Source organism: Myotis myotis, unplaced genomic scaffold (genome assembly GCF_014108235.1).
Source record: "Myotis myotis isolate mMyoMyo1 unplaced genomic scaffold, mMyoMyo1.p scaffold_m19_p_3, whole genome shotgun sequence".
NCBI lineage: Eukaryota > Metazoa > Chordata > Mammalia > Chiroptera > Vespertilionidae > Myotis > Myotis myotis.
The window spans coordinates 194,654,214-194,918,917 of NW_023416335.1; the positions used below are offsets into that span (position 1 = coordinate 194,654,214).

Consider the following 264,704-nt stretch of genomic DNA (forward strand, 5'->3'; position numbering starts at 1 on the left):
ATTAGAACCCAAGACAGATTCTGTCCTCTTACAGCAAGTTCCGTTTTTCACAAGTAATTTCACAATGGGTTCTATGACCGGCTAGGTCTATACATGGTCACTGCACCAGATCAGGACTCTTGGTTTACTTTACCATGGCCTATTATGTATAGTACAGTGCACAGTAGGAGGAAAATAAACTCTGGCACCATTTGGTACCATTCTCATGGCATTAACATAATCTCTATAGAGCAAAACTACAATTTTTAAAAAATTGACCCACCTATTTTAACTATGGCCTAAGTAGCTTAAATAAAAGGGTTGTCATGATAAGAATTCTGCTTGTCATTTACCACCTGATTTCAGTAGATTAGTAATCCTATATAATAAAAACCTAATATGCAAATCAACTGAACCACAGAATGACCAGTCGCTATGACGCGCACTGACCACCAGGGGGCAGACGCTCAATGCAGGAGCTGCTCCCTGGTGGTCAGGGTGCTCCCACGGGGGGAGCACCACTCAGCCAGAAGCCAGGCTCATGGCTGGCGAGTGCAGCGGTGGTGGCAGGAGCCTCTCCTGTCTCCGCGGCAGAGGCAGTACTAAGGAGCAGCAAGCTGAGCGGTGAGGAACAGCAAGCAGGCAGGTGGTAAGGAGCGAGGGGTCCTGGACTGCAAGAGGGCGCAGGCCGGGCTGAGGGACACCCGCCCCCTGTGCATGAATTTCATGCACCGGGCCTCTAGTGTGACTATAAAGAACTGAGAGTCCCTGAGAAAAGGAGGTCTTTTGAGCAATGAAAGACTCTGGAACAAAGGAGATAAAGAGGTTTCAAGCTTATTTGATTTTTTAAAGCGGAAGGGAGATGGAGAGAGGAAGGGAGAGGGAGAGAGAGAAACATCAATGATAAGAGAGAATCATTGATGGGCTGCCTCCTGCAAACCCCACACTGGGGTGCAACTGGGCATGTGCCCTGACAAGGTATTGAACCGTGACCTCCTGGTTCATAGGTGGACGCTCAACCACTGAGCCATGCCAGCTGGGCAAGCCTATTTGATTTTGAGTATCTTTACACTATGTGGTAAAATTTCATTAACTTGTATTCATAAAATCAACCACTATCATCTATTTGGGGCTAAAGATTACTTTTTTAAATATTTATGATACAAGAAAACCAATAATAAAATTTAAGAAGTTCTTTTCAGTTAGGATGTATAAAATGAAGACAGACAAATAGGCAGAAGAAATATTTTTAATTTGTGGAGCTATTTCTGGGGTTTAGTTTGCTCCCCAGAGAAGAACAAGCTTCCAAATAAATATTTTAGCAAAAAAAAAAGTGTTATTACACTTTTTCCTTTCTCAAATATCCTGATAGGAAAAAAAAATACATAAATACTTTGATTGGTATCTCTAAGTCATATATATCCAAAATAGATATTTCCCACGGTTGGTTAATACCTGAATTTTCAGGGATAGTTTCCATACTATTCATTCCCATGTTAAATTGCTTGGCCGGAATCATGAGCAGGCCTCAGCTGCACATTCCGGTTATTGCCAGATTGAAAGCAGAGTTTACGGTAAGAAGCTTAGGGGAAGCACCTATCTCAGGCGGGGACCCCAAACTGGAGTCCATGCATGAGCTTTAAGGAGGTCTACAAATTTGCAGAAATTGCATGAAACAATTCTTATGTGTTTACATAAAAGTGTCCAGAAAAGTCCGTGGTTTTCATGATTATCAACGGTGCTTATCCCCTGGAAAGGTAGCAATTATTGATTCAAGTCCTTGTTTATGAAAGACCCAGTGTGCCAATAACCCACGATACAATTCTGGATTAAGGAAACTGAAACGTGTCCCCTCTCTGTTGACCACAAATTGAGTTTTGAGATTAGAGTCACAGCTTTCCCCTGGCAAACCCTTCAAATACCTACCTGTCATCAAAAGAAAAAAAAATGTTTCAAATGTAATTTTATACATTTTGGTGATATTAAACATTTCTTTAGTCTCTTGTATTCTTTGTTCAGCTAACAATATTTTTGCAACCCTATTACATACAGTAAATGTGGATAAAATGATGAACCAAAACAGGATGGATATATAGCCGAGAGCTCTCTCATTTTTCCTCATTCTCTATGTCATCTGGAGGAAAAAAGCATAAAACATGCTTGAGTTCATCTAATTTCAACTAGATGTAGTAAAGTGACATCTAGCGTTGGTGAAGTGGAAGTGAAACATGTGTCAGGACACTGGGGAGCTTTAACCTCTTTGGAAATGATGTTAAACTTGGTTTGACCTCCTCTTAGAAGCATAGTTTTGCTTTATTATTTTTTAATATTTTAAAGTAATTTTGAAATAACCTGAATTTAAATGTTAATAACATTGTTCTTTCTTTTAAAAATAAGATATAGAAGTATAGAGAACAAAGTAACACTCAAAGTATCACCCAGTTTGGGAAAATCTTAATGTTTTGCTATATTTGCTTCAGGTAGTTTAAAAGTAAAACCTAACAGGCACATTTGCTACCCTGTGGACTCTTTCCTGATTTCTTTTTCATCCTCAGAAGTAACCATCTGGTTTATTATTTCTGTGACTGTTTTTATATTTTTATTACCTATATGTGTACCTATAAAATTTAAAGCATGGCATTTTTTTGCTTTCTTATAGATTCCATACTGTATAAATCCCTTTGCAAATTACTTTTTCTAACTCAGTATTATGGTTGTCAGATTTATTCAGATTGGTCATTAGCTCTCATCATTTATTTTAACTGTGGTGTGACAATAATCTATCTACTGAGTTATTCACAATTTATTTTATAGCTGATGGACATTTGTGTGTGTTTTTTCTCCAGTCTCTTGCTCTTGTAAACCTGGTGTACTGAACACTCTTGCCCATGACCCCTGTGCACACATTTGGGAATTTCTCTAGGCTGTACACCTAGAAAGTAGTGCTCGGGTATATACTTTTTAAACATTTATAATATTGAGAATTTGCTCTCCAAAGTGATTGTATTAATTTACACCCTCAGCAGCAGTGTAAGAGCACTTATGTTGCTTCACATTCTCACCATTGGTATTGTCAGGCTTTTGAATGTCTGATAATCTGCCTGGTGCAAATGTTATCTTGTTATTCAATTCACATTTCTCTGATTAGTAGTAAAACTGAGCTTCTTTTAAAAATGTTTTTTCTACCCGTTTCTTCTGTGAATTGCCTGCTCCTCTCAAATGTCTATTGGATTGCTGGCATTTTCCTTATTGAATTTTTTATAACATGTTCTTGATACAAGTACCTTGTAGGTTCAATGTATTTCGAATATTGTTCCCCAGTTTATAACTTGACTCTTCACTGTTTATGGGGTCTTTTAACTTAAATGCAATCAACTTCATCAATCTTTCCCTTTTTATAGTTTATTTAAGAAATTCTTCATTAAGCTTTTCACCTTTACTTTCTTCTAAAAATTTTGATTTCCATATTTAGGCTTCTATGTTGCTTTTATATATTGTATGAGATAGGGAATGTTTTATTTTTTCCTATCTATACTAATAATAGAGGAATATGCAAATTGTCCAGTATGCTGTCACAGTAACAGTAACAACCAGCAGGCTGCCTGGGGTGACCAGACCAGCAGGGGGGCAGCTAGGGGTGATCAGGCCAGCAGGCAGAGACAGTTAGGGGTGATCAGGCTGGCACGGGGGCAGTTAGGGCTGATCAGGCAGGCAGGCAGGTGAGCAGTTAGGAGCCAGCAGTCCCGGATTGTCAGAGGGATGTCCCAGACTGGAGAAGGTGCAGGCTGGGCTGAGGGGACCCCTATCCCCACCCCACATGAATTTCGTGCACCGGGCCTCTAGTGGTTAATAATTGTCCTGGCATTATTCATTCAAGAGACTATCCCTTCCTCATTGTTTACGTTAGTCTTATCACCACGGTCACTCAAGAAATTAGTTGTAAAGTTTCTCTTGTACAACACTACTTGCAAAGCACCTTGAGTTTCCCTCAGTTGAGTCAAGTGCATCTAGTGACCTCCACCTGTGGGCCTACCCTAACTCACATTCTGAGACTGGTTTGCCATCTGCCTGAGAAATATTGGACAATCTCAGGGCCATTCCTCCTATTGTTCCCAGACTGTCTTGTGTTCTGATCACTAGTTTTCTCTTGGGGTATTCTGAGCTCTGAGTTCGGATGACCAACCATCCCAGTTTGCCCAGTGTAGGACTCTTAAGTGTTAAAACTGAGACAGTCCCTGGCAAATTGGGATGGGATAGTGGTTCTCTTTAGTTCTTACTTCCATTTTCAGCTTCTTCCCATGTTGATCCCAGGACTCTTCAGTTTGGTGTTAACTCTGTGCTCAGCAATCATCGTTACATTGAATTTCTATTTGTTGAGCCCCTACTATGGGTCATAGACTGTGTGAAGCATTTTCACATATAGTAGTTCATTGAAAAGCTCCGTATGTCTTTCTTTTACACATGATAACTATTTAATTGGCAAGGATCACAGAATAAATGACACAACAGAATGATACAAAGCCTCTTTTTTATTTATTTTACTGATTTTATTAAAGTTGTTATCCCCAGTGTGTATTGGTTTCCAGGTGTTTTCTGTCCTTCCTTAATATAAGTCTCCTCCTTAGCTGGACCTCAGTTGGTAATTCCAGGTAAATGTTCTCCAATTTAGTTGTATTTCCAGTCTGGCCCTGGGACGAACAAGGTGCACAACAGGCAGCTATTTGGCTGGTATTTTTTCTCTCTCTGATGACAGAAAGCCTTTTGACTGAAAATATTTTATTCCTACTACATTTGTTATCTTCTGAGCCTGAGGAAGATACAGCTGTAAACTGCATACAAGGGGCCCACACCTGCACTAACTGAACTTGTTGGTGGAACCCCATTATGCCTGGCCTCTTGCTATCCATACATTTTTGGTCTAATGTGCTTCCTGGTACATTTAACAGTAAACGAAATCAACTTCATATGTTATAAAGCACAAGTCACAATTCCATGTGTTACCCAAACAGCACAAACACCTCAAATGCTTCATTAGGATAAAAACTAAGAAGAATGAGAAACATGAATATTATTGCATGGTACATCACACTGCCACATCTGATTATACATCTCCAGTCAAAATGTCACTGCACAGATGTGGGACCTTTTCATTTTTTTAAAATATATTTTATTGATTTTTTACAGAGAGGAAGGGAGAGGGATAGAGAGCTAGAAACATTGATGAGAGAGAGAAACATCGATCACCTGCATCCTGCACACTCCCTACTGGGTATGTGCCCGCAACCAAGGTACATACCCTTGGCTGGAATTGAACCTGGGACCCTTGAGTCCACAGACCGACGCTCTATCCACTGAGCCAAACTGGTTAGGGCTGGACCTTTTCATTTTAATGCATCTACTTTATAAACCATTCCCTTTTTCTGGCTTACTGAAATTTTTCATTTTAAGTTTTTCTCCTTTATTTTCTCCAAATCCAAAATGTTACTTTATATTATTAATACAAAATATTATTTGTATAATATTAATTTTCCAAATATTAACAGGACTTACTTAGGTGGTGGAGAAAATGGTGCAATTTGTTTGAGAAACAAATTTCTTTATTATAGAACTTCTCAGGTTTTTTAATATATATTTTTAATATATATTTTTATTGATTTCAGAGAGGAAGGGTAGGGAGGGAGAGATAGAAACATCAATGATGAGAATCATCAATTGGCTGCCTCCTACACTCCCCACACTGGGGATTGAGCCCGCAACTCAGGCATGGGGAATCGAACCATGACCTCCTGATTCATAGGTCAACACTCAACCACTGAGCCATGCTGGCCAGGCTCAGTTTTTATTTTGCTAATTTGCATTGTGACTTCTTTACACAGAGATAGTGTTGCATTTTCCAAATAATTTGACCATGAAATATTTTTGTTTCATAACTTCTCACCTGTTTTGGAATCCTACATAATAAAACCCTAATATGCATTCCACCAAACGGCGGAATGAGTGGTTGCTATGACACGCACTGACCACCGGGGGCAGACGCTCAATGCAAGGGCTGCCCCCTGGTGGTCAGTGCGCTCCCGCAGGGGGAGTGCTGCTCAGCCAGAAGCCAAGCTGACAGCTGGCAAGCACAGCGGTGGTGGCAGGAGCCTCTCTTGCCTCTGAGGCAGCGCTAAGGACCCCTTGGGGGATGTCCGATTTGCTGGCTTAGGGGAGCAGGCCTAAGCCGGCAGTTGGACATCCCCCGAGGGGTCCCAGACTGCGAGAGGGTGCAGGTTTGTACCGGGCCTCTAGTATATACATAAGGAAATGCTGTTTTCATCTGTAATAGCACTGTACCCTCCAGAGGGCAGCAGATCCCCTTGGCATATGGCCATCAGACATTCATTAAACAGACTGATAAGGGTCTTGGAACACATTCTGTTATTATTCCGGTCATGGATGTAAAATTTCTAATTACTCTAGCAGAGACAGGCATTGAGATTTAGCTTAAGGCTGATAGTAAAGTAAATGTGTGGCACTGAGACTAAAAAATAAACTAATTGCGTCTCTGATTAATCACAATTACATCATTGAATTACAAAATTCAGATCACAGGTCCCATTCTTTCCTTCTTATCTTCCTTTTTAACTTCAATAAAGCAACAAATATAAATCAAATGTTCCATAAGGGATAAAATGAAGTATTGAAATCAGTTTCTTTCCCAAGGAACTTACTAAGAGATTGGGTAGATATTTAGATAAGCAGCACATACCTCATTGACTTGCACACCTGGCTTCAAATTAGAAATACATGGGACACTTTTAAACAATAATAATGCTGAAGTCCCACCTCAAAACAATTAAATTTGAATCTCTGTATTTGGTTTCAGGCATGGCATTAGAAAGAATGTTCTCAAATGATTTAATGAGCAGCCAGGGTTGAGAACCACTGTACTAAGGTGATAAAATCATATTTTAGGTAAATGGTTTCTGACATTTTCAAAGAGGAGAAATTTGGGTTTCATTCCCAGGGGGAAATGTTTTAAGTGTATAAGAATACAAGGAGGAAATAATCATTCTTACATCCTCTGTCCAAAATTAGCCTTTGTTAATTTAACATCTGTATTCTTTTTTAGCCATCAGAATTGCCTGCAACAAAATCAAATAAAAATCCCATATCTTACAGTTCCTAAACTTAACTTCAGAAAACATTTCCTAGTCTTAGAGAAAAAGACATCTTTTTTTGCCTTCAAAAATTCATCTTCATTAATAAAGAGCCCAATGCATTCCAAATAGATCCACTGGACCAATGGGTCTCATTTGGCAAAAATGAATTCTGTTCATTTGCTACCTGAATATAGCTAGCAGGCTTATTTGTGCAAAGACTAACTGATAAGGTGGAGGAGGAAACAGCAAGAGACCAAGAAAATACTAATGAATATATATTTCCATTGTAAAGAGATATAGATGGTTGGGATGAGAAGGAAAGGCTATAATTATGGATTGGAGGTTTTCTTTATGTGAAATTAACTGGTTTATAGTAGGTAGTGAATGCATGGAAACGGGTCTCATTAAGATCATGTTCTTACGTGAGTTGTTAGTGTCAATAACTTGATAGGACAGCTTTTTTAGGATTGGAGATATCCTGAAGCAAAAGTCTTTGAAAATATAGTACAGGCTCAGTTCCTCTAAAAGCTGATAGATATTTTAGGCAAAGAATACAATCTATCTTGCAAAGGCTTTAAAAATCAAACAATAAATGCCTAGTTAGTTCTAATGAAGTGTTTTTGAGTGATCTAAGAGAAAATATTATTATCCCATTTTATAGATAAAGTATCTAAAATCAGAGAAATTAAGTAATTTTCCCAGGCTACAAGCAAATAAGAGGCAGACTGAGATTTGAAACCAGGCCGACTGGCATAAAAGTCTGCAGTGCTTAACTGCTACAAATGTATTGCCTCAGAACTTATAGGGGAAAAAATTCATGCTGCAATACAGAAAACAGGTGTATAAACACATTACATATATTACCTATTCTAAATTTTAATGTCTCTAAAACTGGGATATTACCAAGAATTAATGGGGTCTACAATTATATATATATATATATATATATTAGAGGAATATGAAAATTGTACATTACAGCATCATGTCACAACCAGATCAGCAGGCTGTGTCCCCGCCCTCTGCTCAGGCAGCTGCAAGGCCTGAGGTAGGATAGGATACAATAGGAGGGGATAAGAAAGGAGAGGGAGAGGAAGGCAGGCCTGCATGCAGACAGGCTGAGAGCAGAAACAGAAATACAGAAAGGGAACAAGAAAAAGACGCAGGAATGGAAAAGGGAAGGAAACACAGGGCTGCACGTGGGAGGGGGTGGTGACCGCGTGGGGGTGAAGCGGTGTGCCCGGCGAGGGGCGGGGCACAGGTGGTGCGGATTGGGGAGCCGTGCCCAGACGCAGGAGGAGAGCAGTGGCGGCCTTTGGTGGGGAGGCACCCACCGGTCTGTGACGGAATGGAGGATGGTCCGAGGCCTTTCTGCGCAGAGGCGCTCCTGCTTTGTGGCAGCACAAAGTTGGGCACATTGATAAATGTCATCTACTATTATCATTATCAATTTAAAAATCTATTAAACACCTCCATTGAGTCATAGTGTTCTAAGGTTTGGTAATGATGATCTTAGAACAATTAAATAAGGAAAACATTTTCCTTTCATAAAGCTTATAAACTAGTAGAGAAGGACACAATTATTATTACACTAGAAGCCCAGTGCGTGAAATTGTGTGGCCCCGCCCACCCATGCATGCCCCACCGCACCCACCCACCTGCTGCCCCACCTGCCCGCCGCCAGCCTTGCTGTGGTCGGAGCCTGTGGGCTGCACCACGTGAGCCGCAAGCCCCGTCCCGCCACTGCGAGCAGCTCATGGGCCAGGGGGAGGGACCGAGAGGTGCTCCATGCACCTCCTGGTGACCTGGGCTGCTTCGCTCCAGCCACTGCTGCCACCCACCCAGTTCTCCGTGGATCCCCATCCGGTCGTTGGTCATTATGGCGTTACGGCCACAGGCCTTTTATAATATAGACTAGAGGCCCGGTGCACAAAAATTTGTGCACTCAGGGGGTGGGGGGGGGGGTCCTTCAGCCCGGCCTGTGCTCTCTCGCAGTCTGGGACCCCTCAGGGGATGACCCTGCTGGCTTAGGCCTGCTCCCTGGGGGACTGGGCCTAAGATGGCAATCAGACATCTCTCTGGCAGCCCGGCAGCCCTCGGGGGATGTCCACTTGCCAGCTGGGAGCAGGCCTAAACTGCAGTCGGACATCCTTAGCGCTGCTAGGAAGCAGGAGAGGCTCCCACCACCACCACTGTACTGGCAGCCATTAGCCTGGCTTGTGGCTGAGCAGAGCTCCTCCCATGTGAGAGCGACCTGACCACCAGAGGGCAGCTCCTGCATTGAGAGTCTGCCCCCTGGTGGTCAGTGTGTGTCATAGTGACCAGTCATTCCCAGTCTTTCTGCTGTCAGGGTCAGTTTTCATATTACCCTTTTACTATATAGGATAGAGGCCTGGTGCACGGGTGGGGGCTGGCTGGTTTGCCCTGAAGGGTGTCCCAGATTAGGGTAGGGGTCCTGCTTGGGTGCCTGGCCAGCCTGGATGAGGTGATGATGGCTGTTTGTAGCTGGTCACACCCCCTTCAGGGTGGGGGTCCCCACTGGGGTGCCTGGCCAGTCTGGGTGAGGGGCTGAGGGCCGTTTTCAGGCTGGCGGGTGACTGAAGCTCCCAGCCTCTCCTTTTTTTTCTTTTTCTTTTTTATTCTGGGATTTATTTACCTTCTATGGCTGTCACTGGAGCTGAGAGCCGGCTTTAGCTCTGAGGCTCGGCTCCAGCTCTGAGACCTCGGCTGCTGAAAGCAGGTATCTGGGTTTGCTTGGGTTCTATAATTGTAACACTGTTGCGGTCCTGCTCGCCCCAGCTCTTACGGCTGAAAGCAGGTTTCTGGGGATTGTTTAACTTCTATAATTGCAACATAGTTGCTTAGACTGCAGCTCAGAGGCCGTCAGTGGCAGGTGGGGAACCTTGGCTTCCTCTATCACTGGAGCAAGCAAGCCCCCTGTTCGCTTCAGCTGCCTGGCTGCCGGCCGCCATCTTGGTTGGCAGTTAATTTGCATATCTCGCTGATTAGCCAATGGGAAGGGTAGCGAAGTTACGGTTAATTACCATGTTTCTCTATTATGAGATAGGATTTACTATGTGGTCAGCACCAGGATTAGAGTTTAAAGATGAGTTCATATGCCTTGCCTGCCTTTGAGTGATTTATAGTGTAGTAAACTAGTTATCTAATAGTTAAAATCTAATTGTAGAAAGTTTCTTTGAAAGTAGTTAATGCCCTTTCCAAGATAATTAAAGCATTTCTATTTGTGGTCTAGTAAAAGATTCAAAGTAAGTAATCCAAAAATATTTGTTGAAGCAAATTGGGCTGTATAGCTCTTCTTTCTAATTTGCTATGAGTTGGAAAACCACAGGAGCCTTTTCCCAGACATTTTTTTAAAAAATAGTTTCCTTTAAAAATTCTACTACAGAATCACAGGAAATGTTGAAACATCAAGTATATACCATCCACCTTCCAATTACACGTTCAGATGTTTCACTCATTGCCAAATATATTATCCTCACATATTACCTAAGTTGTCCACTATCACTATACTTTACAGTATCTTTCATTATCAACTACTGTATGTGCTAAGTTTCCAAAAAAAGTTCAATTTACCACATAAGGTGAGTTAGGCGCCAACGATTAATTCTTAGTGATCTTTTACCCAACTCTAACAATCTTCACCTTTACATAAGAACAAGAGGAAGTGAGATGGTTTAGTGGTTCAGTTTCTTTATGTCAGGTGAGAACTGGAGGAATCATGGTGGTTTTCATGGTTCTTACCTTACAGCAAAAGGTGGCTGAGCCAGTGCAGGTTTCCTGGCTCCAATCTAAGCCATGATCTACCTATGTAATATTCCTGGCTTCGGTTCCCTTATTTGGAAATAAAGAGATATATTTTTCTTTAAGTATTTTTTTTTATGAATATGTAGACATTTGGAGAAAACAGAAAAATATAAAAATAAACTATTTCTGAACATTTGGAAAAAATAGAATAAAAATAACCCATAATCTTATCACCAGAGAAAGCTACTATTAACATCTATAATAATAAAAACATAATATGCAAATCAACCAAACAACAGAACGACTGTCCAGATGACCTTCTGGACGACCACGCTATGACATGCACTGGCACCAGGCCAGCCAAGGCAGGTGCGATGTGATTGGTCAGGGGACCTCGCCATCACCCCACAATCGCCCCATAGATCAATGGGGGTGCTCCACGATTGATTTCCCCAAAGAGGGAGGCCCAGGCTGCTGGCCAGCAATGCTGTGGCAGGTGTGCAGGGCCAGCCAGTGATCACCCTGCAGAGGGAGGCCCAGGCCAGCCAAGTGATCACACCCCACACCTGTCACCCGCAGAGGGAGGCAACCGGTGGCGGGGGAGGGGAGGGCAGCACCACACAGATGGCAAGCAGTGACAGGGGCAGGGGCAGGGCCAGCTGCAGGCAGTTGGGGGAAGGAAAGCCCCCATAGGCCCTGTTTCCAGCCAGGCCTAGGGACCCTACCCAAGGGGTACCAGATTGTGAGAGGGCGCAGGCTGGGCTGAGGGACACACACACACACACACACACACACACACCCTCTGGTGCATGAAATTCATGCACTGGGCCTCTAGTTTTAATATATTTCTCTCTAGAAAAAAAAAAGGAAGACAGGAGAGCATATATATATATGTATATATATGTATATACATATATATACATATATATATTCACATACATACAAATTAGGAATGTGATATAACCAGATGCATAGAGGAAATAAATAGGAGAATACTTATTACTTTATAAAAATAAATTAAAACAATACATGAATATGGGTCTGGACCCCAGCAAGAAAAATCTCACACTATAGCAGGGAAGTTATTTAACAATCAGTAACCCAGCACCTACTCTGTGCTAGGCACTGTTCTGTGTGCAGGGGCTGCAAAGATGAATAAGCACACCATGGTCCCTGTGTTCAAGAAGCTTCCAGTTGAGTCAAGACACACAAATAATGATACAGACTGTTCTGCAACATGTTAACTGCTATCCCAGAGGTAGGAAAAAAGTGCTGTCAGAACCTGACAAAAGAGTGGTGCCATGGGAGTCTGGGAAGGGCTCATATTGAATGTATTATTTGGGCTGGCTCTAGGAAGATAGGCAGAGAAGGAAGAGAAAGGCATTCCATGCAGAGGGAACAGCATGTGCAAAGGCAATATGCTATGCATAATCTGTATGTTGACTTCATTAAATCCTCTCTAAAAACAATGCAAATAGATAGTATGCTGCTTTTGAGAGAAGGCAGTAGTTCTTAGTATCATCCTTTCCTTCTTCCATCATGACAAAAACTGCTGATAGTTCACATTAAAATGGTAGGGGTATCTGGCAGAAATCTACCAAGATTGATTCTTCCTTAATCAGTTGTCATTTGTCTTCTAAGCAAGTTATGCCATTTGTCTTCTAGGTAAGTTATTATGAAGACTATCAGTAAAACGTAAAGATGAGGATAAGCAATATATTCATTTACTGCCGGGAGCTGGTCCATGCTTGCTGTTTCAAGGGACCTGGCATATATGGCATACTGTTCTTAATATGTTTGCTCACCTTCTTGGCACTATGTGTTTTAAACAAGGTCTCTGAGAAAGGTTGTTTCCCCAGGTAGGGATTTTCCCCTGAAGTTAGGGAGGGAATAAAACCTCTTAGCTAGTGCCAGGTGGGTAATTAATCACTTTAACTACGAACAATCATGCTTAAGCTACATAATCTTTACTCCCTGGAGTGGAGATAAGAAACGCCCTAACCTTTGTAATAGAGATTGATAGGATTGAATCAACTGGTATAAATACAGATGTAATAAGACAGTAAGACACAGAACTTAGAATACAGAACTTAGAACACAGAACTTAGAACACAGAACTAAGAAGACAGAACCTACACAGAACTAGAGACAGAAGAACTTCGCTGGAGAGAACATGGCAAAAGATCCTGGACTGAACCTGACTACAGAAATGGGCAAGAGAACCTGACTAGAACCTGGTGACTGAACCTGGCTGGAGAACCTGGACAGAACCTGGCTGGAGAACCTAGCAAGAGAACATGGACACAGAACCTGGCTGGAGATCTGAAGCAGAACCTCTCTGGAGATCCAGACCAGAACTTGGCTGGAGATCCTGGCTGGAGATCCTGGCTAAGCTGCTGATCAACTGAACGCTGTCTCCGTGTCCTTCCTTCTTCGCCGACTCCGTCTACACCTTTGGGGAACCCCTGGACCTGCTGGGGTTGGACCCCAGCAATTTACCAGTTGGCAGGGGGCTGAGAATCTGTCCATTCAGAATCAGCCAGGGCGGGGCGGGGGGGGGGGGGGGTCATAGGAAAAGGTCTATTTAAGCAAGCCTATGAAGGACAACTACTCAAAAGAGGAGGTAGTGCCAGGCCTGTGCGGTTCAGCAGCTGAGCCTTGACCCAGGTCGACAGGTTAAGGCACATGGTTGGGTTGCAGGCTCAATCCCCAGTAGGGGGTCATGCAGGAGGCAGCCCAACAATGATGTTTCTCTCTCATTGGTGTTTTTATCGCTCTCCCTTCCTCTCTCTCTAAAACTCAATAAAAACATATTTAAATAAAAATAAGAGGTGGTAGGTTTGTAAGAAGCTAAGTCTTCCTCTAAAGTCCCAGGAGCTAGCTGCTTATGTGTCCTCTGCTTATAGACAGAGAATGAAGTAGAGCATAGCAGACATTCTGATATGAGTGATCTTAATTTTGACCACTCACCAAAGCCTGATTCAGAGACTGACAGATGAATCTGATACTATACAGAAGGTCATGTGTATGGGTAATTAAGTCGACAGTCACATCTCTCAAAATAATTCACTCTCAGTCTTCAGTATAGGAATTTCACTATCTTACTGAGGCTATGAACTATGTGTGGAAGTAAGATGCTTTGTTTGTTTTCCCTGAGGTTCTTACAGTTTGGATTAGAAGAGCTAAAGGAGCAAAGTCTGGAGAAAGACAGATCCTGACTTAAAGGTATATTCCTTGTGGCACTCTGAGCAAGTTACTTAGCAACTCTAGCTAATAATACCTACTTCACAACATTGTTGTAAGGATTAACCAGTTATAGTTTTCCTTCTTAATTTATCACATTTTTAATTGCTCTACTGTACTCTGAGAATCAAGATACAAGTGTTAACATCACTGAAAAATCTCACTTTACACTGTATGCTTTTAAAATAATTATATTTTACTGCATAGTATTCTCAACATACACGGAAAACTGAAAGGTTTAATCTACAAGAAGCTTACTGTTGCCCAAACTGAAAAGTAATTTATATGTATTAATAATAATAAATTATAACTAATCTGTAATTGAAAGCATAGTTACAATGGAAATGATATTCTTTATTTTAATCTTCATTTTTTCGTTATTAATTTAAAATATCAGAGAATCTATAATAATAAAAGCATAATATGCTAATTAGACCAGACATCCTTCCGTACGAAGCCACAGTGGCGGGAGCCGAGGCAGAGGAGGCAGAAGCGGCAGAGGCCCCCACCCCTTGCACGAATTTCATGCATCGAGCCTCTAGTAATAGTATATTGAAGCTAGAAAGTCCCATAAAATAATCTGTTTCAATCCCTTAATTTGACTAGTGCAAAACTAAGGCCTGGAGAGGTCCAGGGACTTGACCAAATATATGGTACCAAGTGTAATGTTTAAAATGTTTTGTTTTCAGAATTGCAGCAGCTACAATTAGCATAGCCTGATAACTGCTAGAACTTAGTATGAATAAACCTGACTATGACTTCTGGCCACTCCACGATGTCCTCTCCTCAACAGCCACTCAGCTCTGGCATCTTTTATGGAGTCAATCGATCTCATATTTGGTCTTCCTCTTTTCCTGCTGCCTTCTATTTTCCCAGCATTATTGTCTTTTCTGAAGAGCCCTGCCTTCCATTATGTGCCTGAAGTAGGGCAGCTTCAGTTTTGTTATTTTTGCCTCCAGTAATGTTTCAGATTTAATTTGCTTTAGGATCCATATGAGATTAATATTTAACATAAGGAGAAAAACCAACTTTGAACACAACCATTTTAATGTAGATTACAGTAATGTTTTGTTTTCCTTCACTGAAATAACAGCTAAAAAATAAGTCTTCAAAAGTATATCTAAAAAATAAGTCTTCTCCAAGTACCATGTGATTTCACTTATATGTGAAATCTAATGAACAAAATAAACTAACAAAATAGAAACAGACTCATAGATACAGAGAACAGACTGACAGCTGTCAGAGGGGAGGGGGATTGGAGGACTGGGTATAAAAATAAAGGGATTAAGCAAAACAAACAAACAAAAAAACCTATCACAAAAAAACAAAACAAAACACCCCTCATAGACACAGACAACAGTATGGTGATTACTAGAGGAAAAGGGGTGGGGAGGTAGAAGGGGATAGAGGGGCGATAAATGGTGACATAAGGAGACTTGACTTGGGGTGGTGAATACACAGATGATGTATTATAGAACTGTACAATTGGAACCTATATAATTTTATTAACCAATGTCACCCCAATAAATTCAATGAAAAAAATTAGAAAATAAGTTCTAAATAAAACTTCTAAAGCTTTTGAAAGTTAGCATCATAAAGTAGGAAAAGCAAAGAATTTTCAGGTTGAAACCCAGCTTGGCCCTGCACAAGTTACCTGCTCAGCTCATTTCTCATCTCAGAAATGGGGCTGTGACTACTAAATGGGCCTGTGTAGGAAGATTTCCATTGTAACAACTATGAAGGAGCCTGGCACATGGGAGGAAGGCCAAATCTGTACAAAAGCTAAATATCCATTAAATGGTTTTGGAACTAAGGGGAAAAAACCACTGAACTTGGGGGTAAAAAATAATTCCAACTCTTTGGCATAAACCACGCCCAAAATTGCTGTATTTTGTCAGCATTCTCCAACATTTGCAGGGACAACATTAAAGTTATAGTTAACATCTACAGAGCCCTTACATGGCCAACCACAGCCCTAACCTCTCCTCATTAATTATTTAATCCCCAGAAAGCTGTGGCTAGTTTATCAGGCCACGTACAGCTGAGGAAACAAAGCCTTAGGAAGTTAAGAAACTGCCCGATGCTATCCTCACGCGATGGACAGAGGTTCTGAGTTCAGGCTGCCTCCAGGCTTCCCCACTTCTCCACAAGGCCTCAATACACAACATCTAAACTTAAAGCCCAAATTCATCTTAGCGCTGCAAGAACAAAACCAAAAAACAGTACTACTAAAAGTGTGTTTTCTCCAAGAACTGCATTAGGCATTCCAGATCTGAGCGAGCTGAAAGTCTGAACTGGGGAAGAACAAGTGGGATTCTGACCAATAACACCATTGCGCTCTCAAGGATAGTCAGGGCGAGTGTAAAGATCCCCCACGTCCTTAGTTTATAAATCCTGTTCACGAAAAAGGGCCCGCACCAGGTCTCTGCTGGCGATGCAAAAGACACAGAGGGACAGGGAGCTCACCGCACCATATTCTAGTCTCCGTAGGACCTCATCTGAAATATATTCTGTACTTGACTTTGTTTGGTGCGTTTCACCTCCCTTAGTCTTGCTTCTCCCACATTTTTTTAAGTGGGTCGAAGTGAGCATTACAGAATGGCGAACAGTCAGGTAGAAGGGGACGATGGCAGAGGAGCCCCCAGATCACAGAATCTGAGGGAAAATGAAGAAGGAACTGGAGAGCCCCGAACTCGTTCTTCAGAAACCCCGCCGGCCTCACTACCGTCGCAGTCTCACAGGGGGCTCCCTGCGAGTCGAGGCGCGGAAGGCTCCAAAGCGTGCAGCATCGCTGGTTGCTAGGATACACTGCTCACCATCTCCTCCAATCAGCACATACCTCTTTGCGTCCAATCATAGGAGCGGAAGAGCAGTAGTCGGAGGTAAAAGGTCACGCTGCTTTTGGGCGGCCATTTCTCGCGGTCCGAGCTGGGATAGGCGCTCCAGGCACCAGGGACGGACAAGAGCTGGGTCGGCGGCGAGTAGCCTTCCGCATTTGCTCGTCGTCGCGATGGTAAGGAGGAAAGAGAAGGGATGGCGTCTCCAGAGAGACGGGGAGAGAGAGCGCGCGCGCGCGGGGGCTCCGCGTCGCTGGGCCTGGTGGTTGATTCGCGCCTTTCCCATTCATCCGCGTGAGGCGCTGCGCGGGCGGGCGGCAGCCCTTTCTTGGCGGCTCCGGGGTCTGAGGCGCGCGCCCCTCCCGCTGCCTCCCGCTGCCCAGGAGTGCCCCCGCCCCCTTCCCCTCGGCTTCGTTTTGAATCCGAGCCCGAGATATCCTCGCTGGCTGGGGCCGCAGGGTCGGGGTGAGGACGAGGAGGTGTCTCCCGTCCCACTTGGAAATGAAAGCCCGCTTCCATTCCATGCTGCTGGGACTCGCAGCGCTCTGAACACAGGCTTCGGAGCATTCCTTTGTTCATTTAACGAATATTTACCGAGTGCCTGCCACCTGCTGTGCTCGGCGGTAGGACGATGAGGTGAAAAGCACTGATGCCGACCTTGGTCTGGGTTAAGTCTATCGGGCGTGGGAGACAGACGTTAATCAAACAACAGAAATATATAGAATTACAAATAATCCGTGCTAAGAAGGAGGCAAGCCGGCTGCTGGAAGGGGGCGCGCGGGTACCTTGGCAGAACGGTCAGGGAGAGCATCCCCGGAAGGGGAGGGGTTTAGCCTGGAACCTAAATGACGGGAAACGCAGCCCCTTAACGAGCTGGAGGGAGCGCGTGCCGAGCCCAGGAAACGGGAGCATTGATTGGCCCTGAGGCCGGAAGTAAGGCTCGTCCCCTTGGAGGCATGAACAGAACGCCAGTTTCTTGCATGAATGGTGGTTATGACTCTTAACTCTAACGGTTAGAGTCAGGCTTGACTCTCAGGCCACATGGGGAGGTCTGGATTCTATTCCAACTGCAGTTGGGAGCCATTGAAGCCTTTTAAGCAGAAACATGATGTGATAAAAAAAATAACAGTTGCTGTGTGGATAATAAGTTGGAGAAAGACAAGAGTGGAAACTGGAGACTCATTGGGAGGTGATTGCAGCAGTCCCCTTGTCCCTAGGTAACTCTGAATGTGCTTTTTTTTTCTTTTAAAGAAAAAAGGTTTAGTAGCTAAGCTTCTTGGTTCTTTGGGCTGATGGGTAAGCAGATGGAGGAAAACAGTGTGTGATTATTAGGGATACTACTGCTTTGCTGAATAAACAAACATTAAGTGATAGCTCACATGTAAGAGACACTGACGTCAAGCAAGACCCAGTCCTCGTTGCTAGGATTCGAGCAAAAGACTGTCTAGTGCCCCTGCTTCCCTCTGTAGTCGCATATTGGGAGTTAGTCTGACAGCACTGAATTGTTGGTTGCTTCATTCTTCCCTGCTTGTTCCATAGGTAGTCTCCTCTGCCTAGAACAGCTGTTTTTTTCCCCTTGGGAATCTATCGCATCCTTTGAAATGGGAGCATTGCTTATTTCAGGCAACCTTTCCTTTTCTCTTAACACTGGATTGGGTTGGTCCCTTGTACGTAGCATATCTCCTCGTACAACCTTGCAATAGTCTATTTGTATGTGTTTTGCCCTTCTCCCTCCTACTGTGAGCTTGAGGACAGGGACTGTCACCTGCATTTTTTTTTTAACTGCCTTTGCCTTTGTTTCTTTGTAACCTGGAACAGTGAGTGATGTTTAATAGCTATTAAGTGTTTCCTAAGGAAATAGTGAATACTTGTATACATTTTGATGGTTGAAGAGGAAATTGGCTAACTGGGTATTTAAATATTTTTGATGCTCTTTAACAAATAAAAGTGATGCCATAAAAATTAGTGATTTGGTAACAGAGTAGGTGGCGGGCACTGAGCTCTGGAAAATAATTGAGTTCTTTTTTTGTTCTTTGTGCAGAGTTTGCCCCTCAATCCCAAACCTTTCCTTAACGGATTAACAGGAAAGCCAGTAATGGTGAAACTTAAGTGGGGAATGGAGTACAAAGGCTACCTGGTATCTGTAGATGGCTATATGAACATGCAGGTAAGCTAAAGAATTATTAAAATCACTAAATTGCATTTCTTTTTCTTCACCTTATTCCTCTAAGGTTTAGTGTGACGTATGAGAATGCAGTTAAATTGATAAAGCAAAAATTCAGGGGAAAAAGCCAAGATCAGGGAGGATGTGATGAACTGCGTATGAGACATGTTAAACCAAAATACAGCCCCAGATTTGACCCTAGTTGTTAAAAGTAAGAAGAGCTTGGACATTTGATTCCTATTGCCAGAAGGGGAAAACACAAATTTGTAGAAAAACAAAAACCTTTCTCAGCACTTAACTCTGAAAAGATTTTTTCAAGTAAAATTCTTACTTAAAAAAAAAATTTTTTTTTTTATTTCAGAGAGGAAGGGAGAGGGAGAGAGAGATGGAAACATGAATGATGAGAGAGAATCATTGCTTGGCTGCCTCCTGCATGCCCCCTACTGGGGATCGAGCCCACAACCTTGCTATGTGCCCTTGACCGGAATCGAACCTGGGACCCTTCAGTCCACAGGCTGATGCTCTATCCACTGAGCTAAACCAGTTAGGGCAAATTCTTAAGTTTTTAATGAATGCTGAAAGTACAACATCAGAGAAATTCCATAAAAGGATTTCTTGAGGGAAAAGACATAACAGCCAAGTGAATTGATCAGCTGACTGCATGTTTGTTACATTAGCTTCTGTGAATATTTCTGTGAACTTTTAAAAAATTGTGATAACAAAATGTGCCACTTTCACCATTTTCAAGTGTATGACTCAATCCCACAGTGAAATCCATACCCATTAAAAAATACAGTAATTCCCCATTTCCGCTGTCTCCAGTCCCTTGGTAAATACTATTCTTTCTGTCTCTCTATTAAAGGTACCTCATATAAATGGAATCCTACAAATTTGTCCTTTTGGCTTATAGCATAATATTTTCAAAGCTCATTCATGGTGTAGCATGTATCAGAATTTATTTTTATGGAAGTAATATTTCATTATATGTATACTCTGCATTTTAATCTATTCTGTTGGACATTTGGATTATTTCCCCATTTTGACTAGTGTGACTGATGCAGTGAACATGGCTATACAAATATCTGCTTGAGTCTGTTTTTAGTTATATATCAGAAATGTAATTGCTGGATCATACAGTAATTCTTTGTATAATTTCTTGAGGAACAGCCATACTATTTTCTACCTGAACAGATGATGCTCATGTCCCCAAGATTTATATAGAGTATGGTTTGGTCTGGAAAATTCCCTAAGCAGTAATCAGTTTGGCCTTTGCCCTCTTGCAATCTGGGACCCCTCAGGGGATGTCAAGAGAGCTGGTTTAAGACCGATCGTTGCAGGCCAGGCCGAGGGACCCCACCAGTGCACAAATTCATGCACCGGGCCTCTAGTATCTCAATAAAAGAAGGGAGTAAAGAATACCCACCAAATATTTGGTTTTAAAAGTAATGTAACTTTATTCAACAATAAAGAATAATTTTTTTTAAAAGTAATATAACTTCCTAGTGAACTTGCCAGTTTTGAAGTAACGTAACTACATTGATGATGCCTTTGAGTTTGTGCTCTTAGCACATATTTATTGAGTGCCCATTATATGGATTGTGATTTTTAAAAATTAAAAGTAAAGTTTATTACCTGTATGTAGAAGAAAGCTAAACATTTTGATCTAAAATTAGAGTAGTATAGTTCCCTAACTATAAAGGTTACTTTTTCAAAACTTTTAAATGTTGAACATTTAACAGTTGAAACATGAAGGCAATATCAGACCTCAAGTCTCCACAAATCCCTGTATAAAATATTTTATCACATAGTAGGTATGTAACCCACAAGCCAGAATAGTAAAGAAAATGTTGCATTTAAATACTTATGAATGAGTATCAAATCCCAGTTCCTAAAGTGTTTTGGATCAAAATAAAGTATAGTTGTTATAATACTTAGCTTTAGGCTTATAAAATAGTGATTTTATATCTATCTAGCTACCTAGGGTGTCCCAAAAAACATGTAATACACACCTTAACAGCTGATAGCTCAATTGATGTTTCTTTTCAGCCAGACTAAGCTTTGAACAAAGGAAATTCATCCTAAAATGCTACTGGAAGTTTGAAAATGTAGTTGAAGTACAAACACTGCCTTTATAATTCTTCAAAGTGTGTCTCCCAAAAATGTATACACACTTTAACAGCTGATAACTCACTTAATTTTCACTCCTTTTCAGGTTTAACTGATTTGAAATAATGAGTGAAGCCAAATTAAGCTTTGAACAAAGAAAATTTATCCGCTAGACTTTTTTATGGGGATACATAAAAGAGAGTTTATGGTACAAAACTGGCAACAGTTGGCGAATTAAGGGTGCACAGATACCCAACAAAATGATTCTTAGTGCTTGCTATTCCATTCCTTTGCATTATCAGCAGTAACTGGACCAGAACGGTTATCAGTTTGAAAGCAGGAGATGACAAAACAAATTATTCATGTCTGGAGATTTTTTCATTTTGAAAATGAACTGTATGTTAATAAACACTGACTTTATAATCATTCAAAGTGTGTGTACATTTTTTAGGACACACATATGTGTGTGTGTGTATATATTTATGTATAGATATATATACATACACACACACACACACATATGCCTTAGAGTGGTCATGATGAATCTAGTAAGCATCTGTCACTATACAGAGTTATTGTGATATTGATTATATTCCCTGTGCTATAGATTATATCCTAGTGATTACTTTATAACTGGAAGCTTGTAAGGTTACTCTATTGTCTAACCTCCTTTTTAAGAACATGTTTTCCTGTTTTTTAGCACGTAATTAAAAAAAATTCTTCAAGACTTTGGTTTGGTTGATGACTAATATGAAAGTATTTTAGCCATAACTTTTGTACATCCATTAGGTTCCTCAATATGATACTATAGTATAAAGTTAGTATTCCAAGAGAAGTTAATTTCTGCTTTGGAAAACTTTAGTCAACTTATTCATAATTTGGGAGATTTCCTTCCTTGACATGTTATTCTAATGTCTACTAGAAAGAAATATTACACAACTGAGAGATTTTAAAAAAACTATGTTGAAATAATTTTTACTATATATTCTACATACATCAATGTTAACTTTTACCTAATATTTATATGAAACCATATGTACTACAATAGTAATAGAAAACTAATATTAATTATAGATAAATATGAGTTGATATAAAAAGGTCTCAGTTAACAAGTTCTCTCACCGGTATTAGGTGTGCCTTAGCTATTTTCCTTCTGTATCATTACTATATTTTCTTTTTATTTAAAGCTTGCAAACACAGAAGAATACATAGATGGAGCCTTGTCTGGACACCTGGGTGAAGTTTTAATAAGGTAACAAAGCAGTAGTAGTATATGTAAGGAATTACTGGTGAACATTAGAAATAATCTGTTTAAAAAAACTAATTTAGTGCCTCAGTTTCAGAATTACTTTTTAAAAACGCTATTAATTTACCAAATTATTCTACAACTAGACTTCAAGAGTCTGAAATTGTTAAACTTGTCAAAGATTTAAGTATTTTGGAGCTATTCATCCTTAAGATGTTTCTAGTATTGATATTAAACTTTCTGGTTTTAGCTGTAACCTTTTTTAGTGGTTTTAATTAAAAGAGCTTGGTTTTTAATTGTAGTTGGGTCTGGCTGCTGCTAGGATTTTTAGTTAAACTCATTTTCTAGAACTAGCTTTATACCTTCAAATTCTAGTCATTCCCTTTGGAAGATCATAAAGATACCATTTTATAACAACCACATGGTGAGAAAATAAGTGCCATGTGCTTTGTAAAAAATCAGTGGTAAAACTTTAAAAAGAGAAAGGAAAAAATGCTATATTATAAATTTAGCAGTTAGTATTTTTGTAATGAAAAAAATCTAATTATAAATCAGATATTACATTGTTTCCAGTTGGAACAACAAAATGAACTGTTTCTCTGTTTACAGGTGTAATAATGTCCTTTATATCAGGGGTGTTGAAGAAGAGGAAGAAGATGGAGAAATGAGAGAATAGCATCTTTTGTGGGAAATTTCTTTTTATATATATTTCTAGACAATAAAAATTTGTTTTTTCAACGTGACTTGTGAACTATTACATGCAAAACTCAATATTGAAACAACTGAAAAATTATTTACAGAAGGAAGGCTTTAAAAGCTATCCAATTTCATTGAAGTTGGTTTTCTTTCGTAAGCCCAGTGTTCTTACTTTTTTCTACAAAGGAGAGTTATTTATATGCTTTATAAATGTTTATGAAGATGAATTACAGCCCTTTTCTTGTACTTATATATTAACTGAGACCTTTTAAAAGCAACTGCTTCTTTTAAAGTTTTTTGAGCCATTTTTTTACATGTATACAGTGAACTATTTTCTTTGTATCAATATATATATATATATATTTTTACTTAGTAATAGACAAATTACAGTGTACGCTTAAATAGTATACACATATAGCTAAAATGAAACATCAACAAAAATGAAAACGATTGTGGATAATACAGCACAACAGAAATTGTGAACTGACATTTAGGTTGAAGACAGTTGGGTTTGTTCGTTTAAGAGGATTAAGTTTCTGAACAGTACTCCTTAATATGAATTAAAATCCAGTCTCACAATTATGTTCTGAGACATAACCTCAAAGTCTTATGTCAGAGGATACCACTATTGCGGTTTAATGGTCATTAACCGTATAATTACATCAATAAAATAACTTTGGATGTGTATCCCCAACTTGGACAAATCGAAGTATAGGTGTATAATGTTTAGAATAATACATAGGCAATGGATAATAAAAAGCCTTCAACAAAAGGAAATAACTCCCCATTTCCAATCCTATAACCTTTGGAACAAGGGCATGTCTAAATCACATTGATTAGGCAAGCATATGGGGCAGAATATTGCCATTACTGTAAACCAGAATCTTTAAAATATGCCTAAAACATTTTGGCCTTACTGCTTCTATTCAAGTGAAAAAATACTCTTCCTCTATTGATTTTACTCTTGTATCCTTGACTAAAAGTAGTCGATGTTTGCTATCAGATAATGGTTTTGAACGACAGACAAGTTTTCTTCCCAGCTGAAACAAAAGAAATAATATTCTTTAGAATAATCTTTTTCCATTGAAGTATAAGTAAAATACTAATATTAACTTGATTTTTCCAAGGAATAATACGGCTTAAAATAGTAAATAGTCAATTACATAGGGATTGATTTTTAAACATTCGTGAAATGGAGGCTCTTGGAGGTGTTCCCACCAGGATAGGCTTAGGGATATCCTTAGTTTCATACCTACTCATTTTCTCTGGGGCATATACTCAATTATATCATCTTTAGTCTTTCCTCTGTAAACTTTTTGGTTTTGCTTTGACAGCTGAATTTGTATCAAATAGATGACAAAACTATGATATTCTATTGGACTTGAGATTTGATGAGGCATCTCTATTGTGTCTCAAAAGGAACACTATCCCTATGTGAGACTGTCCTTTGCATTGCAGAATGTTTGACATTCCTGGCCCCAGTGAACTAAATGACAGTAGAGTTCCTCCCCATAATTATAGCAACAAAAATGCCCTTAGGGGAACGGAACCTCTGAATTCCTTTCCTAAAGTCAGAATTTTTTATCTGAGAAAATTTCCCGTGATGAAGTATCCCAACTGGGTAAGAACTATCACAGGTTTTCATACATTGTCAGTTTATCAAATCACCATTTTTATTTTCTATTTTCTTCCCAGGTTTAGTTTTCATTCTAATTTTTAGTCTGTTTACAAGCATTTGTTGAGTATCCCCTGTGTGCTAGGCAATAGAGATACAGAGGTCATAAAACTCATTCATGGTCTAGATCAGGGGTGGGCAAACTTTTTGACTCGAGGGCCACAATGGGTTCTTAAACTGGACCGGAGGGCCGGAACAAAAGCATGGATGGAGTGTTTGTGTGAACTAATATAAATTCAAAGTAAACATCATTACATAAAAGGGTACGGTCTTTTTTTTTTTTTTTAGTTTTATTCATTTCAAACGGGCCGGATTCGGCCCGCGGGCCGTAGTTTGCCCACGGCTGGTCTAGAAGGAAGGATATATTTTTAAATCAATTTTGTGGGTTTAGTGGAGTGTATACATGTGGGAGAATGATGAATGGTTAATCCTCTCTTGGGAGGAAGAGGACAAGTCAGGTGTTCATAGAACACCTGAACTAGAGAGATACAGACTCCTTAAGAAGAAATGTTACTATAAATAAAATAAGGTAATCATTACCTTTTGATACACATCTTTACAATTACCATACTTGGGAACTTTTTTCAAGTCCTTACCTCAAAAGGCTGGTTGTGAGGTGCACAATAAGCATTCACTATGGGTTAGCTATCACTGTGTTAACAACCAATTTCCACATTATCTTTGTAGATAGCCATGAAATTGGGTTCCTAGAATATATTTCAGACCCAGAGCTAGAGGAGGGAGAGTAGCATATGGAAACAAAAGGCCCTCCACACTCGGTGTGGAGACTGACTGGAAGCTCTCTGACTGCCCAATCCCAAACTTCTTATTACAGGTGATCTTGCAATATGCAGAACCTTGACTGCCAGTCCTGATTCGTCTTTTACATCTGGAGTGACACTGGGGATATAATTTTAACTCCAACTATTAATGTCATTATTTTTACAATGTGAGGGTTAGAAAACCCGGTTATATGTAATTCTCTACCTTCACTATTTCCATTGTTAAGTGAAAGAAGCAAGATTATCAGCTACCATTGAGAATAATTGACACAAATGCATAGGATATTTCCAGAAGGATGCAGATGAAACTGTTAGCAATGATTATTTCTAGGGCAGGGGGAACTAAGGATGACAACTTTCACTGACTACTCTTGTATCTTTTGAACTTTGAACCATATGCCTGTACTACCTATTCAAAAAAATTAGTTTTTGAAGTTATCTGGTTTCGTGAACCTGGAAGGAAAGAAAAAGAGGAAGGGACAAGTTTCTTTTACTGAAAAGTAGGCCTAATGGAGAACTGTTACCCAGTAATTTGAATTATTCTAAAAGTAACAAGGAACCAGAGAGAGACCAATTGAAGCTGACCAAGAAAGACTCCTGAACTTTTATCTGGATAAATTCGGTGAATTAGATATTTTGTTTTTATACCACAGAAGCACTCACACTTTGATGTAGCTGGACCTATTAATAGCAAAACACGAACCTTTTTCTTTGGTTGTGCTACTGCTCTTTCCAGAGCAGCTTTTAGCCTTTCTTCTTGGTGTTTTTGTTTTTCTCTCATTTTCTCTTCACGAAACCTGTCAAGAGGGGAAAATGTTCTAACTATAAGTCACAGAAAGTAAATGACCAATCTAAATATTATTTCCATTAAGTTTAAATGAAAGTAGTAATTCATCTTCACCCATAACTATGGCTTTTGAATATTCAAGTGAAATCTCAATAACACATCCGATTTGTGTTGAAATGGGAAGAAATTGCATGCCACCATTTTGGAAGAAGTAAAAATCTATCCCCTCTTGGTCTAAATAAGCACCTCAGTAAAGCCTTCTCATCACTCAAACTCAGCACGTCACAGTTCATCTGTACAATGGCCACTCGAATTAACTTCCAGTTACTCAACCCTCCCTTAAGTCTTCTTAAAATATACAAAAAAGTACACCAGCCACAAATGTGTAGTTCAGTGAATTACCACAAAAGTGCATTTTCCAGTTAATCTTTTTGAATGGTATTCTCAAATTAAGACCAACAAATGCAATTTGTCTTGTTTTCTTTCGGGTTGTGAGGATAAAATTAGATGACCTAGACCCGTGGTCAGCAAACCGTGGCTCGCGAGCCACATGTGGCTCTTTGGCCCCTTGAGTGTGGCTCTTTGGCCCCTTGAGTGTGGCTCTTCCACAGAATACCATGTGCGGGTGCGCACGTACAGTGTGATTGAAACTTCGTGGTTCATGCGCAGAAGTCGGTATTTTGTGGAAGAGCCACACTCAAGGGGCCAAAGAGCCGCAGGTGGCTCGCGAGCCGCGGTTTGACGAGCTGCAGTTTGCCGACCACTGATGCACAATCTTTCTACTCCAATGCTCGATGCAGAATAGGCACTCAATAAGTGATAGCTATTTCATGGACATATTTAATTTTAAGAGTTAACATGTGTTAAATACTTTTATGCCAGATCAGATATTATGTTAGGTGCCTCCAAACTAAAATTCTCTGGATAAGAACAATAAACAATTGGAATTAGATTCATGTATCACTACTGAAAATAAGTTGTAATTATCCTTGGATAACTATTTTCTGCTGAAAAAAAGAAGTGGCCCTAGCTGTTTTGGCTCAGTGGATATAGTGTTGGCCTGCAGACTGAAGGGTCCCAGGTTTTTATTCTAGTCAAGGGCACATGCCCGGGTTGTGGGCTAGATCCCCAGTAGGGGGCGTGCAAGAAGTACCCAATTAATGATTCCCATGATTGATGTTTCTATCTCCCTCTCCATTCCTCTCTGAAATAAAAAATATATGTTAAAAAAAAAGATACAAGTGTTATTAGTGTAATTATAGGTCATGTAATGGAAGGAGTAATCTTTATCTTAAAATTTTTAAACATTTGCTTTAAATTTGATAAAACTTCTCAATATCACCTTAATCTATTCTGGACTTCATTTTTATATGTGGGAAGCAGTATCCTACATGCACCAGTAATATAGTAAGCAGTAACAAAATATCTAATATTAATGGCTAATCTTACTATGTGCCAAACATGCTTTATTGCTTTTACATAGGTCATTTAATTTAATCCTCCCAACAACTCTATAAGTCATTACTGCTATTTTACAGATAAACTGGAAGTTGCATCTGGTGAACTTTCTGATCTTCTGGTTCCTTTCCTCCTCAGTGCTCATGTTCCATTGGTAATGGCATATTTATTTCATAACTAGAGACCCAGTGCACAACATTCATGCACTGTGGGGGGGGGGGGAGCGGGGGGGGGGATCCCCTCAGCCCGGCCTGTGCCCTTTAGCAATCCGGGAGCCCTTGGATGATGTCTGACTGATGGCTTAGGCCCACAGAGGCAGGAGAGGCTCCTGCCACCGCCGCTGCATTCGCCAGCCATAGTCTGGCTTGTGGCTGAGTGGCACTCCCCCTGTGGGAGTGCACTGACCACCAGAGGGCAGCTCCTGCATTGAGCATCTGCCCCCTGGTGATCAGTGTGCGTGATAGCAACCGGTTCTGCTGTTCAGTCTATTTGCATATTACCCTGCAGGATCAGGCCTAAACCAGCAGTCGGACATCCCTCTCACAATCTGGGACCGCTGGCTCCTAACCGCTAGCCTGTCTGCCTGCCTGCCTGCCTGCCTGCCTGATGGCCCTTAAGCGCCTCTGCCTGCTGTCCTGATCGCCTCCAACTGCCCTCCCCTGCTGGCCTGATGGCCCCCAACTGCCTTCCCCTGCTGGCCTGATCATCCCTAAATGCTTGCTCCCCTACGCTGGCCCGATCTCACCCCTAACTGCTCCTCTGCCCGCCTGATCACCCCTAACTGCTTGATCTCCCCTGCAGGCCTGATGGCCCCTAACTGCTTGCTCCCCTACCCGCCTGATCACCCCTAACCGCCTCTGCCTCGGCCCCTGCCATCGTGGCTTTGTCTGGAAAGAAGTCGGACGTCCGGAAGATGTCCAGTCAACCTGGTCTAATTAGCATATTACCCTTTTATTAGTATAGATAGTATTTGGTGAATGTGTTTTCCCACTAAAAAAATAGTTCTATGAGGAGGGCAGTGCAGTGGGTTCCTCCCACTGTGTCTCTATGTGGTTATCTTTGCCATATAATAGAGACTTGCTAAATGTGGAATCCAAACAAATACAACTACTCATTAAGTCATCCACTACATTTATATAAGACGTACTTTTGCCGTCGTTCTTTTTGTTTTATCCTCTCAATTGCCTCCACATTTTCTTTGGGAATGGCATCAATGAGATCACTCAGTTCCACCAGGCGAGACTCTACTTTTACCAGCTTTTGGAGTGGGTTGAGGCTGCCAACCTCACTATCTCCGATGCAGAATTTGTAGACTTGATTAATTTTTTTACTAAGAGAGTCTATCAGTTTTTCCTGAGAGTGAGAAGAAAAGGAAAGCAGAAAACAACATCACATCACTATTTGCTTGTTCAATAAATGTAAAGTTCTGTTTTACTATAGTATAATGAAAAGGCTTTTATATAATACTAAGTGTTTCCTTTAAAAGAAAAACTTCAGTGTGACTTAGAAAAGTGAGAAAATGCAGCAATGATATTTATAACAATTTATAGACAGATCATTGCTACAGTAACACCTTGGATTATTTTCTTTAAAAATATTTTATTCTAGGTATAAAAGTAATTGTGAGTTTTTAAAAAATGTTTTTGTGTATCTGATTCCCTGGGCATTCATGTAGAGGTGACATACACATTTAAATCCTGTTTTGCCACTGCAGTGCCTTTCCTTGCAGCACTGCAGGTAAGCCTCCTTTTTTTTTTTGCACTTCTTAGTCTAATTGCTAAAACTGTAATCATCCTGTCTAATAGTTATTTGCATGCATGCCTTATCTCCCTGTCTAGACTGTAAGCACCTGGAGGGCAGGAGCTATTTCTTAGGTTAACACTTATACCTAAAACAGCACCTTGCACATAACTATGCACTTACTAAATGTTTGCTGAATAAATGAATGCATTCTCTCAGAGGAAAAGAACAGTTACAAGAAAACAGATGCCCTGGCTGGCCTACAAAAGCCTTTGGGGAAGTTTAAATTTCACTCTCTCCATTGGGAAGTCATGGCAGTATTCTAGTCTAAACAGAGGCTTAGGCCAAACCTTGCTGATCCCTGTACCTGGCTACTCCTTCGTTTTAACACGTAGTTGATATGCTCGAGCTTGTAGGTAACTTGTTTCGGGATGTGTTTCGGGACCGAAAGATAACTCTCATCCTCATTCTCTTCTGGGGACTCAGCATTCGCAGTTAAGAGGGTCTCAATAAACTGCTGGGCAAGGTTAAGGTGTCTCCAGAGAGCATTCTGCCCGAATGCCTGCTTCTGCTCAAGAAGATGAGAATCACCATGAAGCCAAGGAGGAAAAATAACACTCAAGACAGATGTGGCTCCTGGAGTCGTGGGACTCCTTACAGAGCCACCAACAATTACAGGTCAAGATCTATTACCAGGAGGTGACTTCCAACAGCTTGTTTCTCCCACCTCCTACTTTAACCACCTTTCCAATGGTTCTATTTACCATAAAGCCCCCGTTTTTCAAAATTTTTTCTATTTCCTATTTATATTAAAATATGCTTTTTAAAGAAAACTTAGGGAAGTCTGAAATAATATAAAAGGAACAAGTAAAAGAACAAAGCAAAAGTCCTATTTGCCATTCACCTTATTTTTTTTCCTCTCCCTTTCTAAATAACACCTATTGTATTTCCCATTTATATTAACAGCACATTTCTTTAGAAAACTTAAGAAACACAGAAAAATGAAAGGTAAAGTAACCCATCAAAGGACGGAAGTATACATTGGATGCGAAAAAACAATATTGCTGCAATGTGAGTCATTTCAAAAATACATTGAACACTAGTTCTCAGAAAAAGCACCTTTAACATGAGAATGGTTAACTGACGGAAATTTCTGAAGGAGACTTCTTGAACACTTAAGCCTTTTAGAGATGGATGGGCAGTGGCCTTTTTGTTGTTTTTTTAAGTTCCTCCTGTCAAACGAGAGGAAAAGACAAGGAAAGATGTTTTCTTAAGGTAAGAACGGCGTGAGAAATAGAAGCAGGGGGCGAGGTTAAAGAAAATACTCATGAAAAAGAGATTGAGGGCCTGGCTCTAAGGAGGACGAGGGCAAAGAAAAGGGAAGCTCCAGATGCAGGCCTGCATGGAGACCGCTGACAGATTCTCGGCGGCCGGCGCCTGCGGCGGTCCTGGACTGCGGGGAACTGGAGCCCCAGCTCTCTGAGCACCGCCCCGCCTCCCTGGCCCCCGGCAGGAACAGGAAAAGATGGAGCTAGACCTGGAGCTGCCTCGGGGCACGGGCGGGAGCCCGGCGGAGGGCGGCGGCAGTGGCGGCGGCGGCGCCCCCCCCCCCCCCCCCCCGAGGTCTAATAGCGCCCCTCTGATCCACGGCCTCAGGGACACTTGGCCGGTGTTCCAGGCCGGGGCGCCGAGCGCCAGGCGCAACAGCACCATGTTTCCGAACCGCCCTGGCCTGCTGCTCCCAGCCTCCCGGGTCCGCAGGCACAGCCGCCCATTGCAGCAGATCCAACAGGAGGAGGGCATGGACTTGATCAACCGAGAGACCGAGGTGCAGAACGCCGTGCAGATAAGCCACTCCTGGGAGGAAAGTTTCAGCCTGAGTGACAACGATGTGGAGAAATCCGCCTCCCCGAAGCGCATCGGTTTCATTCCGGTGTCACCAAGCACCATCTGCCCCCACCCGGGGAATCGGGAAGCAGTGCTTTTCACCATCCTTGCAAAGTTTTGTGAGTAGCCACGGATTGCCTCCAAGTCCGATTCCCAGCCAACGACCCGATTTGCTACTCGAAGAAGCCAGAGTCCCATTAATGGCACTAGACCAAGTGTTCTTGGGCCATTGAAAAGAAAATGTGAAATGGAGACTCATTATCAGCCAAAGAGATTTTTCCAGGGCATCACCAACATGCTGTCTTCTGACGTCGCGCAGCTGACAGATCCTGGTGTGTGTGTGTATCTTCTGATGCCCTGGATGGAAACAGCAGCAGTACTGGCTCTTCCTGTACCTCCAAAGTCAGCGCTACCACCGACGCCCCGGAGTCACCTGCCTAGGCGGCCTCTCCATTTATTCCAGTAGATGAACTTTCACCTAAGTGACTCACCCACCCATCCCTGAGACTCGGTTGCTTTGTTTTGTTGTTGTTTTTTTTGCAATGGAGAGAAAAATCAAGTTGGATTAAGCACTGAACTTTGTCAATTAATTTGAGGCTATTTCCTATTTGACCCCTTTTCCTTTTTTGGAATTTCCTGAACTGAACTGTTGGTATTTTAGAGAACTTTTATGTCAGGTTCCTGCGGATTACTTCAGTGTAGTAATATTTTCAGACGTTTTCCCAATAAGTGTGTTGAAGCATACATCTTTCCGCTGCTAATGTCTAAATACATACGTTATCCCTTGATTTTTTAAAAAAAAAATAATTGAGAGCTCTATTTATTTATGGGATTATTAAGTTCTGATGCAAATATAAATGTTGAATAATAATAATAAAAAAAAGATGCAGGCCTACTCTTGACAGAGAAACCAAATGTCAGTCCAATCCCTGGAGCTGCCACAAGGTGGCAGGCCCAGCCCAGAGCTCGGAGGAGGAGGGGCTGCAGGGGGAGGTGTGCCTGCTTCCTGAGGTTCAGTGGGGCAGGATGGTGGAAGACTACCAGGATAAGAACATTGGATGCCTTCCAACAGAATGGGAAGTGATCCGACCAGAGCAATAGATAGAAGGAATCATTGTTATCAAAATTGGATAGGAATGAGGAGATGTCTAGATGTCATTTAAAGTTCCTTTCCAACTCAAGGATTCTGTAAGCCTTATCCATGTCACATTCTACTGTGTGCTTAATGTAAACAACTCCCAATTGAACTGGATCAGTGCCCTGTTGAAAGGAAAATTAAACCAGAGGTGACTACATTCTGCAAATTAAACGATGGAATGGCTTACATTCCATTTCATGTCCAATGAAAGTGAGCAAACAGCTGCTACACAAAATGGATGAATCTCAAACATAATGTTGAGAGAAAGAATCCAGGCAAGCCAGGCATGTTACACGGTTCCATCTATCTCAAGCTCAGTGGTCACCTTCAAAAGCATGGAAGTGAGGGAGAAGTGAGGATAGTGGTCACCTTCAAGGGATGGCAAGAGGCTTCTGGGAGTGCTGATCATGGTGTCTTCCCTGATCTAGGGAGTGGTACGGGGCTGTGCTTACTTTGAGAAAATTCTTTGAGAGGTACACTTATGATTTGTGCACATTTGAATATTACATTAAATCTATGCCTGAATTTAAAATTTTACTCTCAAAGTAATTATTGAATTAATGAAAAGTGTTTTTTAGGGGATTAAGTACAGTTAGGAGTGTGGAAGTTTTGAAAGAATAAAATTGATTTCATCGATCATAATTGACTATAGAGCCAAAGTAACTGATAATTTTGTGAATTTCAAAATTAGGTGCAACTGTTTATTTACTCATAAAAAATTATGTTTTGCAAGTGTTGAGATCTGAAAGAATGGGAATGGGAAAGCAAGAAAATTCTAAGAAAATAATACTTTCCCCTGACAATTTGTTTGCTCTCTTCCCCCTTTCCACCCCAGCATTTTACATCCCTAAGAGAGAGTGCTTTTTCCCAGAGAGGGTAATACATGAATGCCAAAATTACACCTGTGACCGCAATCTCAGTCTTTTAAAAGTAATTTTCAGATAAACTATACAAGGTTGCCTAAAAGTTTAAGAGTACTGAAAATGCTACATTTTTTCTAGCTGCCCTAAACTTGGATGGCACTATCACATTATCTGACATTTTTCATGTCAATCAGCTTCAGAATTATTTAAGCAAAATTGAAGGGTGGAAACAACCCAAGTATCCATCAGCAGATGAATGGATAAATAATGTGGTAAATAAATACAATAGAATATTTTTCAGTCATCAAAGGAATTCTGATACACACTACAACATGGATGAACCTTGAAAACATGCTAAGTGAAATAAGCCAGGCATAAAAGGACAGCTATTGTGTGATTTTGTTTATATGTGGTACCTAAAGTAGGCAGATTTATAGAGGAAGAAAGTAGACTGGGAAGATAGAGGAATGGGGAAATACTATCATTGTTTAGTGGATACAGAGTTTCTATTTGGGATGATGGAAAATTCTATAAATAGTGGTGAAGGTTACACAATATTGTGAATATATTTAATGCCATTGAATTGTAATACTTAAAATGGATAAATGGTAAATTTTATGTTATGTATATTTTATCACAATTTTAAAAAATGGTTTAAAAACCAGCATTGAAGAACTAAAAGGTAGCTAGCACCACACTTCTTGTTCTATCAGTGTGCGACCCGACCATATCCCCTCCTCACTCAGGGTGCTGTACCACCCTAGGAAGTGTGTGTGTGTGGGGGGAAGGGGTGCTTTTGGTAACCCTGCCTACCAACGGGTAGGGAAGGACAATCATCGACTGATACAGTTCCCCCAAACCTACTGCTTGAAAATCAAGTTCATAACCATAAATGTGATGTTAACCTCACATACCAGCATGAATTTTTATCTTGTGATTTTTATAAGAAAACCAATGCTAGTTGGAGTTGTGGGTCTAGAAACTAACCTAATCATTCATTCAACAAACATTTATTGAGCACCTCCTGTAGGGACACTAAACTTAGCCAAGAAGGGTAAGAAATCCCTGCCCTCGAGGGGTTTGCATCCAGCTGGGAGAGACTAACATGTAAATAAGTGAGTACATTAGCGTGTGTTACAGGTCCTCCCATAATGACTAACTACACAAGCCCCAGGGGGCCAAAATTTATCATAAGCTCAGTGTTGGTCAGATATTCCACTGTGTTGATTCAGTCCTTCCTCTGTCAATTATTTACTCCTTAAATTTCTACCAAAATGATCACAGGCAGTGAGCTACTTCATATGTACAATATGAGTGTACTAATATACACTCTGCCTAAAAGAAATGTTTTTATGGGGGAAAAAATCTCAACATCATACTTGGTCATAATTAGAGCAACATTTTAAGAGAACCCCACTGCCAATTTGAATGCTTTGTGTCTTACTACGTAAGTGGACTGTTACGTACTGGCAAGATTATTCCAAGCTGGTTTTCTGCCTGTGCCATCAACCTGAGGCTTGCGGTTTACTGTTCATTCTCCCATTCCAGTGCTTAGGACTGAGGTAAATGCAAATGCTTGTCATGAGCCAAAAATAAGATTGCTATAGGCAAAGAATGCTTACCTGGGCATCTGAATTAAATTCTCCAAAACTAAATAGCCTGGACCTTAACTCCAGCTCTGCTGCTTTTTCCTCTTCTCTCACACAGTTATCTCTAAGCACTTCCTTCTGCTCCAAAAGGAACTCGATGTTTGAATTTCTATGACAAAAGAAAGAGGCTTGTCTGTAGTGTGTGGTTTGATGCAATAAACCTTCACTCAGGAGCATCAACACTCTTCCAGGTCATGTGTTAGCAGCCTACGTCCAGCAAGCCAAACCCGAGATTATATGTGAAGACATTGCCAACATACACGCAGCTTCTCAGGTTGAAATGAGAAGAATGCACAGGGGCTGTTTTGAACCACCGTCCGGAAGCATTTTCTTCCCCTCTCCTACTTCCCTGACTCCTCCAGTAGAGAGCAGCAAAGCCGAGATGTCAGGAACTCAAGTTATGGTGAGATCTTGTTGCCTGTGTTCCCAAACTAGGGTTCAAAATAGAGACCCCTGACTCCCTCACCTAGACATTCTGATAGAGATCTGGAGATGGGTTCGGACATGGGTCCCCTTTTCCTGCCCAACCATACCCACCCATCCCTCAAAATCATATTGTCGGAGATAGGGGCGCCAGAGCTGTAAGGACTGGGAGAGAGGAGACATGGATTAAAAGGATACATGAGTGGTAACAGGTGGCTGTGAGAGTATGATTTTTAGGTTCATAACTTCTGAACAAGTTAATCTGTCCCAAAGTTCAATGAAGTTGAATGTTTAAGAAGATTGCCACCTTCTGGCCCAGACGACTGTTCTGAAAAAGCTTCTACACAGTTTTAGAATAGGTAGATACAAAGATCTGTTCTCTGCGACTCGGAGCTGTTTACCAAAATGGTAATAATACGAAATTTTACAATAGGAAGGAGTGTTGTGAGTTATCAAATCAGCCTCCTTCCCCTGACAGAAGTCCCTTTTATCACAGCCCTGATATGTTGATATCACATTACAAAATGATACAATATTTAAGTCACCAAGTAAAGCTGTTTTGCTGAGGAGAGTCACAGCCAAGGAAAATGCATTTGTAAGCACTAATTCCAGAGCATGGTTTGATTAGACAGATGATAGGGCAAAAATGGGTGTGAACAAAGACTAAGACAGTGAGTGACCCTTCCATTCTTTTGAATCTTTTATTATTGCTAGTTAGGAAAATATTTTGACATGTGAAAGGAAGTAGGGACTAAACTGAAACTAAAGCCAGTCTATTCTGTGTACATATAGCTCTTCATACAAGACAATGTAAATATCGTTCATAAACATTTCACCTTAAATCCAGAGAGACGACCAGGAAGGACCACTCGTGAATAAGTTGGACTCTGTCTCTGGTTAGAATTCGCGTAATAGGATAAATCTACTTGTTTTCAATGACTTACATTTTATCCTGTAAAAATTTTTCTCTTTTATTCACTTCTTCAAGGTTTTCATCTACATCTTGGGAATACTGTACCAAGGTCAGGTTCTGCTCCTCCAGCTCCGTGAGGACCTGAAGTAGCTCTTCTGGTTCTTTGAAATACAGCTCTGGCTCCTAGTGAATCAATAATGAAGAATAAAATTCACTTAACACCATGTTGCCTAGGTACACGTGACTTACCTAGAAAAACGCATTCTGGAATACCAGGCTGACTGTGAGGGAGATGTGGGTGGAGATGGAAGAGGAGCCTTTCCACAGGAGAGCTGGCCTCAGGAAGGGGCTTTGGAGGTGGTAGGGGAGATGAAAGGCATTGGGAAAGTAGAAGCAGAGGGTGAGGAAAAAGAAGCAAGGACGAAGCAGAAGAGGGAGGGCAGGAAAAAGGGAAAGGGGTCTAGGGAAAGGCAAGGGAGAAGAAACAGAAGGAATATAAAGATAGGAGGCTACATGAAGGCCATTTTCTCCCCTAATTTTAATTATTTTACATTTTCCAAAATTTTATGTGTAAGTATGCATTATTTTAAGTAAATTTAATTTTTATACACCCGTATTAATCATATTTTCCTATAGCCAGGGGGCGAAAACAACCTAAATGGCTATCAATGAATGAATGGATAAAGAAAATGTGGTATATCCATACAATGGAATGTTAACCATAAAAAGAAGGCAAGCCTGTCGCATGCTACAACATGGATGAACATGGAAGATACGCTAAGTGAAACCAGTCACAAAAGGACAAATACTGCATGACTCCACTTTTATGAGTTATCTAAAGTAATAAAACTCTTACAACAGTGGTAGCCAGGAGCTAGAGGGAGAGGGTTAGACGAGTTGTTCAATGAGTATGGAGTTTCAGTTTTGCAATATGAAAAATTATAGGGATCTATTGCAAAAGCGTGTGCATATAGTTAACACTACCATACACTTAAAAATAGTTACGATGGTAAATTTTGTGTGTTTTTTTACCGCCACGAGAAAAAAAAAATGCCTTGGGTAAGGTGTGTTTTATATAATAATAGATGGTGTTTTAAAGTGTTTTTTGGCCCTGGCTGGTTTGGCTCAGTGGATAGAGTGTCGGCCTGTGAACTGAAAGGTCCCGGGTTTGATTCCAGTCAAGGACAAATGGCCGGGATGCGGGCTTGATCGCCAGTAGGGGGGTGCACAAGAGGCAGCTGATCAGTGATTCTCTCTCATCATCAATGTTTCTCTCTCCCTCTCCCTTCCTCTCTGAAATCAATAAAAATATATTTAAAAAAATAAAGTGTTTTGTGTTCCTTTTGAGTTTCTGTAGTCATATTTAGTGTGGGAGTTAGCTCAGAGTCAATCTTATAGCCATGAAGGGCTATTTTGTTGAAGGTCCATTTATCTTACAGTTCAGCTCCTCAATATATCTCAAGCCCTAATGAAATGATAAGCAGCCAGGAAGTGGCTATTTTTTTTTACAGGAAAACTGTAGGTAATATGTCTCCCAAATTATTGCCTACTTTAACATTTTTTTTTTCATAAAATGTCTCATGACAAAGATGAACTATATATACAACTGAGGAGCAGTATCAAAATCATATTTTTCTTCTGGAAAGTTATGGAATATTTGGAATAGAAAATTTTAATTTCAAAAGCAGAAATGAATATTTTACCCAACACAATATTTAAATCAAGAAATATAATCTGGTTACCATTTCAAAGTCCATTTCATCATCTATCAAGCATTCCAAACTGTCTTCTGAACTTTCAGATTGGCTGTAAAAGAAAAAAGAAAAAGATGCCTGATTTCTGAGTCATTTTCTGTCAACAGGTTTGCTTTCACTTCTAAATTTTCTTTGGAACCTCAACCTAATTTTTGTTCAATAGCCTGCTTAGCCTTTTAGGGGACTGCTTATTTCAGGAAGCAATGGATTCCATGAGTATGTCAAAGAAAAGTAGATTCATCCAGACAAGGGTGACATATGCAAACAATGAGACCACCAGGAAGAGCTATCCCAGACAGTACCAATTATTTGAGGTGCATCTATAGAGTCAGGTAATTTTCTTAGAGCAACACATGACAACCTACATTACACATCCATTTTGTTCACTTTAACTCAGTCTTCTTGAAAAACTGAATGTGCCTTAGTGCTCAAAACCAAGCTTGTACCCCTGAGTGATACCATATTTGCTTTTTAAAGAGCAGGTTTTATTTTTAAAAATATCTTCCAATGAGAAAATGTGGGCTGTAGAGTGATAATTTACATCATTAAAGAATAATTATGTGGCTCTGGCAAAACTCTTTAAGAAGGATATATTGAAAATGATTGCAATATTAAAGAAGTAGGAACTTTCAAGTAGAGGACAGTGATGATGGGGAAAGTGAGTAAATGGGTTGGAGGAGGGAGGACAGTTAGAGATACATGAAAGAATGAAATCATGGAAACCAAGATTAGAAAGGATAAAAGGACAGTCTACAAACTGAGAGGAAATATTTTCAAACCACAAAGTCACAAAGTACTAGTATCTAAATATGTAAAGAATTCTCGAAAAACCAAGATGGCGGCATAGGTAAACACCGGAAATTTCTGCCTTCCACAACAACTTCAAAAATACAACGAAAAGACAAAACGGACATCATCCAGAACTACAGGAAGGCTGGCTGAGTGGAAATTCTACAACTAGAAGGAAAGAGAAAAGCACACTGAGACTCAGAGGAGCTGCAGAAGTAAAGTGCAGAGGTACAGAGGCTCAAGAGCGTGCGGAAAGGGGCTGGCACCTGAGGACGGGGCTGTCTTTTTGAATCGGGAGGGAGTCACAAGCTCCCGACTACTCTGAACTCCAGTTCTGGGAAGTCTCTGGGGACCCAGGACTCATACGGGGAGAAACTGGACTGTCTGGCAGTGGGCAGAACTCAGAACTCGAGGGCGACTTTCCCTCAGAGGTGCTTGCAGCAATTACTGGGACACTGAGACATGGGGCCCCTTAGGGCAGGGCTGAGGATCTGCCATAGCTGTTTGCTCCACCCTGTTGATTTCCTGAGACCCTGCCCCACCCAGGCTGTGGCAGAGGCTTTTGCATATGAATGCCCCGGCCCTTTGCAATCTGAAAATTACCTAACAAATTGCAGCTGGGCCAGACAGACCCAGAACTTCAAAGAGAAGGCCCAAGGCCCCACAGCAGCTTGCATTGCTTCACAGCTGGGCCTTATCTGGGCACCTCCAAACTCCAAAAAAAGGAAGGGGAATCTGCAGATCTCTTTGTAGCTCCTGCTGAGTAGCCTCAGGCAGAGGCTAAATTAGCACCTCCTTAAATCCAAGAGCCAGTGTACCCAGTGGTCAGAGTGGAACCATCCAATTACAACTCCTCAGATCCATAAGGGACACACTCAGGGGGCAGACTCAGTGAGTACCAAAGCCCCACTGAAGCAAGTTTGGCCCCAAAAGGGTGTCTTCAGCACAGAAGTTCTCCCACTGCAGACACAGCTGATTCTCACAGCCATTTGGCCTGGAGGTCAATTCCTCCCAGTGATACCTACAACAATCAAGGCTTAACTACAACAAGACTGTGCACAAAGCCCACAAAGGGGTGCACCAAGAGTGTCCACCTCAGGTAATTGGGGAGGCTGAGTCACTGGGCCCTATAGGACACCTCGCACACAAAGCTACCCTACCAACACAGGGAAGCATAAAAAATGTGGAGACAAGAAACAGGTCACAAATGACAGAAATGGAGGAAAGCAAACTACTGGATATAGAGTTTAAAACCACGGTTATAAGGGTTTTCAAGAATTTTCTGGAAAACATCAATAAATTTAATGAGACCCTGGAGGATATGAAAAAAGACCAACTAGAAATTAAGCATACACTGACTGAAATAAAGAATAATATACAGAGATCCAACAACAGACAAGAGGATCCCAAGAATCAAGTCAAAGATTTGAAATACAAAGAAACAAAAAATACCCAACCGAAAAAGAAAAAAGAATCCAAAAATATGAAGATAATGTAAGGAGCTTCTGGGACATCTTCAAGCGTACCAACATCCAAATTATAGGGGTTCCAGAAGAAGAGAGAGGGCAAGATATTGAAAACCCATTTGAAGAAATAATGACAGAAAACTTCCCCTACCTGGTGAAAAAAATAGACTTACAAGTCCAGGAAGAACAGTGAACCCCAAACAAAAGGAACCCAAAGAGGACCACACCAAGACACATCATAATTAAAATGCCAAGAGCAAAACACAAAGAGAGAATCTTAAAAGCAGCAAGAGAAAGAAAGCCAGTTACCTACAAGGGAGTACCCATACGACTGTCAGCAGATTTCTCAAGAGAAACAATGCAGGCCAGAAGAGAGTGGCAAGAAATATTCAAAGTGATGAATAGCAAGAACCTACAACCAAGATTACTTTATCCAGCAAAGCTATCATTCATAATTGAAGGTCAGATAAAGAGCTTCACAGATAAGAAAAAGCTAAAGGAGTTCATCACCATCAAACCAGCATTATATGAAATGCTGAAAGGTATTCTTTAAGAAGAGGAAGAAGAAAAAGGTAAAGATAAAAATTGTGAACAGCAAATACATATCTATCAACAAGTGAATCTAAAAATCAAGTGAATAAAAAATCTGATGAACAGAGTAAATTGGTGAATATAATAGAACCAGGGGCATGGAACGGGAGTGGACTGACAATTCTTGGGGGGAAAGGAGTGTGGGGGTGCAGGAAGAGACTGGACAAAAATCGTACACCTATGGATGAGGACAGTGGGAGGGGTAAGGGCAGAGGGTGGGGTGGGAACTGGGTGGAGGAGAGCTATGGGGGGAAAAAAAGAGAAACAACTGTAATAATCTGAACAATAAAGATTTCATAAAAATAAATAAATAAATAAAATGATTTCTATTAAAAAAAAATAATTCTCAAAACCCAACAGTTAATCCAGTTGGAAAATGAGCAAAAGACATGAATGAACATTTCACCTAAGAGGATATAAAGATGCAAACAAGCTCATGAAAAGATGTTCAACACCATTAGCTACTAGGGAAATGCAAATCAAAAGCACAGTAAGTTATACACATCTATCAAAATAGTTAAAGTATGAAAACAGTGAAAATACCAAGTACTGGTGAAGAGGTAAAGAAACTGGATCCCTCATACATTGCTGGTGGGAATGTAAAATGGTACAGCCACTCTGGGGAATAATTTGGCAGTTTCTTTAAAAACTAAACTTGCATTTACTATCATCTCAGCAATTGTATTCTAGGCATTTATCCTAGAGAAATGAACTATGTTACACAAAAAGTTGTATAAATATATTTACAGTAATTTTATTCATTATAGCCCCAAATTGGAACCAATCTAGATGTTCTCCAGTGAGTGAATAATTATGGGCCCAGTATGCTTCCGCTGCACAACTCTGCTCTCTCAGTGAGTGAATAATTAAATTGTAGTGTGTCCATACTACTCAGCAAAAAAAAAAAAAAAAAAAAAAAAAAAAGGAACCAATTACTGATACACCCAACAGCTTGGATCAATCCTCAGAGAATTATACTTAGTAAAACATCCAATCCCAAAAGGTTACATACTGTGTGATTCCATTTATATAACATTCTTAAAATTATAAAAATCATAGAAATAGAGAACACTTTAGTGGTTGCCAGGTGTTAGGGGAGGTGGAGAGAGGGAAGTGAATGTGACTAAAGAGGCAACATGAAGAATCCTTTTGGTATGTTCTGTATTTGATTGTCTCTTGACTTTATTAATGGCAATATCCTGGTTGTGATATTGTACTACAATTGCAAGATGTCACCATTTAGGGAATCTGGGTAAAGGGGACATAGCGTGTTTCTATATTATTTCTTATAACCACATGTAAATCTACAATTACCTCAAAATAAACATGTAATTAAAAACAAAAGTGACTGCTAAATGCCGTAGTGCCCCTGGAATTCAGAGCACAGCGCCTGTGTTGACTTTTGTCATGTATGACTGTCGTGGATTCTGTGGTGCTGGCTCAGATCCTTTCCTTGGGGCTGGGGTTATCCAACTTGGCCATCAATATATTTTCTTAAAGCTCCCTTGTGGTAGCCAGGGTTGAAACAAACAACAATGCTGTATGGTTCTACTACCTCAGTTTTGAATGATGTGGTGAATTGCAAACACATAGGCCAGCAGAGTAACATATAAACAGTTGGGCAGTAGACTCTGAGAGACAAAGACCCAAGATGCAGGTGACAGGCATTTTCTGCAAACAGCAGCTGCAGGCACTTCTCAGAGAACGCAGGAAGGCCTGTAAGAACTCAGTCAGCTCAGGAGCACACAGAAATGGCAACCACGAACTCCAATATCTGTTATGATGGGTGTGACTACGTGGTAGTATATGTTAAAGAAAGGATAAGGGAGATATTTGGTGAAAAACAGTTTCCAAGAGAGTTCATCAAGTAAGTACTGTACTCTGATAAGGGTGATTCGCCATTCTCTACGTTGGAAGGGGGCTTCTTGCGTTGTTTTCCTGCTCAAAATGTCCAGGTGAAGTCCATGTCATTGGTGATGGTGGAGGTGAAAAGAAATAACATATAATTAGAAATTAATTCTTATTATTTGGTTCAAGATACTCATTGTTCTGCGTTGATATGCCCATTACTTTAAAAAATTAGAATTATAATAACAGAAATAGAAGCTCTTTTATTCTACTGAAATTGGATTTCAAGCATAAGAATAAAATCAAAGGCAAACTGGTGGGGGTCGGGGGCATTTGCCCAAAACAATACATGTCACAAATCAGGGACATAAATTGTGAATTAAGAGTCATGGTTCTATTTTGACCTAATCATATATGTTTCTAATCACTGGTTTTTTTTAATTGAAGGGAAAAAAATGTTGGACACTCCAATTGTTACATTGGTGGAGAAACCTACCATTGACACATACAAGTCACCCGTGCACTTGTTCCCCACATTTACATGCACTTGTTCCCCCCACGTCTTCATGCACTTGTTCCCCCATGTCTACATGCACATGTTCCCCCCATGTCTACATGCATGTGTTCCCCCCATGTCTACATGCATTTCCCCACACATGTACATGCATTTGTTCCCCCCACATGTACATGCATTTGTTCCCCCCACGTCTTCATGCACTTGTTCCCCCCATGTCTACATGCACGTGTTCCCCCATGTCTACATGCACGTGTTCCCCCCATGTCTACATGCACGTGTTCCCCCCATGTCTACATGCACGTGTTCCCCCCATGTCTACATGCACATGTTCCCCCCATTTCTACATGCACGTGTTTCCCCATGTCTACATGCACTTGTTCCCTCCACGTCTACATGCATTTGTTTCCCCCACATCTACATGCATTTGTTCCCCCCACATCTACATGCAATTGTTCCCCCCTCATCTACATGCAGTTGTTCCCCCCACATCTACATGCAATTGTTCCCCCCACCTCTACATGCACTTGTTTTCCCCACATCTACATGCACGTGTTCCCCCCACGTCTACATGCACGTGTTCCCCCATGTCTACATGCACTTGTTCCCTCCACGTCTACATGCATTTGTTTCCCCCACATCTACATGCATTTGTTCCCCCCACATCTACATGCAATTGTTCCCCCCTCATCTACATGCACTTGTTCCCCCCACATCTACATGCAATTGTTCCCCCCACCTCTACATGCACTTGTTTTCCCCACATCTTCATGCACTTGTTCCCCCCACGTCTACATGCACGTGTTCCCCCATGTCTACATGCACTTGTTTCCCCCACATCTACATGCACTCGTTCCCCCCATGTCTACATACACTTGTTTCCCCCACATCTACATGCACTCGTTCCCCCCATGTCTACATGCACTTGTTTCCCCCACATCTACATGCAGTTGTTCCCCCCACATCTACATGCAATTGTTCCCCCCACCTCTACATGCACTTGTTTTCCCCACATCTTCATGCACGTGTTCCCCCCACGTCTACATGCACGTGTTCCCCCATGTCTACATGCACTTGTTTCCCCCACATCTACATGCACTTGTTCCCCCCATGTCTACATGCACTTGTTCCCCCCATGTCTACATACACTTGTTTCCCCCACATCTACATGCACTTGTTCCTACCACATCTACATGCACTTGTTCCCCCCATGTCTACATGCACTTGTTCCCCCCATGTCTACATCCACTTGTTTCCCCCACATCTACATGCACTTGTTCCCCCCTGTCTACATACATGTGTTCCCCCGCACATCTACATGCACTTGTTCCCCACATATTATGTCCACACCTGATCCTGATTTGGAACTGAGCAGTGGCAAAAGTGGTCTCAGGTCTTTTCATCCAGTGTCTCCCAGGTCCCCCCAGATCATCTTTCCTTACACCAGCACTCTTAGGACTTTCAGTCACTCTTTCTCCTATTCTGACTTGAAACCACAGCAGTCCTCACTCTCCCGCCCTCTTTTCCAGGTTAATAGGTCCTTGATCTCCACTTAGAGATGGGCACCTTCTCTGGTTTTACTTTTGTGAGTGAAGTCTCAGATCTCTTGTGTTACCTGAGCTCCTTTTCCTCCGGGAATGTTCTTCTAAATCTGATGTAGTCCATTTCTCACTGTGGTTTATTTTCCTGAATCCTAGAAATGGAAAAGAAAGAGGGAGGACCCACTTCTGAAAATGAGAACTTTGTTTTCGAGTGAAAGTAGCATTATTGTAAAAGCTTCCAGGGACAGAAATATAAGATGGGGACATCGTAACCAATAAACGCATGATGTAGACAGCAAGGGCCGGTCTCTGGAGCAGGCAGACCTCCTCGAGGGCACGAGGCGGTCTCTATCTCCTGCATCAGTCGGTCATAACCTCTAAAATCGCAATGTGAGCCATTCACTGCTCTGGACTCATTGCTGTCTGAGCATTCTCTAGCTAGATGGCAAGTCTGGGAGCACTGAATCTTAAGCTGTGAGATGCAAATGCTTCTCACTTTTTCTTTCCACTTGTTTTTCCTCTTGTCAAACATCATGTATAGAGTTTAACCAAGTGTCATCACTGTGCTCACTCAATATTTCATACACGTGTCTAACTTAAACTCAGTAGTGAAAGACACAGGGGAGCTGAGCAGAAAGGCCATCTGTGACGTACTGGTAAATGCTTAACAACCAGCTCTCTGGGGAAAAATCCTCCCTGATTTGTTGTTGACCGATTTCTGTGATGTCGATGTTCTCACCCCAGAGTCTCAGAATCGGCTCTCTGAGTAGCCCCCTCCTCTCCAGTGCTCTGCTCTGCGCCCTCCCTGGGCCCCAGCTCTGTCCTTTCATCTCATGGGGACGGCTGGGCCCGCCTGGGCTCCCCCTTCCAGAGCTGCATTCTGTCCCCAGCAGCACCCAGAGGCCATCACAGGCCCATCTCATTTGTTGCCTCTCTCTGAGGGGTTCCTTTGCATCTTTCCTGATGTCCAATGACTGAAAACTGTTCCTTCGTACATTTTTCAGACTTTTCAGGCAGGAGGGTGTCTGGTTCTTGTTACCTCAAAGTTACTAGAAATAGAAGTCTTTCCTTGTGACCCCACTTTGATCACTTATTAAATTATTATCTATAGCCCTGGCTGGTGTGGCTCAGTTTGGTTGAGCATCATCCCCTGCACCAAAAAGTTGCCGGTTCAATTTCCAGTCAGGGCACATGCTCAGGTTTCAGGCTCAATCCCCAGTCAGGGGTATGCAGGAAACAGCCAATCGATGTCTCTCTCTCTCCCTTTGCCTTCCTCTCTCTCTAAAATCAATAAAAACATATATATATATATTTTTTAAAATTCTTATATATAATAGCACCTATTTCTGGTCCATTAAGCTGACTCCCAAACATTAGTACCATACTGTGTTAATTCCTAAGACACTGTCATAATATATTATATATCTTAAAGGATTAGTAAGATATATAATTACCTCTGTCCTTCAAAAGTATTTATTTCTCGAGATGAACCTCAGAATCACTGTATAAAGTTCTCCCCAACCCAACACTCAAGTCCCTGACAAATTTTTGGTCACAGTTTTATTATAATTCCATAAAACGTATACATTTGTTGCAGAAAATTTGGCAGCTTTACAATGTAAATCTTTCTCTCTAGAAACATGACATATTTCTCTATTTGTCAAATCTCCAGGTCACACAATTAAGTTTATTTGCTTTCTTGGATTTCATTTCCTTGCATGTTTTCTAATTAATGAAGTTAGCTTATTTAGGTTGATATGTTAGGTTAATAAATGTAATTGACTTTGTGTCCATTTTCTCAAATGGTTTTTTTTTAGGTTTTTATGGATGGGAGGTTCTAGGTATGCTATCTTATCATCTGTAAATAATATATTTTCTATGGCTCCATGTATATATTTTTACGGCTTTATATCTGAAAGTAACCTGAGTTTCCAAATTAACAATATATAATAACAGAGAGAGTGAGACTCCTTGTTCAGGTTGTGCTTGAAATAGAAATTCTGACTATTAATAATCAGCAAATAAACATTGAAACTGAACATTTTAGAATTACAGACACGTACTTAACTTGAAATGAAGAATGTGACTCACTTGTTAATATTTTGGAAAGATTTTCCTCTATATGTTCTCTGCTTTTTGACAACTTCGCCCTTCTCAGCGCTTGCCTGATTTGCCAATGTTTTGGAGACAATTTCAGCAGAAAAAGTCCATATTTAATGTACTCTCTAAGGAGGAATTCTGTTTTTGATATTTCACTACTCAAAGGAAACAAAAATATAATTAGATAGATCTGTGTGAAAGCATGTTCACTGTTTATAAAAAGATTTTACAAAGTTCATTGTCTTGATTATGTATGGACTTAACAAAAATTCTAAGTATGGCCATAAAAATAGGAGCATCAATAAAATATGAGATAAGAAGAAATAACCAGTAGGAAATTTATTTGAATAACACATGCCCCAGGATATGCACAGGTAGGGTAGACTGATGATAGCTTTACTCTACTTATTTTTTTTCCAAGGGAAATGTTGTATTACATGTTAGACATAGGGAGAAATTAGAAGGTAGCAAAAGATTGTACTTGTGTGAGGAGAACAAAGGACACTAACACTCAGTGAGCTCCTACTATGTACTGGGCACTACTCAGGACATGCTACAGATACAATTTCATCCTCAAAAGGAATCCTATATAATAAAACCCTAATATGCAAATTAACCGAACTGTGGAACAACTGGTTGCTGTGACGTGCACTGACCATCAGGGGGCAGATGCTCAACACAGGAGCTCATGGCTGGCGAGCACAGTGGCGGTGACGGGAGCCTCCCCCACCTCTGCTTTAGGCGGGCAGTGAGGAGTGAGGGGTCCTGGACTGCGAGAGCCCCAGACTGCAAGAGGGATGTCTGCCTGCTGGCTTAGGCCCCATCCTGCTGGGCCTAAGCCAGCAGGCAGACATCCCTCAAGGGGTCCTGGACTGCAAGAGTGCATGAATTTTGTGCACCAGCCCTCCACCCTTATCCTTCTAAGCCTTCCTTATTCACACACACACACACACACTCTTCAATACCCTTATCAATATTACTCCTATATCAGTATCTTCAGCTTCAGTACTTCTTTGGGACAGAAGCATCCTAAAGCCCTAGTGTGTGAGTGATATTCAAGAGTCAAACCTGGGTGTTTTCAGCCTGGCTGCTGTAGCTCAGTTGGTTGGGCATCTACCCGTGCACCGAAAAGTTGCTGGTTCAATTCCCAGTCAAGGCACATAACTTGGGTTGCAGGCTCAGTCCCAGTAGGAGGTGTGCAGGAGGCAGCCATGTTTCTAATTCTCTCTCCCTCTCTCTCCCTTCTCCCTTCCTCTCTGAAATCGATAAAAATACATTATATGTGTGTATATATATATACATATATATACATATATATGTATATATATATATACACACACATATATATACATATATATATGTGTATATATATATTTTTTAAACAGAGCTAATTTTGGCTAGAATTGCCCAGCTTCCAAGCAAAAGCTTCAGAGCCAGCCCCCTTTCCCTTTGTAAACAGATTTCCAGCTCTCCCTGCAGAGGAGGGCCTCTGTGTGCCATAGAGAAGGAAATAGATAGCAGACACTTGCATCCCTGGCTCTGTTACCAGCTAGTTTTGTGTTACCTTCTGCACCTTGCTGAGATGATGAGACTCGAAAACAATCAGCCAGTTGGCTTCAGAAGGGCCACTGTGCATAAATACAGTACTATATTCAACCACAGGCTGCTACTCTAGTTCTATAAATAGACAGAGCAAAGGAGAGAAGGGAATTCTCCCCCTTGGGAGCGCCATCAACTAGCTCCTAACATAGATGAGGCTACTGTGGCCAGAATGTGTTTGAAACATACATTTTGTTAGAAACAACTGGTTTCAAAGAAGCTGCCCTCCAGGCCATTTGCTGCATTTTAGACAAGCTGTTGTCCTTCTCCCCAAAAAGCTGGGACATAAGTTTAAGTCTAGGACCTGGTTGTAGAGCAGTGCTAACCATTCTCAAAAAGAAAAAAGTTCTAGCGTGCTTTGATTCCAAGATTACAGAGTCTCCTGAATCATTGAAATTACTGCCCAAGGATGATGACAGAAGGAAGCTTCTTTAAGATATTTAAAATGAGATCTATGTGACCATGGAAGAAAGCATCCAGGTTTGAAAAAACTAAATACTGAGAGTGTGGCAGGTGGTGTCATAATTTTATCTCAATTCCTTTTTTTTTTTTTTTTGTCATTATGATCTTGGTTTTTAATATCAATGCTAGGTTCATCTAAGTGTGAGGATAAATATACAAAATACTGCCAATTGTCATTGTAACATATTGTAAAATGAATCCCCATGGCGGAAATGTTAAAATGTGTGAAGAAATGCATCTTAGAGTGAAAGAGAAAAGACACTTAGACAATAATTTGTTTTCTCCTAACATTGGTTTTCTTCTTTTCAAAAAATTTCTTGGCTTCTGTATTGACAAGTTAGAGAAAGGTTTCCGCCAGAGATCACTGTACTCTCCTGACACACAGTCAGAGACGATCCGCAATCAACAGATTACTCATTTTAAAAATGTGGTCAGATAGTAGATTCTTGAGAACCAAGATGGCGGCATAGGTTAACGCCGGAGTTTGCTGCCTTGAACAACTACTTCAAAAGTGAAACTAAAAGACAGAACGGACATCACCCAGAACCACAGGAACGCTGGCTGAGTGGAAGTCCTACAACTAGGAGGAAAGAGAAACGCATACGGACACTCAGAGGAGGCGCAGTGCTGAAGTCAAATTCTGAGGTGCGGAGTGCGCGGAGCGGGCTGGCGGCGGAGGGCGCAGTTGGCGTTTTCAATCGGGAGGGAGTCGCAGAATCTGAGCTCCAGATCTGGGCGAGTCTTTAGGGACCCAGACTCAAATGGGAGAAGCGGGACTGTCTGGCTTCGGTCAGAGCGAGTGCAGCTTTCTCTCCGAGCTTTGCAGCGGGTGCTGGGACTCAGAGAGGCAGAGCCCCTGGGGACAGGACTGAGAGCCGCCATAACTGCTCTCCCCGGCTCACCCTGTTGATCCTGTGCGACCCGCCCCGCCCAAGCCCTGCACACAGGCATTTGCCGGATAGCCTCAGGCAAAGGCTAGATTAGCACCTCCCTAGAGGACAGAAGTTCTCTCACTGCTGACACAGCTGATTCTCATAGCCACTTGGCCTGGAGGTCAAACCCTCCCTGGAATTAGCTACAACAATCAAGGATTAACTATAAGACTGTGCACAAAGACCACTAGGGGGTGCACCAAGGAAGCATAACAAAATGCGGAGACAAAGAAACAGGACAAAATTGTCAATGGAAGATATAGAGTTCAGAACCACACTTTTAAGGTCTCTCAAGAACTGTTTAGAAGCCGCCGATAAACTTAATGAGATCTACAAGAAAACTAATGAGACCCTCGATGTTATGTTGGGGAACCAACTAGAAATTAAGCATACACGGACTGAAATAACGAATATTATACAGACTCCCGACAGCAGACCAGAGGAGCGCAAGAATCAAGTCAATGATTTGAAATGTGAGGAAGCAAAAAACACCCAACCGGAAAAGCAAAATGAAAAAAGAATCCAAAAATGCGAAGGTAGTGTAAGGAGCCTCTGGGAGAGCTTCAAGCGTACCAACATCAGAATTATAGGGCTGCCAGAAGATGAGAGAGAGCAAGATATTGAAAACCTATTTGAAGAAATAATGACAGAAAACTTCCCCCACCTGGTGAAAGAAATGGACTTACAGGTCCAGGAAGCGCAGAGAACCCCAAACAAAAGGAATCCAAAGAGGACCACACCAAGACACATCATAATTAAAATGCCAAGAGCAAAACACAGAGAGAGAATCTTAAAAACAGCAAGAGAAAGAAACTCAGTTACCTACAAGGGAATACCCATACGACTGTCAGCTGATTTCTCAACAGAAATTTTGCAGGCCAGAAGGGAGTGGCAAGAAATATTCAAAGTGATGAATAGCAAGAACCTACAACCAAGATTACTTTATCCAGCAAAGCTATCATTCAAAATTGAAGGTCAGATAAAGAGCTTCACAGATAAGGAAAAGCTAAAGGAGTTCATCACCACCAAACCAGGATTATATGAAATGCTGAAAGGTATCCTTTAAGAAGAGGAAGAGGAAGAAAAAAGTAAAGATACAAATTATGAACAACAAATATGCATCTATCAACAAGTGAATCTAAGAATCAAGTGAATAAATAATCTGATGAACAGAATGAACTGGTGATTATAATAGAATCAGGGACATAGAAAGGGAATGGACTGACTATTCTTGGGGGGGAAAGGGGTGTGGGAGATGCGGGAAGAGACTGGACAAAAATCGTGCACCTATGGATGAGGACAGTGGGTGGGGAGTGAGGGCGGAGGGTGGGGCGGGAACTGGGAGGAGGGGAGTTATGGGGGGCGAAAAAGAGGAACAAATGTAATAATCTGAACAATAAAGATTTAATTTAAAAAAAAAAATGTGGTCAAGTGTATGACATCATCACTGAGAAGAGTTATTTCCACTCAGGTCTTGCTAGGCACAAACAGGACTGAATGGGCTGTGCACACTCGAGAGGAAAAAGCTGGTGTGCGGCCTCACCTTTTCACCGCCTGCACCTCCATGGTCGCTTTCTTGAGCTCCGCCGTCATTTGCAGTTTGTTTATAGTTTCATGTGCTGCACTGAAAAGGAACACATTTGTTAGCTTGTTTTGTGTTGTGCTCTGAGACATGGGAAAGAAGAAAGAGGGAGGCAGAGAGCGGTGTGGCTAGAGTGAAAACACGAACATTTTCAGGGCGTCCACGGATCTCTGGTCGTTTTCTCGAAGGAACTCTTCAAAGGCAATGGCGTCTTCTTGGAGCTTTATTTCTGCCCTGTTGATCTGCCGTTCCTTCGTCAATATGTGCTTATCATACCTGGTGATTGTATTCCTTTTGTTTGACACAGCATACTGGGAATAGTGGAAACAGAAGTGCGTCGGGAACAGTAGTCACATTTCTGGCACATGCCAACAGTCTCATAAGAGAGGGGGAAATAACCTGCATTCTAAGTGGGCATTTGGGTTAGAAAGAATGGGATGCCCACATGGTGGGGCGATGGCCTTTATTTGGGAGATCAGAGAAGGGAGACTAATTCCTTCCTCACTTTTATGAAGAGGCTCAATATTGCTCCAAAATGGCTGGGCCCGACGAATCAAAAAATAGCTACGTGTTGCCCCAAAGAGCAGGCCCACCTGGTGTTACCCGCAGTGTCCTTCCTATTCTCTCTGAGCATTGGAAACCGGGCTGTCTGCAGCCTCAAGGCTCCTCCCACAGGAAGTACCAAGGGAGAATCAGGTTCCTCTAAGCAAGAGTGGTGGCGCTCAGCCTCAAAGAGCCCCATTCAAATCCCTGGATCTAACTTTGACATCACGCTTCTATTTTTTTAAAAATATATTTTATTAGTTTTTTACAGAGAGGAAGGGAGAGGGATAGAGAGTTAGAAACATCGATGGGAGAGAAACATTGATCAGTTGCCTCCTGCACACCCCCTACTGGGGATGTGCTTGTAACCAAGATACGTGCCCTTGACCGGAATCGAACCTGGGACTCTTCAGTCCGCAGGCCGACGCTCTATCCACTGAGCCAAGCCGGTTAGGGCGACGCTTCTATTTTTTTAAGTACAGAATAGAAGGATCCAGTTGGGCTTTTAATGCCATGCATGGAAAAAAAAACTATAAACAAAGCCACATACATTATAATATAAATTAACTAAAACTATGTAAATGAAATAATTTTAAAGAAACATAACCAATAATTAGATACTCCATCTTTATAAAAAACATATTTCATTTATTACTTTTTTCACCAAGTATTGAGTGACTACTGCATGCCAGGACTGTTTTCAGTGGTGTTACTAGAGCAATGAACAAAATAGATAAAATTACTTTTGCGGGGCATACATTCCAGTAGATGGGGGGAGTCTATTAAAGGGGATGAGGAGTCCAGTGGGTAAGGGCAGGGGTTGTCATTATGTACCATTATAGCCAAAGAAAGCCTCCCTGATATGGTGAAAATTAAACAGAGACTGGGAGGAAGTAGAACAAATCATGCATACACTGGAGGAAGGACTTCTAATGCTGTGTGGAGAACAGACTGACCATAGGGGGCGAAAAGTAGAAGCAGGAGACCAGTGTTTTGAAATTATAAGAATTCATGCAAGAGATATTGGTGCTATGGACGACAGTGGCAGCAGTTGGGTGTGATCGTGGATATATTCAGAAGCAAATATGTAAAAGTATATTTGGGTATGGGCTGTAAGGAGGTGGAGTTGAGGATAATGCCACTATATTGGGCCCAAGCAGCTGCAGCGGTGGAATTGCTGTTTACCGAGACAGGGAGCACCACATGAGATGCAGATTTTCAAGGGCAGCGAAGGGTATAGCAGGGGCCACAGTTTAGAAACGTGGCGTCTGAGCTGCCTGGTGAGCATCTACTGGTAAGTGGAGATATTAAGAACTACTCACAAGTTGCATTTGTGAGTCTGAAATTCAGGGAAGAGGGTCAGGCTGGAGAAATACATTGGAAGTTGCTAATATGGAAGTGGAATTTAAACTTGGGCCTGGAGGAGGGTAGATGGCGCATAGGGTGAGAAGTGAGCACTGGACCCTCCCAACATTTAGAGATCAAGATGGAGAGAGGAACAAGGAAAGAACACTGTGAAGGAGTGAGCAGCCAATGACCTGGAAGAACCAAGAGACCCCAGCTGAAGGAAGTGTTTAGTGATCCAACGGACCACAATTCAAATTGGGCCGTAGAACGGTCATTGGCAACGATGACAAAAGTGGTTTTGGTGGAAGGATGACGGCCAAAGTGTAGCTGAAGTGGGCTTAGGAGAGGTTAGGAAGGACAATAGTTCTGGGCATGTGATGGGAAAATAAAAGGTCGAGGTGAACATTTGGCAATGTTATGCAGCAAGTCTTCTATTTGACTATGGGGAGAAAAATTACTTGTACTACCTGGAGCAGGAACCTGTCTCTCTGGTCATTAATAAATTCATGGAGAGACCTTCTTGCATCTGTACCTTTAAAGAAAATTGAAATTGACTTAGGTTTAGTACATTTTCCCTCGAAGATGTATCAAATAAAAGCTATGCAATTAAATTATTGCATGCATTATGTATCTGGACTTAAAAATGAATTTAATAAGGGTAACTACCATTTATTTTGGGTCCATATTATTCCAGGAGTTTTCTTAGACACTTCAAGTCATCGTTTTATTTAATCCTAACAATAACCCCAATAAGGTCCTTTCCGCATCCTGTAGGGGAGGTCCTGAAGCTCAGAGATGGAAAGATGCTTGTCCAAGATTACACAGTTGAGGAGGACTATCTTTTAAATGAAAATGCCCAAATACCTTATCTGTAAAATCAGCAGAAACTGACAACCTGATTTCCATTGCCGACAGAGCCCAGATTGCCTTGGATAATACCAAACAAGTTTACTATTTCCTTTCTAAAGCCTACCCTACCCCATTGACCTTAAGTGACCAGTCGCTCTGTGAGTCATCTGCAACATCACACCTCCTAGCTGCTGTCTCAGAGCTGTGAGCGTGGCGGGGATTTTTGAAGTGAGCCATTTTGTGCAGAACTCTTTCTAAAACATGTCATGTGTCATTTAAAATGCTCTTGATGACTCAGGGTTCACCATGAGACTGCGGGGAACTGAAGACATGAGACACAGACTGAACCTACACCTGCCCTATCAGCGGTCCAGTCACTAACCTCACCCTCTCACCTACTGTTTGCTCCTTTTTCATACAATAGTGCAGAACATGCACCTCCGAGAGCCTCTAAATAAGTTAACATGCCTCCCTTTCTTACACTAATTATTGAATCCAAAGTTCCTTCTTAAATGGTCTTCCTGTTCTCTGAAAAAAATTTTTTCTTCACAATTTGAGAAAGTGCCTGGACTTTGTGAGCTAGAGAAAGGTTTAAGTTATTAGAGCAAATCCTGAATACTGATTTCCCTTCCTTCTTTCCTTCCTTCCTTCCCCCCTTCCTTCCTTCCTTCCTTCCTTCCTTCCTTCCTTCCTTCCTCACTCCTTCTCTTCCTTTCTGCCTTTTTAAATTTAAAATATTGAGTAAGATTTATTTTGGAGGAAGATTTTATCAGTCCATCACCTGGTATTAGTCACTTTAGGCTTGTAAAGCTTCAAACTGCTTTGTCTCATTTGTGGGCACTTCTTATCTCATAGGTAGGAAATGGCCATGATGTTTTGATCCCCGGACTTCTCTCTTTCACAGACAATAATTAATAGCTTGTAGTATTTTAGCATGTTGCCTCCATAGGTCATTAAAACAGGCTATGTCTTTGCAACAAGAGGCAAGCTGTTTAATTCTATTAGCTTACTGATTCTGGATTATGTGAGTTGTATGGCCCAGACCATCAAAACTTCTCTTTAGAAAGACTTCTCTTAAATTCTGTTCTAGATGTCGATGTAGACCTGAATTTAAATAGTCAGAGCTATTTCACACTATGTGATTTTGGCAGTGACTTCCTTCCTTAGAGCCATGAAAATGATTAACGGTCTATGTCTTGGGAAAGTATGCTTTCTCATTTAAAATAGATTTTTTTTTCTCCGGACTCAACCCTCATGTACAACCCCCATCACCGTATTAGGAGACAGCACCCTTTGTGTTTCTCACCTCCAGAAAAGCCACCGAACCTGATACGAGTGGGAAATATTCAGAACAATGTTTTTAAACCAACAATCATTCAGACTTACCTTCTGTTATTCTTACAACAAGAGTGGGGTCCAGCCCAAACTTTTCAAACGAGGAAGCAGCTGCATCAGCGAATGCCATTTCACTCAGGTGTGAACGACTCTTCATTCGCGATGAAAACGTCGACTTTTGGTGCAATTTCCTCCTGCGGTTCAGGTCTTTTTCCTGCCCAAGTGTGAAAATTTAAAAAGGTTTCTAACATACGAAAATAACATTGTCTTAAATTAGTGATCATATATAAAAAGACCATTTGCAACAAGCCCCTTTCTCACTACTGGTACATTGAACAAGCAATCTCAAGTTCTTACCTCTGAAGAACTGTGTTTAGTTTTCAGTTCCTTCTTGCATGAAGCAGAGCACAAGTGTAAAAACTTTCAACCTTGACTATAATATAAACGTGTGCATGACAAATATGAAACTGGAAAATGTTGCTCTGGCTTTTTGTGACAATCTCATGTTGCCCCAAATGTAGGGACTTAAAAATTCCCCTGATTTGAAAGGAATGATTCTGTGGGATTGAACATGCTATTTTTTTAATGTCGGTAGACATTAAAAAAAAATAGCCTCCTGCCTTGGCCGGTTTGGCACAGTGGATAGAGCATCGGCCTGTGGATTCAAGGGTCCCAGGTTAGATTCTGGTCAAGGGCATGTACCTTGGTTGTGGGCACATACCCGTGGGGAGTGTGTAGGAGGCAGTTGATCGATGTTTCTCTCTCATCGATGTTTCTAACTATCCCTCTCCCTTCCTCTCTGTAAAAAATCAATAAAATATATTTTTTTAAAATCTTTTAAAAAAATAGACTCCTGATTTCATGAATGTTTTTTTATTTTAAATTTTGGATAGTTTTAATCAAACTATAGAACACCTACACAAAACCATCACCCTACAGATGATCGATTATTGAGTATTCCTGGATATTTTTCTCATCCTTTATTTCTAAGAGTAAGCAAAGCAAACCTTGTGAAATCTGAACCATGCGATGTAAGAAGTGATAGTAACTGCAAGGCACCCTGCAAAGTGAGCCTCATTGCTGATGTAGCTTCACACCGAATCATTCCAAAGTCACACCCTCTTCTCCGCTCTTATTTTGTCTTTCTTCCCTGCTCCCCAGTGCACACATATACAGGCTCTTATCTGTATCTGCCTGGCAGATTTTGACTTATTTTTAACAATGCTGCTTCTGTTTATCTCCTCAGTGGAATCTTTGCACACGCACACACACACCACCACCACCACCACCACCACCACATACCATCATCACCACTACCACCACCACGATCACCACCACCACCACCATCACCACCACCACCACCACCACCATATACCACCACCACCACCACCACCATCACCACCACCACCACCACCACCATATACCACCACCACCACCACCACCATCATCACCACCACATACCATCATCACCACTACCACCACCACGATCACCACCACACACCATCATCACCACCACCACCATCACCACCATATACCACCATCACCACCACCACCATCATCACCACCACATACCACCATCACCATCACCACCACCACCGTGATCACCACCACACACCATCATCACCACCACCACCATCACCACTACCACCACGATCACCACCACCACCACCACCACCATCACCACCACCACACACCATCACCACCACCACACACCATCACCACCACCACCATCACCACCACCACATACCACCATCACCACCACCACGATCACCACCACCACCATCACCACCACCACCACCACGATCACCACACACCATCATCATCACCACCACGATCACCACCACCACCACCACCACCACCATCACCACCACCACACATCATCATCACCACCACCACCTCCACCACATACCACCACCACGATCACCACCACACACCATCATCATCACACACCATCATCACCATCATCACCACCATCACCACCACCATCACCACCACACACTATGATCACCACCACCACCATCACCACCATACACCACCATCACCACCTCTCCCTCTTCTTTCCAACAACCATTTTCTTTAGATTTCCTTTGTATGCCTTTAGTACTGTATTTTATCAACTCTAAGATGCCACTTATTGTAAGATGCACTATTCTTTTATGCACTGCCAATAATGCATGGCATCCCATCTATGTAAGCTGGAGCCCAATTTCAGGAATGAGAAAATGTGAAAAAATGTGGCCATTAAAATCAAGGAAATGCCCTAGCCGGGTTGGCTCAGTGAATAGAACATTGGCCTACAGACCAAGGGCCCTGAGTTTGATTCTGGTCAAGGGCACATAACTCTGTTGGAGGCTCCTCCCTGGCCCAGGGCCTGGTCAGGGCATGTGCAGGAGGTAACCAATCAATGTCTTTCTCTCACATTGATATTTCTGTCTGTCTTTCCCTCTCTCTTCCACTCTCTGTAAAAATATCCTTGGTGAAGATTTAAAAAAAAGTCGAAAGCATGCTTAATTGTGGACTATGCCTTTGGCATAAATCTGGTGTTCAGACCATTACTACAGTGAAAACACCTAACATCACCTGGTGGCAATTAATCAATGTGTTTCTCTCACATCGATATTTCTCTCTGTCTTTCCCTCTCTCTTTCACTCTCTCTAAAAAATCAATGAAAAAGTTTCTTCAGGTGAGGATTTAAAAAAAAAAAAAGGAAAGGAAAGGAAAGGAAAAGGATTACACCAAACTGTTATTATTGGCAGATCAATGATTTTCTATAAAAAAATAAATTGAAAAATCAAGGAAGTAGGGTATAGCCATACCTGTCACAGTGGATTGTAGTGGTGTGTCTGTCTTCCACCATAGGGGGTGATCATTAGGTCCCCACCATGGGCTGGATGCTGTTCTGTCATGTGTGTGTGTGTGTGTGTGTGTGTGTGTGTGTGTGTGTGTACCCCCAGCACTGTGTGGTGCACGTGTCAACATCTGACCCAGCAAAGTTCATAAAAGGGATGGATAAGAGGATATGTTTCTAAAATTACCTTTTAAAATCCTAGTTGAGATTTTAATAAAACCTTACCTTTCTCCTTGCTTCTATTTCATTTTCTTTGAAAAGAAAGAGATCTTTGAAAAAGATCTTATATGGTCTTCCCTTTTTGATTGACTGATCGGTTCCTCTATCTATTAAGAAAAAAAAGAAGAAAGAAGGAAAAACTTCTGTCATCTCTCCTCTGCTAACCATCTGGCTCCCACCAACCAGGGGAGAGAGTGGGATCCATGGGAGGAAGGTCCAATCAGCCAGTCGCCTCTCAACTGGATGTGGGGCCTGGATCTGGGAAGCAGGAGCCATAGGCCATCTGTCTGTTTCCCATGGCAGTGAGCACAGTGCTTAGCAATTCATGGGGCATGAGACTATATTTGTGGTGTAAGTAGATAGGGGGCCTGTTACAGGATGGTGGGATCATATTTTGAGGTATTATCATGTTGATTCTTCCCATCCCTACAAATACACCCACCATTACCCTTGCACCACTATTTCTGCCACAATACACATATCCAAAACCCTTATAGAGATCCTCAGGCTAGACCAGAGTCCTAAAAAAAGTCAAAGATGACGAGTGCTGGCGAGGATGTGGAGGACTTGGACCCTCATGCACTGCTGGTGGGAGTGCAAAATCGTGCAGCCACTTTGGAAAAGAGTCTGGCAGTTTCCCAAAAAGTTGAACACAGAGCTGCCATATGCTCTAACCATTCCCCTCCTAGCTACTAGTATATACCCAAGAGAAGTCAAAACATTTGTCCACCCAAAAATGTGTACATGAAGGTTTACAACAGTTAACTTTGCTAAATCATTCACCGTTCTTGGCAAAGAAATATAAATTCTTTAGGAAAACAGAGATTGTTCAATACATGTATTCTACTGTTCTGAAACTTGTGTTTGTTTTAGTTAGGAATATATTTAGGAGTTCTTTTTACATCAGCATTTATATATTTTTCTCATTAAAAGGGAATAGTGCCCTGGTCAGTTTGGCTCACTGTGATAGAGCATTGGCCTGCAGACTGAATGGTCCCAGGTTTGATTCCTGTCAAGGGCACATGTCCAAGTTGCGGGCTTGATCCCCAGTGTGGGGTTTGCAGGAGGCAGCCGATCAATAATTCTCTCTCATCATTGATGTTTCTATCGCTCTCTCCCTCTCTCTTTCTTTCTGAAATCGATAAAAAAATATATTTTAAAAAAAGGAATAGCTATCTAGTACCCCACTTCTTGGATGCATCATACTTTATATAACTAATCCCATACCAATATGGTTGATCCTGGCCTTTTGCTATTATAAACAATGCTGAGATGACTATTCTTGTACACACCTTTAAGTACTTATGCAAACACATCTGCAGACTAAATTGCCGACGTGGCCTTATGTTAGGCAAAGTGGTTTCTGGTGCTTGCCATGCCCAAGGCCATCTTAAGTAGCAAGTTGCTCTCAGAAAACAACAGTTCACCCTGGAGGGGGTTCGCCTTCATCATCTGGAAGGTCCACTAAGTAGGTCCCTTAAGTTGTTTAATGCTTTGGAAAATACACCTTATAACAAGCACAAGTCATTTAGCTACAAACCACCTGGGTTCCTGGAGGCTGCATACATCAAGCCCCCATCCCCTTCTGGGTGCAGAGATCCATCTTTTTGCTGATGCCCAAGACTCTTTTCTGTCCATAAGTTCCCTTAATAAACTCTTTAATTCTGGAGTTGTCAGCCTCTATTTTTAAAAAATATTTTTTATTGATTTTTTTACAGAGAGGAAGGGAGAGGGATAGTTAAAAACATCGATGAGAGAAACATCTATCAGCTGCCTCCTGCACGCCCCCTACTGGGGATGTGCCCGCAACCAAGGTACCTGCCCTTGACTGGAATCAAACCCGGGACCCTTGAGTCTGCAGGCCAGTGCTGAGCCAAACCAGTTAGGGCGTCAGCCTCTATTTTTAATCTTAGCCTGTCCTCCTTGGGAGATCGGTTCCAATATACCTTAGGAAATTTTCCAACACTCTATCGAAATTCTTTTCAAATAATTTGGTGGGCCTGACCAGTGTGGCTCAGTGGTTGAGCATTGACCTATGAACCCGAAGGTTACGGTTCAATTCCCAGTCAGGGCACATGCCCAGGTTGTGGGCTCCATCCCCAGTAGGAGACATACAGGAGGCAGCCAATCAATGATTCTCTCTCATCATTGATGTTTCTATCTCTCTCTTCCTCTCCCTTCTTCTCTGAAATCAATAAAAAATATATTTTAAAAATAATAATTTGGTGGTCTATTCTATAGGAATAGAGCCCGTAATTCTAACTTGGCACATGGGCACCCAGAGTAGAGACTATATATTTCAATCTCCCTTGGGGCTGGATATAGCCATATCAGACCAAGCTCTGGGCAAGGGGATGTCAAGAGAAGTGGTGAGTGCAACTTCTAGGAAGTGTCCTAAAAGGGAGAGACATGCTCCTCCCCTCCCCTTTTCTCCTCCTGGCTGGCGGGAATATGGGTGGGTGTGATCGCTGGCACAGAAGCAGCCACCCAGGATCAAGGATGCAGGCCAGTGACAGCTTGAAGATGCCCAGCCCTGATGAGAGCAATATGGACCCTGGGATGCTTAGGTCCAGGCTTTGCTACCTAAGAGAGAAATAAACTTCCATCATGTTTAAACCCTCTTGTTTCTCATATTTTCTGTCATTTGCAGCCAAATCTTTGCATTCTAAATACAGATCGGGCCAAATTTCCTCCAAAGAGAATTCCTATAGGGGGCCTGTTACCCATAACAAACATGTTGTTACCCAATTTTAAAATCTTTGACAAATTTATAAGTGAAAAAAAGTTATTATTATATACTGATAAATACTAATTCCTTGAATACTTGTAAAGAAGTGGAAGGGTAAGAAGAGAAAGGTTGGGGAAGGAAAGAAGAGGACAGATTTTCATAAAGCATAGCTATGCATTTCATTTATCATCCTATATAATAAAAGCCTAATATGCAAATTGTCCCCTCAGGTGGTTGTTTGACTGGGAGTTTGACCACTCGCTATGACATGCGCTGACCAGCAGGGGGTGGTGCGTAACATGGCTGGCATTGGTGACGCGGCACTGGCTGCGAGTGGCAGTGGAGGCACTGCCAGCCCCAATGGACCCGGATGAGGGTGGGATGGTAGAGCAAGTGAACGGGCTGTGCCAGGCCAAGGTGGGGTGCCAGGTAGGGATATGGGGCTGCGGGGCTGCGAGGCTAGGGGCACGAGCTGGGGCCCGATCCCCACAGGCCACCCTGAATTCATGTAACGGGCCTCTAGTAACAAATAATTAAATTAATGGTTTTATGTCATGAAAGACTGGCGATCTTGCTAAATGCAGCAGTTCAATGTGGTTTGAGAATTGAGAAGTAGAAGAGAACTTTCTTAGCAGGTAGTTTATAAGTTCTTTGCGTAGAGACCATGTCTGACGATTACTGGGTAGCACACTTCTTTTCTTACTCTCCCAGCCCGCTATGGAGACTAACCATACTAGGCACAAAGCAACAACTCATGGACTGATTTTTTCCTCACCTTCAGAAATCAGCGATATCGGCCAAAGGTATGATGACATTTTGTCTCCTGGCCCTGTCCAAGAAAAGAAAATACATTTAAAAATCCTATAAACTTTGCATAAAGCCACTAAATTCAATTGCCAGTAACTCCCAAATAGGCTTTATCTTATTTATTTATTTATTTATTTATTTATTTATTTATTTATTTATTTTCTGCTTAATCCTCCCCCGAGGATATTTTTTCCATTGATTTTCAGAGAGTGGAAGAGAGGGCGGGGGAGAGGGAGAGAAACATCAATGTGAGAGAGACACATGGATTGGTTGCTTCCTACACAAACACCGAACCTACAACCCAGGTATGTGCCCTTGACCAGAAATCAAACTTGAGACCCTTCAGTGTGTGGGTCAATGCTCTAACCACTTAGCAACATTGGCCAGGGCATAGGCTTTATTGCTTTTAAAAGCAGTGCATACACAAAGTCTTTGACCCAGCAATTCTACTTCTAGGAACTTATCGCAAGAAAATAATCAGATCAGTGGGCAAAAAGTATGTACAATAATGTTTATTGCAATGCTATTTATTTATTCTTTTTAATCCTCACCCAAGGATACTTTTTCATTGATTTTAGAGAGAGTGGAAGAGAGAGGGAAGTATCGATGTGAGTAAAAAGGGCTGGTGAGAAAAATTGATTGACAATCTGTTGGGTTGAGTCTTGTAGGAGATTTTCTTAAATTTCCACTTTGCACCTATCTCCACTCCTAAGATTCTGCTCACCTCTTTCTTGTCCTACTTTTGCTCCTTCAATCCTTCCGTCCATCTGAATTCACTCTCCTCCCCATCCTCACTCCTGTTCCATTTATTCATTAAGTCTATCTGCAATAAGCACCTTATCATGGGTTCTGACACTTTTTCACTCATAGAAAAAGTGGATGTTCCCGTTCCTCTTCACCAACTGTTAATAGCAGGTATCTGTTCTAATGCCACCTCTCCAGTAATTCATAGAACATTTAAATAGGATGAATAGTCTCTAAAAGTTGTTATATTTCTGTACTTCTATATATGTTAACCCCCCCACTGATTAATGAACTGATTGGCGAAGAATATATGAGAGAAGAAGAGAATCAGCTATTCCTAGGAAGGGATTATAAAGTGCTCTGAACTAAACCAATATGATGTACCAACCAGTAAAAAAAAAAAAAAAAAGTCAAAGCTGGTGAGTGTCTTTGTTGTGCAAAATAAAAATAGCATGGTGACTATGCAATGGCTCAGTATCAAAGGAGAGGGAAAATGTTGAACTCCATAGCACATGACTGAAAATTCACATCTAAAACACATATTCAAGTCCACCTTCCGTCAGCTGAAGAAGATAAAGAGCTTAGAACAATCAGGGATTTAAACTGTTGCTGTGTGGTTGCAAACCATCACTTTTAGACATGGCATAGGCTAGTGGCTAAAAGCATGGACACTCATTCTGCTCCTTAATCCTCACACTTCAGTTCCTGCTGGGACTGTTAGGTGAGTTAACATATGCCCCGCCCCGCGGACAGCATCAGGTGCCAAGGAGAAAGCATGCTAAGGAGGGGCGGTACCCGGTGTGTTTGAGAAATAGCAAGGACACTAGTGTCACAGAAGCACAGTGAATGAAGGGGAGTGACAGATGAGGTGAGAGAGAGAACAAGGGCCCTGAGGGCCATTTATTCAGGGAAATGAGAATCGTAAAATGAATCACTCTGACTGCTGAGCTGAGAAAAGACTATAGAAGGAGATGGGAGTCCAGTAGGGAAGACAAGAGATAATGGGGTCTCAGGATAGTAGTGGAAGTGGTGAGAGGTGGTCAGATTCTAGATAAATCTGGAAATTAGACCTACAGAATTGGCTGATGGTTTGGATGTGAGGTATGAGATAAAGAACCCAGGAAAGAAAGGATGGAGTTGCCACCAATAGAGACAGAGAAGGCTGTGGGGAAAGGAACAGTTGGCAGGATCAAAGCTTCAGTTTGGAACTTGCTAAATCTGAGATATTTATTAGACATCTCAGGAACCTAAATGTAAAGTACACTGTTCTTTCCTGCAAGTATCATGCAGGTTGATTTTTTAAAATTTTTGTATTCCTCTAACATTATGCAATTATATGTGGTCACTGAGTCAGGTCCTTTTATAGGTATAACAGGAGTAGCATCTGTGGAAAGAACCTGGCCTTTGGGGTCAGCTTTGAATCCTGCCTTTGATTCTTATCAGCTCTTTGTTTCCTTAAGCCTCTCCAGTGAACTCAGTGCACCCTAGGTTCTTCTGTCAAGTATGGATTCTACCACCTTTCCTACAGGCTTGTTGCAATTTTCAAATACAGATAATGTATGCAAAGTGCTTAGTCATAGCAGGCTGATAGGGAAATATAATTGCTCATATGGTCTTCAAGGTAGATATCTGGGTGTGTCCTCTTTCTTGTCTTGTGAATAACTACCAGCATTTGAAAAGAATAGGAGGGATAACTGACAACTAGCTTTTGTGAGAAACTCTGAATTAAAGTTCTTGAAACCAGGGTCATTGCAATGTCAATGCAATTTGGGGAATCTGTCACAACTTAGTGCAGATCCTTATCATTCCAAGCTTCTGGGAAGCAGAGAAAGAGGAGTGGAGATTTATAATGCCTGACCCTAAGTCCTAGGCCAACACTACATAAATGGAACAATAACAATATCGGCCAGATATTATTCGATGAAGTTTGGGTTTGAATTTCTCAACAACTCTTACAAACTCAAAAAAAAAAAAATGGATTTTCAGATTCCCTCAATATGAGATAAAGAATTTTATTTCCCAGATGCAAATGAAAATTTAGACAGATTCTCTCAGATCTTTCAATTTTATTCCACTTCCTTCCCACCCACTTGGACAAATACTAACAGAAAGGGCTGTGAACTGTGTCCTCTCTCTAGACCAGACCTAGCACTTTTTTGTTTACCCGAGAGCTCGGAGCCACAGGTCCTTGGCCTGCCGGATGACCATCCTGTGTGATCAGGTCAGAAGCAGGTCACAGTGATGAGGCAATTACCTTCAGCCTGACCTTTAAGGCCCCGCTGGCGTCACACTAGCTATTTAGCGTGGACTTTTCTATTGACATTTTTGACTGCTCCTTTTGCAAACTGAAAAAAAAAATGACTGGAGGTCAAGTGGAAGGAAGATGGGGGAAAAGAAATCAGCCCATGTGAGTCAGATGACGTGAAAAGGACTCTGTAAACCAACAGGTGCTATAGGGATGTTGACTATTACTAGGGAGGAACCTGATCTTACCTCTATAATTAACAGCGACCAGGGAGAACGACAGTGCACTCTCTTCCTTTTTGCTTCCGCAAACCTCTTATTTGCAAGAGCTTTTCAGGCCATACTGTTTATCTTGACTGTAATTGAGTGCCCGCAGTTCACCCAAAGATATAAATCCCCTTAAAAAAAAAAAGTACAGTTTATTTTAGACTTGCCAAGAATTTGTAAGCTGTAAGTACCTGGTGCATTCTGTGAAGTCAGGAGAGAACCTATTACTATTGAAATCTAATCTTTAACTTAATTTACCAGAAGACAAAGGGCAGGATTAAAATAAACTAATAGTCATAATAATAATAGCTATGACTTATTTAGAGAGAGGCACTGGGCTAAGTGACTTACATTCCATCGTATTTAAAGCTCAAACAAGTCCATGAAGTAGAAACAATGATCCCCATGATATGGATGAGAAAACTGAGGCTCAGGGAAATTAATTTTCCAAAGTCAAATAGCACATAAGAAACAGAAATGGGATTAAGACAAGTTTATTGAACCCCAAAGTCTTCTATTCTCCTATGATTTCATTCCATCCTTTATAATTGCATAAATCTGCAAATATTACTTATAATTGCAAAACGTTACATTTGAGTCTTTAGCAGAAATTTTATAATATAAAATTTTAATATTTTTCTATGAATTAGTGTCTCTGTGTTTCTATTTTCCACTATTTCTACTTTTCTCTATGCCTCTCTCTATATAGTCTACCTTTCTTTTTAAAATGTGTATAGACACACATATCTGTTTGTGTCTGAGCTATTATGAATGATCTGTGGATTTTTTTCCCTTTTGGGTCTCTTTTACCCACATTGTCTACTGAGTTATTCCCTCCCTGCCTTTTTTTTTTTTTTTTCTTGCTTTATTCTCTTTTCTACCGGACTGGTCCCTCTCTTTTATAAAAACAATATGAAGCTAAAGTATAATCTTATTTATTGCATTCATCTAAAGGAATTTTTACTGTATGTACTCTGTACCTTAAAGTGACACTAAAGTGACTTTTATAGTTTGTTTTACAGCTCTGCCTGCTTTCAGGGTATGTTAGTGTAACCCTAAAGTGTCTTCCTTTTGGTTGTGGTTTGTGCTGGGCAGGGAAAGTGCCCTTGCAGGCCTAAGACAAGCTTCTACTAAAAGAATATGCGTCAGTAAAGTAATTAAGAAACTCCAAACCTTTAAAAACCCCGCCCGACTGTTTTCACAGCAACTGACAGGCAGGAAGTCTGAGACGTAGATGAGAATTACAGACCACCTTCCTTAAACAAGCTTGATTCTGTCTCCAACCTTGGATGCAAATCGAGGGGTTAGCCCGACCAGATACAGTTAGGAGTGCGGGCGACACAGAGCTGAAACCTGTCTCACCTCAAGGAGTTTGGATCCAGGAGCCTATTCAACCAATCCTTCTAGAAAAGATTTCGGGGGGCGCGGGCGGGGAGGAAGGTGGGCGGAGGTGCCAATCGATTCTCTAGTCTCCGCTCTCTCCTCCCTCATCCTGGTCCCCCTTCATCTGGGGACCGTCTGGAGGGATCCCGGACTGGAGCTGGCCAACCGAAAAGTGCCTGGCACCCGCCACCCCGCTTCACGCTTCGCGGCCGCGCGGACCCAGGAGCGACCCCCCACTGCACCTCCTCCTCTCCGCCCCCGGGTTCCTCTGCGGCGGCCCTCCGCGTTCCGGACAGCCCCCAGCCCCCTGGGCAGCGGTTCCCCGCATCCGGTCCCCTCCCGGGGCCCCGTCCCAGGTTCCCGCACCTGCCTCCACCAGGTTTCTCCCCACTTTACCCACTCCGGTGCCCTCGCCCACGGCGACTCCCTTCCACCTGGCCACGCGATTGTCGTCGCAGCCCACCTCTCTCTCTCCCGGCGACCGAACTTCGGTTTCTTTGTCGGTTAAGTAGGGGAAATAATCTGTACCACATTTACCCGAACGTGGCAAGGCGACCAAACAAAGAGGAGGTTCATTATAACGTTGATTATTTTTTAAAAATATATTTTTATTGATTTTAAAGAGGAAGGGAGAGGGAGAGAGAAACATCAATAATGAGAGAGAATCATTCATGGGCTGCCTCCTGCACGCCCCCTACTGGGGATCCAGCCCGCAACCTGGACATGTGCCCTTGACCGGAATCAAACCTGGGATCCTTCAGTCCGCAGGCCGAGCCTCTATCCACTGAACCAAACCGGCCAGGGCTCTACCATTGACTATTAATCAACATTCTGATCATTGGTACTATTATTGCCATCGCCAAGGTTTGGGCGAGTGGGGGAAGCGCGCGTACGTCCTGGGTTTGGAAGGGCTGCGAGCGCCCGCCCCTGCTCCACCCTCCGGCCCGGCGGGCGGCGCCGCCTGCGGGCCTGCACCCTCCTCCGCTGTCCCTCCCGCGGCCACTGCCTGCTGACCGTCTCGCGAGCCGCGGCGCGCGGCGACATGGCGGGCGACCACCGCCTCCTGCTGGAGAACGCGCGGCAGGTGGTGCTGGTGTGCGCCCGCGGGGAGCGCTTCCTGGCGCGGGACGCGCTGCGCAGCCTGGCGGTGCTGGAGGGCGCCAGCCTGGTGGTGGGCACGTAAGTGGCTGCGGGTTGGAGGGACCCGTCCGACCGGTCCTAGCTGGCCGCTTTTTCTAGAATGTGTGCGCTGTGGAGGGAAACCGGGTAAAAGCTTTCCCGAACCCGGCGAGACATTGGCTGGACTGCCTTTTAGGAGCCTGTTGCTAACAGGTTTGACGGTCTCTGGTTGTCATTCGGTGGAAAAAAACGGCACTCAAGCTGCACATGGCACTGGGACGCCTCTGCTGATAAAATATCATTGTCCAGCAATCAGAAGGGGTTGGGGCTCTTTCCAGGGCTTCTTGAAGTGTGGCCAAGGGGCCACCTGCGTCAGATGGCCTGAGATTAAATAAGTAAGTAAGTAAATAAATAAATAAATAAGAAGACAGATTTCAGACCGGCCACCTCCCCGCTACCTTCATCTCCAGATCCATTTTTTCTTTTCATCCCCAGCATCTCCGTGAGTGGAGTTCTGAGACCTGAATTTTTATAAATACCTCTTCCACTCCTTTCTTCTGTGCACTAAAGCTTGGAAACTATACGGCAAATGTTAGGCAAACGTTTCAGTGGTTCTTAACCTTCTGGCCCTTTAAATACGGTTCCTCATGTTACCCAACCATAAAATCACTTTCGTTGCTACTTCATAACTGTAATGTTGCTACTGTTATGCATTGTAATGTAAATATCTGATATGAAGGATGGTCTTAGGCGACCCTTGTGAAAGGGTCATTGGACCCCCAAAGGGGTCGCGACCCACAGGTTGAGAACCGCTGGTTTAGATGGTGATGGTTTGGGGTAATAGGAAATTACGGTTCAGCCACCAGAAAACAAGGGCATTTTCAATTATTTTCCTTAAACCTTCTGCACTTCCTGCTAGAAGTGAATAACAGAACAGCCAGTTTGGGAGGGCGGGCCTGGGGTGGGAATAAGGGTTGGACGCCAGTTTGAATTGGAGAGCTACGTGGCAGGGCTTGTGCAAGAGCAGTCAGTTAGTATCACCTCGTAGCTGAGCTGCTTAGGGTTGTGTAAGAGTTCAACTTTTAGGGACTGTGTGTTTCTAATTAACAAAGGGATCCAACCATTTCCAGCGTTACTGTCAAAATCTGTTAAAATCAGTTAGCGGAATTGCACAAAAGTAAGAATCCAAGACTAGCTGATGGCCACAATCTGGAGTCCTGAGGATTCAGGCCCCCACTATCTTGCTCTGTTGTGCAAGACCCTTTTGCTCCAGTCACTCCATCATCCCAGGGGGCTGCTCAATCTCTCATGGTGTCTATATTTCCACTAGGAAAGAGGAAGAGAAAGCAATCCCATTGGCTAAACTTAGTCACATGGCCACACCAGGTTGCCAAGAGACTGGGAAATGTATCTTTATCTGGGTGATCATGTGTCCAGCTAAATTTTAGGAATCTAGCACCTTGAGAAAAGGGAACATTGGTCTCAGAGAACAACTAGCATTCTCTGCTACACATGAGTTGACTTTTTGCCTTACAGGTGGCTAGAGCCACTTTCCGAAAGACAGAACTTCAAAAAAGAAATACAGTAAATATTGACTGACCCCAAGAGACATCTATAACATATTTTAAATCATTAGTCAGATTTCTCACAATAGTTCCCCAAACACTAGTAATTATTCCTTGATTTTTCTTCAGGGATGGGTTGATAAAAGCCATCGGTCCTGCTGATGTTATTCAAGAACAGTTTTCTGAAGAAACGTTTGAAGAAAGAATTGACTGTTCTGGGAAATGCATCTTGCCAGGTATCAACCTCTCTTCAGTAAAACCCCAAATTCAGTTTTAGTAAAATAAAAAAAGAGTAGTAGCTTGTTTTAAAGAGGGTCCTACAATGATATTAAAATATAATAATTATAATTTATCTAATTTCTACTATTGAATGGCTAGCTGCTTTACAAACATTTTCACATTGAATCCTTTAACTGCCCTGTAAGGTAAGATCATTATGGGCATGTTACAGATTAGAACACTGAAGTTCAGGGGTGAAATATCTTACCCTTGATTGCTACACAGGTAAAGGGCAAGCTGGGACTCGGACTCATCCATTCATTCCACTTCTTCCCATTCACATAATGCAGAGAGACCAGGTGTGTTGTGTTTAGGTTAAAAAACTGTGAGAAGAATTTTATTAATGTATTGTGTAGGGAGGGCAAACAAGGAAAACTGCTACTTCCACTACCAGAATATACTTTAAATAAGAATAGAATATGCAACAAAGGACCCATCTCTAGATGGAAAAAGGAAAGAAAAATCCCTAGAGATTTCACTGACGATGTATCTTTGGAGATTGACAACAGAATCAGCTTATTTACCATTCCCTCCTATATGATCTATGTTTTGTGGCTTTGTGTAATGATCTGAAACAAGTTTCACAAACTCTGAGTTCTGTGCAAACTTAGAAGCTAATATTTATCCATTTCAAGTGTGTATTGTGTATATCTGATAGAGCTTCTACCTTTTGGCTCTTGGGAGATAGAAGATAAAGCCAGGGTGAAACCTTATGAGAAAGCACAGAATACAATAGAAAGTGATCTGAATAAGGACTTTTGATTTTACTCCAAATCAGAACCCACTCATCAGCCACTTGATCCATTAGGTATTTTACATAACCTGGAAAGACACACTTTTCTGAATTGTACCAGGGTAAACAAAAGTTCCAAGTGATTGCTTTATAGTTTCTCTTTAATTAAAATATATTTCTTTCTTGAAGAAAGGTTTATCTTTCTGATTTCATATTTTTCTTTCTCAAGGTTGACAGTAGGGATTGTATGATTCTGTTTTCACACCCAGACTATCACCTTGGTGATATGGTCATTGGTTTTGCTCAACTCAGGGTTGACATCCTATTTCAAAAGCTCGCTTGGTGAGCATGAGCTTAATGGGCAAAAGGAGCTGTATTTTTTTAAAGGAATATTTTCATCTTGTTGAGTCACCCTCCTCTTTTAGAGCTGGCCTCTAAAAGACAAATTCTTCCTCTTCCACCCCCTCCAAGATGGCTGACCACCCTCATGCTTTCCAAAGAGCAGGATGTGTATTGGCCCTGCTACCTAAGGGCTTTCTGATTCTTAACTTTAAAAATGATTTGATTTCTTGATTACAGGTTTGGTGGATGCACACACACATCCAGTATGGGCTGGTGAGAGAGTTCACGAGTTTGCAATGAAGGTAATTGCAATGAATGATTGCAAATCATAATGAAGCATAAACAAACAGACAAGTCTTTTTATAAAGAGTCTGTGGGCTGTCAGGCTTTGCAACATAGATTTGACATTGTGTCTTTGCTTATGTGTCTTTTAAGAATATTTTCACTGGCCTGGACTATGGAAAATAAATTAGAACAAAACTAACTATTTTATAACTGTCCCAAATCTTTATACTATGCACAGGGATAACAATCGCTTTAAGTATAACAGTTTTCAAAAAATTTTAACTGTAGAATCTTCATTCTAACAGCGCTGAGCTGCCTTGCTCACTACTTTCTCCTCTCTTTTCCTTCCCCCAACCCATCCCACCAGCTCTGGGAGCCTTTGAAAAGGCTCCAGGAAACAATTTGAAAATCACCATTCATTAGGGTCAAACCAGGAAAAATATATTGCTCATAACAAAAATAAAATACGTGTCATGTTGTTCTCATTTTTTCCAGAAAAAAATGAGATTTATTAAGAAACATAAAAATATCAGTCATTAATAAGATGTAGACCCTCAAATCGCTAGTTGGAGCCAATTTTACGTTGTTTGTTTTTAGCAGAATTTAGCTTTTAGAGCAGTTTTAGGATCACAGCAAGACTGAGCGGGAGCTACAGAAATTTTCCGCATACCATCCATCCACCACCCCAGTCTTCCCCATTTTCAACTCCTCCAGCAGAGTGGTACATTTGCTACAATGGGTGAACCTACATTGACACACATTATCACCCAGAGTCCATAGTTTACATTACCTTGGGTTTGGACAAATGTACAATGACATGTACCCACCATTGTGGGATCATACAGAGTAGTTACACTGCCCTCAAAATCCTCTGCACTCCGCCTGTTCATTCCTTTCTTCCGCCCACCCCTGGCAACCACCGGTCTTTATACTGTCTCCATATAGTTGGAATTATACAGTATGTAGCCTTTCCAGGTTGGCTTTTTCCTTTTGGTGATACCCACTTGAGTTTTCTCCATACCTTTTCTTCACTTTGTTTCTGAGAAAGTCTGTATACTAACAGCTAAATTGCATTATTTAGGAAAAGAAAAAATTCTCAGATATTGTGTACCTTCCTCAACACACTAGAGCTGCTTTTAAGACTTCTTTATTAAATCACAGGATTTCAGAGCCAACTTTTCAGAGCCAGGTTTCTAAAAAGCAACCTTAGAGCTTTGCAATCCAGTTCTCTCATTGCATAGACGTGGAAAGTGGGGCCCACAGAGGGAAGGGTGTCCATTGCGTTCACCAGCTCACCATGGCAGAACCCAGATGAACATGGCCGAGACCCCAGGCAGGAAGACTGCGTTTGCCCCACACTCCTGCTGCCCAGAGTAACAGGAGCCCAGTGGGATCCCACAAAGAGCCTCTTCATTTGCTTGAGCCACAGAGGTCAGGTCCCAAACTCTTGTGGCCAAATACTGAGGTCTCTTTGCTGGAGATTTGAATGGCTGCAGTGGGGCCTTCCCCTTGGGGCCTTTGTTTCCTTAAAGGTGCTGAGACATGGGCAGAGATTTAACTGGTATACACTGGGTAGATTGGATTGTTAAAATACTGAAATACTTTTGTACCCGGTGGGAAATTGCCGCTGCTGCCCTGAGGCCAGAAGTCTCCACCACATCTCCCATCTCTGCCATTCCAGTATTTCTCTGGGAATTGCCTGCCCCCACCCCTTTTCTGATTGGCTAGTCACTACTAGCATAGAGATTGTGAATCGTTTTGAATACCCCTCCCCGCCCCCCGCCCCCCGTGCAGGTAGGTTCTGCAGACCTGCCTACAACCTCCCTGCATTTGCTCTGCCTAACGGTGAGCTGAGCGTTGTGTTCAGTTGGCAGGAGCCACATACATGGAAATCCACCAGGCCGGAGGAGGGATCAACTTCACCGTGGAGCGCACGCGCCAGGCCTCGGAGGAGGAGCTGTTCGGCTCCTTGCAGCAGCGGCTGCAGTGCATGATGCGGGCGGGGACCACGCTGGTGGAGTGCAAGAGCGGCTACGGCCTCAACCTGGAGACCGAGCTCAAGATGCTCCGCGTGATCGAGCGCGCCCGGCGGCAGATGGCCGTCGGCATCTCGGCCACGTACTGCGGGGCTCACTCAGTGCCAAAGTAACCGCAGCCGATGGGACCGGCGTTTAACTCGGTTGGGCATTGAGGGGGCCGCTTTCCCCAACGGCGGCTCACAGCTTTAGCTCTTGCAGAGATCTGTAGAAATCCTTGGGAAGGTGTTCTGAGTCTGATGGTCAGTCAGTCATCTCACACATGGTTCTAGGAAGGTGACCCCCACCAGACCCATCACTTTGCTAGTCCCCTGATGGTGAAGGAAGAAGAGATGCTCACAACTCCTTGGGTTGAAAAAGAGAGATGAGAATGGCTGTCTCCTGCTGCATCTTGTGTCCTGGAATTTCTAGACCGGAAGGCAGTCCCGGAACTAAAAGATCCCAAAGAAATCCAGGACTTGGAAATTCACAAGCTACTCCACTGTCTCAGTGCAGTTTTAGGTTTTGACAACTTAGCTATATAAATGCTACAGGCTTGCAAAAAATTATTTGAAAAAAAAGAATTTATATATTTTATAAAATGTATTTCGTTTCGGGAACTCTAAAACAGAACATTTTCATGGTAATTTTGTGTTTACCATCTTCAGAGGAACTAAAGAAATTAACATTTAAATTTATTATTAAAAAGTGAAAACGAATTATGTAGAAAAGAAGCACAAGTACATACATACTTCATATTTCCAATTACGTTTATTGTATGTCTTTAGCATTTACATTTCTGAAATTATTAAAGCTTGAAACTGCCCTAAGACTTCTGGGAAGAGCCTGTCTATAGAAACAGATTTTTTGCAAATGGAGTACAAGGTGTGTGATGGCCTGTTTTTTGTGGGTTTTTTTTTTTTTTGGTAAAAGGACAGTGTAACATGGTAGAAAAGACTCAAACTTTGGAGTGGTAGCAGACCTGGGTCTGAATCCAGCTTAACTACTTCCAGTTGGGTGATTTTGAGGCATCTTCTAACTTTTTGAACATGAATTACTAATCTATAAAATAGCTACATAACACCCTATTTTATACAATTATCTTGAGAATTATATGTAAGTGCCCATCTCCTCTATCTACCCACCTGAATGGTTTTCACTGAATGAGAGGCTTCTATGTGCCAATTATGGGACTAAAGTTTTAGAGGTTTCTCCATCTGCCAATGAGCCTCTGAGGTCTGCGTCTTGGTGCCCAGTGATAAAGCCTGAGACTCAGAGTATGCCAAAGGACAGCTAAATCACGTGTCCAAAGAGTTAAGCAGCTAGCAAGTGGTAGAGCTCTGTGTGTATTTGACTTCAAAAGCCCAGCCCTTCCTAATATATAACTACCCCAGAATCTCATTGAGAATTTTGGGGCCTTCTACTAGCCTCTTCTTCCATGTCCCCAAATGGTGAGACAGGAAGCCTTAGGCAGATGCTTCTAGAAATAGTGTAGAGGAAGAAAAAGACAGGGTGATAGCTGGGGCCCAGGTAAGAGGCCTGCAGTTGGGTTGGCAGGGACGCCTTCAGGATGCCCTCTAGGTGCCCTTGTAAAGTAGATTCTGCTTTTTCAGCCAGATGACCTTGCCGGCATTCCCAAAGGCAACACCGGTGTGCCAGAATGGATGAGCCATTTGAGTCTCTGTGAATAGGGTCAGAGCATATAGAAGTCTTTATCAATACCTCTGCTGCGTAGGCATGTCACAATTGTTAATAGCTTTGATTCTTTCTGTACTTTTCTGAGGCTTGAGGTTATTTACCTACAGTTTCTCAGGTCTCCAAGCACCAAGAAACCCTTCTTCCAGTTAAAAAATATATTTGCCCATGGAAATGTTCTTTTCTTCCCTCAGAGGAAAAACTGCTACTGAAGCTGCTGATGACATCATCAATAACCACCTCCCAAAGCTGAAGGAACTTGGCAGAAATGGGCAGATTCACGTTGACAATATAGATGTGTTCTGTGAGAAGGGTGTCTTTGACCTGGATTCTACCAGAAGGATTCTTCAAGGTGGAAAAGATATAGGGTTACAGATTAACTTCCATGGGGATGAACTCCACCCGATGAAGGCTGCGGAGGTACAGTTGACTTTTGGCTTTTCCTTTGTCAACACTCAGGTTATGGAAAACTTACCTAGTTTGTTCAAAGACAGGAGCGGCCTTCTGAAAAGATAGGGAGAGGGGAAATTTGTTTGAACAATGTGCAGATTGCTCAGGTTGAGCCTTGGAATTCCTGACCTCTCTTAGAAATTTACTTTTTTGCTGTTTCGTTTGTTTGTTTTTGTTTTTTAAATTTCAGAGAGGAAGGGAAAGGAGAGGGAGAGAACCATTGATCGGCTGCCTCCCACACGCCCCTTACTGGGGAGCAAGTCCGAAACTCAGGCATGTGCCCTGAACGGGAATTGAACCGTGACCTCCTGGTTCACAGGTCGACGCCACTCCGGCCAGGCTGGTAATTTACTTTTATTATCACCTGCTGGTGATGTTAGTAGGAAAGAAGTACCTTTGTGATCTCACTGATTAAATCCACAACCTATTTTGGTTGGTACAGAAAGCCGTACTAGAGTCTATTAATTTCACATGCAGCTCCTAGGGTTTTCCGTGGCATCATTCAGATGAACGTGAGTGAAGCACACCATTCATAGCGAGGACATGATTTTCAAATCTATAAGTCTTACACAGATTCATTTATTTATGCTTTCAACAAATATTTGAGTGTCTAGTGTGTGCCAGGCACTGTTGAAGGCACGGAGAATTCATCAGTGAATAAGACAGCTCTTGAGTGGAGTGAGGCACTAAATGGACAACTTCCCTTGGGTATAAATACAGATGTAGATACCCCACATGTGTCTTAACCACATGTCCTGCTTGAGCTTTTAAAATCACTTCCAAATTGTGCCCTGTGTTTCCTGCCCCAGTGAATGACACCATTATCTATTGCCTAAATCAAAAACCCAATCATTTGACTCCTCCCTCCCCTTCACCTACCACATTTCAACCAACCAACAAGTTCTGCCAATTTCCTCCTGCATATCTCTAGGTCCACATCTCTTCACCCCACGGCCTGGGTCCAACCACCATCAGCTCTCACCTGGATTCCTGCAACAACTGCTCTTGCCCCCAAGCTTGCCTCCACTTGAATCTGTTTCTGTAATCCATCCTCGTAGAGTATCTATCCCTCCTCTCTATTGCTTAAAACGACCGAAAGGCTTACCATTGCTCATAAGGTGAATTCCAAACTCCTTATATGTAGGCTTGCCAGGATCCAGCCCTAGTTTACTTCTCTATCTTCCTTTCTCTCTCCTCCCCATTTTCACCACCTTCATCCTGCCTACGGTGGACCAGCCACATTAAACTACCAGCCCTGCACATATTGTTTCTCTAATCTGAACTCCCCCTTGTCCAATTAATTCTAACTCCCTTCCATGTTTCATCTTAGCCTCAGCTTCTCTGGGGTTCCCCCCCCCCCCCCCCGCAAAGCTCTCCAGCAGTGTGTTACAGCTCCTCCTGCACTTATCCCACTGTGTTGAAATTGCCTCTGCCATCCCTGCTGGACTGCAAACACTGAGGACTGCACCCATGTCTTACACAGACCTGTCCCTGGAGCTTAGTGCAGTGCCTGGCATACCCATGGCCTTTACTAAGTAAATAGTTGTTGAATATTTGTTAAGTGACACCTGGAAGGGGTGGTCAACAAGATACCTTTGGCCGTAGAGAGTGACTGGTGAATTAAATCAATAGAGGTCAATACCCGGGATGAGCAAATCAAGTTTGGAAAAGTGAGGGTGATTCCAAGGTCAGAAAGGAACTCTTCTGGGGAGCATAGTCTGTCCTGTGGTCCAGACACTCTTAGACCTGAGCCAGCTGCTGATGAGGGGCCTTTCCTGCCCTGGTGTTGGGGGGACTGCAGCTGCCCTGGGCCGCAGTGCAACGACAAATATTGTCTCCTCTTCTCTCCTTGGAATATGTCTTCTTAACATACCACTTTTCATCCTGGGCAGAGAGAGGGAGAGAGAGAGAGTAAAATTGTCAAGATGAGAAGAAATCCACGTTAGTGGTTCCATGATCCTCATAGCATTGCCTCTTGTTGGTTTTTTTCTGACAATGTAGCCAAACTTTCCATCTGGAGAGAACTCAAGCTCAAGGAGTATTCTCAAATTACACACATGATCCACATTTTTAAAGTTTGTTTTCTTAACTGATTATCTGCTTTCACTGAGAGCAATGGCATTCCAAGATACATTTTTCTTGTGATTTTATGATGCTATAATAGATTTTGTTATCAGTATTACTCAGTGTATTATTCTGATTCATAAGATCCATAACATTTTCTTTTTTAGCAAATGTCTTAAGAATGTCAGTAAGCATTTGTGATGACAAATAGTTATTAAAGCAGCACACTAGCTACTTTTCAAATGAATGTCCATCACGAACCTTTTATCCATTTTGGGGCCTGTGCTTGTGAAAGGTAGTTGACAGGAAATCTTCCTAAGAGAGTGCTGCTTATCTTGGCAGGAAAAGCAGTTTCATGGCACTTTATTAATTTGTTGTTGCTGTTGGTTAAATCTTTTTCTCTCTGTTCATTCTGCTTAGCTCGGGGCTGAGCTGGGAGCCCGGGCAATCAGTCACCTGGAAGAAGTGAGTGACGAAGGCATTGCTGCCATGGCAACGGCTGGGTGCTCCGCGGTTCTTCTGCCCACCACGGCCTATATGCTCAGGTGAGATCGACCTCACCCCCACACAAGAGCTGCACGTACACGTTGTGGAGACACAGACCTCCAAGATGCCTAACTAATCTCATTGTCCTTCCAAATCCCTTAATGCAGATCAAGAAAACTTAGCTCATGGAAGGTGCCAATTCAGGAATGATGTTCAGAAATGAATTCTCCTGAGGAAGGAGCTCAGAACTAAATTGACCTTCAGTGGTGGGCGTGTTGGGGATGGTGGCTCTTTCTTTTTCTTTTCTTTTAACTAGTTTTGGAGTTTCTTTTTTTTTCTTTTTTTCTTTTTTCTTTTCTTTTCTTTTTTTTTTAATTAAATCTTTATTGTTCAGATTATTACATTTGTTCCTCTTTTTCCCCCCCATAACTCCCCTCCTCCCAGTTCCCGCCCCACCCTCCACCCTCACTCCCCACCCACTGTCCTCATCCATAGGTGCACGATTTTTGTCCAGTCTCTTCCCGCATCTCCCACACCCCCACCCCTTTCCCCCCCAAGAATAGTCAGTCCATTCCCTTTCTATGTCCCTGATTCTATTATAATCACCAGTTCATTCTGTTCATCAGATTATTTATTCACTTGATTCTTAGATTCACTTGTTGATAGATGCATATTTGTTGTTCATAATTTGTATCTTTACCTTTTTCTTCCTCTTCCTCTTCTTAAAGGATGCCTTTCAGCATTTCATATAATGCTGGTTTGGTGGTGATGAACTCCTTTAGCTTTTCCTTATCTGTGAAGCTCTTTATCTGACCTTCAATTCTGAATGATAGCTTTGCTGGATAAAGTAATCTTGGTTGTAGGTTCTTGCTATTCATCACTTTGAATATTTCTTGCCACTCCCTTCTGGCCTGCAAAGTTTCTGTTGAGAAATCAGCTGACAGTCGTATGGGTATTCCCTTGTAGGTAACTGAGTTTCTTTCTCTTGCTGTTTTTAAGATTCTCTCTTTATCTTTTGCTCTTGGCATTTTAATGATGATGTGTCTTGGTGTGGTCCTCTTTGGATTCCTTTTGTTTGGGGTTCTCCGCGCTTCTTGGACCTGTAAGTCCATTTCTTGCACCAGGTGGGGGAAGTTTTCTGTCATTATTTCTTCAAATAGGTTTTCAATATCTTGCTCTCTCTCATCTTCTGGCACCCCTATAATTCTGATGTTGGTACGCTTGAAGCTGTCCCAGAGGCTCCTTACACTATCCTCGCATTTTTGGATTCTTTTTTCATTTTGCTTTTCCGGTTGGGTGTTTTTTGCTTCCTCGCATTTCAAATCATTGACTTGATTCTTGCGCTCCTCTGGTCTGCTGTCGGGAGTCTGTATAATATTCGTTATTTCAGTCCGTGTATGCTTAATTTCTAGTTGGTTCCCCAATATAACATCGAGGGTCTCATTAGTTTTCTTGTAGATCTCATTAAGTTTATCGGCGGCTTCTAAACAGTTCTTGAGAGACCTTAAAAGTGTGGTTCTGAACTCTATATCTTCCATTGACAATTTTGTCCTGTTGCTTTGTCTCCGCATTTTGTTATGCTTTCTTGGTGCACCCCCTAGTGGTCTTTGTTCGAAGTCTTATAGTTAAACCTTGATTGTTGTAGCTAATACCAGGGAGGGTTTGACCTCCAGGCCAAGTGGCTATGAGAATCAGCTGTGTCAGCAGTGAGAGAACTTCTGTCCTCTAGGGAGGTGCTAATCTAGCCTTTGCCTGAGGCTATCTGGCAAATGCCTTTGTGCAGGGCTTGGGCAGGGCGGGTCGCACAGGATCAACAGGGTGGGCCGGAGAGAGCAGTTATGGCGGCTCTCAGTCCTGTCCCCAGGGGCTCTGACTCTCTGAGTCCCAGCGACCGCTGCAAGCCTCGGAGAGAAAGCTGCACTCGCTCTGACCGAAGCCAGACAGTCCCGCTTCTCCCGTTTGAGTCTGGGTCCCTAAAGACTCGCCTGTATCTGGAGCTCAGAGTCTGCGACTCCCTCCCGATTGAAAACGCCAACCGCGCCCTCCGCCGCCAGCCCGCTCGCGCACTCCGAACCTCAGAATTTGACTTCAGCACTGCGCCTCCTCTGAGTGTCCGTATGCGTTTCTCTTTCCTCCTAGTTGTAGGACTTCCACTCAGCCAGCGTTCCTGTGGTTCTGGGTGATGTCCCTTCCGTCTTTTAGTTTCACTTTTGAAGTAGTTGTTCAAAGCAGCAAACTTCGGCGTTAACCTATGCCGCCATCTTGGTTCTCCCGAGTTTCTAATTTAAAGAAAAATCAGTATGCATTACCTTTGTAATTAGAAAAAAATGGAGTAAGCTTTATACTTTAAAAGATATGCATAAGCCTTGACTGGGTGGCTTAGATGCTTGGAGTGTTGTCCCATACACCCAAAGGTTGCAGACTTGATCCCTGGTCAGGGCGCTTATGGGAGGCAACTAATTGATGTTTTCTCTTCTCTCTCTCTCTCTCTCTCTCTCTCTCTCTCTCTCTCTCTCTCTCTCTCCCTCTCTCCTCTCTAACAAAACAAACAAAAACATGCATAAGATATTAAGGATACTTAACAGTATTCAGAATCTGTATGAGCTGTTTTCTGAGAAGTTGAGTGTGGGTGCACAATCCTCATAAATCCTGGGGGTGAGAGGAAAGAGGAGATGTCTATTCTGTAAAAATCTCTCCAGGAACTGTGCTGTGTGCCCTCTGTGGATTGAATACATTTAGTCCATCTTGTGTAACTGCCATTGCTCTAACTCTACCAAATCTGAGACCCTTCTGACCCTTTCCTTTGTGCCACCTGCATAACGACCACAAGTTTGTGGTCAGGGAGGCCGGCATTCAAGAGACGTTTTATCCTTTTACAACCAGGTGCTTTCTGTGAGGTTGGGATACCTGGTTTTCAAGGCGGTGATTCAGCAGGTATGGCCTTAGCATAGTGGTTATCGACCTGGAGTGATTTTTTTCCCCTCCGGGGACAATTGTCAATGTCTGGAGACATTTTTTGTTTGTTACAATTAAGTGGTGCTACTGACATCTGATGAATAGAAGCCAGTGATTCTGCTACACATCCTACAATGCACAGAACAACTCCACAACAAAGAATTATCCAGCCCAAGAAATGAATTGTGCTAAGGTTGAAAAATGCTGTCTTAGGGATTGAAAAACAAGGCTTTGAGTAATGGTTATAAGGGAGAAGAAAGAACTATTTCAGTGCTTTCCTGAAACTTATTATGATCTTATACACATACATTAACGTAGACTACAATCAGGAAATATCAATCAATAATCACTTAACCTTGAGTTTCTGTTTCTTCTCCCAGAAGAAATAAGGGTTAGATATCCTAAGTCTCCTTCCATTTGGAACATCTATTCTGCAAAAGCTTCCATTCTGGATACTGACATCTTTTTTCCCCTCCCTTAGGCTGAAGCAACCTCGAGCCAGGAAGATGTTAGATGAAGGAGTAATAGTTGCTTTGGGCAGTGACTTCAACCCTAATGCCTATTGCTTTTCAATGGTAATTATTTTCAATATGCCTTTCAGAGCAGAGTATCAAACTTCTACCAAGCATATAAATTATTTTAAAATACTTCTTTTAAAATGTATCAAACATCAAAAAATATTTTCCTGTGTAACAAGAAAAAAAGATATAGATAGTAGTGTAATTGGATTTTTCTGCAGAAAGAAAGGAGAAAACGCCGTTTGCATTGTTTTCTGGTAGCCTTGGGCATTGTGGTTTTATAATAAGCCATTTTTTCCCTTGGAGAATAGAATAAGCTCAAAGAAGTTTTAGTGAGTAAGCATGGAGGGGAGCTTTATTTTCTATACTAAGTGGTCTTGAAAAGTTGTAAATAACTATTAAATACACATGGGGGTAATCTTGATAATAAAGGATTTTTTTTCTAAAGCATAAGAACCTTTATGTGTAAGTTTAAATGTTCCTATATCAATCAAGCCATTCCCACCTCCACATTTAATCACCATTATTTGTTGTGCTGTGTTGGAGAAATGTCCCAGGTAGCAGTTGCCCTCTTGTTACTTTCCTCTGACGCTTTTCTCTTCCATCTCAGCCAATGGTCATGCATCTGGCCTGTGTAAACATGAGAATGTCCATGCCCGAGGCCTTGGCCGCAGCCACCATCAATGCCGCTTATGCACTGGGAAAATCTCACACACATGGATCTTTGGAAGTTGGCAAACAGGGAGATCTCATTATCATCAATTCATCCAGGTGAGTGAATCCCCAGCTAAGCTGTCTTAAGCCTCTTGTGGGATATAGACCTGGTTTAAAACCCTTTTCCACGAATTATTAGTGTCAGGCTCTATTAGTGTAGGCTCAGAAGCTACCCAGTCCCGTCCATCTTCATCCTTTTACAACGAAGTCTCTCTACAAGTCCTAAACCACGGGGCAGACTCCGTTTTCCGGTCTCTTCATCCACCTTAGATCTTTCATAGATCTCCAGGCTTCTGCTCTTCTACCTGGACTTTGGACTTGTGTCCTCTGGCATATGTTTTTGTTTTTCTGTTTGGCTTCTGACCTTCTGCTTACACTGGGCCACACAGGTCCCAACTTCAGCTTGTCACCCTGATTCTGGATCCCAAAATCCTCACATCAGTGTTCCTGTCCTGGTTTCTAATTACTCACTTGCAGTCTGCTGCCCTCTGGGTCTCCCACGTGACAGTTTGAGTCTTCTTGTTCTAAATCTTCGGTCCCTCACTTCTAGTGAGCCTATCCCAGCTCTTGGACCTCACCTTCAACAGAAGAGAGTGGCTCTGTAATTCTACTCTCTGTGGTCATAAATCACCCTCATTTTTTTTTTCTTAAAAAAGTTTATTATTATTACTTTTTTGGAAAGAGAATGAGAGAGAGACAGAGAGACAGAGAGACAGAGAGAGAGAGAAGCATTGATCGGCCACCTCCTGTACATACCCTGAATGGGGATCTAACCTGCAAATTGGGTATGTGCCCTGACCAGGAATTGAACCAGCCAACTTTTGGCATACAGGACCACACTCCAACCACCTGAGCCACGCCAGCCATGGCCACTCTCTCTCCTGAAAACAATGTTGATGTTGTTACCATTTGTGCATTACTTAATTGAATCAAATATTTTAAGTTCAAATACTTAAATGGTATTATTAAACATTATTTGATTTGTCATAGGCTAGTTAGTAAGTAATATGCCATTTTTTAAAGCCCAAATATCAATGACTAGGTATAAAGAAATTTTTAGAAAATGTATTTTTAAATTAGCATTTAAGGATAGTGATAATTTTGACTTGTATGTATTGAAGTAATGTTTGATTTCTTTCTAGATGGGAGCATTTGATTTACCAGTTTGGAGGCCATAACGAATTAATCGAGTATGTTATAGCTAAAGGAAAAGCCGTCTATAAAAAATGACAGATTTTAAAGGAAAGAGAAGACTTTAATTGTATAAAATGCATCAATACAGTATGTTAGAAGTTAAAATACCTTAGTAGTTTACCAAAATGATGTCACTTAAACCTAAATGTATTTCATTGTTTTGTTAATCCACTTGTAAAACCCAAGGGATTAACTTATTTTAATTTAATATGCACCTGGACATAGAAACAGGTAAACCAATTGTGATGATAATCTCAAAACATTACATTATGTCACAAATATTTGTCATAAATATTCTGAAGATTAAAATTATGAATGATCACAAGAACACATTTGTGGGTAAAAGCAGATTGACAATCAGGTAGACATGGCTTGAAAATCCCATTTTGTTTCCGCTTTTCAAATTTCAGTTTTTTAACAATATTTAGTGAAAATTGGGGGATGGAAGGAAATCCAAGTGAGATGCCGCAGATTAAGCTAAAATGCAGCCTTCTAGAATAGCAAGTAGTTTTTCCTTTCCCCACCCAGTTTGTTCTTTCTAAAAGTTCATCAAATGAAATGCATCAGTGTCCCCTGAGGGAGAGTCTCCTTCCATTTCTAGTTTCCCTTCGACCTTAGCTCAAAATAGACTTCACAACACAGTTCAAGGCTCATCATTTTACATACAGGTACTGGGGCCTTCTTGTAATGGATGCTTTTTTTTTTTTTACCAAAAATCCAATAATGTAATTTCTTAAAAATTGCTTTTAAGTTTTTGATTCTTCACATCATAATTGTATAGAAAAGATGTCATAGTTTTAATAAATATGTGCTGTCATGATTATTGTTGTTATTTCCTTATAGCCCCGGATGTAGATCAGCGCCTTATCTATTAGAGCTTTTTAGGAAATAAACAAATTACAGAATTACTTATAAAGAGTAGATGATTACTTATATATAAGTGTCCCCCCAAAATGTACACAGACACTTTGGAAAGCAGCTATGCTCACCACTATACCACTAACACAACCTCACAGACACTTTGAATAATTATAAAGTCAGTGTTTATTAAAATACAGTTCATTTTCAAAATCGAACTGTTAAAGTGTTATGCATTGTTTTGGGACGCCCTGTAGTTGCTTCATGTAAGTTTAGTTGAAATCTTTTTAAAATGTTTTAATCATCTTTATGATCATAACTGTGTTATGAAACTTTATCCTACTTATGAAGAAATGATTTGAGGAATAAACAATGACTATCCAAATTATTACCCATTTCAGGTTAATGAGTGAGGATTTTACCATATTCAGTATAAATCAAATTAAACTACCCCTTATTGGAATGTTAAGGATAACAGGGTACATCACTGTCACCACCTAGTAGCCTGGGGTCACTGGCACTATCCCTCCTAGGCTTGGAGAAGGGTCTTGAGGGGGTGTGGGATCACCTAGTCCAGTGGTTCTCAACCTTCCTAATGCCGCGACCCTTTAATACAGTTCCTCATGTTGTGGTGACCCCCAATTTCATTGTTACAAATTGAAAATAATTAAAGCGGTGATTAATCACAAAAACAATATGTAATTATATATGTGTTTTCCGATGGTCTTAGGCGACCCTTGTGAAGGGGTCGCGACCCACAGGTTGAAAACCGCTGATCCTAGTCAGTGGTTGGAATTTGGGATGAATGAGAGAGATGTAAGAACCAATATTAAATATTAGGTCTGCCCTGGAACCCAAGACACACATCCTATTTCCCTCTAGGAGACACTCACTCAAAACAAATAGCATTCATGTCTTTTTTGAAGGAAAGCAGAAGAGGGTACCCACCAGGAACTGTCTTAGTCCTCCCAGGCCTTGCAACTCAAGGGATCTCTCTACAAATGCAGAACATCAGCCCCAACCCAGGCCTGCAGTAGCCCCCTGGTGATTTGTGTGCCCATTGAAGTCTGAGAAGTGCTGCAGCCTAAGACCCCAGCCAAACAAACTTCAACCCTGTTCCTCACAAACACCATCTGCCTTGGAGCACTGTTCCTTCTGCCTGGAATGCTGTTCCTCTCTTCTCTAGGTGGGAAATCAGAACTAGTCCCCCCCCCCCCCCCCCCCACCCCACCATGCTCCCTTACCTCAAATACAGTCATTATGTCATTGTAATAACTGTCTTTCTCTTGAGAAGTGAGTTAGTAGAGGGCAGGGACCTCGTTGTGTCCCCAGGATATAGTATGTGGGATTGGTTCATAGCAGGTGATCAATAAATGAACTAATGAATGGCTGCACAAGCATACAGATCATCATAGTAAAAATTACTTGTTAAAGTACACTAAGCAGGCCAACCTCGGGATGCAGTTAATCTATTGATAGGAAAGAACATATGCGTCCCTTGATATAATGTCAAAGGATGATGCTCATGGGGGAGTCAAGTGTTAAAGTAAAACCAAGCAAAGAGACAGTTTCAAGGTTGGATGGGGGTGGGATTGCCATCCTCAGCTTTGGAGGTTGGGAGGATTATGATGAGAGGGAAAGGTCCAAGATGGAACATCATGAAGTGTTCAGAAGACAGGTGATGAGTCCTCCTACAGTAGAGAGCTCAGGGGGGAGCTGAGACTAGAAGGTGAGGTCAGCTTTCACAGGGCTTTGAGTGTCAGGCTCACTGGTCAGAACTTCACTGTAAAGTCAGGGGAAGCCACTGGGCATTTTTGAGTAGGTTAGGACCAGGCCAAGAGTGTTGTTGTAGAAAGAGTAATCTGGCTTCCGTGTGTACAGCAGGCACTCAAATATTTGTTGTGCGAGTGGACTCTGGCAAGATACTTTGAACAAGCCCCTTGGCAGAGAGTAGGAGACCTTCTGGGCTAGATGTCCAGGTGGAAAGTGAGATGTGAACACTCTACTCTGTGCTCCACATTGGGCCACATGCTATATTGACGCACCACAGCTCTGGTACAGTACCTCCCAAACAGTGGCCATGGAAGGTGGAATGCTAACAGCTACAAGTACCAAAATCTGACCAAAACTGGCTTAGGGAATGAGGAAGTTCATTGGTTCACCCTTGGAAATTTCACAGGAAGAGCAGGCTGAGGACTGGTTTATCTGGAAGCTCAATAATGCTAAAGACCCAGATTCCTTCCTTCCCTCTACTCTGCCATCTGGTGTTGGTGTCACCCCACGGCTACTAGTACCTTCTCCCTTGAGTCAGGATGGCTACCCACAGCATGGGTGCTCTGTGCCTCCCCATTAAGATCCAGCAGGAGGGTGAGAAAGGATGGCTGTTGTGGTTCTCAGGAGAGAAAACAAATTCTTGAAGCCTCTAGTAAAACTCTTCTCTGTCTCATTGGCCCAAATTGCAACCTCAGCCCTTCCTTGAACTAATCACTAAGCAAAGAGAATGGAATACCTTGAGACAAACCAGGCCTATGCCCTGAGCTGAAATGAATTTCCACCAACTCTTTTTTGTTGTTGGTTTATGTGCTGTTGTTTTTTAAATATATTTTTATTGGTTTCAGAGAGGAAGGGAGAGATAGAAACATCAATGATGAGAGAGAATCATTGGCTGCCTCCTGCATGCCCCACACTGGGGATTGAGCCCACAAATTGGGCATGTGCTCTGACCAGGAATCAAACTGTGACCTCCTGGTTCATAGGTCGATGCTCAACCAATGAGCCATACTTGTCAGGCAGGTGTGTGTGTGTGTGTGTGTGTGTGTGTGTGTGTGTGTTGTCAATGTTTAAATTTAATAAATACCTTCAACAGAAGTAACCCCCCAAATGCAGTGATCATGTGATTTATGAGGTAATTAGAAGGCTTAATCTATACTAATAAAAGGATAATATACTAATTAGACCGGGAGACCTTCCGGGAGACCTTCTGGACAAAGTAATGGTGGCGGGGCCGAGGCAGAGGTGGTTAGGGGCAATCAGGCCAGGAGTGGAGGGCAGTTGGGGGTGAGCAGGTTGACAGGGAGGGGTAGTTGGGGGTGATCAGGCAGGCAGGCAGGTGAGTGGTTAGGAACCAGCGGTCCTGGATTGCTAGAGGGATGTCCGACTGCCGGTTTAGGCCCAATCCCCTAAACCGGCAGTTGGACATGCCTTGAGGGGTCCCAGATTGGAGAGGGTGCAGGCCTGGCTGAGGGACACCCCCCCACCCCCACCCCCAGCACGAATTTCATGCACCAGGCCACTAGTAAAAATATAATCATCCAGTGACCAGATCCAGAAATAAGGTACAAGTTTAAAGTAGTATGAAAATTATCTTTTTTTTTCTCCTTCACAAATTTCAGGTCATGTACGGGATTTTATGTATGTGGTAGATTGATAGAGGAATGAGCCCCAAATCATATGTTCATGCCCTTTAGTACTTCTCTCCCAAGTTGACCTTGACTTGCTCTGACCAACAGAAACAGCAGAAGCTGGAAAAGTCCTTGTACTTTGAGGTTTCCCCTCTGTCAGCAGGTGAAGAAGCCAGGTGAGCCTGCTGGGGAGGACATCACAGTGACTTTAACTCTTTTGCTGCTACTCAAAGGGAAAGAGAAAGACCGAGTCAATCACATTTTCTAAAGATACTTTTTCATGGGCAAACATTCATCGACTACATCTTTCAGAAACTTGATTAACCACAGTTAGAATAGCCTTTCCCTAAAGAGGTGGTAAACTATTTAAAAAATCTAAGAATCCAGTGATAACATGAGACAATGAGTTTATGCTATATATACCTTGACATTCTCTTGAAGGCATGTGATGTCAGTTACTGAAAGAGCTCAATGACAGCCCTGGCTGGTGTGGCTCAGTTGGTTGGGCATTGTCCTGTACAAAGAAAGGCTGCCAGTTTGAATCCTGGGCACATACCTGGGTTATGGGCCTGATCTCCAGTAGGGGGCGTGCAGGAGGCAGCCCATAAATGTTCCCCTCTCACATGGATGTTTCTTTCTCCCTCTCCCTTCCTCTCTCTCTCTCTAAAAAAAATAAAAAAATCAATTAAAAAATATTTTTTAAAAAGCTCAATGAAAAAGGGCCCCTGAAGACCCTGGGGATATTTGGGATCCAGCACCCCCCAAACAGGAGTGAAAAACAGCCATCAGACAGCTGGCTCAGCTGCTGCTCCTGGGTAAGAATCAATAAACTTTGTGTGTGTGTGTGTGTGTGTGTGTGTGTGTGTGTGTGTGTGTGTGTTCACATTTTAGCAAGAACAACATCAAGAACAGGTTCCTCAGCCTTTTCTGTTCTCTGAATTGCTGTAGGCAGTAGTTCTGACTTCTGTCTCCACCTTCCTCTGGACAGGCTGCAATCTAGAGTGAAAACTATTGTGAAATATGCTGGTGGTCCCATTTTAGGCTGTAATCGGCTTGGAAATCTGGCAAGTGTGCCTGTCCTTGCTTAATCAGCTGTAGGTTTTAGAGTTATAGTTTCAGATTCCTGCACTAGATGTTCTTTCAACATTTGCATGGGAGGGGTGCAAAGTCACAGATCTTAGAAACCTAGAGGGCATCTGACCTATCCTTCATCTGGGAAATTACACTTTCGCCTTCCTAGAAGGCCCTTTTTTGGGGAAGAAACATATTGGGTAATACATCCTAGGGTCCCATCTGATTTTTGTTAATGGGGCTTCATGTTAATGGTCACCATTACAGAGAGGGGTTGGTTAACTTCTGAACAACAGATTCCTTATCTGTGAAACGAGGAGGCTTAACACAGGGTTATTATAAGAACATGAACTGAGAAGGAGATTTGGCTTGAGGTGGTGAGCACACAATACAATATACAGATGATGTGTTATAGAATTGTACACCTGAAACCTATATAATTGTGTAAATTTCATCTCAAAAAATTTAATAAAAATAAAATAAAAATAAAGAATGTGACTTGAGTGCTAACATATAGCAAAAAAGTGATCATACTAACCTCCAACTCTAGTTTAAGCATCGAGTCCTTTTTGAATATGTGTAGTGATAATTGATAAATATGAAATACGAAGTTCAGTAAGAGACACTCCAATAGCAATCTTTATATCCTTAATCCCTTTACACAGACCTCTTGTTGACCTATCAACTATTCTTTACTATGATTCCATTAGTAGAAGAAAGAGCAACTTAAAGACAAATTAAGATTTAAAAAGGGTTGTTTATGAAGATGTATTAAGGAACACTAGTCATAGCATAGTACAATCAGCCAGAGCTAACTAGTGGAGAACTTGTCAAAGCAAACAAACAAACAAACAAATAAGATTTTCCAAAGTCTAATGTTTTCAGAAAAATGCCATCAATCTGTTTCAAGATGTGTTGCTCTAATGTTAAGAGTAAAAGACCTATGCAGTGTGGGTGCTCTTCTCACCCTGAAGAGTGAGATAGCATTAAAGAAAAAAAAACCCAAAAACTCCTATAATCCCTGCTGCACCTCAGACCAGACCAACAAGAATGCAGTGGGAGAGTTAGCAACCGTATTGCTGCCACCGGTCTAGCCAAAGTAGGTTTTAGAAGAACTGAATTATGTAATGAATTGATCCACCTAAACAAAGTTCTCAGGCCTCTCCTTCAGCACAGTGCTGCTTGCTGTCAAACTAAGTACCATCTGATCTACATCCCACGGCAAAGCCCGTTAAAGCTCCGCTGACTCTGGGATACTGCTGGACTTCCTGCGCAGAGACTCCAGGGAAAAGGCCGTCGGAGAAACAGGTCTCGATTCAGGAATATGCTCCCTTCTGTATTTTTCGATGTATGGTGAAGCTACTTCCCACACCTGAGAAACAAGGATGAGACCGAAATGTTGACAACATTGTTTTCATATGCCATTAAACATCAACTTCACCTGAAGACAAAACATTATCTGATGAAGACAGTTGTAGCAGCTGTTTGCTTGCTTTTATGATAAGGCATTTAACACACGATCAGTGTCTCTGGTTGCTTTCAAAACTTTTAAAACACAAAGTCCAAAACTTCTCTGAAGTTACCATGAAGGCTTTCAGCTGCTTGCTCTTCTAAAGCCAAACAATCCAAAAAACAAACAAAACCTAGAGAATTTGGTGTGGACAGAATTAAGGAAAGTTGCTCAGGGTCTGACTGTGTGTTTTCTCAAGCAAACCTCGAATGATAAAAAGCAGTGGATTTCCTCATCTGCTCTATTTCCCTGTCTCGTGTGCTCTGTCTCTGAGACCCTCAAAGTGGGCACTGGACCAGCAGCACCAGCATCACTGGGGACAAGTTGGAATGCCAGCCCCACTGTGTCCAAATCTGCATTTTCACCCAATTTCCAGGAGATCCACAGGCACACTAGTGTGAGAAGCACTGCCTCAGGCCCAGCAATCTGTTCTTTCAAGCATAGCACCTTCTCAAATGAAGGCCCTGTTCTTGGTTTATAGCTACTGTTGTTTTTTTATCTGATTGCTGCTGACAACCAAGGGGCCTTCCCCCCCCCCCCTTCTTTTGTATCACCTTAGAAAATGTATGAAGATCAAAGGGAAAAATCCTTCCCCCAGAGCAGAGCAATGATTTCAGGGGAAATCAAGCAATTCTAGGAAACAGGATCCCCACAAATTACTACAAAAGGTTTAAAGAACTTTAAAAATATATTTTTAAAAAATGAGTCAGCCTGCTAGGCAACTGTCTTTATCAGATGAGTCTATAGTCAATGCAGCCAGAGGAAATCAGTAGTGAAGGGAACTGTATGTCACCAGGTTGATGGCTGGGACACACCAGAGCACCAGGCAGACTCAGCCCTTTGAAGCAAAAACCTGGGACTTTGTTTTTTCTCCAGATCTATGCAGGCATTGGACCAGGTGGTGATAGTGATGACATTATAAAAGGAGAAAGTGCCCTATCTGGTTTGGTTCAGTGGATAGAGCATCGGCCTGGGGACTGAAGGGTCCCAGCTTTGATTCCTGTCAAGGGCACATGCCCAGGTTGCAGTCCCCAGTGGGGGGTGTGCAGGAGGCAGCTGATCAATGATTCTCATCATTGATGTTTCTCTCTCTCGTTCTCTCTCTCTCTCTCTCTCTCTCTCTCTCTCTCTCTCTCTCTCTCTTCTTCTCTGAAATCAATAAAAATACATTTTTTTAAAAAAAGAGAAAGTACTTTTGAATGAAAGAGTACATTCTTGGTGAAGGGGATCCATGAACCTTTCATCTCATTTTCTCCCCATGAATACTTGTTCCAAAGCTCCGTTTAAAATTTATTTCTGCTTCCAATCCCTAGACACTCAATGTTTGGGTGCACATGGGAAACCGAAGAGTTTATCCAATAGCTTCTTGGTGGCCTTGCAAATTGAGTAAGTACCCTTTTGTTCATTCCAGGGAATAGCCAGAAAATGAATGAATAAGACAAGGTTTCTCCAGGACCCACTCCACTTTACTTTCCCGTAATGACCCCAAACCAAGAAAGAAGCCGAATAGTCAGCTTGCCTGTTGGTCGACAAGCAGTCTGTGCGCTGCCTCGATGTCCGGAGCCATGAAGCGATCTTTTATCCAGGGCCTGCAGAGAACGCAAACCAAGTCATCAGCCAGACATGAGCACTGCCAGGGCTCACGGCTCTGAGACCGTGTCACTTCCATGACGACAGACTTTACCTGACAACCGAGCGCACCAGGTCATAGACCTTCTCCAGGGGAGTGGTTGTCCTCAGGGGGCGTAGGAACTCGATGCCCTGGCAGGCTGCCAGCAGCTCGATGGCCAGCACTGAAACGAGAAAGGAGGAGGGGTGACTGGTGAAAGTCCGACCTCCTGCTTGAGGGCTGTGAATGACAGAAGTGGATGGCCATCTTGGATGCATCTTTAATGGTGAGAAGGGGGAAAGAGTCCAGGTAAACTTTGTTTTCCCCTTCTCACCTCTCCTAATCGAAATGGGAAAATCTGTTCGCTATTTCCACCTTTGTGTAAGTTTCCTTTTGTTGTTAGTCTTGCTGATCCCTTTGGCCTGAAATACCTGGCACGCAGAACTTCATCAAAAGGTTGAAGGAGCCGATGAAGGAGCAAATGAATCTTTGGTTGCCCTGGGACTGAGTCTACAGTTGTTTGTATGGAAACTAATACAATTATTAATCAATAATAATACAAGAATAAACTTCATGTTTTGTGTACTCCCAACTGTAAACCTACTTTGGCCCCACCCTAAGTAATGTCCCTTTCGAGCTTTCAAACTCAAAAGCTTCCAAGTCCACTACAACTGAAATTCTAGAAATTGGGACTTAGATGTCTTGCACTCTCATCTCCATGCATCTCAGATCGGTTTATTTTGTGCACACCCCTTTCCTTACGAAACTACCATTGCACTTCTCCCACTTTGCCGGCCCTACTTGTTGTTCAGGTCCTCATCTTAAATACTTCTTTGGAGATGCCTTCTCTCATGGCTTCAGACTCTAGTATTTGGTCGGAATTTTGTTACGTGCTACAAAAAGTTGCCAAGTTGTTGTCCAATGTCTGCCTCACTGGTTAGACCCTAATTTCCAAGCTGGCAGAGAGGAAGAATATCTCCTTCATGGGTTAATCCAGGCAGAATCCTCCTCTTTCTGTGCCCCTTATGCGATGAGGAGTCACTAGGCACTGTAATAAGGCAGATCCTTATCTTGCGAGTTTATATCCAGCACCACTGGGTTCCAAGATTTGTAGGTATTTGTTTAAGATCTGAATCGAAGCAAACTTAACTGAAGGTAAACATGCTTGAAAATACCAATTCTTTTTCTAAACTGCACCTGATATAAATGTTTAGAACTGCATCAGATGAGCTAGATCTATAATTTGGAGCTCTAGGCCAACTTTATTGTCATGTAAATATCCAAGCACCATGTCTGTGCCAAACACACTTCTAGGTATTCTAGATCCATCTGGGGATGTGATTGAGGCCTGATTTGGACAAACCCACTGTACAGACACTGAGATAATTGGGAGAATTTATAAATTATATTTCAATACAGCTGTTACAAAAAAAAAAGAATATTTAACTCTCTCATTTATCTTAAAATAGAGATATTCTTTTATCAGCCAACTACTTTAAATACAGTTGCAAAAACTTAGGAACTTAGAACATAAGTCCTAAAGGAAGGCAATTTCTCTTTAAAAAAACAAAAACAAGCAGTAATTAAGAGGTCAGGGAGCAGAGGGCCTAACATCCTGTGAAGTATCTTTGTCAAAATGGTGGGATCTCAGGCTTGTCAAGCCTTTAGGGCCAACTGCCACGTACAGGAAACGCATAGGACAGAGAGCAAGTTAAAAGTAACACCACAAGGAAGCTAACAGGTGAGTCCAGAATCCCGGTCTCTATCAGAAAACTGACCTGTTTTTTTCAGCTGGTCAGAGGAATGAAGGGGGGGGGGGGGCGAAGTGGGGGGAGGAGGGAGATGGGACAGCTCTGGATGAAAAGAAGCTTAAAACTTTGACCACCAAATTTAAAATGTGGCTCTTGCATCCTGATTTGAACAAACCCACTGTACAGACACTGAGATAATTGGGAGAATTTGAATGTGTACTCAATGGTGATACCAAGACAGGCTGCGATGATGGCATTCTGGTGGCATCAGAATTTGTGAGAACAATATCATCTCAAGCCCCACCTGAAATGCAACATTTGCATTTTAATGAGATCTAGTGATTCATATGCTCGATAAAGTTTGAGAGACATCAATCTAGGTAATTTCTAGGATCTCCTCACCTCCCTAAGATACGTATCTCTGGCATACATCAAGCCTCCTCTGGTGACACAACCAGTCAAATTGTCCTCAGGTACCTGGAAGTGAGCACGTATCTCCCTGACATGCTAAATGCTTTCATTGTTTTCAACTTGGCGTTAAGCGTTAAAGTATGCAGAAAGAAAATTATATAATGGATTTCTTTGAAAATAGGTTGAGAAGAGAAAAAATAAAGCAAATGTACTGTTGAATCAGTAAGGTGTGTATGAGGTCCATGGCACTAATCTCCCCCCTTTGAATATGTTTTGAAAGTCTTGTGTTGTTGTTTTAAAAGCCAGCAGATGAACCAGTTTAGGCAGCAAGAGTGGTTCTGAATCTCCAGCATGAGAATCACCTGGAGGGCTGGCTGCCTCCGGATTCCTCTGCCCTGCTCCCTAGAGTTTCTCACCCTGCAGAGCTGGGAGGGGCTTTGAGGATCTGCCTTTCTAACAAGATCCAGGTCATGCTGATGCTGCCGGTGGGGACCCCACTTTGAGGACCACTGGTGAAGCCCAGGATCCAGGCCTGGCTGGGGTTACCTTGCTCCACGTGCTCGATGACCCTGAGGGCCTTCCTCGCTGCCCATCCTCCCATGGAGACGTGGTCCTCCGTGGCAGCGCTGGTGGAGAGCGAGTCCACAGACGAGGGGTGGCACAGAGCTTTGCTCTCAGAAACTGCAAGAGGTCAGCACTAGTTAATTATGTTCGAACGGGAAAAACTGCCCAGCTGACACATATTTTCCCAAAGTGCTCCATGGCACCCACCCCAGGAGCTTTTGGTGGTTATCCAAGCACCACATGGTCCAAAGTTACTTTGGGGAAGGAACCATGTTGTGTTTTCCCTAACATGAGAAAGACTCTAAAGCTATCATGAGTTCTAACACCGGATGGGAACCCAAATATCACAAAGCCAAGTTGAAAACAATGAAAGCATTTAGCATGTCAGGGAGATACGTGCTCACTTCCAGGTACCTGAGGACAATTTGACTGGTTGTGTCACCAGAGATACATATCTTAGGGAGGTGAGGAGATCCTAGAAATTACCTAGATTGATGTCTCTCAAACTTTATTGAGCATATGAATCACTAGATCTCATTAAAATGCAAATGTTGCATTTCAGGTGGGGCTTGAGATGCTATCGTTCTCACAAACTCCCAGGGGATGGCTCTGCTTTTGGTCCAAGGATGATACTTTAAGTAGCAAGGACCTAGGTTACAGAATTCCTTCTCTCCAGCAGGAGAGGTCAAATTCAGAGTCAGCCCCCCCCCCCCACCCCCCACCCCCCCCGGCCAGCTTTCTATGATGCTGAGAGTGGCTCTGAGTGAAGTGTCGCTGTTCTGCATGCTATAAGGAGCCTACCCGAGATAATCTAGCTATAAATGGGCTTGCCCAAGACTTTCAGGTCCCAGCACTGCAACCCAAGACCTCTAAACCAGCTACATGGATCAGCAGGCTGTGGTGAGGCTTGTTCAGAAACATAACGTACAAGGGGCCAAAAAAAGGAAAAAGGTTCATTATAACGAAAGCAAGCTGAGCAACGTCATTAGGCAGCTTGGGAAGCTAACATTCATACGGGGCTTCCAAAGGTCTATAATATTCTCTAGAAATCAACTACCTCCCCCCCCCTCCCCCTCCCCCCCACCAGATTAATAGGAAAACTGGTTGCCCTTTGAAAGGATATTTTAATACGCAGGTAAGTGAGCAAGTAGAAGATATCGGACAGAGGAGAAAATGAATTCAGTGGCCCTTTGTTGGTTATTTGTGTTGAGTTTTAGTGTGAGGCTTAGGTGATGAAGGGATTAGAAGGAATAGCAGCTATATTAGTTCTAAAGTTTTACCTGCATTAATTCATTTAATCCTCAAAACGGCCCCACTAGGTAAATTTATCATGCCCATTTTACACAGGAGTAAACTGAGGGCAACAGGACTGAGACTTGTTCCTTGTCACACTGTAAATGGCAGAGCCAGGATTCGAACCCAGACTCCATGCTCTCAGTGAACTACATGCTATCCTGCCTCTTGGGCAGGTTTGCCAGATAGAAATACAGGATGTTCAGTTAAATCAAATTTCAGATTAAAAAAATATAAGTTTTAGTACAATTATGTCCCAAAAAATTCAAATTTAACTGGATATCCTGCATTCCTATTTGTTAAATTTGGCAGCCACATTTCAGGATTAAGTATTGATTAAAATGAGAACCTCTATAATTGAAATGAGAGCACAGATTCGAGAGCCAAAATGCCTGTCTTTGAATTCTCTGCTTCTTACTAGCTGTGCAAGTGTGGGTAAGACACTTAACTTCTCGGATTTCCAGGTATTCATCTGCAAAATGGAGGTGATAATAAGTACCTGCCCCATGATATTGTTGTGACAATTAAGAGAGTGACTATAAGTGAAGCCCATAGCACTTCCTTGTTGCATGTCGTAACCACATGTGTAGTGGTTGGTATACCTAATGAAAGGTATCCAACGTTTTATTATTTTAGATCAGTTCACATTTCATCATTAACTATGAACATCTTTTTCTTTCTGATGGTCTTCAAATTGAGATTGGGGGAAAAGTTACAAAAATAAAGTTCATATGATGACAAATTGTTTCCTGCAGAGAAGTTGTGGAAACCTCATTGTTTACAATCTCACTTGTGTATTATTATGTGTCAGTATAATATTGTTTAGGTTTTGTCTTATATGTTTTCCTTCAAAATATTAAAGAGACAACCTGCTGTGTTTGTATGAAGAGAGGTAGGATGCAGATGGAGGTGTTGAGAAAATCAGATCTCATTCAAAGATAACATTCGATATTTTCAGGTAAAATGGAGGGGCCCTTCAATGGACAGGCTTGGGCAAAGGGCAGTGTCCTTACCCAGGGCTGCGGCTGTGCAGTGGGCTATCATGAATCCAGAGTTCAGACCGCCTTCAGCCACCAGGAAGGCGGGCAGCTCGCTGAGGGAGGGGTTACAGAGCCTTTCAATTCTTCTTTCACTAATCGCAGCAAGTTCATGGACACCGATGGCCAAATAGTCCAGGGCCTGAAAGAGCGTCTCAATTCAGTTGGCCTGTATTGTAATATGTTCTCAGGGGCAGCAGCAATTCTAAAAATAGCTTACTTTGGCTGGGTATTCACCATGGAAGTTTCCTCCGGAAATGGTCTCTCCCCGGCTGGCAAAGACCATCTTTCAAAATAGGTTAAGGTTTGAACACCCTGAGGTGGCAGCCCTTGTAAAATGCGGAGAGAGAGCCCCCAAGCAGTTGTTGACATAAAGGGACACACACACACACACACACACACACACAATCTTGAAGAAGAATTGTGTATATCCAAGTCAAGGCCAAAGAAACACAAGGCATAAAAATGCTGTTTTCTCTTGAGATTAGAGATTCTCAAGTATCATAACTGTGCTAATCTGGTGGGTAGTAGTTGGTCTTGAAAAGTTCATAACCTGAAACTAAGAGCAGAGACCAGACACCAGTGTAAAAGCAAATTCTGTTTCTCCAGTGGGTCCTGTGAGCTTGTGCTCCATAGAAAACCTGCTGACTGGAAGACATTGCTGCTGCCCAACCAGCAAATTGTCTGGAATAATCAATTTTGGGAAAACTTCCAAGCAAACTCTCTAACGCAGTGATCTGTGTCAGCATTCTCAGCAAAGGGCAGCCAAGAAATCATTGTAAACTCACTTAGGTCTGAGGCAACTTCGGACTCACCGAATATTCATATTCTCAGGGATCTTTGCATTCCATCATGCACTTTACTTAAACCAACAGACAAAGGCAGTAATAGACCCTCCTTCCAGGTTCCAAAGAGCTAATTTTTACCTACTGGGCTAAAGAATATTCGCTACCTATTATATCAACCAGGGACTCATTCTGTGTGAGAACGGTTCTGACTTCCAAAGAGCTGGAGATGCACGTGTTACATGATCTTCATCAAGTCTGGAGTTGCCCTTTTCCATGTATTATAACCGCACGCCTGTTCTTCTCCATGAACCCACCGCAACCACAGGCCTTTGGCCTTCTCTCCATTCTCTGAATCCTTATAGCGAGTGATCTCTGCACCAAGTTAGAACATAAGCATGTTCTATTGTTCTTTAGCTCCAAATTTGTTGGTTGGCTATTCGATTATAGCAATTAGAAGTTAACTTCCATCATATCTAGTAACTAGGTAATAGGTGCTCTATCTGCAAAAGAAACCTTAGGAAAACATTATTTCAGGTAACACCAGTATTGCAGGAGAACTCCCAAAGAGTAGGCAATTGGAAATTCATCAGGGATTAAAACCCTTTCATTAAATAAAGAACTTTTGGCTGAAATCTTTGCTGAGGTAAGTGTTGGGGGGAGAATTTAGTACAGAATTATTTCCTCTCCCATTTCCAATAACTTAATGGTTTGTGTTTTTTGTTTTTTTTTTTTTACTCTCTAAGATATCCTTTCAAGCTACATTATGTAAGTGTCTAATGGATATGTCTGCTCTACAGGACAGATAGGTGAGATACGACTACCTGGAGTTCAGGAAAACTACTCCCTTTGGGAGGTGGGATGGTGTACAGGTGGGTTAGTGAGTTGAGGATTATTTAGTGTGGGTTTGACTTAACTGTGAAACTATCCGAGAGGATGCAAAACCCACATCCTGAAGTAAGCTCTCCAGAGAAACCTCACACAGCTACTGTGGACCCGTGTGCTAGCCCAGGCTGCGAGCTGCTTTCAAGGATGCTGATCCAGCACTCTCCCCAGGGCTGAGACTTGAGGCAGACGTGGGATAGGAAAAACAGATTTCTACAGGGTTTGGTGGTCTTCACAGGCAGTATTGTCTCTGTGGAGACTTTGCCAATGTGACCCCTGAGTGATCGCATTCCATGGCAGAAACAAGATGGCTCTGAGATACCCACACCAGGAAAGGGAGTCGGGCCCCGTCTTTGAGAAATGGAAGTGTTCTTACTCTTCTTTGTACAAACACAGAAAACACCGATTTGAGTCAAGTCCATGTCAGAAATAAAACCTCGGGATATGGAAAACCATGCCTCTTTGACCAACACTTTGGTAAATGTTAAAGGTTGCTTCTATCTAAAGCATCATGGCATTACTGGAACCGGGAAGGTGTACATACATGGCCACCTACCCTGGTCTCTACAATCACACCTGGCACATAGGTCTTCCTCCTTCTACCAACAGCCCCAGCAGTGGGTTTTAGGGAAAATGTCTTCATAAAACCTCTCAGTCAATGCTGGAAATCCACCCCATTTCATCGTTAATGGGTCAATTTTGAAGCTTCGGCATGTTCCACTCTGAACCTGAGATTAGGTTCGGAGACCTACCTCTGCCACCTCCCAGCTCGGATCTGGACAGAGTCCCTTAACTTCCGAGCCTCAGGTACTCAGTTTATGAAATGAGAAATGAAGTGGCCGGAGACAGGACAGAGCTGCTGCAGTGATCACTTCAGATCTTAGAGTTACCAGCTGAAACTCTATGACTACAGTTTAGGAAACGTCAAAAGATACAGGATTATCTGTTGCACTGTTTAGTTCTGTGGTAATCAGTTTCTTCACAAACGCTATTGTGTCATTCGCCACACCATGGACCTAAAATACAAGAGTAAGTGAGTTACTGCATGGAAGACTGCCTGTCAGGTAGTCTGATATCCCTGTTAGAATGCAGGATGTTTGGAAGTGGGATGTATTCCTATAGCAGATCTAATTTGGCAATTCTTCCCCGTAGACGTTTTTGATCGACTAGCTAGAATAGAACTTGCTGAGTACAAGGACGTGAGTCCTCTAGGGAGGACTCTTTATGACACTGTAGACTGGAATTTGACACAAGCTGAATACAGGGTGGGGCAAAAGTAAGTTTATAATTGTGAATAGGAAAATCAGGGAGTTTATTCTTGTGTTATTAAACAACCATAAACCTACTTTTGCCCCACCTTGTATTGTTTCATTCTTGAGTTAATCTCTCATTCAACTAATTACCATATGCAAATGAGTTGTAAAATCGATACAGGATACCTCATGCTAACCCAAGTCATCTGCATTTTTTATTTAAAGTTAAGCCTCGCAGATTTATTTACCATGATTTAGGTCTGCCTATTAAATGCAGCTAAGGTATACCATGGATGGGCACTTGAATTTTTATTAGGCTTTTCTGTGAACATCTCTGGCTGGCTGGTTCCTAGTTCTATCTAACAGGGAGAGCAAGTAAAACTCCACTAACTGGTTAAAATAATGTTACTAAGAAACTGAAAAAGTGAGGGCACTAAACCAACACAGCAAGATGTCTGTTGGACTTCTCTTCAAGGTTGAGGAAAGCAATTCAAAAGCTTATCACATGGAATAGAAACAACAATAATGGGACAAATGGAAGTATGATCTAGAAAATTTTTAATAGAAGCTGTAAAAAAAATTGGATTCTAATTGACCATTACATGATTTTCTAACACCTCCCTCTTTTTCTGCTTCCCACCTGCATTGAGAGAGAGAAAGGACACTTTTGTTTGATGATTTACCTGTGGACAGCAGCGCAAGGTGTACGCGTCCTGCACGCGGTCACAGAACCTGTGACTCTCTGTGGAAAGGTGAAGGAGACAGCAGGGAACATGTTATCAATTTTCCCCCACAAAACACAAAACCAAATAAGCTCACTCACACAAAGATGCCCAGACCTGCTATTTCTGATGGGTGGTGATCCGAGTCCAAGAGTGACCGAAACCGGAAAGCAACTTCAATTTGCCCAGGATGAGGGCGAACAGCATGAATGTCTAGAATTGATGAAGGAGAAAGAGCCTGAGCAACTCTTGTATTAGAACGAACTACCATGGATGCTCAGAACCATCCACGGAGCTGACACAGCCCTCAAAAGGCCCATGGTCCTAACCACCACCGAGCAGTAGAAACTTATCTCCAAAAGCAAGATATTCCTTATTGTCTTTACTCTTTGAAATCTCCAAGTGCAAATTATGTGTTGAGAATTCAACTACTGGGAATTCACTCAAGACACTGGGCTACCCTAAAAAGATTTAGGCTCATAATGGAAGGGAGCTCTATAGTGGTCTAATTTAACTAAGTGATTTTGAGACAGTTTTTTTATCCTACTATCTATACTAATAAAAGGGTAATACGCTAATTAGACCGGGAGACCTTCCGGACGTCCTTCTGGACAAAGCCATGGTGGCGGGACAGAGGCAGAGTCAGATAGGGGCAATCAGTCCAGGAGGGGAGGGCAGTTGGGGGCGAGCAGGCCGGCAGGGTGGGGGCAGTTGAGGGCAAGAAGGCTGGCAGACAGAGTGGTTAGGGGCGATCAGGCAGGCAATCAGGTGAGAGGTTAGGAGCCAGAAGTCCCGGATTGCGAGAGGGATTTCTGACTGCCAGCAGTCAGACATCCTCCGGGGGTCCCAGATTGGAGAGGGTACAGGCCAGGCTGATGGACATCCCCCCTAGCACAAATTTCATGCACTGGGCCACTAGTATATAATAATAGTCTTTTAAACCCACTACTTTCTTTTTTTTTTTTCTTAAATGTATTTCTTTATTGATTTCAAAGAGGAAGGGAGAATAAGAGAAAGATAGAAACATCAATGAGAGAGAATCACTGAATGGCTGCTTCCAGCATGCCCCCCACTGGGGGTCAAGCCTGCAACCTGGGCATGTGCCCCTGGCTGGAATTGAACCCGGGACCCTTCAGTCCACAGGCCGACACTCTATCCACTGAGCCAAACCAGCTAGGGCATCAAGCCCACTACTTCCTAAGTAAGCTACCACTTCTGTCATTCCCCCTCCCTCAGTTTTCTAAAGGGGACCAAACTGAATCCTACTGTAGTTCTAAAGCTCTGCAAACAGTTTCCTAAAACAGCACTTAGTTTGACGAGAGTCAGACCTAGGTGATCTGGGGCAGGTTACTTAACTATCAAGATCAGCATCTATTTATAAACCATGGTCATTTCAAGTGTTGAGTGTGGTAGAATTTAGAAGAAACTGTAGCAGTATTGGGCACACCATAGGCTCTTGAGTTTTCTCTTTCTTCCCTACCACTTACCCCCACCCCTCACATGTCTAAAGACCTCAACCAGCCCACCCCACCAGCTCTGGCTGAATGAATAACAACCAAACAGAGGGACCATGCTGACCGGTATCGAAGGCTTTGGTGGTGCCCTTCAGCACCTCCAGCGTCAAGGCCGCCACTATGTCAGCCTGTCGCGCAATAGCACTGGCTCTCTCCACAGCTTCACAGCCCAGGGAGGTGATCATCTGCGTCCCATTGATGAGCGCCAGACCCTTTGGGGCAGAGGAGAGAGGTTGCCTACTGTATTTCTGTAACAAGCCTATGTACAAGTTGATTTAGTCTTTTGCTCTCATGAGAGGAAAGTTAGCCAGTCAGTTAAACAATGTTTATTCATGTTTTCTGAAGTGCAGGTCAGTAATGATTATTTAAGCACTTTAGGACTAAGTGCCATCCTACATGAAATTACTACTATAAATCTGGCAAATAGAATAGCTGTTAAGTATCCCCATTCTCAAGGCAGCAGAGCAGCTCCAGTGTGGAAGGCATATAAAATCTTAATTATGCTACATTTCTTCTTTAATTTATCATCATTGTAGACAAGATACACTAAAACATTTCTAGTCCAATACTCTTGGCTTAGAGAATCCTAATAGATGCTGGATTAAAGTGCCTCTTAAGGATCTCTAGGGATCCCAATTTAAAGTTTAAGTTCTTAGGTAAGAGAACCCTTAAGCATTTATGGCATGAAGAATTTTTTTAAATATTGATGGAGGAGCTGTTTCTTCAGTGATCAACTTTCAACAAACATATGAACCATTTTTATTTTAATAAATCACTGAGACTGGCATTAAGACTGAAAGTAGTGTATAAATAAAGACTTGTTGACATGGACAAATTTCCTTTGAACATCCTTACCTCTTTTGGCTTCAAAACTATTGGTTTCAATCCATGGGCTTCCAGGACCTAAAGAATGATTTAAGAAATTAAAATGGGTAACAATTACTAATTTAATGAGGAACCCAATAAAAGATCTTTCAGCCCAAAGGTCTGTCTTATAAAAGACTTGAGCCCCAGTGCATGGATTCGTGCACTGGTGGGGTCCCTTGGCCTGGCCTGCACCCTCTCGCAATCCGGGACCCCTGGAGGGGGGTGGGTGTCGGCTAGCAGGTTTCAGAGACAAGGTCTATCCTCTAGGCCAGTGATGGCGAACCTTTTGAGCTCGGCGTGTCAGTATTTTGAAAAACCCTAACTTAACTCTGGTGCCATGTCACATATAGAAATTTTTTGATATTTGCAACCATAGTAAAAACAAAGATTTATATTTTTGATATTTATTTTATATATTTAAATGCCATTTAACAAAAAAATAATCAACCAAAAAATGAGTTCACGTGTCACCTCTGACACGTGTGTCATAGGTTCGCCATCACTGGTCTAGTTCCTTTGTGTTAAGTGTCCACGTTAGTGACTCACCTTTCTCCTGTGGCTTCCTGAGCACATATGCACACCTGTGCTGTGCTAAGGCTGGGCTTCTGACTGTTTGTCCATAATCCCTACCTCCGAAGCTTAACCCAGAAAGTCCTCCTATGTATCTAAACACTGGCAGATACATTGGTTGTCAGAGCAGGGCTTCTCACTTGTTTGGCAAGTGTGTGGGCACCAATGAAGGGGGTATGGTTGGCCTAATAGATAGGAACAGAATCCTGAGGGGAAATGGGCCAAATGATCTTACTCTGAAATAAAAAAAGTAAAAACAGTCAATAAGTTAAGGTCCCTCTAGGGAAGAAGGAAGAGAGAGCCTGCACCATTTGCTATGTCAATTTCTCAGGTTATTAGACCACCTATTGTTCTGAGTGTTGGGCTGGGCCTGGTGTGGGAAAAATGGAGACCACCAAGCTCAAGGGCAATTATAGTAATAGAATGTTAAGTGCTACAGGAGGTAGGAAGTGGGTACAGTCAGTGAGAAGTAATCAGGTAAGATGCTAAGAGAGCACAGAGGAGGAACAAAGGAGACTTGGGGGGATTAGGGAAAAGAACTGGAAGAGCATAGAGGGAAGTTTCCCAGAGGACTTAGCAGAAGGAGGAACCGGAGTGAGTGGGGAAGAGAAGCATGGACCTGTGCTGGTCCCTCTGCCTAGGACACAGCACATTCCAGCTGCAAGGAGCCTCCAGCTTCTGTGATGGAGAACCCTGGCAGGGAAGAAGGAGGAGGAGAACACGACAAACAAGGCTCTTGTCGCCACTTTAAGTTCAGACTTTCTCCTAACGACAGTGAGGAGCACTGTAGTTTTTAGCCAGGACATGCTCAGATTTGCTGTGTGAAGGTGGCCCAGGGAACACTGTACACAGAGAAATGATCAGGAAGAGTGTGCATGGAAGGAAGGTGATCTGGAACCTGCATCCCCATAAGGATTATCTGTTTCATTAACTTCTCCCTTCTCCTTGGTCCTCGCCCCTTTGCTTACTGTTAGGGGACCTCCCAACAGTAGATCTGAGATGGAACTTTAAATAATTCTTTGTGCTGCTCTGATGGAATATGGGGATGAATGAAGAAAAAAAAAAGCTTTATCAAATGCAAGCCTTTCTAATTAGCCATGAGGTGGGAGCTTTCAGGGAAATGGGAACTTTCAGGGAAATGGAACCTTCTTTCCCGAGGCCATAGAGCAGTGGTTCTCAACCTGTGGGTCGAGACCCCTTTGGCAGTCGAACGACCCTTTCACAGGGGTTGCATAAGACCATCCTGCATATCAGATATTTGCATTACAATTCATAACAGTAGCAACATTACAGTTATGAAGTAGCAACGAAAACAATTTTATGGTTGGGTCACAACATGAGGAACTGTATTTAAAGGGCCAGAAGGTTAAGAACCGCTGCCACAGAGTGAGTGCTATGATCCACAGCTTAGTCCCTGTGAGACTAGCAACTAAATAAACCTGCAATGACGTGTGACCTTCAACTAGGCACTTGAATTGTTTTAGGTGCTGAAGAAATTTCTGGGATCAACACTGGCAGCTGTACCTTTTCACCAACATGATCACCAAGTCCAGAGGCTGACAGCTGGGTATGGAAGCTAAGAGCCTTGTCTAGTTTGACTTCTAAGCTACAGTTTTTTCATATATAAAGTAGGGATAACAGTGGCCCCCTCACTCAGATACTGTAAAGATTAAGTGTTATAAAGCATGCTGGACACCCGGTGTCCAGCCCAGGGAAAATCCTTCCGATGAACGTTGTTGTTAAAGTCTTACGTATTTAGCGTCAGCCCAGCCACTCTTTGGAGACCACATCTTCCCTTCTCCAGTTAGCCCAAGAGCAAGATGAGAGAGTGGAGCAAGGTCTCCACTGGCACCAACGGTTCCTTTCTCTGGGACATAGGGCAGGCAGGAGGCTGGGAGGGAGTAGACAGCAGTTATTCCAGGAGAACTTCGTTCTGGTCAAGCTCACTGTGCCAGTGAGACCCACCTCCCCCAGTAGGATCTAGTACAAATGCCTGGAGAAAGACAATTACTCAAGGACAACAGAAAGCATTATAGGTTTTAGCCAAGACACAGTCAGATTTGCTGCATGAATGTGGGTGAGGAACACTATACATAGAGAAACAATCGAGATCAGGCTGCGTGAGGGAAAGGTGATATGGAACCCATATCTTCATGAGAATTAACTTCTTTCTCTGTGGTCCTCTGCTCCTTCACTTATTGTTACTGTGCATGTTCTAATCTGACCTAGAAATTTCTAGAATTCTAGCAATGTATCTTAAAGACATAATCAGGTACTAGCTGGTTCATTATAGCCTTGTTCCTAAGAATAAAAAGTTAGATATGATTTAAATTTGGAATTAAGAGATTTTCTTCTGACCAACAGTTGGGTGTGGCCATTCAAACCTATTGGAGAATGTTTGGAAACATGTAAATATTGACTTTAGAAAAGTGATATAAAATGTTCCAGAAGGAGAAAGTTCACCAAAGTGTTGACAGAGTTTTCTGGGAGGTAAAGTCATAGGCAACATAATCTCTACTTGTACCAGATTCCTAGTCTGCCATTTCACCACCACGTATAAAAGCACATGTACTATTCTGTAGGAAGTCCCCAATAGGTTTCTAAGTAAACTCGGACACCGAATAGCAGTGTTTTTGCTAATTGTTAAATACTGTCAATAGGATTACGCAGTGCCACCCACAGGCCAGCTTCCAGACCAGAGTTCACCCTGGGAGATTCTCAGAACTCTAGGGCCCCAGAAGTGCCATCAGATCTACCTTATGGGACATGCCCAACCTCAATGGAGGGTAATGGAGGGTCAGTCAGGGATCCATTGCATTACCATTAAATGCTTCGATAACTTGTTTGAGGGTCTCCAGGGAAATGCCACTGTATCCTTTGGCTAAGACATTGATCCTTAAAGCCAAGAGCATCCGACATCTCTCAGGGATTAGTGGTTTCCCAACACCTACAAAACAATTGAAAAACAAAACCTCTTCCACCTCCTGACTGCCTCCATCTCTCAAGTCTTTCTTCACTTCTTAACTCAGAGTTGGACTGCTCTCCCTCCTCACTTTCTTGCTTCTTAAAGACTCATCTTCCAAAGGTGAAACCCCACATTTGCCTTCTCAGTTTCCCTTCTTGGAACACTTCAGCAAGCCCCCACTCCCCACCCAACATCCTTAGAATAGTGTCCAGACTCCTCAGCACAAGTTGCTTTGCAATCTCACCTCATCCTGATGAACTCATTCCCTGACTTTCAGCCCTAATTTTGTGTCCTGAGTGCACCACTCTCAGCATCACTGCTCCTGTCCCAATCCTGTCCCTCTACTTGGCCTATTCCTTTTTCTGAGATTCAGCTGGAAGGTGGTCTTGTCTGCTGCTTTCTGCTTCCCTCCCTCCCCCGAAGCACCCAGTCCCTGGAATATATTGGCTGTTACAGGATGCATCACACTGTACTTTATTCAGCTAACCAAATAAGATCTAGGAGGTACCCAACATTTCGAATGATTTACCTGAAGAATGTGAACGTACGAGGTTGAGCTGGAGCTCCCTGAAAGAGAAAGGGGAAAAAATCTTCTTACTGTTACTGTGCACGTTCTAATCTGACCTAGAAACTTCTAGAATTCTAGCAATGTATCTTAAAGACGTGACCAGGCACTAGTTGGTTCATTATAGCCATGTTTCTAAGAACAAAAAGTTAGAAATGGTCTAAATATGGAATTAGGAGATTTTCCTATGATCAAAAGTTGTGTGTGGCCATTCAAACCTATTGGAGAATGTTTGGAAACATGTAGATATTGACTTTAGAAAAGTGATATAAAATGTTCCAGAAGGAGAAGGTTCATCAAAGTGTTGACAGGGTTTTCTGGGAGGTAAACTCATAGTCGTGAAAATGGTCCCTCAGCTGGGGAAGTGAGGGGAGGCAGTGGAAGAAACCAGCAAGCCTATACGTTCAATACCCAGTCGTGTGTAAATTAACCCGAGCCTCATCCTCTTCATCTGTAAATTGGGTCAAATGATATCTCCCTTGTTGAAAGGAATCTGAAGAAGGGGGGTAGGTGGCATGTGGGTGTGTGCGAGCAGGAGCCAAACTTACTCTAGCTTATTGATAGGAATTACAGTTCTGGCAAATTTCCCAAAACCTGTAGTAATGCCGTACACAACTGGAATAAAAGACAGACACCATCCAATTAGATGCAGGACATATTTTTTTTAAGTCTATAAAAATAATTGTATAACACAAAGGGGGAAAGATACCCGTTTTTTCTTTTATGATGCTGTCTATGACTTCCCTGGATTTTTGCACCTTCTTTTCCGCAGTGGGGGTGAGCTAGGAAAACATTGGTCAGAGAGGAGCACGTGGAAGAGGTCTACTTGTGGCAAAAAGGGTCAGAGGGCATCCGTCCCTCCCCCTTACCTTTATTTTGTAGCGTCCCTTGCCCAAGTTGACCAGGTCCTCCGTGGTGAGGCTGTCCCCATCTAATTCGATGTACTGCACAAAGGAAGGGGTCTCCGTGAGTCTGAACAGCTTAGCTGCTCGAACAAGAGATAGGGAAGCCTCAAGCAGAACCAAACTTGGCCACTTCAGAGATTTTATCACTGCTATTAATGTGCTAAGATAAAAGACACCTTACTTAAGAGGAAGCTGAGTATGGACTGTTTTTCTAGTGCTTTTTCCTACAACATGGAGCTGGACAAAGTCCTGTCCTAATTGGTAGTGTTTGCTCATAAATCTTGCTGGCCCTCCTCCTCCTTAAATGAGGGGGACTTCATTTTCTTAACAAAAAGAGTGGTTTGCCGCTTACCTTTTCAGGCTCTCGGTATTTGCTATACCTGAATCCAGGTAAAGGAAATTACTGGGAAGTGTGGCACAGCTCCAGCCCCGTCCCTGGCGGGAGCACCCCCCCACCCCCCAGTACCCCCAGAATCTGCAGGAAAGGATACAGGTAAACTCCCTCTGGTTGCGATGGAATGAAGTCAGGAGACATGGCATCCCCTTCTATAACTGAAACAAGAAGACAAGAAGGACCCCTTACACACCACAACGGAGAGCCCCTTTGGCCTTGCTGGTAAAGCAAGGAAGTGCCGGCCCTTCAATTGCCTTTGAATTCTTTCGAAATGGCTGCTTTAAAGTGACTTCAGATACTTCCAAGTGCTCTTAGCATCTTTACAATGAAGGAGAGCAAAGGGCAGACATGCAGGTGCCGGGGGTGGACCCTGGTTTAAATGAAAGTTCAAGATCTAACCCCCACCTCTGTCCCATCCCAGCTTTATTTTGTTTGAAATCTGAACTCCTCTGTGCCACAGGCCTCTCATCTGGTGAAGGTCTTTTGAAGGGCTTCACCTTTAAGTTTATAAAAATAGTTACATACACCACTTAGTGGTTGAGCATATGAACAAGGAGGCCACAGTTCAATTCCCTGTCAGGGCATATGCCCGGGGTTTGGGGCTCCATGGGGTGAGGTGAGGGAGGGGGTTTGGGGGAGGGGGGAGGTGCAGGAGGCAGCCGATCAATGATTCTCTCTCATCATTGATGTTTCTATCTCTCTCTCCCTCTCCCTTCTTCTCTGAAATCAATAAAAGTATATATATAGATAGATAGAGATATATAGATATTTTTTAAGTTATATAGGACAAAGTAATTCAATTACTTGGAAGAGATTCAGACCTGCAGTCCTGAGTTCACATCTGCTCTTGGCTTCTTACTAGCAGCCTGACTGACTCTAGGTAAGTGGCTAAGTGGCGTCCTCTGGGAGCCTGTTGCCTTGTTGTAAAAGGTGGATAGACCTGCCCCCACCCCCGCCCCCTTCTCAGTAGGGTGGGTGAGTACCGAAGGCCCCCAGAGGCCTAGCAGCACCTGCACAGCCAGCAGGAGGGGATGGCAGCCCAGCCTCCCGGGATGTGTGCTGCATCCATTCGCGCCTCTCCCCTCCGGCCACTCACCCACTTCCACGAACTCATTGTCCTCCAGGGCCACCTCCAGCGGGTCCTCATTGTCCAGCAGGCCCAGGCCCTTGCAGCGGCGCACCAGAAAGTGCACGTCGTCCACCGAGGCGAAGCCACCGTTGTCCGGCTTGTTCTTGATGTACCTGCGCACGGCCTCGCGACCCAGCCAGCCCACCGTGAGCTGCGCGTCCTTGCAGGGCACGGCCAGCCATTCTCCGCGCACGTGCACTGTGTACCTGGGCATGGCTCCCGCTGCTCCTACAGCAACCAGGCCGTCCGCAGGTGACAGTCACCAGGAGCCGAAAGTTTTATCTAGCAGCGGCTACCGAGGTGTGGTGGGTGGGGAGGGCGAGGATGGACTTTCAAAATATGCCACCTCCCTTGCCTTTACCAATTCACGCGTTGGACAAATATTTATCAAGGCCCCAGGGTCCCTTTGGGTTTTTGCAGTTGAGCTAGAGGCCGGAGAGGGGGATGCAGGGAGGCCAGCCACCTGCACACCAGCGATGCAGCCCTACGGCAGTAAGGCCTGGGGGTCTTAGCGTCCTTTTCTTCAGGCTCCCCGGTTTCTCCCTCCCGGGTTCCTGTCTGCATTCCCTTCCATTAAGAGCAACTTATAAACACCATGTTCCTGTCTTTATTTGGGATTACTCAACTGTGAAATAACCTGGCCAAGTGTGACACCAGGAAGTGTGGCAATCCTCACTCATTTGTTTATTCCACAAAGAGGCGTTGAGCAAGGACTCTGTCACTGCTAAGGTTCTCCCAAGCTGCTCCTCCACAGAGGGAGACTGCAAAGGCCAGAGATCATTTTCACAACTTTTCAAAGGTCACCGTCTGGGCCAAGAGCCAGGGCTTGAAGGTTAACAGCTCAGCCAGCCCTGGGTGGAACTCCTGCTCCGTGGCTGGTAAGTTCTTAATTAGCCTGTTTCCTCCTCAGAAGGGAAAGGGAATAAATGCCTCACCGCAGGATTTGCCATATCTGCCTGGGATCCAACCCTGGGCCTGCCTTTTACGAACTGTGACCTCTGGCAAGTCGTTTGACCTCCCTGGGCCTCAGTTTCTTCATCTATAAAATGGAGATATTGATAGTGTCAATTGCAAAGGCCTGTTTGGTGAGAGGACTGAGTGAGTTCATACATGGAAAGCCCTTAGAGCTGCACCTGGTCCACTGAAAATGCTACCAGCGTGTTTGTGACTACTATTTGGACTTCAGTACTCTATAAACCTATTTTGTTTTATAGATGTTCTTTCATCTTTGTACATGAATATCCCTAATCCAGTTAAGCGTCTTCAACACAGATAACTGCTCCCTGCACCCAATTCATTGCCACTAGTATTAAGAAAGTGTGAAGAGCATGAAAAAGATCAAAGAAATGTGGGCTAGTTTAGTAGTGGGCACTAGTTGAGCAGCATTTTGGTGGTCAGCCAGTTTCTAGAGATTTGATTAACACAATAGAAAAAAAATCCTAAAAAGTCTGTTCCTATTAAAACAGATTTCTGCTGGGACTAGAGACAAAGTTGCTCACAGAAATCAGCCATACCAGCATCTCCTTCTCTGGCAGCTTCCGGAATGTGTACAAATAAAGAGCTAACATGCCTTGAGCCTTATTGAAACTTGCACTTGAGCCACCCAAGTTCTAACTGCATTCTGGAACTTGTCATCTCATGAATTTGATACACATAAATCTTCCATTCCAATACCCACCTTCTGGCCAAGCCTTATAGCCTTGCAACGCCCTCCCCCAATTTACTTCGGTCATCTCCGCCCTTAGGACTTGACCTCTAGTTGGTTCCTTCTGCCCTGCACCTCCTACCTGCTTCTTCACTTACTTTCCTAGGAAGCCAGTTCCCTAGTTGCCTACCTGGACCACTTTCTTCAGCACTTTGAAATTTCTTTATAACATTAAACCTGTGCCTACACTCTGAGTAAAACCCGACCCCTGTGTTCACCCAGGGAGAGGCTCTGCTACAGAAAGTCCTGTGATGGTGCAGATGGTGGCACTGCCTTCCTACTTGCTCGCCCACTTTCCAAAACATTCACCGCCTCGAGGACCTTTTCAATATCCACCTCACCTCATTCTCAGAGGACCTTACCTCCTACCTCTCAGAAAACAGAGGCCCTTTGACATGAAGTAGCTTAACTTTCTGCTCCCTTCCATTCACTCATCCAATAAATATTTCTTGGAACACCTGTTATGTCCCAAGTACTGTGCTAGATGCTGGGGATGAATAAATACAATGCATTCTCTGCCTTTATGGTGCTTACTCTCTGGGGATGGATGCAGACATATAAGGAAGACTAGTTAAGCCCAACTATTCCCTGTACTGTGAGAAAACCCAAACTGAGCCCAGCTTTTGAGCAATCCCAGGCCAGACACGGGACATGTGAGGGAAGAAGGCTCCAGATGATAGCAGCTACCAGCAAACTGCATCACACCCAGAGATCTGAGGCTCAGGCCCTAGACACAGTAGAGCAGAGATAAGCTATTTCCACTGGTTATGTCCAAATTCATGACCCAAACACCCACAAAATCTATACCCTTACTTGTTACTCTCTCCATCCAGAACACACCTCCAATAAGATCTTTCTTATTCCTTGACTCATTTATGCTTTCTTTTCTCCAGAAAGCATTCCCTAAACCCCTTTCTCTGGGCTGCTTTAGCGTGCCTCTTCTTTAGCATTTTATAGAAATTACTTACCTTTGTTCACCCAGAAATTATGTGTATACACCAGCCTGGCACAAAGACACTGAACAGATGCTTATTAGCTGACGTGAATATAGACTCCACTGAGCTGGCCCCAGGTAAATGTTTGGACGTGTGTCTTTAGCGCCCTCTGCCTTCCTCATAGCACCCTTCCACACCACCCTTCAAGGATCCCTTGTCACAATTCACTTTTAGTATCATTCATCAGTGATATTGAAAAGTGACATTAGCTTAGACCCGTGGTCGGCAAACTGCGGCTCGCAAGCCACATGCGGCTCTTTGTCCCCTTGATTGTGGCTCTTCCTAAGCCTTAGGAGTACCCTAATTAAGTTAATAATGTACCTATCTATATAGTTTAAGTTTAAAAAACTTTGGCTCTCAAAAGAAATTTCAATCATTGTACTGTTGATATTTGGCTCTGTTGACTAATGAGTTTGCCAACCACTGGCTTAGACTATGTGGTGAGCTTAGAGGGCCAGCGATGCCTTCAAAAGGAACATGTGGATTCGTGGATCCACAGTCTAATCACTTAGAACATGATTATAGACCAGGGGTCTGAGCTGAATTCTCTGCCCTATTCCTGGCATGAAGTTTTGAGAATCACACTGTAGTGTACATCCATGTCCAGGGAGAGTGAAATCAGCAGACTCAGGATTACAGACATGGACAGGAAGTTCTCTCTCTGATATCTGCCCCACCTTCGGGGTATTTGCTATCTGTTTTGAGACTTGTATCACTCCATCAGCACTTTTGGGGGGTATTTAACAATAATATACCCCACCCACATTTATACTCAAAAACACCATTCCTCTTTGCTAGAGTTTATTTGGCCAGGAGCAGACCCAACCTGGCTCAGTCTCATTTCTGGAAATTTGGAATCAAGACAGTTTCTCCACATGGTAAGTTAAGATTTACAACAGTAAAGCTGGGGCAGCCAGACTATACAATGTGGACTAGAGAAACAGAAATGAGGCCAGGGTATTGATGGCTCTGCAGTCCTGGGTGCCAGACTCCTTCTGTCTGTCCACAGGTTCCGATAACCTCCCTCTACCTGTACCCTTAAAATAACCATCCTATTCCCTTTCTGACTTCTAGTCATTTCGGTTGCTGTCAGTTACAATCAAAGAATCCTAATGAATTGATTCCCAAACTGTGTGCTGAGGCACCCTAGGGCACTACATGGCATCCACAGGCATACTTTGTTACTCTCTTACTTGGATCAAGTTGTTGTACTGTTTTTAACATTTCTTCCCACATGCTCTATGATCTATGTGGGTGAAGAATGTTTGCTGACCACTAAAGAGTAGAGGCAAGTTGAACAGACCATCAAGAGACTGATGGGAAGTACTGGTGTTCAGGGTGGTTACCAGACCCTAATGCACAGGAGAGCAGGGTGAGTCTAGTGGATCAGCAGGGGACCCAGGCATGAGGAGCAGAGGGGTCCCCTAGAGTTGACACACTTTGACAAGGGAGTTCATCCTATATCCACCAGCTGGGTGATGAGCAAATCCAACAGAGTGTTCACACTATAGTTACTTAAAAGGCAAAACCCTAATCATACTGAATTCTTGGTGTGCAGCAGATTCAAATTACAGAACTTAAATTTAACAGGTAAATATGTTGACATATTTTGTGATCATACTGGGAGAAAATAAATATGAAACTGAAAATTTTACATTTATAAATCAAAAAATTAAACATTTAGAAAATTCACTTTATAAAGAACATGCCATTGGGGATTTGGGAATAGGGGGGAAGGTAGCTCAGCTTTATTTATGAAAATCACTGACAAAACAAGAAAAAGCCAAACGTAAAAACATTTTTAGTTACAATATGAGCTGGAGTTTATATTTCTTTATGAATTCAATTTAAAAAAGAGAAGCACTTGACATGAGCCTCAGACAGGTCCTTAATCCACTTTTAAATCCTTGCCCACCAGCATGGCAGTCACAGGGTGCATACTTGCTTTGTGCTCTTGGTAGGTACAGATGGCTTGATCACGGGACTTGTCAAAGGCAGCCAGGTCCCTACAAAAAAAAAAAAAAAAAAAAAAAAAAAAAAAAAAAAGAGAGAGAGAGAAGAAGAAACATAGCTAATGATTTATTTTGTTTTTTTGGAAAATTTTAAATAATCATAAATATTTGTCATGATATCCTTTTCTCAGAATTCCTGCCAAATCCATAGTCAAAATAACTTCACCAAGATATTTTTCAATGTATCTTGGAGTCAAGCGTTCCTGTATGTCAACCAACTACTCTTTTACCTCATTGCAACATTTGAATAAAAAAAATTTGACTTTACTTGCTCAGTGCATCTTCAGACATTTTTCTTGACCATGCCTACTCACTAGTTATCTTCTACTTGCTTTTAAAGATCTTTCTGTGTCTATAAGATTATTTTTGATTTATTTACTTTTCATCACTGTCTAACCCCATTTGGCCCATAAGAGATAAATCATATATAATGCTTCTTAAAAAAGTTAATGAAATTATCTCAAATTTTAAATATTTGCAAGTATTAGTTCCTATACAAAAATTCTATCTATATAAGTGGTTCTCAACCTGTGGGTCGCGACCCCTTTGGGGGCTGAACGACCCTTTCACAGGGGTCGCCTAAGACTATCAGGAAACACATATATAATTACATATTGTTTTTGTGATTAATCACTATGCTTTAATTATGTTCAATTTGTAACAATGAAATTGGGGGTCACCACAACATGAGGAACTGTATTAAAGGGTTGCGGCTTTAGGAAGGTTGAGAACCACTGATCTATATCCTTTAACATATGTATTATTTTTAGATTGCATTTTACAAAGTATTTTAGCAACAACAAAAACATTTAATATTTTTTTCTTCCTCATCCTTATATAAATTCAAAGCATAATTTAATTCGGTTCTTACTTGAATAAGGGTCGTGTGAACTTCATTCTTCCTTGTTCAGTCACCATTTTTAGAGCCAAAGGAATTGCTTCCTCCCATTTCGATTGAATGCAGAGTCGCAACCATCTGAAAGCAGGATTTTAGTGGATATGGGGTAGGAAAGGAGGAGGAAGAAGCAGGATATGACAGGTATATATGAAAATAACTTTTGTAATGATAAATAATCCTATTATGATTACACTGTACACCACTTTATTCTGAGAATTTCAAATACATATACAATTTAATAATTGGAGAAGAGAAGGAAGAGGAATTTGTTGTTTTAAAAGATCATATGTTTTAACAGGTCTGGAGTAAGTAGGTGCTCACGTACCTTATATATGCAATTTCTGAAGGAATTAAACTTTGGTTTAAGCCTCACACTACAAATCTAAATTAAGAAAGTTTAACCACATAACAGAATCGGAGATTTCTAACCATTCTCATTTCAGAGTTACTTTGGCGAGTTGTGGGAAAATGCCTATTTACCACTGAGTCCTTAAGCCTAATCATTTTTAAAGGCAAGAAAAGCTTAGAACAGATTCTAATAAAAAGATTAAGAATCGTACAGAGATTGCAACTATTCCTTAAAAAACGCTGTAATTATTTATATAAAAGCAATAAATTTGACCAGGATGTCTTAGGACTCTTTCCCTTTCTCCACCATTGAAACTCGTTTTCTACTTTCTTCCACAGAGACAAGTTAAAATGATGTACCTGAATCGTATTTCAGAATTGTTAATGGCATTGAAGTTGTACACCTCTTGCATTCGCTTTATGTGCCCCAATGGAAGAGGTGCCTAAGAGCAAAATGAAAAAGTATAACATATCATTTCAACAGGATTCCTTGGAAGAAAGGAGCTGGAGAGAAATTCTTAGCCAGATTAAAATCCTAAATATTTTCTAATATAAAAGTAAGTTAGATAAAAATAAAAGAAACAAATGCACACAAAAATAAATTTTGTGCAAACTTATTCTGGATAAGGATATTCTACCAGGAACAAAGGGATAATTTAATTTGTGGAGTACACAGAGAATTAAATGAGGATTATGGCCCTCAGACTTTTTAGTATATAAATTATTAACTTTCAGATTCTTTCTGATATATTTCAAGTTCTTCCTGATGTATTTTAAATTTATTCAATTCTCCAGATTAAATCACAGTTTCTTAATTTTTTCCTCATGAATTCCCCCCCAGCTTTATCTTTGCATATTTCCTCTGAATCTCTTTTACATTATCTACAGCCCTACAAAAACAAGTGTTTAAACTTTTATATTACAGACTCCTTTCAGAATCTGATGGATCATATGGACTGGACCCTTTCTTTGTGGAAAAAACAAACAAACAAACACAAAAAACCAAAAACAACAACAACAAAAAAACCCAAAACAAAACACCGCATTTACCATATAAACAAACTTCTATATACAATTTCCCCTGAAATTGTAAACTTCCTGTGCCCATCTTAACCCATCTTAACAGGGAGGGTTTGTGTGACGAAAAGAAAGAAGAGTTCAGTTTGGACAAGTGGAGTGTGAGGTGCCACTAGGTAGATGGTAATTCTCTTCTCCAGCCATGACCTCAACTTACAAAACTCACTCCACACTCACTCACCATCTCTGCTCTTACTGACTGCTAGATCCTTCCAAATTGTTTAGTCTCAACTAAATTCCAAGGCCGCCCTGGAAGGTCAGCCAGTGAAGATCACCCCTAGGCCCCCTACTCTCCCCCACGTTTGCTGTTCCTATTTCCCAGTCATCCCGTCATGTTTCCCTTCTTCCTGGTCCTAGGCCGCATAGCAGTGCTTACAGACATTTGTGAAATCATGATGACGTGATGTACTAAAAATGGATTCTCTAAGGTCCCTGTTGCCTTGAAATCCCATTGCTCATTTTGCTCATTTCATAGGAAATTCTGTTCAAAGTCTCCTCCATCCCTCTCAAGGTCCTTAGACTTGAGAGCTCCCTTTTATGTAACAATAAAGACCCAGTCATTACCTACCTCTCAAAATGTAGCTTCTCCTCTCCGTGAAATACTGCTTTAATTACCTGGGTTTGAAACATTCAAATCTGCATAGATTCTTCCCTGGTAACCCCCAAATCCAGTGTCACAAAACCCTATGCTTTCATCCTGTATGATGTCCCTCTCATCTGTCCTGCTCCTTCCCTTCCCACCTGCCCCTCCCTCACGCCAGGTCTTCCTGTGAGCCTCCCACCTAACGCCACCACCAATGTTCCTCATGTCAACCCAGCCTTCACATCACCAGCAGAGTAATTTCCATAACCACCATTGCATCAAACGACTCTTCTGTTAAACATGTTAAATCCTTTCCTACTGACGAGCACAAAATCTAAAATTGTCAGCACTCAAGACTTACCCCATCAGACCCTACCAGCCTGTCTAGTGTTGCCTTCATTAACTCCTTAACCAGAGTGATGACTTACTCCTGCAGCACAGGGCACGCTCCGTCACTTGCTGCCCCTTGGACCTGACTTTTTCCCTCCCTGCTAACACTGCTCTGCTCAAAGCAAGCCCCACTCCTCCAAATCTTTCCTTGATTATGCCATTTGGGAGTCCTTCTTCCTAATCAACTTTTTCTCAAATGATACATAAAATATACCACCTTTTATTGCTAACTTTTGCATGTGTGACCTTTCTTACTAGATTATAAACTTTTTGAGGACATGGTGTATTTCTTATTTATAGTTTTATATTCAGCACAATACTAAACATACTAAGCATTCAACAAATATTTTTAAGTAAGTGAATGAATTTTATAAATTATTTTTTTCTATTGGTTTCCACATTAACATTTCTTCCAGGTTGGGTTCAATGTAAATGCTGTGCCTTATGCCCATTCTAATTCCTAATGTTTTGAGCTAGTACTTACTTTCTGAAGCATCTGTGCTAAAAATTCATTCAGCTGATGAGAAGAGAGATCTTTCAGGTCTGCTGAGTTGAATGAACTTAAATCATCTTCTTTGGCCTATAATAAATGTTACTTGGTTATTTCCATTTGTGTAAAATTTAATATTTATTGGTTTATCTAACATAAAAGTAAAATTAAGAAAAAGACAGAAATATAAGAATATGTAAAATTGTAAAAAATAAAGCCTTAGCTACTTTATTATTTCTGAGATTACATCACTATGCCTTCTAAAGTCAATATTATTTTCTAGAAGCCCCAGTTGCCTAATGGATAAGGCATTGGCCTCCTAAAGTCAATATTATTTTTTAAAATTAGACTGTTAGTAAGAGTGGAAGAAACTTTTTTTTTTTTAAATATATTTTATTGATTTTACATAGAGGAAGGGAGAGGGATAGAGAGTTAGAAACATCGATCAGCTGCCTCCTGCACACTCCCTACTGGGGATGTGCCTGCAACCAAGGTACATGCCCTTGACCGGAATTGAACCTGGGACCCTTCAGTCCGCAGGCCCACGCTCTATCCACTGAGCCAAACCGGTTGGAAGAAACTTTTGACATCCTTTGTACCATTCATGTTAATCTGTCTTTTAAAAATATATATATTTTTATTGATTTCAGAGAGGAAAGGAGAGGGAGAGACAGAAACATCAATGATGAGAGAGAAGCATTGTTCGACTGCCTCCTGCACGCCACCCACTGGGGATCAAGCCCACAACCCGGGCATGTGCCCTGACTAGGAATCAAAATGTGACCTCCTGTTTCATAGGTCGACGCTCAACCTATGAGCCACGCTGGCCCAGCTAATCTGTCTTTTATTACAGGGATCTCAGCTAAGAATTCAGAGGGAAGAGAAATAATTATTTTTCCTCCTCTGTAAGAATTAGCCAAGATTTGTATTCACGCTGGTTCTCTAAGGCAATGGTTCTCAACCTTCTGGCCCTTTAAATACAGTTCCTCATGTTGTGACCCAACCATAAAATTATTTTCGTTGCTACTTCATAACTGTAATGTTGCTACTGCCGTAGACCAATTCCAGCATGTAATAATTTCAAGAGTTTCATTAAAAGGTTGATGAAACTTGGGGACTCAACAGGGTTGAGTCACAGATATAGTCACCATCTGGGAATGGCTAAAGGCATTTCCCCAAACCTGAATAGGAAACTGATTGTGGCTGCCAGACAGTTAAAGGGCATCTTAATCTACATGTTATTGCCTTCTACTGGCCAAACACCTGAACAGCCTGTAGGCTAATCCCCAAACTGACAATGCTTCTGTACCCTTTGAAACCTTACCCTTTGAAGTGTATTATCTCCACCCTGCCTTAGGACAAATTGTGTTAATAAAAGCAAGGGTCCTAGGCAAGGAGGGACAGTCTTCAGTTCCTTTAGCTGAAGGTCCTCTGACCCTCAATGCCTTTCAAAATTATATCTCGTCTCCAGACTCTTTATTAGTCTCTGGATTCCTATGTCATCTGCGCACAGCCCCTTTTCCAGATTCCTGAACCCTTCTTGATGCTGGGACATGAACCCCGGCATAAATGGACGCCTGAAGTGGGACTAGAGCGACAACAATAGCTACTGTTATGAATCGTAATGTAAATATCTGATATGCAGGATGGTCTTAGGTGACCCTTGTGAAAGGGTCATTTGACTGCCAAAAGGGTCGCGACCCACAGGTTGAGAACCGCTGCTCTAAGGGTTAGTTTCAGTATATACATGAAGAAGCTGTTCCTTAGGGAGTTTCAAAGATGTGAACAGTGATATCAACAGAGCAAAAGTGCCTCCACTCTTCCCTAACAGCGTTAAACAGTACCCAAGATTATTTTAGATTTCCTTGGTATGTGTAATGGCTATATTTGAAGTAGCAGCTTACAAATAATTTATGAGGAAATGAGAAAATGCAGATATTTTTGCATACTTATTTTAAGAGCTTAAAAGAAACAAGAAAAATCAGAACCCCTGACCCACCACCTTCATGTGTAGAGACATATCTGTACAACTCAAATAGGAGTCAAAAGTCACACAGTATTACTCACAGTAATCCATCTTTGACTTAAGGCAATACAAGCATTTGTCAGGGTCATATCATAACTGCAAAGATAAAAAAATATTAGAGACTGAGAAAAATGCACATGCTTTTGTATAAATGCAATTTTGAGGTTATAGATCATACTTAAATTTCAAAGTTATTTTTAAATAAAGACAAAGATCTCCAGGGTGCTGGGAATAAGAAATAGTCTGCCTGACTTAAATATGACTGGCGTCATCCAGGAACTCGGAAATCCAAGTGGATACCAAATTAATGAAGCTCCTGATTACTCTTTGAAGAGTGTGTCAGAACATCTCAGGTGAGACTGAGTAGTAAATGCTGGGTAGTAAATGCTGAAGGAGCTGGGGCTCAGCTGAGCATATTGAGTGTTTACTGTACGGCAGGAGCAATTCTGGGCACTCGGACAGCAGACAAACAACAGAGTCCTTGCTCTCATGGATCTTACATTCTCTTGTTCCAACCACCGAACCATCCAATAAATCTGCAAGCACTTACGTGACAGACACTGTTCTAATCACTGGGGAAATACTGGTTGTCACAAGAGACCCTTGGGAGACTCTGAAATCATGTGATGACAATTTCATTTCTCTTTTTTATGTTTTACAATAATGGAAGAAACCGTGTAATGTATGCAAAATTCTTGCAGAACATCGCCCTCTTCATCTGTAAGTCATGCTTGCTTGCTGTGAAATGTTTCTATTAGAGATCAGAGGGTACCTGCCTTAGGGCCCACACGAAGTAAGTTTTGATTAGAAGTTACCATTGAACCTGCTTCAGGAGAGTTTGTGTTCTAGGGTGAAGGCAGTGACCTTTGAGTCAGCTGCCAGTTCACTGTCACAAAGCAGTCAGGCTGTGGACTGTAGGCAAACCCTTTGGTCTGTCCTTAAGACCAAATGGGATCAGAGCCCCTGGATTGCTCAGGCAGTAAATCACCTTCAACTAGAACATTACTTAGCACTGATTTAAGAAAAAACACACCAATAGACAGGACAGTAAAAACCTTTGGATGGTCTGTTTCTTGGTGCCCTGAAATTTCCTTCTCAATGTAATGAAAAGAACAAGGTAGGGATTATTAGCTCAAGGAGGGAAGCAGCCCTTACTTATGGCCAGGTCCTACGAAAGGTAATGAGCAAAACCAGGTATGTGTGAGCCCGGCTCTCACGGTGCTTCAATGTAGTAAAGGAGAAAGACATTAATAATCACACAAGTCAGTGTGGAATTACTACCGTGGCAACAGCTATGAAGAGGCAACACAAGAAAGCCTCGCACTGAGATTGGAATTAGCTGGGTGAGGAGCATTCCATGTAACAGGAACAGCATTCCTGGCTAGAACATGCGGGAGTTTGCATCCTCGTGGAAGACCAGGATTCGGGTCCCTGATTGAGGCAGGTTCTTAGTTTAAAAGTCTCTGTATTGGAGATGAGACAACCAGGGTTCGAATCTCAACTCCTATTTCTTATTTGTTGTATAACCCTGGGCAAGACACTTTACCTACTGAAACTTCATTTGCCTCCTCTGGAAATGATAACTTATAACACTGTTGTCATGATTAGCACAATACTTAGGTCATTTTTCTTATTGCCAATGTTTTCAAGGAAAGGGCAGTATCTTTCTCTCTCACCATCCTTGTGCAACAAGGAGGCACTAAATAATTACTTGCAATGAATTGAACTGATTTATATTTAATTATCACGGAGATTGTTCTTTTGACCTCAGGGTTAAGGTTCAAACACCTAAGAGCTCTGCTTTCATCACTAACTAGTAACAGCTTAAGGAAGGCACGAAACCCTTTCAGATAGTTTGAGGAGCTTCAGGATTTGGGAAAATGAGAAGGAAACCATTAGCAGGGTAAGCACTGACGTGGGTTTTACAGGAGGCAGTCCAGGAGAGTAGAGCCAGGTGTTCCAGTCGACTTGATTGAGAATATCAACCTGTGAACAGTAAGAACACCCAGTTTTCTACAGAACAACTTTTTTTAAATCTAAATCTAAAACAGACTTTTAGGTACTCAAAGCTATAATTTATACTGACATGTCAAGATAATTTCTAAGTCTCTTTTCTAAAATAAATTCATATTAATCATGCTCTGTTAAATAAATATGAAAAGTACATACAAAAAAATTCTAAAACACTATCACAGATGTCTCAGAAATAGGATAATTCTATACATTAGTTCACGCTGTTCAGATCACATTTTAAATAGGAAAAACAATACAATAAAAGATTGAGCCTCAAAACAAATTTTAAACCAATACTACTATTAAGTAATTCAAGTCAGCCAGCAAACAGCTGTTAAAGACATACTGGGCATGAAAAATAAGAGTGCTCTTTAAAGCCAACCTTATCTTTAAAGTGAGAATACAGGAAGTCCTTCCAGTCATCAGTGGTTATGCTCTGGTAGGAAAATTTCTCAACATAAGCCTTAAGGAATCCTAGGAAAACCTCTAAAAGTTAAAAAAAAAAGTCTATTAATGGAAAGGTAATTATTTAACATTTTTTTCTGGTGCTTGGTATTGTACCGTTAACCACAGAGAACATTCAGAAAAGAGTCAGTGTTCAAAAAAGGTGGTAGGACTTAAGTTGGAACTTGAAAAATACATGTAACTTGATTGAAGGGAGAAGAGAAATCCTAATTATCGGTAAAGGGATCACACAATGAAGACACCGAAAAGTAACACACAGCACAAGTTCTAAAGGCAATGACTCAATTAAGAGAGAAATATCGGACGGGCAGAATGGGCCCAGAGGAGGAAGGGCTTTCAAAGTCCTTCAACAAAGGAGAATACCTACACGCCCAGCAACGGGGAAGGTTACATAAACTCAGCACGTCCATACCATGTAATACTAGGATGGCATTAAAAAGTGTGAGATAGCTTTGTATATTCTGATATGGGAGGATATATGTGAAATATTGAATTGAAGAAAATGGAGTAAGTATGTAGTATGATTCCTTTTCTGTAATCAAAACAATTATATATATTTATCTGCCTATTTGTTCATTTACACTTTGAAAAATATCTGCAGCCATCCACACCAGACCACTAATAGTGGTTATCCCTGGGGAGTGGAAAGGGTCACTGAGCAACTCTCACTTTTTACTCTTATAAACTTCTATACCACACACATTTTTTTTCAATGAATATGTAATATTTTCCTAACTTGTAAAATACTGATGAGTTGGTGTGTGTGCTTTTTTAAGTCAAGCAGCACAATTTTGAAACTTGGTGGTTCAAGATTTTAAGTAGAGAGGTAACATTAGAAAATGATACAGATTTCTTCAGCAACTACATACAGAAGGAACTGAAAGAATAAAATGGAGCAAAATCAACAGTTCAAAATTCTTTCTTGTTCTTCATGTTACCCCCCAAAAATAATTTCAGAAAATGCCAATGACTTGCCTGGTCCTCCAAGAAGCTGCTCAAGGTGAAAGAGTAAAGCAAAGCCCTTCTCATAGGGAACTGAAGAATATGCGATATCAGGGTCTACATTCGCCAGATCAACCACAAGTTTGGTGAAAGGATGTGTATCCCCAAAAGTCTTTATCTGCAAGACACAAAGTTGGATGAATGTTCAAATATGAAGACTAGTTACCACCATGCAAACAAACTAGTGAGGAAGTATTACTTCCCACAGTGGCACATTTCAGGGGAGTCTAGAACATACAAAACTCAGAGACTGGAAACTGTAGGATATGTTAGCATAAATTTCTGGAAGCCTATTAATGGAATGGCTACCTACATAATGTTCCATGGTATTTCTTGCCCTGTAATAAGCTTTATTCTTTGTAAAAGACTAGAAAAGTGTTTCAATGCCTGGACAGAAAATTTGCCGGGGTCCAACCCCAGCAGGTCCAGGGGTCCCCAAAGGTGTGGATGGAGTCGGCGAAGAAGGAAGGGCACGGAGGCAGCATTCAGTTCATCAGCAGCCTAGCCAGGATCTCTAGCCAGGATCTCCAGCCAAGTTCTGGTCTGGATCTCCAGCGAAGTTCTGCTGTTTATTGTTTTGTTACATCCGTATTTATACCAGTTGATTTTAATCCTGTCAATTTCTATTACAAAGGTTAGGGCGTTTCTTATCTCCATTCCAGGGAGTAAAGATTATGTAGCTTAAGCATGATTGTTTGTAGTGATTAACTACCCGCCTGGCACTTAGTTAAGGAGTTTCATCCCCTCCCTGACTTCAGGGAAAAATTCCTACCTGGGGAAACAACCTTTCTAGGAGAGGCATCCCCTCCCTGACTTCAGGGAAAAATTCCTACCTGGGGAAACAACCTTTCTTGGAGAGGTGACCTTGGTTAAAACACACAGCGCTAAGGGGAGCAAACATATTAAGAACAGTATGCTATATACGCCAGGTCCCTTGAAACATATGCTGTGCAGATGTTTCTTTCCTGCAGCGACTGTGTCAAGCAGCAAGGATGGACCGGCTCCCGGCAAATTCCCCCTTTTTTATTTTTTAAATGATAGCGCATGCAAATCAGTGGCCACCTCTCAGATTGGGCCATTTAAGTCTGGGAAGAAGAGTGGCAAGCAATGATAGTGAGCATAGCTATAAACATAGTGGATGGAGCGCAGAAGGAGCCCCATTCCTGTAGAAGGTTGCCAGCCTCTTCAGTCAAGGGATTTCAGCTGTCCTCAAGTTGTTGGTTTGATTGTCTTTGTTGGTCTGGCTAGCGGGCGGCGTCACTGGCGACAGGCTTCCCGAAGCGTCAGCAAGTTGAAGGGCTGCATCAAAGGGTCCATCAGGGCCATGGTTGATGGTGGTGTCGATGTCCGAGGAGGAGTAAGCTGTGCCCTCTGGATCCAGCTGATATGGCAAATGGAGGGTAGTAGAAAAGGAAGAGAAAACAAAAGAACTACAAGGCATGGAAGTGTTTAGAAAAAAGAGGGAGAAGAAAGGGAAGAAGGCAGCATCCTGACACAGCCCTTTCCTTCAGCTTCCCCTTTCCCTGTGGTCCCAGGTAGAAATGGGAAACAAGTCCTGTTGCAGAGAGAGGGCAGCTGCTGTCAGCCAGTCTCTGTCTTTACCTGGGTCCCGATCTGAGCTGGGCATGGGAAGCAGGAAGCAGCCATGGGGACAGGAGACCTTCCTCAGAAGGGGCGAGTGTTCAAGCCCCTGCACCATTGGGGAGGGGGGTCTGTGCCCCACCTTTGTTGCACCCCAAGTTTTCTCCTACTGGCCCCCGACTGTGCCTGTCTTAGGTTGCCCCACCCTGTGGAGTCTTACCCGTCGTTGACTACCAGCCATCTCTGGGCCAAGTAGGGTGATGTGAGGTTCAGTTTTGTCTCCTTGATAGCCTATGTCCCTCTGGCCTCCATGCCCAGCAATTGCCTTAGGATCCCCTTGCCTGCTGGCGGGGCTCTGGCATTGATCATAGGGAACTCAGGTTTCTTCTCTAGAGAGGGCCCAGCTTACGCCATTGGGCCAGAGACAGATCCATGGTACCAGCCACCATGCGGCTTCAACCTCAGCATGAACAGAGAGCTCAGGCAACAGCTATGGGCAATTGGATTGTAAGAAGAGGGTCCCTCTTGACACAAGGGTAAGAGGGGCCAATACAGGACAAAGGAGAGTCCCAGAACAGGGCTTTCTCAGCCCAGGCTCTTGGCACAAGACAACTCCATGTATGGGGCATATACCAAACACCCCTAGTCACGGCATAAAAGGGAGGTGCCCTTCCTGGAACAGTAGGGTAGGGAGATTCTAGAAAACGCTGTGTTCAGGAAAGAAGGAGAACGGCCAAAGAACCAGCAAACAAGTAGTTAGATTTTAAAAAAAGGAAAAAGGAAAGGAGATGTGGGGCAAAGCTGGGACATGTGGAAAGACAAAACGGAGGCACATGTGATCCTCCCAATGGACAGATTGTTCCAGCTCAGGGCTGCACATCTCCTGCAGATGGGCACTGGTCAGGTGTGCTATGATGAGGCAGAGATGGCGGGCGGTGAGACATAAGGTCGGACTAGACGGTCTGGAATCCACACAGGTGAGTCTGCGTCCTGTGGAAATATACAAGCATATCCTCTCCCCTGGGTTAAAAGTACATCAGGTCCCTTCCAGGCTCCTGTAAGCAAGTCTCTCCATTTGACGAGGGCTTTAGGTTTAGTTAGATCAGGGTTCCAATGCCTGTACATCGGGGAATTTCCTTCAGAATCTACATTTAGTATATTAATTACAAATTGAGCATGTTGTAGAACATGATGAGGAGAGGAATATTTAAACTCATTTTCTTGTAATTTTTTAATTTGTGTTTTTAAAGTTTGGTGAGCCCTTTCTACTATTGCTTGGCCTTGAGGATTGTAGGGTATTCCTGTAGTATGTGCGATGCCGAATGTAGAGCATAAGTTTTTAAAAGCTCTAGAGGTATAGGCAGGCCCATTGTCAGTTTTAAGTGCCCTTGGTATTCCTAGGTAGGAAAAGCATTGGAATAGATGTTGACTTACATCTTTAAAGGCTTCTCCTGTACGTGCAGAAGCAAGGATAACATGAGAAAAGGTATCAATACAAACATGCACATAGCAAAGTTTGCCAAAAGATGGGACATGAGTAATATCCATCTGCCATAAGTCACAGGGTCTAAGTCCTCTTGGATTAACTCCAGTAACAGGGCTAGGAAAATGAGTAGGACAATGGCCGCAGTCACGCACAATACTTCGAGCAGCTTCTCTAGATATGCGATAATATAGACGGAGAGCAGAAGCATTTTGATGGTGAATGGCATGAGACCGCCGGGCTTCTTCTAGAGCTGTACAAACTACTGGGCGAGTTAGTAAATCCGCCTGATAATTTCCTTCGCTTAAGGGTCCTGGTAGGCAGGAATGAGCTCTAATATGTCCAATATAGAAAGCCTTTTCTCGTTTGTGAATGCAAGTTTGTAGCTGAGTTAACAAAGAGAAAATGGCTGTTCTTCCTTGTGGGAGAGAGGCGGTCTCAATATGAGGAAATAATTTAACTATATATTGAGAGTCAGTGTACAAGTTAAAGGGAACCTGTTGCAATTGTTCAAAAGCATAAATGACTGCCAAAAGCTCTGTTCTCTGAGCTGACGTCTCTAGAGTTTGTTGAACATGGGTTATTGAGTCAATGATTGTTACTGCCCTACCATTAGAGGAACCATCTGTGAATACTAAGGAGGCAGGAGGTGATAATGGTTCTTTTGAACATTTGATAGGAAATATAAACGGATGTAGGGAGAGAAATTGCAATATAGGTGATCTTGGCAAATGATGTAAAATTTGTCCTGGGAAGTTACCTATAGCTATTTGCCACTCTTCTTCAAATTGTAATAGTGTGTCTAATTGTTCTCTTTTATAAGGTATTATTATCTCAGTAACTTCTCTTCCAAAGAGTTCGATACTGCGTCGTCTACCTTTGATAATGAGAGTGGCCACTAGGGAGGGATAGGGTGGTACAATCTTCCTAGGAGTGACAGGTAAATGTATCCATTCTAATGGTCCTTCCTGCCACAAGCATCCTGTAGGAGTATATTTAGTGGCTAGAATAATTAAGGCCCAAGATTTGGAATAATCTAGATACTGTAGTTGCTGTTTATTGATGGCCTGTTCTATTTTTGCTATAGCCTTTTCTCCTTCTACAGTTAATTGTCGGGGAGACTTAGGGTTAGAATCTCCCTTTAAAATGTCAAATAGAGGTTTTAAGTCAAGAGTGGTTATTTTTAGATATGGCCTGACCCAGTTGATATCACCTAATAGTTTCTGATAATCATTCAATGTGTTTAAATGATCTTTTCTTAATTGTAGAGGCTGATGGGTGATAGTAGAGGTATGTAATATTTGAACTTAGTATACGGAACCAAGAGAGACAGAACCAAGGCACAGAACCTACACAGAACGTTCTCTAGAGACAGAAGAACTTCGCTGGAGAGAACATGGCAAAAGATCCTGGACAGAAACTGGCCTCAGAACCTAGAGATAGAACCTAGGGAGAGAACATGGCAAAAGATCCTGGACTGAACCTGACTACAGAAATTGACAAAAGAACCTGACTAGAACCTGGTTACTGAACCTGGCTGGAGAACCTAGCAAGACAACATGGACACAGAACCTGGCTGGAGATCCTAAGCAGAACTTCGCTGGAGATCCAGACCAGAACTTGGCTGGAGATCCTGGCTGGAGATCCTGGCTAGGCTGCTGATCAGCTGAACGCTGACTCCGTGTCGTACCTTCTTCGCCGACTCCGTCCACACCTTTGGGGACCCCTGGACCCGCTGGGGTTGGACCCCGGCAAAAATTCAGCTTTCAGGAGATAGCACTTTAAAGTAACAAATATACCAAATAAAATTCAAACACAGTAACTGACTATTTTACTTGCAAAGACCTAATGAGGTCCTACTGGTCATGAACACATTTGGGGCAGAGTCCAATAGAATATTATACCAGCATCCGCTAGATTTTCCACCCTGTGAAAATGATTTTCTTGTTGCTACTGAGGAAAGGTGCTTTCAAACCTAAATTTTTGAACACCTATACAATTTCGGATGACTGCTTTTAAAAGTATGACTCATTTACCGAATTCTGTAGCTCTCCCCATCCTCCCAGAGCATGAAAGTGTCTGAACCTTTCACCAAACAACCGTCCGCAAATGTGGCGTTCCAAGTACACAGTATGTCCTTCATTTAACCTGAAAAATTTATTTTAAATAAAAATAAAAACAGTGACACAGCTGAGAGGAAAAGGCATTACAATCAACAAGGTATTTCCTTTTTGGCTTTTCTACAAAGTAAAGCAATTGTAAAGCATGACCACTCCTATTTAGGCGGCTGCCCGGGGTGCTTCCCTGCATCCAATCCAGAACAATGGGATGCCTGGCCAACCAGAGGGCAGGCAGGGAAAATTAGGCTATGGTTCTGGTTTTATGTGTCCTAAGCTGTGACTATCCCAGGAACTAAAGAACAAGCATAAACCGAATACCTCTACTCTACCTAACACTGCGACAAGTGTTACAGAATAAAAAAAAAAAAAAAATCTGTGCACCAAAGAGGTGATACCAAAGACAAACAAGATATACACACAAAACAATTCAGAGTGGTGGGAGGCAGGAAAAGAAATTAATATGAAGAACCAATAAAAAGAAAAAATCTTACCAAAAGTGATCCCAAGTTTTGTTGGTCACTAGATTTCCTGTCCAACTATGAGATATTTCATGTGCAATAACCTAAAGGAAACAATGGATGCAATTAGTAGTAAAATTCATTACCTTATTCTAAAATAACTCACTATGTAAATATAAACATTCTAGTTCTTTCAATTCTAAGTTCATTTTTTTAAACATTTAGCTGGGAGGTTCACGTTATTACTCAGTTCATCAAAAAATATACAATTTAGCAAAAGACAAAAAAGTGTAACAGTTTAAAAAAATTAGGAACAAAAACTCATTTAGAAAATATTAAATTAAATGGATACATCACTTCATTAAAAATATTTAATGAACATGTGAAGAGATAAAAACCATAAAATGTTCTTAAATCTGCTAAGGATTTAAGAATGGTTAATGTATTTAACTATTAATAACAGTTAATGTAACAATGTTTTACAACAAGAATTCTCAAAAAAAAAAAAAAAGAATTCTCAAGTATTCTTTTATAACCGTATCTTTAACATAACAATGCAATGGATAGTTTTAAATTCAGTTGACTTAATATTTCATGAGGGTAAGACAATGACAACAAATGTTTAACTTACATTGGAGAGGGACTTGTCACCTGCCTAAAAAAGAAGAAAATGACCTTAGTAGTTCAGTAATCAAATTACAGCCTATATCAAGATGTACTATTCTGGCATTAACTCCCTGGCATTGTATTTCTGCATGGCATGCCTAAGAGTTCAAAACAGACATGTATTTAGAAAATAAAACAGAATATGCAGAACTAAAAAAACAGCATAATTCTTCCCTAATCCCAGAGAAATTTTCCAATACCAGCAGGGCCAGTATTCTTGTTTCTAATTAACTTCTGGGAGACATTTCTCCTACTTCCATTTTTTATATGTGCTCTTATTTACCCTTATTTACCTTCTTCCTCTCTATAATCCACAGTATGTTTTTAAAAATTTTACAGTGTCTCCTATGATGTATTTTATTTTCCTTATTTAGTTGCTAATCCTACTCACTGGGTTGTAGGAAGGTAAAGTGAGGGGTTTTTTCTTTGTTTGTTTTATACCAGTACCTATATGCCAAATGTAAATGGTATAGTTTCTTTGTCTGGATACATAATTCATCAATGGATTGCTGTTACAGAGCACCCCACCCCTTAAAATCCCAAACAGCTTACACAAAATATTTTTTTCTCCCAAATGGCCAAATTATTTTCTTTTGAAAAATGAGATGATGATAACCACAATAAACAATAAAATTAGAAACAAGCGTCATATAAATAAAATGTTTTAAAAAAAATTATTGGAAATCTAAGGTTCTCTATTCCTGGGTTTATATTTGAGAAGAACGCAATTTCAAATGAAAAATATGTACACTTACCAGCAGAGTAGGAGTTACAAAAGTGAGGCAAGGATTTTCCATGCCGCCATAAGGGAAGGATGGTGGCAGGACCAATAGGTCATACTGCCCCCATACGTATGGGCCTCCCAGATCTTCTGCAATTTTAAGCATAGTTTCAGTCTGGAAAATTAATGCATATATATTTGTATGTCTTCATTAGCATAATAAATTCTTAAAAGTATATATTGCTTTCTATGAATCTTATAAGTTAATGATGCTCATTTTAAATGAAAACAATACAAAAAATGTAGCAGATGCAAATTCACATAAAATAAGATGTATTTGATTCTTTTATCACATCACCTAACACCATCACCTTTCATACTCAAATTCTTAAAATGACCGTCTACCACAATTGTTAAAAAGGGTGACTAACCTCAGAAAATTCATAAGCTGACTTTTCCACCTGCTCTTTCTCAGACCATACCAATGTTCTCGGGCCAATCTGCCTGCAAAATTAAAAAGCCTATTAAAAAGAAATTCAAGGCAAATTACGCACCTGGCTCTAGGAGAGATTTAAAGCACTGTATACAAATCCTCCAGTAGGAGTGTGAGTCACCATGTGCTCAGGGCAGGGCTGAGGTTAAATGTCCACTCAGAGACACAAGCCTGCTGCTGTGTGTGCAGCAATGGATCTGCAGCTCTCTAAGGAGACACAGTCTGGGCCAAAGGTTAGTTTACTGGCTTCTGGTAAGACATGTGGGATCTAGTTTCCTCCCTCAGTCTCACAACTGTAGAAACCCACTTGCAGCTCACTAAGAGATTCTTCCAGAACAGGGGTGGACGTAAACTTTGTTATGTACTTAAAGGCTGAACACTCTTCTATAAAAGAAACAAATAGAAAAGTGAGGAAATCCTGTGACATACTACAACATGGACGAATCTTTACGATGTTATGCTAAGTGGATAAACCAGTTACAAAAGGACAAATACTCTATGATTCCACTTATGAGGTATTTAAAGTAGTCAAATTCATAGAAACAGAAAGTACAAGGGTGGTCACTAGGAGCCAGGGAGAGGGAGATGCGAGGAATTGTTACTTAAAGAGTATAGAGTTTCAGTTTTGCAGGACGAAAATGTGCTGGAGATTTGTTTCACAACAATGTGAATGTAGTTATTACTCCTGAACTGTACACTTAAAAATGGTTAAGATGTTAAATTCCGGGTCCTTTTTAAACCACAATAAGAAGGAAGAAACAAATAGAACTCTATATCACTTATATAGAGCTTAAACTAAAAAATATTTTTTCTCATCTAAAATATGTTATGTAACACAAAACTCCAAGCAACAAGACTTGCCTTGATATTGGCCCAGAGGGGAAGTGAACTCTATGACAGTGCTTCTCAAACTTTCATGTCCATACAAATAACCTGGGAGCTTGTAAAAATACAGATTCTGATGTAGTAAGTTTGGGACAGGGGCCAAGAATTTGCTTTTCTAAACCAACACCCAGTTGATCCTAAGCTATTGGAATGCAGACCACACTGAGTAGCAATGGTAACCAATGCGATTCAACATAAATTTAATGAAAACCACAAATGTGAGCTACAGATGAAATTTCAAATGGTCTAGTGGCCACATTTTTTAAAAAGCAAAATTAAATAGATAAAAATAATTTTAATATATTTTGTTTAATCCAATACATCCAAAATATTATTTCAGCCTGTAATCAACATAAAAAATGAGTAGTGATGTGATTTACGTTTCTTTTCATACTAAGCCCTTAGAAATCCAGTGTGTACTTTACATTTACAGCACATCTCAGACCTCATGTGGTCAGCAGCTGCCACACTAGAGTACGGGTCTGTGTTGTGAGCTCACAGAAACCTAGATCTGTTTGGGTCCTGGCTCTGTCATTTCCTTGCTATATGACTCTAAGCCAGCCGTGGGCAAACTACGGCCCACGGGCCGGATGTGGCCCTCGAGACAAAAAGTTTGCCCACCCCTGCTAAGCCAATTACTAAAACTCACCAAGCACTGGTAAATGGGGGAAAAATAACCATATCTACTTTACAGAGATGGGAGGATTCAATGGGATAATGCATTGGAGATGGTTCATAATAAGATCTTTTAAATGGTCAGCTACTAAAAAAATAAAATAAAATAAAATTGTCAGCTACTGTGACAGTCATTATAATCATCATTTAGTGAATGGCTTCCCATTGGTTAGGTCTGTTAATCCTCACAAAAAGCCTTTGAAATCCATATTATTATTTCTAGCTTTTAGATGAAAAAAATGAAACCCACGGACATAGCTAGTAACTACTGGAGCTAGGATCAGAATCTGTGTTTGCCTGATTTCTCTATCATGTCCTTATTTCTGGCAATTTAGGGAGTGTAGTTACTAAAGATATTCTTATTTTTTAGTTATTTAGAAATAAACAAAAAAATTAAGGAAGGGCACTCTGTATATTGGTAAAATTTTAATAAAATATTTTATATGTCTTGCATATTTATAGACTTCCAAGTGCTTTCATATCTTTTATCTCCTTTGTTTCACATAAACACCCTATGAGGCAGGGAAGGGAGATATCATTACAATGACGACAAGGAGGCTATGAGAAGTGACTGGTCCAAGTTTCCATTAGAATCCAGACCTCTAACTAAAGGTAAGTGCATGCTCAGTCTATCATACTTGGAGAATCTAAGCAGTCAGTGACCGGTAAAGGTTTTTTAATTTAAAATTAATTTGTTATCTATATATATAAAAGCCTAAGCAACCGTTCGACCATTTGACTGATAGCTATGACATGCACTGATCACCAGGGGGCAGATGCTCAACACACAGGCATAGAAACATGGAACAGACTGATGAATCTCAGAGCAAAGGGGGGTTAGAGGGAGGGTGGGAAAAGATTAACCAAAGGTCTTATATGTATACTAGAGGCCCAGTGCATGGATTTGTGATCTGGTGGGGTCCCTTGGCCTGGCCTGCGGGGACCGGGCTGAAATCGGCTCTCCGACATCCCTCGCAGAGTCCTGAATTGTGAGAGGGCGCAGGGCAGGCCGAGGGAATCCATGCACCAGGCCTCTAGCATTTTATAATTAGATTTTAATGTTTCTAGAACTGTCAGCTTGATATGTTAAAAAACACACAAATGGCCGACTAGGTTATCCCAAACAAATGTTCAAGATGCCTAAGGTTCAATCTTTCTATAAACCTCAAAATTTGTCTAAAAGCTCACCTGCTTTCTAAAGCTCCAACAACTAAAGCAATCAAGTAGCAGGGAATCGGGACCTAAAGGGGGCAAACAAAACACACCACATGCTTGAATTAGTGTTTGAAAATGTTACAAAGTAATACAATTTGTATTAAAAATAAGTGAATTTCCTTTTGAATGTCCAAACAGTAGTATGGATTACTTTCCTTTTGTACTTCTCAAATAGTTCTTATTTTTAAGAGATCAAAATTGTAATGTACAACATTTCAAAACATCTATTTCCCTTTTATTCCATTAGGAAGGAAGGCTTCTGAAATGTGAAAAATATATTGCACAAGATATATTTTAAGCATTTCTCAAAAATTAACCTCTAAGACAATTGGACCCTTCTTTTAGGTTTTTTTCTTGATTTAAAATTTTTTTTAAAAAGCCTCATTTTTCTAAACCACTCCTGGTGTAATTTAAGAGAAAAACAAAATAATTCAGCAGTAAGAAGATGCTGAAGGTTTGGGAGCTTGGAATCTCAGAAGCTGGGGTGGGAGCAAAATTGTCCACTGTGCTACATAAAAATTTTAACTTAAAACAACTGTACCAGGATTTTTTTTTTTTTTTTTTTCCTAAAACTGCTCTTCCATTTGTAAACACTAAAGGACCACAGTCTGGTACCAGGGCAGGAGAAAGTATAATAACTTAAAGGAATAGGAAACCTGCTACTAACTGGGATGAGGAAAAATGGGATCTGGCATGCCCCCTACTCTGCCTATCTAGCAACCTCTTTCTTCAACATGACACTATAAGTAGAACAAAATATTTTAAAAGCACAAAAGAAAAAGAAATGATGAAAAAAGGAAAAACAAGCCGCTTTCTAAATTCTGAAATATTTCAAAAGCAATTTTGCTCCCTGGATAGGTAAGAGCTATTTATAGTTCAACCACCAACTAAATAGGAAAATCCAGACCCTAAGAACTTACTTTTTGGCTGAATCTGTATATTTTCCTGCTCGGATCTCCTGGGTCAGGTGCTTCTCCATCCCGAATGGCACTCATAAGTGCTACCAGTTCTTTAGGGACAGACACCTCATGGACAAGAAAAATCATTTCCAGTTTTAAGCAAAAGGTCCTATGTTTCTTGAACTACTTATGTAACATAACCTTTTCCCCCCAATTTGTGACTACCTATATAATAAATAGACCCTGAACCCAATAAGTTCAGATGTATCAGCTTTGTAAATAGAATTAGCAATATGTAAAACTGGCTTCTTTAAAAGCAAATGTGAACTATCTATCTATTCATCCATCCATATTAAGAACACTTGGTAGAAACTAAATTAAAATCCCAGCTCTGCCACTTACTAACTGCCTGGATTTGGGCAAAGAACCTCCCTGAGCCTCTGTTTCTCCATCAAATGAGGCTAATACTTTATAGGCCTGCTGCAGGGAATAAATAACACACACAAAGAGCCAGCACCATGCCCGGCAATGACAGCCACCACCACCTCTCCCCTCTACAGGTTCAAAGGCTCCTACATTCACTTTAGGACAGACAATACAGTTTGGAACAATTTTATATTTAAAACTTAAACTTGGAGTTAAAAAATAGAAGGACTTTTAAAGGGTCATCGTATGAGAAACTGAAAGTTATTGCCAAGAACTGTAAAATAATTTTCTCTGGAAATTTGTATGGAAAAGATCCTTCTGGCGCAAACGGTACAGACACTTAAATGTGCACCCCAGCTCCATGCTTCTGAAAGTTTTGTTTCTAATGAGTGCCAGAATCAGGACTATCCTCTGAATATTAATGATCCAGCGAGCACCCATTCTAGTAAGAGCTAGATTTTTCTTGCATGGTCTAGTACTCAAAGCAGGCAGGCACAGAATCGGAAGCTCCAGAACCAAGTGCTATAATCACCATGGACCCTAGAACTATAAGCATTCAGAAAATAATTTGGTTCTGTTTCCTCCCTTCATTTACACAGTGATATGTTATACGGTGTAGGTTGGTTGTAGGATGATCTGGGGATCAAGAAGGCCCCATAAACACAGGTTAGTCTTCAATTCTATTGGCTCGGTCCAAGTCCGTGGTCAGCAAACTGCGGCTCGCGAGCCACATGCGGCTCTTTGGCCCCTTGAGTGTGGCTCTTCCACAAAATACCATGTGCGGGCATGCGGACGGTGCATTGAAACTTCGTGGCCCATGCGCAGAAGTCGGTTTTCGGCCTGGGCGAGTCTATTTTGAAGAAGTACTGTAGATATTTGGCTCTGTTGACCACTGGTCTAAGTAGTCTGGCCTCCGGGATAGTATTGATTTACTAACTAAAATTCACCTTTTCCTAAAAGGATTAGCAGTACCCAGGACAAGAATAAGTTGGAAATGTATAGAAAAATTTGTCATATATGCCTGTTAGATGTTTATATGGGTATAGAGTACATTCACAGAACTTTTATTCTGCAAATGTCCATTTTTTAAAGTTTAAAAAAAATTGTTCCTATAATCTTATTTTTAGGTGCAGAATTCTGAATTCTTTTTAAATTCAGAATGCTACTCATTTCTCTCTTTTTTTTTAAACTTATGTTCAAAACTGCCTTTAAAACAGAAATTCAAAATGAGGTCCACAGCCTCTTTTGTACATATTTCAGGTAAAATTTAATTAAACAAAAATTCAATGCTTATCTCTGCTTATCATTTATATTACATTTACTTACATGAATCACTTAATTCAGTGAATAATTGTGGTATTTACCTCTGCACTGTAGGTTAACTTCACAGAAGGCGTGTCCTGGCAAGGGAGAATTGCTCGGCAGTGGATGGCCTGGGAGGGGGAGAGAGAACAAGAAACAGTTGGTTCCCTTTCTTATAAACCAAATCACTACCAAAAAAAAAAAAAAAAAAAAAATCATTAGAATTGCAGCATTGTCCTTAGACACATTCTTTTTAAAGATAAAAACACATCTCACAATTCTTGGGATCTTTTAAAGTAGCAAAAATGTATTTGCCAATTTAAAAAATCTGATTTTCCATTTTAATGCATGCTCAATGATCGCATTTCAGGCTGGAAAATAAAGCAATGCTACGCAGTGTTTCCTACTCTGTGCTCTGAGTAACAGTAGTGCCCAGCGAGAAGCTGTTAGGAAAAAAGGGCTATTTGGTGAAATACACTTGGGATCTTGGGGAGTCACTAGGAACATTGTGTCCTGAAGCCTCTGAAGAAACCTAAAATAAAGAAGCCTGTTTTCACACCTCTTTTTTTTTAACATGAAACCCATTTTTCTCTGGTGAGTAACAGCTAATGGGATGCCAGTGTTCTGAGACACAGCTTGGAAAACGCTGCTTGAGTCTTGATGTTTCCAATCTTGCAACAAACCCTGAAGGTAAAAACTAGGCAGAAAAGGAGGAAGAACAGTCTCTCTCAATACCATGCAGGCAAGTTCATTCATGAAATATGTAAAGTGTTCCTTTGCTTCCACATCAGTCTGTCATCAACATGGGTTCCATGGAGAAGGGTGGCAGAGCACCTACAGTTTTAGGTCTTGGCCTGTTTACAACTAAGTCTGTATTTGTTGCTGGTGAGCAAAGCAACCCAGCCTTATTGAGAGTCTACTGAGTCTAAAGGAATGCTGATACTAATGTTCTCTCTCTGCGACTGTTGTAATTCATAGACAGACTTCATGACACCACAAACTTCCTTAAAACCCCAAACTCCTGCCCTTTTCACTTCAGATCTAGTAGCTTCTCCAAAGATATGAGATCCCAACTGACTTCTAGATGAATGGAGTAGAACCAGAAGAACCACCTGGTTCTCTCGCCCAAAATGAGGTTTCAAGACCATGCTTTTTAAGTTCTTTCACGGGCTCTGGTTAGGTGACTCGGCAATGCCAAGGAGTTATTATATGCATTTCACTAGATAAGATCAAACACAGGCAAATATGCAGAGAGGACAATTGTAAACAAATTTCTCAACCAAAATCGTATTTACATGCTTCCTATGAACTGCAATAATTTCTGAATTTAACTGAAATCTTTCTTCTATTTCAAAAACTGTTGCCAATAAGAAATGGAATAATATTCAAAATTCACATTCGTATGGCTCACGAATCTCGCAGTTCCTGCCAACTTTAATTTATGGACACTCTATAAGAATTACTTAGAATCAGGTATTACTAAGAGAGTGCACAGCTTGTACATTCTTGCCTAGAGCGTTCTATCTCTTTCAGGTTAAATCTAAGGGTTTCTTAGATTGAAAAGGTATTTCAATTGGCAAAAGAAAGTAACCATGTCTAATTCACGTGCCAACATTGCTTCCTTTTTTATAGACTTGCATTCAAATTTGAGCCTACCATAATATCTGCTATGCAGGAATATTAGGATTAAAATATGCAAAGTATCTAACACAATGCTTGGAAATATAATAAGCAGCTAATGAAGTGGCTTCCTTTAATGTCAACTATTTGATTACTGACAGAATTAGGTGGTGTTTTTTCCTTTCAGAACAGAGTTTGATACTTACTATTTTTATGATAAATTGTCTCTACTCTTAGATTTTAAACAGATGTTTAAATCATATTGTTTTAAAGGTACATTTAGTATATACTTTGTGCATGTGTAAGGAGATTGGAGGGGCTATGCACCTACCTCAATGGTGAGTACTCTAGGTAATGATGTCTGGAGAGAATTAGGGAATCTGATCTTTCACTTTCTACTTCTTTATTGTTAACAATGTTCATAATCAGTACAGATTTTGTTTTATTAACATTTTCCTTTCATTTTATGACCATTTATTAAGTGTAAACTGTATGCCAAGTTCTAAGTTAGGTGCTGGGATATCAATATAAATATGACCCAGATAGTCCAATCTAGGTAGACATGTTTTCAAATTAAAGAATGTTTCTTTTGTTAAAATAATATGTGAATCCATTAATAGTGAGAGATAGAAATGAAAATGTTATTTTTACAATAGAAGATTAATTAAATTGCTATCTTAGGTAAAACCCATGTATCCATAAGACCACTGTCTACTTTGCTTCATTCAACTTCATGAGCTGGGAATAATAACTCATTCTGAATTCTTTTTACCTGGCACTGACTAAAGAGATATGGGTGCTCCTTCCCAGAAGTTTGTTCAGGAGTGAGCCACTGCAGGGCAGAAGATTTTGGCGATGTTTCAAAAGAAATTTCTATAACCACTTCTTGATTTCTATAAGAAACAAACCAATATATTAGTACAGTATAATTCAATCTAACTAAAATCTGAATTCATAATATCAACAGAAATAATATTTTAACATTATTAAGTAACAGAAATAATATTTTACGTGGTCTTGTTACTGATTGAGAGTAAGCTCTAGAAATGTCACGTCCTAAGTGGGTAAGTTTGCCTCTCACATTCCTACCTGAATGCCAGCCTGTATCCTTTCCATTCTACCAAACTAACTGCTTATGAAGATGTAACAGGAACTAATATTAGAATACCCCAGCTTTTTGTGTGTGAGGTACAATGTAATCTTTTATGATTGTGGGAAAATTGAAGAAATAATTTTGAAACTTGGACTACACAGCAGTGAGTCCAGAGTATGATGTATTGCAGTTACTAAACTGCAAACTGTTACTAAACAAGGTTACGTCAAGAAATTGAGAATAAGCTTTTAGAAACATTGAGTCGTTTTTGTTTGTGGAATCTAGTAATAAAAACTGTGTGCTTGGATTAATCTCTTCTTCCCTGTATTTCATTTTGATTGCATTCAACAAAAGTATCCGTCTGTGGCAGATTAGAAATAACAAAAACTAATCCTTCGCCCCAATAGTTTGAACAGCACAGACAGTGAGGAAACAGCAAGACAGTGCGGGGAACCAGCAGCCATGCTTGCGTTTGAGTCCTGACTGCCACTTACTTGTGCTAATTATTTGACCTCCCTATGTCATAGTTGCTTCACCTGTAGAATGGGGTTAATGACATCCACCTCACAAATGATGTGTGGGTTTTTCCTTTCTTTTTCTTAAGTGGAAAGAGAAGTCATGGAAACTTGGCCACTAAAAGGTGGGGAAGATCACCCTTGTTCTAGGCCAGTGATTTTCTGCCCTTTTCTCTTCCCCAATATATCAAGGAGTGGAATATACTCCTAATATGACAATTCTGGCTGCCATTTCTTGAATAAGTTACTTACTTCGAGTTTTCCTTTCCTCATCTGTAAAGTGCAGATCCTACCCAGAGGGTTACTGTAAGGATTAGGTAAAAGATTGCATCTAAAGCACTTATCTCAAGATTATGACATAGAAATGGTTCTCTGTTTGTCACTGTTATTATTCCATTAATAAAAGTGGCTGGCCTCTTGGCAAAGGTGAAAAATGTGCAGCTTGCAAAAGCTTCCCAGGTGATCTTGAAATACCTCCTTAAGATAGCATGCTCCCACTATCACATTTTACTAGATATTGGTAACATGATGAGTAAAGAAGTAACAGTTATCAAAAGTCCTATTCTTGAGTATTTCATGCAAAGAATTTCTTTAGTATCTTAAGAACATATAATTTTCACTTATATGAGCTTCAATCTGAGTAACAGATCAGTGGGCATAGTGTACCAATTACTTCATACACACAAACTAAAAACAGAAAAGAAAAAAGGTTTAAATTAATAGAAAATATATTCCTCTATTATTTAGCTGTGAAAGAGGGTAATATTCATACTTGCTCAGAGCAATGGGAAGAGAGATTTCCATGGGTGATCCTTTGTAACTTTGTCTTTCTCCAAGAACATATTTGACTTCTTGTCCGTTGATGACCACTTTTTCTATTGTAAGGTCCTTTGTATCCAAAATCTAGAATTAAATTAATCCTTTTAAGTTATAAGAAAACTAGAGGCCAAGTGCAATCAGCCCCAATCGGGTCAGATTGGAGCTGGTCCTGTCAGGAGGAGGAGAAGGCGGGAGGCTGGCTGACTGGCCCGCCCTAATCAGGGCCAGGCTGGCTGGGGGTAGGGGCTGCAGGCCGATGGGGATGGTGGGGGCTGATTGGGTGTGGGGCCAGCCATGGGGAGGGGATGTGGGCTGGCTGGCCCCGCCCTAGAATTGGGTGGGTGGGGCCAATTGGGGGCCAGCAGCCTGTGGAGGGGCCATGGGTGGTTGGCTGGCCTGCCCTGCCCCTGATCAGGGTGGGGGGGCTGAATGGGGGCAGAGCTGGCTGGGGGGAGGGGCCGTGGGCCAATTGGGGTGGTGGAGGCCCATCTGGGATGGGGCTGGGCGGGGGGAGGGGCTGCAGGAGGTTGGCCAGCCAGACCCAACCTCCAATTGGGCTGGTTCGCTGACCGCATTGGGCGCCATAGCGACTGGTCGTTCCAGCATTCAGGTGGCTGGCTTTATATATATATAGATAGCTTTATACACCAGAGAAAACTAATATTAGAAATAGGTCAACTGCAATGATTACAGAGTAGAACTAGCTGCTTATGGAGAGTAAGACACAGAGTGAAATTCAGGAATTAAAGGAGGCAAAAGTTAGCATAAGCCCCCTCTCTCGGGGCCCAAACTTCCTGAAAATTTTTGGGTTCTAAAAGTTTTTTACATAGTGGTAAGTCTGGGATAGTCACACAAATCTGGGGCTTTTAGTAAAAGTCAAACAAATGTCTGTGCTTCTATCTCCTAAAACTTCTCTGCTATGAAAATATTCATCTACAACTTAGGTTTCTGTTATCATGACTCAATATATCTTACCATGTTTCTTCCTAGAATTAATATAGTCCAACTCCTATGCACTTAAAAAATTAAAACAAACCTTGGCACTTGTTGGGCAAATAAACACCGTAATTGCTGCTGTTGTGTATCTACAGAAAGCCCAACTTGATATGGCAACTCTGACCCAATGACCTACAGGATTGGGAGAGCATAGCTACTTGCCATGGCTGATTAAGGACAACTGCTTTGGCCAGGAAGGAAGTGACAGCAAGTATGAGTCTTTTCCATCCCAATAATCCCCTATCTGAGCCCTGAACACCATACCCTTTGTCTTTCAACCATTTCTCGTTCTAGAATCATCAAACTTTCTATGTCACAAGACTATTTCATATTTTTAAAACTTCACTTGATGCTCCTGCTCACTCTGATAACTATTGATTTTTGTCTTTCCTTTTTAAACTCCAAGGGCAATCTATGACTGCTATATCTGCCGGAAGCCGGTCCATCCTTGCTGCTTGACACAGTCGCTGCAGGCAAGAAACATCTGCACAGCATATGTTTCAAGGGACCTGGCGTATATGGCATACTGTTCTTAATATGTTTGCTCCCCTTCTTAGCGCTATGTGTTTTAACCAACGTCACCTCTCCAAGAAAGGTTGTTTCCCCAGGTAGGGATTTTTCCCTGGAGTTAGGGAGGGAATAAAACCCCTTAACTAAGTGCCAGGCGGGTAGTTAATCACTTTAACTACGAACAATCACGCTTAAACTACATAATCTTTACTCCCTGAAATGGAGATAAGAAACGCCCTAACCTTTGGAATAGAAATTGATAGGATTAAAATCAACTGGTATAAATACAGATGTTACAAGACAATAAATCACAGAACCTGGCTGGAGATCCTGGCTAGAGAACCTGGCTAGGCTGCTGATCAACTGAACGCTGTCTCCGTGTCATTCCTTTTTCGCCAACTCCGTCCACACCTTTGGGAGCCCCTGGACCTGCTGGGGTTGGACCCCAACATATATCCACTTCATCAATCTCTCCTCCCTTCCCTACTTCAATCTGGCTTCTAGCTCCGCCGCTAGTGAAAGGACAGTCTTTCTGATCCACAGGTCTTTTCTGTCAGTAAGTAACCCTGACCTCTGTCTACTCATAGCCCTCATGGACCACACAATCTGTTTAAAGTTTTTTCTTTGGCTTCACTGATTTTACCCATAAATGGATCTCCTACTGGTCTAGTACTTTTCCCTTCCCCTCCCTTCTAACTACTAGATATGGATATGTCCCAGTGTTCCAGCCTTAGTCCATATTCTTCACTCCCTACCGCTGAGTCATGCCCACATCATCAACTAATACCACTGTGCTGATGAACACCAGTCTGTTTCTACAGTTGTGGCCCCTCCCTAGGACCTCAGCTGTATATTTCTAATTATTTGCTTAACATTTTCATGGGAAATATTGCCTCATTTTCAATAGGCTTCTAAAAATGAAGCTACCATTATGTCTCCCAACTCAGCTTTCTTCCCTGATTTCTCTATTCTGTTAATGGAGCTCCTCAAGGTACCTAACTTTTTAAACATTCAAATAATCTACAATCTATCCCACTTCCCAATCCCACACAGCCCATTAACAAGTTATTCTTTCACAGTGTGCTCACACTTCCTTTTCTTTCCTTCTACCACTACCCTAGGTCTAGCCCTGCCTTAGAACTGCCTATAGTCTGATTTCACCATCTTTGGCATCTTTTCCTTAAAATCTGGCCTGGAATAGCATGGGGAGCTAGAAGGCCAAGAAATATGGGGAGTTAGAGGCTGGTTGTCTTGCCTGGCTGGTGTGGCTCAGTGGTTGGGCATTGACCTATAAACCAGGAGGTCACGGTTCGATTCCTGGTCAAGGTATGAATTGCAGCTCAATCCCCAGTGGGGGATGTGCAGGAGGCAGCTGATCAGTGATTCTCTCTCATCACTGATGTTTCTGTCTCTCTCTCACCCTCTCCCTTCCTCTCTGCATAATAAAAAATATTTTTTTTTAAAAAGTGAATGTTACTTAGGTTTGCATTCCCAGGGTTTAGTACAGTGCCTGAAAAATAGTAGATGTCAATACATGAAGCACATCCCAAACCAAGAAAAAATAGAAAATGCTTTGTTTAAGCTGTGTAAATCAAGTCCTAAGCCTCAGCTGAGGACTATGTAACTGATCCTCACTTTGCACAGGCTGCTGGGATGTTGTTCCATGTCAATCTTGGGGCCCAATTCTGTTTTTGTGTCTGGGCTTTACAGCATGTGTTTGCTTCTCCTATCCTTATTCTCTCTTCCTCTAACTTCTTTACTTTTAGTCTTATTATACTGTATCTGTTGTTTGAAGCAGCCTCAAATTCTTTCTGCAACAAAACAGGGCTTAAATAAAAAAGTGTTATGCCTCATTATTATGTCTCTATTTACATTTTCTACGTTTTATTTACAGGGTGCTGTAATTAAAAAAAATACATACACAAAAAACTAGGGGGTTATGAATTAAAACCAAAATTGATTTGATTCCCAGCGTAGCCTGGAGAGTTTGCAATCAGAAAGAGCTATGTTCAATTCCTGCCTTCTGCCTCTTATTATTATGTGATCGTGGCCAAGACATTAAAAGCTCTTTTTAGCACTGAAAGAACACCTACAAGTTGAAAATGTCAATAAGAGAAACAAATGCTTGAAAGTAATCACAAAGGAGTACTACACTTCAGTGCTAGTAACAAAAAGCTCCAGAAGGATTTTTAGAAAAGCTGGGAATTCATCCTATTAGAACTCCTTCCGCATTCCTCAGCAGCATGGATTCCAAGAATGCAAGATGAAAAGAACACATGATGTCCTCACCCAGTCCTGGCACTGGGTCCCTCTATGGGTGATGGTGATGGTGAGATGTGATGCCACCTCACCTTGAAGATACACTTAGCAGGACTATCACTGCAGCCATATTAAGCGTAGGTACTGCTTTCTAACGGAATTTATCCATTAATTCATCACACTTTTGAGTGTTCTTTAGATGCCAGGTACTAGTTAAAAGCTGAGGTACACAGAGACATGAAACACCATCCCCACCTATAAGAGTCCATAATCTAGTGGAAGAAACAAGTTAACTCAAATAAACAAAACTAAACTCTTGGTCTCAAGTTATTGTTACAAATAAGCAAACAATAATAAACAGATGTCACTGTACTATAACTAGCCTTCCTTGTATAACATAATTATAATTCCAGGCTCTAATTGACTAAATAGGCATGCCAATGAGAAATCATAATCTAAAAATCTTTTCTCTAGATTTGGGGGGGTGTAAAAACAATGGGCAGATTTTTTGATTGGGACATTCTTTTCAAAATGTAGGCCTCCTGATTCTTGCTTACTGATGGAGCAGAGGTAAAACTTTATTTTTTACAAAATAGGTAGAGTGCAAGGTCTTAAGCAGTGATAAGCTATCAAAATTCACTTCTTTTAGTCCAGTTGGTGTGGCTCAGAGATTGAGCGTCGACCTATGAACCAGGAGGTGACACACCCATCAGAGCACAAGCCTGGGTTGCAGTCTCAATCCCCATTGTGGGTCTTGCAGGAAGGAGGCAGCTGATCAATGATTCTCTCTCATCACTGATGTTTCTCTCTCTCTTCCTCTCTGAAATCAATGAAAATACATTTAAAAATTTGTTTCTTTTAATAAAAGAAGAGGTTGCATTGAAACAGGACTTTAGCTCAGCCAATCCTGCCTGGGGAAAGTTGCCTGCTATAAAAGATAACATGGTACTTCCAGAAGACCAAAGTACAACGTATAAGAAAACGGTCACTTTCTTGCTTATAATGCTTTTATTTTCTTCCTTATAGCACTTTTGGTAACTACATATCAATACATAGAGGAGTCAACCCATTTTTCAAATCAGAATCAGTCTAACAAAATGTCAACGGACAAAAGTAAGAAAGTTATGTGCTATATTATTTCATATCAATGAACTCAAAATATAGGCCTATTACACAAGCAGGAAAAAGGCATGAAAACCACAAATGCTGACCTAAACTACAGTAGATATCACCACACTACTTTATGCAAAATACACTGTGGCTGGCCTTTTCTGTCCCTCTCTGACTTCTAAAATGTCTATGGAATTCTCCAGGTGGAAAGGTACAATCCAAACACGATCAGATAATCTGAGTGAGAACATTGAAGGCAGGTTATGTGGGTCGGATAAAATTCTATGAATCTAAACAAGTTTTCCATCACTCAAGGAGCTGGAGAGCTTTTAGAAGTACATCTTTTCTAAAAAAGCACAGTCAACAGTCTCTCTTTGGAACCCGCAACTAATAGATTGAATGGAGACATCCTTAGAAAGCTTGAATGGCCCACCCATCCTTCAATTATTAGAAGAGAAGGGTGGCAAGAATCAAAGGCAGGCAGGGCGATGACCCTGGAGAAAAAGAGCTGCTTCTAGAGTTGGCAGAGACTGTAAGCTGGGCGGAGAGAGGGGTCTGGTGTTGGGCACCCCAAGGGGTTTGAGAACGACTGGCAGTGAGGCGGAGGGAAGGATCCTGCGGGCCCACGGGGTGAAAATGAAGGTGCCTGGGAGGGGAGCGTGGGATCAGGCACTTAGATGAGAGTGTGGGCTGAGGACGGTGCACTGGGGACTGGAAGAACTCTGGGGCCCGAGAAGGGAGTTCTGGGCCGAGGAAACGGGGAGGCTACAGGGGTCCTTAACGCTGGGAACTAGGACTATGGGGGTGAGGGGGTTCGTGCCAAACTGAAACCTGAGCGCTGGGTGAGGAGCGCGGCGTGGATGTGGCACTAGGATGTGACCGGGAACTGGGGGGAGGCGGAGACACAAGTACGGGGTGAGGGAAGGGATGCCGACCTGGAGGTGGGGTTGGGAGGGGGGCGCAATAAGCTGAGGGGGGCTGAAGAAGAGGGCGTTGAGAAAGGAGTGGGAGCTAAGGAGGAGGTGCAGAAGAAGGGGCAAGAGCTGCGGGGTATCCCCCAGGGATGCGCGGAGCAGACGGGGGCGTGGGGCTGGGAAGGGGCCGCAGCGGGGTTCGGGGCGGAGGCGGGCGCCCGGCGCTGGGCGCGCGGTCCACTGTACCAGGCTGCGCAGATTGTCCTCCTGAGCCTGGACCGTGAGCGCGGCGGTGCCCGTCAGCGCCCGGCGAGTGAAGTCGACGCTGCAGCGCAGATGCAGATGCTTGGTCCGGCAGACGGACGCCGGAGTGGCCAAGGAGCACGTGTCCACCACCGCTGGCATGGCTCTGGGGAGTCCCGCAGCACCCCGATCAGCACCCCGACACTCACACGGCTGGACAGCTGGACTGCGAGCGAGAGGCGGCAGGAGGGAGGTTAAGAACTGGAGGAGGGATCCGCGGCGCCTGCCGGGAAAGGAAGTTTCTTACTGTCAGAGGAGCGGGGAGGACGGCGGGGAAGAAACTACAAGTTCGGTGATGCAGCGCGACAAGGCGGGCGCTTTGCACGCTGGGAGTGTGTGTTTAGCGGAGCGGAGGAAGTTCCAGATTGCGCCTGGGTCGGGGAAGAAGAGAAGGAGGTGGGAGAGCGGGAGCAGATGGAAAGAAGTGCAGCTTTCTTTTTAGTTCCGTTTAAGTTCGGTGGAAGCTGTAATGACCAAAAAAAAAAAAAAAAAGTAAAATTTATTATTGACTGCTGTGAATGGTGCGAGTCGGGCGGGGGTGAACCAGAATAAGTAGCATACCAGAAGGGTACGAGCCATGTGCAGTTCCTCGTTAGTATAGTGGTGAGTATCCCCGCCTGTCACGCGGGAGACCGGGGTTCGATTCCCCGACGGGGAGATGCAAAAGTGCCTTTTTTTTCGCCCACTTACGTATGCTTGAAAATGAAAATATTTGTACAAACGTTGTACAAGCCAGTGTGTAAGACATAACCCATTAAGATCTGTTTTGTTGCTGGTTTGCCAAAAAAGTGAGCTCATTTCTGTCAGTTCTTTGTGTGTGTGTGTGTGTGTGTGTGTGTGTGTTAGTATTTATTATGTACATTTCCAAGCCCCAGAGATCTAAAACAAAATGTTGATTCCCAGCCTAAAAGTTTAGGAAGATTATTTCAAGATGCTGTAATGAGAGAGTCCTGTCATATGAGTGTGCGCTGGCCACAAGGGGAATGCAGAGCTGGGACATGTAGCTCAGCTCCAGAAAAGGTGAGGACGGATTGAGGAATGGCTTGCCTTTAGGATGGGACCTCAGAGTTGAAACTGGAAAACTCGAAGAGTAGGGGTCTCAAAGGACTTTCAGCAGCTGGGCCTTTAATCCTGAATGTATGAATGGGGGCCCCTTGAAGAATTTTAAGCAGAGGAATGACATGGTCAGATTTATGTTATCAAGAGAACACTGGTAGTATTCAGACAGTGGATGTAAAAACCAAAGGCAGGAGCGTTAAGAAACTGTTAAAATAGTCCAGGGAGAACATGCTGGGGGCCTGACATAGGAAGGTAGTAAGGATAGAGAGGAAGGAAGGCTTGGAAGATATACTTAGATAAATGGATTCTCAGATTGAGGAGGAGCCTAAAGTGATTCTTAGGTTTTTGGCGCCAATGGCTGGGTGATCATTAATGAGAGAGTCTATACGAGGAGGACAAATTTAGGTAGGAAAGATCTAAGTTTAATATGAAGTTTGAGAATATAAGGGGATCAAAGTGGAGATGTTTATGAGCCACCTGGTGTGCCTATGAGTCCACAGCTCTGGGGATGTTTGGAGTAGACATGAAAACATCACATAATGTGGTAGCTGAATCATGACCAGGGGTAAGTTCAGTCCAGGGAGTGTGTAAAGAGTGGTGAAAAGAGGTTGGAAGCTGGGAGAACACCAGCATTTAATAAAACAGGGCTGGAAGTTTGGGGGAATACTTTCACAATCAAATCACCTTCAATTTTATTTGTCAAGTATACCTCGATAAAGCTGAAAATTTTTTAAAGGAGTGGGGACTAGAATAAGAGGAAGTCATGAAATAAACTAGGGAGGGCCAACCAACAATGTCATCATATACAGCCCAGAGAGCCATTGAAATAAAGGGTAAAGAGTCTCATTTGGATTTATCAAAGGGTTGGAGATGGGGAGAATGGCGATTTGGTTGACTTTCATGGTTTGGTTGAAGGTGTATGCGGGCAAGCAGTGGGTTGAGCAATAAAAGAGAAGAGGGGAAATAGAACATAGGCTGCTCTGCTAAGATGCTTGGCCAATGTGGGAAGGAAAAATAAAAGAGGAATAGAGGGGAATGTTGAGAAAGTGTTTTTTTAATTTTTTTTAGGGAGAGGAAACAACATGTTTGAATGTAGAAATTAAAGGGTTTCTAGAGAAAAGGAAAGATTTATAAAGTGTGGGAATAGTTGAGGAATTGAGCATTGGAGAGTGCTGATAGCTCCATTCTGTACAAAGTGGTCTAATAATCAAATTTGGCTCTAGCACCAGAAAAAGATGCTGTACATTTGGGTATAAGGAGTATAAGGAGGATACTCTTATACCTAAATGTTTAGACAAAAGAAAATAAAACAAAAACATTTCAAACTGTGAAATCCAATACCTTACATCTGTATACACCTCCATTTCATAGGGCCTAAAATCATGACATGATTGACCGTTGTAAACATTTTTTGAGGCCTAAAAGTGTTCTGGGTGTTACCAAATATAGGGTGACAAATATGATGCAATAGAATTGATACCACTGACTCCCAAATATAGTGCACAAAATTAGCAGTTCACAAACAACAGGAGTGTTATTCATATGCAATGGTGGATTGAGAATAGTTTTAAAAAACAAAGCTTCCCATTGCTTCTATAAAATGAGCATGATATCAGGGTGTATATATGAAAGGAGACTTTATCAAGCATCAAAAGATGACTTATATAAAGTTTTATGAAAGGAAATAGTACATACATTCAGAGGGCTATATGAACAGGAAGTATTCCAGCTCTACTGCTCAGCTGGAAAAGTTACTTAATCCTTCTGGGCCTCAGTCCCGTCAAGATAAATGCAATACCTCTGCCTCATGGGGTTGTTGAAACGATTAAATGAGATAATGTAGGGGAAGTGCTTAGCACTAAACTTGGCATAGAGTCAGCATTTGTCACTTGTTAGCTAGTAGTATTATTTTGGTTGGCTTTTATTTTGTTTATTTTGATCATTTTCATACTTATTTTTTCTTGTTCATTAGCAAGAGTTTTTAGGAAGATCTGGGAAATGAGAAGCAACCAAACATGGGAAATGAGGAGCAGATCGCACTGAATTAGGCCTCGAAGGAGCGTTTACAACATTAGCAATGATCATGTTTTTGAAATACATTAACATTTAGGAAATTCAGGAAGTTGCCGTTGGTGCATTAACACTTTCCTTAAAAGGATACACAGACTTTTCATTTTCCCCTTACTTCACACAGACCTTTCCTTTCTTTAAGTAGTCAATGCAATTTTCAGATACTAAGGGCATTCTAGGACACTGCAGCTACCTAGCATAGAGTTGGGGAAGGCTCTGTCCTACCTGTTGGATAATTTACTCCCTAGCACACAGCTATACAAAGACCTAAGATAGCATGATGTTAAGATGAAGGCCAAGGCCCAAGGAGAACTATAAATGAAGTTTTAGAGAGACAAGGTCTATCCTCTAGGCCCATGGTCGGCAAACTGTGGCTCACGAGCCACATGTGACTCTTTGCCCCCTTGAGTGTGGTTTTTCCTAAGCCTTAGGAGTACCCTAATTAAGTTAATAACAATGTACCTACCTATATAGTTTAGGTTTAAAAAATTTGGCTCTCAAAAGAAATTTCAATCGTTGTACTGTTGATATTTCGCTCTATTGACTAATGAGTTTGCCAATCACTGCTCTAGGCCCTAGAGTTAGGGAATGTCAAGAATAACAATATAGCATTTGAAATGGGGCTTGAAGAATGAGCGGGATTTTAATAGGAAAAAATGGTAGGGGCTATGAATTGAACATGGAAATGTGAGGTGGGCAGCTTTCCAGGTAGACATAGTCACAGGAATCCAGGCATGACACCAGAAACAGAGATGTGTTTGGGAAAGAATAATTTTGGGGGTACAGAACCCTATAAATTAATCCAATGCTTCACATACTCCTTAATAATCTGTCGTCTTCTTTCCTCTCCAGGTTATATATCTGGTGTGGCAAAGACCATTAGCTGTTCCACAACATCTGTATTTCTTTATCCTTAGTAGTAAAACTCTCCATGTTTAGCAGGACACATGGCCTCCCAGAAGACTACATTTCCCAGCCTTTTTGCAGTTCTGGCCAAGGTAAGAGGAATTGTTAATTATGACTTGTAGGAAGGGTCCTTAACAGGGACTTTTTACATATATTGATTGATTTCAGAGAGGAAGGGAGAGGGTGAGAAAGATAGAAACATCAATGATAAGAGAATCATTGATCAGCTGCCTCCTGCACACTCCCTTCTGGGGAACAAGCCTGCAACCTGGGCATGTGCCCTGACCTGAATTGACCCGTGACCTCCTGGTTCATAGGTCGATGCACAACCACTGAGCCAAGCAGGACTTTTTATTAACCTTTCCTCTCTTCTGTTATCTGGAATGCAGAGGTAATGGCTAGAGCTCTAACTGCCATGCTGTGTCATGAGGTTGGAACCATGTGCTGAGGGCAGTGGAGCAGCAACATAGGATCTGTGAGCTGGAAGTAGCCCGGGCTCTGGTGATCATGCAACTCCCCTGTGGACTGCCTACCCTGGGTTTCTTTTCCTTGAGACAGAAATAAACTTCCGCTTTAAGACAGTGTTATTGTGGGGTTTCTCATTCACAGAGAACTCAGTCTTTACTAAGACACCTGGTCTCAGTTGGATGGTTCTGTCAGTTTGGACCCAGGTACTTACCCTTGTCTAGTGATTTGGCACCACTTTATTGTGGACTATTATATAAGTTTGAAAAAATGTTATTTACCAGCTAAGTAAATGTTATTTACTTCTCTGTATCTTGTGTTTTCTGCTAGAGCATTCTTTCTAGTTTAATCAGACCTCTATTCTCCCTAAAATCCTTCAAGGTCTCACCAATATCTTCAGTAGATATTCTCCATTTTTATTGAAAGATGTGATGGCCTGGGGGTGGTTTAGCCAAGAACCTGTACAACCTGGGCAAGAAGATAAATTGTGAAGAGGTGGAGTCAACATATCGGAGCTCCGGGGGGGCCAGAAGATGATGAAAATCAGGGTGCACGTCTGAAAAGATAAGGAGCAGTAGGGGCAGAGTGTTTGACAGAATAAGATTATGGATGACTTTCTATTGTGTAAAAGGAGGAGGAGACTATATATGAAATTTGCTCATATCTATGTAAAGTATTTCTGGATTCTCAAGAAAATCCTGGCATGGTTTACCTTTGGGAGGAAAAGTGAGACAAGCTAGTAAGGCTGACAAGTGGGATAGGGAAACTGAGGCAGACAGTTAAACAAGCAGTTTGCAGCCATCTAATAACTGTAGATGCCAAGCAGTTTGCAACCATCTAGTAAATCCTATCTTCCCTAAACCAAGGACACCTAAGAGTAAAAAGTTTGCACTTCTCCTTCCCAACCGGAGAGTAAACAGCTTAAATCACCCTACTTAGGGAGACAGAGAGCAGAAATCCAACTAATGCCATTTGCCAGCCACACCCAGGGACAGATGAAGTTAAGGGGATAAATCTCATTTTGGCACATCAGCATAAAACTGATGAATATTCTATTGAGATCCTCCCCTAGGACCTCCCCTAAACTCCCAGCCTTTAAAACACCTCAAAATGAAGGTCCCAGCACCTGTCCTCCCTCCCAGGAGCATGCTTGCACCTGTCCGACAGGCAAGCATTTCCTAAACTCTAAGGGACCCCATGAGTCTTGCAACCAAGGCAGCAATGGGCAGCGGTCGTTCGCCTGGTTAACCCCTGGACCTGTCCCCAAGGCCCCCTTTTCTCTGCCTTCGCAGTGAGCCAAAGCAGACCAGCCTAGGCTCATTTCCCCAGCCCTTCCTTGTTTCACTGTCCCCAGCTTTAATTAACATCCTCTAAAATTCACCTGGACTCCTGTTGGGACATCTTTCCTGTACGAAGTCAAGAACCCACACACCACTGGCCGGCCCTAGGCAGACCCACCCAGGGCCAGGCCCCCTTTCTGGTAACAAACGTAGGGTGGCTAAGAAACAGAAGTGTGAATAGATGTTTCAACTGAGTAACCTGTTACAGCCTTTGGAATCTTGATGTATGTGACTATATATTACCTATTCAAAAAATTTGATTGATCAATATTTTTAAAAATAAAGGTCACTAGAACACAAATCTGCAAGTAAAAACAGAAACAGCCTCCTGGGACTCCCCATGGAGCTCTCTAGCAGGAGATCCTTCTAGCCCTGCAGTCTCGCCTCCACAGGCCATGCTGGATGAAACTTGTCCAAGGAAGTGCAACTTGTCTGCCTCCTGCTGGTCTTCCTTAGGTTGGAAGCCTCTACTTACCCCCACCTCCTCCCCACACTTGGCTCCTTAGCAGGGCTCTCCTCCCCCTGACAACTCTGCCTCCCTTCCCTGCACTCTGGGCTAGAGTCTATAGAACCTCTTTCCCTAATGGAACAGGGTGTCTAAGACGCCGTTCATGTCTTCCTCCCAATGAGCGAGAAATGATTCCGGCCACCTTCTTTTTCAGGTAGCTCACAAAAATGGCTGAGGCAACCCTGACCTATTTCTGCATTTTTCTCTTAAGTCTGTTTTTGCTTGTGTAAGAATTGTATGTTTATATTTACATCTTTAGTCTATTCTTCATGTCAAGAAAAGGTTTGGGCAGCTGGGCAGGCCAGAAATGCAAGGAGCACAAGTCAGAGTTCTTCCAAGGTTGTAAAATAGCATCAGTGACCTCCCGCCCCGCCTGCCCCCACTCCTTCCACTTCCTGTCTCTCTCGCTCCCACATGGTTGACAGCAGGCAGGGTCTGGTGGAGAGCCTCGCCAGGCCCTGCATCTCCTTCCACACAGGTCTGTCTTCCGTTTCTCTGTTTATACCCTTGGGAGGGACTAGCCTGAACAAGATCGATTGTCAAGCTGTGCTGGGTAGGATCCAGCCCAAGAAATCACTGCTGGTCACGTGGCCTTCTCTCTTAGCCGCAGAGTGTGGTTAAGAGACCAGCCGCTTCAGTGTCTCCTAAAAGCCTCATCAGAAATGCAGATCTCATGCCCACCCCGAAACTGGACCGGAACACAGATCCCCAGGTGATCTGTGTGCTCAAAGGATACTTAAGGGGTTGGAGGCGATGCAGGGCAAGAGTTAATCAAACATGTCAGGCAACCTCTGCCAGAGTCCACAGCTCTAGACCCTCAGATCACTTCTCCCTTAACGCCCCAATGTCGTCCCCAACACAGCACCTACCACACTGCGTAAAGGTCAGCTTCCTGGTCAGTCTCCCCTACCAGGAGGAGTGTTCTTAATTCCCAGACGGTAGGTTTGTTGTCCCTCTCGGAGCATGTTGTTCGAATGAACAAATGTGTAAATGAATGAATGAGATTTTATTTGAGGTTCCAGGCATCCTTTTATTCAGTGCTTTACTCTGTGTTGACTTTGGGGCGAAGAGAAAGCTACCTCCAAAGCCCTTCCTTGTCCTCCAGTGTCACCAGACAACATGTTTGCTTGTGACAGAGAATGCCCTACCGCCTTCTTGATAATGGTAAACAATTTCAAAACATTTTAAAATATGTTAGGTCTGTTATTATTGATTTCAGAGAGGAAGGGAGAGGGAGAGAGAGAGAGAGACATCAATGATGAGAGAGAATCATCGATCAGCTGCCTCCTGCACACCCCCTACTGGGGATTGAGCCTGTAACCTGGGCATGTGCCCTGACCTGAATTGAACCGTGACCTCCTTGTTCATGGGCTGATGCTCAACCACTGAGCCACACTGGTCAAGCTCAAAATATTTTTATTGAAGAATTCTATCTAGAATATGAAATGCACGTATCAGAAGGGTATAACTCGCTGAACTGTAAACATTAAACCCAGTGCAATTGTAACGGAGCGCAATGCTCTGTCTCTGACTCCATCTTGTTCAAGCCTGTTGTTCCCACGGCCTTGAGGCTAGTAATTCCTGCCTTGTTTGGCATATAGACATGCTAATCATCAGAGGAATTCTGCTTGAGCTCCAGTTTCCCAAAATCTGCTCTTCCCACTTCCCCTTAACTTGCCTTAAAAGAAACCTGAACTCTATACCTTTGGAAGATGGATTTGAGGAGCTTACTACACCTCCCATCTTCTTGGTTGGCACCTTCTCGATCTATGAACCATCCCTTACTCCAGACTCCAATGTTTTGAGTTTTGACGCTTTGGGCACACAGACTTTGGACCAGTAACACAACCAGCACCCAGATTAGATACAGAGCATTACCACCACCCCAGTAGGGCCTCCTCAAAACCCTCCCAGTCTCTAGATATCTCATTCCCCAGGGGTAACCACATCCTGACTTCCAATAACATATTCTATCTATTTTGCCATTTATATATTCTTTCCACAAATGGAAGCATACAGTAGGCACTCTCATGCCTGACTTCTTTGGCTCACTGTTTGTGAGATTCCTCCATATTATTATGTGCAGTTCCAGGTTGTACAGTCTCATTGCTGACTAGTGTCAGATGTGTGGATATACCACACTTTACTTATCCAGTCTATTATGGGTAGACATGGGGGTAACTTTTAGTTCTGGGTTATTGCGAATGGCGCTGCTATGGGCGTTCTGGAACACATTGTAGAACACGTGCTGCTTTGAAGTTTGGACAGCTTAAGCCATGTCAAACCCATTGTTTTGGGACTGTTGCACCAAGCCAAAATTCTTGGATTGCAGCAACCCAGGTTCTGTAGTCACGGACATAAACCCAGCAACCCCCCAGCTTGAGTTGGGGAAAGGTGAATCAGGCAAGGAGGGGAGCTGTTTTCATGTTACCAGAAAACATTTTTTCACAAATGCTGGTCTAGATCATACTTAATCTTCCTTTTAGTAACTTCTTTTTCTTTTCTAGGTGTGCCTGATTGCAAGATTCAGCCATACAGGTTGTTTTATTCTGACTCAGAGATTCCAGCTCTACTCATATTTTTCCTGGTAAGTATTTTGCCAGAGCAGGTACTTCCACCTTTTGTTCTGATTGTCTAAAGCATGAGTGGGATTTGACAAGTGTCCGCAGGATTTCATTCTCAACAGCAATATTGCTGTCTCGTGTTGATTGGCTTTGAGTCCAATTTTTCTGGTTTGGCCAGCAGAGCACATTATTGCTACTTGCCTGTAAAATATGTTTTCAGCAAAGACCACACTAAAAGGCTTTCCTTCTAAATGTAGTTCTCATCTACAAATCCATGTTTGAGGAACTATCTACTATTTTGTCATTTCTTATAAAAGGCCTCTTACTTGGGGTTTGGAGGTGAACAAACTCGTATAAGAGATTCATAGAGTTGATTCTCTCTTCCCTTCTTCTGCAGTTGGTATCTCAGCATTTCTCAAGCGGAGTCACACACTTCCAGGTACCCACTCACCTGGCTTCTGCCTTCCTCCAAGCTGCTTCCTTTGGGCTCCCTGTGTAGCCCCTTCTTCAGCCAGCCTCTACTTCCTCTCTCACGGACACACTGGGAGGCCCTCCCCACTCACTGCTCTCACCTCTGTTCCCTGACCCATTCTCCAGACAAAGTTTCCCAATGTATATTCCTCCTCTTTGGTCCTTAATTTTTCTTAATAGTAACTTTATACACACACACACACACACACACACACAGTCAACCCTCATTACTTGCAGATTTCATACTTGAGACTTTTCCTTCTTGCTAAAAACTTACTTGTTACCCCCAAATCAATACTCACAGCTCTTGGTGGTCACTTGTGGACATAGGCAGAGCTGTGAAAAATTTGACTTGCCTGAGGCTCATAGTCCCAGCTGCTCAGTTCTCTTGTTTCTGCTTCTTATAATGTAAACTAGATGCCCGGTGCTTAAAATTCGTGCACAGGATGGGGATGTCCTTCAGCCCAGCCTTCACCCTCTCCAATTTGGGACATCCCTCTCACAATCCAGGACTGCTGGTTCCCAGCCACTCCCCTGCCAGCCTGATCGATGCCTAACTGCTCCCCTGCTGGCCCAATGCCCCCACCTGCCCTTTCCTACTGGCCCCGTCACCCCCAACTGCCCTCCCTGCTGGCCTGATCACCCACAATTGCCCCCCTTGTGGGCAGCCATCTTTGACCACATGTGGGTGGCCATCTTGTGCAAGGGTGTGATGGTCAATTTGCATATTATCTCTTTATTATATAGGATGTGTCTTTTTTGTGGTCTATATAGTATCTTTGTCTTTCACATTTTTGTGCTTTTTTGTTGGTGATTTTGCTGTTTAAAATGTCCTTCAAACAAATGCTGACGTGCTGTCTGGTGTTCCTAAGCACAAGAAGGCTGTGGTGCGCCTTGTGGAGAAATTATGTGTGTTGGATAAGTTTCGTTCAGGCATGAGTCACAGTGCTGTTGTCTGTGTCTTTAACTTTAATAAGTCAACAATATGCTGAATAATGTGCCTGTAGACAGAAACACACATAAAACAAGGTTATGCATTGGCTGGTTGATGAAATACTGAGGTTTTCGGGCCCCTACCATATTTTTCCTGGGAGCAGTAGTTCCGGATTTGCTCATTCAGTGTTCACAATGACTTTATAGGACACAATCACTGCACATCAGTGTTTTCTGCCCACACCCCAGTGATTGCTGTGTGCACGCGTCCATCCCTCTCTGGAAACCCCTCCTAAATGAAAGTGCCAGGTTTGGATGGATAACTGAAGAGGAAAGTACTTCCAATGAAGTTGATGGCTAAGAGCAAAGTCAGATACCAAAGGCAAATTTGGAAAAAATAATTTACACTCCTTGAATCCTCAGATGTATTTCCAAAAAATGACCCCATCACGTTTTATACAAGGTGTTTGTGTGCATAGGGGCTGTCTTCACCCGGGCCTGGTCATCAGGGCAGGACTCGATGAGGTCCCCTGTTCCCTAGAAGTGGAGGAACTAGCAGCCACTGAAAGCTCTCTTTCCATCTTTACAGTAGCATCGCTGAGCCGTGAACATGACACACCACCATGCCTGACACACCAGCCCTGAGACAGGAGGAAGGAGGATACCAATCTGTGACTACCAGGAAGTGGGGATCACTGGGGGCCTTCTTGGGAACTAGTTACTCCATGAGGTAGGCATCATTGTCATCCCCATTATGTAGAGGAGGACACCAAGGCTCCGAATAATTAGCTCAAGTCACTCAGTTTGGAAGAGGCAGAGCTGTTGGTCAGACCCAGGCCGTGTGGCCTCAGAGCACATCCTTTTGGGGCAATGCCCTTACCCTGACCTCCCCACAGGTCTTTTTTCTTTTTTTATAACTTCCTTTCTTTCCCCTCCTGCACAAAACATTGCGAATAATATATATTTCCTTTTGCTTAGATCATTTCGAAAATCATTGTTTCTTAAGGGTGGAGATTGGAGAGTTTCCAAAGAATGAAATATAATGAGAACATCTGTCCAAAGCCCCCAAATGTATACACATTAACTAATTAATTAATTAACAAAATGTAACTCGCAGACTATGAATAACAAGACCACTGACCCAATTTCAGAGCCCAACCTTTACAAAATGAACACAAGGCAGAGTATACATTCTATCAAATACCTTTCTTTTGTGGTTGTTTGGGTTAGGTTGTTGGCTGAGCGGGCTAAATTAAGCAACATTTTGCAAAAGTGAGCCTGTAAGATTAGGCCTTAGGAAACAAAAGCCGGAAAGAGAAGCTACATTTCCCATAAAATGTGCAACTGTAGGATAACAGCTTATGACAGTGTGACTGGCTAGAGGGCAATTTATATATAAGAAGGAAGGGGGTTCCATACTACATATAATGCCACCTCTATAAATGATCATGTGAAAGGTAAAGTTTTGTTGTCCTTTTGTTGTGATTTAAAAAAATCAAATTAGCACCCTACCTGGTTTGGCTCAGTGGATAGAGCATCAGCCCATGGACCAAAGGGTCCCGGGTTTGATTTCGGTCAAGGGCATGTACCTCAGTTGCAAGCTCCTCCCTGGCATGGGCCCTGGTCAGGGCACGGGCAGGAGGCAATCAATCGATGTGTTTCTCTCACATTGATATTTCTCTCTGTCTCTCCCTCTCTCTTCCACTCTCTGTAAAAATTCAATGGAAAAATATCCTCAGGTGAAGATTAACAAAAAATAATAATAATAAATGAAAGTCAAATTAGTACTACATTGCACGAATTAATTGTCAGCCTTTTTATTTTTATTTTATATATATATATATATTTTAATATATTTTTTATTGATTAAGATATTACATATGTGTCCTTATCCCCACGTTACCTTCTACCCCCCCCTCCCCCCCCGCTCATGCCCTCACCCCCCCATTGTCCGTGTCCATTGGTTAGGACTATATGCTTGCATATAAGTCCTTTGGTTGATCTTTCCCCCTTACCCCCACCCTCCCCTACTTTCCCTCCAAGGCCCGACAGTCCAATCAATGCCTCTCGGTCTCTGGATCAGTCCTTGTTCATCAGTTTATGTTGTTCATTATATCCCACAAATGAGTGAGATCATGTGGTATTTATCCGCTCTCCAGCTCCATCCATGCTGTGACAAATGGTAAGAGTTCCTTTTTCTTCTTCCTCTTCTTAAAGAATACCTTTCAGCATTTCATATAATGCTGGTTTGGTGGTGATGAACTCCTTTAGCGTTTTCTTATCTGTGAAGCTCTTTATCTGACCTTCTATTCTGAATGATAGCTTTGCTGGATAAAGTAATCTTGGTTGCAGGTTCATGCTATTCATCACTTTGAATATTTCTTGCCAGTCTCTTCTGGCCTGCATGGTTTCTGTTGAGAAATCAGCTGACAGTCGTATGGGTACTCCCTTGTAGGTAACTGATTTTCTTTCTCTTGCTGCTTTTAAGATTCTCTCTTTGTCTTTTGCTCTTGGCATTTTAATTATGATGTGTCTTGGTGTGGTCCTCTTTGGATTCCTTTTGTTTGGGGTTCTCTGCGCTTCCTGGACTTGTAAGTCTATTTCTTTGACCAGGTAGGGGAAGTTTTCTGTCATTATTTCTTCAAATAGGTTTTCAATATCTTGCCCTCTCTTCTTCTGGTACCCCTATAATTCTGATGTTGGTATGCTTGAAGTTGTCCCAGAGGCTCCTTACACTATCTTCATATTTTTGGAATCTTTTTTCTTTTTTCTTTTTCGGTTGGGTCTTTTTTGTTTCTTTGTATTTCAAATCTTTGACTTGATTCTTGGGATCCTCTTGTCTGCTGTTGGATCTCTGTATATTATTCTTTATTTCAGTCAGTGTATGCTTAATTTCTAGTTGGTCCTTTTTCATATCCTCGAGAATCTCACTAGATTTATCAAGGGTCTCACTAAATTTATCGGCGGTTTCCATAAAATTCTTGAAAAACCTTATAAACGTGGCCTTGAACTCTATATCCAGTCGTTTGCTTTCCTCCATTTCTGTCATTTGTGACCTGTTTCTTTGTCTTCGCATTTTTTATGCTTCCCTGTGTTGGTAGAGTGGTTTTGTGTGCTAGGTGTCCTGTAGGGCCCAGTGGCTCAGCCTCTCCAGTTACCTGAGGTGGACACTCTTGGTGCACCCCCTTGTGGGCTTTGTGCACAGTCTTATTGTAGTTATGCCTTGATTGTTGTAGGATCACTGGGAGGAATTGACCTCCAGGCCAGTTGGCAGTGAGAGTCAGCTGTGTCTGCAGTGGGAGAACTTCTGTGCTGAAGACACCCTTCTGGGGCAAGACTTGCTTCAGTGGGGTTTTGGTGCTCAGTGAGTCTGCCCCCTGAGTGTGTCCCTTATGGATCTGAGGACTTGTAATCTGGATGGTCCCCCTCTGACCACTGGGTACACTGGCTCTTGGATTTAAGGAGGTGCTAATTTAGCCTCTGCCTGAGGTTACACAGCAGGATCTACGAAGAGAACTGCAGATTCCCCTTCCTTTTTCAGAGTTTGGAGGTGCCCTGATGAGGCCCAGCTGTGAAGCAATGCAAGCCGCTGTGGGGCCTTGGGCCTTCTCTTGGAAGTTCTGGGTCTGTCTGGCCCAGCTGCAGTTAGGTAATTTTCAGGTTGCAAAGGGCCGGGGCATTCATATGCAAAAGCCTCTGCCGCAGCCTGGGTGGGGCGGGGTCTCAGGGAATCAAAGGGCGGAGCAAGCAGCTATGGCTGATCGGCAGCCCTGCCCTAAGGGGCTGCGCGTCTCAGTGTTCCGGTAATTGCTGCAAGCACCTCTGAGGGAAAGCCGCCCTGGAGTTCCGAGTTTTGCCTGCTGCCAGACAGTCCAGTTTCTCCCCGTATGAGTCCTGGGTCCCCAGAGACTTCCCGGAACTGGAGTTCAGAGCAGTCGGGAGCTTGTGACTCCCTCCCGATTAAAAAAGACAGCCACGTCCTCAGGTGCCAGCCCCTTATTGTGCGCACGAGCCTCCGTACCTCTGCACTTTACTTCCGCAGCTCCTCTGGCTCTCAGTGTGCTTTTCTTTCCTTCTAGTTGTAGAATTTCCACTCAGCCAGCCTTCCTGTAGTTCTGGATGATGTCCGTTTTGTCTTTATGTTGTTTTTTTGAAGTTGTTGTGGGAGGCAGCAATTTCCCGGTGTTTATCTATGCCGCCATCTTAGTTTTCTCCAATTGTCAGCCTTTTTAAAAAAAGATGTATATTTATTGATTTTAGAGAGGAAGGGAGAGGGAGAGAGAGAGAAACATCAATGATGAGAGAGAATCATTGATTGGCTGCCTCCTGCACACCCCACATTGGGGATCGAGCCTGCAACCTGGGCACATGCCCTGATAGGGAATCAGACTGTGACCTCCTGGTTCATAGGTCGATGCTCAACCACTAAGCCACACTGTCTGGGCTGTAAGCCATTATTTTAAACTAGGTTAAAGCAAACATTGATCAATAAAGACATTTTACTTTCTTTAATAACTAGAGGCCCGGTGCACAAAATTTGCAGGGTCCCTAGGCCTGGCCAGAGATCAGGGCCGATCTGTGGGGCGACTGGCAAGGTGATTGGAGGCGGGGGGCACTGGCACCTGCCTTGGCTGGCCTGGGGCCTGTGGGCAGGGGGCAGCTCCTGCATTGAGCATCTGCCCCCTGGTGGTCAGTGTGTGTCATAGCGACCAGTTGTTTGGCCAGTCGTTCTGCCGTTCAGTCAATTTGCATATTAGGCTTTTATTATATAGGATTTTTTTTAGCACTTTCTTGGTTTAGGCCCTATTTTAAGTGCTCCAGACATATTAACACCTTTCAATTAATCCAGATAACAACCCTATGATGTAGGTTCTATTGCTTTTCCCATTTTGCAGATGGGAAAACTGAGGCACGAACTCTACCTTGGTTTACACTAGCATCACTGAGCCATGATGCTAGTATAACCAAGTTAGTTAAGTTGCTAAGTCACCTAAAGTTAAGTAACCAGCCAAGATTATACAGCTAGTCAGTTTCAGAATTGGGATCAATATCAGGCAGTATGGCCCCAGAGCCTGGCTTTTCATCAAGCTTTTGCCTGGTACAAAAAGTATGGATATATAGTTCATTCTCTTCTGTCTTACCCCTTCCCCATCTGCCCTGCAAACTCCTGCTCTTTTTTCAAGAGTCAACTCAGGCTTACCCTCCTCTATGGAACCTTCCATGACTTGCATACAGAATTGGGTACCCGTTTCTCCATGTTCTCAACATGTCTTGCTCATACTATTGAGGCATTTGCTGTCTTTTGTCTACTTAGCTTCTAGTTTCTCTTTTCATGGGATACACCTCATGTAGCCCAAGTCTGGCCAATCAGAGCACCAAGGAGCCCAGTTCAGAGACAATCCTGTGATCCAGGTCTGTCTAATCAGTGAATCCTGGAACATGACAGGAACTTCTGGAGAGAAACATACACATTTCCATTGGAAGCTTGAAGCTGCCAGCAGCCTTCTTACCTTCATGTGGTACCTGAGAATGAAGCCAAAATGAAGAAAGCCAGAAAGCAATGAGAGGTAGGGAATGTCACTGCTGATGTCAATTGTTTGAGCTTCTGGATCACGCCCCCCTAAATTTAGAAGAGACTCTTCAACTTCATGACTAACAAACTCCCCTTTTCAGCTTACACCAGTTGGAGTTTTCTATTATTTGCAACTGAAAGAATATTAACCAACAGATACATTCCACTCCATGTCTACATGGTTATATCTATTTCTTTATGCCACTGTGTCTCCGTACTCGTCCGTCATTATTTGAGGGCAGTAGATGCTCAATAAATACTTGTTGATTGAACTTAGCTGAAAAGTGGTTTGGAGGGGACTGAGCCTAGAGCAGGCACTTTTAGGGGGGCTAATGAACTAGTGTAAGATGTAACCAAGGGACTCAACCAGTTTGAAATGTGAGATTGAAAGGGAAGGGACAGAGACACAGAATTAGCAAGGCAGTGATATGAGTGGGGTCAACAGTATTTAGCGTGGGTGCACCCCATTCTGTGTGTTTGTGTCTGTGGGTTTCTGTAGGCTTCTCTTTAGTGGCCAGCACTAAATTAAAACTTAATTGTACTAGCTGGTTACTGCTTGTCTAACCCATCTCCGGTTTATCACAAGTGGAAAAATTAATGTTAAAGAATCAGAGGCTCACATATGAGCAAGTGAGCACAATTGTCACACAAAAAAGAACTTTTATTAAACACCTTCAGGTCTCCATAGAGATAGGGCCAGGAGCACAAACTGACCCCCGCACACAACAGTTTGCACTGGCAGGCAGCTTCTGGACAATTTTAAAATTTTTATTGATTTTTAGAGAGAGGAAGGGGGAGGATAGAGAGAGAGAAAAAAACCAAAAACATTGATGTGAAAAAGAAACATTGATCAGTTGCCTCCCATACACACTCCAACTGAGGATCAAACCCACAGCCTGGGTATGCACACTGACCCGGAATCAAACCTACCACCTTTAGGTGTACCAGTCGATGCTCCAACCAGCTGAGCCACACTGTCCAGGGCTGGATAATTAAATGGAGCATCAGTTATGAGCAAAGGTCCTGAGCAAAATGGAGATTGGTAGGTGAAGTGGTTCTTGCCTTCTCTAACCACCAGCCACGTAGACACCAGGAAGGAGACCCTTGGAAGGTGTAAGTGATAGCACTTTACAACCAGCTCCAGGACCCAGTGGGAGGGAGGAACAAGGCGCCCTTTTGTTTTCATCACCTCATTCAAAAAGGAGCCAATCCTATTGTGACTTAACATCTGATCCTGCCCTGGGGACAGGCCAGTAGGAAGGAAGGGCGCCATCTGTTTGCTCTGGGATTATTTCACTTCTGCTCTCTGTCACTGACCTGTAAGATGGTCTCTGGCTGACCTGTGCCCTGATCAATCTTGGGGAAGACCCCTTTGTCCAGGATAAGAGATCTATAGGCTACTGTCCAATGGAACTTTCCGTGATAATGGAAATGTTCTACCTTTATGCAGTCCATATGGTAGCATCAGCTACAGGTGGCTCCTGAGCACTTGAGATGTGCCTAGTAAAACTGAGGAACTAAATTTTTAATTTCATTCAATTAATTGAAATTAAAATTTAAACAGTGACTAGTGGCTGCCATATTGAATAGCACAGCTCTACAGTTTTTTTTCTCTCTCCCCTTGTGTGCTCTGTCTTTTCCTCATTTTAAAAATCCTTCCAGTCTGGGCCAGTGTCTGAATCCAGTGGTTGCACAATGAGTCAGGTGAAGGTGGCCTCTTTTAGCTGAAGAGAAAGGTGATAAATCAGAAGCAGAATCCAGAATAACCCGCAGACACCAGCACCCAGAATGGGATGGCACCCAAGCTAAGTGCTGGTGACCCCACTTCTATCACTGCCTTGTTAATTCCCTTCCCTTTCACTCTTCAACCTGGTTGAGTCCCTTGATCACATCTTGCACCAAGTTCATTAGGCTCCCCAACAGTGTCCCTGCTCTAGGCTCAGTCGGCTCCAAAACACTCTCATTCATCACATTGTATGCTGCCATTTCAAATTATTAGTATTTTACACAATTCCTTTAAACTGGTTACTTACTGCTTACTTGGAAGAAAGTGTAAGGGCAGGCAAAGCATCTGTGAAGAGTCGAGGATCCAGGCTCCCTGGTTCAAGATCTGACTCTCGCTCTTATTAGCTACTATAGGCTCTTGGGAAAGTTACTTTCTTGGTATCTCCGTCTCCTCCTCTGTAAAAAGAGATAATAATACCCAGAGGATTGTGATGAAGCTTAACTCATTTTTCTGTGTAAAGCACATAGGGTAAAGCTGGGCACATAGTAGGCAGTAAGCAATTATTCACTAGTATTAGCTTACAGTAGTATCCTTCCTTGCATGTGAAAGCACTCAGTGGGTTTGTGGGTTAAGTATGTGGCCACCAGGTGGCAGTAGTGCCTCATTTATGAGGACTGAACTAAAATACCAGACTAGCAGAGATCCATTGAAACTCTCTTTTGAAGTCCCAGAGGCACAGTATGAAGAAAAGAACTGAACCTCTTCTCTCTCCTGCCCCTCCTTTTGCTCTAATTTCTGCCTTCTCTGTCCTGTAATGAACCATTTCTATTTTCCTACTGTATTAGTCTGCTCAGGCTACCAAAAACAGCAGGCTGGGTGGCTTAAACAACAGACATCTATTTTCTCAGAGTTCTAAAGGCTAGAAGTTCAAAATCAAGGTGTCTGCAGGATTGGATTCCAGTGCAGCCTCTCTCTTGGCTTGTAGATGGCTGTGTTCTCACTGTGTTCTCTGTGCATGCATAGGGAGAGAGAGAACTTGGTATCTTGTCCTCTTCTTATAAAGTCACCAGGCATTAGATTAGTGCCTCCCCACCCCATGACCTCATGTAACCTTAACTAACTCCCTAAAGACCTTATCTTCAAATGCAGTCATATTGGGGTTAAGGTATCAACATATGAATTTTGGGGGTTGAGGTACACAATTCTGTCCAAACATCACTTTTATTTTTAATCTCTAGCCTCATAGAACTGGGAATAGATTACTTTACATGACAAAAGAGACTTGTGCATTAGGACCTTGAGATGGGGTGATTGTCTTAGATTACTTGGGTGCCTTACAGGGAGGCAGGAGAGTGAGAGTCAGAGAAGGCAGGATGATGAGGGAAGCAGAGGTCAGAGAGAGAAAGGGGAAGACAGAGATTTGAAGATGCTATGCCACTGGCTTTGAAGGCAAAGGAAGGGGCCAGGAGCCAAGGAATGTGGTAGTATCTAGAACCCAGAAAAGGCAAGGAAATGCATTCTCTCCTAGAGCCGCAAGAGGAATGGAACCCTGCTGACATCTTGATTTTAGTCAAGTCAAACCCATTTTGTTTTTGGTTTGTTTTTTGTATTTTTGGGTTTTTTAAACATTTTTGTTAATCCTCATCCATTGATTTTCAGAGAGAGTGGAAGGGAGGGGAGAGACACAGAGAGAAACATTGATATGAGACACATCGATTGGTTGCCTCCCACAGACACCCTGACCAGGGGCGGGTTTTGAATCTAGAACTGAGTTACGTGCCCTTGACTGGAATCGAACCCAATACCCTTCACTCCACAGGCCGGTGCTCTAACTACTGAGCCACACCAGCTAGGGCAAGTCAGACCCATTTTGGACTTCTGACCTCCCGAACTGTGAGAAAATTAATTTGTGGCTTTGTGTGTTTTTTTTAAGCCACTAACTCTGTGATAATTTGTTAGAGTAACAATAGGAAATACTACAGGCAATGTGGTTGTCAAGTCCCTGCAGGAAACAAGTGGCTCATGTATAGGCTTAAGTGACAAAAAGTTTAATAGAGAGACTGTGTTTCACGGAGGTGTGGGTAAGGGTTAAGGGATGAGGAAGCACCAAGAAGTTAACAGCGGCAGGAAGCTGGTATCTTCCTGAGGTCTGAGGGGCACGGGAGAAAAGAATGGTGTTACTGGGCCCAATGTGAGCTGGAGTCAGGAAGAGGCCGCCCAACAGCAGCTGTGGCCATGAAGAATGGACTGTGGGTGAGGCAGGTCCCCTGAAGCTGTCTTATGTATAATAAGCTCCGATGGTGAAGGATTCCTTATAAAAAAACTTGTGGCCCTAAGATTCATGATGAATTCTTTCCTCAACTTCTGAGGTCAAACCAGATCATATTAGCATGGACTCAACGAGGAAGAAACTCCCTTAGATCTAGGTGTTTGTGTGCCTTTAACTCTTGGTCTAGCTTTTGCTTCTTTTTGGATATGTAAAAATGCTTTCAGTGATTATGACTTATGCTTATTTCAACAGACATCGTTAATGGAAAAACAGATATAAATGGATCATAGGGTATGAAAAGCAATGCAGTCACCCGTGGGTGTTGAAGCCCATCTAATGGGCCACAGCTATAAGCTGAGCGCCACCACACGTGGCGGGGCAGTGACCCATATTTCAGGCAAAGTAGCAAAGGGGAAACTGAAAAGTCCCTTTGGTTTTAATATAGGAGTGGCTACCCTAATCTCGCAAGTCATACCCAGAATCAGTTGGGAGAGTGTGCAAGGCGGGGGGAGGGGAAATGGGTACTTTGATCTTTTCATAGTTTCCTTCTTGGTAAATAAACTTGTATTTTCAGGCCAAATCTCATTTTGCAATTTCCTGCCAAATTTAGTTCTCTGTAAAGCCTACCTTTGCCTTTGCCTTCTCTGCCCTCAGGCATTCAACAAACACTTTACCTTTTTGCTTTTCCAGATTTAAATTAAACATTTTGGAGAAACGAGGCATGTGATAGGAGTCTCTGCAGCCTTCCCTGCGCATGACATTCGTTTGGCCTCTGTTCTCTCCCAAACTCTTCCACTGCCTCCTGATTTATATTAAGCACAGCTACGTTTGATGGTTTAGACGTAATGTAAGTGAAAACAGCTTGATTCACTAGGAAAAATAATAAAAGTCAGAATCAAATAATTACAAGCAAATTAGAAGAACAAACTCAATTTTGTCACCAATAATTTTGAGAATTAGTTAGATTGTCATTTGTTATTACTCTGTTTCCATTCCTTCAGCCAAAAGGAGTTCTAAGCACATTTGAATCTATTTTATAGATGAAGTCAATGAATTTAACATGATAATTTTAAAAAAATTTTAAAAACCTTACCCTGGCCAGGTAATTCAGTTGGTTGTGAGTTCAATCCCCAGTCAGGGCACATATAAGATGTTTTTCTCTCTCTTTTCCTTCCTCTCTAAAATCAATCAATCAATTTTTTAAAATTAAAAAAAAAAATTAAACCCAGATAAATTACATAGTGAAATCACATTCATTTGGATCCTACCCATAGTTACCATGATTTGGATATGAGTTGGTTTAAAGTGTATTTTTCCAGTCCATGGGGGAAAGGCTTTATTAGGAAAATAATGTAAGCAAGATGTCAGTGTATTTAAGAAGTCAAATAACTTTGGAGCATTTGAAAAAGCTTTGATATTTTTAATTTGTATATAATTCAATTATTGTGACAACTGATTATCAATGATCCTGACTTCATTGACATTTATATAGGATTTTGTACTTTACAAAAACTTTTATGGGTCATAATTTTTGTTCTTACTGTAGAGAGACATTTCATTCAACAAGTGTTTTATTGGGCACCTATTATGAGTAAGGCTAATTCAAATGATGACAAGAAAACTCTAGGTTTAAACCAAGACCTCTACCCAGGTTACATTCACTTTCTCACTCCTACCCCACCCCAGTGCCACCCCACTAGATATTGAACTTGGAGGACTCTTTAAGAACAGGTGTATGTCTTGGTTATCTGACTGTCCAGAATGTCCAGTATCTAGAACTGAGCTTGGCACAGAATATATGCTCAGCAAATATTTGTTGAATGAAAATCTACTGACTCCCAGTCCAGTGCTCTTTTGCTACAACACTGCTAACACTTTTAAAGACAATTGCTGAGCTAAGGAGTATATATCATTTAATCTTCAGGAAAAAAAACACCCTAAGAAATGGATAGTATTATTATCTTCATTTAATAGTAAGAAAAAAAACTCAGAGGGTTAAAAGTCACTTGTCCAGGGTCATATACCTAATAAGTGGCAGAACCAAAATTTGGGTCCAGGAGTGTTTAATTCTGATCTTGTGCTTCACTACTACCCTATACCACCTCCACAGCTGACTCTTAACTGTTAGCCATGTGCTAAAATGCAAGGTCTATAAAGACAGGGATATTGCACTTTGCTTTGTTACTGTATTTCCAGAGCCTGGGATACTTGGAACACTTTGGTATCAGGTATACTCTAAAGACATGCATGTTGAATAGATAAACAGATTATTTAATTAAAGATGCTTTGATAGGACCTCCATTTGGTAACATGTTGTTTGACATCTATTCCATGATTGCTCATAGAAGACGCTGTGAGGCTATTGCCTCCATCACTCCTGTTTTTCAAATATGACTCAAGGAACAAGCATCCTGTTCCTGCTCCAGGGTAAAATCTTGGTTGATCTAAACCAGGGAATCCCAACTTAACGTAGTTTGGCAGTCACAACAAGGAAGAGGGTGATGCTACTGACATCTAGTGGGTAGAGCTCAGAGATCCTGCTAGACATTCTACAATGCACAGGACTACCCCCCTACCCCCAACAAAAATTATCAGTCCAAAATATCAGTGATGCTGGGTATGAGAAACCCTGGTCTAAGCCAATCACGCTGGTCCCATTTCTCATGCAGTGAGTGGTCCAGGCCTGGTCATGTGAAGTAATTCTGGCCAATGAGACAAGAGCAGGAATCTACTAGGGGATTGTGGCAGAAATTGTTAATTACTTCTGCTTACTCATTTCCCCCATCTTTTCTGTATAGTAGTATTCCTCCACTGTTGGCTAGGCACATGCCCAACTATAGACTACACTTCCCAGCCTCACTTGCTGCAAGGTGTGGCAATGTGACTAAGTTTTGGCCAATGAGATGTAAAAAGAAATGAGTCTAATAAAGAGATCGCTGTTCTTTACTTTCCCTCTTTTCCTCTTTCTGTAGAAAGGGAGATGGTATTGGTGATCCAAGTTGAAGCAAGAGCAGGACTCCAGGAGATGGCAGAGAAACAAGAGAGAAAGATTTAGCCCTGACCAGTTTGGTTCAGTGGCTAGAGTGTTGGCCTGTGGACTGAAGAGTCCCAGGTTCGATTCCGGTCAAGGGCATGTACCTTGGTTGCGGGCACATCCCCAGTAGGGGGTGTGCAGGAGGCAGCTGACCCATGTTTCTCTCCCATGGATGTTTCTAACTCTCTATCCCTCTCTGTAAAAAATCAATACAAAATATTTTAAAAAAAAGAGAGAGAGAGAGAGAGAGAGAGAGAGAGAGAAAGATTTACACTGGGACTGGTAAAAGGAGAGGAAAACAAACATTTCTTGTTTGAGCCGCTGTATTTTCAAGTCTTTTGTTCAGCAGCTTAATTTGTACTCTAATATGGAGTGTTTCTGGCTGAGATTTTCCTCTCAGATAAAATGCACACACATAGGAAAGGACCATTTGTCCAAAGGATGTTGTGAGGTTTGTGTGGAATGTCTGGAACCACGGCTGCCACCGTGTAACCATGAGATGAGGAAGCCAGAGGGTCAAACTGACCTACTGAGCGAGAATGGCGTGGGGTGGTTGTAAAACACCTGAGTCTTTCTTGACATTGTTGAACCACTGAAGTAGCTAACTTTGCTTCCTCCCTACTTCAGGGCTTCTTTTAAAGCAAAACAACCTAGTAAATTTTCCATTTCGTTTTAGCCATTTAGAGGTGTGTGTTTTTAAAATTATAGCCCTATTCGGATTTCCTTTATGTACGCAAGCATAAAGATATTACATGTTATTATAAGTATGCTCAGACATTTTTTTGTTGTTGTTAAACTTTTTCTTCCTACTAATTTATATTGCCTTCCCTCCTGCTTCCTACTTCCTTCCACCAAGTTCATCTGAATCTGTGGGGTTTCTATACCTGAAATTAGTATGTTAGGGAAATGTATACTGTCCATCACTTGTGGAAATGAGGGTGTGGGGCAGCAGCTACAGGTCCCTGTAATGCTTTCTGCTTAGAAACTAGAAGCTAGCCCCTTTGGCAGGTGGAATGAAGTTGAATGGGAGGCTCAGCTTCCAAGAAGTAAGTCCTAGGACAGCTGGAATTGTGTAGCCTGTGATCTGCAGGGGTCTAGGGAATGCCATTCACATGTCAATGGTGCTCCCTAGTGTTCCTGAGAGTATAACCTCTAATCTGGTCAGTCCAGATTAGAGGGGGCCCATGTTTAGTATGATAAGCCAATTATTTCCATCTACTTTGCTGCCACTAAAGCCTCACTCATAGCCCTTTCCTAATTACAATGCCCAGACACTCCCTGAAGCCACTTGGCTCATACTAACAGGTTTTCAATGTGGACAAACTCTTTACATCAGCGGTTCTCAACCTATGGGTCACGACCCCTTTGGAGGTCGACCGACCCTTTCACAGGGGTCGCCTAAGACCATCAGAAAACACGTATGTAATTACATATTGTTTTTGTGATTAATCACTATGCTTTAATTATGTTCAATTTGTAACAATGAAATTGGGGGTCACCACAACATGAGGAACTGTATTAAAGGGTCGCGGCATTAGGAAGGTTGAGAACCACTGCTTTAGATGATCTTAAAATGAGAGCAAGGCTGTTCCCTGGGGGCAACGATAAATCCTCTTAGTTCCCTTCGTGACAGATGACATAAAAACGGGCCTTGCTCTCCCTAGGAGGGTTCTGCTTTTCACCATCTGTGCACCTACACTGAGGGGCCAGTGTAAAGGTGAATTTCCATTCACTTCCTGCTGGCATCTGGCTCCTTCTTTTGGGCTCCCCTTGAATTGTTTGCCAGACCAGCCAATTAGTCCCCTCACCCTTCCTGAAGCTTCCCAGGAAGCAATATCACAACAGGCAACCCCTTCATTATGCCACTTCTTCTGAGCACTGTGATTCTAAGTGCCCTCAGTTGGAGAGAAGCTAATTTGCACATGACTCTTTAACCCTCCTTTGAAAGACTTCAGTCTCACACACACACACACACCATCAACAATCTAACCCAAGATAGGAAAAAAGGTGAGCATATGTGGCATTCAAGAATAATTTAATAGTGAGACATAGTTTCAGATGGACTGTAGTTTAAAGAGATCACTATTTATTTATTTTTTAAAAATGTACTTTTATTGATTTAAGAGAGGAAGGGAGAGGGAGAAAGAGATAGAAACATCAATGATGAGAGAAAACCTTTGATCAGCTGCCTCTTGCACACCCGACACTGAGAATCGGGCCCAAAACCTGGGCATGTGCCCTGACCGGGAATCAAATCCTGACTTCCTGGTTCATAGGTCGATGCTGAACCACTGAGCCACGCAGGCAGGGCAAGAGATCACTATTTAAATACAATATGGAAGGAAAACACAGGGACTATATTTTCTGATCCTCATTGCAGGACATAATACAGACTTTTTCCTAATTTATGAATTTGTTAAGATGGAAGAAATCATATAAGGCTATAAAATAAAATTATATTAAGTTAGACATTTCACAAATGACCTTTGTTAGAAAAGAGTATCATTGCGTTGGCAGGATCCTTTGTGCCCGCAAACCCAGGATGAATGGTGACCTTCCAGGTGAGGCCAAGGAGATGTCCCAGTTCTATTCATGGAAACATCAGCCTTGTAACTTGTACTAGGGTTCTTCACCTTTAAACATTTTTGTCTAATGCCCAAAGCACACATGTTTATTCAGAGCACCCATTTGAATAGGTTTACTTCTCTGATTCCTGAGTGAAGTGTCCATAGGCTGGACAGAGTGGTCGGCTGTTTCAACTCCCTGGACCATGGGAGCAATGGAGAGATGTCTGGAGGGTAAAGGCATTTGTGGGTCAGGCTGTGTGCATGGAGGGACAGACACATTGTGTTCCCCCACTTCTCTGCTGTTGTCACCACAGCTTCTCTGCTGTTGTCACCACAGCTGCTCTGCATCCCGTGCACATGAGCGAGTGGAAGGGAAAGGCGGAACTCTGCTTGATGGTTGGAGTGGCAGGTGGCAGGTCAGGCCTGGACACAGGATACACCTCACTGGGGACAACCTCCAACCTGAGGCAAGCTCATTTTCACCTAAATAATCACAGGACTGTTGTACTTCAGGGAGTTTAATATAAGCAAGGCACTTAGACCGGGGCCTCATATATGGAATGCAATACCTAAAGGTCAGAGGCTATCATTTGCATCTTCAGTGTCTTGAGCGTGCGCACACACACACACACACACACGCACACACTCCATACATGTCTGGTAAGTAGATTTAAAACTCTGTGCCACCTTGGCAGCTCACACTGTCTCAGGAAGACCTTCCTCTTGGTTCATTCTTTATCTTTGTCTTGGTTCATTCTTTATAAAAAGGCAGTACTCGCTCAACACCTGACCCCTCGATCTGGAACAAAAGGGACAACCCTTGTGACTGTGTTTAAAGTGGGGAAGCTCCTGGCTTTGTGGTGAGCTGCAAAAAGAATTAATGAGGCTGGAAGCAGCTGGATAATCAAAGTGCCACAGTTCACTGCATGGAGGAAGCAGTTGTCTCCAAAAATGCGGTTGCACCAGATTTTACGCACAATAAGGAGGTTGGTCCCGTGGAGAGGAGAGAGGCAAGGGCTCCTCTGAGGAGGAACTAACTCCTTCTATAAGTCAGGAAACCTCAAAGCTCTCAGTGGCCCAGGGGAAGCCCAGCCCCTCCCCACAGTGATTCTTTTGCTCCCTTGGAACCCGGAACCCGGAAACTCAAGCCCAATTGGGCACCTTTTTGGTGTGCCTTTCCTTACCTTCCTCCCCAGTAATTTCACAAGACACTCCTTCATGCCCGGCGACCTCCTTCCCCATTGTTTCACAGCCTGGCAGCTTCGGCCAGTTCTCCCTGGTAAGCCCTGCCCTAACATGCAACCTGTTCTGTCGACCAAAGACTCATTTCATTTCCACACCTGTCTTTCTAGGGCCCTGTAATTGTGAAACCTTTCTTTTGAAACTCAATTAAAACTGTGCAATCAGGCTTGTACACCAGTCTTGTCCAGGGGCTCCATTTTTTCTTTTAGTTTTCAATTACAGTTGACATTCAATATTATTTTGTATTAGTTCCAGGTGTACAGCATAGTGTCAGAAGCCCTCCATTTTTGAAGAGACAAAAGTAAGTTGCTGGGGACTGACTGACCGTTTAGTGGGTACGGAGGTTCTCTTCGGGGGTAATGAAAGAAAGCGTTTTGGAACTGAATTGAGGTAGCGGTTGCGCAGTATTGTGAATGTACTAAATGCTACTGAATCGTACACTTCAAAGTGGTTGACTTTATGTTATGTGAATTTCACCTCAATCAAATCATGAAATATTGGCCCAGATTCTCAGGTAAATAGATCTGGGTAAATGGTGTACATGGAGGAAAGGGGAGCCAGCCAGGGAGCCAGTGGGGCTTGCCCTCCTCACACCTACAGTTCAGGGACCGAGGGGGCAGTGGAACCACAGAGAATGCGCCCAGCTGCACATCTGGCAGACGTGTTCCGATGGTGCAAAAGGGCTGGGCAGGCTCATCACTGAGGCACCCACTTGCCATGGAGCTCAGGCTCCCTGAAGGTTTCATTTTTATTGCAGGGCACATTTCTTTTTTTGTGTGAAGAGTCTCTTTGGCGACAACTTGCCATTCAGGTTCTCTGCCTTAAATTGTCCATCCCATAAGCAAACACTGCTCAGTCGGACAACCAGCCCTTGAAGGGTTGAAAGGCTAACTACCAAATAGAGGAGCCAGCATTCAGGGAGGGTTGGTTTCCTTTCACTTCTGCCTTCTGTTGAAGCTTCTAGAGGCACCTTGCACCCGGGTCAGAGGAAATGCAGGGTGCCTCATTTAATTTGAATTTCAGATAAGGGAAAAGTACTTTTTAAGCATATGTATATCTGATGCATTATTTGGGACATAATTATATTAAAATGTGTTCATTGTTTATTTGAAATGTAAGGGACATGCTCTCTCTTTATTTGCTAAGTCTGGCAATCCTATGAAGAGATCTCTGAAATTCTTATCGATAGGATTACAAAGGACAGACAGGTTGGAAGTTCGGATAACAAGTAGATGGTCTCCTCTGGGGCATTCCATCGGCCTTGTCCCTGCCACTACTCAGTCTCCCAAACGATTGTGCAGCTTCCAATATCGCAAGCCTCAAGTGTGTAACAGATGGCTCTGGGCCTGGCTTTGTTTGCTGATACCCTCCGGGTGGCAAAAGTAGTCCCTATGATTTATACCAGGTGGGAAACAGCATTGTACCTTCCAAGTAGAAACAGGGTGATCGGATGGAGTGGAATGGGATCAAGCTCAACCCACTGAGCCACCCTCGCCTTAAGTAGAGAGCTGTGCCGCAGAACCCATTTCTGGTAAAAACAAACAAACAAACAAAACACGCATCCCAGAGAGTAGCTAGAAGATGGCCATTCTGGATTTTTCTACTGCTTTTGTCCTACTGGGTTATTTTAGGGCAAGGAGAGTTATGTGAGGAAGTCTAACCGCAGTGGAAAGGACTTTTATAAATAGTTAACTCACACACCTGATTATGTTCCCCTGGCTGCAGGCTGGACAACCATGATTTTTCTTTAGTTTCTTTTTTAAAATTGAAGTACAATTAACACACATTATTATGTCAGTTTCAGGTGTACAACACAATGATTCAATAGTTGTATATTTTATGAAATGATATCACCATAAGGCTAGTTAACATTCATCACCACACATAGTTACAATAAATTTTTTCTTCTGATGAGAACTTTTAAGATTTATTCTCTTAGCAACTTTCAAATATGCAATACAGTATTATTAACTATAATCATCATGTTGTATATTATATCCCATGGCTTACTTTATAACTGAGAGTTTGTACCTTTTGACCCCCTTGAACCAATTTTGTATCCCCACCCCCACCCCAGCAACTACCTTCTGTTTTCTGTATTTAGGAGATCAGTTTGTTGGCTTGTGGGTTTTTTTTTTTTTTTGCTTTGTTTTTTTAGATTCCACATATAAGTGAGATCATACAGTATTTGTCTTTTTCTATCTGGCTTACTTCACTTAGCATAATGCCCTCAAAGTCTACCCACATTGTCACAAATGGCAAGATTCTATTATTTTTTATAGCTGGGTACTATTTAATGTATATACACCACATTTTCTTTATCCATTCATCCACTGATGGACACTTAGGTTGTTTCCATATCTTGGCTATTGTAAATAATGCTGCAATGAACATGGGTGTATATATGTATATAATTATATTTATATAATCTCTTTGAGCTAGTGTTTTCATTTTCTTTGGGTAAATACCTAAAAGTGGGATTGCTGGATCATACGGTAGTTCTATTTTTAATTTTTGGAGAGACCTCCATTCTGTTTTCCATAGTGGCTATTCCAATTTACATTTTCACCAACAGTGCACAGGGTTTGATTTTCTCCCCATCCTCACAAACACTTGCTATTTCTCGTCCTTTTTTTTTTTTTTTTTCCTGCAAAAAGCTTTATTCTTTCATTTGGTCCAATGCATGGGAGAGGGCTTCAGGGTGGTTAAAAGAATAGCTAGGTCCTGGATTGTTTGGTTCAGTGGATAGAGCGTCGGCCTGTGGACTGAAGGGTCCCGGGTTCAATTCCGGTCAAAGGCACATGCCTGGGTTATGGGCTCGATCCTAAGCAGGAGGGTGTTCAGGAGGCAGCCATCAATGATTCTCTCTCATCATTGGTGTTTCTATCTCTCTCCCTCTCCATTCCTCTCTGAAATCAATAAAAATATATTTAAAAAGAAAGAAAGAATGGCTAGTAGTTTCGGGCAGAGGCTCAGGTAAAAGCCATACACCAGGGGAATGCAGAGGGGCCTCTCATTGGCTCTGGACTCCAAAGGCTCCTGGCCATGCTTGAGGGTGAGCCTTTCGAAGAGATACTTGCCCACCCCAGCCTGGGGCTGGCCAGCCTGCGGAGGTTAGTCAGGTGGTCGCCCATTTCCTTGATGAGTTTCACCTCCTCATCCAGGAAGTGGTTCTCCCGGAAGTCATAGAGATGAGGGTCTGCGCAGGAAGAACCCAGGCCTGCAGCTCCAAAAGAGCCTGGTTCAGGTTCCTCTCCAAGGCCAGGGCAGCTTCCATGGTGTCCTCGGTTTTGCCCCACTCATCTTGGGAGGCTTCAGCACATTCTGGAAGAGAATGCGGCCAGGCCACCATGCTTGTTTTGCATCTTTAAGAGATGCTCAGCGCCCTTGTGCTTCTCCGCCAACTCGAGGAATAAGTGGCCCACACCCCCAGAACCACAACATCAAGGCTGAAATAGAAGCCCAGAGAGAGGTAGGTGTAGGAGGCCCGCAGAGGCAGGTTGGCCAGGCAGTTGACCGCAGCCTCCACCTCAGTGGAATACTTCTGATGAATTTGGGAGCTCATGGTTGTTTGGCAATAAGGAGTTAAGGTAGAAAAAAACAAACCAGTGTGTTGGCTGGTCCCAGAGGTTGTTCTGAAGGTGGTGACTGGATAAGACACAGGAGGGTGGCCAGAAGGGTCTGTTCCATCCAAACACTGTTGAAGCAAGAGACAGATCCAGGACCGCCGAGGGCACTGCCTATTTCTTGTCTCTTTGATTATAGCAATTCTAACAGGTGTGAGATGATATCTTATTGTGGTCTTGATTTGCATTTCCCTGATGATTAGTGATGTTGAACATCTTTTCATGTACCTGTTGGCCATCTCTATGTCTTTGGAAAAATAAAATATCTTTTCAGATCCTCTGCCCATTTAAAAAATCAGATTGTTTGCTTTTGCTATTGACTTCTATGAGATTTTTAATATACTATTTTGAATATTAATCCCATATCAGCTCTATGATTTGCAAGTATCACATCCATTTAGTAGGTTGCCTTTTCAATTTGTTGATGGTTTCCTTTGCTGTGCAGAAGCTTTTTAGATTGATGTAGTCCGGCTTGCTTATTTTTTTCTTTTGTTGCCTTTATTTTTGGTGTCAAATCAAAAAAATTATCACCAAGACTGATGTCTAGGGGCTTACTGCCTATGTTCTCTTCTAGGCATTTTATGGTTTTAGGTCTTAATATTCAAGTCTTCAATCTACTTTGGGTTAATGTTTGTGTATGGTGTAAGAAAATGGTCCAGTTTTTTCAACACCAATTATCTAAGAGATTGTCTTTTCCTCCATTGAATGTTCTTAGCTCCTCTCTCATAAATTAACTAACTATATATGTGTGAGTTTATTTCTGGACTCTCTTTTCTATTCCAGTGATCTGTGTCTGTTTTTATGCCAAATACCATGCTGTTTTGATTACAAAGCCATGCGGCTTTGTAATATATTTTGAAGTCAGGGAGCATGATGCCTTCAGCTTTGTTCTTTTTGTCAAGATTGCTTTGGCTATTTGGGGTCTTTTGTGGTTTCATACAGAGTTTAGGAGTGTTCTATTTCTGTAAAAACTGCTGTAGGAATTTTGGTAGGGCTTGAATTGAATCTGTAGGTTGCTTTGGGTAATATGGGCATCTTAAAACAGTATTAATTCTTTCAATCCAGGAGCACAGAATATCTTTCCACTTATTTATTTGTGTTTTCTCCTATGTCTTTCATTGAAGTTTTATAGTTTTCAGTGTTCAAGTCTTTCACCTCCTTGATTAAATTTATTTCTAGGTTTTTTTGGGGGATGGGGGGTGCATGGACAACCATTACTAATGCCCACTTGTTTCACCTAAGTCCTAGACTCAAGTACTGACCAATAGAGAGCAAAGAACTCTCTGTCGACTTCTAACCCCAGGAAATGATTGGCAAGACTGGCAACAAAAAGCACTCTTCCACTTCATCAGGTCCACCATTCAGCACCTTCGCTTCATTTGCTTGAAGACCGAAGGAAGTAAAAAGAGGAAAAAGACTTGACCCTCATGGTGGGACTCAGCCATGCCCATCCTACCCTGCAACGTTCAAACAGCTCAGCTATGGGCTGGGGTAACAGCCTTGTCGTGGACGTCTCCCTGGTGGAGGCAGTCTGCCAGACCCCCTGAAACACACAATGCTTTGGCTCCCTCTCAAAAACACCAACACTCATTGCTGACAATGTCCCCACCTTCCACCCGTCCCTACCCACCCCTTCCTGGAAAATGTGATGGAGGAGCGGGAGTGGGCCAATTCCAACACCACCTGGCCCTCTGCTGCAGACCTGGCCGCTGGCCGGAAAGCGGCCCTGGCTCCGTGCACAGACAGCCCCTCCGGGACGTGCGCGGGCAACACATCCTTATTCTCACAGCTCTGGCTTCCTGTGAGGCTGTGCAGTCACCTCTGTTGGCTTGGGTCTTTCTGACCTCAGATGATATGGGAAACGGAGGCCAGTGGGTGAAATTGGGAGGTTGAGCTGCGATATGCCACTATCCGGCCTAGGGTGGGACCCTTTGTCCCCAAGGTCCCCAAAGAGGGAGGGTGACTTCCCACCACACCCAGCCACCGCACAGCCTTCCCAGGGGCCACGGGCCTCCCCGTCTCCCCATGTAGCCCTGAAAATCTATGCCTCCGACTGTGGCCCAGTTGCCGTCAGAGGTAATCCGAACCTGGCCGAGGAGCTAACACTCAATTCTTTGTCTACTGCTTCAGGAAGTCTTAGCTCCCTTTAGAATAGCTGGGTTTTGGAGACTTTGGGGGTGGGGGTGGGGGGAGTATAAAAGCATACTTTCAGAGGTTTGCTCACTCAACAGCACCGTGCCGAAAACTCACACGGATGCCAGCAGCACGGGCTGAAACCATACCCTCGAGTTGGTTTCCACTAATCCAGAAATCTCGTCAGCACGCCGTGTTTCTCTCCAACAGTCCGCACTGGAAGTGACTCTATCACATTTGCCTGGTCAGACACAGCACCTGCGGCCTCAGCCAGCTCCCAGAGGGGAGAGACTGCACATGAAATCTGGCTCACTCAGCGTGGTCCTTGAAAAGTCCAAACAAAACAAACACTTACAGAGTAGGAGAACCTGATGATAAGACAGGCCTCCCTTCTTTCATAAACCCGGCGGAGTAGCTCAATTTCCTGCTCACTCACACTGTTCAGGGCCATTCAGTTATTCAGATGACACATGAGAGACGTTTCTCTCAGGTTTTCTCTAGCCTCCCCCCCACCCCCCTTGTGGGGGCGCCTTTATGTGCCACTTACCAATTTCTCCTGGGGATCCCTGTTTGTCATCCTCCTGCTCAGGAATGTCCCAGGCCTGATGGTCCCTCAGGCCTCAGTGTGAGTGTCCCTTCCTCAGAGACGCTGGTCCTGACCACCTACAGCAAGCTTGGCTTAGCTTGTCCTGGTACAATGTCTTCCTCTAAGGCAGTGGTTCTCAACCTTCCTAATGCTGTGACCCTTTAATACAGTTCCTCATGCTGTGGTGACCCCCAACCATAAAATTATTTTCATTGCTACTTCATAACTGTAATATTGCTACTGTTATGAATCATAATGTAAATATCTGATATGCAGGATGTATTTTCATTTTTACATATTGAACATAATTAAAGCATAGTGATTAATCACAAAAACAATATGTAATTATATATGTGTTTTCTGATGGTCTTAGGCAGGGGTCCTCAAACTTTTTAAACAGGGGGCCAGTTCACTGTCCCTCAGGCCGTTGGAGGGCCGGACTATAGTTTAAAAAAAACCTATGAACAAATTCCTATGCACACTGCACATATCTTATTTTGAAGTAAAAAAACAAAACGGGAACAAATACAATATTTGTATTTGCATGTGGCCCACGGGCCGTAGTTTGAGGACCCCTGGTCTTAGGCAACCCCTGTGAAAGGGTTGTTTGACCCCCAAAGGGGTTGCGACCCACAGGTTGAGAACCGCAGCTCTAGAGTATTTACAAGGGACATTTTCACATCTAATGTGTGATGATGTATTTACTGGATAGCTCCTTTCTAAGCTGTAAGTTCCACAAGAGCAGCGCTATGGGTTACATTGCAGGTCCTCCTGCCACTCCCCAGAAAACACTCTAATCCCAGTACCTCACAATGTGGCCTCACTTGGAAATGAAGTAGTTGCTGATGTAATTAGCTAAGATGATGTCATACTGGAGTAGGGTGGGTTTCTTGTTTTCATGCCAGTAAAGTTTTCTCCCTTCTACGATTGTTCCCTTTCTTCTTATTCACATGGTACAGCATTTCTTGTGATGCTAGGAAGCATGTTGCATATGAAAAACAATACATTCTGTAATTATCATGCTATTTTGCAGAACCAAATATGCTAAAAACAGCCACCCACATACTAGGCCCTTAATAAGTATTTGTTAAACCGAATGAAATGAAACTTCTCAGACTATCACAAAGTTACAAATTCTGATAAAATAGTAAGCTTTGGTTTTGCAATTCTTTTTCAGAATGTAAATGAAATGTGCCAATAAGTGACTTTCCTTTTAGAATGTGGCATGCCTCCTCCTTCCTTTCTTCATCCTTCCCTTCCCTCCCCTGCCTCCCCTTCCCTTTCTTCTCCTTCCCTTCCCCTTTCCCCCTCCTTTCTTCTTCTTAGGATGATAAGACACCAGACTCAGCTAATTTTGCAACTATGCTCTGGGTTTGCTCACTCGACCGTATAAAAATAGGTCTCCAGCCCTGGCTGGTGTTGCTCAGTAGTTAGAGCATTAGCCCACACATAGAAAGGTCGTAGGTTCGATTCCCAGTCAAGGGCACATACCTAGTTGTAGGTTTGATCCCCAGCCCTGGTTGGGGCACCTGCAGGAGGTAATTAATTGATGTGTCTCTCTCACATCAATGTTTCTCTCTACCTGTCTCTCTCTCTCCCTCCCTCCCTTCCACTCTCTAAAAATCAATGGAAAAAAAATATCCTCAGGTGAGGATTAACAGCAATAGCAACAACAACAAAAAAGGATCTCCATTTTCTGCAATTGTGTCAAAAGTCTCCACCTTTCTTTTAGTTCTATGAAGCTACACGCTTAAAGTTACCTGGATATTTGCATACCACACATTGTCCTGGGTTTGTTTGAGGGATTCTAAAGCAAATAAGTTTTTTGGCTGTCAAGCATACATGGCACTAAAGGAATGGAATTTAGGGTTGGCCAGGAGACGGATCAGACTAGGTATTTATTAATACCTGAGTGTACTTTAGGCTTAGGGTCTGGCTCTTACAGACTCCAAGACGTTCCAATTAAAGCTAGGAACACTATCCTGAGTGTAAGTTGCTTTCCATTGCTGCTACTGTTTTCTGCCAAGCTGTAGTTTATGACAGATTTTTGTCTGTTCTCAAGCAAATAAGAGTAGCCAACGTTTATATAGCACCGTTTTTCCTGTATTAGGCACCAGGAACCATTTTTCATATTAACTCATTCAATCATGACAACAAAGGCAGGCTGTATGAGGGTAATAATAATAATAGTCGCTGTAGCATATACCCCTAAAATTGTATTGGTTTAGCCCAGTGGTCGGCAAACTGTGGCTTGCAAGCACATGTGGCTCTTTGGCCCCTTGAGTGTGGTTCTTCCACAAAATACTGACTTCTGCGCATGGGCCACAAAGTTTCAATCGCACTGTACATGCGCACCCGCACGTGGTATTTTGTGGAAGAGCCACACTCAAGGAGCCAAAGAGCCGCATGTGGCTTGTGAGCCGCAGTTTGCCGACCACTGGTTTAGCCCAATAGATTAGTATTTCTCACTAGAGGCCCAGTGCATGACATTCGTGCATTGAGGAGGGGTCCCTCAGCCTGGCCTGCACCCTCTCGCTGTCTGGGACCCCTTGCGGGGATGTCCGACTGCCGCAGAGGTGGGAGAGGCTCCCGCCACCAATGCTGCACTCGCTAGCCATGAGCCCAGCTTCTGGCTGAGTGGTGCTCCCCCTGTGGGAGCACACTGACCACCAGGGGGCAGTTCCTGCATTGAGTGTCTGCCCCCTGGTGGTCAGTGTGCATCATAGCGAGCAGTCATTTTGCAGTTTGGTCGATTTGCATATTCGCCTTTTATTATATAGGATTGTGTATAACTTTGCCAGTATTGGGTAGGAAGTTCAGGGTCCCAAACTCCTTTCATCTGTGGGTCTCCTATACCCTAGAGCCCCAAAGTCCTTCTTGCCCAGCCAGCCAATGGGGAACAATAGGGAGGATTACTCACTGGAAGTTTTTAATGGGTGAGGCTGAGAGCAGTGAACATCTTCTGCCCGTGCCATTTGCCAGGACTCAGACTCATGGCCTCACCTAACTACAAATGTTGCTAAGAGATGTAATCTAGCTATATTTACAGATAAAAGAGGAAATGGTTTTGGTGAACACAGATTCTGCCAGAGTCCACCCTTTAGTTACCAAATATCCTCACTCACCTAATGCTGCTTCTCACCCAGACAACACATTTATTCTCCCCCACCCCCCCACCCCCCCACCACCACCAAGAGAGACAACCCAATGTCCCTTACAGTTACTGCATCCAGCTGAAAGCCAGGACTTTTGGGTCTTTGCCATCAGGATGGAGTGTTTGCTTGGTTGTCCGCTGACCTCTGAACTGAGAGGACGAGCTGCCTTCCTGCCCCAGTAGTGCAAGGACAGGAGAAAGTGATAAACATGCCCAGTGGGAAAGGGAAGAGTGGGAGACACACGGCCGGCATCCCTGGTGAAGGTGAGGTCCCGACGGGAAGGTAGATCATGCAGTGACCCTGTCCGGGGGCAGGAGTAAGCTCCTAGGCTGCACCCTTTTTATTGTACCCCAATTTGTCGCTCTGGGAGGAGTTTCCTGTCCTTTGCTCTCTGTCTGCCTCTGCAGTCTGGAAGGTTCCTCTCTAATTGTTATCCTCCACAGCCACCTGGGAGCCTATGAGGTGGGCGTGGGGAGCCCATTGCCTTGGAGGACTGCACAGCTCTCGAGGCTCACTTCCCACTTGTGCAAGTTCAGAGACTTGAGGTTCAAGGTTCTCACTGTCAAAGGCCCTTTAAATCTGGGCTCATTTTTAATTTGGCAGTATGATTCCCTAAAAACCTAAAAAGCTTTCATCTTTGCTTCCTGACAATTTAGGAGCAAAAGTTCATACCCAAAGCTTGTTCCAATAATAACTTTTCAAGCTTCATTTGTTTATTTGCTTCCTCACCCCTCTCTCTCTCTCTCTCTCTCTCTCTCTCTCTCTCTCTCTCTCTCTCTCTCTCTCCTCTCATTAATAGCAGCTGTCTTGAGACTCTAAAATAATAGGCATGGATGAGAAGGTCACATCCTTAATCAGATCTTTGTGAGTCAAAGGGCCTTTGTCTCTCAAATAATACTGTTTTACTATTCAGGACCCAGAAGGAATAGGCTTTTATAATCTTTGAGACCCTGTGTGTCTGGACTCTCCCTAGCCTCTTTCATTTCTGTTTGTAAACCAGCCCATCTTTCCTAAACTCACCTTGACCTCACTAACAACAGAAACATGCCAGTGATTGACTCCTTAATTGTGTACCCATGGTGCCTCACTCACCTCACGGAGTCCCTGCCCTGGGAAAAGGCGATGTGTCCTATTGCTCTGACTCCTCACCACTTCCCCTGAATTACAGGCTCAGTGGGCACGCTTACTGCCGTTGAAGAAGACAGATATTTTGCCACTTGATAAAACAGACTTCCTTCTTTCTAGCTTCTTGCCTCACTTTCCTCATCAATGACTACTCAACTGCTAAGCCAGTGCCTCACTAGTCTAGGTTTTTATTATGGCAGCATTCCACTTCCAGATACCAACTTTTGCATTGGTTGTTGTTATAACACTAGACACTGTAACAAACCCCCAAATTTCAGTTGCTTAATCCAATAAAAGTTATTTCTTCTCAGTCAGGTCAGTGTAGGCACCTTCTACCTGGTGATTCAGGGCCTCAGGCTACTGCCACCTTGAGTTCTGCCCATGCCTTGGGGCCATGGAGTCCTTTGCATCTAGACAGTAGGTTAGCAAACCCACAGAGGATGATCTATGGAAGGGTCTTAGTGGCCAGGCCTGAAAGTGGCATACCTCAGTTCTATCCACATCCCCCTGACCAGTGCTCAGTCATGTCCACACCTCATGCAAAAAAGGCTAAGGACTAAAGTCTAGTCATGTGTCCAGTGAGAAGAGGCACCCAGCTCTGGTGAACACGAGACAGCCTCAGTGATGAACGGACACAGCACCACGGACCTGTGCCACCAGCAAGTGAGTCCTCTGTACCTTCACCGCACGGTGGTCTCTATAAGGTAGGGATGTTCCCTGGTGGAAGTCTAAGTGCTTGATCACATCTGAGAGGAGAGGAATGCCTTTGTTTTTAAACATAATAAAATAGGTATTTTAATATGTAAACATTCAGGCAAAAACATCTCCAGGAATTCCACTATCAGATGATGCCACCCCATTGAAAACCACTGAACGGCAGGACATTGTCTGCCTTCCTCTCTCCGACCTCAATACCCACCATCGAGCACTTCACTCTGCTCCAGCTTATCCTGGCCTGCCTACGGTTTCCGGAGCACACAAACACCTTCCTGCCAGGGTCTCTGCAATTGCACCCTTCCTTCAGGGAGCCACAGGGCTCACCCCCTCACTCCTTCTGCTCTTTTGCTCATATGTCTCTCTTAGCAAGGCCATCCCTGACCACCCTCTTTAAAATACCAACCTCTCTCCCCAGATAGCACTTCCAGTACCCCACCTCCCTTAGTTCTCTTTGTGCCACTTATCACTTGACATATGGGCATTTTATCTCCAGGAGGCCACAGATTTTTACTGTACTTGTCTCCATTGTATAAGTGGAGGCCTGGTACATAATATTTAATAAATATTTGTTGAATGTGTGAAAACAATTAATGGGGGGTACATACAGCAATCATGGCATTACTTCTGAATCACTTGCCTCCATCCCCCTGTATCTCGCTCCCCCCCCACCCCAAAACGTTTCCTCTCCCACATGCTTGGTGCTTCCCACTGGATACATTCTTCATCTCCTAGTTTAATGCTTGTTCGGGCTTTCTCCAACTTTGGCGTCACATCGGGATTGCGGGTTTGTCTCACTACTTGGTAGTGATCATATTGTGACAGCTCCCTGGAAATGCCCATCTTGTCCTCCTTCTTGCCCTCTACTCTGTCTCCCACCCCTCCACCTTTCCAAATACTCCATCTCTTTGTCCACAAACATTCAGATCATAGTGTGCAGGAATTAGAGCAAAAGATGATGGTGGCTTGGATTAGTATGGCAGCAGTGGAAGGAGTGAGAAGTGGTCTGATAAGGGAATATATTTTGAAGCTGGGACCTGTAAGATTTTTCTGACAGATTTGATGTGGAGTGTGAGAAAGAAGAATCAAGAATGCCCTCACATTTTCCGCCTGAGCAATGAAAGACATAGATGTCATCAACTGAGAAGGGAAGCCTATGAGTAGAGTAGGTTTGGGGAAAACAACAGAAGTTAGAGGACACCAACTATGTGCCAGGCACTGTTTTAGGCACCAGGAACTTACACAAGTCTGATATTGAGCCTTCTATAAAGCACATCCACAGAAGCTGAGGCCAGCAGGGGCCATTGCTTGACATGTAGGATTCCAGCTAGAGTGTAAGCCCTCTGATGTCAGGGATCATGGTCTGGCATCTGGATCATCTTTTTCACCCACTGAGTGCATGCATGGTAAATACCTGTTGAATATATGATTCACTCTAATTCCCTGGGTGATTCAAATTAAAATGGAATAAAAAGTTCACCCTTATGTGCAACCATAAAAGTACTAGAATAACTGTTCTGATTTTAGACAGGGGTTTCTTTTAGTTCATTCTACATATACTTATAAGACTATGGCACCTCCAGTCCAAACACAGTGTGTTTTATTTCTGAATCCATAGAGCCTAGCATCTAGGAGATAATGGTTGAATGAATATATTTTTGTGTATTTTTATTTTTATGGTGGTGTAATCACAGTATCCATTTCATGTTTCCTAATTTTTACTTACTATTTTATAATATATTAATTATTATACATATATTTTTCATTAACTATCATTTTTTATGTCTGTGTAGTAATGTATTGTATACAGATAAACTATGATTCCATGATCTATTTCCTCATTATTCAACATTTAAGACTCTTTCAATTTTCAAAATAATAAATAAGACATCAATGAACGTTTTCCTTAATGTAGCTTTTGTACTTTAGGCTATTCCAATAAGATGGTAATATTTCTTGATCAAGAATTGTGGTAGACATCCTATATAATAAAAGGGTAATATGGCCGAAACCGGTTTGGCTCAGTGGATAGAGCGTCGGCTTGCGGACTGAAGGGTCCCAGGTTCGATTCCAGTCAAGGGCATGTACCTGGGTTGCGGGCACATCCCCAGTAGGAGATGTGCAGGAGGCAGCTGATCGATGTTTCTCTCTCATCGATGTTTCTAACTCTCTATCTCTCTCCCTTCCTCTCTGTAAAAAATCAATAAAATATATTTTTTTTTAAAAAAAGGTAATATGCAAATTGACCGAATGACAGAACGACCAGTCGCTATGACATGCACTGACCATCAGGAGGCAGTCGCTCAAAGCAGGAGCTGCCCTCTGGTGGTCAGTGCGCTCCCACAGGGGGAGCGCTGCTCATCCAGAAGCCCTGAGCCGGGCTCACGGCTGGTGAGCACAGCAGCGGTGGCGGGAGCCTCTCCCACCTCCATGGCAACACTAAGTATGTCCAACAGATGGCTTGGGCCTGCTCCCCGCAGTGAGGGGGAGCGGGCCTAAGCCATAAGTCAGACATTCCCAGACTACTCCTGGGAGAGGGCACAGGCTGCGCTGAGGGACACCCCCCAAGTGGACGAATTTTGTGCACCAGGCCTCTAGTTATTAATATTTACCAATGTCTGTCTCTCTACTCCTTTGAGGCATGCAGAAAACTTTCATTTCTTAGTCTCCTTGACATTGGGTAGGGCCATGTGACTAGTTCTGTTCAATACAATGTGAGGGGAAGTGACATGTAAACCCCTACCTCTCTACCAACCTGAGGGAGGCATGTTGAGTGAACACGAAGTGAACCTTTATTATGGTAAACTACTAGGATTAATTTGTTACCACAGCTAACCTAATCTATCCCAACTAAAACATAGACTTTGAATGTTATCATGAATTAAAGTATATATTGGATAATTGCACAATGGCTGGTATATAGTAGATACCTAATAAATGAATTAATGAGACTGGCTGCCAAAAATACATAAAAATACAAATTTCATTGCTGTATTAACAGTGGTGGATTTATTATCTGATTGTTCTTGCCAATTTAATGGGCAAAAATATTGTTTGGCCAACAAGAAATTGGCCAATTTCTTTGCTTCTTGATAAGGTCAAACATTTTTTTCATCTGCCATTAGCTGTTTCTTTTTTGTTATTTGTTCAAAATCGTTCATTCATTCTCAATAACTATTTATTCACTGCCTTCATTGTTCTAGATATTAGGGCTGTAGTGGTAAATAACCTTGCTATTATAGAACTTTTATTCTAGGAGGGGAGAAAAATTGCATGTGAAAATGCTTAAATATTTTAGGTAATGGGAAGTGCTATGAAAAATAAAGCAAGGTCAGTGTCTTAAAGATAGACTGGATGTGTTTTCACATAGGGTGGTCACACAGCATCTTTCTGATAACATCACTTTTGAGCAAAGGGAATGAGCCTAGAAGGTAACTGGGGAGAAGAGTGGCGAAGGCTGAGGACTAGCACATACAGGGGCCTTAAGGCAGGGGCATACTTGACCTTTTGAGGATACAGCAAGAAGCCAGTCTGGCTGAAGCAGAGTGAGTGAGGGGAGAGGTGTAGGAGTTATTAAGGGAAGATGATAAGGGCTAGAATATGTAGGATCTCCTTGTCCATTGTTATGCCTTTTGACTTTTCTTTGGAGTGATTGATATAGGAGCCACTAGGAGCTTTTGAGTTGAGGAGTGACATGATATAGCTAACTATTTAAATGGATGGCTCTGGCTTCTCTGAAGATGAGAGGATGGGGGAGCAAGCAGGAGGAGACCAAGTAGGAGGCTATTGCAGTGTTTTGATGCAAGGTGATGATACTTTAGAGGAGGGCGACACCGTGAATAAAGTGAGAAGGGATCGGATTCTAGCTATATTTTGTTGTAAAACTAATAGGGTTTAATGATAAATTGGATATGGGGGTGGGTGAGAGAAATGAAGAATCAAGATTGTGTTCAAGGTTTTTGACTTGAGCAGCTAGAAGAGTGTAGTTGCCATTTACTTTATTGCTTTATTGAATTTGGTATTTTTAATGGCTCTGGAAAAGGCCATGTCAGAAATCAAAGAACAATGTACTGGGGTAGACATAATGCTTCTCTCCAGATACAGGGGCAGAGTGATTGCCGAGATCAGCCATGGTCTGAGTGGGGTCCCAGCACAGTGCAGTAGTCCTTGGTGTCTTCTCTGGGCTCCTTCCATCCCTCTTTCACTTCTGTAAATATGCCCTCTGTCATGACTGTCTCTGTTGGCATCATCAGGGTATTCAGTGGCATGCAGGTGTACAAGTTGTGGAAGCCAGAGGAGCAAATAAGCACAAGAAGGTGGCGCTCTTCCTCCTACTCGAGGGTAAGAAGATGCTCTGGGAGGAGGCCCAGGCTGGCGATGACCCCACCTTTGTTAAGATGCTGCCAAACAAGGATGCTGCTATGCCCTCCATGACACAACTTAGGAGACAAAGGAGAGCATGAAGGAGATCTGGGGCTGAGACCCTGAGTCTGAGCACCTTACCATCAGAATGATCTGTGCCAGCTCCCAGGGCGCCATCAAGAATAAGCTGAGGGGATCAAGCATGAATTACAAGCAAACTGCTAGGAGGAGGTAAAGGACCGCTAGACACTGACAGAGAAGCTGGGTACAGCGTTCTTTCTCCCTATAGTGCAAGCCTTTGTGAATCCAGCCCCCTGCCTGGGGTATCTGGCAGCCCCAGACTTACCAGACCTGAGGGGTTGGAGGGATTCCTGTAGGGGGAGGGTGATCCCTTCCCCTCAGTTGGCAAACAGACCCCGCACTTCACAGACATTCCTCCTCCCTCCATCCCTGATGATTCAGGCCTTTCTAAGCCACTTTTGATCTTCTGATCCTTCTTGAATTGAAGCAGACCAAGTGCCCCCTGGGCGGTGCAGGTTAGGGAGCGTCTGGACTTTTTTCATTGACACCCTAGCCCCCCACTTTCTTCTCCCTCTCCCTATGTTGCCAACTTCTAACCACTATAGTGACCCTGGCTCATCTGTTTAGATCAATGGTTCCCAACCTGGAGCACATGCCCCACAGGGGGGCAATTTGATTTTTAAGAGGGGCAATTTGAGAATGGGTTATTAACAGTGATTTTTTTTACATTTCTTGTGGTTCTAGGGGCCTCACATATGGTATATAAATATATGTTGTGACATATTTATGCATTTCAATTCTCTATTATATGTTTTGAAACTTTATTTGCTATTTTTTCATATTACTTCATATTATTATTATTTTTTTAACAATTTCTTGGTGATTTCCTCCTCAGTACTTCAACTGTTCTTTTGTTCTTTTATTTTTCTCTTTCATGGATGCCATGTTCTTTGGAAGCTTGTTTGGACTAAGTTAATGTCCTTTTAGGCTTCCTCCATGTGAATTAGGAGCTCACTTTTTGAATAATAAGAATTATATGTCCATCAGGATTTTAGAGATGCTTAGATGATGCATGGCCAAAACAAGGTTGGGAACCACTGGTTTAGATCTATGTAGGAATAGAGTGTTGGGGAACGGACTCCTCCTGATCTGACTGGTCCTCCTCTCCTTTTCCCCCAAGTTTCAGGGGAAAGCAGATCAGCAAGGGATCTTCCATTTAAAAAACCCACAATTAAAAAAAAACCCCAATCATGACTTATTGCTCAGGGCCACAGTGATTGGTTCAGAGATGGTCATATGACCTTAGATCAGTGGTTCTCAACCTTCCTAATGCCGCGACCCTTTAATACAGTTCCTCATGTTGTGGTGACCCCCAATTTCATTGTTACAAATTGAACATAATTAAAGTATGGTGATTAATCACAAAACAATATGTAATTATATATGTGTTTTCCAATGGTCTTAGGCAACCCCTGTGAAAGGGTTGTTCAACCCCCAAAGGGGTCGCGACCCACAGGTTGAGAACCGCTGCCTTAGACGATCCAGAGGTTCAGGACTTTTATTTAATAACTAGAGACCCGTTGCATGAATTCGTGAATGGATGGGGTCCCTTGGCCTGGATGGTGATCAGGCTGATTGGGCAGTCTCACCCAGTCCTGATCTGGGCTGATAGGGGCCGGCGGGCCAGGGAGGGACCAAGGGAGGGTTCCAGAGCATGTCCAGCCCTCTCACCCAGTCCCCATTGGCTGGACCCCAGCAGCAAGCTACCCTACCAGTTGGAGCATCTGCCCCCTGGTGGTCAGTGAATGTCATAAGTACCGGTCAAGCTGTTGACCAAACAGTTGACAGATCAGTCGGACACTTAGCATATTATGCTTTTACTAGAGGCCCGTTGCACAAAATTCATGCACTTGGGGGGGGGGGGCGGTGTCCCTAGGCGGATTCCAGGATCGGGCCTAAGCTGGCAGACGGACATCTCTCTCGCAGTCCAGGACCCCTTGCTCCTTACCGCCCACCTGCAGCAGATGTGGGAGAGGCTCCTGCCACTGCCGCTGCACTCGCCAGCTGTGAGCCGGGCTTCTGACTGAGCGGCGCTCCCCCTGTGTGAGTGCACTGACCACCAGGGGGCAGCTCTTGCATTGAGCATCTGCACCCTGGTGGTCAGTGTGCGTCATAGCAACCGGTCATTCTGCCCCCTCGTTCACATTTCTCCTTATCCCCTTCGTTTCGCTGGTCGTTCCGCTGTTTTGGTCAATTTGCATATTAGGGTTTTATTATATAGGATTATATAGGATTTAAGATAGCTACTCTTTTTTTATTTTTTTATTTTTATTTTTTGCTAGAGATGAACAAGGAAGCATGCTCTCTCAGGCATCTAGAAGTCCTTATGCTGCTTTGAGGGGAAGCAGCCTTAGGATGAACTTGACATGGAAAGCAGAGAAAAGAGATAAAAAGCTAGCGGGGCCTTTTGTGAGATGGTTGAGTCACTACGTATATCCATCCTCACCTGAAATCTATCCAGAGACTGTTCAGTTACATGAGCCAATAAACCCCGCTTTATTGTTTATGCCAGTTTGGACTGTGTTTTGTGTTACTTGCCACCAAGCACATCCTGACTGATAAAAGCAGCTTTCCAAGTAAACGCCATCCGGGGGTCGCAGGCAGAGCGGGCTCACCACCTGGGATCTCAGAACACAGGAAACAGTCACCCCAGACAATCTGCAAACCATTTGAGGCTGCGGATCGGGGGGTTACATCATGTTCTGGGAGAGGAAAGGCCACTTTCAGCGCGCGTGCTGTCCAAAACCCCGGCAGAGAGGCTCCCGGGTGCTGTCAGAGCCACAGGCATCACCTGGCATCACAGGATCACAGCTGCTCCCCAGCAGGGAGGGCTGGGCCTTCTTCCTGGAACAGGGGGGGCTCTTGCAGTTTGCTTCTAGACATGGAAGTGTTTGTGGCTGTATTCACCCATTGCTGGAAGCACGGGGTGGAAACTGATTCTGAGTGCGGAGTCTCCACGAATACCCACATCCTGCTTCAACATTTGGCTCTGAAAATCCTTTACCGGTGTGTGCTCCTTCTGAGACAATTTAGGTTTGTGGTGAGCAGCATGGGCTACAGAATCAAATGTCCTGGGCCTCCCTCCTGGCTCGCCTGGGGTTGGCGAACACAACAGGGGTTCCAGGGCTGGGGTCAGCCAGTAGATACGGCCCCTGCACGCCAGCCTCAGCAAATCCCCTGCGCAAGGCAGTGACTGGAGATCTTAGCGAACTGCTGTATGCTGGGCTTCCTGGGTCTGTTGTCCCCTCATTGTCCTGACTGTCATTGAGATTGAAAGGAATTCTAGTCTAGTGACCAACATCTGCAGACTAGTGCAAGTTAGCCTCTCTGGGCCTCAGTGTCCTCCTCTGTGAAATGGAGATTTTAAAAAAAGTATATGTCTCCTAGAGGTGCTTGGAGGATACATGAGCTGCTACGGGCAGTTTTAGTATAGTGCCTGGCAGCAGTAAACATCAACTATGAGGTTGACTGTAACTTGCTAATAAGCAATAATACAGAGATACCAAAGGCAAAATAATACAGAGACACCAAAGGCAAACTGAGTTGGGAGAGAAGAAGGAGAAATGCATATGCAAAGCAGAGAGTGCCCTTTAGTGTCTGACCAGAAAAGAGAATGGTTGGGTACCCTGCAGTCGGGCCCAGTCTTCTCTCTCCACCCAGGGCGGGGTTTCTGGGTTGGAACCAGCAAGAAGGAAGGGGAAGCTCAGCCACCTCCTTCCTGTTGAGCCTCCCAGGCCGGCAGCCGGGGTGGTTTTTCCTTTATGCTGCATTGATCCCACTCCTCATACTAACGGCCATTCCTCACTTTTTACCTTCACTTTAAGTCTACAGAACCCATTCACATTTCTCCTTATTCCTCCCCCCCCCCCCCCACTCCCACTTCACAGAAGGGGAGAGCAGCTTCTGTTAATATCATGCAAACGCCATGGAGTCTTTTTCTTCTTTATAGTTTCAAATTTCATATTTTTTTCTAAAATTTAAAAATGTATTGCTACATTTTTCTTATGTTTTAATAATAATGGGTAATTCCCATTGAGCGTGACATGTGCCAGGCACTGTTTTAAAAACTTTATATGTGTTAAGTCATTTACTTCTCACAACAGCCCAATTAGAGAGCTATTCTTACTTTTTGCCTTTTACAGATGACATCGCCGAGGCGCAGTGACACGCCGTGATAAGGTGTAAACTCAGGTGAGTTTGGTTCTGTAACCAACACATTACTATGCTAGTCTTTATGTTGATGGTAGAACTTTAATAACACCAGCAAAGCAAAAGATAGAAAAAAAATGTTTTAAAATTATAATCCCAACACTCAAGCTATAACTACCATTTTCATCATTTGATGTGTATTAATGGTGACAAATCAGGCAAGAGATGGGGGTGGAAGGGAGGGGCAAACATCAGAATTATTGGGTCGGCTTTTAAAATACACATATGCTTAAGGTGTTTAACCCAAGCATGAGGATTTAGGGGAAAAAAAATTTAGGTGATTCTAATAACCAGCCTCCCCCTTCTGTTGCCATGTTCCAGTTGCCCCATCCATCTCAGTTGAAAGTCACTGGTGTATCTTCCCAGTCTTCTTTCTATGCTTAGCTGCATAAGCATGCACATAAAGACACGTTACAGATGGCAAATCAAACACTAATAAATGGCAGTGGGGGGAAAATCAGGGTAAGCAGGAGACGCTAACGCGTGGTATGATAAAATTCCGAACTGCTCTGAGTTCCCACTGTACCTAGCAGGCATGTTCGTAAGACAAATACCACTTTCCACGTTGGAACCTGATAGGGTTTCTCAGCATCAATGGCCTTTCTTGTCGATGTGTTGTTTTGTGATTTGGCAGGTGGAAGTGGCCAAGTTATTCTCCTGCCCAGGTTCTCCCTGGGGCCTTGTGCGCTGGGCTGGTTTGTGATTTACAGTCTTCCAGACACAGCCCCGTGCCAGGGCGCTGGACAACTGCCCATGCTCATATTAGTCTATTATTCCCCATTCAGGCCAGCACAGAGGCCAGGGGCAAACCCCCCAGGATGCCTGGTGAGTTCAGGAAGGAGTGAGAACCTGAGACAAGGAAGGAAGAGCCAGAAGGAGGTGCTTCTTAGCAGCCCATGGCAACACCTGTGACACTTCCCAGGTATTGATGGACTCTCCTGGACCCTCCATGGACCCAGTGCTCCTATGGGCAGGATGCAGGTCTGGTTATTTTGTCTTCCTCTTTGTGTCCTGATTGGCTGGAATGGCTCCTGGAACAGAGAGAGAGCAGCTTCTTGTTGGGATGAATAATGGGCATGGCCGTAGCTAACATCAAAGGGCTGTTCCGTGCCTCCAATGCAGAGTCATAAGACAGAAGTTTCCTTTCCAGTCTTCACAACAACCCTATAAGGGAGAGTCTAGATTCTATTATCCCACCCAGTCCCCCACCCACCCCATTGTAGAGCTGAGGAAATAAGGCCGAGAGAGTTAGAGCAACTTGCCCAAGGTCATGCAGATAAGTGGCTGGCTGCAATCAAACCCAGGAAGCTGAGCTCTGGAGTTCGAATTCGTAATCCCTGCTCTATGCTACTCCCTCCCCCCTTCTCTCTCCTTCAATTCAGTGGTCATAGTGACCACCTTGAGGTCTCACTTTATCATGTCACTCCCCTGATCAAGAACCATCAAGGCAACTCCCCAGTGTGGCGTACAAGGCTGCCTACAGTTGTCCCAGCCACCTGATCACTTCAGAGGTGGTAGAGTTTGATCCTAAATGTATTGACAAGCTGTGCAACCCTGGGTATATCACTTCACCTCTCTCCTACCTGTGCACCAGGACTGTGAAAGGGGGGTAGTAACAGTACTGACCTCACACGGCACTTACAGGCCTCAATAATCACCGACCAGAGGAACCACTTAGCAACCTAGAACAGGGCATGGCAACTTCTTCCTCAAAGGGCCAGATGGTAAATATTTTCGTCTTTGTGGACCATACGGTCTCTGTCACAGCTACTCAACCCTGTTGCTACAGAGCGAAAGTAGTCACAGGCAATAGGGAAAAGAATGAGTGTGGCGGTGTGCCAATTCAGCCTTCTTTATGGACACTGAACTGTGAATTTCAAATAATTTTCATGTGTCATGAAATATTCCTCTTTTTATCCCCTCCTTCCCCCCCAACCATTTAAATGTAGAAACCCTTCTTAGCTACGGACACTACAAAATCAGGTGCCGGGCCTGATACGGCCCTCAGGCTGTAGTTTGCTGACTCCTACTTTGGAACCCTGTCTGGCACAGTGGAAGAGCTTAACACATCCAAGAGAAACAGTGTGAAGTAAGGAGACAAAGTAGGAGTTTATAAGGTGCTTAGTGAAGGCTTGACGTGGTGGAGATGTGTGGATGGAAGAGGCGGGCCAAGTGTGAGAGACTGTATTGAGGAACCAATATTTGCTAAGTACTGACTGGCCAGGCACCGTTTACTACATATCTCCCCATTCCACCCTCACACTGACCCTGCACCTTCCTATTTACAGAGGAGATGGAAGAGGCTCAGAGAGATTAAGTAACATGCCCAGAGTTGCACAGCTTTTAAGTGTTAGAGTCAGACTTTGAACCTGGTTTTTATAGAACAGCAACGACTGTGTTTTTTCTACTATACCATCATGTACTGAACACATATTTATTGTGAGCCTATGATGTGCAAGGTGCTGTGCTAGGTCTGGGAACACAAGGGTATACAAGATTTAGCTTTGACCAAATGACGTGAATTGTCTAGTAGGAAAGCAGGCAACTAAGCAATTACAACTCAGGTTGAAAACTCCTATGATAAGAACACCTGTCGGGGTTCAGAGGTGAACCCACACTTGGAACACCAGAGGAGGCTTCCTGAAGGAAGTAATGTCTGAACTGAGACTGCAGGTCAACAGGGAAAGACCCAGGAAAGCATGACATGGAATGGTAACACTAAGCTACAACGTCTTGCCTGCTTAACCAGGTTGTCAGCTGGTGCCCCCAACCCTTGAGAAATCTGTTCTGAGATCCGAGGCTTTTGATGGTCCTAGGAGGGTCCCATGTCTTCCACCCTTAGATGTTCCTGCCTCCACATCTCTCATCCTGAAACGCTGTCAGAGTTTTGCCCCCACAGCTCCCTGGAGACAAGACTCAGCCCCTTCTCTGTTTTCCTCATTACTTACTTCAAGTATTCCATGAGTTTAGTAAACCTGACCCAAGGTTTTGGTGGGAGGAGGGTGTGCCATGGGGAGGGGTCACCTCTGGAGCGCAGGATTTCCGCCCTCTCCTGGCCCCCACTTCCTCCGGGAGTCGCAAACAAAATCCTCCCTTTGTCTCGCTGGGAGTGTCCACCTCTGACCCTAAGGATCTCGGTTTCTACTTAGCCAAATATTTTCTCAACAAAGACAGCTCTACCTTCCTAAAAGGAATTCTGCTGAATAACATGTTCTTCTCTTTATGCATACATTGTCCCATTCAATCCTCCTCGCGTGCCTCCAGATCAGCTGTCATTGTCCCCATTTTACAGTTGAGGAAACTGAGTAACTAGTCCAAGTGATGGTGTCGAGAGTGGAGCACACGATGGTCTGATCCCAAATCTCCCTTCTCAGCCACTCTCTATTCTGCTTCCCAATACCGCTCTGACTGGATCTGGGGAAGGGAAAGAAGGGATGGGCTGGGAGAGAGCAGGGAAGATGAAAATAATCAGAAACTGGTTCCATAAGGGAATATTATGTCCCCCGAAGATGCTAGTTATGGGCTCTGGTGCTCAGTGAAGGGAGAGAACTGAGACCTGGCTGCAGGCTCCCCAGAGCCTGGGGCTCATTCCACTGGCTTGGCCGGAGAACATTCCTGAAAGTAGCACAGCCGTTCTTTGATAACTGAGCAGACACTAAGGAGACAGGGAGAAGAGGAAACAGGAAATGAGGAGAGAGGAAAGGAGGCTGAAGAGAGACGGTGCTATATTCAAAAAGGCAATTTGGATGGAAAGTGAATCCTGCAAGTGCAGCCAGGAACTCTCGGGAAGCGCGCATGGGCCAAGGTCTTGGCCCGTTTCTTCTTCGGAGAGCTTGGTTCCAAGCCGGGGAAATGGGGTTACTGTGAAGCCAAAGTCTCAACCTGTGAATCAAGGCCTCCTTGTCAGCGCCCCGAAGAATTTGGGGACAGAGTCACTAGCAGAGTCTCGGGTGCTTCAAACTTTGGACATGGTCCACATGTGGGTATGTGAGAGCCGTGGCAAGCGTGTGCCCAGAGGAAGGCTTGACGTGCAGTGAAGAACAGGGCGCCCCGCCTTCAGGAAGCCTTGAGCAGGAGCAGCAAAAATGTGCTTCCTCTTCCCCTCCCTCCAGCCCTGAAGGTCACCCTGGGCTGACCAACCCTTCCCCCACACCCTTGGGCTTGAGTTCAGTGCCCCTTACCCCACCCCAGGCTCGCTGTCCCTTCAACTGAATCAGGCCACTCTTTACCATCTCTCCCCATCTTTGTACTTCTGCTCTCAAAGACAGAGGAAACTAAATGCCACTATCACAGGAGCAGACACTGACTGGCCCCCGGTAGGTCCATGGGAGTGGCGGTGGGTAGCCCTGGAAGTAGGGATTTCTCTCCAGTCTCTAAAGCAAAGATTGCTCTGAACAGCATCTGGTCCTGGTGTGTGGGAACTGCTGGAGAGCTGTTAGCTCTTGCTCTTGACTACAGCCCAGCTTCTAGGTGTGCCAGAGCAAGTGAGGGAATGAATAAGGTGGGGATTGATGGGGCCTTGAATGTTAAATATATGAGAGGTTGGGTAGGCCAAGGGCATGTACAAAGATCCAGGAATAGGCATTTGCAAGGTGTCTGCAGAAATGTGAGTGGACCAGATGGAATAGAAAGAAGCATTCCTGCAGGCAGTGGGAGCAGGTTTCTAACTCTTAGGGCCAAATACAAACTCTTAGGGCCCTAATTGCCAGGGTAGGCTGTTTGAACCTTATCCTATAGGCAGTGGGGAGCTGGATGATTTGGATTTTAACACAGACATTATTACTTTGCTATCATAGTAAAGCCTTGGTACTTAATTGAACTTATACAAAGTCAAAGGTACAAAGTTCAAGTTGAACTCCTACTTTGCCCTTGGGTTCTGTGTCCTTTCCTCCCTTTCCCCTCCCTTCCCACCTCCCCTCTCTCACTTTCTCTCTCTGCATTTCCCCAATTCTAAAGTTCTGTGCATTGTGTCTTTCCTGTAGTTCGAAACTAATTACCATCTCCTGGGAATCTTCACATCAATTGGCGAGAAAGCTGGAAATGTGACAAGTTCTGTGTGGTTGTGGTTTTTTTCTTTTCTTTTTAAAGCAGGATTAGCCGCTTATTGTACATTCTGTACGGAAGGGAAAGTGTCTAATTTCTCACCTCTGGGGTTGTCAGAGCTCATCCTGTTCTACCAGAGACTTAATTTATACTGCCAGGGTTGCCATGGGAGAGTCCACATGAAGCTCTAATTTGAGTTACCTCTGGTTCCCACTGTCCCCAAACCTGATAGACGGATGGTTTTCAACTGGTGACCAATTTGACCCTCAGGGGACATTTGGCAATGCCTGGAGATATTTCTGGTTGCCACTACCTTGGGTGGGGTAGAGGGTAGTGGTCTACTTACATTGGGTGGGAGGGGGCCAGAGATGCTGCCAAACGTCCTACAAATGCCCAGCTCCACCCCCACAACACAGTGTTTTCCAGCCCAAAATGCCAATAGTGCTGAGGTTGAGAAATCCTGGATTAGGCGGAAACCTCTGAGCGAGGAAGGAAATGGAATTGAACTGAGTCAGTATCTGTGTAGAAAGGATAGAGATGGGGCAGGCTGACTGACCTGAGGGAAAGATCCACTGGGAGGAACTGTTCTGACAAGCACTTGGCATCAGAAAGAAAACCAGAATTTTTTAATAACACTTTTTATGAGCAAATGCAGTTTGCCTGTTTTTAATTAGCTCCCCTATGGAGATATTAAAATTTCAGCATATTGCCCCTAATGATAATTAATCAGCCAAAAATGTACCACTAGAAGTCCCCACTTGAGCCGTTTCTCTCATGTTGGTGATGTTGGAGAGCTACCAGCATGAGCAGCACAGGCTGGGCTTATTTGAAGTCCCTTGTGGCTGAGACTTCCAGGACACGTGGGTTTAGAAGGGAACAGGCACCAGACATCCATTCTGGTGGGTAGCACCTAAAGCATCTTTTTATCCCAAGTGGTAAGTCATTGAACTTGATCCTCTGAGTAAGAGGCTGGTTAATTATTAACTCAGTTCAGAGGAGTGAAGAAGACTCTCTGTTCCTAGTGCTTCTCTGGATCAATAAGGCCTCACACGGATCGGATGGTCTTGGCTCTCTCCACAGTTAGCTCTGCCCACCAGGCTCCGTCCTTAACCTCATCCTCTCCTGTCTATTCTCATTCCCTTGTGCTTTCTCATCCAGTCAGAGGCATTGATCCTCTCCGTAGGCAATGGTCCTGCATGTGAACAGGCAACCCCATGCATTTCCCTGGTCTTTGACTCTTGCCTCTCCTGGAGGATTACTTCACATTTTCCTTCTCCTCAAACTACCTTCCCCATTACTCTGCACTGATGACCTCACTTCCTATTTTTCTCAGAAAACAGAAGCAACTGCAAGAAACTTGCACTGATTCCACCACATCTCCCAGCATCTGTGTCCTTTTGCTCACCTGCCCTCCAGTTACCATGGTCCCAAATCTAGAGTCCACTCCCTCTGCCTACTCACGGGCATCACTTGCCTTCCTCCTCCCGAATTCATTTCCTTCACTGCTGTCAACGGATCATTTCTATTAACTTACTTTATATATATATATATGTAAAATTTTCCTTGATTCTACATTTCCCTCCAGCTATTGCCCAATATTCAGCTCCCTTTAACAACAAAAATGATCTCCTAGTCCTTTCCAGCTCTTCTCCCTTGGCCCTTTTAATTTATGCTCTCATCCCATCTAACACCAACACCTACTCTGGCCAAGGTCACTGTGACCTCCACTTAGCCAAATGCAATGGTTAATTTTCAGACATTCAGCAGCATGGACCCATGGCTCACTCTCCCTGCACACTCCCGACAGCTTAGAGAGTGTGATTGTTCCTTAGCAGTGAAATGTCTTCAGCCAGAGAGACTTAGAGTTAATTACAGATGATGAAGTCAATCAAACCCACAGTATTAAGGTGTGTTGTGTTTTTTTTCATGTAAAGTTTGAAATAATCTGTGTGTTTGATATTTTAAGTACTCGCAATGTTTAAATGAATTTGGTATATTGGAGAACAATATGCTATATTAAGAGACTTCTGTAAGAGACAAAAATAAGTTTGTAATCAATTATGGAACATTTAAAAGAATTTTGAACCTATTACACTATACTTGTAAGTTCAATTTTATTAGTTTTACAAGAATGGTCAAAGCAGTCATAAATTTTCTTTCCAGTCAATTAATTTATAGTTAGCTAATTAACATAGAGGATAAGAACCAAAGTCTGGATTCTGGAGATGAATGTTATGGTTCACAAAGTATTTCAGATATTATTAGCTATGTGACTTTGAGAGAATTATCCTCTGTACCCCAGTTTCCCTGTGTGTGAAACAGGCATGACAAGAACATGATATATCTTCTAGAATTTCTGTGAGAATTAAATGAGTTAACAATGTAAATAGTTTAGAACAGTTTTTGAACATAGTAAGAGCATAAGTGTTAGGTATCATTGAAAAGCAAATGAAATATACTAAATTTATAAACACAATTAAAAACCTTTTAAGTTGCTAATTAACTAAGTCTAAGTGGAACCAACCCTTAATAAAAGCCTCCCATAAAGCAAGTTCTTAAGATTTCCCCACATAAATAGCAGAATAAGAAATGTAAAAATGACTTACAAGCTTTAAAAAAAGAAGTAGGATTCTAAATGTGTTACTCCAATAAATGGTATATAATTTACAAAAAAATAAAACAACCCCAAAGTAATACTTTTTGTGTAATGAAGTTCTCCTGTGGGGTATTAGAAAATTCACAAAGGCAGAAGGAATTCCCAAGGAGCCCATGCATCTTCTAGTTGCCTCTGCACTCCTCAGGGGATTAGGGTGTGAGCTGGGGCTTGGCTCAGTGGGCGTAGCTCTTAGCCCAGGTTCCCCTTCCCACCCACCCGAGTCTTAGCAACTCCACTTAGATCAGTTTACTGTGTGGGTTTCTACCTAAGAATTCTGTTTCCAAGGGTTTGGGGTCCAGTACAGTTTTAAAATATTTTGTTTTATTGGGATGATTGCATCATTTTCTTTAAGGTTAAATATCTGGAAGATCACGAGGATCATTAACCCAAAAGGAATGTGTTTTTTAACCAAAGCCACAATACTAACTCCTTACATGATTGATAGGAATAGGAAAATCAGTGTATGAATTCCAATGATGAGGCTCTGTGGTTAGCCCAAGTGTCAGAGTAGGATGGGACTTCCTCTTATCACACAGTGACTGTTGAAAACCAAAAAGCATTCACTTCTTGCCCAGCCGGTGTGGCTCAGTTGGTTGAGCATCAATCCATGAACCAAGAGGTCCCTGGTTCGATTCCTGGTCAGGGCACATGCCCAGGTTGTGGGCTCCATCCCCAGTAGAGGGTACAGGAGGCAGCCGGTCAATGATTCTCTCTCATCTTTGATGTATCTATCTCTCTCTCCCTCTCCTTTCCTCTCTTTCTAAAAATCAATAAAAACACGTGTGCGCGCATGTGTGTGTATATGTGTGTGTGTGTGTGTGTGTGTGTGTGTGTGTGTGTGTGTTTAAAAGAAAGCATTCACTTCTTGCACTAATGACAATCGGGTTGTCAAATCAAACCACGTGGTCATTGAGCAGCAATCACCATTGTCTGGTGCTTGGGAAGTGTACATTGACTATGTAACTTGATATGATGCTGAATTCTCATTAATTCCTAAACTTTTCATTTTTAAGAATGAGGCTCTGCAAACTTTTTGTGTAAAGGGGCAGATAGTAAATATTGTAGACTTTGTAGGTCCTTTGGCTTCTGTTGCAACTACTCAACTCTGCAAGTTGTGTCACAAAATCAGCCATCCTATCTAATAAAAGAGAAACATGGTAATTGGCGTACGACCGCTACCCTTCCCATTGGCTAATCAGGGCAATATGCAAATTAACTGCCAGCCAAGATGGCGGCCGGCAGCCAGGCAGCTTGAAACTAACATGAGGCTTGCTTGCTTCAGTGACAGAGGAAACCAACGTTCCCCGCCTGCTGCTGCAGGCCTCTGAGCTGGCAGTTTGAAACATAGTTACAAAAATAGAAGCTAAACAAAACCCCAGAAACCAGCTTTCAGCTAGCCTGGATCTCAGACCTGGAGTTGATACAGAGTTTCGATTGTAGAACCTAAACAAACCAGATACCTGCTTTAAGGAGCGGAGGCCTAAGAGCTGGAGCCTCAGAGCTAAAGCTGGCACAGAATAAAAAAAAAAGAAAGAAAAAAAGGAGCAGTTGGGAGCTTCAGTCCCAGCCTGAAAACAGCCCTCAGCCCCTCACCCAGACTGGCCAGGCACCCCAGTGGGGACCCCCATCCTGATCCGGGACACCCTTCAGGGCAAACCAGCCAGCCCCCACCCATGCACCAGGCTTCTATTCTATATAGTAAAAGGGTAATATGCCTCCCAGCACCGGGATCAGCGGAGCCGTGAGGTCTCCCTGCACCGGGATCAGCATGACAGGGGGCAGTGCCCAAACCCCCTGATCGCCCTGTGGCTCTGTGTGTGACAGGGGGCGGGGCCACAACCTCCTTATCCACCCTGCTCTGTTCCTGACAGGGGAAGGCGCCCCAACCCCCTGATTGGCCCTGCTCTGTGCCTGATAGGGGGGAGCTCCCCAACCTCCTGATCGCCCTGCGGCTCTGTGTGTGACAGGGTGCAGCGCCCCAAACCCCCACCCCACGGGCCCTGCTCTGTGTGTGACGGGGTAGAGCCATAACCTCCCCATCGGCCCTGCCCTGAGTGTGACAGTGGCGGCGCCCCAACCCCCTGATCGGCCCTGCTCTGTGGGTGATAGAGGGCAGCGCCCCAACCCCCTGATCTGCCCTGCTCTGTGCGTGACAGGGGGGAGCTCCCCAACCCCCTGATGGGCCCTGCTCTGTGCATGACAGGGGGTAGCGCCCCAACCCCCTGATTGGCCATGCTCTGTGCGTGACAGGGGGTGGCGCTGCAACCTCCCCATTGACCCTGCCTTGAGTGTGACAGGGGGCGGTGCCCCAACCCCCCAATCAGCCCTACCCCGAGCGTGACTGAGGGTGGCATCGCAACCCCCCAATCCGCCCTGCTCTGTGCATGACAGAGGGCGGCGCCCCAATTCCCCAATCGGCCCTGCTCTGAGCCCGACCAGGGACTGCACCTAGGGATTAGGCCTGCCCTCTGCCACCTGGGAGCAGGCCTAAGCCAGCAGGTCATTATCTCCTGAGGGGTCCCAGACTGTGAGAGGGCACAGGCCGGGCTGAGGGAACCCCCTCCCCCCCGAGTGCACAAATTTTTGTGCACCGGGCCTCTAGTATATAAATAAATGGGCATGGATGTTGCAGTAAAACTTTATTTATAGCCCTAACAGGTTTTGCTCAGTGGATAGAGCATCAGCCTGTGGACTGAAGGGTCCCAGGTTCGATTCCGGTCAAGGGCATGTACCTTGGTTGCAGGCACATCCCCAGTAGGGGGTGTGCAGGAAGCAGCTGGTCGATGTTTCTCTCTCATCAATGTTTCTAACTCTCTATCCCTCTCCCTTCCTCTCTGTAAAAAATCAATAAAATATATATTTTTAAAAATCTTTATTTATAAAACAGATGGTGGGGCAGATCTGGCCTGAAGGCAGGAGTTTGCTGGCCCCTGCTTCAGATTAATCCTTCACTTTCTCTTTGATTTTGATTACCAGATTATTGCTCAATAGTCTAGCTCAATAGATTATTGTTTTCTGCCTAATTGATGTCTTGAACAATGGCTTTGGTCAATGGGATTATGGACGTGTACTCTCCTGCACCTTGCCTTTCAGCCAATGAATCATCAGGCAAGTAGAGGATTCAAATGCACTTATGGGGTTCAGCTTGCTCTTTTGTGCCTCTAACATTACGATGAGAAGGAATACTCCCAGGCCCCCAATTGGACACATGTGGAGCACACCTAGGCCCTGAGTTGAAGAGCCAACCTGGATTAGCCAAGCCTCCACTGGCCCACAGGTGAGTGAGTGAGTGAGTGAGTGCTTTACATTTATTAACTCATTTAATCCCTATAGTAAGTCTGTGATGTCTGTATGTATTATTATTCAGGTGAGGAAACTGAGGCATGGAGAAGGTAAGTAATTTTCCCAAGGCCACATGGCTAAGTGGTCACACAGATTCAAATTCAGCAGGTCTGGTTCCAGAGTCCGTGGTTAACTACCCTTTGATATTGTCTATTCTAATATAACCTATTACATTTTAAAAAATGAGTGGTTGTAGTCCACTAAATTGATTTCATGACCCTATGGTTTCAAAAGCCTCCTCCGAGGAGTTATTCTGTGAAAGCAAGAACTAAAAGCCACACTATTGCTCAAGAATCTTAAAGACAGAATTCCCATAGTTGGATTGTGTTCCTAAGGCTTGTCATCATTGTCTTGCCCCTGACCCCCAAGAAAAAAGCCCTCTGAATGTGCTCCTTTGTGCCTCGGTGGTGAGGAGCTCTGCAGATAGAATAATGCAGGCCAGACATTCTCTCTCCCTCATTCCCCTGCTTCCCCCAAACTCCCAGGTGCTGCAGAGTCAACAGGAATTCACAACTTCCTGACCAAAAAGAATGACTGTCACCAGCATTTCAAGGCAAGCAAATGGCTGCTTCCTAGGGCTCCCTGGGGGCAGTTTGAGCCTTGGCTTCAATGAAAAACTTGGGTCTAGACAGAAAGGTAAAGTTTGATCCAAGTACAGGAGTGTCGGAGGAGTCCAGACCACCCACTGGGTCAGGTCAGGGAGAAAACCTCCGACAGTTTTAGAACTTGATTGAAATAGAGGCTAGAATTGTAGCTTTACAAATTTGAGATGGAAGTGGTTATACCCCTCTATCCAAAGTATGCAAAAGGCCAGCCTTGGGCCACAGAATAGCTCCTGGATTCTTTTGTTGTTGTTGTTGTTGCTGTTGCTGTTGTTGTTGTTGCTGTTGCTGTTGTTGTTGTTGTTGTTGTTATTGGTGGTGGTGGTTGTGTGTGTGTGTGTGTGTGTGTGTGTGTGTGTGTGTGTGTATGTGTTTGACACAATATAAAAAGTATTTTTCCAATTTTATTGAGAAATTGTCACACATCACTGTATAAATTTAAGGTGTACAGCATGATTGTGTGTGTGTGTGTGCGCGCGTGCATTATTTTTCTGAACCATTGGAGAGTAAATTCTGACATGATGCCTCTTTACTTCTGGGTACTTCAATGTGTATTTCCCGAGAATGAGGCCATCTTTTACAGTGTAGTAACAGTACTACTTTCACATTAGGAAATTTAAGTTGATAGGATATTATTTTCTAACTAGAGGCCCGGTGCATGAAAATTCATGCACTGGGGGGAGGAGTCCCTCAGTCCAGCCTGCCCCCTCTAACAGTCTGGGATCCCTCAGGGGCAGGAGGCGACCTGGTGATCAGGGGAAGGTGATGCCCCATCACACCTCTGCTGCTGCCACTGCTGGCGTTGCAAGCCTCGGCCGGCCCTGGTTATCTGAGCCTCAGGTGGCCCTGGGTGGATGGGCACCTGCCATCCTAGGCTTGCCTGTACCTCAGGCAGGCCTGGGCAGCTGGGGAGTTGAGGGGACTGGGGGACTCCGGAGGCAGGCGCCTGTGGGTGGGCCCGGTCTTGCTGCGCACCTGCCACCCTGGTGGGGCTGAGGGGACTGGGTGCTCCCATCTTGTGGCTGTGGGCACCACCATCTTTAAGGGTGTGGAAGTCAATTAGCATATTCCCTCCTTATTGGCTGTGGGCGCCACCATCTTTATGATGGCGTGAGGTCAATTAGCATATCCACTCTTTATTAGATAGGATTTACAGTCCTTATTTGAATTTTATCAGTTGTCCTAATCATTTCCTTCATAGCAAAAACAATGGATTTTTCTGGTCCAGGATCACAAATCACATTTAGTTATCAGGTCTCCTTTAATCTGTAAGTGTCCTTCAGATGCTGTTTCATGACGAACGTTTTTTAAGAGTGTGGAGTAGCTATGTAAAGACTGTGCCTTAACTTGGATGTGTCTGAGGTTTCCTCATGATTAGAGTCAGGTAATGTATTTTTTGGCAGGTTTACCACAGAAGTAATACCATTTCTTTTTAATGCATCTTATCACAAGATACATGCCAATCTATTCCATTCCTTGCATTGTTAACTTTGATCATGAAGGTGGTGTCTGCCAGGTTTCTCTACTATAAAATAACTATTTTTCTCTTTGTAATGAATAAGTAATTTGTCACAGATACCTCCTCATCAACCTTTTACTAATTTTGAAATCCCATTGATGATTCTTTCTAAATCAGTTATAACTATGACACCAAATGATGATTTTCTTTTCTTTGGTCAGCTTTATTGATGTATGATTGACAAATAAAAGCTATATATATTTAGAGGATACAATATGATCTTTTTATATACATATGCACTGTGAAATGATCAGTAGCATTAAGCTGATTAACATATCTATCAACTCACATAGTTGTTATTTGTGAAAGCATTTGAGATGGATCTATTTTCTTAGCAAGTTTCAAGTATATAATAATACATTATTATTTACTATAGTAACCATGCTATGCAGTAGGTCTCCAGAACTTACTCATCTTATCATTGAAAACTCATACCCTTTGATCAATATCAAGCCCCTATCTCCCAACCAAGCCCCTTACTATGAGTTCAACTTTTTTTTTTCAGATATCACATGTAAGTTAGATCATGCCGTATTTGTCTTTCTGTGTCTGGCTAATTTCACCTAGCCTAATGTCCTGCAGGGTCACACACGTTGTCAAAAATGACAGGACTTCCTTCTTTTTCATGACTGAATAATATTCCTCACTGTTTGTGTGTGTGTGTGTGTGTGTGTGTGTGTGTGTGTGTGTGTACACAGGATTGCTAGATCATATGATAGTTCTAGTTTTTAATCTTTTGAGGACCACCCCCATACTGTTTTCCATAATGGTTGTACCAATTTACATTCGCACAGTGTACAACGGTTCCCTTTTCCCTACATCCTCACCAATACTTGTTATTTTTTGACTTTTTGATAATAATTATCCTAACAGTTGTGAGGTGATATTTTATTGTGGTTTTGATTTCATTTTATGATGATTAGTAATGTTGGACATCTTTTTATATACCTGTTGGCCATTTGCTGGCTTTCTTTGGAAAAATGTCTATTCATGTCCTTTGTTCATTTTTAAATTTGTTTTTTTGGGGGGGAGGGGGTTATTGCTATTGAGTTGTGTGAGTTCCTATATATTTTGGTAATTAACCCTTTATAAGATATACAGTTTGCAAATATTTTCTCCCATTTCATAGATTGCTTTTTCATATCAATTGTTCCTTTGCTATACAGAAACGTTTTAGTTTGATGTAGTCCCACTTGTTTACTTTTGCTTATGTTTCCTGTGTTTTGGTGTCAAATCAAAAAAACTAATCATTACCAAGAATAGCTTCTTGATTCTGATGTCCAACTAGAATACCCTGAAACTCACCTACTTGTTTCTCGTTCTTACCCACGGGCTCTTTCTCAGTCATATTTCACCCATCCCCAAACACATATAACAGTTAGAGGAATCCCCCATTTCTAAATTCAGTATCTACTATCTACTCCTGAACTATCTTGATTTGAAAATGTATCTATCCTATTAAAAGATTTAAAGAACTCTATAGAGAAATCAAATCTATTAAGGCAGTTAAGTACAAAGAAGAATAAATAAGGATGGAGAAAGGCTGAGTGGGAGGGCTACTGTAGAGACTGTGTTCAGGGTTAGCATCTCTGAGCTGAGACCTACAGCATGAAAAGGAGACTGACAGTGAAAATCAGGGAAAGAAGGTTCCACACCAAAGAAACTAATAGTGCAAAGGCCTGGAGGCAGGAATCTGCTTGGGGTATAAAGAGCAGTGTGCCTAAGGATGCCGAGACAATTCAATGCGGGAAAGAATAGTCTGTTCAACAAATGGAGCCAGACAAGTGGGTATCCACACATAAAAAAATAAAATTGGAACCCAAATCATACCATATTTAAAAATTAACTCAAAAGAAATCATAGACCTAAGTGTAAGAGCCAAAATCATAAAACTCTTTAAAGAGAACATAGGAGTCAATTTCTATGACCTTAAGTTAAGCACAGCCTTTTTAGACATGACACCAAAAAATATAAGTAACAAAAGAAAAAAATAGATAAATTGGACTTCATAAAAATGTAAAACTTTTGCACTTCAGTGGATGCCATCAAGAAAATGAAAAGATAATCCACAGGATAACAGAAATATTTGCAAATCATATATCTGATATGCATCTGGTATCTACAAAATATAAAAAACTCTCACAATTGAACAACATAAAGACAAACAACCCAGTTACAAAATTAATCTGAATAGGCATTTCTCCAAAGAAGATATGCAAATGTCCAATAAGCAGAAGAAAAGATGGCATGACCTTGTTAGCCATTGTGGAAATTAAAATAGAAACCATAATGATTTCAAACCAAGATAACTGTAATTTTAAAATATAGATAATAATAAGTATTGATGAGAACGTGCAGAAATGGGAATGCTCATGTGTTTGTTGCTGGTGGGAATGTAAAATGCTGCAGCCACTTTGGAAAAAGAGTCTGTCAGATCCTCAAAATGTTAAACACAGAGAGTTACTGTATAATCCATAAATTCTAATCTTGTGTTCACCCCAAAGAATTGAAGACATACGTGGATGCAAAAAAAGTATACACAAGTAGTTACAGCAACATTATTTAAAGTAGCCAAAAAGTGAAAACAACCAAAATGTCCAACAATTGATGAATAAAATGTGATCTATCCTTATAATATAATATCATCTTATCTAATAAAAGAGAAACATTCAAATTGACTGTACCTCCACTACACTCACCAGCCACACCCACCAGCCAATCAGAGCGACTATATGCAAATTAACCCAACCAAGATGGCGGCCAGCAGCCATGGAGCTGGAGCAAGCAGGAGGCTTGGTTGCCCTGGCGATGAAGGAAGCCAAGCTTCGCCCCTGCTCCGGAGGCTGTGGCCTCCGCTGAAGGCAACAAAGTTTCAATTATAGAAGATAAATACGTCCCAGATACCTGCTTCCAGCCAGCCTCCACTGGGAGCTTGGGTGGCTGGGGGCTGTGGCCAGCCTGCAAATAGCCATCAGCCCCTCACCCAGGATGGTCACACCCTCATGGGGTGAGGGTCCCTGTTGGGGGGCTTGGCCAGCCTGCAAACAACCATCAGCCCCTCACCCAGGCTGGCCACACCCTCATGGCCACTAACCCAGGCTGGCCAGGCACCCCAGTGGGTACCCCAACCCTGAAGGGACTGTGGCCAGCCTGCAAACAGCCATCAGTCCCTCACCCAGGCTAGCCAGACCCTCATGGGGTGAGGGCCCCCCCTGGGGGGCTTGGCCAGCCTGCAAACAGCCATCATCCCCTCACCCAGGCTGGCCAGGCACTCCAGCAGGGACTCCCACCCTGAAGGGCGTATGGCCAGTCTGAAAGTGGCCCTCAGCCCCTCACCCAGGCTGGCCAAGCACCCCGGTGGGACCCCCACCCTGATCCAGGATACCCTTCAGGGCAAACCAGCTGGCCCCCACCCATGCACCAGGCCTCTATCCTATATAATAAAAGGGTAATATGCAAACTGACTCTAACAGCAGAACAACTGGGAACGACTGGTCACTATGACACACACTGACCACCATGGGGCAGACGCTCAATGCAGGAGCTACCCCCTGGTGGTCAGTGCACTCCTACAGGGGGAGCTCTGCTCAGCCACAAACAAGGCTGATGGCTGCCAGTACAGCAGTGGTGGTGGGAGCCTCTCTTGCCTTCCCAGCAGTGCTAAGGATGTCTGACTGCAGCTAGGCCTGCTCCCCGCTGGCAAGTGGACATCCCCCGAGGACTCCCGGGCTGCCAGAGGGATGTCTGACTGCCAGCTTAGGCCCAATCCCCCAGGGAGTGGGCCTAAGCCAGCAGGTGTACATCCCCTGAAGGGTCCCAGACTGCGAGACGGCACAGGCTAGACTGAAGGACCCCCCCTGAGCGCACAAATGTTTGTGCACCGGGCCTCTAGTTCAGCTATAAAAAGTAATAAGTACTGATACATGCTGCAACATGAAAGAACATTGAAAACATCATGCTAGGTGAGAGAAGCCAGACATAAAAGACCAAACAGTGTATGATTTTGTTTATATGAAATGTCCAGAATAGGCAAATCTATAAAGATAGAAGGTAGATTAGTGGTTATCTAGGGCTACAGGGCAAATGGGAAGTGACTACTAACATGTACAGTTTTTTTTTTAGAGTGATGAAATATTCTAAAATTGATTGTGGTGCTGGTTGCACAACTCTGTGAATATACCAAAACCCATTGAATTATAGCAACATTACACAGGTGAATTGAATGGTATGTGAATTATATCTCAATAAAACTGTTATATAGAAAGAGAACAAGAAAGAAAGGGGAAAAGAAAAGAGAAAAGAAGGAAGGAAGGAAGGAAGGAAGGAAGGAAGGAAGGAAGGAAGGAAGGAAGGAAGGAAAGGAGGGAGGAAGGCTAAAGCATGGGCATTGATGGGGGTTGTAGGGGATGAGGTCGTCATGGCAGAGGGTAGGTAGGAGAAGAAGCAGAAGCAGTCATCACATTATGGAAGGACTTTCAGGTCATAATTCATTTTGGCTTTTATTTCTATTGCCATGGGCAGCCATTGGAGGGTTTTAAGCAAAAGGTTGATGTGATCTGATGATAAAAAAAATAACTCTGGCGCTTGCTACGGGGCAGGGTGGCAAGCCTGAATATAGGGAACTGAAGTTGTCAGGAAGGTTCAAGTGAGAGGTTCTGCGTTTTGGACTTGGTCATCATAGTGGGGAGTTACACACTCTCATGGCTGATTCCACCATCTACAAGTAGACTTCATCCTTCTCTCTGTTTTTGACCCATATTTACTTCCTCCTATATTCCCTTCAGCAGAGAATTTGATAAAATTAGTCAAGACCATCACCAGCTATTCAGCCTATTCACCATGCTTGATTTAGAAATGGAACTAGTTACTGAATTCAAGAACTCTTTATGAAGCAGGAGCGAGAACATGTGGAGAAAGGGATGGTGACTTTTCCCAGAAAACATCAGAAGGAGTTCATAGTTGCAGTGGTCAGTGCAACTAGAACATGCCCAACTGAGGTTTTAAGGTCAGAAAGGCCAAAAATGAAAAAAAAAAAAATTATTTTTATTTTTGAGTTACAGTTAGACTGGAAGTAACAGTGCACATTCATGATGTTTATAAAGAGACCTGCAAGGGATCAAAAGAAAACACACAGCTCACTCACAGCACCTCTAGATTATTGAGAGATAAATCACTAACATGCATATAACCACCCAACCTGAGTATCAGCTTTTCCTCCAGGCATGTCTGAGTTCTAGCTTCCGAGGGCTGGTTACTGGTGATGCCCAGAAAGTGTCATGTGACACGGTCCGTCTATTTTCATCTAAAACACCGACCGAGAAGTGCTCTTCTCACCAAAGTGGACATATCTCCCTTCTAGGAGAAGATCTCGGTGGTGTGGGTCCTGCGGCTTACCCAGTTTGGGAGAACCTCTTTAAGGAAAAGAGCACAAAATTACAAGTTCAAATGTAGGTATGTAATGCGTATTGGCTAAATTTAAACTGTTGACACATACCACAAACACCAAAAAATCCATTAAAAGAACAATATTTTATTAATTAATTAACTACCTGAGATATCTTGATAAAACTATTTTTCTGTATAGTTTTGACTGTATACTCTTTCTTGAAACTTCCCATATGACAACAGTGTTGTAAAATGATTATCTATAGGAAATGGGGAGACAATCCTGTCTTTCCTTTTACATGTTATTTTTTTTTCTTAGTGTTGGTGGTTTAGAAAGGTTTCTTTACACTTCAGAATCCCTTGTTGGCAATATCCTCTTAGTCTCTTGAGCAGGCAGTGCTTTTGACAGCAGCTGCCATAGAAGCTGGTCAGATTCGGCCAGGTCCTTGCCACTCCCAGGCTCTTATCAGTCCAGAGTGGCCATGAAGCTTGGCCACAGTAGCCTCTGAGCTGAGAGCAGAGCAGCATCTTGTTCATATCTTTCTTCTTTAGATCAAAGAAAGCATTGGGCCCTGCGTGCTGGTTGGATGTGAATATGGTGCAAGCAGCAAGCTCACACTGCCATGGGGCAATGGGTGACCTTTAGTCTGGAATCGGCTCCATGCCTCCTACCTTGGGTTCCTGCAATCCTGAAAGAGCCTTGAAAGAGACCCAACCAAACGCGTGGCTCTGAACATTAAACTCTATTAACTTCTCAGTAAATCCACCTCTCCAAGCCCCAGTTGTCATCAGTAGAGGTGACTGTGACCAGTGGCGAGGAGGATCATTATAACCTTGTCCACGGCAGAGAGAACCCAGGTAGAAGACGGCTCCAATGTAAGAGATGGAGGGCTGTAGCTATATCTAAACTTTCATTGCTATTTTTCAAGCTTCCTTTAGAAATCGACTTATAAAAATACAATGAAATATAATTCAGATAGTACCTAGAGCATGTGCATAAACGAAGATTGAGACTCACTAGTAAGGGAATGGCATCAAGAAATAGACATTTTGAATTGACATCTTAGATAAGACCATGTGCAAAATGTACAAGTAGATCCAAAGCGGTCTAGATCTAGTCCAGCCGTGGGCTAACTACAGCCTGCGGGCCAGATCCGGCCTGTTTGAAATGAATAAAACTAAAAAAAAAAAAGACCATACCCTTTTATGTAATGATGTTTACTTTGAATTTATATTAGTTCACACAAACACTCCATCCATGTTTTTGTTCTGGCCCTCCGGTCCAGTTTAAGAACCTATTGTGGCCCTTGAGTCAAAAAGTTTGCCCACCCCTGATCTAGTCCCTTAGCCACATTTCTTAGTGTCATTTATCACTGGCCAGTTAGTAGAGAAGAACTAAGAATTATAGTAGTGTGATAATTTATTCAGTACTTAGTGTGTGCCAAGCAATGGTCCAAGCACTTTACCTGTTCAATCCTATATAATAAAAGGCTAATATGCAAATTGACTGAATGGCAGAACAACTGGTCGCTATTATGTGCACTGACCACCAGGGGCAGATGCTCAACACAGGAGCTGCCCCTGGTGGTCAGTGCGCTCCCACAGGGGGAGTGCTGCTCAGCCAAAAACCGGACTCACAGCTGGTGAGCACAGCGGCAGTGGCCAGAGCCTCTCCCGTCTCCGTGGCAGTGCTAAGGATGTCCAACTGACAACCTCGGCCCTAAGCCATCAGTCGGACATCCCCCAAGGGCTCCCGGACTGCGTGCGAGAGGGTGCAGGCTGGGCCAAGGGACCCCGCCCTGGAGTGCACAAATTTCGTGCACCGGGCCTCTAGTCTCATATAATCCTCAGAGGATAAGCCTGGTCATTCAGCTGGGTTGTCTGGCTCCAGAGCATGTGCTCTTTACCACCTCATGAGAAGGATCATTCTCATCCCCTCTCTCTCCAGTAGCTCATTACACAGAAACATAAAGCAGGCTGTATATAGTTTACATTACAGCGTGTGGGGTGAGTTTTATGACCAATGCTTTGGTGATCTTCACTAAGTCCCTAGTTAATAAATCTCAGGTACTGTTTTATTTGTGTGTGTATCTATCTATCTATCTATCCATCTTTCTATATATCTATCTTAAACAATATATAAATATATTTTCTCCTGGATGAAAAAATACCTAAATTACTAAAGTTAATAATATTCTGGTGCTCAAAGGGTTAGATTATCAGTTGGATATCAATTTGCCTACTGTTACAAAAGTCAAAGTTATAGTAGCTTAAACAAGTAGAAGTTTATTTTTCTGTCGTGTAACAGTTAATGCATGAATAGTCCAGGCTAATGTGATGGTTCATGATATTAGAAATCCAGGTTTCTTCCATCTTGATTCTCCATTATCCTCAACAGAGGACTTCTGCCTCATGATTAAAGGGGCTGCTCTAGGTCCTGCCATTATGTCTGCATCCCAGGAAGAAGGAATATGGTACAGAAGGTGGAGTTATCCTTTCCCCTTAACACCATGGAGCAGAAATGGCACATATTATTTCTGTCCAAATCACTTTTGCCCACATACCATCAGTCAAAACTTATTCCTTACCTCACCTAAGTGCACGGGATGCTGGGAAATGTAGTCTTTAGTGAAATAGTCATGGCTCTGGCTAAAACTCAGAGGCTGTATTATCAAAGGAAGAAGGGAGAACTGACCATTGGGGCACAGCCAGCAATCCTGCTGCTGGGACCCAACCAGGTCAGCAGGACCTTGTGTAGGATTGTGCCTTGACAAGGCTTATTTCTGATTGAATGCATATCATTTTCTATTCCATCAATGATTTTACTAGTTTCCTGTACCTTTTAAGAACACAAGGGATTTACTAGTTCTTGACTTCTAATGTGAATATTTACAGAGGAATATTTTTCTTAGCAGAGAAGCTAAAAACTCCATAGATGACAAAGATAATCTACATTCCTGCTCCCACTTAGGGTGTAAGCATAAGAAAGTTGTCTATACACAAGAGCGCCCAGAAAACACACCAGCTTGACACTCCCACAGCACATGGCATGAGTCTTCACTGGATCCAGTCCTTTCTGTCAGCAGTTCAGTCAATCCACTTGAAAATGGAAGGCATCATGTCTGTGCAATGCTGGAAACAGCAGGATGACATCTTTCCAACCCTTCCCCTCCCCTCCGCCCTTGCCACATTCAAGTGTAGATATTGAGTTGCCATTGATGCAATCATACACTCCAGCTACAAATAGCACCCTGGTGGAGCAAATTGAAAGCCTCGGACCATTTCCCCACCTTGTTTACTCTGGTCTGAATGGCTGGATCTGTTTACATCCAAGTGTGTATTGGTATCAGTGCCAAAGATCCCAGCAACTCATAAAACCGAGCTACTAAACATTACAGTCAATGCACAATGCAAGGTTGACTCAATGACCTACCAGCATAATATAACTTACAGGTTAAAGTCCAATGTTATAAAATTACAGGCTAGGTCCAAATGACTCTAAAACCACCAGTCAATTTCGTATATAATCAATGAAAATCCATCAAATGAGTTGTTTAGGAAACTAGAATGCATAAGCCATACAGCGAAACAACTGAATTTTTTCCTCATCAGTGAAGTGGCTGTGCCCTGTGAAGACATAGGCAAAAAGAAGGATAAAACCAGGGGGCTCAACAAGTCATCATGACTAGGACCCTGTCTATGGTCAGGTTGAGACTTAACCTATTTTTGGTAAACTTGAGTAATGGGCATTGAACTGTCTTCCTCTGAAGTCCGTTCCAGGGTCCAATTAGGAAATGCTTTCGTATTCATAACCACCATTGTGCTGCAATCTAAGCCCATTTCCTATAATTTGCTCCTCCGTGGAGATGGAAAACAGCTGGCCTTTTTTCTCCTTGTGATAATCTTTTTTGTTCAAAGCACCCTCAGTCCTCTTTCCCATGTTAAAAAAAAAAAAAACACACCCAAATTCCTTTTGCCTGTTTCCAGAACACTCTTTATTTTCCAGAGATTGTTGTGGTTTTTCTATGGATTTCTCCATACCCCTTTTAAAGTGTGAAGCCCCACACTGCGGGGTTTAAGATGGCCTGGCTCTGTGGCAGAACCCTGCAGGACTCTGTCTCAATCTCTGTATCCCACATTCTCAACCACAGGCCAAGTTCAACTTTTAGTCCTCAGTGGCCTTCCGGTCATTTTCATGATCTGTAAGCCTCACTAATTTTTCCCCAATAAGGATTCCATTCTGCTCTTTGAAAACTACTTCCCTTATTTGTCCAGGTGACTTAGGACATGACTTCCCTCCTCCAAAACAACATGTCCACCCACCTTGGTGTCCTCTGTAACCAATAAACACATTCTAAATGAATTACTCCAGCCTCAGACCAAGATTAACAGTCCCAAACAAACACACCTGAATCACCAGTGACTATGTCCCCTCGCTGGCTGCTTCAGAGCATGAACAATTCCACATATGTAGTTGGGTTCACTGGTTATTGCCTAGATACCCTAGAAGGAACAATAAAGACCCAGCGTTGGGCCAGACCAGGGTTTCTCAACCTTAGAGTATTGATACTTGGAGCCAGACAACTCTTTATTCTGAGAGGCTGTGCATTGTAGGGTGTTTAGCAGCATCCATGAAATCTACCCACTAGATTCCAGTAACAATCCCCCGCCCAATTATGACAATCAAAAATGTCTCCAGACATTGCTAAATATCCCTTGGGGTGCAAAATCAACCCCCTGTTGAGAACCACTGTTCCAGATGTATGACTTCCCTTCCCAGACAGAACGTAAATTCGTTCAAGGAAATGTTCTCACAACAGAATCTCATTCTTTACTACCCAGCATCCTAGGAACTGTTGGGCTGAGCACTCATCATAATGCTGAGGAGGTTTTCCATGTTATCTAGTTATATCCTTTGAGATGAACATGATCACTTGCATTTTATAGATACAGAGTGGTTGAGCTCTGCATGCAGTACCACATAGCTACCAAGGGGCATATTTGAACTCAGATCAGCCAGGATCCTCAGCCCCTACTGTTTCCATCATCTCATACAGCCTCTTCTCTAGATGGGTGGATGAGTTGTAATTATTGAAGTCATCCTTTCCCTTTGTACTGGACGGAGATTTCATCTTGTAAGAACTCTGTAGTCTTCTTTAAATCAAATCTAACACTGGTTCTCTGAGGTGGCCCAGAAGGGAATCCCTGTGGAGAACCCCTGGCCGGGGTTGACCTTGAAAGATATGGGTTTATTTTATTGGTGGAGATGGCAATTCCCCTGTAAGCCTTAAAAAGCTGTTCCCTTTTCCCAGCTTTCAGAGTTTCACTTCCCCTGCTATTGTTTCTACTCACACCATCCTCATACCCAGGCCCGGATAGTTGAGGGCAGTGGCTCATTTGAGTCTTGTTTACTGGTTTTCAGCACTGTCAGTGGCATAGGCTTATATTTGCATAAAATGTTATAATTCCCAAAGCACTTTCCCATGTGCTCATTTGATTCCTGGGTGGCAGGATTATCAAGATGAAGAAAGCCCTGGCCCTGGCCAGTGTGGCTCAGTTAGTGGGAGCTTTGTCCCATACACTGAAAGGTCGAGAGTTTGATGCTGTCAGGGCACATACCCAGGTTTCGGATCTGGTCCCTGGTTGGGGCGTGTAGGAGAGGCAACTGATTGATGTTTCTCTCTCCCATTGATGTTCTCCTCTCTCTCTCTCTCTCTCTCTCTCTCTCTCTCTCTCTCTCTCTCTCTCTTTCTCTCTCTCTCTTCCCCTCCCTCCCTCCCTCCCTTCTTCTCTCTAAAAATCAATAAATATATCCTGGGATGAAGATTTAAAAAAGAAAGAAAACGGGCAGAGGAAGGCTCTAGATCACCCAGCTCGTAAATGGCTGGGAGGCCCCATAAGTAGGGGTAAGCTCTGGCCTCACCTCCAGAGCTGGTTCCAGGGGACATCTGTTTGGTGGTGTTCTTTTATAAAATCTGTGCTTTTATAGTTGTTTGCCCTTTTGTTTCACTGTTTCTCTCCCAGATCCCCCGAAGTCACTCCTCACTCACTCAGTCTCACCCATGCCTGTCTCACTGGGCTGAAGTGAGATCCGGTGAAATGCAGCATGTGAGCTACACAGCCTCCCCCACACAGAAGGGCATTATGACAAATTTAGTATATGATGTGAGAAGGGCATCCTGTTCGTGCAGACCCTTTGTTCCTCGGATTTCGTTCCCATTGGCTTTTTTCTTGCCAAAACCCTGAGCTCGAAGAAACGCACCTTCCTGCAGCCTGTTTTCTTTATCTCGCTGATTTCTCTCCTTCCTTCCTTAGAACCCTGAATGTTATCATTTGGTGGTTATTTCCACCGAAGTTCCTGGGCACTTTGCTTCAGAGATGGGAGAAGTGTGAATATGTTTGGGGGCTGTGCAAGACTCAGGACAGAGGGAAAAGTTTACTACAGAGGAGACAAAAAGAATTCTTGAAAGAACAGTCCTAGAGAAGATAAGAGTAGATGGGGTCCCAAGAACAGGAGCTCTTAGATAGGGCGGGGGCGGGGGTGCAGAAATAAGATGGGTGTGGACATAGACAAGTTGGGATTGGGGTAGGGGGCGCATTTCAAGGCCCTAATCTTAGTGCAGTCAGGTGCTCAGTGAAGTTGGGCGTTCTTCAAGGCACTGGTTGGTCCAGCAGGACTCAGTGACCCCATGCAGGTTGAGAGGGGGTGATCGGTTGAGTGAAGGTTGTTGGTTTGGAGGGAAGGTATTGGAAAAGAAAGTTATGAAGGAGCAGAGCACCTGAGTTGAAACTGATGGTGAAAGGAATCCAGGCTGGGCAGGAAGGAAGTGAAGAGGGTCAGTAGACTGGGGCTGAGTCCTCAACAAGAGAGCTGAGAGGCTAGAGTATTTGTGATTTAGCCTCAAGACTAGAGTTTAAGATTTCTAACAGAGAACATTTCTCAGGGATGACGAGGCCCACGTGGTGACACAAGTGGGCTGTCCAAGGACAATAGAGGTGAGGGCCACCCACTGCACCTTGTCCAGATTATCTCCACCAACCCTCCCAGCTTCCCCTTCGCCTTTGCCTCTCTCCTCAGATTTCTTGCATGTCTTTTATTGTGTTTCCCCAAATGGCTTTGACTATTCCCAACATTTACCCCACCTTTTCCATCCTGATACAGTGGAACCTCAGTCCTTGAATGTAATTGTTTCTGGAAGGCTGAGAAGCAATTTGTTTGAAAACTGAATCATTTTCCCCATTAGAAATAATGTAAATTGAATAATCTGTTCCAGACCCCCAAGTGATTCCCTTTTAATCTTTCTTATACGTAGTACATGTCTAATTTACTGTTTAATCTATTAACAAACACTTATTTTCTTACATTTATGGGACCACCCCCTACTAGCTTTACATAAATCACTTTTAGCACTCCTTCCGGAGGCGGGTGGGGGGTCTTTCAGGAAGTCAGCAGGCAGCATCTTCACTTTTTCACATATCATTGCCTTCAAAACGCGATTGCCAGCTAACTGCTTTTTGTGTATCCAAATTAACGGCAATTTTTCTCCCTCTTCAATGGCCCCTTATCATTGTTTTATGAGCACTTTCCCACCCTTGGCAACGTCAGTGCTCTTGATGGCTTCTTTATATTTTAAATGGTCCATTTCACCGGCAAAAGCAAAACAACTCAAACATACTCACAGCACAATTTCCTGAGATGTTAACAAGGTGAGATTTAATGGTAAACTGACTCATACTGACACAGTCTCTCCTTTGTTTGTGGCCTGAGAGACACTTTATGCCATGCTTAGGTATAGCATGAAAGGATTGTTAGGTAGAGAACCAAGGTTTTGCCGGAGAACCAACGTTTTGTTCAACAACTGAGACATTTTTTTCCATGTGAGATCAGAGCCGTTCGAGAACCGAGGTTTGACTCCCAGGCATGCCCTCTTTCTTGAACACCTACCCCAGAATAGATTGCTTTCACCCAGCTGACCTTGGCCTCAGGTGGGATGTGGACTGGCCCCCTGGACCTTGAAATGACCGAGACAATGGCAGCCATCTGGGTGGAGAGGAAGACTCTAAGGCATGAATGTGGGGAGCTGAGAGCTTAAAATAGTTTTTCCCACTTGGACTCAAATTCCTATCGGAGCCAAGCAGATAAATAAGCATGTGATGCTACCCAGTGTCGTTGACAGAAACTCTTGGGACCCAAGGCCTGATGGACACGTGATGGATCTCCATGGGACAAGAGTACTCAGCTCCAAAATTGTTTCCATGCAGAGATGTGGACTCAGGGTTGCCAGAGCTTTTCATCATTTAAGAGAAGCCAGAAACCTAAGCTTGGAAATAGAGTCTCCCAATTTTCAAATGGTGACAACTCATTCAAAAGAAAATGCTCAGCACCTGTTGGCCACGTGACCTCTGATGGTTGAATTTCACCTGTGGGTTACCTGCTTGCCTGGGTGATAGTGGGGACGGGGTGGGGGAGAACAAGGAGAAAGCTTGTTTTCCATCCTGGAAATGGGGGGGGGCAGGAGGGAGCTGGGGTGTCCCAATAGGGGGATTTCCTATGAAGGGTATAATTCCCCCCTCCCCCCAACTTGGACTCAAGAAACAAAGTTGATGACAAATGTTACATCTTTTTTTCTCTCAACATTTTACGTTTAATTTTAAGCCTTTGGAAAAGTTGGTTAAATACACAAAGCTTTGGTTGGTGCTATTTTGGAAAATTGAGAGGTAAGCAATGAAAGGAAGTAAAACTTCCCTGACAGAGCTCTCCTTTGGGGGAGCTGCACTCCTTCGGGGTGGCGGCCAGTAGGCTTGGAGAACCAGGACAGGAGCAGCAGGTATGAGGCACACCTGGGAGAGGGAGAAGGCATGAGAAAGAAGGAGAAACCGCTGAAATGGGGACTGATCTGCTGAGACCCAGGGTAAATCACTAGAGAGGGGGGACTATGATCCCCAAAGCTGGTGGAGGCTGAGAAATGGAAAGACCTTCACCATATGTTGCTAGGTGGAAAAGCAGATCATAAGAAAACATTACAGAACAATCCCTTTCATGAGAAACCAATGAATATTTATATGACTCTATGTGCCTGGGGAAGGTTGTATAAAATATTAAATGTGGCTATTATTAGGTAGGAAAATGGATACGTTGGTAAGGTTACACAACACCCAGGGATTTGGGGGAGGGGGGTGGTATAAATGGGGTTAACATTCTGCATCTACTACTTCTTTTCTAAGAGCTTTACATGTATTAACTGACTTGATCCTCCCTACAACCTTATGACATTGGTACGGTGATTATCCCCCATTTTATTATTGATGAGTTAAGGAAGGTGTGAGGAAATAATAATACCCTGCCCTCGGTCATACACCAGTAAATGGTACAGCCCTCACTGGAATAGGATAAAAATGTTGCAATCGTTGTGTTTATGAGGAAAGAAATTATCTCCACATGTGAGCACTTACTTGAAAATCTGTGTGATGCAGTATTTTTTTCCAAGTGATAGTTCGGGGATTCAAAATTTCTCACCTGATTGTAACCTAATACAAACCAAAAGTTTCCTTGGTGACATTACCCGAGATGATACTTTCTGCTTTCTTCTCGATCACTGATGGTCAGGACCCTATTCTTAGTCCTGACTTCTTTCCCATCTATTCATTGGATGCATTTTAATAGTGTGTTTAAAGTCAGTATTTACCACTTTGCTACTTTTATTCTTTCATTGTTTACGTCAACATATACTTGTTTATGAAAAAGAATAAGTTAATAATGAGTTCTTACCATGTATCAGGCTACCAGTGGTTCTCGACCTTCTGGCCCTTTAAATACAGTTCCTCATGTTGTGACCCAACCATAAAATTATATTTGTTGCTACTTCATAACTGTAAATGTTGCTACTGTTATGAATCGTAATGTAAATATCTGATATGCAGGATGGTCTTAGGCGACCCCTGTGAAAGGGTCGTTTGACCGCCAAAGGGGTCTCGACCCACAGGTTGAGAACCGCTGCTCTAGACCTTATCAGTTAGGTGCTCTGATTAGCCTACAGATACAGACTATAAGGCACAGAGAAGTTAAGTCATTTTGCCAAAGCCACTCAGCAAGGAAACAATGGGACCAGGGTTTGAACTCCAGTCTGTCTGATTCCAGATTTTATGCCTTTAAAGGCTACACTCTACTGCTTGCTCTATTCATTGGCCAATTTTGTAAGGGAATGGACAAGGCTTCTTTGTCCTGGGCCTCAGAGTATGCGTGGACATCCTTGAGGCATAAGGCTGCCTGCCTTCCCTGCCTGGCACTATTACTTTTGGCTAAAAACCATGGCAACCTGGAATAACCCAAGTCCCTCTGGCCCACATTCTTGGCATGTTTGCCAAGCCACTATGTCTCACTTTGCTGATTACATCACTACCCTGGTCCTGAGCTAACTCAGAATCTCCTTTTCTTCACATTTATGTGTAAACCTTTTCAGTCAGTCAGCCTGTCAACATAAGTTTTCCTTTGGCTATATTTCCCCTTTGCTCCCATTCTGGCCCTCTTCTAACTTTCCATGTCTCTTCTGGCGCTCGGTTTCCCTTGGGGCTTGGAAAACCCAGGGCTGACTTTGACCAGAAACCTTCTGCTCATTTGGTCTGCCAGCCTGCTCCTGAAGACACCCTTCCCTTTCTGTAGGACAGAGCACCCTTCTCTCAGATCACACTCCTGTGGAGGAATGGAAACACGTTCCTCCAACCCACGTGCACAGGGAGACGTGTGGGGCATGCCCGCTCCTTACCCCTCCTGCTCAGAGATCTAACGTTCCGCCTGGTGTGCTCGCTCTGGGTAAGGCTGGTCAGTATCATTCGGGCAATTAGGGGACAGGAGGCAGTTAGTATTCTGGAGAAATATATGGCAATAACGTAGGGCTGCTTATTTAGTGGGTAGCCACCTTCCAGATCCACTGAGTGATTGGACAACCATTTTCTCCCCAAACACTCTGGTTTTATGTTCTTCTTCCCTGGTAGGAAAAGGTATCCTCTTAAAAAGGCTCCTTTTAAGGAACCAGGAACATTCCTTTCTAGCTACACTGTACTAGATCCCAAAGACCCCATCCCCGAACTGAGAACAACGTGAAGCGGTGGGAAGGGTGATGATGATCAGCAGGCCGAGGTTATAGAACTGGCTCTGCTGGTGAGCTGTGTGTGTTGAGTAGTTACTTACACTCTTTGAGCCTGAATATCTTTTTACGTGAAATGCTAGTAATAATCCATGCAGGAACGTGATTTCTACATCATCAATGACAACGCAGGTGTGAAGTCATGTTATTCCACCAGGTTTCCTATCTTGGAGGGCCATACTTTGAGACTGCTACCTTGGCTTCTAGAAGGGAATTTAAAATCCTCAGGCAGCTGGTTTTAAGGGTAGAAGTGATAACAGTGACAAGGAGCAGATGGGGATGTGTGAGGCTGCCCCAGCCCTTCCCATTCATGATATGGACAATTACATGCTTCTTAATCTTAAAAGTACAATGCAAATACAATTTCAAGATGTCATACCCACTTCCCATCTAATTGCTACTTTTAAATCCCTTCTGAATGGAAATTCTAAAATCATACCAGATTAGAGTCTATTAAATTGTAATGTGAAATTGAACCAAAATTAGAAAATATATATTTATGCATATGAGATATCTATATGAATAGTCATAATATTCATTCAAGTAGATATTCATAATGATCACTTTGTAAGAAGCAGATATAAATAATGAAGAGTGTTTATAATGGAACACAGTGAATTTGTAGGCCTTTCCTCAGACTTACTCTTACACTAATGCTCTGTAGAACCCCTATAGTTGGCAACAGAAGCATCCCTAGTGTGATGAAGCTGAGGAGTAGGAGCTAAGACAAGAAGGAGTTGTTTGTCACAGGTCTATCAGGGAGGGGTGTTTTTGACTGCAAGTTACAGTAAGGCCAACAAAGTGGCTTAAGGCATAAGAACATCTATCATTTATTTAAGAAATCCAGGATTGATGTCTGTGCTTTGACAATAAAATCCATTAAGGACCCAGGCCTTTACATTCTCTTCTTCAATCATCTTCTGCATCTTGTTCTCACATTTATCTCCTCATGCTTGCAAGGTGGCTGCCACTGCTCCAAGTATCCTGTCCCAGCAGGACAGCATCCCCATCAAGAAGGAAAGGAGGTGGGAGAAAAAGCACAAAAAACCCCACCTTCACTTCATGTGACTCTCTCATCAGGGAATCAAATCTTTTCCAGAAGTCCCCAGTAGACTCTGCATTATTTCTCGTAGCCCAGATTTGGGTCACATGTCAGCGTTGGTCCAATTATGGGTGAAAAGCAAGAGGCTTCCATTATGATTGATCCCTGGGGCTGCTTTTAGGTGGACAACCCACAGTGTTAGCCACAACAAAGTAATCCAAAAATGGGCTTACAGAAATCAAGGGATTTGGGTTAAGTGAAAGCACACACATTTTTAAAATGTAAAGTAGATGCATGTTTTATTCATGAGCTAGAAAATAAGAAACAAATGTACAAAAAGATGTACTGGGAAATGCGAGGCAGAGAGTACACAGATCACATCTGCAGAATGAGTGTGTGCCTTCTTCGAGCAGGTGAGCATCCTGGAGGCAAGAAAAGGGACAAATAGCAAGCAAGCATTTATGGCGATGTCTCTACCAAAAAGAATTAATATCCAACTGACTGGTCTCTCAGAAAAGTGTTGGAATGCCATGGGTGTCTGCCTGGTAGCCTTTCTTTGAGCATCTGCCTTCCTATTTGCCCTATGAGGCTCTGCTCTGCAGTCAGTTCCAAGACTCCAATGTCATGGCCTCTAGGGTAGATGTGTGACCATTCACTGAGACAGTTGAATTCTCCATCCTGGAACCTGTAGCAGAAGCACAGAGGGGTGAATGCATTGGAGATGTCATTCCATGGCAATGCCCACAGAGAAATTCAGATCTTCCTGCTACTGATTGTCCCTGCCTCCCGCCATTCCCAGGGCTTCATTTTTCAGCTCCTCCTTACCACTCACTTATTCAGCCCCAAAATATTTCTGGGCATACTGTGTGTGCAGGGCACTGGCCTAGGTTCTAGAGCAGGGGTGGGCAAACTTTTTGACTCGAGGGCCACAATGGGTTCTTAAACTGGACCGGAGGGCCGGAACAAAAGCATGGATGGAGTGTTTGTGTGAACTAATATAAATTCAAAGTAAACATCATTACATAAGAGGGTACGGTCTTTTTTTTTTTTTTTTTTAGTTTTATTCATTCAAACGGGCCGGATCCGGCCCGCGGGCCATAGTTTGCCCACAGCTGTTCTAGAGATAGAGCTACAAACAAGAATGACAATATTCCTAGCCTCATGGAATGAGCAGTCTAAATAGGAAGACCAATGACAAGCAAACTAAAAAATAATTGCACACTAGACAAGTGCTATGAAAGAAGTAGGGTGGGATGATAGAGACCAGCTGGGGAGGCCACTGTAGGCAGAGGGTCAGGGGAAATCTGAATGAGATACCCACAATCTTCCCAATGATCCTTCTTTCTTTCTTTTTTTAAAATATATTTTTATTGATTTCAGAGAGGGAGAGAGAGAGAGAAATGTCAGTGATGAGAATCATTGATTGGCTGCCTCCTGCATGGCCTCTACTGGGAATGGAGCCCACAATCTGGGCATGTGCTCTGACCAGGAATCAAACCATGACCTCCTGGTTCCTAGGTCAATGCTCAACCACTGAGCCACACTGGTTGGGCAATCCTTTCTTTATAGAAGGGTCCGTTTCCATTGCTTGCATTCAAACACTCCTAACAGACGATGAAAGAAAGGGAATTCATCAGATCTGATCACACCCTGGAAACACCAGCTTCTGCATCATAAGCCCTTCTGGCTCTGAATCCATGTGCCCAAATAATCTCTTGCTAACGAGCTTAACTTACCAAGAAAAAAGCTCTAGATAATATATTCACACATAGATACCATTAATGTAGGGGAGAGTTGCTCTGGATGGCAGATGGAGGTCTTCTTGCTACTCCATATTCATGAAGGAGCTTTCTGGTACAAATCTGACCTGTCTGAGCCTGGGGAGAATGAGTCAGTTCTCCCAGGGTCTGATCTCATCCCTGAATGAGATGATGGCTTCCGATGGACAGAACTGAGACCAGAACTTTCTAGCTGGGTAACTCAGCAAAGTATCACAGCCAAGAAGTCTAGCTCGGAGACTGCACATCTCATCCATCGTCTTTAATACTGGAGGGTAATTTTAAAGCCATCTAAGCCTCATGGCATTAACGATGAAACCTGGGCCTGAGGAAGCGAGGGCTGGTCAAAGGTCACACAGCTAGTGAGTCTTGGGGGCCTGGCGAGGACCCAGATTAACACCTCAAGGCAGCCGTGCCTCAGCGTTTACCTGGGTCAGGAGCCCTGGCTCTGAACCCCAGCTGCTTATAATCACAGAATAAAGCATCCAAAAATAAAGCATTTAAAAAATATATATATTTATTGATTTCAGAGGGAGAGGGAGAGAGAGAGATAGAAACCCGGGCATGTGCCCTGACCAGGAATTGAATCTCCTGGGTCAACACTCAACCACTGAGCCACACTGGCCGGGCAGATAAAGCATTTTTTTTATTCATGCATGGTGACTGAGGACCTAGCATATGATGGGAGATGGGGCTGGAAAAGTAGATTTTAGCTGGATGGGCCTTGAATGTCTTGCTATAGGATGTAGACTTGTCCTTAGAAAGGGGAGCCATGGAATTTTTTTTTTATATCTTCACTCAAGGATATGTTATTGATTTTAGAGAGAGAGGAAGGGGAGAAAGAGAGAGAGAGAGAAAGAGAGAGAGAGAGATTGAGTAATTGCTCCCCATGCACCTGTCTAGACCAGGGATCAAACTTGCAACCTTTTAATATACAGGACAATGCTCCAGCCAACTGAGCCACCCAGCCAGACACCAATGAAATCTTCTTAAGCAAGGGAAGTGATGTGATCAGGAGTGTTTTAGGACTCTAATATGGAGCAGGATTAGAAAGCATGGAAACAGCTCAGGTGAGAGAACTAGGCAACGGGAACACAGAGAAAGAAAAACATTTCAAAGCACTGCAGTGGTAGCAATAGGCTTTGGGGAAGGAGGAGAGGGAGGGATCTAGTTTGGGGCTGTCCAGGCAGATGAGAAGAAGGACCAGAGAAGTGGTACTGGGAGCGAGAGGAACTGGGGACAGAGGTGGCAGATTCAGTTTTAGCCTAGTTAGTCCCAGATGTCAGTGGAACATGTACCTAGATGTGTAAGCCCTGGACCTGCTAACCCACAGTTTGCAAAATAGCTACACATTGGGGAGGAGATGTTTTTGGAAATCCGACTGAGAACAAATGATAGAAAGGAAAGAAGTGGTTTAAATAAAGATAATTTGATGGGGGTAGGAGGAAGGGGGTGCCTGGGGTACAGCAGAGGAAAGAGGAAGGATGCAATAAAAATTGTAGGAGGAGCTATGCTGGTGTGGCTCAGTGGTTGGATGACCTATGAACCAGGAGGTCACGGTTAGATTTCTGGTCAAGGCACATGCCTGGATTGCAGGCTCAATCCCCAGTAGGGGGCGTGCAGGAGGCAGCCAATCAATGATTCTCATCATTGGTGTTTCTATCTCTCTCTCCCTTTCCCTTTTTCTCTGAAATCAATAGAAAAAAAAAAATTGCAGGAGGAAGCAGGTTAATACCAGCCAGAAATAAGCAAGGGACAAGAGTAAGCACAAAGGAAGGAAGGGAAAGATGTGAGGGTGTGGACGGGAAGAAAAAGTGGGAGATGAAAGATTTAAGTGTGGAAAGAACACTGTCGGAAGAGCTACAGGACTAACTCTTTTTTCAGCTTCTTTCCCTGCCTCTTAGAACTATTGCCTTGGTTATTTTACATCTGCATGAAAAGGGCTTTATGACAAGGAGCCTGCCTGGATGGGGGCTGGGGGTGTCTCCTGGTTAGTGGGTGTTCATCTCTAGTCTTTTAAAGACCACGTCTACCTTTAAAAACGTGCTGGGAAAACATGGAAGGTATAGGAGAGGTGCTGATATCTGACCTCCTCCTGGTATTTTTCTTTTTCCGTCTTCCTCCTCACCTTCTTCTTAGTTTCACCAGTCAAAAGGGCAGAACTTCCTGTCTGAATTTTAAAGCCTCTGTCGCCTTGATTTTGTTCCTGGCTCAATGGAGATGAATTCCAAGTTGAAGACAAACAATTGTGCCTTGTGAACCATCATCAAGCGTTGAAAAGAACCCAAGCGCTTTTTCGAAAACCTGTCTCAGGGAAAATTCCCAGTGGCAGAGGGGCGGGAGGGTCAAATGCATCCTGGAAGGAGAACTCTCATAGAATGTAATTGTCTAAATGAATTCGCAGGAGTCAAAAATGTCTAGTAAGAAAAGGGAAGCAAAGTTGATTCCAAAGAGAGTAATAGCATTCCACAGACCCCCCCCCCCAACACCCCCAGCTGCAATATTTCTTGATATTAGACAAGTTGCGCACGTCCTCTCAGCTGGCTGGCTGGCAGTTTACATCCGTGATCACTGGCTGTCCAAGTGTCCAAGTCTCTGTCTGAATCACAAACACTGCAGCCAAGAGTTTTTTGGATAAACTGACATGCTGCATGCCCAGCCTCCTGCCTCTTGCTGGGGTGAAAAACTACCTCAGCTTCTCACATTACTGCAGAAAAGCAGAGGTCCTGCGTCTAGGAAAGGGGGGAAAAGTGTTTCTGGAAATTCCACCCTCAGGATGGAGTTTACCTCTGCTCATAGGACTGAGCTTAACAAGGAGCGTCCGAACAGTGTGGGTCCTGTGCAGACCAGCTCTCCCGGTCCCTTTTGTCAAGTCTCTGCAGAAATGATTTTTCAGAAACTGTGATGCTCTCCTCTCCGTTGTTTCTGCCTGAAACAGACACAAAACAACGTATTTATCATCAAGAATAAATATTTAGTGAGTGCCTATTGCATGCTGCCCAATTGGGCTCACCACTGGTGTGAAATTATCTTTTAAAAGTCAAAGCAATTTGAAATGCACTTACTTCTGGATACTTGAAGTCACCTTGAAATGTTGTAAATTCAGGGTTAGATGCCAGTGTCACAAGAAGATAGTTTTTTCTTACTTCCTAAAGTAAAAAATGTTTTAAGGATTCCCTCTTTACAATATTATTTTTAGAATTCTCTATTAGATACTTACTTAATTCATCCAAAAGTATTTGGAGGGTGCATTATGTATCAGACACTAATCTGGATGCCAAATGATTCAGTGGTAAACAATAATAATTATAGTTGGTATATTTGAGTATTTTTTTAAAATATATTTTTATTGATTTCAGAGAGGAAGGAAGAAGGAGAAAGAGACAGAAACATCAGTGATGAGAGAGAATCATTGATTGGCTGCTTCCTGCACACCCCCTACTGGAGATCGAGCCTGCAACCTGGGCATGTGACCTTTACCGGAATTGAACCAGGGAACCTTCAGTCCATAGGCTAACTCTCTATCCACTGAGCTAAACCATCTAGGGCTTGAGTATTTTCTAGGTACTCATTGTGTTAAGCATTATGTTAAAGGTTTTATCTGTATCATTAATTTATTCCTAAAACACTATAATGTAGATGCTATTAGTATTATTATAAACTAGAGGCCTGATGCATGAAATTTGTGCAAGCGTAGGCCTTCCTTCCCCTGGCTGCTGGCACCGGCTTCCCTCTGGCACCCAGGACCCGGGCTTCCCTCACAGCCCCGGCTTCTTCTGGAAGGTCGTCCAGAAGGACGTCTGGTCTAATTAGCATATTACGCTTTTATTTTTATAGATTATTACATATTAATAGAAAACATCTTAATGAGGAAGTAAGGGCACAGAGAGGTTAAGATACTTGCCCCATGCCCTAACCAGTTTGGCTCAGTGGATAGAGCATCAGCCTGCAGACTGAAGGGTCCCAGGTTCAATTCTGGTCAAGGGCATGTACCTTGGTTGCGGGCACATCCCCAGTAGGGGGTGTGCAGGAGGCAGCTAATTGATGTTTCTCTCTCATCGATGTTTCTAACTCTCTATCCTTCTTCTTTCCTCTCTGCAAAAAATCAATAAAATATATATTTTTTAAAAAGATACTTGCCCCAAGTCACACAGCTAGCAAGTAGCGGTGCTGCGATTTGAATCCAACAGCCTGGGCCCCGTGCCTGGGCTCTTAACCACTTGGAGAACCTCTGTCCTCATGGTATAGATTCCTTTGCAACACACATGGCCTCTGAGGGGTGCGCAGTCCACAATTTAAGGGAATCAACAAAATAGAAAAAATGGGCACTAGATTTAGGGTCAGTCCAAAGACCTGGGCTCAAAATTTCAATACATCATTTAACCTTTTTGAGACTCAACTTTCTTATTAAGTTAAGAATAACACCCCTGATGGAAAGTCTAAACAACTCATGGATATGAATTTTCTCTCTGGACTTTGCAACACTGCACTTCTGCAAGGGATTGTGTTATTAATTGCTTTTTTTTTTGGTCTGTGAGGTTGACTGCAGCTCTATCAGCCTGGATGCACTGGTGATATGGAGACTCATTACAAGGTGTGACAGTAGTGAGGCAGCCCCAGATTCATCTAATGTGAAGCTGAGCTCCTAGAGTCCTACTTCATCCAAGTGTTAGCCCTGTGACTATAGAAGACATGTAGCAGAGAGGATTTTCTGCTCACACAGGATTGTTTTTCAGTTGGAAGAGAGCATAGGTTCAAAGATGCTCAAATTTAAAATAATTAGAGCTGAACTGGCAGCTTCACCCCAGTAAACACCTATATAATAAGTGGTCCAAGTTGAGGAAATTTTTAGACAGTATTCATGTGGGACTGGGAAGTGTTTCTGTCAGTATGAGCAGTAAGACCTTCACCGTAGCTGGTAGGAATAACCTTTGTCACCTATTAAAAAAGACACAGAAGGTAGAGCATTTTTTAAAAATGCATAAAACTTTATTCACAAACCTTTATATAAACTAATTGTTCTCCTCTTTCTATTCTGGACAAGTTACACACTTCCCTGAGCCTCAGCTCCTCATCTACGACATGGGGAAATGATATTTACGTTGCAAAGCTGTTAGTAAGGTTTGAGATAATACAGCTCAGGCTGCTATAACAAATGACACCATAGACTGGGTGGCTTAAATGACAACATGCGTTTCTCACAGTTCTGAAGGCTGGGAAGTCTAAGATCAAGGTTGGCAGATTCGGTTCTAGGTGAGGGACTTCTTTCTAGCCTGCAGATGGCCACCTTCTTGCTGTGTCCTTACAAGGACACTAATTCCACCATGAGGGCCCCACCCTCATGACCTCATCTAAACCTAATTACCTCCCCAAGGCCCCATCTCTAAATATCTTCACATTGGGGGTTAGGGCTTCAACATATGATTTGGGGAGAGGGACACATTCAGTTCATAGCACATGTAAAAAACTTAATACAGTTACTCATAGGTGCTCAATAAATAATTATTTCCAGCTTTGGGGGTGGGGAGGAATCAAGATTTTTGCCCTTTTCTCAGACATCCCTAGTTGGGCCTGGGCTGCCTCAGGTAAGTTGCTGCCACAAGCAGTTCATATCATAGTTTGCAGCAAATAGCACAAGCATTTCCTACTCTTGATTAATGCCTGGGCATAGTGTGAGAAAAAATAACATTTAAGCGTTGATTTAAAATATATTTTGCCCGAAACTATGTAAAGTGATACCTAAGTTCCTATGCAACTATAAAACCAAACTGAATTAAGAAAAACCAAAACTGATGCTTGCAGTCACTGCAACTCAGCATGAAAACATTAGTGTACGATGTCCTGGCCGGTGTGGCTCAGTTGGTTGGAGCATTGTTCTGTACACCAAAGGGTCATGGGTTCAATTCCCCATCAGGGCCCATACCCAGGTTTCGGCTTTGATCCTGGTTAGGGGCACATGGGGAGGCACCCCATAGATATTTCCCTTTTACATCAATGTTTCTTTCTTTCTCTCTCCTCTTCCCTTCCTCTCTCTCAAATCAATAAAAAACATATCCTCAGGTGAGGATCTTTAAAAAACCAATTGTATAAAACTAAAAACGTTAGTGTGAGAGGTGGTGTCTGCATTAACCTAAATCACTGGCCACAAGGAGACCATGGCTCTGACCTCCCACCGCCAGTTCTTTTGTGCGCGGCCCCTACTTTGCTCGTTCGTAGTGTTCTGTGGTGTCATGTGGCTTTCACAGGCATCACTTATGAATCACTTAGAAGTTAACCCCCCTCATGTTCCTTTCTCATTAGCCCCAGGTAATTACAGTGATACCACTTTGTGTCAATGTGACAGTGAATGCAAACACACACTTGGGCCCTGACATCAAACAACAGTCCCTTTTGATGGGATTAGGACTCAGTGATGGTGAACCTATGACACACGTGTCAGACACGCGAACTCATTTTTTTGGTTGATTTTTCTTTGTTAAATGGCATTTAAATATATAAAATAAATATTTAAAATATAAATCTTTGTTTTACTATGGTTGCAAATATCAAAAAAAATTCTATATGTGACATGACACCAGAGTTAAGTGAGGGTTTTTCAAAATGCTGACATGCTGAGCTCAAAAGGTTCGCCATCACTGGATTAGGTGATCATCAAGGTGACCCGGGATATGCTAATACTAAATTGTTAAAGCTGTCATTGAAATTGAAATAAATAGACTAAATTTTAGAATTATCTCAGTAAACTTTTAGGCCTACAGAGATATATAGATCTTGGTTTGAGAACATTGATGTGATCCTTAGGCCTGTGAGCTTTGCCCTCAGATAGTCTGGATTCGAATTTTTTAAAAATATATTTTTGTTGACTTCAGAGAGGAAGGGAGAGGGAGAGAGAGATAGAAACATCAATGATGAGTGAGAATCATTGATCCCCTGCCTCTTGCACGCCCCACACTGTGGATCAAGCCCACATCCTGGGCATGTGACCTGAATGGCAATCAAACCGTGACCTCCTGGTTCATAGGTCAACGCTCAACCACTGAGCCATGCAGGCTGGGCTGGGTTCAAATTTTGCATCCCCACGTGTGATACTGGAGGAGTCCACTCATTTAGTCATTCAACAAACACATAGTAATCACCTACAGCACTCTAGGTACTTTTCCAGGCACTGGGGCCATAACTGGGTACAAGACAAACAGGTCATGCCCTCTAGGCCTTACATTTTAAATCTAGTGAGCAAAGCACTTAAACTCCTCCCCACACTAAGCTTCTGTGTTTATAAAATGGATAATAATTGGACCTAACCAGAGGGTGGATGGAGGTCTAGATGAAATGACGCATGTTTAGGAGGTGTGCTGGGTTTTCCTGTTTATTCTCCTAGTTCCACCCCTCACTCTTCTCACCCTGCTCTGGGCTTCTGGTTGGACTCAGCTATGAGGCCTCTCCTGGTAGAGACCAGAGGATGGGGAAATGGGGATGGGGTACTTATGCCCCAGTCCTTTCCTGCTGGACTCTGGTAGGAGTGGCCAAAGCTCCTACCATGAGACCCTCTCCTACAGCTTCAGCCCTTCTAGAAAGTGCTCCCTGCCACATCTCACCATCCCATTACTCCTCCTCCCTATTCCATTCGAGCATCCACCAGTGTCCTGCTGGAGCCCTGCTCCCCAATCATACAGAAAGCGTGAATCTTGTGTCTGTGTGAGCGTGTAAAAACTAAAATATCATTTATCCATTGGAACTCATGATCCCAGTGAAAGCCAAAGAGTCTATTTCAAACAAATATACAAATTTGACCAAAGAAGAATGAGCAAGGCCTAAGTGATCTTTCTGCTGTAGCATCATCTCCATGTAGTCTTTTCTAGCAACATATTTACCCAAAATATAACTACTCAGATAATAAACTGCATACGGTGGTGTCCTAGATAATAAAACTAAAATTTAAAAGCATTTACAGAAAGCACAAATCTTATTACACAAAGTCAAATGTGCAAGAAGAGTCATGTAGTCTCTCTTTGTTGCATGAAATTAAATTTGCTTCCAATCTCCCCTTCCACTGGGTTGGCAGGATCTATGGTGGCAATCCTCTTCTCTAGGGTCTTTCTAGAATGTACAACCATCTTTTTTGGCCTCCAGCATCTCACTTCTGCTGCTGATTCCCTCCTTGTCCAAGTCCACGTGCAGGTCAGGCTCTGCACCAAACAGTGTCTCCTCTAAAGGGGCACCATTCACATCACAGACCCAAACTAAGGTTTATGGGAGTGTGTGTGTGGGCACGGAGACTGCAAGCCTGGAGCAGTGAGGGACACACAGCTGTGCACACACTTGGTGGACCGCACGCACACACGCACACACGCACACACACACACACTTGCTGGCACACAGGGCCATGCCCTACCCCAGCTTACTCCAGTGGTTTTTCCCCCCTTCCCCCCAGTCCTTGGCAGCCCCTTCCTATGTGTCTGTCCCTCTAAACCTGACGGAGTCTCTTCACCTACCAGCAGCCCCTACTCAGGTATACAGCGCATAAGTGAACAGGAGAGAGTCCTGCTATCTGAGCACACAGGCTGCTGCCCAGCAAAGGCTCAGGAAAGACTAACCAGGGAGAGGTGTTCCGACTGCACAGCAATGGTGTTAGTTCGCCGGGGCTGCCATAACAAAGTACCACAGACTGGGTGGCTTACACAACAGAACGGTTTTCTCCCAGTTCTAGAGGCTGGAAGTTCAAGATCAAAGCACTGGCAGGGGTTGCTCCCTCTGAGGTCTCTCTCCTTGGCTTGCAGATGGCCACCCCTTGCTGCTTCCTGTGGTCTCTCTTGCGTGTGGGCTCCTGTGGTCTCTTTGTGTGTCCAAAGTCCCTGTTCTCACAAGGACACCAGTCGGATCAGATTAGATCCCACTCTGTGGCCTCATTTTAATTTAATCATCTCTTTAAAGACCCTCTCCCCAAATGCAGTCCCATTCTGAGGTCCTGGGGGTTAGGGCTTCAACATATGAATTGGGTAAGGGGACACAATTCAGCCCATATCAGTAATATACTAGCTTAACAATAAATTGTTTCATGTGAGGAAGAGGAGTCCTTTTTCTAATTAGCATAAGAACACCAGATGGACTAGCGGTGGCCCAGCTGGTGGTCCCTTGAAGCTCAGTGATTCCAGGCTTCTGTGTCACACTTTGGGGCGGAAACCTAGGGCCTGAGTCCAGTCCCCCCCCCCACCCCCCCCCCCCCCCCCCCCCCCCCAGGGAACCAGGGAACCATTCCCCTCTCCGAGTCTTACCAGCAGCCCAGCTGCCAGAGAATGGGGTTTTGTTTCCACTACCAAAAGGACTTTCTGACCATTGTCCCCTTTTCAGTCTGGGGAGCTGGCCCATTCTCCCTCTCTCCTGCCTTTTCCTCCCTTCTCTCCTCTGCACAGTCTCCTCCAGGAGCTTAGTCTTTTTGTAAAAGACAAGCAGATACATGGTTTTCAGTCAACTTCAGCTTTGGGCTCTGCAACACCGACCTCTCCCTGCACAAGGACCCACAGCCACTTCTCTCTTAGATATGGGGGTGGAGAGAGGGAAAAAGCAATGAGGGGAAAAGTCAACTTCTCAATGAATTAACCTGCCAGATCCAGAAAGATGTTAGCATAGTGCCTGAGAGAGAGAGAGAGAGCTCAACAACGTGGACCACCATTGTTTTTATTAATGTGACAGGAGGCCCAATGCACGAAATTCATGCAAGAGTAGGCCTTCCTTCCCCCGGCTGCTGGCACCAGCTTCCCTCTGGCACCCTGGATCTGGGCTTCCTTCTGGCCACAGGCAGGCACCCGGGCCTAGGGCTTCCCTCGCAGCCCTGGCTTCGTCCGGAAAGTCATCCCGGAAGGATGTCCGGAAGGACATCTGGTCTAATTAGCATATTGCACTTTCATTATTATAGATTACTAGGGGCCCAGTGCACAGATTCGTGCACCTTGAAAGGAACTGTGGACCACGAGGCTGCAGTGGGCACAGAGGCGGGTCTTCACCCATCCTCGGCGCCCCCACCCTCCCCCTCCCACCGTGGACCCTGGTCCCAGGTCTGCTGGCAGCCTCGCTCCCCCCACCGCTGCTCCTATGCGCTGATGGCGCTGACCCCACTTGCACCCACTGATGATATGGAGCGATTGGGGCCAGTGCCAGCAGCGGGTGCAAGAAGGGCAGGCGTCATCAGCAGGTGCGAGCGGCGGCTACTGCCCTAATTGCCCCTCAGGAGCAGGGGTAGGTGGAGAAGCCCTCAGGGGCGATCAGGGCTGGCCTCTCGCACCTGCTGACGGCACCAAGCAATCTGGACTGGCACCAGGCACTGGCAATGGATGTGAGCAGCAGCTCTGGCACCGATAGCGGGTGCAAGTGGGGCCAGCACCAGCAGCAGGTGTGAGCGCCGGGTGAGACCATGGCCTGCAGGAACAAAAAATTTTCAGTAACCACCAGAGGCTTGCCCTGATGACAGCAACCAGCGCCCCACTTGGTCTGGTGACCCCACTCACCGGCTCCACTATCCTGCCATGGCCGATGCCCACCATGTTCCGTGCTCTGCCACATGCTGCCAATGCCTTCCATGTTCTGCGCATGCCCCCTGGTGGTCAGCACACGTCATAGTGACCGGTTGTTCGGTTGTTCGGTTGTTCCACTGTTCAGTCTATTTGCATGTTAGCATTTTATATATATAGATTGCTCTCATCACAACGGTGTATGAAGCAGCAACCACAGCCTGTGGTCTGAGGGAAGAGCACTGAGGAGCTGGTATCTAAAACAGTGCTGTCCAGTACAGCTTTCTGCCCTATCTGCACTGTCCATGAGGGCAGTCAGTAGCCACCTATCATCCCTGAGCACTTGATATGTGGCCAGTGCAAGTTGAAGTCTGAATAGCAACCCAGCAAGCTGCTACCCTGTGAGGCAGGGCAGATTTGTAAGATTTTGTAGCAGCAGACAATAGAGCACGTCTGAGAATTTTCTTTTCCAAATAATGTAACAATTCCCACTTTATTTCCTAGCCTTGCCCTGAGCCCCCTTTTGCTTCTGTATCCACTACAAACATGGGGACTGCACCCCTGCAGTTTCTACCAGCAAGCCCAGAAAAGCCAACAACAGCATCTGGAAGCCCCGGGGGGTTTCCATGTCGAAACCTTGACGTTCCCAGCTCATTCTGCACAGCAGGAACGTCAAGGGGTGACGCTGTCCTTTCATGCTTTCGGTTTGCAACACCCCCTTTCCCAAGCTTTATGTGGCATCTTAAGAAATATAGTGGAATCCAAATTACTTTGTTCTCATGCATTGCCGCCGACTTGCACACCACCTCTTAAGACCCTCTGAGAAGCTGCAGGACACGACTCACAGCCCGGCCTGGGAGCCTCACATTCCACACCCGCGTCCCAGCTGCCAAGGGCTATGAAAGTCCTTCGAGCACAATTAGGATTTTTTACTAGATGCCTTAATGGTGTGCCCACTGGAAATGTGTACCTTGGCACGGCTGGGCCTCCAGGCTCCCGTCACCTTCTCACTGCAACTGTAATTGGATGTCAGCCCCTGGAAAATGGGCACCTCTTATCATTACACTCGGCATGAATTGCCCCGTTCTGTGGAGGAGCAGGGCTTGCCTCAGACGCCTGCAGACATAACAGAGCGCTCTCCCGTGGCGGGCTGGAATTTTCCCTCTCCTCATCCTCTGTCCTTTCCAAATTATACAATTTCCTTGGAGCCACATGTTTTGAAAGTCTCTCATTCACACACCTTTGCAAATACTCTCAAGCAGAATGTGTGTGTTTGTGTGTGTGTTTTAAAGCTACACTTGGCAAATGCGTGGAGGTGAATGAATCTGATGGCCTCTCCCTGTGGGAAGTAGGCCTCTGACTCCCTGTCGCCTACAGGATATAGTACAATCTCATCCGTAGTAATAAACGAGGCCCTTTGTGGTCTGGGTCCTGCTTACGTTCACGGCCTCGTCTCCCTCCGTGATGTTTGCTCCAGCAATGCGGATCGGCCTATAGTTCCTCACATCAACCCTACTGCTCATCCCTGCATATCTCTGCCCATGCTATTCCCCTCCCCCAGAACGCCCCCTCATCGACCAGGGAACCTCCCTTCCCTGACACCTAGGCCAGCAGGCACCTCTCCTGGGAGCTCTTCTCTTCCTCTCTCAGAGTTACCCCCTCCCTCTGTGCTGCTTGGTGCTCTCCATCTTACGTATTTCTTGTGTGTCCTGTGCCTCTCTGTACTGCATTTTGTTTCCTAGCTCCTCTCTCTCTGCTATTGGGCTGTGAGATCACAGAGGGGTTAGTGGGTGTCTTGTTCCTCTGAACTTCCAGAACCAAGGATAATGCCCGGCTCATACCCGCCAATCACAGCCCATTGTGGAATTGAATGGAAACAAGTAGAAAAAAGCATCCGATGAGACAAGGTTGTGTATCTCCCACACTACATATTCTCTTCGAAACAGTTTTGTTGAATCGAATTGAATCTCCTTGGCTCTGGATACAATTTTCATCTGCACATTTAAAGAAAAAGGTGCAAATTACCTAAGAAATACTTTATGCCAAAGCTCAATAAATGAAATGAAGTGAGGAACCAGCAAGGGAGGAAATGAAGAAAAGTAAAAAGGTGTGGAAACATTTATTCCGGGCCTGTCCTCCAAAGGACCAGGTGAATCTGACTGTGTCTCTCCACCCACTTGAGCCCACCCTGGCCCAGCCCCACCAGCTCCCACTTGGACCTCTGTGGCAGCTCCTCTAATTGTTTCCTCCTGCCTCGTTATGGACCAGATATTTGTGTCTCCCCAAAAGCCATATGTTGAAACCCTCACCCAGGGTGATGGTGTTAGGTGGAGCTTTTGGGAAGTAATTAGTTTAGATGAGGTCATGAGGGTGGAGTCCCCATGATGGCATTAGTGCCTCTCGAAGGAGAGGAAAGCGCACAGCTCTCTTTCTCTCTCCCACGTGAGGACACAGCAAGAAGTGGCTGTCTGCAAGCCAGCAAGAGGGTCCCCCCCCAAAACTACATCTGATGTCACCTTGATCTTGAACTTCCCGGCCTTCAGAACTGTGAGAAATACACATCTCTCGTTTAAGCCACCCGCCTCTGGTATCTTGTTGTAGCAGTCCGAGCTGACTGAGACATGTGCCCCATCCTCCACTCCAATACAGAAGCTAGTGTCAGCTGTTACCAATACAGGCAGACCTTGCTTTATTGCGCTTTGCTTTATTGCACTTCATAGATTTGCATTGTTTTACAGATTGAAGCAAAAGGATTATGACTCTCTTTATTGCAACATTTGCTGTATTGTGGTGGTCTGGACCTGAACCCACAATATCTCTGAGGGATAGCTGTGTGAGTCAGATCCAGCCACTGGGCCTTAACTGCCTCCAACGAGTTCCATTCACACTTGAATATAACCCACACTCCTTTCCCCCGCCTACGAAGACCTTCCATGATCTGACTGCCACCTCCTCTCTAGAATTCTCTTTGCCCTCTCCCTCTTGTTCACATTCCAGCCACATGAACTTCTTACGGACCCCACAGGCTAAGCCTATGTGTGCTGCTGCCCAAATGGCATTCCTGCAGCCATTGGATGGCTGGCCTTTAAAAGAAAGACATCCTGCCCTAGCCGGTTTGGCTCAATGGATAGAGCATCAGCTCTCAGACTGCAGGGCTGAGGGTTTGATTCCTAGTCAAGAGCATGTACCTCGGTTGCAGGATCGATCCCCAGCCCTGGTTGGATTGTATGCAGGAGGCAACCAATCGATGTGTTTCTCTTACATCAATGTTTCTCTTTCTGTCTCTTACTCTCCCTTCCATTCTCTCTAAAAATCAATGAAGAAATATCCTCGGGTGAGGATTAACCAAAAAGAAAAGAAAAAGGAAGACATCCTGGCATTGAGACCTTCCCTGGCTTCTGTAGCTGTCACTCACAGTCACTTTCCATCATGTTGTCTGTTTTGTTTCCTTCATTGAAATTTTCAGGACCTGACATACCTTCTTGGTCATTTGCCGATTCATTCTCTGTCTTCCCCAATGAGGCTCCTTGGGGACAGGAGCCTCACCTGTTTTATTAGCTGCTCTATTCTTAGCTCCTACAAGAGAGCCTGGCCCAAGCAGTGCTCAGAAAGGACTGGTCATTGAAAGGCTAGTATGTGCCTGGCATTGTGCTAGACACTTCCACAGACAGTGTTTCACGTAATCACTTCCAGGAGGGTTTCTTTAATTAGCAGAGAATTGCCAATGATTTCCAGTGTTTTGACATACCTGGGTGAGTTCATTCATAAGTAGTTTCTTTGAAGTAGAAGTGAGTCAGAGAGTGTGACTTCAGACCCACCGTCCGTCCACATCAAAGTATTTATGGATGAAGGCAAGGGCAGCAAAATTAATGCGGCCTTAAAACGGAAGCTGCGGGGAGCTGCAACCTAGGGAGCTGTAACCAGTGACAGCGCCCCACCTGGTTCTGCAGCACGCTCCTCGTCACTCAGCTCTGATGCGCCCAGAAATAGTGCTAAGGTTTCTCCAGCATAAAGCTGGGTTAGTCCTACCAGCCCACCCCTTTGGACACAATTTCTAAAACACCAAGTGTCCCAGAAGCAACATTTAACATGAAGCTTAGGTTGTGCTGTCAGAGGGAATCACAGACTTGTCTTCAGCTTTGAGAAGAGCACCAGACTTGGAATCGAACACCTGGGTTGGAGTCCAGATCCTAGCGCTTAGGCCCTGGGTGACTTCGGGCAGGTCACTTAATCTCACCTGATCTGTTTTCTCCTGTGTAAAGGTTAGGCTTGCTCCATCCACCTCAGAAGTGTGTTCTAAGGGTCAGAGTTAGAATGGCTCTCTGCAGGAAAGTGTAACACTGGGAGTCCCCTGCATGGTAGTTTGTTACTGTAACTATTATCAAGATCCACTCCCTAAAGGTATCAGAGAATGATAGATTATTAGAAATTATGAATTCAAACTCTTTCGTATGATATATGTTTATATGTTACATGGCTTATAGAAACAACATGTTTTTTATTGTTTCCCATTCATTTGAGAAGAGAACACTAATACACATATGAAAAGCTAACCGTAGAATAAAGAACCAAATGAGCACTTTGGACAAAATGCTGTGGAAGTTTGGGGTGGTGCTGCGGGTACTGAAATAGCCTCCTGCCCCCTAAGGCTCTCTCCTCCTCAACCTACCCGATGTACTGGCAACTGAGGTATTTCTCTAACAAAAGGTAGTTTATTTATTTTTGAGGAGTGGGGGTAATAAATTTTTTTTTTCCAATTATACTTTATGTTTAATGTTATCATGTATTAATTTCAGGTGTACAGAATAGTGGTTAGACAATCATATACTTTACAAAGTATTACCCCTGATATTTCCAGTACCCAACAGACACCACACATCATTATTACAGTATTACTGACTGTATTTTCTATGTGTACTTCACATCCCCATGACCAGTTTCACCCAGTCACCCAGTGCCCCTCCCCTTCGGAACCATCAGTCTGTTCTCTGTATCTATGAGTCTGTTTCTGTTTTGTTTGTTCGTTTATATTGTTCTTTAGATTCCACATATAAGTGAGTTCACATGGTATTTGTCTTTCTCTGACTGACTTATTTCACTTAGCATAATATCCTCTAGGTCTATCCAAACTATCGCAAATGTAAGATTTTGTTCTTTTTTTATGGCTGAGTAATATTCCATTATATATATATATATATATATATATATATATATATATATGCTCAATGTCATTAATCCCTAGGGAAATGCAAATTAAAATCACAATGGGATATCACTTCACATCTGCGAGAGTGGCTACCATAATAAATCAATAAACAAGTGTTGGTGAGGATGTGGAGAAAAGGGAATCCTGGTGCACTGTTGGTAGGAGTGTAAGTTGGCACAGCCACTATGCAAAACAGTATGGATGGCCCTCAAAAAATTAAATGTGGAACTGTTTTATGACCCAGCAATTCCACTTCTGGATATATATTCAAAGAAACCTGAAACACTAATTGGAAAGAATTTATGCTCTATATTCATTGCAGCATTTTTACAATAGCCAAACTATGGAAGCAACTCAAGTGCCCATGAATAGACGGGTGGATAAAAATGGCAGTTTAATCAGGTGGTTACAGATGCAGCCTTTGGGCCCAAACTGCTTGGGTTCTAATCCCAGCTATGCTACCTAACTAGGCTCTCTGTAAAATTGGGGAAGTATCAGTATCTTCTTCCTCTTAGGGTTGCTTTGCAGATGAAATGAGTTATGTAAAACTACTTAGCATCCTGCGATCCTGTCAGGCATTTTATAACTACTTGCTTAAATTAAATTGCTCTCTGACCCTATCGCTGGCCTAAGCAAAACTTTCTCACTGGGTCTCATTTCTACCAAACAAGGCCCCACCCATAGCAGGTTGTCAAGTCCTCCATCTCAGCCACTTTGTCTGTGCTCTTCTTGTCTTCAGAGTGTGACTCCTCTTCCCAGAGTTGGAAGTACCCTCCCTTGTCTCTGAACTCCTACAGAATCTTGTCTCTGTCTACGGCCTTTCCATTCTAGTTTTTGAGGTCACTTTATCTTCCACTGCTAGACCATGAACTCTTGGATGGCAAGGATTATGATTTATTTGACTTGTATACTTTATAAGATCCCAAATTGGCCCTTTGACCATAATAGGTACTTAGTAAATGTTTGGTGAATGAATGAATAGCAGATGTGGTCAGAGGGTGGCATCACAGAAATGAGAGTTGAACTGTGTCTTGAAGGGAGAACAGGCTTTAGAACGTGATTATTTTGATTGTAGTGTAGTGATTGAGAGTCTGAACCACCTGGGTTTAAATCCTGATTTTTAACGTTTGCTAACTCTGGGAAAATCGCCTCACGTCTTTGTCCTCGGTTGTCTCACCCATTGAACAAGGGTAATAAACATACTTTCTCCATGGTCTTATAGTGTGAGGATTATACAAACTTAGTGGCATCCCTTGCACACAGTAGTGCTCAGTGAACCACAGCCGTGATTACTATTATCATAAAAGTAATAAATGCTTCTTGTAAGAGGCCCAGCAATACAGTAAAAAGTGGAGTCTTACCCCACAGACATAGCCACTGCTATTCCACTCATTCATTTTTATAAATGAGGACGCTGAGACCCGAAGAGGTTAAATAACTTGCCCCAAGGTCACCAAGGATTAGAAGTCAGGCAGTGAGTCTCCAGAGATGGGAATGATCATTAGGGCAACTGGTAGAAGACACATTCTGGAATGTTCCCCTCCTCCACCTGCACACCCCTAGCTACCATAATGGATCACAAAAATCTGTCTTTTAATAAAAAAAATTTACCCCCCAATCCATGCTCCATTAATTCAGCCAGAATTCAATCCAGAGAAATGCTACCACAATAAAAGCTCATGGAGCCAGCAGGTCCTGTAATGGCCTAGATCTGAGAGTCTTACATAGAAATCAGTCATGCTGTCGCTGTGGTTGAGGGCCCGCTTTGATTTTGCTAACGAGTCTGCTTTCATGGTCGCTCCTAATCCCTTGATGTTTGCTCCTCTCCTTTTTTATTTTGACTCCGAAGACTTTAATAATTTCACCATGAAAAATGGCCTTTCATTGTGCATTTCTTCCCGCCAGGTAGTGGTAGCCTTTGAAACACACACTAACATTTCTCTTTACCTTTAAGTCCAGTTAATGCTCACTAGACTTGATCTGGGCAGGGTGAGTGATGGTGCTCATGCTTGCACTTTTGTAGTCACTTTCCTCTGAGACCTGTGGAAGGCTTTATAAACATTAGCTAAGCCTCAAGCACCTCGGTGATGCAGGGAAAGGCTAGGGGGAAGAAGAAGATGCTCCATATGCTAGGTGTGTGGCATACACCAGAAGTGATACTTCCACTTTATGTTTTCCATTTTGATCTCTTCAGTGTAGACGCAACCAGAGAACTGCACTGAAGACATATTGGTATCCCTGCACCCTTTCTTCTCTCGTTTAAAACCTCAGCTGTGGCACTTGCCCCTCCGGCCCATTCTGTGGCCCTCTGGATCCTACCTCTGGACCACACGGAAGCCTCTATGCAGGGTCTGGATCCACCCTACCACCCTTCCCTAATGCGGAGGAGGGCAGGCTTGTCCCCAGGATTTCTAACCACAGTCACATGGGTGGAAAGAGAGTGGAGAAGGGACTGCATGTTGATGAGAAGGGATCCAAACCAGCCTTCGGACCAACCTTGTTCTGTTAATATGATACCTTGACTCATCCAAGGCAGAACCTCCACCTTCTTGTACTCACAGGGTGGCCCTGTGGACTCCATTGATCCGTGACTCACTTCATCTTAGGGAAATGGGGTGGAGGGGGGTGAGGGCCTTAGAGGCTGTAGAACCTCTAGGTGTGTGATTGATGTGCCATGAGAAGGAGGATGGCTGGGGTGTTAGAACTGACACCCCGGTGAAGTGGAGAGATGAAAGCTGATAGAATCCCGGCCAGGGAGCTGGGGAGTTCAGGGCTCTGTGGCAAGGGGGATGAGAACCTGGAAAACCAGGCAATTACACAAGATTGAGGTCAAGGTCAAGGTCATGTCAGAGGCTAGAAATGCAACACAAGGTAGAATAACCCAAATAGACCCCCGGAACAGGCTCTGGGGAAACAGTTCAAAGTTGTTGAACATGGAAGAGCAATGTGGTTCGCTTGAGAAAGCCAGAGAGGACTTGGGTGGAGGTGGATCTTGACCACTGTTTTTGGTCAGGGAAAAATCTGAAGCTGGTTCTATTCACAAGGGACTTTCCTCCCATAGCACTTCCTTGTCAAGTGCCTATGGCAGTGATGGCGAACCTTTTGAGCTCAGAGTGTCAGCATTTTGAAAAACCCTAACTTAACTCTGGTGCCGTGTCACATACAGAAATTTTTTGATATTTGCAACCATAGTAAAACAAAGACTTATATTTTTGATATTTATTTTATATGTTTAAATGCCATTTAACAAAGAAAAATCAACCAAAAAAATGAGTTTGCGTGTCACCTCTGACACGCGTGCCATAGGTTCGCCATCACTGGCCTAAGGACACCACCTTCCTTCTTGGAGGCTTACTAGTGCCCTGGGAAATTGTTTGGTGGTTTGATCACAGTGGGTAAGTTCAGCTGTGACAACATAGCCAAGGCTGGGGGCATAGTCAGTTGTTATTCCCAGCTAAATAGACAATGAGATGTCCTTCTTGGATGCCAGAGGACAAGTCAACTAGTGTAGCCCTGGGCATGGGTGATACAGCGTCATGTGAGTGGGTAATGGATGGTCTGAAGGGCCTGTTTCTGCTCATGCTCTGTAGCCCCTTCAGATCTGGCCCTTGTGGCTCGGACCTCACCCATCATTCTCTCTACTCTGGTTCTCCTGAATTCTTGAAGCTCATTTAGCTGGGCTGGTGAGAAATTTTGTTCTCACTTGTGATACTTCTGCCAAATGTTTGATCCTTTCTGTGGGTCTTTTTCCATTTCCTTAATGGCCTAAGCTTTTGGATTAAAAAATCAGGAAGAGTCTTTTCCAGGCTCTTTTTTTCCACGGTAACATCCTTTCTCTGAGGCAGTGCGTACAGAAGAGCCCAACTGCTTCAAATGGAATAGGGACACGAGGGAAACGCCAAGAAGAGAAAGGAAATATTGGGATTACGGGAACGCACTGGTTAATACAATACAAGGATGTGAATATCTTTCTCCCATAAATCTAATGCTGTAGAGACTGGTCACAAGGTGGTTGTCTCACTTGGGTGCAAAAACGGTCTGGGGTGACTCTGGGCAGACCTGCTGGACTTCTGTATCTGAAACATCAGTTGGGTGCCCCAGGATGAGCACAGAGGGTCTGGCTCCCACCAAACACAGCCACGGGAGTGGAGGAGCAGGCAGGTCTGGGAGCAGCAGCTGCCCCGTGGGCCACCAAGGACCCATAGGAAGAGGGAATCTGGAGAGTTTCTCCCTCAAAAATCCTCACGTAGCAGAAGAGCCACAAACAGCTACCAGGTAAGCAGTGGGTATGAGGAGCTGGATCTTCTCTAACAAGACTGGGTGGGGACAGAGCCTCTGACAGAGGCAGGGCCCTGGATGGAAGACGGTGTAGCCTGGGAAAACCAAGACCCCACTAGAGCAGAACCCAATTGCTTTTTTCCTGGTTCCTGTGCTCTGGTGGGTAGTTAAAAATGGGTTGTTTTCTGATTCCATCCAGTAGCTGAGGTTCTGCGTCTAAGCTCCAAGGTGAAGAGTTGACGTTGGAAGGAAAGCTCCTTCCGTTTGTGGATGATTGCCGTTTATACAATTCCTATGTTTAAACTTTATCCGTAGGCAGGAAAACAACCAATTTCCTCAGAATATAATGATCTGAGGTTGAGTTCATGTAAAATGAAGGATCTAGGTGGACCGTGACTCTTGTCCAAGTGGACTAAATAGGCTGAACTGATTTAAGTGGAAAATACTGGGTCAACCACAAACACACCATGATTCTTGAGAAACGGACTTAACCTTCCATGTGGAGTCTGCCTTGTCCACCAGCCACATACCCTCTCGGGCAGCTGTTAACATGAACCCTTCGATTTTATGTGAGAGTCTGTGTGAAGGATTTTCATTCTGAGCGTCTGCCGTCGACAGCACACACACACACACGCACACGCACACGCACCACACGTGTGCGTGCATTTGGAGTCAGTCAGAGTCCACAGCCTGAAAAGGGGTGAATGAGAAAATAAATCTGAGCTCCTGGGATGCAGTTTACAGCAGTCACCAATCCCAAAGCTCTTCACTTAACTTTGATTTATGGCCAACTTTGAAAGATGTCATTTGTTGTAAACGCAGAACACATTCGTTTCGGGGGTGAGCGGAAATGTCCCCAACTTCTGGTGGTGGCGGATACATCTGAAAAATGGAATCGAATCAGTTTTGCTCCCCAGGGGGACAGGTAGAGGATTCCTGTTTCCTGCCAATTCAGTTGGAAACAATGAGGAGAGAGAAAAAAAGCGCGGAGCCCTCCCTTCTCTCTCTGGCCTTAGACGTGAACTCTTGATAAGATCCCGGAAAACAAGCAGCGTTTTCACCGGCCGCTTGCCCTCTTCAGCTGAGAAAACAGCACGAGCCCGAACTCGGAACCGGGGCCACCTCTATTGTGAGTGTGGCCAGGCTGACTTCTCGTCGCCAACCAGCAAATCACAAAATGACTGAGATAAGGAATATAATAACATGTTCACACGAACCTTACATTCTTACCTCTTCTATAGGAAAGGATATCCCTGCAGGAAGGAGGAAGGTGGGGCCCCGCCCGTGTCCCACAGCAGGGCTGGGACCGCATTGTCCGGGCCTTTTGTAGGGACACAGGAAGAGGGTCCGGAAGTTTCTACAGGAAAACAGAGAAAAGTTCAAACATAAACAGCATCCAAAAAAATTTACCAACAGTGAACTCGACTTCCTCTCTGGGCCTCCATGCGTCCCTGGACCTCTGGGCTGGCAGATTGTAATCTTGGGACTGGGTTCACCTTGGTAACCTCCAGCCTGGGTGATTGTGCCGTGTCTCTCCTTAATAAGTTAAAAGGCTGTGTTTTCTATGGCATCGGAGACACAAACAACCTCGTCCCAGAGACTGTATCCTGGCCTGGCTCGAGTCCGTCTGTCTTTTCCATTTGTCATTTCTGGGGAGGGTCCGGCTTCCCTGAAGCCCCGGGCGGGACAGGGCGGCTCCCTTTCGGGAGGCTCTGAACAAAAGCTGAACGTGGCTGAATGGCCCTTCCTGTCACAAGGCAAGGGCTTGGGTTGGGCTCTCCCCCCCCCCCCCCCCCCCCCCCGTTTGAGCCAGAGGTGTACCTTGAGAAGCTCACTTGCAAGGAACGGTGAGAAGAACTGTGTCCCTCCTGCTCCAGTGAGGGCTGGACTTTCCCTCCCACCTCCCTGCACCCTCCACCCCCCAGGCCACAGAATCTCTGCTGCCACAGGGCTCTCTGGTCTTAGGGCTGAGTTATGAACACCACAGCTCTAACAGGGAGAAGCAATCCCATGGTGAAGTCCGAAGGCAGATGAAAACAGAGAGCGGCTTGGGGGGACCCTTCCCCCTCTTCCTAGTCCTTGTGCGTGAAACCCACGGCTCCCCTTCGCCTCCGGCGGCAGGGATGGGCCACAAAGAACAATGGGAAAATGTCACCAGCTCCCCGATGGGGACTCAGGGACGGGGGTCTTCTCAAGGGCAGCCTCTGAAGTGAAAGGAGTTGCTCCCCACTTTTCCCACTGATGCAAACAGCCCTCCACCCTGGCGGGGGATTGTGGAAGCCGCTTCCAAAGGGCTCTAATGGGGCCGCCAGACGCTGAAGGGAGCGTCCTTACTTCCCAGACTGGCCAGTCGCACACTGCAGGAGCAATGATTCCAGCGAACAGACAGACTTCCTAGAAGATGCCATTATGGGAAACCAAATCACTCCCTACCACCCCCCCCAAAATAGCTCTTAAGTCCAAGGATCTTTCAGAGCCCATCAGAGGAGAGAGTTCTGAGTGGACTGCTGGAGCTTTTTAGGTGATATCTTTTTCTGAATTGCTTTTTCCAGAACAAATGACTTCCATTATGTTCAGCCAGGGACCAATTCTTCACTCAAGTATGTAAAGCAAAATAGGGCTTGTGCTCCGGATGTGTTACTCACAGCAGAAACCTTTACTGACGGCCGCCCCAGACCGGTGATTGAAGTGTGTTATATAAAGGCCCGGGTCCAAGTGAGAGGGTGAACTTGACCTCTGGAACGAGTCTCAAACGCTGGTTAAGATGTATTCAGAGTGCTATGTCACACGTAAGGGACACTGGAATTTTCAGAAAACAGCTGACGAGAGAACCCGTTCACACAACACACATTGATGGAGCAGCTGTTGCCTACACCCTCCCATTCGTTTATTCCTGTAATTATTCATTTATACAGGGGTGGGCGAACGTAGGTTTACACTTGTTCCTATGGAAAATAAAACAATAATTAATAAATAATAATACAAGAGTAAACTCTGTGTTTCCATACTCACGACTGTAAGCCACCCCATCTAATAAGGTGCCAGACATGGGGTTACATTTTATGGACAATCGAGGTGGTTGTCAATACATTTCAAGGTCTTGAAAACCTTGCTGGACACTCTGCTGGAGAGCCCCATCCCTGGGCCAGGTGTGAATCCTGTCCAGCGGTTCTCAACCTTCCTAATGCCGTGACCCTTTAATCCAGTTCCTCATGTAGTGGTGACCCCCAACCATAAAATTATTTTCGTTGCTACTTCATAACTGTAATTTTGCTACTGTTATGAATCATAATGTAAATATCTGATATGCAGGATGTATTTTCATTGTTTGGGACCCACAGGTTGAGAACCGCTGCTAGTCACTTGCTGCATTTCAATGTGTTAGTCACCCCCACAGCTGTTGCTAACACAGCCCTGAATACAATGACGAACTAGAATAAGCATGTCAAACTCGTGGCCCGAATGCCTTGTTTATTTGGTCCGTGTTAGCCTTTGAGTTTGACATACTTGCACTAGAAGCCAACAGTCTAGGGCCCGCTGCTCTAAATTAGGTGTTTCTCACAGAGAGACAAGATGTAAGGGCTTTGAGTCTCAAGCTGACCTGAGCCTAAAGGCCTGCATAGATCCCAGGATGTTCTTGGTTCCCACTGAAGGGAAACAGCAGGAGGCAGGAAGGACCCTCTGATCAAGGCTGGGTGTGAGATGGGGCTGGGACACACTTGTGTTCAGGATGATGAACCAGGTCAGGGACTGCCTGGGCTCTGGGTGCTCTGTCTCCCACCTGGCCCAGGGCGGGTGTAGCTGCCTGTGGAAAAGGGCCTGACACACTCTGAGACCAGCAGGTGCCTGAGCAGGGGGTGTTGGGTGAGCAGGATCACTCTGTTCTGAGCTCCCACCTCAATGCTGGGGCTTCTTGTCACATATTGAGATCCTGTTTAGGCCTGTCCCCAGGTAGACTCCAGGACCTTGACTCCCAACTTTTCTTCCCTTCTCTACCTTCCCAGAAACTGAATTCTGAATCTTTGATCCCTGCCGGCCAACTCCTGGTTAGCAGACACCCAGCTCGGTCTCCCCTGGACCCTAATGTTTTGTGTCTGCCTTCTCCCCAATCTTCATTCATTCATTCATCATTCAAACATTCATTCACTAACTATGGATTGAGCACCTGTCATGGCCAGGCACTCTGCAGGTGCTGGGGATATAACAGTGACCAAGAAGGACATGCCCCTGCCCTTAGGGGGCTAGTAATTTGGCCAAATAACAGAAAGGTAACAAATTGTTCTTGAAATTTCTTCTTAAATAATCATGTTTAAATATAATACTTTAGAAGCTGGTGTTCTAGATTGGGATGTTTTTTCCCCCCATTTTTTTAATTGTCCAAATTATTTATAATATTATGTGCTTGTTATATTCTAATTTTATTAATAATTATATCTAATTGTGCTATTATAATTTTATTAGTATTGTTTATATATTTAATTGTTAAAAAAACTTTGAACATATATAGTTAGAAATCCATAGGCCTTGAATAGCAACCCCATCGACCAGATTAAGGCTTCCTGAGGATGAGAGAGGTTCAAGGCACGGTCTACTCCCGGTAGTGGTGGTGGGGGGGGTGGGGGGGGGGCCTAACTTAATACTCACAGTAGCATTTCTAGAGGAGGCTTGCCCTGTTTCAGGCACCATGCTAAGCATTTTGTATGGATTCTCTCATGTATCACAACCCAAGAGTTAGTTACAATATTATCCTCAATTCACAGATAAGGAAACTTAGACTCGGTGAGGTTAAATAACATGTTTTAGGGGGAAAAATACCTTTTCATGTTTGAATCTGCAACTTATTTGGCTTTGCTATACCTAAGTGCAAAGGTGGTAAACAAAATATTTAACGGGCATGGCACGGGCACTAACCAATCAGAAGAGATGCCAGGCTGTGGAGCAGAGGCAGGTCTCAGGGCAGGGGCCACTGGAGGCGGGGCAGGGAAGACAGAGGGGCCGGGATAGCCAAGTCATGGATGGGGTTGGCTAGGATAGCATCTGTTCATGGGCCATTAAGGGGGTGCTTGAATATGCCAACAACTCAGACAGCCGTACCTGTAGAGCCCTGTCCAGGTGAAATGGACAAGTCCCCCCTCCTGTGGGTCACGGAGTGACTGCTGAGGCAGTTGTGTTCATCAGCAAATTGGAGAGTTACTAAGGGTCAGGTTGACTTTTACAAAGTCTTAGTGTAAGGGGATACGCGGAGATGGTGAGCATAGTTTTATATAAGCTTTTAGGTTACCGAAAGCTTTCTTTCCCGATTCTAGACCACGGTACCCAAATCAGAAGTCTATGGGCCTAATTCAGCCTGCAGATGTTTTATTTAAACCCTACAGTGATTTCTCACTTTAAACAGCAAAAGCTAACATTTCTGTAGCACTCTAGGTAGAGGCATGTATATGCTTTCCATATGTTAACTCAATCTACATCAAACCTGCGAGGTAGGTACTATTTTTACCATACCCATTTTACAGATAAAGAAACTAAGGCACAGACAGGTTGAGTAACTTGCCTAGAGTGGCACAGTTAATTAATAAGTGGCAGAAGTGGAATTTGAACAGCAGCCGTCTGACTCCAGAGTACAAGTTGTTGATCGCTATGCCCCTCTGCCTGCCTGGTATGTCTGAATTCTGTGCCGACATTTGAAAATCAAGAGCGGTAAGATAAAGATCCAGACTTACAGCTTGTCAGATTGGAAATCAGCAGTTACTAGTAATACAGCCCCAAGTTTACGCTCCCTCGACGAGGGGATGCGTTTCCCCAGGTCCCACCATTCCCCGCTGCCTTCCAACACGGAGGCTGACAGCCATTGTCCGTTTGTCATCAGACTAGCACTGTTGTTTCCTTACGCATGGCCCTCTTCACTCATTTGTGACCTGCCTGGCCCCTGTAGACATTTGTGACCCTCAATTAGACTCCTCCTAAAGACAGGATGCCCACCCTGGCTGTGTGCTCAGCGGTTAGATCATCAACTCACACACCGAGGGGTTTCAGGTTCCATTCCCGGTCAAGGGCATGTACCTGGGTTGCAATTTCAATCCCTGGCCCTGCTGTGGGGCCATGTGGGAAGCAACCAATTGATGTGTCTCTCTCACACTGATCTTTCGATCTTTCTCTCTTTCTCTCTCCCTCCCTTCCACCTGTCTGTGGGGTGAGGCTGCAGTGTTTTGGCCAGGTTCAAGCCTCGGACTAATGAAAGGACAGGTTCCTCTCATTGCCACGTGCAAGTCCCAGCTGGAGGGCGGGGCCCTCCCAGCACAATCGTAGCCAACGGCTGTGGTTGTAAGCTTGAACCTATGGTCTGAACACGTGGCCCCATGTGCCTTGTGATAGAGTTCAGGTACATGTAGTTGAGTAGGGTTGGAACTCACGAGAATGCTGTAAACAACGTGATCTCGCCCCTACTTTGCCTCGTGGCATCTGCTATAAAATAAAGACATGGCTTGTGGGCGCTGGCGCTGTCTCCTCATCAGGGAGCAGCATCCCACCGAGACCCAGCTTTCATTCTCTTATCTGTCTTTCCTTAATCCTTTCACCGCCCCCCCCCCCCGCCCCCCACTCAGTTTACCTTTGGCCACAACACTCTCTAAAAAGCAACGGAGAAAATATTCTGGGGTGAGGAATAATAACAACAAAATAATAATAATAAACACAAGATACCCTTTTGCTATAACACATATATTAGGACATGCAGAAGTGTGTGAGGAGCTCCCTTCTCTTGTGAATTGATAGCAGTGAGGAGAGAAACAAAGCAGTGATGGGCAAGTTCAAAGCAACTCCTGGAGAAAGCTTGTCACATTGGGAAGAAAATCCTTGATCTCCTCAACCCAAATCATGTTAAGACCTAAATTTTCAAAGTAAAAGCAAAGCAAAACAATCTGATTACTAAGCTAAATTCCCTACACCTACAAATAAATTTCTATAAAAGTCCAATGTTATAAAAACCATTACTATAAATCAATATAATTATCTTTTAAAACTCATCTATTGGAATTTTCACATACAGATGCAAGCCATCACCTTCTAGGGGCCCCCCTGGAAGATACGCACTTTTTCCCATGATGCCTCTGCAAGAAACATTTTGGGACTCCTGGTGGGGGGCTGATCTTCAAAGCAATTTATAAGCCATGGAGTAAAAGTCAATCTTCTTATTTTATATTCACGTCTTGTATTTGATCCAAAATATTAACATCCACCTTTTCACCAATATTCAAATAATACTCTTGTTCCAAATTAAAATCCATTAAAGGATGAATATATGTTCATACTGAGAATAAAATAATTAGCGACAGTGTTCGGAGGCAATTCCATAGGTGTATTAGTGACAGGGACATCATGGACATAGAACATAGCCTCTCAACTTGACCCCCTTAAGTGGGCCATTATTTTAAAATATATATATTTGTATTGATTTCAAAGAGAAAGGGCAAGGGAGAGAGAGATAGAAACATCAATGATGAGAGAGAAACATTGATCGGCTGCCTCCTGCACACCCCACACTGGGGATCAAGCTTGAAATCCGGGCATGTGCCCTGAACGGAAATCTAACCGTGACCTCCTGGTTCATAGGTTGACACTCAACCACTGAGCCACACCCGCCAGGCAGGCCATTATTTTTTTAAATATATGTTGATGTGTTTGTTTAAGGAATCAGATAAGAGAAAAGTAAATATCTATCTTTTAATGTGTATATATGGTTACAAATAGAAAGCATGTACACGGAAGCATATACACAGAATAAATGATCATCATTTCTGGGTAGCACGATTACACATGATTTTTATTTTCTTTATTACTATCCATTCAAAAGAACTCAGTGCTGATAGCAGTATGTTAAATGTTAGAAATGCAGTGTACAGAGTTCTTTATAGCTTTGTATTCCAGTGAGAATGTATGTTTTTATAATGATAGATCACAGCCGACTGGGCTCTGCCTTCTGCTTGAAACACAAAGGAAATTCTCTCTCGGGCATCCCCTAAGCCGGGGGCGGGGCAGCCACAGTGGAGTGGAAATGGTGTCCGGTGGGTTTCTGTGGAATGGGACTGAGGTTGCTCCCCACTTCCTCTTGTCCTGTGTGTGGCATCCAGAGGATATACAAGTTCCTCAGGATGCACTCTGAGACAGCTGAGCATGCCAGCTTGTGAGCCTGTCCCAGCAAGCTAGGAGATGGCCTTGTTGCCATGGCTGGAGGGTGGAGCTGATCCTCCGAAATCCCAGACAGGGAGGCAGTGCAGCTGCAGGTGTCGTGGGGTCCCTGAGGCCAGCAGGGGCTGAGTTGGGTGTGAAGGCAGGAGGAGATCCCTGGGCCCTCCCAGAGCAGGGCCTGGGCAAGGCCAGTGTCCCAGGCCCAGGGTCCGAGGCCAGGTGGGAGGGGGCCTCCTCGGTGCAGGGCAACACGCCTGGGCCCGGCCCAATGCCTGAGGATCCCTGAGCCACCCTCCCTGCAGCCAGACACACCTCCGGAAGGAGGACTGCGGGAAAGTGCTTGAGATGGAAGGAAGCAATCCTGGTAGGAAGTTTCAACGGTGCATTAACGGGTTATTTGGGGGGAAATAGCTTGTTTTAAACTGGAAAAGGCTGTTGCCTTCCACTGGCAAGTTTAAAGGTTGGTTTTTACCCCCACCATCAGCAAGAGAGGGAGCAGATGAAACCAGTTACCAAAAAATTTAAAGTACTGTTGTAAACACCTGAGCGGTAGTGTATCTTTCCACTCTGCTGGGCAAGTATGTAATTATAATCGTTGCGAGTCCTGTGAGGAAACAGCCCCTAGTGCCTGGAGTGCGCTTAATCAGGGCACCCAACACACACAACACAGACTGGCAGGCGGCCCTCGGGAACAGCCTCCAGGAGGAAGTGATGGGACAGCAGAGGGTTGGAGGAGGGACCAGGTGAGCTGGGGAGAGCACAGGGCCCGGGAGAAGGAGGCTGGTCCTCTGGAGGACCCACAAGGTGGGTGGACAGGTGGGCTGAGGCCAGTCTAAGAATAAGTCAAGATAGGGACAGCAGGCACAAGAAGTCAATGTGGGCATCCACAGCTAAGACAGCAGAGACCACAACAGCTGCCGCCCGTACCTGCCAAATCCTATGAGCTTTCAGGGATTCCTGTGCCCTGCCAATCTCTCCAAACTTCTGAAGGGCTGGCACAGAACATGGCTCCCCTTCTAGAGGGGCTGAGCCAGAAGCAAAGGGGCCAAGGAGACCGTGAGAGACAAGAGGATGCGGGCTCCTGGCCAACTCTGGGTATGTCTCATCCACCATGTGTGGATTTCTCCTGGTGGCATCACCGAGAACTCTCCTGGCCGGTGTGATGGTCCGGAACGACAGCAAGAGCAGACAGAATCGAGCCGCCTTCCTCTCCGCGGCCAGCATCTGCTCTAAGCCACCAGCACACTTGCCTGAGACCATTGCAACGATCCCATTATGGTCTTTCTGCTCTCACTCCACTCTCTCTTTTTAGAGCTGTTTTTACACAAGAAAAAAAGACATGTCTCTTCTTCGAGGGCTCCCCATTTTGCTTTTAACAAAATCAAGAGACCTCCCATGCCTGCAGGACTGCAAGTGACCTGGCCCCAGCTCACCTCTCCAATGTCATCCTGTCCCAAGTGGTCATTCCACCCACGTACATTCCCTCCTGTTGGTGTCTAGCTGTGTCCATTCTTTCTCTGCATCAGGGCTGTTGTCCTTCCCGTTTTCCCCCGGACCTCTTTGTGTCTTCTGTCTAAAATGGCACCCCTCCTACTCACATTCTATCTTATCACTCTGCTTACTCCTTTTATAGCACTTACCAATCTGATGTTTCTTTGCTTGTTTATTGTCCATGACCTTCACTAGAATATTCCTTGAGGGCAGGGTGTTTACCTGGAATAATGCCTGGCCCAAAGGAGGCACTCAATTAATACTTGTTAAATAAGTGCATGAATACACAAATGAATGAATGAATGGATGAATGAATGAACCTTTGGTGGGTCTTAGTAATGGAATGACCCTGGACCACAAACGTTTTCATTATAGGATTGGTACTGGAGAGTGTTGATGGACAGAAGACAAAAAGGGAGGTGGGAGAATCTGAAAATAGATTGTTTGCCCATGATCTTGTGACTGAGGCAGGTGCACTCAGCTAATCTTAATAGAAACACTAAAAGAAGTGTTATCTCACTAAAAAGCACTGCTTTTGACTGGGGAAGTTAAAAAGTTTTCTAGATACAGATTGACTTTAACAGCTCAATAAACAGTATTTGGGCATTTACTGCCAGGCAAAACACAGAGCATGTAGAGATGAACAAGGCTAATTACAAGTTGAGAAGTAGGAGAGCAGCCGGGAGGAAATCTGAGAATAGTTCCCAGGAAGAAGTGACTGGCTCCACCTGAGGAGGGTGGGAAGGAGCTGGCCGGGAACTGTGCCCTGAAGGTAAGCAGGGCTATTAGCTGCTGAAAAGGCTGGGGGAGATGAAGGCAGAAATAAAAATATCAGCAAGGAGGTGTGAATGGCCAAGGTGTGATGCTGGATAAGTTGGTGATGATGTCCTGACGGTACAGTAACTGCCAAGCTTGGAATCCTTGGCAGGTGTGAGCCACCGAGTGCAGGTAAAGCATGTCACATCAGAGGGAAGAAGGCAAGATCCAAACTCTGGGTGGAGCCAGCAGTGACCGCTGGAGCAGAAGGTATGGACAAGAGGGGGGGTTCTGTGGAAAATAACGTCACACGATGGTCGGATCATAAATTCCGGAATGGGCAGGTCATGGTGGATAGTCACACCCCAAGCCCATAACTCCTCTAGTGAGGGGTTTTGAAGCAAGCTTTGACCATTGCATCTAAGTTGATAGACCCTCAAGATGTCAGAAGTAATATCCCTCAAAGGCTTAACCCCTTGTTAACTATCCTGTAATCCAATACTTACTTCCTCCCACCTCCATGTAATCTTCCTTAGGTTCCTTCTTTAGTTTCAAATGCATAAAAGAAGCTGCAAAACTGTGATTCTCAGGAGCATTTGAGATTGTGTTCGCTGGCATATGTCATCATTTGGGCTCAAATAAACATAAAGATTCTCTGCAGGAATGGACGTTCTTACATGGACAGAGGACTGGTGAGTTTGCCACCAGGAAAAGAGGAAAGAAAGAGCTATAAGGACAAATCCTTTGGGGAGGCCAGAGTTTAAAGGGCATACGGAGGAAAAGGAATCAACAAAGAAGTGGTCAGAGAAATAGGAACTAGAAATAGAATCTGGAGTTTTAATGTACAGAAACCACCTTTCAGTGGGCTTTCCCACCTCCCTCTTTGCAACACCATCCTGTTGGCTGCTACTTATTCAATGCCTGTCCATGCCACTAGACAGGAAGATTCAGGAGTGCAAGAAATGTTTCTTTAAAATATATATATATATATATATATATTATTTCAGAGGTGGAGAGAGAGATAGAAAGAAAAATCAATGACAAGAAAGAATCATTGACTGGCTGCTTCATGCATGCCCCCTAATGGGGATCAAGCCCGCAATCTGGGCATGTGCCCTGACTACAGAATTGAACCGTGATCTCCTGGTTCATAGGTCGATGCTCAACCACTGAGCCATGCAGGTGGGGTGCAAGAAATATTTCTGACTTGTTTACCGCTCTATCACCCAGATCAGGTCTTCTCACCTAATAGAATGTATGGAGGGAAGGATGGATGAATAAGCATTTTCAAATTTTGCAGAGTTAGAAAGACTAATGACTGTAAGTAAGACCTTGGATTTGGCGATCAGACACAAACGTGACATCTAAAAGACAGTTTTAGGAATGGGGAGAGCAATAATGCCTATATCATGTATGTGGTAGTTAGGAGAATTAAATGAGCTAATACTTTGTGCCTAGATGTAACTAAAGCTCAGTGAATATTAGATGATGATTATTATTCTGGATAGCCTTCTCTTTCAGAAGCTATTTTGGTGAAATAATTCTCTGTGTGTGTGTGTGTGTGTGTGTGTGTGAGAGAGAGAGAGAGAGAGAGAGAGAGAGAGAGAGAGGGAGAGAAATAATTCTTTATGGCCTTATTGTGTCTAACAGATTGGCTTACTACCCTTCCAAGGCCTACTAGAGACGTATTGCCTTAAAAACTACCACGACAACAAAGCATATTTTATTAAAAGGCTGCAATAGAACCCAGTGAAATGAGATTTTGCTGTCAAATCTAGCTGTGGCCTGGGAGCCCGAAAGGCTCCCAAGGGACCAGAAGATGGAGTGGAATCTCCTTTCCTATTAAGGAGACTCATAGAACTAAGGCGGCTACAGCCAGCCCTGGAAACAGAGCCCCGGGGCTGTGACTGTGCAGGTCACTAATCCAGAGAAGGAAGCCTGCCTGAGAAGGGGCGTGGCTCCAGGGACCTGCTCTGTCACTAGGTTTGGATAAAGAAGAAAGAGGCTGCAGGGGGAAGAGGTCCTTGAAGTGTGAAAACATTGGCCTGAGAGGCAGGAGACCTGGGTTTCTATTCTGGATGTGCCATTCCCTCCATGGACTTGACCAAGTCGCTTAGCCTGTGTGTGTCTCAGTCTCCTCATGTTTCTAATGAGAGGACTACATGAGCCTCCAGGCCTCTGCAGCAGATTGTTTACAAAGACGGCCACAATTTCTCCCACGCCTGCATGTTTGCTTCCTTTGCAATGTAATTTTGCTTTTTCTCCTGTCAAGAGGTGGCATCTATTTCCTCTACCTTGGAATCTGGGCTAGCTCTGTGACTTACTTGACGAACAGAATGCAGTACAAGTGACATTGTGTTTGTCTAAGCAAAAGATGTGTTGCAGCTTCCACTGTCATTCTCACGGAATGATGCTGTGGCCATGTGAACAAGCTAGGCTAGTCTCCTTGGAGAGGAAAGATCACGTGAGAGGGAGGCTCAGCTAGGAGAAAGCACCAACCACCAGACATGTGCATGAAGCCTTTTTGAATCATCCAACCCCAGTTAAGTTGCCAGATGAGCTCAGTCACAGAAGTGATCCCAGACAAGACCAGCAGAGGAACCGCTCTGCTGAGTCCAGCCAATATTGCTGACACACAGAATCGTGAAAAAATACTTTAACCCAATAAGTGGTGGTTTGTTACATAGGATAGCTGATACAGCCCCCTTGATAGCTGACCAGAATCCAATTTTATTGCTCTGAAAAAGGAATCAGACTGTAAGGTCTTTTACTTGTGTGCTAGTGTTTGCTGCAGAGAACTCAAAGGTTGTATGACTATTTTATTTCCTCCCATCCTCCCCCAGCTGTTGACCATGAAAGCCTTCTCTTCCCTGCACTGTTGTTTATGGACCTACTAGACCTTAAACTCTTTGCCACCTTTTCTTAAGATTTGGCTTGAAGGACACTGAGCAAGGTAGTAAGTGGTTTGGTGACTCAGTGGTCCTTCCTTCTGAACCACTGAGTTGCCAGTTCCCTCTCTCTGCTGGTTCCAGGCGATGTTTATTCATTCTTTCAGGTGATACTGTGTGAGCAGCTGCCATGTTCCTGGCCCAGCGGAGGAAGCGATGTGGTGAAGGTAGGTCTGGCCATGGAACAGATGGGTGACAGGACCCAAGTGGTCTGCCTGGAGAGGGGTCACCCATCACCCCTTCTCAGCAGCTTTGCTGTAGCATCTCATGCATTTGCCTCAGAAATGACCCTGTCCTAAAGGCACAGTTTCAGAGTTGGGGGAGCTTTTAAGGCCCAATTAGTTCAGCGTATTTAAAGATTATGCATATGGAGAAACTAAGGTCTGAGATGTTAAGGAGAAGGAGCTTATGGTAAAATTAGGCCTAGAATTCAGGCCTCTTAGCTCCAGATCCGGAGCCCTTTATATTACATTCAAGTCCTCTCCAGGTTCCACAGCCTCCTTTCTCCTGATTTCTGAGTTCACTCATCCTCTCAGCCTTGTGTTTCAGTGTTTCAGGCACAACAGATTCCTCCTCTGGCTCAAGATTCAGACATTACCTGTGGACTCTTTCCTCAGATAAATTCCAACCACCAAATGATAATGGTAATAATAACCACAACATACATTCAAAATGTATTTATGGAGCTCCTATCATATGCCAGACACTGCCTCAGTTTTGGAATTACAGTAAAAAAGAGAAACAAGAACTCTACCTATAAGGAAATTTATATTCTTGAGGGAGGTATGGCAGAGAATACACAAGAAAACAAATAAGAGAACGAGAGACTGGTGTTTTAAAAACTCAAGAGGAAAATGTTATAGAGGTGACTGGACTGGGGGATGTATGATCAGGAAAGGCCTCTTAGACAACATGACATTTGAGCTGATCCCCGATCGGAGAGGAGCCAATAGCTCTTCAGGAAATGAAGAGAGCAAAGGCCCTGTGGTTGGGACCAACTTACCTTATTTGAGAAAACAGAGGAGAGGCATGTGTCTCTTGGAGAGAGCAGTAAAGAGAGAAGAAGGAGACAGAGAAGGAAGGGAGGCAGAGGCCAGAGCATGCAGGGCCTTGTAGGACATGATAAGGCATCAGGGATCCATGTACTTGAGTGGATATGTTTTAAGTAATATGACACAATTTACATTTTTACAAGATCAATCCGACTGCTTGGATGAGGGTCAAAAGGGGAATTGGAAAGATGGTTTATTGAATGCAAAATGTGTGGGGTACTTTATGTAGTTTAGCCCTAATCCTCCCAACACTTCAAAGTAGATTTTATTTTGCCCATTCTATGGATGCAGAACTGGAGACTGAAAGGATAAAAGAACCTGCCCAAGGTCATGGACGAATTTAAACCTAGGACCATCTAATTCCACTGTAGCACGTGGCCTTGCTAAGATGGTGGTTCCACCCTGTGCTAATACATTTTTCTGATTATCATCGTGTATTGAAGGGTGAAATTTTGGAGCTGGAAGCTATAGATTGGAAGTTCCTTGAAGACAGGAATCATCTTGCCACTTAGTTGTGTTATAGTCCCTGACATATCTGATGAATGAACGAAAGAATGAATGGATGGATGGATGGATGGATGGATGGATGGATGGATGGGTGGATGGGTTTTTTGAATCACCCGCCACCTCAGGCCTACGATTTTCAAGATAGGAGATTGTCTTTCCCAAAATCACACGGCAGGAGTGGAACAAGAGCCTGTGCTGTTGAACCAAACCATGCTGTCTCCAGTTTATCTGGTTAATACAAGGTTGTTGGCTTTAACCTACTACTTTAGGTTGGCAAACTCTCAAGGTCAGGCCCAGTGTCTCTTTTGTAGCATGCCATGTTGGGAGCATGTGGAGCCTAGAGGGAGGTTCAATCTGGGGCTTGTAAGTTATCGCTCAGAAAACTGAACTAAACACATCAAATTCGCATGTGATGGGATGGGAAAGGACATCTTCAAGGTCTCCTGGAGGAGCTTGACTGGAGTTTAGTGTCTAAAGCAGTGATGGCGAACCTTTTGAGCTCGGCGTGTCAGCATTTTGAAAAACCCTAACTTAACTCTGGTGCCGTGTCACATATAGAAATTTTTTGATATTTGCAACCATAGTAAAACAAAGATTTATATTTCTGATATTTATTTCATATATTTAAATGCCATTTAACAAAGAAAAATCAACCAAAAAAATGAGTTCACGTGTCACCTCTGACACGCATGTCATAGGTTCGCCATCACTGGTCTAAAGAAACAATGTTCAAACAGAACTGGTTGTGGTCAGGATGGAACAGGAAGAGAAAGGCCATCCTTGGCCTGAGTGTCCACCAGAATGAGGGACAATGTGGGAAAAGGGACTTTCTGGTTTTTAGAGAGGACCCTCTATGCTAAGATTTTCACCTCCTGGTGCTTTCATTGTTAATCACCAAGCAACAAATTTTCAAATGTTAATTTGGCTTTCTGGTTACCAAAGGCATCCTCTGGACAGGAGAGGCAAGCGTGTCAGTCATTGTGAGGAAGAAATGCTCTCCGTCATAAGTAAATCCACTTGCAGATGTTCCAAGAAAATTGTGTCACCAAGAACCTGGTCTTCCGTGGGGGTCAGGCATCTCAAAGTTGAGACAGGTATAGACCACTGCCATTTTTTGAGGGCCTGGGTATATTAAAAACTAAACAAAAGTCAATCATAAATCTTGAGGTGTATTTTAATTGCTAACATTCAAAACACAATGTGATTTATTGTGCTAGTGACAATAACATTAAGGACCTATAGAACTATCAGTGCCTTGTAAGCAGTGTGGTTAGAGGACGGGATGTGTGTTTAAAGATATGTGATGGCTTCCTTCTACTTTCAGTTTTGTCAGGCTGTCTCTGTATGAATCAGATCATTTGGCGATGATATCAGAGCTAAATATGGGGCCTTGTGTGGGGAGGCCCAAGGCCAATGGCCATGCTCAGAAGTGTGGGTCCATCTGAACCTGTCCTCTGAGGCTCAGACCATCACCAAGGTGATGTTATCCATGGGCCAACCAGCCACATCAGCCTTCCCTGGTGACTCCCTGACCTTGTCATGTCCCCTCCTTTAACAACAGCACGTGTCCCACCACGGTAAGTAGAGCAGCTGGCTATGTACACAGTGAGAACTCCTCAAGAAACCTGCTGCCCGACTGGCTGATAAATCAAGCCACGATAAACAAAGCTAGGACATTCAAGAGTGTCTTTTAAACATCACATTTGGGGAAGACAGAGTTGGGAAAGTGCTTGGTGAAGTGGTAGACAATGTGAAAATGTAGGGGGGTGTTAAGGACACTGATCACACATAGACAGCCAAACACTCTCCCTTTTATATGATGCCAATTCTCCACGGGCCTCATCTGCCTCCTGTGATCCGTTTTTCCACGCCCGGTCCCACCACCACCCCTCAGTGTTCAGCTTTCCCATCTGTGCATCGCAAACCATTCATGGCTCCTGAATTCAAATGGGTGGGCTGCAACCACCTTTCCTAAATGAATACAACAGGATGGAAAATATCGGAACAGGTCACATAGTAAACGTAAAGAAAAGGAAAAACAATTGTTTTGTGAAACCTGTTTCAATTGCATGTGTGTGTATTGGGTTTAGATGTAAATTTAATTTCCTACTGTGGGTCGGAGTGAGTTTTCGACCCACTGCTCTAGATGGCAGGTTCGAGTGCCCCGCCTTCCGCCGAGCGGGTTCTGTGACATGGGCTTCCTAGGCAGAGTGCTATGAATAACTGCGGTAGGAGGTGAACCACGCTGAGACCATCCAAGACCTACACAGCACGTCAGGGTCTTAGGCACTCTCTTGTTTTACAGTTTTATGGGGGAACAGGCCGAATCTAAGAAAGGCAATAGGATCAGTTAGTGAAGGAAGCTGCCCTCCATGCAGTTTCTCTGCCTCTTCTTCCTGGGTTCTTTCTCTTTACTTTTTTTTCATCCTTTATTGAGACACAGCAAAGACTGGGAGGGAGGATCCCATCTCCAGCAGAAGACCTGGATTTCAGCCCCAACCCCATTACTTGCTGTGTGGCCTTAAACTCACAAATTGCTTACCAGCTCCACTCCTCAGTCGTGTCACATGTAAAACAGGATTCATGCCACAAGGGACCAATTGAATGTATCTATTTAAGGGCACTTTTTAGACTCTGAGGCATTATACAGTGGGGCCTTGACTTACGAGTGTCCCGACTAACGAGTTTTTTGAGATACCAGCTGTCTCTCGGCTGATTTTTTTGCATTGAGTTGACAGAGTAATTTGAGTTAACGAGCTCCTTAATGAGCTCGGTCTCGGAACGAATTAAACTGGTAAGTCAAGGCCCCACTGTACCTGTTTTCTAATAATTATTCTTTGTTTCTTGAGTTTCCATGGCATTTATTCATGATATAGATAGTGCTGTGGGGACCAAGGGGATGACTGTAATGTTATCACATCTGACCCCTTCAAGAATATTCACTGACACTTTCCAGGGAGAAGACACTTCTCCCTTCTGTCCTCAGAGCCTTTGCAGGGGCCTACAGAAGTGGGTTCATTTAAAGCTAGTTCTTTTAAAAATATATATTTTTTTATTGACTTCAGAGAGGAAGGGAGAGAGAGAGAGAGAGAGAGGCAGAAAGAGAGAGAGAGAAGAACATCAATGATGAGAGAGAATCATTGATCAGCTGCCTCCTGCACACCCCACACTGGGATCGAGCCTGCAGCCGGGGCGTGTGCCCTGACCAGGAATCAAACTGTGACCTCCTGGTTCATAGATGCTCAACCACAGAGCCTCGCTGGCTGGGCTAAAGCTAGTTCAATAGCAAGACAGCGCCCCAGCTTCCTTTATCTCCAAACCATGTGCATGGTTCCTGAAAGCAGCCTGCAGAACGCAGTTTCTCTTCTCCTTCACCTTGGTTTGCACCCATAGCCTCCTAGGCCGGTGGGTACCTGAGGCCCTATGAGTGTGTGTGTCCCACTTATGACAGAATCTGACTTTGACCAGCAGCTGGTCAAGACAGTTTCTCAGTTGTATTCATCCTGGAAATTATGGCAGCGACTCACAGTTTTGGACACCCTATCACCATGGTGCCATCTCCATTCCTTTCTAATGGTACAGTGTGGATTTGGGGTGAATGTATGGATACAAAGTATTAATGGATTTTAATAAATTTTTGAATTTAAAAAAATCTAAATTTTGAATCAGGTTTTTAAAAAGTTGTTCAATTACAGCTGACCTACAATACAGGGTGGGGCAAAAGTCTGTTTACAGTTGTGAGTATGCAGACCAGAGTTTATTAGGTGTTGTATTATTTGTTTGTATGACAATGGTAAACCTACTTTGCCCACTTTTTCTTATATGGTTTCAGGGGTGGAACATAGTGGTTAGACATTTATGTAACTTACGAAGTGATCCTACCATAGGTCTAGTGCCTACCTGGCAGTATTATTATTACAGTATTATTGACCATATGCCTATGCTGTATGTACTTTATGTCCCTGTGACTTTATGTCCCTGCTTTGTAATGGCCAATTTGTACTTCTTAATCCTTTACTTGAATCAG

General features: G+C 43.4%; 5 protein-coding genes, 3 long non-coding RNA genes, 1 other non-coding gene and 2 pseudogenes across 13 annotated transcripts; 7 read left to right on the forward strand and 4 right to left on the reverse strand.

Annotated features, from left to right (window-relative positions):
* Nucleotides 1-16,991: 16,991 nt before the first annotated feature.
* Nucleotides 16,992-23,217, forward strand: SNRPF (small nuclear ribonucleoprotein polypeptide F). The gene is made up of 4 exons (XM_036300038.1): nt 16,992-17,139; nt 19,005-19,130; nt 22,421-22,485; nt 23,089-23,217. Exons 1-4 carry the CDS (start codon nt 17,137-17,139, stop codon nt 23,153-23,155), a joined length of 261 nt encoding a protein of 86 aa, XP_036155931.1. The 5' UTR covers nt 16,992-17,136; the 3' UTR covers nt 23,156-23,217.
* A 654-nt stretch (nt 23,218-23,871) lies between these two features.
* CCDC38 (coiled-coil domain containing 38) lies at nt 23,872-62,352 on the reverse strand. The gene is made up of 16 exons (XM_036300036.1): nt 62,313-62,352; nt 58,816-58,916; nt 55,794-55,956; nt 54,026-54,090; nt 51,816-51,979; nt 51,630-51,710; nt 47,085-47,248; nt 45,068-45,145; nt 42,971-43,031; nt 38,233-38,296; nt 36,522-36,673; nt 35,128-35,263; nt 29,985-30,185; nt 29,025-29,230; nt 26,336-26,429; nt 23,872-24,215 (listed from the first exon to the last, which is right to left on the reverse strand). Exons 1-16 carry the CDS (start codon nt 62,350-62,352, stop codon nt 24,102-24,104), a joined length of 1,884 nt encoding a protein of 627 aa, XP_036155929.1. The 3' UTR covers nt 23,872-24,101.
* LOC118651156 lies at nt 29,172-36,553 on the forward strand (annotated as a pseudogene).
* A 5,606-nt stretch (nt 62,353-67,958) lies between the features above and the next one.
* On the forward strand, nt 67,959-91,754 carry AMDHD1 (amidohydrolase domain containing 1). Of its 2 annotated transcripts, none has more exons than XM_036296475.1 (9): nt 67,959-68,161; nt 69,796-69,902; nt 71,258-71,322; nt 73,173-73,450; nt 75,210-75,435; nt 77,950-78,074; nt 81,452-81,545; nt 82,099-82,259; nt 91,648-91,754. In XM_036296475.1, exons 1-9 carry the CDS (start codon nt 68,025-68,027, stop codon nt 91,652-91,654), a joined length of 1,200 nt encoding a protein of 399 aa, XP_036152368.1. In that variant the 5' UTR covers nt 67,959-68,024; the 3' UTR covers nt 91,655-91,754. The 2 variants fall into 2 exon arrangements, with proteins under 2 accessions (XP_036152368.1, XP_036152367.1); XM_036296474.1 differs by lacking the exon at nt 91,648-91,754 and adding an exon at nt 83,345-84,216 and having other exon boundaries at nt 67,960-68,161.
* LOC118649435 lies at nt 74,214-77,954 on the reverse strand. Of its 2 annotated transcripts, XR_004965656.1 has the most exons (3): nt 77,791-77,954; nt 77,059-77,349; nt 74,214-75,519 (listed from the first exon to the last, which is right to left on the reverse strand). It is a non-coding gene; the product is annotated as an uncharacterized LOC118649435 (long non-coding RNA). The 2 variants fall into 2 exon arrangements; XR_004965655.1 differs by having other exon boundaries at nt 77,059-77,954.
* HAL (histidine ammonia-lyase) lies at nt 89,343-110,070 on the reverse strand. Of its 2 annotated transcripts, XM_036296470.1 has the most exons (20): nt 109,423-110,060; nt 108,424-108,484; nt 108,285-108,312; nt 107,897-107,971; nt 107,737-107,809; nt 107,576-107,642; nt 106,992-107,029; nt 106,319-106,444; nt 105,249-105,388; nt 102,916-102,963; nt 102,125-102,272; nt 100,664-100,759; nt 100,508-100,566; nt 99,507-99,587; nt 97,122-97,187; nt 96,878-97,043; nt 94,554-94,688; nt 91,921-92,029; nt 91,756-91,825; nt 89,343-90,098 (listed from the first exon to the last, which is right to left on the reverse strand). In XM_036296470.1, the coding sequence occupies exons 1-20, from the start codon at nt 109,667-109,669 to the stop codon at nt 89,958-89,960; spliced, it is 1,974 nt and encodes a 657-aa protein (XP_036152363.1). In that variant the 5' UTR covers nt 109,670-110,060; the 3' UTR covers nt 89,343-89,957. The 2 variants fall into 2 exon arrangements, with proteins under 2 accessions (XP_036152363.1, XP_036152364.1); XM_036296471.1 differs by lacking the exon at nt 94,554-94,688 and having other exon boundaries at nt 109,423-110,070.
* Nucleotides 110,071-113,792: 3,722 nt separating this feature from the next.
* LTA4H (leukotriene A4 hydrolase) lies at nt 113,793-146,710 on the reverse strand. Of its 2 annotated transcripts, XM_036296472.1 has the most exons (19): nt 146,466-146,709; nt 140,384-140,514; nt 138,776-138,896; nt 136,446-136,514; nt 134,677-134,781; nt 133,730-133,782; nt 130,920-130,992; nt 130,523-130,663; nt 129,733-129,756; nt 129,135-129,205; nt 128,560-128,671; nt 123,433-123,577; nt 122,375-122,478; nt 121,895-121,965; nt 120,021-120,075; nt 117,948-118,043; nt 115,774-115,856; nt 115,039-115,143; nt 113,793-114,161 (listed from the first exon to the last, which is right to left on the reverse strand). In XM_036296472.1, the coding sequence occupies exons 1-19, from the start codon at nt 146,622-146,624 to the stop codon at nt 114,044-114,046; spliced, it is 1,836 nt and encodes a 611-aa protein (XP_036152365.1). In that variant the 5' UTR covers nt 146,625-146,709; the 3' UTR covers nt 113,793-114,043. The 2 variants fall into 2 exon arrangements, with proteins under 2 accessions (XP_036152365.1, XP_036152366.1); XM_036296473.1 differs by lacking the exon at nt 115,774-115,856 and having other exon boundaries at nt 146,466-146,710.
* Nucleotides 146,711-146,891: 181 nt separating this feature from the next.
* LOC118649437 lies at nt 146,892-173,545 on the forward strand. Its single transcript, XR_004965657.1, has 6 exons — nt 146,892-147,125; nt 150,504-150,649; nt 155,378-155,457; nt 155,832-155,873; nt 157,428-157,568; nt 173,498-173,545. It is a non-coding gene; the product is annotated as an uncharacterized LOC118649437 (long non-coding RNA).
* Nucleotides 147,109-147,180, forward strand: TRNAD-GUC. Its single transcript has one exon. It is a non-coding gene; the product is annotated as a tRNA-Asp (tRNA).
* A 15,257-nt stretch (nt 173,546-188,802) lies between the features above and the next one.
* On the forward strand, nt 188,803-189,440 carry LOC118649845 (annotated as a pseudogene).
* Nucleotides 189,441-194,031: 4,591 nt separating this feature from the next.
* LOC118650058 lies at nt 194,032-211,852 on the forward strand. The gene is made up of 3 exons (XR_004965837.1): nt 194,032-194,161; nt 204,032-204,215; nt 211,761-211,852. It is a non-coding gene; the product is annotated as an uncharacterized LOC118650058 (long non-coding RNA).
* Nucleotides 211,853-264,704: the final 52,852 nt, after the last annotated feature.

What these genes read in the sequence shown, in the direction of transcription:
- SNRPF (XM_036300038.1), top strand. An exon ending in ATGGCTATATGAACATGCAG is followed by an intron (nt 19,131 to 22,420) that starts GTAAGCTAAAGA and finishes TTTTATTTAAAG; the next exon opens with CTTGCAAACACAGAAGAATA. An exon ending in CTGGGTGAAGTTTTAATAAG is followed by an intron (nt 22,486 to 23,088) that starts GTAACAAAGCAG and finishes CTCTGTTTACAG; the next exon opens with GTGTAATAATGTCCTTTATA.
- CCDC38 (XM_036300036.1), bottom strand. Translation starts at nt 62,352, where the DNA reads ATGTCATCATACCTTTGGCCGATATCGCTGATTTCTGAAG. An exon ending in TCCGTGGACGCCCTGAAAAT is followed by an intron (nt 51,711 to 51,815) that starts GTTCGTGTTTTC and finishes GTTCCTTTTCAG; the next exon opens with TGCAGCACATGAAACTATAA. An exon ending in TAAAACGAAGGAGTAGCCAG is followed by an intron (nt 29,231 to 29,984) that starts GTACAGGGATCA and finishes TCTCACTCTCAG; the next exon opens with GAAAAACTGATAGACTCTCT.
- AMDHD1 (XM_036296474.1), top strand. Translation starts at nt 68,025, where the DNA reads ATGGCGGGCGACCACCGCCTCCTGCTGGAGAACGCGCGGCAGGTGGTG. An exon ending in TGGGAAATGCATCTTGCCAG is followed by an intron (nt 69,903 to 71,257) that starts GTATCAACCTCT and finishes TCTTGATTACAG; the next exon opens with GTTTGGTGGATGCACACACA. An exon ending in ACCCGATGAAGGCTGCGGAG is followed by an intron (nt 75,436 to 77,949) that starts GTACAGTTGACT and finishes CATTCTGCTTAG; the next exon opens with CTCGGGGCTGAGCTGGGAGC.
- HAL (XM_036296470.1), bottom strand. Translation starts at nt 109,669, where the DNA reads ATGCCCAGGTACACAGTGCACGTGCGCGGAGAATGGCTGGCCGTGCCC. An exon ending in AATACCGAGAGCCTGAAAAG is followed by an intron (nt 107,972 to 108,284) that starts GTAAGCGGCAAA and finishes TCCTTTGTGCAG; the next exon opens with TACATCGAATTAGATGGGGA. An exon ending in GACTGCTTGTCGACCAACAG is followed by an intron (nt 90,099 to 91,755) that starts GCAAGCTGACTA and finishes CTTGTTTCTCAG; the next exon opens with GTGTGGGAAGTAGCTTCACC.
- LTA4H (XM_036296472.1), bottom strand. Translation starts at nt 146,624, where the DNA reads ATGCCAGCGGTGGTGGACACGTGCTCCTTGGCCACTCCGGCGTCCGTC. An exon ending in ATCTCTTTAGTCAGTGCCAG is followed by an intron (nt 136,515 to 138,775) that starts GTAAAAAGAATT and finishes TCCCCCTCCCAG; the next exon opens with GCCATCCACTGCCGAGCAAT. An exon ending in TTGTAACTCCTACTCTGCTG is followed by an intron (nt 129,757 to 130,522) that starts GTAAGTGTACAT and finishes CTTCTTTTTTAG; the next exon opens with GCAGGTGACAAGTCCCTCTC.